This window comes from Pinus tabuliformis, chromosome 7, assembly GCF_031772625.1.
Source record: "Pinus tabuliformis cultivar Carrire ecotype Pingquan chromosome 7, CPIR1, whole genome shotgun sequence".
NCBI lineage: Eukaryota > Viridiplantae > Streptophyta > Pinopsida > Pinales > Pinaceae > Pinus > Pinus tabuliformis.
Window position 1 is genome coordinate 1,640,694,979 of NC_142293.1, and position 288,358 is coordinate 1,640,983,336.

The 288,358-nt window shown below is 40.2% G+C and overlaps 1 protein-coding gene and 1 pseudogene across 3 annotated transcripts; one reads left to right on the plus strand and one right to left on the minus strand.

Annotated features, from left to right (window-relative positions):
• Positions 1-3,395: 3,395 nt before the first annotated feature.
• LOC149254654 (phospholipase D delta-like) lies at positions 3,396-236,632 on the minus strand. 3 transcript variants are annotated; one of them, XM_089460203.1, is made up of 10 exons: positions 234,664-236,631; positions 224,577-224,693; positions 165,156-165,350; positions 164,402-164,689; positions 164,205-164,273; positions 163,886-164,036; positions 132,726-132,874; positions 77,726-77,893; positions 5,480-5,677; positions 3,398-4,156 (listed from the first exon to the last, which is right to left on the minus strand). In XM_089460203.1, exons 1-10 carry the CDS (start codon positions 235,561-235,563, stop codon positions 3,863-3,865), a joined length of 2,529 nt encoding a protein of 842 aa, XP_089316329.1. In that variant the 5' UTR covers positions 235,564-236,631; the 3' UTR covers positions 3,398-3,862. The 3 variants fall into 3 exon arrangements, with proteins under 3 accessions (XP_089316331.1, XP_089316329.1, XP_089316330.1); XM_089460204.1 differs by having other exon boundaries at positions 3,399-4,156; positions 163,886-164,033; positions 234,664-236,630; XM_089460205.1 differs by lacking the exon at positions 5,480-5,677 and having other exon boundaries at positions 3,396-4,156; positions 234,664-236,632.
• A 37,763-nt stretch (positions 236,633-274,395) lies between these two features.
• LOC149254655 (heat shock 70 kDa protein pseudogene) lies at positions 274,396-274,824 on the plus strand (annotated as a pseudogene).
• Positions 274,825-288,358: the final 13,534 nt, after the last annotated feature.

The window sequence follows — 288,358 nt, forward strand, 5'->3', positions numbered from 1 at the left end:
ATCTAATCTATCCAGGAAATATATCTAGTATTGCTAAATCCTCCAAATATCATTCAAGATTGAGATGATATAATTCATGTCTTCTCTTTTTTTCTTCAAGACGTAGCCGAACAAAGTCTTCAATTCCTAGTGTAGAGTGACAATTTGTAGGTATTAGTTATGTCATCCCTTGGTGTAGCCAAGGTTGGGTAACCTATTAGAAACCTCAACAATGAGTTCAATGCCAGGTTAGGATTGGCAGTCATGGGCCACATAAGTCTATGACTGGTGAATTTTTTCTCTCATGCCAAGAGAGGTCGTTGCATGGTATCGAGTTGTTGTCTCTTGGTCTCGAGACTGTGCAAGTAACCTTCCATTGGAGCTACAAGCCCCCCTCCATGTCATCTTGTGTTTGTACCTTATACGTTGTTTGGTCATGGCTGAGAACAATAAAAGAACCCAGTGATAGATCTCACTGCCTCTGACAAGATGCGCATGCAAAACCCAATTTATTTAGACCTTAGCACCTAAAGGGGGCCACAACAGTAAGCATAATGGATGTCTCTTCCACCTTACCAATTAGCAGGAACACTCAACACCACTATTCAAAACCTATACAAGGATCTAAAAACCCAGTTGACACCCACATAACCTCAACACGCATCCAAGCGAAAGCAATGAGAAGTCGTCTTACAACAACAAATATAAAAATAAGCATCAAACTGATACGTTAGCATTGGATCTAACCAGAAGATAGAAATACGACAACCTGACAGAGTATTGGCCACAAGATAACCAGATAGAGCCCCAAGGAGAAACAATATTACATTAACATTATAACTCAAAAAAACCAGATCCTAAACCACAACAATTCCCCGGTTACAAAGACGCCTACACACCACGCTTGACAAAGGACCCCTGCACATGAACCCTCTGCAAGATAGTCTCTACTTCAGGAGCCAAAATTCCACTCTTACCTATTAAATCCACCTCCTATGCAACTAGCTTATCCTCCCACAGTAAGAATCGCTTAGAAACCTACAAGAACTTCTTTGCAATTGTTTAGCAAGCAATTGAATCCTTGGTCGGAAAGAGGCAAGTATCATCCCATAATTCTGACTTTCCTTGCTTGGTTGCGAAAGTTACCAAGCATGCCAAGGGAAGGTTTATTCCCATCTACAATGGGTGTGTTTTTGTGTTTTTCTTTGGCACTTTAAAATAGGTCGTGCACTGAACCATTGCACCCGAGAACCAGTACATGCACCAAACTGTTAGCTTGTGTGAAATGAAATGTTGCATGAATTCAACCTGGGGGAGGTAGGCCACATCACCCCCCGACAATTAGTTGCATCGGGAGGCAGAGGGGTGGCAGACACCCCTCCCAATTCCTTGTGCCACTTGTTAATTCAACCTGATCAGGAGAGATACTATTTATTATTATTATTATTATTATTATTATTATTTAATTCCTATTTTATTTTTCTTCTCTCTCACACATAATTACAAAAGATAAGCCTATGATGGTTGACCATACAGGCACAATTCTTTCCAAATGACATAAATTTCAATTTCTAGTAGTAACTGTGGTAACTGTACTCAAGTAACATACAAATGACCCAGTTGCTAACTATATTGCCAGGTACAATGGAGCAGACGAGATAGTCAGGATTGTGCAAATGGGAAAAACATTGTACTGTCAGCAGTTGGCAAAATCCTATTTTTTAACAAGAGATAAGGAGGTAGTGGAGTGTGCAATGGTGGTAAAGCGTTGCAAGTACAGTAAGTAGGGATTGGTGGCAGTAACACAGTTGAACCCACTTGGCTCTGATACTAGATGATGCACAAATATTTTAAAGATGCAAATATATATGAATGTCATGGGATATATATATATATATATATATATATATATATATATATATATATATATCCTGTGGTATCCATAAACTGCCAATCCATTTACCGCATATTAAAATACAACCATAATTCCTTAACTGGAACTCTAAAAACATGGAAAAACCACATGCACCACAAAACCGTTGAAAGGCTAAAATTGTGTGCTAAAAACTGCCAAAAACGGATGCAAAAAATAGTCCAACAAAAATTTCGATAGGTGTAACATATAGTGCGTGCAAGTACTCGTGCAAAGAATATAAGACATACCCAATAGTCATGACTCTTTAATCAATTATTATTTATTTATAAAATTAATCGACCCTCATTATAACTAGGACCATAAGTAGTTAAGATTATATTTTGATAAATATATATATTGAGTAGAAAGTTATGTATTGTTTTTTCAAAACTTGGTGTTGTATTTGGAGATCAGCTCTAAGAGGTTGTACCCTTGAAAGGGAAAGTGAACATAGCTCTCTTTTTTAATATCATTAATACAACATATCTTTCTTAGGATTTGTCTATTTTCTCGTGTTCTTTTGTTTTGTTTTGTACTAGTATTCTATTACATGTTATGTGGTTGCTCTAAAGTTTTGGGGTTAAGTACATTACACAGGTAATGTAAACTGGGATAAAAGATTGGCTTAATAGGCCTAGGTTACAAATTCCAAGTTTGTTTGACAATATCATTTTTGTTGTAATAGAGAATCTTTTATTGTTTACCGAACAAGATCCCTTTTCTGCAAACCATTTTCCCTTAGAACTACGCATTTTAATTCAGAGGGGTAAGAACTCTTGTAAAATTACTTCATTCAACATTTGCGTGCATTAATACAGCTGAGAGAACTCCAACTCCATCAAAACAGCTTCAATGGACACACTAACATAGCTTTGTATCTCCAAGGGTTTCGAATCTGGTTCTTCCCAAGCTTGGAATTAGCATTAAACTGCTGGACCACATACCACCCAATAATTCCTTTCTTAAACACAACTGATACACTTTTCCTCCCATTATTGTCTTTTAACATGGCACCTCTAATTTTCACAAAATAATTTGAAACATAGGCAAACAATAACGGGAAAGGAAACTAGCATTTTTTCCTTGAAATCCGGACAGAATAATTTTGTATTGATGGAATCGCAGATATTAGATGCTAATATTGCACAATATGATGGCAGTAGGGGTATTCAAGGGTGCTGAATCCACTTTTGCATTAAAACAACCATTTTATCCATCCAAAATTGTAAGGCAAAGATGCCTGACCAGATTCCAGTGAGACAAGCCAGAAAAGGTTAAAAATGTAGAAAGCTTAGCCTTCTTCTTGGGTGTCAATACTACCTGAACCATGTTTATACGTGTGGAACATTATTCTACAGGTGGATATGGCTAGATCTTTATATAAAACACTGGGAAATGTCTAATTTGGAGACTACCAGGCCAAGCAAAACAGAGTTACCATATAACTGGAGTGAAACAACGGACCAACACGTAAGGCGTCAAATAACACCAAATAATAGCTGAAACTCCATCCTTGCAATGTGTTTGAGGTCCACCCAATGTCTGAAGTCCTACATTATAATCATTTGGACAAGGATGTTGATCAACAGAAACTTTAAGATTTTTGAGACTGTCGATAACAAGTTTGAACACTTTTAAAAGCTATTTGAGTGCAGGATTTATTACAGACTTACCACAATAGGCCTCATGTTCGTCAAATAAATTTACCATCTCCATCAAGAAAATTAAGATAATCGCTATCTTTCATTTTCACTGAAAAGAGTCAAATATAAGACTCTAGATTTTATTACAATATGATACACAAAGTGATCTCCAGTTTTACCATTCTGTGCTGCCAATTATTTACAGTTGAAAATCAAAAGAATGAATTTCCCTTTCACCAAGAAAAAAATGTAGAATATTTTCTGCACTTGTTTTGATTCTTTTATGAACAGTCATTGTGACTCCACTAAAAAACAGAAACATAAATTATGTTGTTAAATTATCGGGAAGAGAGCCAGGTTCACCCAAAATTTTTCCTCCCACATCAGGAAAAGTTGGATGTTCTGGCAATGGTCCAACACTACCATCTGCATCTACTTTTAATGGGTACTTTAAGAGATGACCCTTCATTTCAGTAACTTCCTCTGCAACAAACTGATTCCAGTATCCCTCTGCTAGAGCATTGACCCTTCTAACACACACAATGTTTTCAGGATCAAGAAAGCAGTCCTCAATCTTTCCAATATGCTCTGCCCAAAGTGACATTCTATATCCATAAACCTGCATGAGCATTGATTGGTGCAGCTAATGAGATAAGTACAATTGATTGACATGTTCTTCAAATTTACAAATGTGTATTGCTGAAATCATCAAAATCTAACTTGTCCAGAAAAGAAAGCAAATTCTGAACAAAATCACTTATTCATATTAGTTGCTAAACAGAATTATCAAATGTGAGTTGCCAATATCCCATGATGTTTCAAAACTATTTGACTCAAGAAAAACTTAACAGGCTACTCTTCTTTTCGAAAGTTCAACAGAATAAATCAGGTAGCAATATCCCCAAAAAAAAAAGCAGTTAGCCAACATAGATTCTAGGTCATTTCATAAAAAACTTCATTTCAAGAATGTGTCTTAAGCATTGAAGCAGGGCTTGTGCATGAGTCATACCCAGTTTGGCGCAATGACTTGGCTGGCAAAAGCCACTGATGGTAAAAACTCGACAAATACTTGCAAGTTTTCTAGATCCAGACAGTTTGAAGTGGCCTTTCCTAACGTTTGAGGAGTGGGGGTAGGCGGACCATTTGCGTATACTTTTTAGTTTTTGTTGAGTTTTAGAGAGATTTTCTGAGTCTGAGTTGCACTCATTCTCTCCAGCCTTGTTGAGTCTAGCTACTTCACTTATGCCATCCCTTTGGCAGGAATCTCAATGAATTAAAAACAATGTCATTTGCTAAATTTAAAGCATCTGGGAAGCAAAATATTACAACAAAAATTCTTGCATGGTTTCCATTCAGGTTACAAAGTCCATCTAAAAGGCACTTGAGGAAACTGGCTATGGTCATCTCACAAAAAACGTCATTTTTATGCTTATATTGCCAAGCCCACACTTACAAAGGATTCTCGTCCAATCAGAAGGAAGTTATTTGCAAAACTAAATGCAAATGGCTAGGAAACAAGAATCCTGATGCAAAAGTCCTTTATGGTTGCATTCAGACATACGAACTCCATATGTAAGGTGTTCCAGGAATGTTACATCATGTAGACTGAAGGCTAATCTAAGGATGAGAAATATGAAGGCCGGTAATTGTTAAGATAGCACAGAAGCTTGCCAACACAACTAGAACTAAATGCTCATTGGCCTATACTTGAAAGCTCACAATGAACAACAACCAAAACAAATAAGTATCCTTCCTTGATATCGTTGCGATGTGCATAATCAGCATTGCTCCTTTCATTAAATTGACATTGAATGAAATGGTGAAATGATACCAGACTTGAATATGTAATGTGGTCCTTATATCATGTAAATTTACATGCACAAGAAAATATCTGATACAGAACATACTAGTAATACATGTCAAATATCCTGAGAACACAAACCTGGCCACGTGGGTGACATTTCTTCTGAGCCCATGTATGATGCGGCTGATAGGAACCCATAGCAATCTCCGTATCTCTTGAACCATCTAGAGAGCGTTGGTTGATATTTGCAGAGCCCAGAATCACATATTCATCATCTACAATCATGCCCTTTGCATGGACGTAAATCATAAAGCGGCGATACCTTTTAGCCTGCTCCTGTAATCTAACATGGCCCCATTAGTTCCACCCATATATATATATAAGCATTAAAAGTAAATCAATTTCAAATAGATGTGATTTTCAGATATTGTGATTGAAACAAAATGCTTGATCTAGAAATGGATTTTATGAGAAAGTGTGGAAACTCCAATCTGAGGTTGTGTTCAGTTGGGTGATTATAAAGTAGAGGAGTATATGGGAAACAACTACAACATAGGTTTTCAATGCAAGACCACATAGACTTCCAAGAAGTTTCATGTCTTAAAGGCTGTGTGTATCTTGAGATCAAGCAGGACAGGCAAGTTTCTGTGCAAAAAACCAAAAGCAGGATTAAAATAGAAATAAACAATATCCAAAAATATTTGATTCCTGGTATTATGAAGTCTCCTGCTATCAAATAAGAGATATTTGACCAAGAATATAGACATCAGAGGGAATAATATATAGCAACAGGATGTGGGTTCAAAATCAATGTTATCCAAACCAGACCGGAACTGGTGGAACTGGCTGGTCTGACCATTTTGACACCTAAAGTGGTCCTAATGGTGACACAACACAGAAAATGTCGGTTCATACAGGAACTGACTGGTTTGTACCTGGAAAAGGCTGGTCCATACAATCCACCCCACCTGGAGACGTACATCTAACTTCCCTCATTTACCTTGGACGTGAAACCCATTATGAGGTCTCATTTGTGCCCTTGACTAACCAGTTTGATTCACTTAGATGCACTAATGAATTATTGTACCTGAGGGTGAGGAGACACATTGGATCTTATATAGGATTGGCAAGTGGTTTCATCATGGGTTGGGCAACTTAACTAGGGCCCAAGCCCACCAGAGGATCATATTGACACTTGTAGGGGATGCGTTGAGAGCCATGGGACTTCGTCATGTGATATAGCATTATCTCATCTTATGGGCACCCTCAGCACCTTCAATAACTTGTTCATTGCCCCACATTATATGCGAGATGATGCACTTGGACCAGCAGTGCCCCCAATCGGCTTAGCAATATATACAAGGTTTGGCAGTTGATCCAAGGCCCAGAGGAGGTTTGTCTCATCCTTGAGACATGGGAGGGAAAGCACCATCTTTCATGCCCTCATTTGGAGCAGTGTACAACTTATTTTTCACCAGAAGACCCATGAGACCACTACTCGTGCCCTAGAGCCACTTTGGAGCACCACATGATGTTTTACTTTGAGATCAAGGGGCCACCCCCTTGTCTATCATTCATGGAGCCCTCACTCTCATTATGGCACCTTGAGGACTCAATGAGGCCCTCCAACGGCCCTTCTACACCATGATTTCATCATTTTGGCTCACTTATGGATGACTTCTTCATCACATTATGAGCTATTTGGTGGGCTTGTCACCAAGGACATGTAGTTTGCACATTATTTTATTATTGTTGGGCTATTAGGCTAATTCGAACTATTAGAGGATCATATAAATAGATGAGATTCTCCTTTGTGACAGCATCATCATCACTTGGATTCTTCTCTTGTAAAAGAACTCGCACTTTTTCTTTGGAGACTATTGGAGATTCTTTGATGCATTTTGACATTTGGAGCTGAAATTTTCGATCTTCTTTGGAGCTATCTCATGATTTGTGGATGGATATATCATATTGTCATCTTGTAAGTGCTTCTTGTTGAATATTTTCTTGGAATTATGTCTAATGTATGGAATTATTGGAACTAGGTTAATGTTATTGTGCCCTAATTGTTAAAAATCATTTTTGGAAAGCTTCTTGGTTAGCAATTGCATATGTTTTTGTATGGCAACTGATGAATGTTTCTAGTGGATGAAATTTTGTCTTTCTTTCATAAAACTCCAAAAATCTTGAGTGTGTAAATGTTAAAGGTTGATTGCTAGAGCATTAATCTTTAGCCTCCTTAAGGATGGTTTTGGCCAATTTTAAATCATCTAAGACTCCATAGCCCAAAGGACTAGGCACTAGTCCAAGAAGTTTGGTGATCAACTCTTCTCTTCTCCATATTTTCTCCTCCTAAATTTCGGTCCCCTAAAGGTAGGGTGGAAATCTAGGGCTTGCAATGAAATTTTAGGGAGGCGATTTTTTGGGAATTCGAGGGTCCACACATCAAGCTTAGGGTCTAGGCTACCTATGCTCCAAGTTTGGTGGGCATCCGCCCGAGTTTCATCCATAAAATCTCTTTCCTTAACTGCCACTCCAAGAGGGAAAACCTAGGTCTTTCTCTCTCACCTTGGGGACTTCTTTGAGGGTATATGAGTTTAGTATTCATTGGAATAAATCATAAGAAGCCCTTTTGCCTCCCTTTCCTTGACGTAGAGAGTACCTTGGAAGTATATCTTCCCACGATAATTCATAAAACCCTAGGTCTAGTGCAAGTCTTTCCTAGGTCTCTCAAACAAAGCGAAGAACCTCTTTGAAGCATTAAAACATCACATTGAGCTTCTTTGAGAGGTCATATCCAATCACTTGGAGTCTTGATCTTAGGAATACATATTATAATCATAAATCTCAAACCCTAAGTCTTGATCTCCTCCTAGGCCTTTCTTGGAGAGCGTTTAGCTTCCCTGAAGCATTGAGCCATTGTTATGAATCATGTCACACCTAAATCATTGATTTATTCATTCTAAGTGATTCCCTTCATACAGGGACTCATCCCATCAATGAAAGTCCATAAAGAGCAGGGGACCTTGACTGAGGTGACATTTGGTCATTGTCCCATTGTTGTCACTTAGTCTAGTAGTTGTCCCTTAGGGTTTCCCCTCCTAGGACCATGCTACATTGTGTGGTAACACGAACAGGAACCAACCAATTTGGACTTGGCCTCCCTATATGGGATCCAAGCCTTCCAAAGGATCATAATGGCACTTGTGGGGTGAGTGTTGAGAGTCATGGGCCTCCAACCATGTAGAGCATTGATTGTCACACCATGGGCTTCTCAGCACCACCCCATGGTTGTTCGTGCTCCAGTTATACAGAGATGATGATGCACTTAGACCACATTGCCTAGCCAGCTACAAATTGCACCTGTCATTTCGTAGTTGATCCACGACCCAGAGGAGGTTTTGTCTTTCCCAAGTGACATGGGAGGGCATGTGTCATCTTCTAGCCCACATTGAAGGAGCATTGACTTGATTTTAAGCCACCAAGAGACCCATGAGACCATTGCTTGTGCCCCAGAGCCACTTGGGAGCACCACATGATGTTTTTCTTGGAAATCAAGGGGCCAACCCCTTGATCATCATTCGTGGAGACCTCTTCTTCATCATGGCACTTTGAAGACTCATTCAGGCCTTCCAACGACCCTCTTACACCATTGTTTCATCATTTCGACAACTTTGGATGGCTTATCATTCACTTTATGAGCTATTTGGTGGGCTTGTCACCAAAGACATGTTATTTTTGCACATTAAAATAATATTAGGGGCATTTTTAGGCTAATTCAAATTAGAGGAGGCTCATATAAATAGAGCTAATCCTCATTCATTTGGATCATCATCACTTGAACTTGGATATCTCTTCTTGAGAATTTCACACTTTTCTCTTGGTTGTCTATTGGAGATCTCTTGATGCATTTCGATATTTTTGGAGCTGAAATTTCGTTCTCTCTTGGAGCCATCTTCTTGATCTTGGATTTGGATATATCTCTTGTTGTCTTGTAAGTAATCTTATGGAAGATTTTTGCATGAAAAATGTCTAATGTGTGGAAATTTTGTAACTAGCTTTTTTTTTGTGCCCTAATTATTGAATATCATTGTAAAGGATTGTTAGATTGCAAATTTGTGCATGTTACTCATTGATAACAAGTGGATGAATGTTCCTAGTGGAGTAAAACTTGTTTTTCTTCCATGAAAGTCCATAAATCTTGGGTGGGTAAATGCTAGGGCATCATTTTCTAGCCTCCTTGAAGACAATTTTGGCCAAATTTCGAATCACAGACTCCATAACCCAAGGACAAGGCACTGATTCGAGTGAATTTGGTGATCACCTTTTCTTCCCTCCTCTTTTTCTCCTCCAAATTTTTCGGCCTCCAAACCTAGACAGCCTAGCTAGGGCTTCTTACGAAATTCATTAGAGGGACTATTTTTCAAATCCACTTGGATAGGCTATTGTGTTGGTGTCTCCTCTAGTGATCCTCCAGGTTTCATGCAATTCCCACGGTTCATTCTCAAGAAATCTCAAGCCCTAGCTCCAACTTTGAAACCCATCTTGAACATTTAGGTGTGTTGGCTTTCTTGAGGGTTTTGACACATAGTATTCGGTGAAATAAATCATTCAAACCCTTTCTCTTATCCCACCTTGACCTAGAGAGTGCTTTGAAGAGTCTTCTCCCAAGATTATACATAAACCCTAGGTCTCGTGTGGTCCCATCCTAGGTCCTTCTCAAGAATAGTGAAAGCTTATATAAAGAGATATAACCATCTTACAAAGCTTCTTGAAAGGTCCCTATCTCTTTGGAGCCTTGATCTTAGGTCTCCTTGTTATCATTGAATATCATAAGCCCTAGGTTTAGGTCTCCTCATAGGTCTTTCTTGGAGAGCCTTTTTTTGCTTCTCTTAAAGCATTGAGCCTTTATTTGAGCCTCTCCTTTGAATGGGCCTCGGAAATCACATCATACCTAGTCATTAATTCTATCGTTAATAGTGATTTCCCTCACACTGGGACTCCTCCCATCGGTGAAATTCGATAAAGAGCAGGGGACATTCACTGAGGTGATAGTGGATCTTTTTCCCATTGTTGTCATTTGATCTAGTAGTTGTCCCTTAGGTACCCTCCCAAGACCCCTGCTAGATTGGGTCGCAACAAGGCTGCGTGGCCTTAAGAGTGTCGAATTAAAGAAAAAAGAGAAATTTAATTTGTGGATAAAAAATGACTTGATCACCAACAAGGCATCCCTAGTGCCTAGTCCTAGGGTTGATGGAGTCTATGGATTCTTAAGAATGGCTAAAACTTGCAAAGGAGTAAGGATATTTTGATGCCCTAGCCACAAAACCCTAACTATTATCTTTGTGAGGGATCAAAATTCACTTCGGAGAGCTAATGTAAGATACACCAAGGGCATTGTCATTCACATATCATACAATGAGTAATGCATGCAATAATGAGACCTAGCTCCCATACAATGGGTATTCAATAAATTAGGGATCAAAAGAAAAACCCTAGATCATCAATTTTTCCATACATTAGACATAAAATCAAAAAATTTCAACAATACAGCATTTACAAGACAATATGCATGTACAATCCAATCATTAATCCTAGTCAACTTCTCCAAAGACAAGAATACAACTCCAATACACAAAATACTCCATATATCACATCTCTCCAAAGGTACAAGAAGGCCAAAATTCTCTAAGAGGCCACATTTTCTCAAGTGATGACGAAAATGAAAAGTTATCTCTAATTATATGAGGATGAGTTCTAATTTAGCCTAAAAGCCCCCTAATGACAAATTAAATCACAATAATCCCTTGGGTTACAAGCCAACTCACTAGCTCTCAACACAAATGCTAATAAAATCCCACATGTGTGAGCCGTTAAGTTAGTTTTTGTAGCATCAAATGTATTCTAGCCACGAAATTTGGTGGAGAGACTAGAATGCATGAGATCTCCAAAACCAAGAAATCAGTTCTGAAAATTCCACCTAGAGATGACTTAATTAGATTATTAACCTATTTCTTAATGTTTCCTAAGTCTAATCTTAGGAAAACTGGTTAATTAATCAAGATTAATTAAGTCAAGGTGAGAATTCTCTAAAAACTCGCACAAATAGATCTAGAAATGATCTGAGCCATCAATTAAGATTTAATCTTGGCCGTTGGAATCCCAATAGGAAGATATAAGAAGGGTTCAATGTGGTGAGGAGAATACACCAAAGTCACTTAGAGAATTTGATTTTCCAGAGTAGTAGCAGTCAGTTGCCGGAGAGTTCAAGCTTCAGTGAGGAAGCAGAGCAGTGATCAGGAGGAAGTTTTCCAAATCTAGAGAGGCAGCAGCAAGGAGGTGGAGTTATTCCCAATGAGGCAACGCATAGGACTATGCAGTTGCTTCAGAGAAGCAATTCGATTTAGCTAGAGAGAAATTCGTTTTCAATTCCAAAGGATGGGTAGAGGGCCCAAAGTGCTGGAGAAGCAATTTCCTCGGCAAAGACAAGCAGAAAGACTTCATCAGAGGCAATTCAGAGGCTAGACGTCATCGAGTCTGTGCAGAGCAGCGCAGAGGCTGACGAAGAGGGTCCAGGAGGACGAATTTCTGAAGAGAAGTTGTGCCGAGATTACTTGTGGAAGAAGGGTAATTGCCTCAAATAATTTTGCCCAGATTTTCTTATTGTTTGGATTGTCAATTGGGCATCCATAGATTGTATTCAGATTTCACTGTTGCTTAATAATAATAAAATCTTAGCTGCTACACCGGTTTTCCCAAGTTGGGCTTTTCTGGGGACATTTGTCCAAAAATAACGATGTAATTTTTATTGTGTGTGTGCTAGTATTTTCTCAGTTTCCAGTGCTATTATTTCCGCAGTATTTTAGTTATGAAGGTTGCAATGTGATTTATTTGATATTTGTCATAGCAGATAAATTGTTAAAATAATTAACAATTAGAAAAATAAATTCCAGTTGCTGCAATAGGATTTTAGTTTTGAAATTTTCACACGATAGACTTCTAGGGCTGATGCCATCGATAAAGTGAACTCCAAATGTCAATCGTTAATTCTACAAGGTACCAAGTATGATGAAGTAGCATCTAAAAACCATGATTTGAGGGTTGGCCCTCAAATCCTCATTAATAGCGCTATGTGGTCCCAAAATCCATTTGGGGCACTGTTATCCACCACATTGTGGGCAATATCCATAGGAGAAAGTTTTTCTCCTAGATGGTCCTTAGGTGGCAGCCAATAGCCCCTTTCAGTCACTACATAGCTTGATGTGCCACTATCTTCTCCACCTGAACCAACCATGTGGTCCCTCGACCATCTGTTATGATCGTATGTTTGAAGGTGGGCCTCCCGACCCCAAAGGTATGGCTTTTCATTGGTGTAGTAGAGAAATTTTGTTACTTATCATACACACTTTTGGGCATGGATTGGTGGGGGGATTCGACAAAAAGAGTGGGCTAGGTCTATACTCTTGTCTCCTCTGCCCGATTTGGTGGTTAGCCTTGTATCCTAGTCCCGTGGGATCTCCTCTATTGGCTATTAGCTTTAGGGCTAGCACTACATGGGAAATCCAGATTTTTGTTGTGAGGTCCCACTTCATATACATCACTCCCCTTCCGCTCATTACAACCCCACTCATCATATTTCTCATCCAGGTCCACATTTGTCTACAAGATCCACAAAGGGTTAGCTTGTTGCCCCCTTTGCCCACACATTGGGTCGAGCCCAAAACAATGCCCCAGAGGTTGATGTAGCTAAAGAGAAAAGAAGCATATTTTGGCCACTCTCAACAGGTAATGTACCATAAAATGCAAAAGATGGCCGAGACATACACATTTAGCATGTGGGCAAAAGCCAAGCATAAGCTCTACCCCTTATCTGTGGCCATCACCCTAGTTCCTATGGGCCCTAGATGAGCCCCCTCCACATTAAGGAACCCATGATTGTCCCAACCCCTAGTGGACGATAAACCGGCCCACCTTAAAGGGGGTATCTACTGCTATATACTACACATCATGCTCTCATTCCCTGGAGCCCCAAGCAGTTATGAAGAGAAATCAATCAAAGGCAAAAGGCATATGAAGAAGGGTGGAAAAACAAAGGCTTGGGGTAACTCATATACCACAATTACTTCCTCCTATACACATATACCCAGGTGTGGGCTTCCCCTATTATAGCTACCCTTGTTCCATGGCACGTGGCTTGGAGCTTTTCCCCTCATCCCCACTGTGTTTCATTATTATATCACATGACACCCACCACTTGATGGATGTACCATGGACATGTCACCTCCTTTAAAAGTTGAAACCACCTAATAGGGTTCTTGCTTAACCCCCTTATTGAGCTTGGAGACACTTGTACATGCTAAAGCCCACTATGGAAGGGCATGCCATTATGAAGTGCCCATTTGATTCCATGATTTGTAAACTCTTTTACCTGATAATTCTAATTATTTGTTGTACTAGAGAGCAAGGGGGCGTATTGGATCTTATTCAGGATTGCAGGCAGGTCTCCATTTGCAGTTTGGTCTCCCTATACAACGTCCAAGCCCTCCTGAGGGTCACATTGGCACTTGTAGGGTGAGCATAGAGAGCCATGGGCCTCCACCATAGAAGAGAGCACTTCATGGATCCCCAATACCATTCAAGGATTGCTTGTGTTCAACCTTTTTAGATGAGGATGATGCACCTAGATCACCATGCCCAGCTGACTTCACATTGCACCATACACTTGGCAGATGTTCTAGGGTCCAAATGAGGATGTGTCTCACTGCAAGAGACAAAGGGAGGGATTATGTCATCATCCTAGCCCTTACAGATGGTTTACAGGCATTATCGATCCACTTGGAGACCCATGAGGATGTCATTGTGCCCCCACACCCACTTGGGGACACCACATGTGACATGCTTGGATATCAAGGGGCCAACCCCTTTTTCACTATGTTTGGAGTTTATTCTCTCACCTTGGCACACTTTGGACTCCACTAGGCCTTCTCAATGGCCCAACGACTCATCATGTTTACTATTTTTCCCTCTTGAGAGGCTTATTTTTCTATTTTGAGCTATATTGGTGGGCTTGTCACCTAGGAACGTTATTGTTACACACTATTTTATTAGTGGGGGCCTAACTAGGCCTAATTAGGCAAATCAAACTCTTTAGAGAGGATATAGATTGATGAGAGGCTCATTCATTCCTCTCATCATCACTTGTTTGGGATTAGGAGCTACTTTGAGAATTTCGCATTCCCTTGTGGAGGACGCGTTTGGTTTCATGGATGAATTTTGATATTTGGATATTATTCTCTTGATCTTGGAGCTTCAAATTTGTCTTGATTTGAGGATTGGATATACTCATTGTACATGTAAGTGCTCTTTTCATGTCATTTCTTTACTTTTAGCTTGTCACATGAATGTTGCTGGGATTTTTGCTATCTAGGTCTGAAATTGCCTCTAATTTATGCGAAATTGTGGAATTTTTGATCTATTATAGTGTTGCATATGTTACATGTGTCATGTATAACAAATGAATGTTCCTAGAGGTTAATTTCCATTAAATACACCTTGATAAGTCATCATTTCTTGTACATCGAAGTATAAAATCTTCTAGTAGTTGCTCCCATGCCATAATTGCCATGCGAAGTTTCCTAGAAGTCTCCTTGATTGGGTATAGTCTCTCCAAATCACAAATTCACGTTGACTTCATCTCTCCCAAAGGCAAGGCACTAATCCACCCACTGGTGGTCACTTAAAAGATTAGTTTTCTCTCCTTTTAGGCCTAGCCCTAATAGGCCATCTAGGGCATCAATCGAATTGTTTTCTAGCCATCCAAACACCTCGATTTTTAATCCACTATTGCGTTGGGGCTATCGCTAGAGGTCCTCCAAGTTTCAAGCAAATTTGATGGTGGAATCTTGAGATATAGTAAGCCCTAGCCATAAGACCAATTCTAGCCCTATGTTGATTTGGGTTAGTGTCCTCACTTGGATCATTGCATTCAAATCTCAAAAGAAGATTGGTCCTTTGATCCTATTCTTTTCCCTAATTAGGTCAAGACCCTCCTTGATTGATCAACTCCATACCCCTGACCTAATCTGGACCCACTTGGGTTCTTTGTGGTCCACAACTCTACAACTCAAATTCTACAAGGATTACATATAATCCATTTCTTCACAAGGATCATTAAGCCTAGGAAGCCCCTTGACAAGGCGTAGGAATCCTTATAGCCCTTCTTAGAGAGCCAAACACCTTGCTTTCAAAGAAAGAAAGCCATCTAGTGGAGCCTCTCTTGTGAATAGGCTTTAGGAATCACCTCATATCTTATCATTGACCCATCCATTCTTGTGATTCTTCTCATATCGGGACTCCTCCCGTCGGTGAAATTCCTTAAAGAGTAGGGAGCCTTAGTTGAGGTGACAGTGGGCTATCGCTCCATTGTTTCCCCTTGACCTAGTAGTTGCTCTATAAGATCCCCTCCTAGGACCCCTACTAGTTTGAGTGGTAACATTTTGGCGTCGTTGCCGGGGACATGAGACATGTGTCTTGTTTCTCTTACAACTTTATTGTATATCATTTTTGGCGACTCCATTGGTAGAACGAAGCCCTAGTTCTTCATTGAACTTTAAGGTCAATGCCTTTTGGGTGAAGCAAGCATTTCTCTAGGCATCTCTAAATTAACCTTGGCGACTCCTACATAACTTACATGTATATCTCAATAGGATGTCTTTCTTTGATGAATTTCCCGCTTTGGACATCACTAACATCCCTAGGCACCATAATCATGTCACAGGGAAGATGGGAAGATGGTACGTGGGGTACTCTTATTTGATGGTGATCCACTTTCTGCAATTGATCATGTAGAAAGCTTTATTGCATACTTCAAAGACGAAATTGGTCCACCAAGATGTCTTTATGTTGTTCATGAGATCCCTCCATGGTCATTATTCATGGTTGCATAATCACAAACATAGGAGAATCTCATCTATTAAGGAATTCTTTCATGGCTTTCTCCGTGATTTTCATATATGCCCTACACTAAATATTCAAGAGGAAGCTTTCATTAAGCATCATGATCTAGATGATGAGCAGGGAGGATGGTCCTCCTTGGGTCCACATAATGAAAAAGGTGATGAAGATAATTTTGAAAACACGTGTGATAGGGAGGGTGAGCCTATGGAAAGTGAAGTCGAGGTTAGCCCTACCCTTTCTGAGGATACTATTTCTCACAACCTACCTTTTGGAGACCTTGGAGAAGGTGATCTCGTAACCCCTTCAAACATTGATATCAATGACTATTTACATATTGAAGAAGGGAAATGGGAAATTCATGGGAATTGTTTTGACAAAGACCCTATTTATGACACCTATGATGATGATATCAATAGGACCCTTGTCATTCCTCACATCCCTGGTGTTGCACTCAAATTGTCAAAGTTCCAGGGAAGCGAAAGTACCAATTTTTTCAACGAGGATCGGATCACATATCAGGAGTCCATGTGTCATGGTTATCCCATTCTGCAAGTTATATATTGTAAATGATCTTAGTAAAACCATGAGTCTACGTAACAACCTAAGTAAGCCTATAATTTGATGATAAATTCTATCCTAGGAGGTTTTTTAACTTCACTGATTACCTGTGTTTTTCGACACAGCTAATCAGAAGAGTTTTTTCCCTCCAGCTTAAACCCCCAAAGCTAGGGTGAAATTTATTGTCAAATTATTAAGTGAGTCACAGTGTTTTAGTCAAGTCTAATGTAAAAGTGGTTTAGAAATAATTTAAGCTAATTAGCTAAATTATTTTATTACAAATCACTTGGTTTACTAGATCATATTGAGTTGCACATGGGTTATGTGTCTTGAAGGTCTAAGACGAATGTGTATTCCCTCTTTGAGTCTTATAAAAGAAAATTCATATGTATTAGAGGGTTGGAAAAATAATTAGTCCCTTCGTGTGTAAATCAATTAATTTTTCTGGCAAAATAAAATTAAAATCCTAAGTCAGAAAATTAATTCATTAGAATCAAAATTAATCCACCAAAGGAATATTGTCTTTTTCAAGAAAATTTGGACTCTTGGACCTTGGTGGTTAAGTCAAAGTCAAAGTTTTGAGGAAATTATATCTAAATAATTAATTTTGAGCTAATTAAAATGGAATTAAATGATAAATCCGAAAATTCCTCAAAAATAAGAAATCAAGGGCCAAGATTAAAAGATCTTGAAGTATTTATCAACGACCAAGATTATTTTGACAAGGATCAAAGAAACTAGCCTTTATTTTTCCATTGGAGGATTTATCTATAAATTAGAGAGTCCTTTGAGTCTTTAATCATCTTGATCTCTGGCTAGATCTGCTACTAAAGCATTGTGTAAACTATTGTCTCGTTGGGAACTATTTTTTCTATCATAATAAAAGACTTTGGGTGCAATTCAAGGTGTTCTTGCTTATTGATTTGTGGTATGTGCTGACTATGGGCATTTCTATGCTATGCTGAATATTGGTAAGATCTGTTTTTTCATTAGATGGAGATAAAATCATGCTATTGATAGTTTTGGGTTAACCTTAGGTGGTTTGATTGCCCATGTGATCTAACAAATTATTTTTTGAGATAAATACATAGTGTTTGCAAGTACTTCAGTCCTTGGCCTCCAAGTTCATAGACTTGGGCAAGAATCACTGTTGTTTGGATCTCTAGTTTTTATATGGTAGATTTAATCTTCGCTTGGGCTATAGTGAATCATTAATTTTTCTGAAGCATTTAGTCATTCTTTCAAGTAAAAAAATATTAAAAAAATAATTTTCTCAAAATCCATTTCAAAATCCATGTATATTTTTGTAAATTTATATTTATAAATTATTTTTCTAACTTGGGTTGGGGTTTTAGATCTATTCTATATATACTTGGGGTTTGGGTGTTTCTATTTTTACTTTTGCAGGTTAGATCAAGGAGTTAAGTGGAAGAAGAGCTAGATCTAGGCCCTTGAGGGTAACATCTAGTCTCTTGGAATTTTTTGCAGGTTTCCCGCAGAAAAATTTTCAAAAAATCAAAGAGCTAAAGCATTAAAAAAATTCGAAGCAAGGGTTTCAAAATTTTTAGGGCTTCTAGCCCATTTCTGCCCTCCAGGCCCTCAGCGTCCCTCCTTCTGCCCTCTGCGTCTTGGTTTTTCGGCCTCCTAGGGCTAGCCGTGACCCTTAGGGGCTACGACTTCCCTTCCTTCCCCCATCCGCAGACCCTAGAAGCCTTGTGGCTCCCCTTTAAGCCCTCCATTCTTCTCCGTGAGGCCTCCTCAGCCCTTCTTCCCCTTCTCGGCCCTCCGTCCAGCCTTCTCCTCCTCCTCTCCCTCTCCCTTCTCCCCTCGGCCCTCCTCCCTCGGCATCCTCTCCTCTTACCCTAAGTCGTAGCCCTCTAAGGGCTTGCGCCCTTCCTTTTGTGGCATTTAGGCCCTAGGCCATAGGCCTTAGGCCTTAGCCTTAGCCCCATAACCCTTTTTTCCCAAATGCTAGCCTCACTAGGCAAAACATTGGCCCCTTTTGGCCATTTTCCGCCTCCTTGTGACCTGATCTATCATCTTGACCCTCTTAGCCTCGGAAATTACGCTCTCGTGACCTTGATCTCTATTTCTTGGCCTTTTTTCCCCTAAATTTGACCTAAAACTCTAATCTGAAGATTTAAGGCTAAACACTTGCCGATTCTGCAAGATTAAGGTCTCAAAATTCATATCTAGCAAGCAGCAGCATTATCCCAAAGTTTCAACAATTTTCAACGGTGGAATCTTTAAGGCCTTGGGCCTAGGGTTTGATCTCTAAACCCTTATTTTTCTCCAATTTTATTACAACAAGCAAAACACAAATAATTAGGCCCTAAAATCAAATCCTATATGGTCAAAATTGTTTAGAATTGCAAAATCTTCGTTTTTCACAAATTTTTGCCACTTAGGCATCTCTAATTTGACCTAGATCTAACATTTTTGCTTGCTATAAATTTCTACATAACTATAAAAAATCAAATCTGAACATTTTTGAATCATATCCTAATTAAAATCTAAAAAATCTGAATTTTCAATTTTTTCAGCAAACTTACTATTTTTAGACATTGTGGGGATTATCTGCAGTATTTTAAATTTGTTGATCTGTCATTAATACACTGTTGTCATAAATATCAATTCTGAAAATCGTTGAATCAAACTCTTCTAAAGTCCTCAAATTGGAAAATTTCAAGTTTTAGTGCATTTTGCAATTTCTAGAAATATTGATTATCTATTTCTGGCAATTTTAGCTTGTTGTTCTGTCACTGTTTCACTGCTGATCTAAAATTTTCTTAGTCAAGCCCTAAAAAATTCTAAAAATTGATTTTCCTCAAGTTTGACGATTTTTACTATTCTTAGACATTTTTGGGCATTGGTCTTGACATCACTATTTGTTCATCTGTGGGTTAACTTATTGCTGCAATTTATACTTCAGATCTGAAATTTCGCTGAAAGATACATCTTGAGAAGGCTAACATACATAATTCTCTAAGTTGGCATATTTTTGTGATCTTGGGCAAGCATAAGCATTGTTGGTTCAACATTTTTTTACTGTTGTTTAAAATTGATCAAGTCTAAATTTTCTGAATATTTATAGATGAGATACATCTAAAATTGGTTAATCTCATAGCTTGGCATAACATCTTGTGTTAATTGGTGAATTGGTTACTTGAAGTTTACACGTGTACCTCTTGAAGCTTATCTTGTTTAAGATTGCATCATAACATTGTTAAGTACTCTTAAGATAAATCTCACATAAGTACTTAAGTAATCTAACCAATCTTAATCCAAGATAGCAGTCACTCATAATCTCTTGCATAAGCATCTCACATAGGTTAGTCAATCATTCGAGCAACGGGTGTCCATCCGGTCATTTGGTTCCAATTCATAAGAAGCAAGAATTTGTGACTCCATAAAGGCACTAGTCTCATAATAGAAAATCTAATTTAATCATAATCTTGTTTGATTTCAACCAAGTGGCTAGGCCACTCATCTGTGTCTCCCAAGTAAGTTGATTCTCAACTTGCTTTCCTTCACTTCATTCCATAGGGACTACCCCCCATAGCCTGTTGTTGGGAGACAGCTAGAACGGAGTGGGCGGGGATCAGAGTGACAACCAATGTCTTGAGCATTGTCACGGTGTCTGTACAATCCAGGTGACAACACCTGGGATTGTAGTTGAATTGCAAGTGGACCCTTTCCTCAACCATCCTTATACTAATGAATCCTTTCTCTCATCTGAGTATGATTATCATGAGCAACCTATCTGTTGTGTCCTATGTCACACGGTTCGGGTTCGAATTCGAGTTCGGCAGCGATTAAGTTCAATTCGAATTTGAATTTTCCGATGAGGTTCGTATGAGGTTCGACATTAAATTTGACTATACATATTTTTCAACATATATATACACATATATATGGCACAAAATAATAAAAAAATCAAAATCAATCAATAAAGCTATATGAGTAAGAATTCTTAATACTTATTAGTAAACATACATGAATAGCTTAATCATAATAGCATCTAATTATCAATGACATTAGTTAAATCAAAATGTAAACATACACCATTGTAGTTTGCAAATACAAAAAGGAATGGCATAATTTTCAATCTCCGAAATTTAAAAGAAAAGAATATGTATAATGTCAAATACTTATAATCTCGGAAAAAATCACATAATTAAAATATAATCAGAATTTAAACATACAAATTACAATAGAACTATATTGCAAAATCATGGAGAAATCACAAGCCACAAATCACGACCACGATTCATTTCACGCTCCAAGTAGCGGGACAAGCAGCGTCTAGAAATTGAATTCAGGAAATTGTATAGAATACAACACGCAACAGCAACATTGAGCACAATAGAGCGAGTACACTCAGACTAAAGTTGGCTTGTGAAAATCTATCAACAACCATGGTAAATAAAGCCAAACCAGTGGCCAGCGCGGGAAACTAATTGGCGGGAAGCAGAACAAGAGAAAACCATGTGTTGCCCATGGTTCTTCTCATAAACCTTAAAACAACTAACAAAAACCGCCTGAACTTTAACCTCGAACCCCAAAAAAAAATTTAAAAAATTATAAATTCAGCGTCAGGTTCGTCTTTAGGTTCGTCTTTAGGTTCGCCTTCAGGTTCAAATTTGTTGAGGTTCGAATTCGTTTAGGTTCAAATTTGAGGTTCGACTATCAGGTTCGCTGAACCTAAACGAATTTGAATTTTTTTTTGGGTTTGCCGAATTTCGAACCTCAAGGTTCGAAATTCGACGAACTCTATGACATAGGTTGTGTGTGTCCCCCCATGTCATTAGTCTCCCTTTCCTTCCAATCATGACCCTATGGTGGTCATAAAGCATGATATAAATGATAAAGACCATGATGGGGATGATATGCCTGAGGTTGCCATCCATCGGAGGTTTATGAGCTTGATTGTTGATATCTCTATCTTTTGGTTGGAAGAAAGGATCTTGTGGAATAGATTACATCCCCTTGTTCCCTCTCCCTCTGTGATTCTCCATGTGTGGTCATTTCATTTTCCCGCCTCCCACCCTTGTGACCTTCCATGTTGTCATTCCTGCCCTTGCCTTTGGATCTATCGCATGAGTAAGTAGAAGGGCAGTTGTTTTCATATTGACTGGATGATATGTTGGTTGCATTGGGTCTATGATTACACTTAGTACTTGGGTGATGTAATATGCATATTAGGGTAGGATGCATTGCATACTGATTTTCTCATTAGAACTAACATCATATGATATTATCATGATAAACTAGCTGCATTTAGATTAAAATTACATTTAGAATAAAATTTTATTTTCTTGTTGGTTTTATGGCCTAATACTAAGCATGGGTGATCATAAGACACCACAAAAACATGTTGCCTTGTGTGTTTGTTCTTTGACATATGCAGATAACAGGTCTACGGTCTGAAGAGATTCTTGGTGTTCTCATGACCTCCCTGTTCGAGTATGTTCATGCACTCTTCTCAGAGATCATGTCTCAGTTGGAGCTAAATGTTACCCACCACTTTGTGGGTGATATCCATAGCACAAAAAAATTCTCCTAGATGATCCTCAGCCGACAACCACCAAATAGCTCGATGTGCCACTATCTTCGCCACCTAAGCCAACCATGTGGTCCCTAGCCCATTTGTTATGATCGTATGTTTGAAGGTGGGCATCCCAACCCCGAAGGTATGGCTTTTCATTGGTGTAGTTGAGTAATTTTATTTACTTATCATGGAAACTTTTGGGCATGGATTGGTGGGGGGATATCGACAGAAAGAGTGGGCTAGATCTGTACTCTTGTCTCCTCTACCCAATTTGGTGGTTAGCCTTGTATCCTAGTCCCGTGGGATCTCCTTTATTGGTTATTAGGTTTAGGGTTGGCACTACATGGAAAATCCTGATTTTGGTTGTCCCGCTTCCCAAAACCATATACACCACACCCCTTCCACTCATTACAACCCCATTCATCCTATTTCTCATCCGAGTCCACATTTTTCTATTGGGTCCACAAAGGGTTAGCTTCCCCCCCCCTTGCCCACACTTTAGGTCGGTCTAGAACGATGCCTCGAAGGTTGATGTAGCTAAAGAGAAAAGAAAAAGCATATTTTGGCCACTCTCAATAGGAAATGTACCAAAAAATGCAAAAGATGGTTGGGGCATACACATTTAGCACATGGGCAAAAGCCAAGCATAAGCTCTACCCATTATCTGTGCTCATCACCCTGGCTCCTATGGGCCCTAGATGAGCCCCCTCCACATTAAAGAACCCATGATTGTCCCAACCCCTAGTGGACGATAAACTTCCCCATCTTAAAGGGGGTATCTACTGCTATATACTACACATCATGCTCTCATTCCCTAGAGCCCCGAGCAGTTATGAAGAAAAATCAATCAAAGGTAAAAGGCATATGAAAAAGGGTGAAAATCAAAGGTCTGGGGTAACTCATGTACCACGATTTCTCCCTCCTACACTCATATACCCAAGTGTGGGCTTCCCCTATTATAGCTACCCTTGTACCATGGCACGTGGCTTGGAGATTTTCCCCTAATCCCCACTCCATTTCATCATTATATCACATGCCACTTACCACTTGATGGATGTACCATGGACATGTCACGTCCTTTAAAGATTGAAACCACCTAGTCCTTTAAAGATTGAAACCACCTAATAGGGTCTTTGGTTAACCCCATTATTGAGCTTGGAGACACTTGTACATGCCAAAGCCCTATGGAAGGGCATACCATTATGAAGTGCCCATTTGATTCCATGATTTGTAAACTCTTTTACTTGATTATTCTAATGATTTGTTGTACTGGAGAGCAAGGGGATACATTGGATCTTATGCAGGATTGCAGGTGGGTCTCCATTTGGGATTTGGTATCCCTATACAGGGTCCAAGCCATCCAGAGGGTCATATTGGCACTTGTAGGGTTAGCGTAGAGACCCATGGGCCTCCACCATAGCAGAGAGCACTTCATGGATCCCCAATACCATTCATTTATTGCTCGTGTTCCACCTTTTTGGAAGAGGATGATACACACGAATCACCATGCCCAGTCGGCTTCACATTGCACCATACACTTGGCAAATATTCCAGGGTCCAAATGAGGATGTGTCTCACCACGGGAGACAAAGGGAGGGCTTATGTCATCATCCTAGCCCTTACAGATGGTTTACAGGCATTATCAATCCACTTGGAGACCCATGAGGATGTCATGGTGCCCCCACATCCACTTAGGGACACCACATGTGACATGCTTGGATATCAAGGGGCCAACCCCTTTTTCACTATGTTTGGAGTCTATTCTCACACCTTGGCACACTTTGGACTCCATTAGGCCTTCTCAATGGCCCAACAACTCATCATGTTTACCATTTTTCCCTCTTGAGAGGCTTATTTTTCTATTTTGAGCTATCTTGGTGGGCTTGTCACCAAGGAATGTTATTGTTGCACATTATTTTATTAGTGGGGCTTAATTAGGCCTAATTAAGCAAATCAAACTCTTTAGAGAGGATATAAATTGATGAGAGGCTCATTCATTCCTCTTACCATCACTTATTTGGTTTAATAGCTCTTGTGAGAATTTTTGCATTCCCTTTTAGAGGACGATTTTGGTTTCATGGATGAATTTTGATGTTTAGATATTATTCTCTTGATCTTGAAACTTCAATTTGTCTTGATTCGATGATTGGATATACTAATTGTACATGTAACTTCTCTTTTCATGTCTATTCCTTTTTTTTTCGGGGAGGTAAGCACCCACAGGGGATTTGAACCAATGACCTATCGCAAGGAGTGCCTTAACAGTGCACCCATTCACCGTCAATCCAAAGCCCCGTGAGCTTTTTCATGTCTATTCTTTACTTTTATCTTGTCACATGAATGATGCTAGGATTTTCACTATCTAGGTCTGAAATTGCCTGTAATTTATGCGAAATTGTAGAATTTTTTATCTATTATAGGGCTGCATATATTACATGTGTCGTGTATAATGAATGAATGTTCCTAGAGTTTAATTTCCATTAAACACACCTTGATAAGTCATCCCTTAACACATTGGAGGTTAATGCCCCAAGTAGTTGCTCTCATGCCCTAACTTCCATGCAATGTTGCATAAAATCTCCTTGATTAGGTATAGTCTCTCCAAATCACAATTTCACCTTGACTCCATCTCTCCCAAAGGCAAGGCACTAATCCAACCATTAGTAATCAGTTAAAAGATTATTTTTCTCGCCTTTTCCTCTCCTTCTAGGCCTATCCCTAATAGGCCATCTAGGGCACCAATCGAATTCCTTTCTAGCCATCCAAACACCTCACTTTTGGTCCACTACTGCATTGGGGTTATCTCTAGAGGTCCTCCTATTTTCAAGCAAATCCGACAGAGGAATCCCGAGATATAGCAAACCCTAGCCATAAGACCAATTTTCGCCGTAGGTTGATTTGGGTTAGTGTCCTCACTTGGATCATTGCATTCAAAACTCAAAAGAAGATTCGTCCTTTGATCCTATTCTTTTCCCTAATTAGGTCAAGCCCCTCCTTGATTGATCAACTCCATACCCCTGACCTAATCTAGGCCCACTTGGGTTCATTGTGGTCCCACAACTCTACAACTCAAATTCTACAAGGATTACATAGAATCCATTTCTTCACAAGGATCCTTAAGCCTAGGAAGCCCCTTGACAAGGTGTATCCTCCAGCCCTAGGCCTAGGCATCCTTATAGCCCTTCTTAGGGAGCCAATCCCTTGCTTTCAAAGCAAGCAAGCCATCTAGTTGAGCCTCTCTTCTGAATAGGCTTTAGGAGTCACCTCATATCTTATCTTTGACCCATCTATTCTAGTGATTCCTCTTATACCGAGAATCCTCCCATTGGTGAAAGTCCGTAAAGAGCAGGGAACCTTAGCTAAGGTGACAGTGGGCTATTGCTCCATTGTTGCCCCTTGACCAAGTAGTTGCTCTATAGGATCACCTCCTAGGACCCCTGCTGGTTTGAGTGGTAACAGGCACCACAAATGGTCGTCTTGGGTTTCCAACTATGAAAAAGTGTCCATCTTTGCTCCAACGTTGAGGCCTTTCTAGGTGCTACTAGCCCTCCCAAGTCTCTAAAGGTGATACCATCCTCATCTAGGCCCTGAATCAATTGCCATCCCTCATATGGTGTTAAGGCCGACTTGGGGCATGCTAGGTCTAGGTGTATCATTCTAAAGAATCATCAAATGTAATGCAAAGTGGCAGAATGTCCTGGGTGTACGAGGTGCTCAAGGCCATGTGTGATGTACTATTATTGCCTTGAAGACCCACGGCTCTCAACGCTTCACCTGTGGGTGCAAATATACTTCTCTAATAGCTAGGGTACCAGTGGGTAAGGTGCCTAGGACATGGGTTGCAACCTGCTGAACCACTTGACAATCACAACATAAAGTCTAGTGAAAGTAACTAGTTATCAGGGACAATAATCATTATTAGATCTGAGTGAACCAAGTTTTAATGTAATGGGCTATTTAATACTTCAAATAGGGATTCCTTTCAAAAATCAAGGCCTTGAGCTTGCAATGGTGTTTTCTCCCTAGGTAGGAGTGGCTAAAGGACAACCCTATTAAGTGTTTCCAACCCTTAAGGGGAAGTAACATTTCCTTAGTCCACCCTTCAATTGATAGGTGTTAGTGAATAATAATGATGGTACAGAGAGGAGAAGACTTCATGGCCAAGTGCCATGGTCAAAGAGACCAGCATTATGGGGATCCACATCTTGAGTGTATAGGTGTGAGGAGGGAACACTCGTGCATGCATGAGTTTCCAACTCAACCTTTGTTTTTCAAACCCTCATGTGTGCCTTTTACTTTTGCTTGATTTTTCCTTGTATTACTGCTCATAGCTCAAAGGGTTAGAGCTTGCTTTGAATAATGTATATCAGTTGTATTACCCTTTAAGGATGAGTCATTTCATTGCTCATCAGGGTTGGAACATGCAAGGTCTCCTTTTCATGATGTAATAGAGCAACATGTGCTCAAGAACCGAGTGATGGCCATAATGAGTGAGGTAGAGCTCATTGTACGCTTTTTTCCACATGCTAACTTGTATGTCCCGACCATCTTTTGCATTTTAATATTCTTTCTTTCGATTTTGTTTTGTAGCCATGATATGCTCTTTTTATTTTCTTTTAGTTTCATCAACCTCATAGGGCAAAGTTTCGGGACCCACCCAGGTATGAGGACGTATGGGTGCCAAATCCCAGAGAACCAATGGTTACTTGAACTCAAGGAATGGATGTGAGATAAGGGCTTGTAATCTACAATGGAAATTGGTAAGTATGGACAGGGATAGATGGAACTACATTATCTCAATCAGGGCTTCCCAAATGGTGCCCCTCATATACCCATTGGGCAATTAGGGGTGGTCCAATTGGACCAGGATCTGTTGAAAATTGTAACTAGGTTTGGTCTTCATTATGATGTAATTGTAATCATTACATTGTACATTCTTTATAAAGAAAGAAAAAGGAAGAAAAGGAAATTATATTTTATTTTTGGAGTATGGGTTTCATACGCAAGTTTGAGTCAAAAGCATGTTCTTCGTGCTTTTAGTTCTTCTAGGTCTTTCTAGGATAAAGAATAATATTTGGCATGTGTCATATTCCCATTTGGACTCATTGTAATGAAGAAAAATATTTGTTTTGTCAAGAAAAATCCATGGATAAGCCCAAGATCAAGTTAGCCCAAGGAGCAGATCAAGTCGGCCTAAACGGAGGGAATTCGACCCTCAAGAAATGCTATTTAAAGAAGAGTAGTTTGACTCATTTGGCACACTCACTAAAGCAAGTTCGATCTGCAATATGAAGAAGCAAGAGAGTAGCTGGAGGGACACAGAAGAAGGATAGAAGCCGAAATTTGTCTAAAGATCATCTTCTCTTGTTTCATTGTAGGGTTTGTGAAGTTGTTAGTTGCACGGGGTCGAAGTTTTGTTGCAGGGGGGCAAAATTCTATTAAGCAGTTGTAGGGGGTCGAAGTTGCAACATCAAAGAAGCAGTATCAAAGTTTTGGAAGTTGTCTCAAGGAAGATCTTGCTCGAGGTTGGCATGGTGCTTGGAGGGTTTGTTGGCTTTGGTCTTTTGGTCTTGGAAGTCTCTTTTCTAAGCAGATTCTAAAGAAGAAGAGAAGCATTTTCTAGGTTTTCCCCTTGGAGGGGTTTTGCCCTGGCTTGGAGCCTATACCTTGTGTACTTTGTCTTCTTGTGATCTTCATTGTTTTGGTAATTGCTTGATGAACAAAGATCTAATAAAGTAATAAAAGGCCAACACATATCACAAATAATTATCAAGTTAAGGAAAATCATCTAAATACATAAGTCTCCTGATTTACCAACATGGTATCAGAGCTAAGGTGCAAGAAGGAGAGCGAAGATCACATATTTATTGGCACTATGGCAAGGGTTGTAAGGAAGGGTTTTAAGGTTCTGGAAAATCTCGCTACATCCATCAAGAAGTGTTTATTGAAGATCATATACAAGCTCGCAAAAGAAGTACATGGAAGTTTGTTCTCCTCTTCATATGGCACTTTCAAAGATGAAAATGCAGTGGTACGTCAAAACATATGACAGGAGAATGCAGTCAACTTCAGAGGTTGTCAAAACAAAATTCATCTCACTCAATCGAACTTGAAGACAACAAGAGTTATCCAGTGAAAGGCATTGGATCTACATCATTTGAGCTCAAGTTAGGTGGAAGCATTCACCTCAACAACATTTTATATGTTCCAGGTTTGAAGAAAACTTACTTTCTATTTCTTGTCTAGAGGATAAAGGTGATAGAATTGCTTTTGTTGATGGCAAGGTTTTGGTTTGGGGTAAGGGCTCAAGTATTGATGATGCTAGGGTAATTGGGATTCATGAGGGGACATTATATAGACTCTTTACACCTCTATCTAAAGCCCTAGTCCACTTGGAAGTGAGTCCTTTTGAACTATGGCATAGAAGGTATGGACACCTTCATTTTAAGATTTTGCCATCTCTAAGTCAAATGGTCAATGGCATCCCCGAATTAAAGGAAGAACATGAAGGGACCTGTAAGGGATGTGCTCTAGGCAAGAACGTAAAGAAACCATTTGCAAGTAGTGACACTAGATCTAAGGAAATTTTAGATCTCATACACTCGGATGTATGTGAACCTATGGAAGCCAAGTCTCTTGGTGGGCATCAGTGTTATGTAATCTCCATTGATGATTACTCAAGGAAGACTTGGTTATACTTTCTCAAGAATAAGGATGAGGTATTTGAAAAGTTTTAGGAGTTCAAGAATGAAGTAGAAAACCTAACCGAGAGAAAGATCAAAACTCTGAGGTCCGACAATGGTGGAGAATATACCTCCAAGTAATTGATAGCTTTCTGCAAGGAAGCAGGGATTACGAGGGAGCTCATTCTTCCTTATAATCCTGAATAGAAAGACATGGAAAAAAGGAAGAATAGAATCATTGAGGAATGTGTTAGGGCTAAGCTACATGAACAAGATCTCCCTCAATTTCTATGGGTAGAAGCATGCATGACAACTATCTACTTATAGAATCGAAGTCCTCACAAGATTCTCAACAACATGACTCCAGAAGAAGCATTTACAAGAAAGAAGCCAAGTGTGGATCATCTTCGAATATTTGGGTGTCTTGTGTATATTCATATACCCAAGGACAAAAGAAAGAACCAATTTAAAGGGCATCTTTGTGGGATATAGTGCTTCATCAAAAGCATATAGAATCTATATCAAGGAGGATCATTGAATTGAAGTAAGCAGGGATGTCATCTTTGATGAGAGCATAGCTTACAAGAAATCAAAGGATGTTCTGGTTGACTCTAATGAAGAAAAGATACCTATCTTTGAGAATAAATCTTGGGACAATGATGGTTAAGAGTAGACATCTACTCAAGAAAATGTTGAAGGTCCTTGTGAGCCTATACAATAAGTAATTGTTCCAGAAAATCGGAAGAGGCCTGTTTGGTTGAAAACTACTCTTCAAGAAGCAGAAGGACATATAGCATCAGGGACCTCCAAGGAAAGTAAAAAACCAAAGAGGTATTAAGGATATGTTGAATATATGACAAAGCTTATCGAAGCAGAACCTTCCTCCTATGAAGATGCAGCTAAACATCAAGAGTGGAGGAATGCTATGCAGGAAGAATACCAGTCCATAATGAATAATTATGTCTAGGAGATTGTCCCTAGGCCAAGTGACAAAATCTATAGTCACTTCAAAGTGGATTTACAAGATAAATCATGTTGCAAATGGGAGCATAGACAAATACAAAGCAAAGTTTCCAACAAGAGGCTTCTCACAGAAAGAAGGAATTGATTATGAAGAAACCTTTGCTCCCACAACTAGGTATACAATAATAAGATCATTGGTTTCGTTGGCTACTACTATGGGAAGGAACAACCATCAAATGGATGTCCATACAACTTTTCTGAATGGGACCATCAATAAGGAGGTTTACATTAAGTAGCCCCAAGGATTTGAAATAAATCAGAGGGAGACTCATGTTTGCAGATTGAAGAAGGCTTTGTATGGCTTAAAGCAAGCACCTAGAGCTTGGTATGCTAAAATGGATGCATACCTATTGAGACTTGGTTTTACCAAGAGTACTACAGATTCTAACCTATATATTGGGGTGGTCCAGGGTGAACCAGTCATCATACTCTTGTATGTGGATGATCTATCAGTCACAGGTGTAGAGCATCAGATTCAGAAATGTAATAAGCAGTTAGCAGTCGAGTTCTATATGAAGGATCTTGGGATTATGCATTATTACTTGGGACTAGAAGTATGGCAAAAGCCAAGAGAGATATATCTTGGTCAAGGTAAGTATGTGATCAAGATACTTCAAAAGTTTGGCACAATGTATTGCAAGCATATGATGACTCCTATGCTTACCAATTTGAAGAAGTTGAGGAGTTCAAAATCTAGTCCGGTGGATCCTACTTGCTACAAACAATTAATTGGGTCCTTGATGTATTTGGTAAACACAAGACCGAACATTTGTTTTGCAGTGAATGTCCTAAGTCAGTTTTAGATGGAGCCAAAACATGTTCATTGGATTGTAGCTAAGCATATCCTATGATATTTACGTGTGACTATACATCACTGACTCTAGTACACTGGTAATGAAATCCAACTCATAGGATATACAAAGTCAGATTGGGGTGGCAGTGAGACCGACGGATGAAGCAAGACAGGTGGATGCTTTAGCCTAGGATCTTCCATGGTCTCATGGATAAGAAGAAAGCAGGATACAAATGCTTTAAGTAGTGTTGGAGTTGAATATATTATTACAAGCGAGGTCTATCAGGAAGTAGTTTGGCTCATGAAGTTGCTATCAAACTTGCTTGAAGGACCGCTTAGCTCTACATGGATACATTGTGATAATGAGAGTTACATAAGATTAACAAAAGACCCAGTATTTCATGCTAAGACGAAGCATATAAACAACAAGTACCACTACATCAGAATTTTGGTACGAGATGGGGTTATGGAGATGCACTATCTACCTACAAATGAACAGGTAACAAACATACTAACTAAAGCGTTACCAAACAAGAAGCTTGAGTACCTAAGAGGTAAGTTTGGTTTGGTGAATATCTCTTCCCTAATTGAGAGGGAGTGACATTAGATAGTTCTTGTCTTTATGGGTCAATCACTAGACTAAGACTAACAACCATAAGTCTTAATCAAAACCATAAAGAAAGAATCGAGTCTGGAGAATTGGATAAGCATCTAGATTGAAACTTCTTATGGATTGTAGAATCCAGGGAAAGAAGTTGTTGACCGATGCTCTTTGAGGATGAGGTAGGGCATTCAAGATAAGAGTAGTCGAAGAGGACTGGTATTCTTTCAGGATCCAAATTTGGGAATCCAAGATAAGAATAGTCCTAAAAGAACACACCTTGTAGACATCTGGATGAGTTATGTGCCTTGAGAGGTAGTGTGGTAGCTCACACAAAGCCTCCCAGCATAATGCTCATAATTAAAGATGAGCTTGTCCAATTAAGGCCTTCAGGGACAGTGCTGGTTGTGATAAAGATGCTTGACAAAAGATGGCTTATCAATCTAACTCTTTTTATGAGAATACTTCAAGATTGAGATTCCTTGTACCATGAATACCTCCCTAGTTAAGAGGGAGTGTTGAAAATTGTACTAGGTTCAGTCTTCATTATAATGCAATTGTAATCATGACATTTTATATTCTTTATAAAGAATGAAAAAGGAAAAAAAAAGAAATTATATTTTGTTTTTGGAGTATGGGTTTCATTCTCAAGTTTGAGTCAAAAGCATGTTCTTCATGGTTTTAGGTCTTTTAAATCTTTCTAGGATAAAGAATAATATTGTTCATATGTCATAGTCCCATTTGACTCATTGTAATGAAAAAAAATAGTTCTTTTGTCAAGAAAAAGCCATGGATAAGCCCAAGACCAAGTCAGCCCAAGGAGCAGATCAAGTCAGCCTATAAGGAGGGAATTTGACCCTCAAGAAAGGTTATCTAAAGAAGATCACTTCGGCTCATTTGGCACACTCACTAAAGCAAGTTCAATCTGCAATAACGAAGGAGGAAGAGAGTAGTTGGAGGGACAAAGAAGAAGGATAGAAGCCAAAATTTGTCTAAATGCCATCTTCTCTTATTTCGCTCTACGATTTTCAAAGCTGCCAGTTGCAGGGGGCTGAAATTCTGTGAAGCAGTTGCAAGGGGTCGAAGTTGCAACATCAAGGAAGTAGTATTGAAGTTCTGGAAGCTACCTCAAGGAAGATCTTGTTGGGAGATGGCTTGGGGCTTGGAGGGTTTGTTGGCTTTGGTTTTTGGGTCTTGGAAGACCCTTTTGTAAAAAGATTCTAAAGAAGAAGAGAAGCATTTTTTGGGTTTTCCCCTTGGAGGGGTTTTTCCATGGCTTTGAACCTATATCTTATGTCCTTTGTCTTGTTGGGATCTTCATTTCTTTGGTAATTACTTGACAAACAAAGGTCTAGTAAAGTAATATAAGGCCAGCACACATCACAAGTAATTATCAAGTTAAGGAAAATTATCTAAATACATAAGTCTCATGATTTTCCAACAGGATCTATGTTGCACGAAACTTCTAGGAACCTGTTGTTTCAGGCGTACCCATACCCGAAACGCCGAAACTTGGCGAAACTCGACCATCATGTAATCATCTATGAGAGTTAATATAGACTTGGTTTTCCTTCCAAATTGTCATCTATAGGCCTTATTCCCTTTTTTCTTGCAAGATAATGTGTTATTCACTTATTTATAGTTTTATGTGTGTGTGTGTGTGTGTATATATATATATGACATTTCATCATGTTATCCACAATTTTGTCAACAGTCCAAGGAAGCAGTCTACAAAATTTTTCAAGGATCAAAGTCATTAGTCAGCATAATTATATCATTGTAAACCCAACTTCTGCAGGTTTTATTGTAAATGATGCTATTATGATCATTTAATTATGTAACAACACCTAGGTAAGCCTATGATTTGGGCAAAGGATTTCATCTTAGGAAGTTTTTAAACCTCCCCAAATTATGTGTGTTTATAAACACGCCTGATCGGCAGAGTTTTTCTTCCAACTATAACCGCAAAGCTAAGGTGGAATTCGTTGACAAGGTCTTAGGTGAGTCCTAGTGTTTATCGAGTCTATCGTAAAAGTGCGTTTAGGAATAATTCTAGTGCATGGTCCCTCATAATCAAAACACCATGGTTAAATTATTTAATTATAAACACACTTGGTTTCATACTACATATTGTGTCGCAGAATTGGGTAAATTATTGAGCATTTATGTCTAAAGGAGTTTTCCCCTTCTAAGGGTTGAATTTGTAATTATTTTGATGTAAAAATATTTTGGTGCAAGGTCCCTCGCAATCAGAAATAATGGCTAGAATATTCGAGGGTGGAAAAAAATATTAATCCCCTCTATAGTCAACTAAATAATTTTTCTGCCTAAATTAAATAAAAAATCTAAGCCAAAAAATTAATTAATATTGAGTCAAAAAATAATTATAGAGAAATTAATCTCTCCAAGTGGAAATTAATAAAAAATTCGTGGGTCAAAAAGAAGTCAATTTTTGGAGGTCCTCCGCCAAAGGAAAAAATGGATATTTTAAGAAAACTTGAGCCCTTGGACCTTGGTGGTTAAGTAAAAATCAAGTTTTTGAGGAAATTAATTCAAAATGTTAATTTTTGGGTTAATAAAAAATATTATTTAAGAGAAATTCGAATTTTTCCTCAAAAATAAAAATTCGACAATGGAGATTAAAAGATCATCAAGTTGTTTTCGATGATCGAGATTATTTTGACAAGGATCAAGCCAACTAGCCATTATTTTCTACTTGGAGGGGTTTTATCTATATAAAGAAGTTATTGAGCTTCTATTTCCCATCTTTGGATGAGGTGATTTTGTGACGTTGTTACTGAGCTATTGCTCTGTTGGGAACATTTTTATCATAATAGAAAGACTTTGAGGTCCAGTTCATAGTGTTCTTCTATCTGTTGATTTGTGGTATGTGTTAGCTATGTGTTTATCCTATATTGTGTTGCATAAATTTTGACTGTTATTTCATTTGTCAGTGATAAGAACATTCTATTAGTATGAGTTATCTTAGGTGATATGATTCATTATATGATGTAACAATTTATCTTGAGAATTTATAGAGATTTACAAGTATGCTAACCCTTGGGCTTCAAATTCACAAACGGTGGGGAAGAGTCGAGCTTGATTGGGCTCTAAGCTTTCGTTGTGACAAATTATTTTGCAGAAGGGTTTTGGCTGGTCTATCTTTTGAAATCATTCATCCATAAAATTTACAAAATGATTTTCACAACATTTTTATTTGATCTTGGGCTAACAAGATTTGATTTGCTAACGAGAGCTAAAAATTTAAATTTGTAAATATTGTACATTTGTAAATGTTTGTAAATTATTTTCTAACCCTTGTTTATTTTGTAGCACTCAGGGTTTCTAGGGTTTTGAAATTTTTGTGTATATTTGGGTTTTTGGCATTCTTTCATTCATTTGCGCATGTTTGTACCAACTTAAATTATCAACCCAAGGTTCGTACAAACTTAGAGGTGGCAGTGCTATATAAACAGTAGGTCAAGCTCTACTCATGTCACCTTCAGTCATTGAATTAGATCAAGGTATGCAGAGACCACTCCTCCAACTAGCTTACAAAGAGAACTTGCATGAAAAGACAAGAGTCTACTCTAATTGTAGGAAGGTAAACATTATCCTAATTGCAAAAATGAAAGTGCCATTCATCAAATGTAAAGGTTAACTATAATTGCAGGAAAAGAAAGACTGTACTTAATGTAGAAATGAACCATGTTATTCTACTTGCAAAAATTAAATCAGTACTCTACTTGCAGAATGTAAATCATTACTCTACTTGCAAAATGTGAAAAATTGCTTGAAAGAGGAAACTAGATCTAAAGAGTATGACTAAAAAATCTAAGGATATAACTTTAAAAGAAAATAACTAGGTCTAATCCTTTGCATTGAAGAGTTTCCCTTCTATCATTGAGTTCAAGACAATTTAGCTTCAGTAACAGAGTCTTTACGCATTGCATAAAAGAACAATCTTTGTGATTCAAATGTAGAAATATTTCTACCATTTCTAAGTGTTGTTTTGTACTTGTAGTGAAGAAAGGATGGGTCTAGAGTGGTCCTTGGGTCTCCCCAATCATGGATTCAAATCTTGGAGATCATTATTCAATCCCAAAATGCAAAAATCAAGATCTTAGAGAAAATCTGGCCAAGCTTACACAGTGCTACAAGACTGCTACAAGATACCCTATTTTGCTACAGGATTGCCCTGTTTTGCTACAGGATTGGATCTGAGAGCATCCTGAGGGTAAGAAAGGTGTTCTGAAGGTGGGAGAAGGTAGATGAGGGTGTATGAAGAATGTGTGAGGCATTTTTCCAAGCTTAGCACCCCTCAGAGGCCCATCTTGCACAAAAGTACATGCTCACAGTGTTCCCCAATAACCCTGAAAAGATGATCTCGGTGGCAGAATTTGAGAGCAGTATGAGGTGTTAAGAAGGAAGATGGTGATGACAAAATGGATGTAGGATGAGTGTACTAATCGCTGCAAGTCACTGGTAATCCCTGCAGACTAACAATCAACCCCTTTTTACTCTTAGAAAGTACATAAATCTAATGATCAAATTACAACAAATCAAGATGGAAAGGATGAGTTGAATTTTATTTCATCAAGAGCTACTCTATCCTACAACATGCATCTAATCCATATGCAAAGGCATGATCTTAACTTCTAGGATGCAGAAACAAAGTATGCAAGAGAATTATAAACCAAATCCTAGCAACTTTCAAAGGAAAACAAACAAATATTTTTGGCTTCTTGTTGTAGACTCCTCACCCACACTTCCCACAAGAGAGGTGGTAATCAAGCCTGCAACCACAATTTTTGAAATCTAACTTCTGTTTAAACAAGGAAAGAAGTGCCACTACTCAAGCAATGACAAAATAAAATACATAAGAGAGACTAGAGCCTCTGGGTTGGGCCCTAACCCAAGGGTCTCAACCCTCCAAAGTTAACTCAGATGTAGACCAACAGTGAATCTTTCATTAACAAAAAATGGAGTTCAAATACATCATATCAAAATGGAAATAACAGTCTCAAGTACTTGGATCTCAATAGCTCTTCCTAGCTCCAAAAGTTCGAATCCTAATGAGCCCTTAGGCATGTTTATTTATACAAAAGATGACTGAGGGGAAGCCCCCTTGGAAGGAGGATTGCTTCCCTCCAAAACCTCGAAAATAGTGGATCTAGTTCCCTTAGATCCTCTCATGCACTTGAGTTCATCAGCTTCCAGTGGACCTCGAGTTGTAGGTGAGTGTAGATGAGTGATTCTAGGGATCACTTTGAGTCAAAGGAGAGTAAATGCAGGGGACAAGCCTCCTACACTTCCTCTAGCTACCTCCAACATGCCTCTGCATCATAAATGTACCAAAAAATGCTCTCTTGCCTGCACATAAACCACATTAGGCCACAAAGTATGACAAAATAACCCTTTAGTCTTCCTACTAAGCACATTATATCCAAAAATGTAAATTAATGTGAGGAAAAAAAAAATTATGGGCTAAAGGATGGCAATATGGGCCTTAAAATATACCTATTGATGGGACCCATCATCACCCCCTACTGAAAGTGTTGCTCACCCTCTGAGCAACTTACTCACTGATGTGAAGTTCATGCATGGCCCTAGTGGCCTCTCTAACATCCCAAGGCATCTTAGATGGTGTGCCTTCCTGTGGATAAAACCCTACATTTGCTTCTATGTTTGCCCACTCCCTTTGTTCCTCTACTTGATCTCTTCTCTCCTGTAGGCCCAATAGCAAGGGAGGAATAAGTTTGAGCCCTATCCAATTGATTTTCAACCTTTTAATGATTCTTTTGTAGAGTGGGGTCCTTTCCAGGGCATTCCTTAACCTTTCAGGGGAGTGATACTCTCTAATTTGCAGATTGTGGGGCAGAGCATGCCATCTCCTTTGGCAAGCCTGCAAGCTCTCAGTTCCCAACAACCTAAAGGTATCCTTGAAATGGAGGACAACTTGTTCTTGTGTTGCCATGTAGCGAGGGGCCAATTGGGGATCAACAAAGATGTTGTGGTTACTGATGACAACCTTGGGGCTTATTAATTCTGCCCTAATGTATAGGGGCTCACTTGCTTCCTTGGCCATAATCTTCTTTACTTCCTCAGCCCTTGTTTCCTCATGGGTCAACCAAGAGGCTAGTGCCATCAATTGTACATCCCCAAATTTTGAGTTGGGGTCCCAAAATTTCATGTTTGTGAGGATCATGTTGTGCATATAGAATTTAGCCAATTTGGCCCTATCCTCAATGCTCACCTGCTAAAAAACTTTAATGAACCTCCTATAATCCTGAAATGGTAGATAGCCATATTGTGCCAATGTCTTGATTTGGAATTGCATCCATTGTTCCTTGAGGAAAATGGCATAGGATTTGGATGGTTTCTTGCATTGGATGGCCTCCATGGACAAACTTTCCATGGTGGCAAGTTGTGCCTCTTTTTCTTGTAGTTTCTCTCAGCCTCTTGTTTTCTAACTGCAACTGCTCCTTCATGATTGATTCCTGTAGCCTTAAGTCAACCAATTCCTTACCTATTTGTTGCACCTTTTCCTCCATGAGGCTCACATCCTCTACTTTCTTGGATTTTGCAATTTGCATCCATCAGTGAGTTCTGGCTCTCTCTTTTTCTAACTCAAAGAAGAGGGGAGTTGAAAATTTTGTAGGTATAATTCTCCCTCCCTCAATAAATTTGTAATAGGACCCAAGGTCAAGCTGTGGATCAGGCTCCTAGAGTCCTTGGGGACCTACTCCTTCCTCTTGTGATGTTGCTGCCCCTTCCTATAGCACTTTTCCTTGATCCTCTAGCAAATTTGTCCCTTCCTGTAGCAACTTTGTTTTCTCCTGTAGTAGGGCAGATTGTGCTTTGAGTTTCTTAGTTATGACTACTCTAGTGGTGGGCCTTCCTATGGGTGTCAAAGGTTATTTACCCTTGGCTGTAGGGGAGGTGACCTCCTCAATTTTTCCTTCACCAAGTCCCAATTGTTTCTCTTGGTGGCTAGTTGATTCATCAATTTTGATTGGGACTATTGAGGGAGGTTGAGGCTTCCCTTGCTTGATTCTGGTGCTCTTTCTTCTTTTGAAGTATAAGGGGGCCTGCTTGGGTTGCCTTTTCTTGGGCTTGACAAGTGTGCTAAGTGTGGCCAAGGTAGCAGCCACCTCTTGTTTTGTGTTTCCTGGTGAGAGGCTTAGTTGTTTCTTCTGCTTCCTCTTCTTTGTAGGCCTAGAAGGTTCTTCATGGGTGCCCTCTTTTGCCTTTTGCTTCCCTTTCTCTTCTTTCCTTTCTTCTCCAACTCTTCCTCCAACCTCTTCTATCTTTTCCTCAACTTCTTCCTCTTCCTCTTCTATCTCTTCTTCTTCTTCTTCTTGCCTACCTCCAACAACAGATTTTGGTGTCTCTTCTTGTTGTGTTGTGGTGAGGGCTTGTGTTTCAATGAAGGCCTCCATGTCTATGTCCACAAAGTCAATCCACAATAGAGGGCTCTTGAGTTGGCTTAAGGCATTCATGACAATGAGCCTAATGAGGCCATGATGGGCAATGTATTGGTGCTTCCCTTCCCTCACTCTATGGCTCATTTCAATGATGGACTGAAGGAGGAAATGTGGAACACTGAGCCTGCTTGGAATTGGTAACTCTGCCTGGAACCTCAACTCATAGAGTAGCCTAAATTGATAGGCATACACAACACTCAACCTCCCTTCATAGGAGATGTATTTAAGGATGTTGTAGGCCACTTCATCCCAAGGGTAGGGGAGGCTTTCCCTTCTTACTCCATTTTTGTCTTCAACAAGCCTCTCTTCAAGGAGGAAGAAGTTTTTCTTGGTTGTGATGGCTATTGTCCTATCTTCTTTGCCCCATCAAACTCCTAAGGGTATGGTGGTCACTCTGTTGATGAGTTCTACGTTCAAATGAATGGCAAGTCCCCTAACAACAGTGGTTGCATTGTCCTCTCCCTAAGAATGGAGGGCCATGGAAAATTCATGTGTTACCTCATCATCATACCCCTTCAATTGTTCAAAGAACCCCATCCACTGATGTCTCAAGAAAATGTCTCTAACAAGAGGATGTTGATGGATTTTATTGGTGTCTGTGGGCTCTCTTCGATTGAAACCTCCCCCCATGGCTCCTACTACTGCTTTCTTAAGTTATCCCAAAGGGAATTTTGAAGAATTTTTCCCTGAGCAGTTTAGGGTGTCAAGGTAGAGTAGGGAGATTGATGCCTTTTTTAGTCAAAGAGGGAGAAGAATTATATCCCCTGCTTCAAGAAAAAAACTACCTTTACTCCCACTTTGCCTTTCTTATGTAAGAAAATAATTTTTTAAAGAAATTTAACTCTACAGGGGTTTGTTACACGATGCTTGTAGCAGCCATAATTCACTCAAAAATTGTATGGAAAATGAGGAGAAAGGATGCCACTTACCCCTCTTGGGATGATTTCTTTATGTTTGTGGGGGATTGGAGGAAAGTTCTTGGTGGTTTGGACCCCTTTTCACCTCTCGGCCCAATCTTGTAGCACCTCCTCTACGATCCTGTAACAGTTCTGGTATTCCTGTAATAGTTATGCCCGATCCTGTAGCACTTGCACATCAACTCTATAGCTTCTTTGTAGCACCCAAGGCATCCCTTGGTAGCATCTAGCTCGACCTTCAATGCCTTAATGAGCCTCTCTCTATTGTTTTGGGAATGAGCATCGGTACAACTGAAGTCGAGCCTTGTCCTCTTATTTCTTTTTGTGGTAGTGGGCTCGGTGTGCTTGGTGATCTAGCCTCTACATGTATTTCCTTTTTTAGCCATTCTCCCCACTCCTTGTAATTATCACCTTCCCCACTTTGACTTTTTCACGTTGCATGGGTGGCTAAGTAGACTGCAGTTTACTAATTGAAGGTGGCCAAGTTTACTGGCCACCTCTTGCCCATAAAAACTCTATCTTCGCTCATTAAAAAAAAAATTTAACCACTATGCACATAGGGTAAGAGGTAATGGGTGTCATACCTGAGCCTACCTGTGATGTCGAGTTGTTGTAGATGCATGCATGCTGCTGCTAAACCAGTGGTCAATCAACTGCTCTCTGAAGGTGCTATCTTCCATACTTTTTCTTGTGCACATGTCCTCATTTGAACAAAACAATATGATGATGTTGTTTGCTATGTATTTAACTGATGAAGTCTCTCTTTCATACAAGTTCTTCCAGTGTTCGATCTGTTGTTGTTGGAGTGGGTTGGTGACCTTGCAACTACCTCTCAAGGATGGTGTGACTTCTTTAAATCTCAAGGATGGCCTCTTGATGCTTCAAGGTGGCCAAATCCTCATTCTGGAAGCTGCAACAGTCCTTTGCCTCTGGTTTTGTTGGATCTGTGCAAGTTGCTACAAGATTGGTCTCCTTCCTGTAGCAGTCACACAGTCCCTTCCAAAACCTCATATTGCTTCATGAAATGTATTTAGGGACTTGGGTAGATCATGGTGAGCCTAGGGACAGGAACAGGAGCTTTGATGGTGGTGAAAGCTTGTGAAGAAGGGGTGAAGGCAGAGCTTTGTTTTCTTTATGTTCTTTTTATTTATTTATGAACAAAGGTGGAATTTTGGGAAGGAAATTGGTTAAATGGAGTGGGTGAGAGGTGAAGGAGGCTTGATGAACCTCTCTTGACATTTCCCAAAGGAAAACATGAGTTTTGACCCCTTTCCCTAAGCATATCTCAATCCTATAACACTTCTGGTCGATCCTGTAGCAGTTCAGGACAATCCTGTAGAGTTTAAGACAATCCTGTAGCACTGCAGGATTGAGGCAGAATCGAGTGTAGTTGATCAAGTGCTCAAAATTAGGCTCAAAACTCAAAGTGGCAGAATCTCGATAAACTTAGCTCCAAATCAAAGTGCTCGTCATCCTGATTCCAACTGTGTGAACAACACTCTAATCTGAGCTCATATGAAAAAGTTAGAGCAAATCAAAGTTCAAGTTTGACTTGGACAGATGGCAGGAGTAGATGACGTGGCAAGACTCTTCAGCGAATGGGGAAGCGCCAAGTGGCAAGTCGCCATTGGCCCCTGCATTTTGCAAATCGCATATCGGAGGCGGGTCAACGTTAAAGAATCGGACCAAGAGCAAGCTAAGGTGCGATGGGATAATCACAATCGCACATCGCAACCAGAAGGCATTAAAGAGTCGGCCCCAGAGCAAGTCAGGGTTGCAATGCGATTATCGCAATTGCACATCGCAGAAAGGAAGTGTTACAAAATCGACCCCCAGTGTATCGGGTTGTGATGCGATATCACAGATCACCAATCGCAGCGTACCGGGTTGTGATGCGAGATCGCAATTGCAGAGTCATATATATATATATATATATATATATATATATATTAATTACCTCTGATTCTCCATGATTACGATTTGTGATAGAGCTGTCAAAACTGTCGCCTTAACCGTCGGACCTAACCACCTTACTTGTGACCACTCGACCTTAACCGCGAGATAGGCGAGGAAGTTGGCAAGACCGCCAATTTCGGCGGAACTGCCATAATTAACTCCAGATAATGAACTTAACTGGCAGTTAGCCAGATTTGGAGGAAATTGTGGAAAGACTGACAGAAGTCATAACTAAGGCAGTTTTCAACCAAATGAGGAAAAATAGGCTAGGGCACCATTTTTGCATATTCTGGACTCATTGGAGCAGGTTTGAGAAGCATTTGAGCATTGTAAACACATATTTTTACACTTTTGAGCATAATAGAGAGGCCCAAGCCATTGGAAGCTGGATCAAGAAGACGTAACCCAGGAGGGGTGAACTCCTTTTGTAGAAATTTCTGTTTTCCCACCCCGGTTTTCAGTTTCTCCTTATTTCTCCCATATAGTTAAATGCCCTTTCCCATAACCATACATTTAACAAGCTGAAAAAAATAAATTTGCTGAAAACACAAATTCTGGAAATTTTACAGAATGCTGGAAATTGCAGAAATAAAAATCAGCAGTAATAAACAGCCATTAAAACACATTTAAACACTGAGATTTTTGGTCAATGTGACCCTGGAAAAACCCCCTACAACTCTTGGGAAAAATCAGTTTGAGAGCTCTTCTTTATTTCTGAAAATTGCCTTTTACAGTGAGAAATTTTCAGCAAAAAATCAGCAAGCAAATTTACAACTTATCTCTTTTCCCATGCTTCACAGCAAACTGGAAATTACAGCAAACAGGACAGCAATAAATGCTGTACGGTCTCCTCGATTTTCGTGCCCACTTTCAGCATTAAATGCTATTGTATGGCCCTCGTTTTGCGTGCAGAAAACCAGCAAACTGCTCCTCGATTTTTGTGCAAACCTCTCCTCGAAAATCGTGCCAAAATCTGCCTTTCATTGTGTGCTGAATCAGCTGTACAAATTTGCTCAACTGCTGCCTTGGAATGTGTGCCAAGCTGCTGTCTCCTTCTCCTCCCTGCTCAGAAATCTCTCTTGCTCTCTCGCTCTCCTTCTCCCAATCTGCTCATGAAAGAATTGAATCGAATGTGATATTTTCCTCATTTTCCTCCCTTAATATAACTCCAAATGACTTTTGGGTGACCCAAGTGACTTTTGGGTGATCTCTAAATCCAATGGCTGAGATTAAATGCTCATTTAAATCTCACTTTTTATTTTTTAATTCACCCCACTTTAATAAAGACCCACTTAGTCATTTATTTCCAAAGTCACTTTTCCTTTCTAATTTTTCATTGACTTTATAAAAGTCACTTTAAAATTAGACTTAGTAACTTTATCACTTAAAGTCACTTTTAAATTAGATTTAACTTTATAAAATTATAAAGTCACTTTAGGAGAAAAATTAAATTCTTTTGGACACTTTTCCCTAGGCCAAAGATCAAAGCCTAAGGGAACCACCTGTCCTCCGGTAACAAATTTCAACACCTTTATCATGTTCCTATTGTAATGTGTTCTTGATGATGTTTTGTACATGTTTATGTTGTTATTCAGTGTCTTATTTATGTTAAATTGCTCATAAAATTAACATAAAAGCTCATCATTTCACTTGCAAAAATTTATAAATCCTTAAGAACAATGAAAGCATTTTGTCTTCTAATCTGAGGAGGATCTTAGCACAGTAATCTAATATTCTAAATCAAATCAATAATTACTTGCTAGGTGATGAGAGGGTGTAGGGAGATGGGTGACATGATGGAGGAAATGCAGTGGCTAGGTTGGGAAATGGAAAAATGGGATGTGGACTTTGTTCCTTCAACTGTTGTCCCTTTGACTGTCTAGAATCCTACAAAAGAAAAGTGTTAGCATAATTGATGTAAGGACTCCTTGACCTCTGTGTGCTTCCTCCTTTTGTTTCATTTTTTCTCCCTTTTTTTGAGACATGCAGACTGCCTCTGAAGAGGTTTTCAATCTGCAGGCCTACCCCAGGCGCCTCAGAGGAGGTTTTCACTTGGGGATCTTTTCATCTTATATTCCGTTTTTTTTTTTGCTCTTGGGTTGCCTCATGGAGGTTTTCAACCCTAGAGTTGGCCTTAGGTGCCTCATGGAGGTTTTCACCTAGGAAACTTGAATTGAGGGCTATGAGAACCCCAATTACATTCAACTCTGTTAATTTTAGTTAACAATGGTATGTTCTATGCTTAGCACAATTACTTCAATGTCCTTTTAGCAGCCCAATAACAATTTCAAATTTAGTTTTCCAATAGCAATCACATTAACCATAAATCAAATTGAAAGTAACTGTAGATAAAACATGAATAACAAAATGCAGACGACAAGCCAAGCCAAGAGAACACTAGATTTGGCAATTGCTAGGGAAAAACCCCAAGATGGGGAAAACCCTTTAATCAATTCTTCTTATTATTATATCAAATGTTCAACAGAGAGAGAGAGTACAATGAAGTCAATATTGACTTGCCAAATCACAATCAAAACAACCTTATCAAATCTATAGTCAAACTCAGACCTAACCAGAAAATCAATGTTGGTCAACGCAGCAACAAACAATCCTTTATGCAGCTTCGTCAAACCCAGTCAAACTTGGCCTTCTTTGCTGGTCAAAGCCAACCCAAAACAGTCATGAAAACAATGGCCAAACTTGGTCAAACTCTACAGTCAGGCTTGCGGCCAACCCTATGGTTGGTCTGCAATCAAAGTACATAATGCCTCGGTTCCTATGCTAATAAATGTAGCCTACCAAAAATGAAATTCTGAACCAAAAATCATAGTCAAATGTGGTCAAAACACCCTTGGTCAACGCTGGTCAAACCTGCAACAGACTCTAAAATTTCAGCCCTGTAATTCGTCCTTCTGTTGCCACACGTGTGAGGAAAAGAGATGCCCAATAAGTTGTATGAACCAATCAGATGAAGAGAGAGAAGAATGTGTGAGATGAGATGATGCCAAATGAGACTTGAGGTCTCTCATATTTATACAAGTCGTTGAGGGTGAAGTGACATGTCTCTTGGGCTTCATGAGCCTACATGATGATGTGGTCGACCTTGACAATTTGCACACGTGTGGGAATAAATTCAAAAACACATTTCTGCTTATCGAAATTTAATGATCTTTAGGTCGATTTTGATCCTCTCAATAAGAAGAATTCAATGCAATAATCATCTCCATCAAATGGGTTGTCCAACGCAAAATTTGGCCCTAGTTTCCAATTTTAACACTCCCTCTCAACTAGGGAGAATTCCACCCACCAATCCATCAATCATCATGCCATCCTGTCATCATGTAACGTCTTTAAATCTCATCTCAACTCTGTTGAACACTGATGTAATAATGAAGAAGAATCAATTGAGAGTCAGTCACAAGACCTTTCCACTCTCCACTGACCAAAGTCATTCCAAGGGTAGAACCCCAATCAGACTTGATCCCATATCAAGTTGTTGAACACCATGCATCCTAGACATTGGGAGTATGGCAGTGCATGATGCGTCCATCTGTAGTGCTATGGTCCCTATCCACTTTTCCCAACTCATTAACCAAATGAGAGGTACTTCCCATGAGTTTCGGACTACATGGGTAGGATGTATGCTGGGGCATCCACAAGAGAAGGTGAACCACTCATCCTACTCATATGCCATAGGAGAAGGTGAACTACTCCTCCTGCTCATATGCCAAAGGAGAAGGTGAACCACTCATCCTATGCATATATCATCAATTGTAGGGGAAGGTGAACCACTCACCCTACACACATGTCAACATCATGGGGTATCACAGGGGAAGGTGAACCACTAATCCTATGCATATATCATCAATCATAGGGGAAGGTGAACCACTCATTCTACACATGTGTCATCAATCGTAGGTGAAGGTGAACCACTCACCCTACACACGTCAACCATCATGGGGTATCACAGGGGAAGGTGAACCACTCACCCTGTATACAACACACATATAGGGGGAGGTGAACCACTCACCCTATTGTCGCTCATAGCTCCAAGAAGTACCCCAAGCTTCTAGAAGCTCCCAGAGCTCAGTGTCCAACTCAAGCAAGACCCTCATGAGAGGGTCCTTCCATGACTCCAAGTCTCTCTTGGAAGGCTAAGAATTTGACCTTCTGCAAGGGCTTCATGAGAATGTCAACAATCTACTCATTAGTCCTGATGTGTTGGAGCCTTATTGCTCCCCATTGTACCATATCCCGAATAAAGTGGTACCCGATATCAATGTGCTTGGAGCGGTCGTGGAACACGGGATTCTTTGAAATGTGTATCCCACTCTGGTTATCGCAATAGATCACAATGGTATCCAGCACGTGCTCAAATAGCTCACTGAAGAGCTTCCTCAACAATATAGCTTCACAACAGGCCATACTAGTTGCAATGTAATCGGCCTTGATGGTGCTCAAAGCAACCGATTTCTGCTCCCTGGTCATCAAGAAATCGAAGTAGACCCCAATGAGAAGCAACATCCAGACATGCTCCTTCGATCCACCACACTGCCTACCTAGTCAGCATCAGAATATCCATGAAGCCTCAAATTCCCAAAAATGTATCTCATCCCATAATTGATTGTGCCATGGAGATATCTCGAGAGATTCTTAGCAGCAATCCAATGTATGTCATGAGGCTCAACCATAAATTGAATCAAAATATTCATAGTGAAGCATACGTTTGTACGGGAGTTTACCAAGAACATCAAGGCCCCCACAAGTTGTCGATACTCAGAAGGGTTTGCCAATTCGGGCCCAACAACACTTCCACATAGCTTCTTGAAATTGAGTTCCATCAGAGTAGACACAGACTTGCAATCCACCATCCCACATCTCTCTAGCAGCTTCACAATGTATTTTCTTTGAGAAAGGAAAATCTCGCCTGACTTTTGCCAGACCTCCAAGCTTAGGAAGTAGTGCATCAATCCTAGGTCCTTCATCTCGAACTCGAAAGTCAACTCCCTCTTGCATTGATAAATGAGAGGGTCTACACCAATCAGAAAGAGATCATCAACATAAAGGACCAAAATGAGATGCATGTCTTTTCAACCTTGAAGTATAGGTTTGGATCAGCATATCTCCTTGTAAATCCCAGCTTCATAAGATAACTGTCAATCCTCTCATACCAAGCCCTAGGGGCTTGCTTCAACCCATAGAGGGCTTTCTTCAACCTGCATATGTGTCCTTCGATCTTGTACTTTGAACCCCTGAGGTTGTTCCAAGTAGACTTCCTCCTTAAGCGAGCCATGCAAGAAAGCAATCTTAACATCCATTTGATGTAGGCTCCATCCTTGAGTGGCAACGAGAGTAATAATATATCGGATAGTGGTATATCGGGCAACCAATGCAAATATTTCGTCATAGTCCACCCCTTCCTTTTGAGAGAAGCCTCGAGAACTGAACCTGGCCTTATATTTTTCAACACTTCCATCAACTCCATGTTTAATTTTGTAAAGCCATTTAGAGGTGACCACAGACTTGTCCTTAGGTCTAGGAACCACGTCCCAGAGATCATTCTTCACGATCGATTCATATTCCTCATTCATCACATCCTTCCATACTTGGTGCTTTACAGCTTCTTCGAATGTGCATGGTTCAACTAGAACAATAGTACTCATAGAAGCCAAATAACCTTGATACATGTTCGGCTTCTTACTTTCACGAAATGCCCCTCTTGGAGAAATATGTCTTTCAACATCTTCAAGAGTAGCTTTGAGCCATAGTGGACGTTTCCTTGAGGTAGAAATATCACTAGGAGGTGGATCGATAGGATCCATCTGGCCTTCAACATCGGGCATAGGCTCATTTGTCGAAGGTTCACCTTGTTTTTCAATAACATCATCATCGTCCTTCCTTGACATAGGGAGATCTCTAACTTTCCCAAGGGCAGTGTCTTCATCAAAGGTAACATCACGGCTTACTTCCACATCTCTTTGACCAAGCACATAGATTCTATATGCCTTTGAATTTTCACTGTAGCTGACGAATATTCCTTTCTTCCTAGAAGCTTCCAACTTATTCATTTTCTCTTTAGGCACATGAAAATACACGGGACAACCAAATATTCTAAAATGAGAAAAATCAGGTTTCTTACCATTTAAGACTTCCTCGGGTCTTGAAATCCAAGCCTGATGCGGACTCCTATTTTGAACATATATGACAGTGTTGGCAGCTTCTCCCTATAAGAACTTTGGTGGGCCTTGATCATGGAGCATGGCATGGGTGGCTTCCATGATTGTTCAATTCTTCCTTTTAGCAAGACCATTCTGCTCAGGAGTGTATGGTACAGTTGTCTCCCTCTTAATGCCAGCTTCTCTACAAAAGTCATTGAATTCATTTGATTCATATTCGATTCCATTGTTAGTCTTCAATATCTTGACCTTCTTCCCTGTTTGATTTTCCACCAATGCTTTGGAAGAGCGGAACCATTTGAACACTTCATCTTTTCTTTTCAAGAAATAGATCCATGTTTTGCGAGAGTAGTCATCCACAAAGATTGCATAATATGAGTATTCTACTAATGATGTTATAAGCAACATACCAAACAGGTCAGAATGGACCAATTGAAGAATATAAATTGTCTTGCTTTCACTAGAAGGGAATGGTCCCTTAGTGTGTTTCCCAGCTGCACAACCCTGACAAACACCTTCATGATTCATGTTGAACTCGAGCATACTGTGACCATCTTCCTTACCCCAAGTAAGGCTTTGTAATGTAAGTGGGCAAATCTCTGGTGTCATAGCTCAGATTGAAGAGAAGTATCGCTTGCCAAAGCTCCCAAAGGACTTCCTCCAACTTGATAAAGACCACCAACCCTAAATCCAAAAGTAAATGAATCTTTATGTTTTCTTTGCCAAATAAGTACCTTTCTATCAACAAATGCTACCTTGAAGCCTTTATCTTCCATCGCAAAAAAAAAAACACCAAGTTCTTCTTCAAACCAGGCACATACAATACTTCTTGAAGATGAATTGTTTAACCTTGATTCAAATGAAGAGTGACAGTACTTATCCCTTTCACGGGCTAGGTGGCATTATCTCCAAGTAGGATCTTCAAATTGGTCTTATTTTCAATCAAATTTGAGAGGGCCTCCTTGTACCCAGTGAAGTGCCTTGAGGCTCCACTATCAATCAACCAATGATCCAAAGTATTTGGAGGAGAGGCAATAGATAGAGCGGAAATAAGATAAAAATCATCTTGTTTTCCTACAACATAATACCTGGAATTTCTTGTCCTCTTGGGAGGTCGACCATTTCCATTTCGAGCAACGAGAGCATTCCTCTTTTCTTTGTTGTTGAACTTCTTGTTCATTTGATTGCCATTACCTTTGAAATTGTTGTGGTTGTTGTTGTCATCATCCCTTGGAGAATCCTTCTTGTGAGGACACTTTAGCATAGTGGTCAAACCTATTGCAATTGTAGAACCTTCCTTTTCTCTTATTTGAATCCCTTCTTGAATCCTTGACCTTGTCTCCTTGGACCAACATTATTATTCCTCTTCGCATGAGCAGAGAAGGTAGTAGGTTCATTTCCATTGGAGGGCTTATTTCTCTCCATCATCCTTGTCTCCCAAGGTCTTGAAAGACTACCAAGTGCAATGAGAGTGAGTTCCCTGCCAACAATAACTTCTCCAATAGATAGGTCATTCTTGATTTGAGTTATTCTCATGAAGTGGGATTGGATAGACTCCCCTTTATCCATCTTGATGTCCTTCAACTTGTTTTTGAGAAAGAGGATTTGATTTGCATTAATCACTTTGAACATCCCAACCAGCTTATCATGCATCTCCTTAGATGTTTCTAAATCAGAAATATAGGCAACCAAATACTTTTGAATGGAGCCAATGATAATTTTCTTAGCTTTGACCTTACCTTTCTTATACTTCGTCTTAGTAGTAGTTGGTGCATTTGAAGGAGGCTCCACCACTTTTCCCTACACATAGTCCATTGCATCATGCTCTTCCAAAGTCAAGCCCAAAGTCATTTTCCTTGCATGATAGTCAGGTTTGTCATTGACCTTGTCCTTGGTCTTCAAGTAGGATGCAGAAGCCATGGATACTTGTCCAATAGTCCTATCCAACAGATCTCTCTTAGTAATTGTTCTTATCTCTCTTGCTTGGGCTTTGTTTTCACCTAGCCCCTAATACCATGTTAATTTTAGTTAACAATGTTACGTTCTATGCTTAGCACAATTACTTCAATGTCCTTTTAGCATCACAATGAAAATTTCCAATTTAGTTTTCCAATAGCAATCACATTAACCATAAATCACATTGACAGTAACTGTAGATAGAACATGAATAATAAAATGCAGAAGACAAGCCAAGACAAGAGAAAACCAAATTTGGCAAATGTTAGGGAAAAACCCCAAGATGGGGAAATCCCTTTGATCAATTCTTCTTATTATTATATCAAATGTTCAACAGAGAGAGAGTACAATAAAGTCAATATTCACTTGCCAAATCACAGTCAAAACAACGTTGTCAAATCTACAGTCAATAGCAGTCAAACTCGGCCATAACCAAAAAGTCAACATTAGTCAACGTAGCAAAAAATAGTCCTTTATCCAGCTCGGTCAAACTCGGCCTTCTTTGCTGGTCAAAGTTAGCCCAAAACAGTGATGAAAACAACAATCAAACTTGGTCAAACTCTGCGGTCAACCCTACAATTGGTCTGTGGTCAAAGTCAACAGAATGCCTCAATTCCTGTGCCAATAAATGCGGCCTGCCAAAAACGAAATTCTGACCCAAAAATCGCAGTCAAATGTGGTCAAAACACCCCTGGTCAACGTTGGTCAAACCTACAACAGACTCTGAAATTTCGGCCCTGTAATTCGTCCTTCTGCTGCCACACATGTGAGGAAAAGAGATGCCCAATAAGTTGTACGAACCAATCAAAAGAAGAGAGAAGAATGTGTGAGATGAGATGATGCCAAATGAGGCTTGAGGTCTCTCATATTTATACAAGTCGTTGAGGGTGAAGTGACATGTTTGTTGGGCTTCATGAGCCTACATGATGATGTGGCTGACCTTGACAATTTGCAAATGTGTGGGCATAAATTCAAAAAGACATTTTTTCTTATCCAAATTTAATGATCTTTAGATCAATTTTGGTCCTTTCGAAAAGAGGGAATTCAATGCAATAATCATCTTCATCATATGAGTGGTCCAAAGTGGAATTTGGCCCTAGTTGCCTATTTTAACAACCTCCTTGCTTATTGAACTAGTAAACTCTTCTTTTGAGAGAGGTCTTTTGTATAACTTCAACTTGTAACCAATAACAAGCAATGGAATACCTTCCTTGTCGATTGTTTTGATTTGGACAGACCCATTTTCATAACATTTTTCCATTATATAGGGGCCCAGCCACCTTGTCTTTAACTTCCCTTTGAAATCCTTGAATATTGTTGAATCATACAAATGTTAAAATATGCAACTACGATCAAATTGCACCTTGGACAGCTCATATGATGGAGATGATGATGGCATTGAATTCCTCTTTTCAAGAGGACCAAAATCGACCTAAAGATCACCTCATTTGGTCAAATATAAGTTGGTTTTTGAATTTATGTACCCGCACATACACATTTGGACAAGTCGGCCTCAACATCAAATGGACATTATTGGAAATCCATGAAAGCCTATAAATACAAGTGACCTAGAGCTCATTTGGACATCAACCAAGCATCTTCTTCTCTTCTTTCTGAATTGGTTCACATAGGTTTGACGAAGGAAACTCGAACAGCATCCGAAGTTTTAGGTTTGTGGCTCGTAGGGATTAGGGTTTCTTTTTTCTGATTGCTTGCATGCCACTGGGCTAGATCGACCATAGTCGCACGCTTGCAGAGGCCAAGAGAGCGACTAGGAAGCTTCAGTTGCATGCATGTCAACCTGAAGGGAGTGATTGGGGTTTTGAGCTAGGGTTTCACATTTGACTGAAGTTGACCATAGTCGACTGAAAGTTGAAGGGTTTCTCTCTGTACCACAGTGACTTTGGAAGTCTGTTTCAGATTTGTATTGGGTTATTTTGTTGGATATTGTATTGGGCTCATTGTACTCTGCTGAACATTTTATGACAATCTAATAGAAGAAGAATTTCAAAGGGTTTCCCCCTTGTGGGGTTTTTCCCTGGTCTTTGACCAAACTTGGTGTCTCTTGTTGATGTGTTGATTGTCTCCTTTGTCATTGCATTTATTGTTCTATCTTCAATTACTATTGATGAATGAAAAGACTAATTGTAATTGGAAATATTGCTAATTTAAGTGTGGAATTGGGCTAAAGTAATTGATATAGCATAGAACAATCTGAAAAATTAACAACAAAAGGGCCACTCACCCTCTTGGAAGGATCTCTCCCTGATGTGCTTGTCATGCCAAACCTTCCTTTGTACTTGCACTACCTTTGTGTGTATGAAAGCCCACAATCTGAGCTTATCCAATCCATTGCGTTGGAGTAGCCTTTCCTACTGTGTTGTGGTAAGGTCTAACTGAGTTGCCATCCTTGGGATATTATATTCAAACTCAATGGAAAGCAGGGCCTTCTTTCCATAGTGTTAAAATTGGCAACCAAGGCAAAACTTCATGTGGGTCATCTTATTCATGGCTGATAATATTTTTATTAGATTCCTCTCGTCGAGATGTGTAGGATTGATATAAAGATCATCCGATTCCGATAAATATTCATGGAGATATGAATTTATTTTGATTATGGAATTATTATCAAGCCGACCTACAACTCATGTAGGCTCAGAAGCCCAACAGTCGCATCTATTCACCCACCAACGTTGTGTATAAATATAAGAGGACTTTTCCTCATTTAGACTCACTAATCTCATCACATCTCTCTCTCTCTACTGCGCAAATATGAGTCTCTTCTCTACTGCGCTGAAATGGGTCTCTCTCTCTCACACATGTGAAGCCCGAAGCTATTGAATTTGAAGCTGCAACTGCAGAAGTAAAGATTGACTTGCGTGGCCTAGAAGATCTCCTCATCTGAACTGCGCTGTAGGTTCATCTGAACCTCCTCTAAAAGCCGCAACTTTTGGTGGTGGAATGAAGTCAATCCGATGAATGGTTTGCAAGATATCGACTGCCCTAGTTTGAAGCCGGAAACTGCTGAAACTGACGCTGCAACTGCAGAAGTAAAGATTGACTTGCGTGGCCTAGAAGATCTCCTTATCTGAATTGCGCTGTAGGTTCATCTGAACCTCCTCTGAAAGCCGCAACTTTTGGTGGTGGAATGAAGTCAATCTGATGAACGGTTTGCAAGATATCGACTGCCCTAGTTTGAAGCCGGAAACTGCTGAAACTGAAGCTACAACTGCAGAAGTAAAGATTGACTTGCGTGGCCTAGAAGATCTGCTCATCTGAACTGTGTTGTAGGTTCATCTAAACCTCCTCTGAAAGCCGCAACTTTTGGTGGTGGAATGAAGTCAATCCGATGAACGGTTTGCAAGATATCGACTGCCCTAGTTTGAAGCCGGAAACCGCTGAAACTGACGCTGCAACTGCAGAAGTAAAAATTGACTTGCGTGGCCTAGAAGATCTCCTCATCTGAACTGCGTTGTAGGTTCATCTGAACCTCCTTTGGAAGCCGAAACTTTTGGTGGTGGAATGAAGTCAATCCGACGGTCGGTTTGTGAGATATGGTCTGCCCTAGTTTGATAATGAAGCCGTTAATGCTGATGCTACTGATCTAGGGTTTGCTACTGCTGATATGAATCAGATTTATTGTACTATTTCTCTCTGCTGAATTATTGAAGATAAAAGAAGATTTGATCAAAGGGTTTCCCCACACATTGTGGGGTTTGTCCCTGGCTAGCCGCCACATCTTATGTCTCTTGTCTTGGCTTATTTTCTGTCGATCGTTTAATGTTCTATCTGCACTTTACTTTATGTACATGTGATTGCTAATCGGTGGAATATAATAAGAAAAATAAGTAAACTGTTATAAGCATAGAACATACCATAACTTAACATGGTATCAGAGCTGAGGTGAAGACAAAGCCCAAGCAAGAGCAAAAGCAATCATTGAAGAGAAGATTCACAAGGCTATCCTAAAAGAACTATGGGGTCCTCAACACTCTTTCCTGCCGAAGACAAGCTCCGTGAGAAAGCTGACTATCACGGATGGAAGATGTCTATCGATCTAACCCTTGAAGATCAAGGAGTGCTGGACCATGTAAGAGGCAATATTGTTGAGCCTTCATCAAATGCATCTGCTGCTGCCTGGAACAAATGGAAAAATGGAGAAGTCAAAACAAAGAAGATCATCCGGGACTCTATCGACAAGCGCTTGGTGGCCTACTTCTCTGATCTACACACCTCCAAGGAAATCTACAACAAACTGGTGAGTTTATTTAAAGTTAATGATGCAAATCAAGTTTTGTTTCTTAGAAATAAGTTGAGGGAAATCAAGAAGGGTAAAGATGAAAGTATGCAAGCATACTTCTTAAGAATCACCGAGATCAAGAACGATCTCCTATCTATTGGGGAAACCATTACTGACAGAGAAATGGCACTCACAACTCTTGGAGGATTACCATCTGAATGGTATGTGTTCAGGACTACTCTTCTGAACAATAATGTAATTCCTAGTTTCGAGGAATTAATGGCTAGATGCATTCAAGAAGAAACAAGGGAAGAAGTGCAAGAAATGCCCATGCCTAAAGGTCCTCCTGCTGCCTTTTCTTCTCATGCAAAGAAAAGAAATAATTTCGGGACTAAATCGAAAGGAAAGGCTGGACCTAAGGCTAGAAAAAAATGACGATGTTACATTTGCGATAAAGCAAGTCACTATGTATGAGATCATAAGCATCATGATGAATGAGATCATGGACATAAAGGGCAACATGAGATCATGGACATATAGGATAGCATGATGATGATGCACACTAGTTTGCGCAGCATTATGATGGATAAAATCATGGACATGGGCAGCATGATGATAATCATGATTAGAGAAGCATGGTACAATATGCAGTGGTGCAACTCGAAATCCCTCTGATGGCAATCAAATGAATGACAAATTCAACAGCAAAGGTAAGAGGAGAGCTGGGAATCAAGGAAGAGGACAAGCATTCAAGAAGGCTAGAAATTCTAGGATGTATTAAATGCACCTGACCTCAAAAGGAACCTAGTGTCCATCTTGGCAATGGAAGACAGAGGCTACAAGGTAACCTTCAGCAATGGCAAGGTATGTATATGGAAAAATAATGTTAAAGATGACTTTACTCTTGGGTTTAGTGTTGATTCATTATATCAGGTCGATGGAAGTCCGCTAGATGTCATGTCTTGTGACACAACTCTTTAGTCCGAACTTTGGCATCGGATGTTTGCCCACCTTCATTACAAAGCTCTACCCGATGTAAGACAAATGGTAATAGGGATGCCCGAATTCCAAGTAGAGAAAGAAGGTGTATGTCCGGGATGTGCCAAAGGAAAGTTCAAAAGGGGGCCATTCCCCTCAAGCCAAAGCAAGACCTCCGATATATTACAATTGGTTTACTCAGGCATACCTGAGGTTGGCATTAAGAGGGAGATTACTACACCACATACTCCTGAGCAGAATGGTGTGGTGGGAAGGAAGAACCACACGATGATGGAAGCTATCCGGGCCATGCTACATGATCAAAGACTTCCAAAGATTCTATGGGCTGAAGCTGCAAACACTGTCGTATATGTACAAAATCGATGCCCTCATCAAGCATTGGGTTCCAAGACTCCTGAAGAAAAATTCACCGGTAAGAAACCTGATGTTTCTCATTTTAAAATTTTTTGGAAGCCCTATATACTTTCATGTGCCGAAAGAGAAAAGAAATAAATTGGGAGCATCTGGAAAGAAGGGAATTTTCGTGGGCTATGGTGAAAATACTAAAGGTTATAGAATCTATGTAGCCGGTCAAAGGGAAGTCATAATTAGTCATGATGTCACCTTTGACGAAGATATGGCTCTCAGCAAGGTGATCAATCTTCCGACTTTGAGGAGCTCTCAAGAAGCCGACACCAGGGAACCGAAAGAAAAAGATGATGAATCAATGCCTGATGTAGAAGAACCCATGGATCCGATTGATCCTCCTCCATATGAGCCTTCCTCTTCTAGGAAGAGGCCTTCATGGCTTAAGGGGTTACTTGATGATGCTGAAGGACATGCTGCACCCCGAGGAACCTTTCGTGAAAGTAAGAAATCTAATAGGTATCAAGGATACCTGACCATCATGAGCACGATCATACAAAATGAGCCTTCGTCATTCTCAGATGCCGTCAAGCATCAAGTATGGAAGGATGCTATGACCACAGAATATGAGTCTATCATAAAGAATTATGTTTGGGAAGTAGTTCCCAGACCCCATGACAAGACTGTTGTTACTTCCAAATGGCTTTACAAGATAAAGCATGCAGCAGATGGAAGCATGGAAAAGTATAAGGCTCGTTTTGTTGCTCGTGGTTTCTCCCAAAAGGAAGGTATAGACTATGATGAGATATTTGCACATGTTGCCAGATATACGACCATCCGCTCGATCATAGCCCTTGCCGCTTCACAAGGATGGAACCTACATTAGATGGATGTCAAGACTGCGTTCTTGCATGGCTCGATCAAAGAAGAGGTCTACGTGGAGCAACCCGAAGGATTTGAGATTTATGATCGAAAATCTCATGTATGCAGGTTGAAGAAAGCTCTCTATGGGCTGAAGCAAGCACCCAAGCATGGTATGAGAGGATCGATAGCTACTTGATGAAGCTGGGATTCACTAGGAGTGAAGTCGATCCTAACCTTTACTTTAAGGTTGAAGATGACAAGCCTCTCATACTGGTGTTGTATGTGGATGACCTCTTTCTAACAGGTGCAAACCCTCTCATTCACAAATGTTAGAGGGAGATGGCTTTTGAATTTGAAATGAAGGACCAAGGACTTGAAGTGTGGCAGAAGCCAAGGGAAATTTTCCTATCTCAAGGAAAATATGTGGTAAATATATTGGAAAGATTCGGTATGATGGACTGCAAGCTTGTGACTACCTCGAGGATCTTAACTTTTAGAAGTTATATGGTAGTGATGCCGGACCAGACTTGGGAAATGCCTCTGAGTTTCAAAAACTCATTCGCATTGATGTTCTTGGTGAACCTCCGTCCGAACATATGTTTTGCAGTTAGCATTATGAGCTCATATTTGGTTGAGCCTCACTAGATTGATGCCAGGAATCTTCTGAGATGTCTTCAGGACACAATCTCTCATGGATTAAGATACACTGTCGGAGATGAGAGACTACTTGGATATACTGATGTTGATTGGGCAGGAAGTGTGGTGGACCGTAAGAGCACTTCCGGGTACTGTTTCACCTTGGGATTTGCTTCGATATCCTGGATGAGCAGGAAGCAGAAGTCGGTGGCTTTGAGCACCGCCGAAGCAGGATATATTGTTGCTAGCATAACCTCGTGTGAGGCAGTCTGGTTGCGAAAGCTCTTCAGTGAGCTATTTGGATTTACATTGGATACCACTGTGATTCTCTGTAACAACCAGAGGTGGGATTTGATTATTCAGGAATCCCATATTCGTCAATTGCTCCAGCAGATAGACATCATCTGGGATATGGTAAGTCGATGAGCAAGGAAGCTCCATCACATTAAGATGATGTACAGGTTGATACACCTTGTCAAAGCCCCGAGGAAAGATCTAATCTGTGATTTTCCCAAACGACTTGGAGTCGGCAAGAAACCTTTGTACAAGGGTCCTGCATGTTGCATACATTGAGCTCTGGGAGCTCTAAGGGCTTGCGGTTCCTACTGGAGCAACATATGACCACAGGGTGACTCACCCTCCCCTGGTGGTGCACACTGGAACAAGATGATTCGCTCTCTTGTGGGACAAGATGATTCGCTCTCTTGTGGAATAGGATGATTCGCTTTCCTGTGTAGCAGGATGATTAGTTCTCCTATGAGGCCTGGATTGATGTGTTCTCCATGGCAGCCTGGATTGATGTGTTCTCCACGGCGCTTGTAGCAGGATTGATGTGTTCTCCTGTGAGGCCTGGATTGATGTGTTCTCCATGGCAATTGTAGCAGGATTGATGTGTTCTCCTGTGAGGCCTGGATTGATGTGTTCTCCATGGCAAATGTAGTAGGATTGATGTGTTCTCCTATGAGGACAGGATTGATTAGTTCTCCTGTCGAGGCATCCTACCCATGCAGTCTGGGACTCATGGGAAGTACCTCTCATCTGATCAATGAGCAAGGAAATGAAGTTAGGGACCATAGTAGTACCGATGGACGCATCGTTGTAACTACCGTACTCCCTACGCTAGGATGACCTCCATTGATCTGGGATCAATGATACTGGTCTGGGACCAGTGGTAGGAGTTGTACGGTGTACCATACTATGACGCTGACTTCGGGTCGGTTGAGACTGGTCTGGGATCAGTGGTACATACTCTGAGACTGACTTTGAGTCAGTGGAGGATGATATTGGTCTGGGACCATTGGAGTTGTACTCACTATGACGCTGACTTCGGGTCGGTTGAGACTGGTCTGGGATCAGTGGTACATACTCTGAGACTGACTTTGAGTCAGTATGATACATCCTCGATCATTTCTTCTTCTTCATAATTCGGACAAAAGCAGAGTAGAACAGAACAATGCAAGAGCAGAGCAGAACAGAACAAAACAGTACAGATCAGTGTAGGGCAGATCAAGACAAAGCAGAACAAGCAAAATAGAGCAGAGCAGGGCAAGGGTCAGGCTGTACAAGGCAGTGCATTTGATAGATGAATAGTAATGACCGATAGACAGATTGCAGATGAAGTTCTCCATGGTTGAGAGGGAGTGTTAAAATTGGCAACCAGGGCAAAACTTCATGTGGGTCATCTTATTCATGGCTGATAATATTTTTATTAGATTCCTCTCATCGAGAGGTGTAGGATTGATATAAAGATCATCCGATTCCAATAAGTATTCATGGAAATATGAATTTATTTTGATTATGGAATTATTATCAAGCCGACCTACAACTCATGTAGGCTCAGAAGCCCAACAATCGCATCTATTCACCCACCAACGTTGTGTATAAATATAAGAGGACTTTTCCTCATTTAGACTCACTCATCTCATCACATCTCTCTCTCTCTACTGCGCAGATATGAGTCTCTTCTCTACTGCGCTGAAATGGGTCTCTCTCTCTCACACATGTGAAGCCGGAAGCTGTTGAATTTGAAGCTGCAACTACAGAAGTAAAGATTGACTTGCGTGGCCTAGAAGATCTCCTCATTTGAACTGTGTTGTAGGTTCATCTGAACCTCCTCTGAAAGCCACAAATTTTGGTGGTGGAATGAAGTCAATCCGATGAACGGTTTGCAAGATATCGACTGCCCTAGTTTGAAGCTGGAAACTGCTGAAACTGAAGCTGCAACTGCAGAAGTAAAGATTGACTTGCGTGGCCTAGAAGATCTCCTCATCTGAACTGCGCTGTAGGTTCATCTGAACCTCCTCTGAAAGCCGCAACTTTTGGTGGTGGAATGAAGTCAATCCGATGAACGGTTTGCAAGATATCGACTGCCCTAGTTTGAAGCCGGAAACTGCTGAAACTGAAGCTGCAACTGCAGAAGTAAAGATTGACTTGCGTGGCCTAGAAGATCTCCTCATCTGAACTGTGTTGTAGGTTCATCTGAACCTCCTCTGAAAGCCGCAACTTTTGGTGGTGGAATGAAGTCAATCCGATGAACGGTCTGCAAGATATCGACTGCCCTAGTTTGAAGCCGGAAACCGCTGAAACTGAAGCTGCAACTGCAGAAGTAAAGATTGACTTGCGTGGCCTAGAAGATCTCCTCATCTGAACTGCGTTGTAGGTTCATCTGAACCTCCTTTGGAAGCCGAAACTTTTGGTGGTGGAATGAAGTCAATCCGACGGTCGGTTTGTGAGATATGGTCTGCCCTAGTTTGATAATGAAGCCGCTAATGCTGATGCTACTGATCTAGGGTTTGCTACTGCCGATATGAATCAGATTTATTGTACTATTTCTCTCTGCTGAATTATTGAAGATAAAAAAATATTTGATCAAAGGGTTTCCCCACACATTGTGGGGTTTGTCCCTGGCTAGCCCCACATCTTGTGTCTCTTGTCTTGGCTTGTTTTCTGTCGATCGTTTAATGTTCTATCTGCACTTTACTTTATGTACATGTGATTGCTAATCAGTGGAATATAATAAGAAAAAGAAGTAAACTGTTATAAGCATAGAACATACCATAACTTAACACAAAGACTAATTCAAATGGGGTAAATCCAGTGGTGGTCTTCCAAGTTGTATTGTAGGCCCAAGTGGCTTCTATAAGTCGGTCTGCCCAATCTTTTCTACTGCTACTAACAACCTTGGTCAAAATTTTCTCCAAGGCCCTGTTTGTGACCTCCACTTGCCCATTTTCCTGAGGGTAATAGGCAGTGGATTTCCTATGCTTGATGTGGTGTTGCTCCATGATGCCTTCAATCAGATTTGATGTGAACTGTGTCCCTTGATCAATGACCAACTCCCTCGGAAATCCAAACTTGTAAAAGATGTTTTCCTTCAGGAATTCAACCACTTTCTACTCAGTTGCTTCCTTCACTACCTTTGCTTTAGCCCATTTAGTCAAGTAATTAGTGCACACAATGATGTACTTCTTCTATCCTGATGGTGGATCAATGGGCCCAATGAAGTCCATGCCCCACTTCTCAAATGGCTCTAGAGTCACTTGAGGTTGCAAGGGCATCTCATCCTTGGGTGTAGGCTTGCCCATCCTCTGGCACTGATCACACCTAGTGGTGTACCTTCTTGCATCTTGATGTAGAGTAGGCCAGTAGTAACCAGCTTGTAGAACCTTGAAGGTTGTCCTCTTAGTAGCAAAGTGGCCCCCACAAGGTCCATCATGGCATGCTGAGAGGATGTCAAAGACCTCCTCTTCCCTCACACATCTTCTCAAAATCTAATTTGGCCCCAACTTGAAAAGATTTCCCCCAATCCAAGTGAAAGGGGCACTCTTTCTAACAATCTTGCTCTTCTCCTTGGAGGATAGATTAGGAGGGAACCTCCCAACAACCAAGTAATTTGCTATATCAGCAAACCAAGGAGATAGCACCAAGATGGTAAAGAGGTGTTCATCTACCATCTCCTCATTTCTTGTAGGCAAGGTCAGTCTTGACAAAAAATCTGCAACCACATTCTCTTTTCCTGGCTTGTCAACAATAGTTAAATCAAATTGCTGCAATAGTAACAACCATCTAATGATTCTGGCATTGACATCAGGTTTATTCACTAAATACTTAATGGTTGCATGATCAGTGTGAACAAAAGTTTGATATCCAGTGATATAGTGCCTAAACTTATTCAAAGAGTGCACCACAACCAGGAGTTATTTTTCAGTGACTATATAGTTAAGTTCAGCCTTAGAAAGGTTCTTACTGATGAAATATATAGCATAGGGTAGTTTGTCTTCCACTTGTCCTAAGGCTGCTCCTACAGCTTTATCTGATGCATCTGTGTGGATATGGAAAGGAAATGCCCAATTGGGACCCCTAAGGATGGGTGCAGTGGTCAATTTTTCCTTCAGTACTTCAAAGGCCTCTTGACATTTATCTATCCAACAGAAATCCGAGTCTTTAGCTAGTAATCCAAACAAAGGTGAAGCCAGTTTACTAAAGTCCTTAATGAACCTTCTATAATACCTAGCCAATCCAAGGAAGCTTCTGACATCCCTTTGTTTTTTAGGGGTAGGGACCCTTTTAATGATAGAAACTTTGTTGGGGTCAACCTGTATCCCTTCCTTAGATATGGAATGGCCCAAGACAGTCCTTGCATTCATCAAAAATTCACATTTCTTGGGACTTAATGAAAGATTCATCTCAATGCATTTCTTTAAGACTTTACATAGATTAGAAAGAGCTTCCTGGAAGTCACATCCATAAGGAGTGAAGTCATCCATGTATATCTCAACAGTGTCATGAACAAGGTCAGCAAAGATACTCAAAACTACCCTCTGGAAGGTAGCAAGAGCATTACACAAACTGAATGGAAGGACTCTATAGGCAAAGGTACCCCAAGGACATGTGAATGTGGTTTTGTCTTAGTCCTCAGGGTTGATCTGTATTTGGTTGTACCCACTAAATCCATCTAGGAAGGAAAAGAATCTCTTCCCTGCAAGGCCATCTAGGACTTGGTCAATGAAAGGCAGAGGGAAATGGTCCTTCTTTGTAGCCTTGTTAAGCTCTCTATAATCAACACAAATCCTCCACTTCCCATTCTTCTTGGGGACTATGACAAGAGGGGACACCCACTCACTATCTGAGATGGGGTATATGAACCCTGCATCCAACAGCTTTTGCAGTTCTTCTTTTACAATGTCCTTAAGGGTGGGATTCATCCTCCTCTGGGGTTGGTGCATAGGTTTGCATCCTTCCTTGATGTAAATATGGTGAGTACAAATTGAGGGATGCACACCTTTCATTTCCTTATAGTCCCAAGCAAAAGCATCAAGGTGTTGCCTCAACACAGTGCATAATTTCTTTTCTTGCTCGGCTGAGAGAGAGGGGTTGATCTTTAGAGTTATGGATGGGCTAATTTCCATAATCTTGGCATGATCTAGATCAGGGTCGACAGAGCACATATCAATCCATGGATTGCCCTCAGATTGTTCCAAAGATTCTTCCATTAGTTCATCAATTGGCATGGTAGTGGGAGGTTGATTATGTAAGATATGGTCAATAAGGTCATCTTCATCAAGCTTCCTACCTCCTATAGCAGTGTCTAGAGTACAAACTGGGTAGAGGGATGTCTGATAAAAGTCTTCTTCTTCCTCATCCTCTATCCACAAGGCAAGTCATGCTCATTAGAAGGTTGAGCAGGGGGATACAGTATGAGCTGCTTTGAGAGATGCCCATTCTTGATGGTCATGTTCCCAGCCCTGCAACTAATGTAGGCATCAGTAGTGGCCAACCAAGGTCTTCCTAGGATAAGAGGGTAACCATTAAACTTGGTTTTGGGCTGGAGGACAAGGAAATATGTGGGATACTCCCAGGAGTCGATGGAGACCATCACATCCTCAATAACTCCTTCAGGGGATATTGTGGACTTATCTGCAAGTTGCAGTACTATGGTGGTTTTCCTCAAAGCTCCTTGGAGGTTGAGCTTGAGCATGGTTTCTTTGGTCATAACATTGATTGCAGCCCCAAGGTCAATCAAGGTATTAGGGACCATAATGCTATCAATGTGCACATCCACTACTGGGCTACCAAGATCCAAGTACTTTGGGGAGATCACCCTCCCAAGCATTAGATCAGACAGCTACCCAACAACATTGATAGTGGGGGTATCTCTTCTTCTTCTCCCAGGCCTCTTGAAGCATTCTTCTTTAATAAGCTTGTTATAGATGGGGAAATCATTGATGGCCTAGAGAAGGGGTATTTTGACACACAAATTCTTCAGTTCTCCCAGAAGTTCAGCCTCTTCCGGGGTGTGTTGTTTAGGTTGGACCAACCTTTCAGGATAGGGAGGTGCATTGGCTTGAGGGGTATTATCTTCCTTCTCTTCTTCAAGTTCTTCAAGTGGAGAAGGTGGGTGAGCATTTGGAAGCACCTCCCCAAACCAAAGATTGATCCCATGGATTTCCACAGCATACGTAGAATAGGATGTCTCCCCAATGTAAACCTCTTGTGAGTGCTTGTTGTTAGGGTTCGAATTGGGTTGGGCAGGCATTTGAAGTTGCTTAGGTGGGTTGTTGTGAGGTAACTACAGCTGAGGTGGAGGAGGAGGCAATAAGGCAAGAGGTTGGGTTGCCTGTGGCCTCCATCCTTGTGAAGGGTTACCCCATTGAGGAGGTTGAGGTGGATATGGCTGGAAAGGAGGGTTGATAGACTGAGGAGGATATTGTGGAGCATAGGACCAAGGAGAGGGTATGGACCATGATGGATGAGTTGAAGGGTACCAAGGCTAGAAAGGTGCATTCTGATTTGGATTATAAGGAGGATATTGTGCACCTTGCATGCCTTGTTGATATGGCCTAGGGCCTTGGGGCCTCCTCTGGTTGATGAAGAAGAGTTGCTCCAACCCATTTTCTACCCCTTGGTATACAACTTTTAGGCCTAGCAGAGAGGGACATTTGTCTGTTGCATGGTTTTCCTCACAGACAAAGCAAACTTCTATGGTGTTTAGTGGGCATTCATTTCGGGGATGCCTCTTAGTGCATCTAGGGAAAAAGATAGCTAGTGCCTTTTATGCTTCCTCTTGCTTCCTTTTAATCTACATAGTGTCCATTTGTAGGGCAAAAGTATGCAACATTTCACTTTTGAATTCCTCCAACATGCTCCTTATCTCATGTTTGATGGTTGAGGTTGAGGAAGAGGAGTTAGTTAAGCTTTGGCTGGACCTTCCCTTTTCCTAGCAGCCCTAGAATGGTTCTTGAATACTGTCTTGATGTCATCATAGGTCAACTGGTAGATGTCTCCTCCAGACAACATATTGAGGGTCTCCATTACATCCTCCCTGATCCCTCAGAGAAGTACTAGTTTGAGTGACTTAGGGTCAAGGGTACAGTTAGCCCTCCTATAGTTGAGTTGGAATCTTTCCTCATAGTCCTCTAAGGATTCATCTGGCCCTAGGGTCATCCTAAAGATTTCCTCTTTTGTCTCTTTAGACCTACAGTAATCCCTGTACTTCTCATTAAAGGCTTGCTGCATTTGTGCCCAAGTAGTGATGTTGCCTCCAGGTAAGCCCATAAACCAGCGCAAGGTTGCATCTTTGAGGGTGGATGGAAACAACTTCAACTTCTGTTCATCAGAGGTATAGTCATAGGTCCTACAGACAATAACAAACTCAAACATGAATGTGTTAGGGTCCCCACAATATAGCCCATTGAAGTGTGGAAGGGAAGCAACATTGATATTCTTCATCTTAGCCTCCCCATTAGTCTCTCGGATGGGAAAGAACTCATTTTGTCTATTTTCAGCCATGTCTTGGATAGGTGATATAGGCTCCTCCTCCCCTAGGGGTTTTTCAAAGGTTTCAGGTTGCTCACCCAAAGGAAGTTCACAACCACCAAAGAAGAATGATGGTTGGCTACTTGAAGGGGTGGGGGTTTTTGGTAGGAATTTCCCTTGATTATCCCTACTCCTACAAGGCATGAAAGAACTAGCTCTTGTTTTTTTTTTTTTTTTGTAAGTTTTTCAAATCAACAGCACTGATGCAAAACAAAAAAACAAAAAAAAAGATAAGCAACTTCTAAGTAGAAACAAAACCTACTTAGACAACTCCCCAACAACGGCGCCAAAAAATGATGAGCCCCAGTATTGCAACAAGAATGCTACAACTCCCAAGGCTACCAACTTAAATTATCAACTCAAGGTTCGTACAAACTAAGACGTGGCAGTGCTATATGCACAATAGGTCAACCACTACTCATGTCACCTCCAGTGATTGAAACAGATCAAGGTATGCAGAGACCAATCCTCCAACTAGCTTACAAAGAGAACTTGCATGAAAAGACAGGAATCTACTCTAATTGCAAGAAGGTAAACATTATCCTAATTGCAAAAATGAAAGTGTCATTCATCAAATGTAAAGGCTAACTACAATTGCAGGAAGGGAAAGACTATACTTAATTGCATAAATGAACCATGCTATTCTACTTGCAAAAATTAAATCAGTGCTCTACTTGAAGAATGTAAATCATTACTCTACTTGCAGAATGTGAAAAATTGCTTGAAAGAGGAAACTTGATCTAAAGAGTATGACTAGAAAATCTAAGGACATAATTTTAAAAGAATAACTAGGTCTAATCTATTTGCATTGAAGAGTTTCCCTTCTTATCACTGAGTTCAAGATAATTTAGCTTCAGTAACAAAGTCTTTACACATTGCATAAAAGAATAATCTTTGTGATTCAAATGTAAAAATATGTCTACCAATTCTAATTGTTATTTTGTACTTGCAGTGAAGGAAGGATGGGTCTAGAGTGGTCCTTGGGTCTCCCCAATCATGGATTCAAATCTTGGAGGTCATTATTCAATCCCAAAATGCAAAAATCAAGGTCTTAGAGCAAATCTGGCCAATTTTACATAGTGCTACAGGACTGCTACAAGATGCTACAGGATACCCTGTTTTGCTACAGGATTGCCCTGTTTTGCTACAGGATTGGATCTGAGAGCATCCCGAGGGTAAGAAAGATGTTTTGAAGCTGGGAGAAGGTAGATGAGGGTGTATGAAGAATGTGCAAGGCCTTTTGCCAAGCTTAGCACCCCTCAGAGGCCCATCTTGTACAAAAGTACATGCTCATGGTGTTCCCCAATAACCTTGAAAAGATAATCTCAGTGGAAGAATTTGAAAGCAGTATGAGGTGTCAAGAAGGAAGAGGGTGATGACAAAATGGATGTAGGATGAGTGTACTAATCCCTGCTATCTTGTGCTCCTGGCAGTTTGAGAAAGAGAAAGCGTAGGGATTTCTGCAAGCTTTTTTCCCCGGAAGATTAAAGGAGAGCCGAGTATCATGAGTGCCCAATGTAGTTCTCACAGCTAGAGCTCTAAGATTCAAGAGGGTTTGAAACTAGGTTTGCAGATCCGAAGAAGCAGAGGGCTTTCTATTGTTGGAGTGGCCAAGGAATCGTAATTCAAAGGCTTGACCCAAATTTTTGTTGAAAGACTGCAGCTTATTTTTAAATTTGTCCATAAATCGAAATTCTTTGAGCAAAATCGAAATTTCTGAAGCCATTGGTAAATTTTTTGAAGTCCAGTTCAAACTTTTTGAAAGGCCTTTTTCGTTTCTGAGCAGAATCCCTCAAGGGATCGTTTTCCTGGAAAGCCATTCAGGGTTTATTAATTATTTGGAGCCATTTAACTCAAAATTTCGCAAGCATCCATTGTTTATGGCTTGAAGAGATCAATTTCTAAATTTTTTTGAGGGCCGCAGGCCTGTCAACCATTTATTTCTCAGCCGCAAAGATTGGGAAATTGTAACTTTAAATTTTTCTGAAATTCTCCCATTTTGCAATCAAATACTGAATTGCTGAAGGTGAACTCCATCAATTTCTGAAGAGATCAATTACCGGAAGGTTTTTGCTATTCAATTTGGCATATATTTTGTTGATACAGCCCTTAGTGTTTTGACAGGTTCTGCGTTGAGCATATAGCACATCTATTCTAGCTAATGTGAGAACATTAATTCTGCAGGGGCTAATTACATTTATTTTTTTGGAGAGCGTAATCTTTCTAGGAACTGCCATTTTTTTTTAAACTATTTTGTAAGGCAATGTCTGGGCTGGCCGTGAGTTTATTCTGACTTCTTTTCATCAAGGCCACAGGGTTTCTAGGCCTCCTTTCTCCTCCAAGCCGTGAGCAAATTTTTGAGATACTGTTATCAAAGTCGTGGGCATTTCTGAGAGTATATTTGTCAAGGCTTTGAGGCATCTAAAGGTTTAAAGTAAAGTTGTTTGGGGAGTTTTACAGTCAAGTTGTCAAGCAGATTTGTATCTATTACCTCATTGATCTCTTGTAGCTTGAGAAAAAATATGTTGATCAGTCCATATTCAACAAGTTTCTTGAGTGTGAAGTGCTCTTTTTCTTTCTAAAGTGTCCCTCTCATTCTAATTCTAGTGATTCTTCATTCTGTTGGGAAACTTGAAATCAAGGAGAAAGCTTCACTGTGTATTCAAACCCACTCATTGCAGAAATCCATCTTAATATGGGACTGTTGAATTGGCAAATTGTAGGTTTCTTTGGCTGACATCTCCTCTTTCACTTAATTTTGATCTTGCATTCATACATCAATTGATAATTGGGATTGTAGGCTATATTCAGAATCGCAGGTCAGCGTTACAACATTGGAAGGGTTTCATCACTGGTTTAAAGCCAAGAAATTGCCAATTGATCACCACCCTTGATATATCATTTGCAGGAGTGAGACCGCAGGGCCCAGAGGGCTCAAATCTTCTCCAACATTTACTTGTTGCAGACTGTCTATCATTCAGATCTAAAGCGTGATATCTAGAGGGTATTCACACAAAATTTGATAATTAAAGGGTTTGAAATCATTTAAATTCACCACATATAATTCATAAGGATTTTAACAGGTCTTCTAACTTCTTATCTATCTTACCCAAAATTGTCTCGACTGTTTTGCAAGTAAACTTTGTGACTGATTACAAAATTTGCAGTGACTAGTCTCATCTTAACAAGCGGTGTTTTTAAGGTCTGGTGCAGGTAGCTTAAAACTGAAATCCATCATACGCATTCACCTCATCACATCATTCAGATCTTGTTCAGCTTGCATCTTATCATCGTTGTCAAAAGTCTTTGTGCTTACACTATTTCGATGGCTTCTAATTGATACAACTCTAAGTATTCCAAGTAAGGCATTTGAGTTTGTTGTCTCTTCCTCATTCAAACTGCTTCCCTACTTACTGTTGGAATCTTGTAGTTTGTAATAAGTGCCTCTTACATTAAAGTGCTTTGGCAGATTGCTCTTCACATTAGCAGATCATTGATTTACATGCTTTGTAACAATTACTATGTCTTTGAAGTAGAGGCACTCCCTTTTCAAGCTATCATTTGTCGATGTATTTGCCTTGCATCTCATTTACACGGTCTTGACATGTGCATTCATCATCACTGGTTATTATTGTAGGCTGATATAACTTAACAATAAGTTCTTACAGGCTGATCTTAAACTGTAGAAGACTGAGTTTTTATCATTAGCTCGCTGGTACGCCATTGTGGTTTGGTGATTGCATTTAACTCATTTCTTGTGTCTCTTCAGAAGTATCATTAACTTCTTTGATTTTCTTTGCTCAGATCAAAAGTTGCATTACACGTTTCAGATTTGGTATTTGCAATTAATTTTTGTGTTCTTCTATTATTCGTGTAATATTCATTTGCTAATCACCATTGTTTCATCAAGTAATTTTAAGATTGCTTTTTGGAATTTTACAATTATGTGTTGAAAGGTAACTTAATACTGTTCACATTAAAACATGGTTGTATCTCATTGAAGCAATCAAGCTTGGTCATCCTCATTTCAGATCTGTATTGCATTAGATCTTGCATCTTAACCATTGACAATTGAGGTTGTGAGCACGATTTATACTATTGCGCTTGTTAATTCCCTACTCATTTCTTTATTGTCTTTGGTGCTAATATTCTTTTAGCAACATTTACCTATTTTTTGACTTGACATTTCATTTGCAAGTGTTTTCTAATTGGAGCATTAAGGCACTGGTCGATCATTCCTTACATCATTAAGTGTCGCATAAATAATCTAATCAGATATATCTCACATTGCTCATTTATCAAGCTTGGCTCCTAATTTCATTCAAGTTGCATTGATAAGTAGTTGCATCTCCTAAGACTTGTTGGTTCCCAACAAGTTTCCCTTTCATCTTTCACCTTTAGGGACTACCCCCCTTGACTTAGGTAGGAGAGAGTCTAAACGGAGTGAGTAGGGATCAAGGTGACAGCCCCTACTCTGAGCGTTGTCGCGGTGCCTAGACACTTTGTGCGACAACAAGGCCAACAAATTTTTGGCACTTCATCTCCTAGGGTTAGGTTTTTAAATGTTTAGGGTTTTCCATTGTTTCTTAATAATAAATAGGCTTTCGAGCCTCATCATAACACAGTTCAGAAGGCATGTAGCCGCCACATCTCTTCCCAGAGATAAGCTATCATCGTTTGAGTCAGTTTATTTCCATTCTGCATGTAAACAGTTTTTAGTGCTTGTTACTAATGAATTGAAGTTCTGTTTTCATTGTATCTGTGTGTTTTTGTTTATATCGTTATTTCATTTTGTTCCTTCATAAATCTAGATCAATGGTATCAAAGTGGTCTTCTCTTTCTTTTTTTTCTATGCATGTCTCCAACGAGGTCGGGGTATAAAGAGTTAGGGATTGAACTGGTTGAGCCTTTGCAAGGCCAGCCTCGCCGACCCCGATGACCTCCCACGATAGAAGAAAAGAAAGACGAGAGAGTAGGAGATCCTTTCAAAATATTGCTCAAAGAAACCATCAAGCAACAAAGGAACACAATGATGGATAACTTTGCCCAGTCAAAGTTGACTGTCTAAAAGTCAACTTTGACATTCCCATATTTGAAGCCCAGATAGATGCAGACATCATAGATAAATGGTTAAATTTGTTGGAAGGATACTTTTTGGTTCATGATTTTTCCAATAGGGAGAAGATTACTTTTGCACTCCTCAAAGTCGTCGCCCAAATCAAGCACTGGTGGGAAACCTACTGTGAGCAAAGGGATGAGAGGGAACCTTCATTGTTTTCAGCCGCACCCACTTGAAATTCTTTCCGAGATGCCATCAAGGAACAGTATTACCCTATCGGGAGCTATGAAGATAAGTACATAAAGTGGACTACACTACACCAGGGAAGGGACCAAGACGTGCCGAAGTTCACAAATATTTTTCATACCCTTCGCACGAAGTTCAGTATCAAATATTCTAAGTGGCATTTGGTACTCAAATACCACGGCTGTCTACACAAATACATCCAGGACGAGATGGAATTCCTGGACATCTCCTCGCTTGGCGCCACCTATCGATACATTGTCAAGATCGAACAGAAATTTAAACAGAAGAAGCGAGACTTTGGATCTGTGAATCCAAAGCAAGAGAAAGGCACCCCCAAATTGCAGAACAAAGACAAGACGGGGTGACCCAGAACAACTCGCTGAAGTCACAAGCAAAGAACAACACCACAGGGACAAAGAAGGACACGGAAAAGTGGTGTGAGTTCCATAAGAGCGCCATTCACAACACAAGTGAATGTCGAGCCAAGCAGTCACTGGTGGCCGAGTTGAAGGCTTCAGAGTCAGATTAATGTTCTGACTTTGAGTTACAACCTGACAAGGGGAATGACAAAGGGAAGCAAATTATTGATGCGGAGCCTAGCGCCATTGTTGCCACCACCAAGATCCAAAAGATTGAGCCCGAAAATCCAAAAGAAGGGGAGCGTCTCTTCCACTCACAGATGTGGGTGAAGGGGTCTCCAATGTAGTTCTTTGTTGACAGCGGGAGCCAAAAGAACCTCATCTCAGTAGAGGTCGTTAAGCAGCTGGGCCTACCGACCACACCACACCCGCAACCATACACAATCGGGCGGCTCCACGAAGGACGAGATCTTTGCGTAATCAACAGTGCCATCTTCCATACAGCATCAAACCCTTCACAGATGAGGTACTGTGTGACGTTGCTCCTCTTGAAGTTTGTGATGTATTATTAGGCCAACCATACTTGTGGAAGCGTCATGTTGTGTATGAGTCGAGGCCTCACACTGTTATTATTTCTTTGGGTAGTAAGTTGTATAGAATACCGAAGGTAGCCCCGCCTACCGCCATCTCTTTGATCTTTGCTAGGCAATGCAGTAAGATCATCTCCCAGACTAGGAAATTTGTTTTCTTTCCATTTTGCTCTCAAAGTAAGGGGAAGATCGTGGCCACATCCATTGCCCCCGGGAAGGGTTCCTTCACATAGTAGAAGCGGTGGATAAGGTCATGGAAGAATACAGGGACATCTCCTCACCCACAGGGGTACGCTTGCACTGTCAAGTCAAGAATTCAATCAATCTGACTCTCGAAGCACCTCTACCCAATGGGTCGATATATTGTTGCTTCATTCTGAAAAACGAAGAGATCAAGTTATAGATCCAAGAGTTGTTGCAAAAGGGGCACATCCAACCAAGTTCCTCACCCTGTGGGAGTTTGATTGTACTTGTACAGAATAAGGATGGGACCTGGGGGCTCTGCATTGATTATCGGGCACTAAACAAAATCATTGTCAGGAACAGGTATCCAATCCCACAGAGCTCGATGGGGCCAAGTATTTCAGCAAGATCAATCTGAAGTTTGGTTATCACCAGGTTCCACTAGAGCCGACAGACATATAGAAGACTGCCTTCAAATCCAAAGAAGGCCTTTTTGAATGGTTGGTCATGCCCTTCGAGTTGACGAATGCCCCTACTACTTTTATGAGGCTGATGGCTGACATCTTGCGGCCTTTCACCAACTCGTTCATGGTTGTTTATCTGGACGACATCTTGATCTTCAGCAAGAATTGGGAAGAGCACTTGCAACACATTCGATAGGTCCTTCAAACCCTACGACAACACAAACTGTGTGCTAACTTGGAGAAATGCATGTTTGGCATCGGCCAGGTCCAATATCTGGGCTAAATCATTGATGAGCAAGGCGTGCATGTGGATCCAGCTAAGATCCAAGTCATTCGAGATTGGCCAGCCCCGACCACTCTAACAGAGCTTTGCAGCTTTTTGGGCCTTGCCAATTTTTATCGGAGGTTCATGTTGGGATTCTCTCATATCACTTGGCCTTTGAGTCTATTTTCCAAGGGCGAAGTAAAAGCAAAGTTTTTCTGGTCTAAGTCCCAACAAAAGGCATTTGTTGAGTTGAAACACCGCCTCTGCTCTACACCAGTACTCACATTGTCAGACCTACAACAACCATTTGAAATTGAGACAAACGCCTCTGACTATGCTATTGGTGCAGTTCTCACCCAACAAGGGCATCTGGTGGCCTATCATAGTGAGGCACTTTCCAACACCATTCGAAAATACCCCACCTACAATAAGGAGATGTACTCCATCGTGCAGGCTTGCCAATGATGGAAACATTACATTCAACGGAAGGAGACGGTCATCCACATAGATCACCGACCCCTATAGTTTATACAGACCCAAGGGAAGTTGCAAAATGATCACCATTAGAAGTGGTCCACATATCTACAACAGTTCCATTTGAATATCAAATACAAGAAGGGAAGCACCAATCATGTTGCAGATTGCCTTAGTCGGCCACCGGTTGCAGCACTGACCACTGTTCTCAACATTTGTGGTCATGAGACCTATAGATGGCCGCAACTATATAAAAATGATCCAGAGTTCGCCACCACATACCAGATGCTAGTGGATGGAAAGAAAGTTCCAGACTTCCACCTCCAAGATGCATTATTATGCTACTTGGGCCACCTTTGTGTTCCTTCAAGCGAGCATGCCAAGCTGATTTGGGAGGCGCACTACAGTCGGATTGAAGGACACTTTAGTGTGGAGAAAATTGTGGCCATACTAGAGAAAAAAATTATTGGCCAAATCTCTGACAAGATGTTGGAAATACATTAGATCCTGCACTGCATGTGCCATTGCCAAGCCAACTATTAAGAAGCAATGATTGTATACTCCTTTGCTTGTTCTTGAGTCCTAGTCAGCCCAGGGAATCCATCTCCATGGACTATATTTTTGGCCTTCCTTCTACCAAGCATGGCAACAACTGTGTATTTGTGGTCGTCAACAGATTTTCTAAGATGGCCATATTGGTTGCCTGCAAGAAGAGTATCACAGCAAAGGCCACTGCCAGACTCTTCTTTGAACAAGTGTGGGTACATTTTGGGATCTCGTAAACCATTATATCAGATCAGGATAGCAAGTTCCTAAGCGTGTTTTGGTCGAGCCTTTGGTCATTGTTGGACACCAAGCTCACCAAGTCGACTGCATTCCACCCCCAGACTGATGGCCAGACAGAGGTCATCAACAGGATGATTGTGCACATACTACACATGTACAACTCTAAGCATCCACAGACATGGGACAAGGGTCTTCCCTATGTACAACACAACCACAACAGAGTTCTCCATAGCTCGGCACAACACCTCTGAAGTGGGCCTGGGATTTCAACCATTATGTCCCCTTGATGTTGCACTTCCTTTTGCAACTACATAGGAAGAATCTGCCCATGTTCAATCCGAAGTTGATAAAGCCACCAGGTTTATTGAGCACATTCAGCACATCCGCCAGCAGGTTCATGAAATCTTGGAGAAAGCCAATGCCAAATACAAATAACGACATGATCAGCATCAGGTGCCCCATAAGTTTCACGTGGGCAACAAAGTTTTGTTACATCTGCAAAAAGAGCATCTCGCTAGAGCCTATTGTAAACTTCGACCACTCCAATACGGGGCTTACACCATCTCCAAGGTTGTCGGAGACAACACTTTCGAGCTCAGTATCCCCCCATGCCTTGGCTTGCACCCCATATTCAACGTGGATCGCCTTCAACCATACTTTCCACCATTATTGGACACATCAAACATTGTCGAGCAATTGACACCAATAGAGCTCAACCCAGACTGCATTGAACAAGCTACAACTGATCGGATTATGGACATACAGATCAAGAGCACTCGCAAACAAACGATCCAACTGTACTGAGTTGTCAAAATTGGTCAACTCTTGCACCAAGGCAAGTGGCTCACCAAGGACCAAGTTCAATGAGAACTTTCCCATTTCATGGAGGCACTCAACGCAATGGGGACCATTGCTTCCTAAGGGAGGAGGACTGATCTAGGTGGATATTGGTGGCCACCCGCCTATTCCACTTGGACCCCCACCATTATTTCTTTCAGTTTCATAATTGTAGCACAATTTACTATTTTTAACAATTTTTCGGGTCCTGAACTTCTATAACCGTTTTGAGGCCCTAAATGACGTTTTTTTGGAAAACGGGCTATGGGTTTGCAATCAAAAGTTGTAGTCCTCGAATAGATGTTTCTAACGAGGTATCGTATGCATCAAACGAAGATCATATCCCAACGTTACAACCCTATGAAGTTGACGTGCTAATTTACCCCAACGAGGCCCACAGACATTTGGCGCTTTATCTCCTAGGGTTAGGTTTTTGGATGTTTAGGGTTTTCCATTGTTTCTCAATAATAAATAGGCCTTCGAGCCTCATTGTAACACAATTCAGAAGGCATGTAGTTGCCACATCTCTTCTTAGAGATGAGCTACCATCGCTTGAGCTAGTTTATTTCCATTATGCATGTAAACAATGTTCAGTGCTTTGTTATTAATGAATTGAAGTTATGTTTTCATTGTATCTAAGTGTTTTTGTTTACATCGGTATTTCATTTCGTTCCTTCATAAATCTAGATTAGTAGTGCCCTTTCTAAACCATAAGGCCTCAGAGGAAGTCCCTCTTGTTGAAATTTGGTACCGGAGGACAGGTGGTTCCCTTAGGCTTTGATCTTTGGCCTAGGGAAAAGTGTCCAAAAGAATTTAATTTTTCTCCTAAAGTGACTTTATAATTTTATAAAGTTAAATCTAATTTAAAAGTGACTTTAAGTGATAAAGTTACTAAGTCTAATTTTAAAGTGACTTTTATAAAGTCAATGAAAAATTAGAAAGGAAAAGTGACTTTGGACATAAATGACTAAGTGGGTCTTTATTAAAGTGGAGTGAATTAAAAAAATCAAAAGTGAGATTTAAATGAACATTTAATCTCAGCCATTGATCTAAATCTATTTCAGCCATTGGATTTAGAGATCACCCAAAAGTCACTTGGGTCACCCAAAAGTCATTTGGAGTTATATTAAGGGAGGAAAAGGAGAAAAAGATCACATTCGATTCAATTCTTTCATGAGCAGATTGGGGGAAGGAGAGCAAGAGAGCAAGAGAGATTTCTGAGCAGGTAGGAGAAGGAGACAGCAGCCTGGCACACATTCCAAGGCAGCAGTTGAGCAGATTTGTACAGCTGATTCAGCACACAGTGAAAGGCAGATTTTGGCACGATTTTCGAGGAGAGGTTTGCACAAAAATCGAGCAGCAGTTTGCTGGTTTTTCTGCACGCAAAACGAGGGCCATACAGCAGCATTTAATGCTGAAAGTGGGCACGAAAATCGAGGAGACCGTACAGCATTTATTGCTGTCATGTTTGCTGTAATTTCCAGTTTGCTGTGAAGCATGGGAAAAGAGATAAGTTGTAAATTTGCTTGCTGATTTTTTGCTGAAAATTTCTCACTGTAAAAGGCAATTTTCAGAAATAAAGAAAAGCTCTCAAATTGGTTTTCCCCAAGAGTTGTAGGGGGTTTTTCCAAGGTCACATTAACCAAAAATCTCAATGTTTAAATGTGTTTTAATGGCTGTTTATTACTGCTGATTTTTATTTCTGCAATTTCCAGCATTCTGTAAAATTTCCAGAATTTGTGTTTTCAGCGAATTTATTTTTTTCAGCTTGTTAAATGTATGGTTATGGGAAAGGGCATTTAACTATATGGGAGAAATAAGGAGAAACTGAAAACCGGGGTGGGAAAACAGAAATTTCTACACCTCTAAACTTGAGTCAAAAGCCAACCTCCCAAGTGAAGTGTGGCAACAAAGATACGATCAAGAGCAATCAATCATCCAGTTTTCCCCATGATTCATATTAATATGCTCATAACATTTTTTTGTTGATTTGACCCATGGCAAATTTGAACTTTGAATCTCATGGTTTACATATTACTCATAACACAGCCATCGCCATCTAAGCTAACCCCCATGGGCTAATATAATATGCTCATAACATTAAATGAAAGCACATGATAGCTAAAATGGTTGGAATACCTACTAATAGATGGTCCACCTTCCTTCAAGAGGAATAATAGATAGGAGAGAGCACTAATCGGAGCGATAGGTGGAGAACTCTTGCATAATGCTATCTAAAGACCATCATAGGGCTGTTGGCTAGTTGGCTGTCAAATGATGAGAACAAATTTCTCCTATGGGTTACGCAGCTTTGGTGGGTGACAGCCATTTATAATCAAAGGAGATTAAAGATAGGACTTCTCCACATCGAACTGAAATGATTGGAGCTTCACAAAACTAAATCATCTAAAATTGGTTCCTAGCAATCACATAATAGTTGATAATTAATGACAGTGAGATAGAGATGCCTCACTCAACCAGTATATGTACCCTACATACCAGTTAGTAGAGATTGAACACTAGGAATTTTGGAGTAAAGATAATAGACTACAAGATGTCTAATAGACAGAACCTTGGAGAGCAACATATCCACCCTCCCAAAAGAGACATTCCCAGTTCTGGATCACTGTAATATAGCATATGGCTCACAAATTCAGCTAGTAGCAAATAATCACAGCTAGTTTCTGATAAAAAAAATGTAAGGTTTGTGGTTCCTTGGTACGTTTACTAGATGACATTTAGAAGAGACCCTAGTGGTAAGAGATCTTGGTTCAGCGATGAGCATGTGATTTTTGTGGTTGACTGTTTCTAGCATCAAAGTTTGTAGTACACTTTGTCTAGACTCTAGAGGAAAAACGAATAGTGGGAGACATGAAACGGCTCTGTAGTGGCTTTACTAAGCAAATGAAGGGAATAGTATAGAACTTGAGGAGAAAAATTGAGTGTTTCCAAGTTCCAACAATAAAACCAATCTCCTTGTAAAGATTTGCAATGGCTCAACTGTAGATTGGGAAAAATAAGTGTGAACATGAGCAAAAATGTTGAGCATTGTTCAGAAAACAAGTTGAGTGTCACCCTAACAATCAAATGGTCTGACCTATGAATATATGTGACAAAGCTTTGTAATGGCTCGACTCAACAGAAGAGGGAATTGCACATAGACCTAAGAAGATAAGCTACCTGTCGCTACAAGTTAGTTTCAGCCAGCCATTGTCTTTTACCCAAAGCCCCAACAATATGAAGTAAGAATCGCCTAATCTCATTGTCTTCCTTGTACGTAAACAAAAAGTAGAAAGATGGATTTAGTTAATAGGATTGCTGAAATTATTATACATGCAACTCACTTGGCAACTTCAAGGCAAAGCCTTGACCTTTGCAACCTTCACCATTATATTTTTTAAGTTCAATCTTAGTAGAAATGCATAACAGTGTTCAAGGAGCAGAAATGAGTCTCTTTGTCAATGAAGCTAAGGTAATATTCCAAAGACTGAAGATAATGTTACATCAAGATCAAATATCTAGCAAGATACGTTAAACTACACAACATTAAGTAAGAAATTACTACCTGCATAATGCTTTCTGTATGAGCAATCATTGGTTCATTCTCATCGTTTGTTTCCCGATTACCAAGGCAATAAAAATTCAAATAATCTTGTGGATGGTATGATTCTGACAACCCTGAATCTTGAAGGGCCTTTGCAACAACCTTGTACATCATTTGCATTGTTTGTGACTGTTGAAAAAAAAAACATCTATGAGTAAGAAAGAAAACTTTCTAGAGACTTTAGAAAATGTTTCTACAAAACACAAAAGCTTCCAATATCCAGTTTCATGTGTGCATTGAAGATATATTCCCTAAATAATGCTTGAACCAATGAAAAACATATATTTTATGCTTGATCTTTCTAATAGACACAACTCATGTGAGGAGACAAAGTATCTACAATTGAGAAGGAATCAGAAAACAAAATTTTAATGGAATAGGAATCATATCAAAAGCACATTTTAGTGTATAATTTGGTGGATAAAGAGAAAAACGAATATCACACAGTTAGCTCAATTGGTTCGAAAATCTGCCAAAGGTATGTTGCCAATGGGGAAGTCAAAGGTTTCAATCTGGCTGAGTACCTCTGGGGTTAGTAGCTGCAAGAGACATTGGCAATCGACACCATCCTCCATAAAGTTAATTCAGGGAAAAGGCACAAATCCTGTAAAGTTTCCTTTGAGGAAGAAAAAGAACACACACACACAGTTGATAACAGGAAAACAAATTACCAATTAACTTTGACAAGTTACAAACAAATTTTCACAAACTTCTATGCTTAAGGTTGGCCAAATTTTCACAAACTTCTATTCATCTTCTAGCCAGCAGCCAACAGCCCCTCAGTGCCACTAGTAGCTGATGAATATGTGTCATTCATATCTCCACCACTTGCATCAGTCCTATGTTTCCTCGCCAATTTGCCAAGAGCATATGTTGGAAGGTAGGTTTCTGATCACAAGGTATTTTATTCATTTTGCAATAGGGTGCTTATGCTTGCTTGTATTTGGGCATTTTGACATGGATTATGGGGTAAATTGGAAGAAAAAAGGGTCTTAGTCGTGATCTTGTTCCCTCACCTTAAATGGGATGTTAAGTTTCAATCCTAGTCTAGTGGGACCTTCGCTTATAGCCCCATGATTGACATAGCGTAGCCCCATCTCTCCCTCCCTATTCCATTACCACTTTCCATCTTACATTACAAGCCCCTATTGCACCTCCATTCTTCAAATCCAACTGACTACTGGTTCATTGGGATTTGGCACCCACACATCCTCAAACCTAGGTAGGGCTTGGAAATGTACCCTAGGAGGTTGATGCAGCGAAAAGAAATGGAAAGAGCATATGATGGCCACAAGAAAAAGAAAAGAAAATTGGCAGCTCAGGGACAAATTGCCTCCATTGGAGAGTCTTCCTCATCCAAAGAAGCCCCTTCTAGCCCTTAGAAGAATTTAATTTAGTAGAGGAAAAATATTATTTTCAAGGTGAAACCCACATGTGCACAAAAGCACAAGTTGGTCTAGGCAAGCTAATTCTACCCCTTGAGACACATATAAATAGACCTCACGTCACATCACTTTGGAACATCATCACCATAACACATCTTCTCCTGGAATGGTTCGAATACTTTTGAAATCGCAAGTTCTTTTCACCCGTGCGAAGGAGAGAAACAGTGCTTTTTGTTTACCAAAATTCATCTTCTATTTTGGGATTTTGACCAACCTTTGATTTGGTTTCACTTTGGCTCATTTGACTTGGAAAATATTTTTTTTGGAAGGCCGAATTGTTTGGGAGAGAGATTGAACTTTCCTGGGTTGTTTAACCATCCCTGACCGCAGACTTTGACTGAAGTTGACCATAGTTCTATGGAGGCTTGATCTCAGGCTTTATCTCTCCTTTGACCTAGTTCTTGTTGACATTTTTATTGGGTTTGACCGAGCTTCGAAGGCCGCATCCATTGACTGTTGACTGAGTTGTTTTAGAGGCATTTTGACCATGGTCTGTTCACTGGTTAGGGCATCTATGATTGTTGTTGACTACTACTGACGTTGACCAAAAATAACAGAATTTGACTTGGACCATATTTGACTATATTGCTCTCTTTTGATTCAATATTGAAATGTAGATTTGATTTGTCAAGGCTTTGACCCTTTGACCCCTTGTTGATGAATTAGAACATAGTATCTCTCCACTGAACATTTGATGACAATCTAATAGAAGAAGAATTTTGAAAGATTTATCCCCCTTGCGGGATTTTCCCCTGGTCTTTGACCAAACTTCTGTCTCCCTTGTTCTTGTTCTTGGTTGTCTTCTATTGCATTTGGATTACTGTTCTATCTACAAATTCTTATTGTCATTTGAATATTGAATTTATTGGATAAAAGTGATTGCTAATTGAAGAAGAATTGTTGTAAGTGATTGTGCTAAGCATAGAACACTGGAAATTTCACATGGTACCAGAGTTGAGGTGAAGACAAGCCCAAAGATACAAGAAACAAAAGTAATCACCTTTGAAGGCATCTAATTGGAAGAAGCTAATTGATCAAGATGTCTACCTAATACTTAAGGAGGGAGAGAAGTTGAATGACTCATCTAATTTTGCTACTTGGAAGATCAAGTTGGAAGAGACCTTAGATGAGAATGATGTCTTGGAATATGTGGAAGGAAAGGTACCTAAGCCTTTCGAAAATGATCCTACTAGCACCAAGGCCAAGTACAAGAAAGGTGAGATCAAAACCAAGAAAATAATTATTGATTCTTTGAGAGATCATTTGCTTACTTACATTTCAAAGTTGAAGAAGTCCAAGGATATCTATGATAAGTTGGTTGGGATGTATGAGGTCAACAATTTGAATCATATTCTCTCCTTGAAAAATCAACTCAAGGACATCAAAATGAACAAGGGAGAGACTGTGCAGTCATACTTCATGAGGATATCACAACTCAAGGATCAATTGTTGACTGCTAGAGAATCTATGTCTGATAGAGAGCTGGTACTTGTTGCACTTCAAGGTCTTCCTCCAATTTGGGAGACATTTATTACTACTATTAGCAACAATGACAAGTTCCCAACATTTGATGAACTGGTTGGCAAGTGCACTCAAGAAGAAACCAAGATGATTTCCAGAGGGAGAATTCAAAAGCATGAAGAAGGAGAGCCCTCTGCCTTTGTTGCTCAAGACAAGAAGAAGAAAGGAAGAGGAAGACCATTTAATTCAAGAAAGTCGGCACCAACATCCAGGGACTCTCAAAGAAGATTTAAGAAGGACAAAGTTGAATGTTTCAAGTGCCATAGGTATGGACACTTTGCCAAAGACTGTCTAAAAAATGAAAATGCTCCTAGGTCATACAACAACAATCGTGGGTTCAACAACAACAAGTTCAATAATAGAAGAAGAAGAGATGCTCCTGATGATTGAGATGAAGGTCGTAATTGTTACAGATCCATTTGGGCACATCACTCCAAACATTCATATCAGTACTATTAGGGCTCATCAAACCCTAATCCAATTGCTACATGCCCTAGACAAGTCGTCACTTTGAATGCCTCCTTCCCTGAAAGTTTCCTGGCCTGAAGCCCTCCAAAAATGCCTCCTTGAGGGACCAGCACAGCCTTGGTCAGGGGTAAGTGCGCTGCAAAGCACTTAGGCCCATTCAAGCCTGCTCTACAGAGCACCTAGGCCCACTTTGACCTGCACTGGGCGAGATTGAGCGAAATCTTCATAGGGTTCTGGGAATATTCTTTCATTCTAGATCATTCTAGAAGATTCCCACCTCTTATCCTCTCCTATGAGCTCGAAATTGGATAGGGAATGAATCAAATAACCTCCTATCCTCTCATCCCTTCCTCCATGGAAACTAACTCCCAAATTGGAAAGCCATTCAATGCCCAATTTATGACAAAACCACCTCCATTTCCCTATAAATTGAGCACTCATCATAGTGATCAGGGGCTGGACTTTGAGAATTTGTAAGGAGATACTGTTGGTTTGAGGTTTCAGATTGTAGCAAGTATTGTTATGCTGTCGAAGTGTTGTGTTTTTGATGTGATGTTGGATGGAACTCAAGCTGAAGGAGTGACATTGGATCGAACTTCATGGTTGTAACTCTCCCTTCTACTTAATAAAGTTGTTTACACCTTTTCCCATATTCTTGTCTTTATGTTTGATGATTATATGTGTAAATGCTTTCGATTCCATTTGCTTATAGTAGATAGATCTCTTGCTTTGATTGGTTTTTGTCACCTGTTTATGATTGCAAGTACTTGTTGAGCGGATTAAGTTCGAGAAGGAGCAACGGGAGCCATACAAAGGAGACAAAGGGAAAGCGAAAGATAACAAGTAGGTCCCTTGTCTTATTTATCTTCTATAGAAAAAGGATAAACGCTTTAAATCTATTGTTCTAGGTGTAGCTATTGTTCTAGGTGTAGCTACCCACCTAGGGAAATTGTATTTATTCGTAGATGCAAAATTCTACATAGGAAATTAGCGACTCCGCTAGGGAACGATCATCGTTCTGGGTAGTTTATCCTCATCATAGTACACCCTAGTAGACTTTACTTGCTTTCATTGATCTTATTTCAGTCTTTTTGAAGTGTTTTTGGTCAAAAAATTGAGGTTAGATGTCTTTTGATTGGCCTCTCTGGCACCAGCACAGGCTTGGTCAGGGGACAGTGCTCTACAGAGCACCCTTGGCTTAGAGACAGTGCTCTACAATGCAGTTACTCCCACTCTGACCTGCGTTGATCCTCCTTAAGCTTAAAAACCAATCTTTGGCTTGGATTTTTCCAATTTTGCTTCTGAAGTTGTTTGTTTAAAGATCAATATTTCTATGGTTCTGAAATCAACTTGTATCTCTTCTCCTAGCCCTACTTTGACCTTGATTGTTTAATGTTTCCTAAGAGTTTTCTTTATCATTATCAATTCATTGTCAAAGTTAGTTTATATCGATTAGTCTTTTCTGAAAAGAAAGTGTCGTAAAAGTCTTCATTTCTTTCAAAAATGAACTGTCGTAAAGTCTTCGTTTCTTGCAAAAAGATTGATTGGTTATATGTGCATTAGTTTCCTTTTGTTCATCTCAACATTAAGGGAATTGAAAAGAAAACCTTGCATTGCGCATATTGTAATTTCTGAATGCTTGATAAGAATAGCTAGGGAAATTGCATTAGGTGTGCTCTTTGCTCTTTGTCAAAGATTTGATTGCTCTATCCCTTACTAGCTATGGTTTTCATTGTTAATTGAATGAAAGAATGTTTCTCATGTTAGTTGCATTCTAGGAATTGCAAACATACATCACGTGGTGAACCTTGAAAGGCAAATTCTTAAGAAGATCAACTTAAAAGTTATCTCAATTAACCTAATGGAGAATTGTAACTTAACGCATAACATTTAGAGGTCTAGGCTAGAGACGTGTTTCGGCATCGTTAAACATAGCAATTGTCGCTAACTTGTCTGTGATACATTCCGAGTATGATACCTCATTCCACATACGTAAATATATTGTAGCTCGTCCACGTATCTTCGGGTATATAGGGCGGTGTTACAGTACATAAAGCATAAAGGAATGCTCTCACTGTGTCATTTCGTATTAGACAGTGCTAACACGGATTGGGCCTCCATGTACTTTCAGGTACATATAGGAGGACTACATTAGGTTGCTATCCATTCTTAGGTAATTGAGTCGGCCGCCTTGTACACTGTGATACACCGAACACAGCGTTCGGGGAGATTGCCTACCCGTACTTCTCGGTTCGCCAGGAGGTATTTTGTAGTTCACAGTTACTTGGTAATCCTTTTGCCTAGATTATCCCTATTTTGTTTTGCTATGTTATTTTGATTAAAATAAAATTAATTGACCGCGATAACATCCTCCACACTCACTCCTTAGTTGATCTTAGGTTGAGACATATGGCAACAACTCCGAAGTCCACCGATCAAGGAATTCCTAGTCCCTTTCCTCCTTTCGGAAATATTGGTGCTCCTTATATGGCTACATTGTCCCTTCTGGGATTTACCATTGGCTTGCCAGTATGGTTGTTTTCAACCTCCTTGGTTCAAAATGTCGTGATTTCTCCGCAATCGAGTACTCCTCCAACTGGACAAAATCAACCTCCAATTGATCCTAAAGTTGACCCTTTGCCTTCTTCCTCGGTTTTTTCTTCCTCCCCTTCTTCCTCTTCGCCTAGTGAAAGTATTGACACTAGTAACCAGGTGGCTAAGAAGAAGAAGAAGAAGAAAATTCAGCAGGGGGGCAACCAAGCAACCATTGCTTTGAATGCAACTTTTGATGAGAAACCATCCGATAAGCCTCACAAAGTTCGATATCCATGCAAACTTTGTACGGGAGACCATCTTCTTCGAAATTGTCCTAATATTCCTCAGATCTTAGAAGAATGGTCTTCTCGTTCACATCGTCCTGTGTCATCAACTTCTGGAGATCATGTTGGTGACACACCATCAACTAGTGGTAGTAAAGTTCATGGAAAGAAGGGTAAAGTTAAGTTTCCCTATAGGTTATGTAAAGGGAATCACCCCATTCACCTTTGTCCCTATTTGGATGAAGCCAAAAAAGTGTTGGATAACCTGTCAGACCAAGAGGTAACTCCTCAAATCAAATCATGTTATTCATTCAGGTTGTTCATTATTATATACAAGAGGGAGTGATTGTTCAATTCATCTCTTGGTGACTCTCCATCTTTTCTATTATTTATTTACATTAATTACAGTTGTTCACCCAATCCCTATGATTAAGTGTCAACATTCCCCCCCTTAATCTGAAGGGATGTTGGTGAGTCCATACATCATTTTGAATCTTTCAAGCTTTTCTCTTCCAAGCGCTTTGGTGAAGATGTCTGCAATTTGCTCATTAGTGGAGCAATGGCGGAGATGGATTGTTTTGGCCTCAACATGATGTCAAATCAGATGATATTTAGTATTGATGTGCTTCGTTCGATCATGGAACTTAGGGTTCTTGGCCAACTTTATTGCTGAGGTATTGTCGATCATGAGTGGAGTCGATTGTACTTGTTTTACCTGCAAATCTTCAAGAATTTTCTTGAGCCACACAATTTCTTTTGTTGCCTCAGCTGCTGCCACATATTCTGCGTCTGTTGTGGAATCCGTTGGACCTGATTGTTTGCGTGATCTCCAAAAGACAGCTTCTGATCCAAGACTCATAGCATAACCTGAAGTAGATACCCCAGTTTCTTTGTCTCCATCGAAGTCTGAATCACAGTATCCAATGAAGCTGAAGTCGCCCACCTGTGTATATTTGATTCCAAAGTCTTGAGTTCCCTTCAAGTACTTTAGAACTCTTTTTGCAGCAGACCAATGTCCCTCACAAGGCTTTTGCATAAACTTGGAGAGAATTCCAACAGCAAACGAAATGTCTGATCTGGTAGTAGTTAGGTAGTTGAAACTTCCTACAAGTTGTCTATACTTTGTTGCATCCTCAAATTCATTTCCTTCAATGGATGTGCGCTTTAAGTTTTGTTCCATTGGAGTAGTCATGTTCCATTGGAGTAGTCAGAGGATTGCATTCAGTGATGCCAAACCTATTCAACAGATCTCCAATGTACTTCTTTTGAGAAAGGAATATGGACTTCGGATGTTGAGTTACTTCAATACCAAGATAGTAATGAACTTAGCCCAAACCAGTCATTTCAAAACCTTTCCTCAATTCCTTCTTTATGGATGCAATGTAGCTTTCATTGTTCCCTGTCATCAAAAGATCATCTACATATACCACAAGATATACAATTGTTTTGCCAACCTTCTTGACAAACAAAGTTGCATCATCAAGATCATAATGTTTGAAATTGAGTTTCAGAAGATGCTCAGTTAGTTTTTCATACCAGGCTCGCGGTGCTTGTTTGAGGCCATACAAGGATTTCACAAGTTTGCATACTTTATGTTCATGTCCATTCATAGCAAATCCTTCAAGTTGAGACATAAAAACATTCTCTTTTAGATCTCCATTCAAGAAAGCAGTTTTTACATCCATTTGATGGACTTTCCAACCATTCTGAGCTGCTAGGGCAAAGAGTGTCCGGATGGTAGCTCATTTTGTTGTGGGGGCAAAAGTCTCCTCATAATCGACCCCTTCCTTCTGCGCAAAACTTTTTGCCACAAGCCTGGCTTTGTGCTTGTCAAGTGAACTATCAGCTTTATACTTGTTCTTGTAAACCCACTTGCAACCAATTGGTTTGGTTCCCAATGGAGGATCAACCAGCTTCCAAGTGCCATTCTTTATCAGGGCATCATACTCCTTTTGCATCGCTTATTTCCATTCATCATGAGAAGCAGCTTCTTTGAAGGAAGTTGGTTCAAAATCCGTAGACAAATTCAATTCACAATCATAAGAAACATCCATATCAATAGGTGAATCAGAGTCATCTACATCACCTCCATTTTGCCAGTTTGAATTTCTAGTTCCTGTGTTTCCAACCTCATCAAGATGAACACTTTCAAGTGTCTTTGTCAGCCACTTTGGGGGACCTTTCTCAGATGGTCCAAGCTGCGTCGTTGATTGAGTTGGGACTGAATCAAGATTGAGTCTCTCAATTCTATCAATCACATCACTCAAAGTATCATCCGTTGTTGGAGTTTCATGCGGGGGAGAGAGTGCTTTAGAAGAGGATTCCACAGGTTGATCTAGTATAGGAATCCCCCCTTCAAGATGTGGAATCTAATTATCAAATTCTTGAAATGATTTTGCATTTGCGAATCTATCCAAGCGATCAAGTTGTCGCTCAACAACATTGTCAGTTTTGGATGATTCAAGAAAGATTTCATCTCTAGATACAACAAACTTTTTATTGAATTCATCATAGAGACAGTATGCTTTGGAGGTGTTTGAATACCCCAGGAAGATACACTTACGACTTCTTGCACCAAGTTTGTTTCTATGTACCTTCGGTATCAAGGCATAACATGTGGAACCAAAGACCCTGAGATGCTTTATCGAAGGAATGTGCCCATACCACATTTCATAAGGAGTCTTGTTTCTAATAGTATTAGATGGACATCTATTCTTTACATATACAGTGCATAGAACTGCATCAACCCAAAACATCAATTTTACATTTTTGAAAATCATCATGGAGCGTACCATATTTAAGATTGTCCTATTCATTCTTTCAGCTACTCCGTTCTGTTGGGGATTATAAGGCACAGTTGTTTGATGTTTGATCCCATGTTGGCGAAGATAGTTTTCAAATTCATTTGAAGTGTATTCTTTTCCATTATTAGTGTGAATAAAGCCAATATGAGATTGTGCATCATTTTCAATCCATGTATGAAAGTTCCTGAATGTTTGAAAAGCATCAAATTTGTTCTTCAATAAATAAACCCAACACATTCTGGTGTAGTCATCAATAAATGTCATCATATATTTATTTCCATTTGCAGAAGGAACAGGCATTGGACCACATAAATCTGAATGAATGAGTTCAAGTTTTCTATATGCTCTTGAATGTGAATCATGAAAACACTGTTGCCTATGCTTTCCTAGAATGCAAGCATCACATTGCTTAAGTTTCCTAGGAATTGTAGGCAACCCAGTAATACCATTTTTCTTCAACAAGCGGAGGCTGTCATAGTTCAAGTGTCCAAATCTAGCATGCCATAATAAACTTGATGGAAATGTACCTTCTTCATAATGAGAATTGTATGAGAAATTTTGTGCACAAGCAGAGGTACCCTGCAACTTGAGAAGACTTTCTTCTCCTATCCCCGTCATGACAAGTGAGTGGTCTAATGCTTTTCTCACCTCAAGCTTGCCATCAAACATATGAATGGAGTGTCCTCGCTGGCGAATGTGGACCAAGGACAGCAAGTTTCTCCTTAGCTGTGGGAGATATTGAACATGATGCAGAAGAAAGTCTAGAAGACCAGGCAATTTAAGCCTGATTGTGCCAAGCCCTGATAGCTTGAGTTTTGATTTGTCTACAAAGTATACTGCTCCATCATCATTGTCAGTAAATTCTTCAAAAAAATATTTTCTAAAGGTCATGTGGCAAGTTGCTCTTGAATTAAGCAGCCAATCATTCTTCCAAGAAGCAAGTGAAGCATTAAATAAGTCTTCATTTACTCCAATATTACAGTGTGCCACAACGTAGTGAGCGGATTCAAATGCTTTACCTTTGTCTTTGTCATTAGTTTTCCCTTTGGGTTGGTTTCTTTCTTACTCAATTCTGTCCTAAGGCAGCTAGCATGTGGATGCATCATGTGATCCATCTCTTTTGCAGCATATGCAATGCAAATCTAACATTTCTCCTTGAGAGTGTCTACCCCCCCGCCTTTGAAATATCTTCCTCTTCCTCTTCAACCACCTCTTCCTCCGAAAGAATCTTGGGCAAGATTCTTTTCTTTATGAGCAAGGCACACAGCCTCTTCAGAAGATTCAGGGGCTGTCTTCTTTCCAAAAGCTTTCTCTCTTTCAACAAATTTTTTCACAAGAGAGTCAAAGGTAATATCTTTGAGATTTCCATTTGCTTGCAATGACTCAAGATAATTGGAGTAAGTAGGATAAAGTGCCTTGAGAAAAGCGATCAGAGGAATATCCAATTCAACCTTAGTGACTTTAATATCATGCATTATAGATTTTACTTCGAATGCAAGAGCAAGAGGATCATTATTTTGTAATTCAAGGGTGAAGAGTTTAATCATGAGTTGAACAACTTCAAGTGCAGAGTGTGAGTCATAGAGTTCTTTCAGCTTTTGTAAGGCTTCAAATGCATTTGAAAATGGCGAAATGTGTTGACTCACCTCTTCACTTACTGATGCTGCAATCAATGCATAGGCTTTGTTGTTCTTATTTTCCCAAATGGCGAGCTCCTTGTCTGAGGTAGGCTGGACTGGCGCTTCGTCTCCTTCTCCAACACACACTCCTTTCCATAGCTCATTAAAAATGAGAGTGTGTTGGATTTTCTGCGACCATTCAAGATAATTCTCCTTTCCATTGAGAACTACTCCCACAATAGATATAATTGAATGCATTGTAAAATCTGAGTGCTGTAAAAATACTTCTGCTGCCAATTAAAAAAAATATTGTACTTCTAGTGGTAAAACAATTACAATATGATATGTAAAAAAAATCAAATTTATTTATATGGAGGAGCGAATTTGTATGGACAGGGAGCAGTGTATGAGTTATATGGAGGCACTGCGAGTGGTGGGACTGACATTGCGAGTTAAGAGGGGCAGCGACAGTGTGGTAGGAGGGGCCGTATGGAAGCAGCCACAGTGTGGGAGGAGTAGCGCAGTTTGTTTAGCCGCAGTGATCAAAGGTATGAACATTGATACCAAGCGTTCACTGTGGAGCAGCGATCGCACCAGCATTCAACGTGGAGTCGACTGTGTATTAGCCAAGCGTTCACCGTGGAGGAGGCCGAGGGTGTTGTAGAAGGCAGCGTTCACCGTGGAGGAGGCCGAGGGTGCTGTAGAAGGCAGCGTTCAACGGCGTTCACCACAGCGATACCACGGTGGGCGCCATGGGCTATACAGGCCAATGTTAAAGCACCGAGGATGATATACAAGCCAATGTGCAGTGATATACGTATGGAGGGATATAAGTCGACTGTACAGTGATATGAGTCGACTGTGTATGGGAGCGAGGAGTCAAACTGTGTATGTCGGCAGCGACGGTTGTAGTGATAAGGAAGCTGCGGGGTATGGTGCTTTCTTTTGGAAGCGGCGTTCAATGGATATACCACAGCAGCATTCACCACAATGACGTTTACCATTACCCAAAACTTCCAGCTTGATTTTGAAGCGTTATACCACTACTGTACCACGACAGTATTCTTGGATGGGAGGTAGCGTCAGAGCTGCCAAGCTAGCCAGAATCAGCGAAATAATAGTGAGAGATATGTCAATCTGCATAGGATTTAGAACATAGGCAGAATAGGGAGTAACAAAGCAGAGGGGAAGCCAAAAATGGTGTTGGCTTTGATACCATGTCAGACCAAGAGGTAACTCCTCAAATCAAATCATGTTATTCATTTAGGTTGTTCATTATTATATACAAGAGGGAGTGATTGTTGTTCAGTTCATCTCTCGATGACTCTCCATCTTGTTCAACCATCGGTCAAACCCACTCTCTCTGAATGTGAATCCCATGAGTCTATACCTGACCAATCACAAGTCAAGGAAATAGTTGACCCGATTTCACCTTCAGTTAATTGTACCTTTCCCGTAGAGAGTGAGTATGATACCACTCAGGTTCTTTTCGTTTCTTCAGATTCCAATGAGCTTGGAGGCAACCCTCCTGTTCCATCAAAACAGGAGGAAAATCCTCCCATTCTTGTAACTCAAGGGGGTAATTCTCCCGTTCTTACGGTACCCCCTCCAAGTAGTCTGGTCACTTCCTTTGATTGGAATCGACTAGAAAGATGTTGTCTTCCTTCTTATGTGCCTTTCCAAATCATAATACAGGTTTGTAATATGGTTGTACCTGGCACTATTATAGATGAAAGTGCATCAGTGAGTATCCTTTCCTCCACTGCTTGGCAAGCACTCAGTTCGCCGCCACTTGTGTCTGTTACCCAGAATCTGTTGGCTTTTAACAAAGGAACCAATCAACCATTAGGGATCCTTCCTCAGTTGCCTAATACTTTGGGAGGAAAAATTGTTTCTCAATGTGATGGTAGTTCCAGGCCCTTTAGATTACAATTTACTTCTTAGGTGTGACTATGTTTATGACATGGGAGCTATTGTTTCAACACTCTTTCGAGTGATGTGTTTCCCGCATGAAGGCAGAATTGTCATCGTTGACCAGCTTTCATTTCCTGGCCCAAATATGGCTTCCAGTCAACCATCTTCCCTAAATGGTCCTTTTGTTCCAATGGTATCTTCCCCGCCACGAGTTAATTATGTAGCAACCCGTTCCATGCCTACATCAACGGATGATCAATTCTGTGATGTTGTACATTATGTACTGGGGGCATTGGAACCAAATCTCTCTAATTGATTCCTTGCTACGTATCCCTTCCAAAGCATTGTTCTCCCATCTAATGAGAACCTCTTGGAAGTCATGACCTCTTATGAGTCGTGATCAAGGAATATGAGCATAGTTCCTTGTCTTGTGTCAAGCTCATTAAAAAATGAAACAAGGAATTTGAGGACAGTTCCTAGTCTTGTGTCGACCTTGTTAAAAAATGAAACAAGGAATATGAGGATAGTTCTTTTACTATGTCAACCTCATTAAAAAAATGAAACAGGTCCATAAGCATAGTTCCTTGTCTTATGTCAAGCTCATTAAAAAATGAAACAAGGAATATGAAGATAGTTCCTGGTCTTGTGTCAACCTCATTAAAAAATGAAACAAGGAATATGAGCATAGTTCCTTGTCTTGTGTCAAGCTCATTAAAAAAATGAAACAAGGAATATGAGCATAGTTCCTGGTTTTGTGTCAACCTCGTTGAAAAATGAAACAAGGAATATGAGCATAGTTCCTTGTCTTGTGTCAAGCTCATTAAAAAATTGAAACAAGGGTATGAGCATAGTTCCTTGTCTTGTGTCAAGCTCATTAAAAAATGAAATAAGGAATATGAGGATAGTTCTTTTACTGTGTCAACCTCGTTAAAAAATGAAACAGGTCCATGAGCATAGTTCCTTGTTTTGTGTCAAGCTCATTTAAAAAAGAAACAAGGAATATGAGCATAGTTCCTTGTCTTGTGTCAAGCTCATTAAAAAATGAAACAAGGAATATGAGAATAGTTGTTTTACTATGTCAACCTCTTTAAAAAAATGAAACAGGTCCCAGACCATAGTTCATTGTCTTGTGTCAAGCTCGTTAAAAAGTGAAACAAGGAATCTGAGCAAAGTTCCTGTTAGCACTGCTATCAAGTTTCAGTGTTTAAAGGTCTAAAGCAGGTTTGGCAGTGTTGGTTGTACTTTACAGAGGTTCGTAGCAGTGGATTTCTCCTTCTTCTCCCTTATAATCCCTTAATCTTGGTTGTTCCTCCTAAACTCTGTGTAAACCCATGTTTGCTTAAGCCCCCGCTTGCACTCTTAAACCCCTGTTTTCCATCGTTTTGTTCTAAAAAGTTCTCCATAGCTCTGTTTCCTCGGATCCCGTGCGGTTCTATGTAAATTCTATAAAACCATGTTAAATAACCCGTCTCTTGTGCTCAGACGCTTAAAGCATAATTCTACGCCATTATTAACCCTCTATCGCTTTTAGATCTCAGTCATTGATCACTTCAATCCAATGGCCCTCGTCCCTCTTTCCGCGCGTTAAACTTCGCGCTCGTTCCTTGTGATCTAATCATTCATCGCCAATCTGACAACTGACGCATTCCCCGATCGCGCGACCTACACATGCGATAACTCGTGGGAGCGGTGGTATTAGGCTGCCACGCTTCATGAATTTGTTGGATCATGCCCACCTTGTACGTTAACTGCCAACGCCGATAGGCAGTGCGGGGAAAACCACCCGCCGCGCAAACCGCTGATCCCCGCTCGATAACTACCCCGCATCTTCCGTCTACAATGACCGTCCGATCATCCCCGCCTATGATCCGACGGTCCTCATTCTTCCGATCATTCTGTCTCCCGATAACGCCTGTAATTCAATCTTCGTCGCCCATTTGATTGATCCAGTGGCTCATATTCATTCATATGTCTGCCCTGTCTCCTGATACCCATCGTCAAGCGATCCCTGCCGCTAATCTTTGTGATCCGACGGTTGAGATTCATTCCTCTTATCCAAGTCTGCTTCCACCCAGTTGTTCTCACCCTGTGCGCGCCTCCGCCATACTTTCTTCATTCCTCTGACTGTCTTGAGTTCCCAAAGGAGAAAGCAAACGATCTGCTAATATGTACCTGCACAATAAATCCTTAACAACTGCATTAAACAACAGAAGGGCCGAAGGACAAACAGGACGACCTCCAGCAGTGAAGATCATTTATCAGGCATGGAATGTCATCCATAATTCACTCCAGCTGCCAGAGAAGGACATCAGATAATCTAAATAGGCCGATTTGTCCATTAAAGCTCTGAGAAATGCAGCAGAGGCCCATTTCATATTGTAAATGTGGTTGGTGGTCCACTAAGACACCTCCACACTAAGTAGCAGAGATATTTTGTAAACCAACCCCTATATATATCTAGAAGACAATTGTAATCAGTGAGATGAGTGTTAGATGAATGTCATTTTGTTGTGAGCTTCAACTTCTGGAGACTATAACTACTGTGAGACCTGCAGCGTTTGGTCTTCATTTCCAACTAATACAAGCTTCTTTTGTTGTCAATTGCTCATTTTTCACTTCTTCTATGTTCCAGTCTGTGCCTGTCATGCATTATTTCATGTGTTGTTGATTTTTAACAGTAGATGGGCTGTCATCCCACCTCTGTGTTAGAATTTAGCTGTTTCATTGAAATTGCTTGCAGGTTTCTGTTGTTTTAATGCATAGAGAGCTATCATCCTATCTTTATATTAGAAACCAGATTTACAGACCTTTTAACTGGTTGCAGCCGGCCATCATAGGGTCCTATGCATTTGCTGGTGTGGTCAATCTTCTTCATCATCACCTTATCCTCAAACTGTCAGTAATTGGTCGTTAAAAGCCTTGTAGTCTGGGGGTGTTCACCCATGTCTGGGGTTAAGCATAGTAGGAGTGGTTATCTGGCTTGAATATACGTCATTTGTTTCATTCATCCACCATTTTATCCAACATTTTTGTTGAGTTTGTAATGTTCCCGAGCATCACTGATATACAACCTAGGTGAGTTTCTTGGGGTGATAACATTAATTGGCGTCGTTGCCGGGGAGAGGAGAATTGAAGCTCAGCTTCCCTGGGAGAACGACACAGCTTCAAACTTTGATGACAGACAAGGTTTGAACACAGTTTCTGGTTGTAATCATCTGTCTGGCAACTCCATTGGAGGAAGACCATCTTTTGGCGACTCCACATTGCAGTTTTGGTGCAGTTGGTGAGGTATGCTCGCAGAAATCTTTACAAACCATTAGCTGAACCAGTGCCTGATCCTGAGAAGATCGTTCAGCAGAAGAAAATACAGCAGTAAGGAGCATCAGAATCAAGTAAGCCTTAAGAAATTCCATGTATCTCTGTTAGTGAATGTCACCTTCAGAGATTCATTCAGCGCCTTAGTCATTCATTTCCCTTTCAAACCTCAGTTGAAAGAAGCATCCATGTTGTCCATCACATTCCTTTGTTTCTGTCATCCTTTTCATTGATTCATTTCACTCAGTCCACCAATGTCCCTTTCGTATACCTCAGTCATGGCAGCCCAGCAAGCTCTCACAAAGAGAGAATGAATAGTTGCTGCTAGGTATGGACCCTTGGTCTTGCCTACCCCTTTGAATGCCATTCCTGCAGGAGATTATCATGAATTTATGCCAAAGTTTACTGGTGCAGAAGGAGAATCAGCTAAAGAACATTTAGAGGCATTCTATAGTTATGCTGATAACCTAGATATCAATGAAGAGGATGTCTGGATGAGGGTTTTGATCAAAGCCTAGAAGGGGAAGCTAGAAAATGGTTCAGAGATTTACCCCCTAGGTCCATTGCAGACATTGATGCTTTAGGTGACGTATTTTTAAAGCACTGGGGGGATAATAAAGATCTGCTCTTTTATCATGATGAATTTAGAAACTTGCAGAGAGAAGATGGTGAGCTGCTGTCTGAATTTAACATCAGATTCAATCATTTGTATAGCCGAATGCCGGCTGAAGTAAGACCCACTCTTTCTGCTGTTATGCTCACTTATGCTAATGCCTTCGATTCTCAGTTCTGCCTGCTGCTAAGAGAAAGAAGATGTTCTTCTTTGGCTGATATGCAAAATGCAGCCTTTGAAATAGAAGCAAATATTATTGCTGCAGACGGACTCGAAGGTGATGATGAAAGCAAAAGACGGGGAGGTGAAGTCTCATCATCCTATGCTTCTGAAATAGATGAATTAGCTAGGATGATTGAGCTTTTGGCCTCTGAAGTTTCCAAATTAAAGGCTGAGCAACATTTTGAAGAAGCAGGAACTCATTGTTCCATTTCATTTTCAGCTCCAAATCCATATAGAGGAACAAATGAGCATTTGAAGATTTTGCAAAGAAATAATGTTACAAATGAAGATAAAGGGGTGAGGCCCCTTTTACAGAATATAGTCACGGAAGAGGCGCAGCAAGAGGTGGAGGTCTTTGTTTTAGAAGGTCCTCCTTTCCTGACAAGGGCTGCTTATGAGAAAGCAGTATCAAGAGGCACTGCTCACCAATTTGTTGTAGCTGCAGAACAACAAGTTGACCAGCAGTGGCAGCCAACAGCAGATCCCTCCAGCCTCCAAGAATTTGTGTCTGAAGTCAGCCCTCCTTCCAATGACTGTGCAAATCTGCAAACCAGTGAACCTACTTTTATCCCCAGTCCAGTTATTAATAAGGGAGAAGACAGCTCCCCATCATCTTTTGTCCATCTGTCTGATCTAATGACCATCCCTCACAGTTTCCCCTTGAACACTGAGGCAGAACGAGATTCAATGCCCAAGGTTGAGACTGATCACCTCAATCTTGATATTTTGATACCTGCTCAGATGACCCCCACACAAAATAAAAGGGCAGCTTGTCTGGTGACAGAAGAAGATGTACAGTCATGGAATTCCTCCTTAGATGAGGATTGTTCGAACAAAGATGAAGGAGCAGATAATGTCTCTATGTCCCCTGCACAAGAACACAGTGGTGCCTCCTTCATATTAGTGGTGCAAACTACAAAAGACACAGACATGTACACAACCACAGTGGCTATCCAGCAGGTGTACAGAAGCTCGCATAAATAACATTCAAGGAGGAAAATATATAGAAGGGAAATGAATTTTGATCCATATCTGCCTGTGAAGCTCAAAAGTCCTAAGCTGTTTGAGGTGGAGGATCAAATAAATCCTGTCCTGCTGATATATGATGAACTAGATGACATGCAACAAGTTTGGTGGCCCAGCAAATGGGCAATTTTTGAAGTGTTAAGTTTTTCGGACTTAATGATTGTAATCATGTTCTTTTACAGTTTCTTGTTATATGCTTAAGTTGACTCCATGCCCAATGGATACTAGGCAGGTGTTTTTAAAGTTGGTTTTTGCATAAAGGCATTGGTCTGCAGGTTCTTGAGACCTCACAGGGAGGATCTCATCCCCAGAAGGAGCCAATGTTAGCACTGCTATCAAGTTTCAGTGTTTAAAGGTCTAAAGCAAGTTTGGCAGTGCTGGTTGTACTTTACAGAGGTTCGTAGCAGTGGATTTCTCCTTCTTCTCCCTTATAATCCCTTAATCTTGGTTGTTCCTCCTAAACTCTATGTAAACCCATGTTTGCTTAAGCCCCCGCTTGCACTCTTAAACCATTGTTTACCATCGTTTTGTTCTAAAAAGTTCTCCATAGCTCTGTTTCCTCGGATCCCGCGCAGTTCTGTGTAAATTCTATAAAACCATGTTAAATAACCCGTCTCTTGTGCTCGGACGCTTAAAGCATAATTCCGCGCCATTATTAACTCTCTGTCGCTTTTAGATCTCAGTCGTTGATCGCTTCAATCCAACGGCCCTCGTCCCTCTTTCCACGCGTTAAACTTTGCACTCGTTCCTTGTGATCTGATCGTTCATCGCCGATCCGACGGCTGACGCATTCCCCGATTGCGCGACCTGCGCATGCGATAACTCGCGGGGGCGGTGGTATTACGCTGCCACGCGTCATGAATCTATTGGGTCGCGCCCACCCTGTACGTTAACCGCCGACACCGATAGGTGGTGCGGGGAAAACCGCCTGCCGCGCAAACTACCGATCCCCGCTCGATAACTACCCCGCATCTTCCGTCTGCGATGACCGTCTGATCATCCCCACCTATGATCCGACGGTCCTCGTTCTTCCAATCATTCTGTCTCTCGATAACGCCTGTAATTCAATCTCGCCGCCCATTTGATTGATCTAATGGCTCATATTCATTCATCCGTCTGCCCTATCTCTCGATACCCATCGTCAAGCGATCCCTGCCGCTGATCTTTGTGATCCGACAATTGAGATTCATTCCTCTTATCCAAGGCTGCTTCCACCCGGTTGTTCTCGCCCTGTGCGCGCCTACGCCATACTTTCTTCATTCCTCTGACTGTCTTGAGTTCCCAAAGGAGAAAGCAAACGATCTGCTAATATGTACCTACACAATAAATCCTCAACAACTGCATTAAACAACAGAAGGGCCGAAGGACAAACAAGACGACCTCGAGCAGTGAAGATCATTTATCAGGCATGGAATGTCATCCATAATTCACTCCAGCTGCCAGAGAAAGGACATTAGATAATCTAAATAGGCCCATTTGTCCATTAAAGCTCTGAGAAATGCAACAGAGGCCCTTTTCATATTGTAAATGTGGTTGGTGGTCCATTAAGACACCTCCACGCTAAGTAGCAGAGATATTTTGTAAGCCAACCCCTATACATATCCAGAAGACAAATGTAATCAGTGAGATGAGTGTTAGATGAATGTCATTTTGTTGTGAGCTTCAACTTCTGGAGACTGTAACTACTGTGAGACCTGCAGCGTCTAGTCTTCATTTCCAATTAATACAAGCTTCTTTTGCTGTCAATTGCTCATTTTTCACTTCTTCTATGTTCCAGGCTCTGCCTGTCATGCATTATTTCATGTGCTGTTGATTTTTAGCAGTAGAGGGGCTGTCATCCCACCTCTATGTTAGAATTTAGTTGTTTCATTGAAATTGCTTGCAGGTTTCTGTTGTTTTAATGCATAGAGAGTTGTCATCCTGTTTGTGTATTAGAAACCAAATTTACAGACCTTTTAACTGGTTGCAGCCGGCCATCACAAGGTCCTGTGCATCTGCTGGTGTGGTCAGTCTTCTTCATCATCACCTTATCCTCAAACTCTGAGTAATTGGTGGTTAAAAGCCTTGTAGTCCGGGGGTGTTCACCCATGTTTGGGGTTAAGCATAGTAAGAGTGGTTATCTGGCTTGAATATGCGGCATTTGTTTCATTCATCCACCATTTTATCCAACATTTTTGTTGAGTTTGTAATGTTCCCGAGCATCACTGATATACAACCTAGGTGAGTTTTTTGGGGTGATAACAGTTCCTTGTCTTGTGTCAAGCTCATTAAAAAATGAAACAAGGTCCCCTGAAGCAAAGTTCCAATTCAAGACTTTGATTAAATCACGTAAAATCCCAGTCGAGTCTTTCACTTGATCTTGTAAATGAACCTTCATTCCATCCACCTAATAGCCACGAGTAGTCTATTCAGGTGAATTCAATGAAGCTCGGAGGGCATGCACCTAGTCTCGAGTCATCCTATTGGGGGCATGTAAACTGACTCCAAGCATAGTTTTTCGTTTCAAACTTGTGTAAACATGAAACTGAATCCAAGCATAGTTCCCTATGGTTCAAGCTTCTGTAAAAATGAACCCATTTTCATTTTAAACCTCGTGATTGCCATTCTATCAGCCCCTTCCGTCAGATGACCCTTTGTTTTTTTCCTTCCATCGTCACTATCTGCTTGGCCGATCATACGCTTTCACTTGGTTGTTTTACCCTTTTTGAGGAACAGTTGCAATGAGTGGTCTTATTAGCCAGCCTCTTCACATAAATCAACATGTTTTGAGAAGTTCCAACATCACCGAAACTAGTTGCTATCCTAGACACCACTCGTTCCTCTAACTGGTGTCCTCTTTAAGCTCTTTTCATACTCTCGAAATATGAAAAGATTGTAAGAAGAGCTTCGGCGTAAATCACATATAGAAAGATCTTTGTCGACGCGTTTCAAACCAGCAAGTGTGGCTCATCGTCAGGACAAGTTGAAGAAATAGATCCAGCTTTGCATGTTAAATAATCTGAGCAGGGCCTCCAACAGCTATCTAGATCAACGGCTAGCTTTGACTTAGGGACAGTCAAAAAGTCAAATTGATTATTTAAAGGAAGATAGTTAATGACCATACCTATATATAAATATATAATTATATAAAAGAAATAATATTAGAAGGGGTTTACATTATTAATTAGTTAAAAATGTATAATTTAATAATTAAAAATTTTATTAAATGGGAATTAGTTAAATTGGAGACCTAACTTTTATATAACTAAGGTAAATGTAAGATGAAAGTTAAATAAAATAAATAATAAAAATAAGCAAATAATAAATAATATATATTCGTTAATAGATAAATAAATTATAAAATAAAAATAATAACAATATATAAAAATTAGTTACGAAAAATAAAATAGATAATAATAATAATAATAATATATATATTCGTTAATAGACAAATAAATTAATTAATTAAAATATATAATAAAATATATATATATATATAAATAATAATAATATATATAACTTAGTTACGAAAAAAAAATAATAATAATAATAATAAAATAAAAATAAATAAATAAATTTAAAAAAAATAATAATAATAATAATAATAAATAAATAATAATAATAAGTAAATAAATATTTGTTATGACTATAAATACCAATATCAATCAGGGAAAAGGGGGACGACTCAAAAAAAAAAGCAAATAAATAAATAATAATAATAATAATATATTCGTTAATAGATAAATAAAAAAATAACTTATATATTAAAATATATATAAAAATAATATAAAATAGATAAATAAATAAATAATAATAATAAGTAAATAAATATTTGTTATGATTATAAATACCAATATCAATCAGGGAAAAAGGAGCGACACAAAATAAAAAGGAGAAGGACTGGAAAGAGTCCAGAGCAAGAAGGATAAACCTAAGGAGACAGGAAGGCTCCAGGGGAACGACGAAAGCGAAAAAAGATGAAAGAGGGGGGGGGGAGACTAAGATGAAAGGGCAGGGATCCAACATCTACTGATCTTCCAGCCATCATCTCTATTGAGATTGTTAGGCCTTCTTTCAATCTCAATAGCTTCCCTGAGTTTACGATGATGGAACTGGGCAACTTTGGCAACAACCTTAGCCTCCTCAATACAAACGTGATGCTTGGTCTTAACCACATGCTCTGCTAGCACTGAAGACTTGGTTCTCCCATGTCTTAGGTCAGCTGCATGTTCGCTGATCCTCTGATGGATGGAGCGCCCCGTTTCCCCGATGTAGGGGGTCCCACAAGAACAAGGGATCAAGTAGACACCCTTCATGTCCTTGGGGTTAACAGGATCTTTTACCGATCGGAGGGAATTACGAATTGTGCTGAGGGGTCTAAAAGTAGAGGGAATATCATACCTCTTAAGGATCCGAGCAATCTTGTCCGTGGTTCCTTGGACATAGGGAAGGTGGACACCTAGTCGGCGCTCCTTAGGTTCTTTCTTAATAACTGCATTTCTAGATGCTTTAAGGAAAGCCTTCTGACCTAGGCGCCTACTATATCCATTTTCCACAAAGACATCAAGGAGATGGGATCTCTCCTTATCAAAGCTCTCATTATCAAAAATCCTGAGGGCACGAGTAGCGAGGGTGTTAAGGACACCCATCTTCTGAGCAGGGAAATGATGGGAATCGGCATGAAGATACTGCTCAGTATGCGTTTTCTTCCGGAACACACAGTGGGAGAGATAGTCGTCCTTATTCTTAGAAATAAGAATATCTAGGAAAGGGAGGCAACCATTGACCTCTTTCTCCATGGTGAACTTAATGGCAGAGGACTAACCGTTGAGGTGATTGAAGAAGTGATCCAGCTCCTCTTGGCCATGGGACCAGATGGCATTAATGTCATCCACATACCTTTTCCAAAGCTTGGGAAGGAGACGAGCCGAGGCTAAAGCTTTGGCTTCCAAATCTTCCATAAAAAGATTCGCAACAATCGAGGAAAGGGGGGAGCCCATGGCAACACCACAAGTCTGTTCAAAGAATTCACCCTCGAAACAGAAGAAAGTGGAAGTGAGACAGATCTCAACCAGATGCGCGGTATCGGGATCTGTTAGGCGATAGATCACTTCCAAGGCCTCCTTTATAGGGATGCAAGTATAAAGAGAGACCATATCAAAGCTGACGAGAATGTCCTCAGGGTCAAGCCTAATATCCTTAAGCTCCTTAATGAAGGAAGCAGTCTTTAACAAAGGACTCAGTGCGGCCGACTAGGGGCTTAAGTTTAAGGGCAAGGAACTTAGCAAAAAGGTAGGTTGGACCACCAATGGTGTTGACAATAGGCCTCAGAGGGGCCCCCTCCTTATGGATCTTAGGTAACCCATAGATCCTAGGAGTAATGGGATTGCTCTCAATGAGTTTGTGGCACAGGGAACTCACCGACCTACTAGACTTGATGGCGAGTGCCACGGTCCTAGAAATCTTCTTCAGAGGGTTCTTGGGTAGTTTTTTATAACTGCCACTATTGTGAAGATGATCTAACATCTTCTTACGGTAATCGTCCTTGTTAAGGATGACGGTAGCCCCTCCTTTGTCAGCCTTCAGAACGACAATATCTTCGTTCTAATTTAAGGATTTCAGGGCAGAGAATTCCTCATTGCTAAGGTTCTTCCGAGGGGGCTTAGCCTTTCTAAGGACGACAGCACAATCCTGCCTAATAGTGTCCTTGATATTATCCTTAAAAGATTGTCAAGCACTTGTCCTTTTCAGCTTGTTAACGGATTGGAAACGACATCTACTCAGTATAAGTTTAACCCTTTTCCGAACTGAGATAGATTATTTACAAAAAAGGAATATGTTGATCGAACATGGTCAATAGGTTCTCTCTCGTATTATTTTACACTTTTTCGAACTTGAGAGACAAATCTATGAAAAAGAAGTCGTGGAGTTTTTTTTTGTCCCTTTTCAAACTCTCTAAAAATGAAAAGGACCGAGTTATCATTGTTGTTAAACTCGTTAAAACATCAAATAGCGACAAACTTGTCCATCATGACAAGACCGAGTTTCACCTTCACTAAACTTGTTAAAGCATCACATAGCGATGGATTCACCCAAAGGGTGGAATTATACAACAAGCATATGTTATCCTCTTCAAGCTTTATAAAAAATAAAGAGGTACTGGTCAGCAATGACTAGGGAAAATGGAAAAGGGGTAAACCACTTTATGGTAGCAGGTCGCTCTTGAACATGACACTTTCACTTCATCATTGTGACTACTTGGGTTGGGTTATCTGCTTGATGGTTATCATATCAATGGTCTATCATACCATCCATTACTTTGGTTTTGGGTCAATGCTGCCAATTCATTCAGTGTCGCTGACATGTTCAAGAGAAATCATCCAGTTAAATTCATCCTTTGCAATACTCATAAACCTTCATTTTCATGACCACCATTCCTGAACCTTGTGTCTTCAATCACATTCTATCTCCAAAAATCATTACACTTGTTTCGTGTCATTGATGTGGGATACATCAAGGCCCTCCTGCGACGAGTCGCTTCTTGTCGACATCAACACATTATCCAAGAAGTTGACTTAGAAACACCCTTTTAGTACCTTGGGCCTTGCATACATCAATGGCAAGTTTCTCGTTTCTGGCGATAGGTTGACACCACTAGCCTTCGACCAAAAAACTTTGTATGGTGTTCAACATCAAAACATTTATTCACACCATGCAGAATGTATTGTTGTATCTTGAGGATCATTATCATTATTGGTGATTTCTCTCTCATCTGTTAACAGCTTACATCATTGGCTGGTAATCAGATGGTGTCTTCCCATGTTCGACTTCAGATTACATATTCACATGGTTAGACTTGTACTTGAGCGAACGATTGAACGAGATAGAAGACCTCGGATCTAGTTTCATCCATCCGGGCTGCTATTTTAGGAGAGTACTAAATCATCTGTACAATGGCTTTACACAAATGGTCATCCTATCATGGGTCTATATCTGTAGACGACTATCTATGTACATGTAATGAAAAGTTTATATGCTAAGCATGGGTATGCCTTCCCTCAGCAATTCATGAAAAATACAAAATATCATGATATTATGTATTGTAATTGATGCAGGTCACCATCTGCTTCGGAACCTCCTCATCACATCGTAAAGCACATCACTCGACATTATTATTTTCGACTCACTGTGACTACTTGGGTTGGGTTATCTGCTTGATGGTTATCATATCAATGGTCTATCATACCATCCATTACTTTGGTTTTGGGTCAATGCTGCCAATTCATTCAGTGTCGCCAACATGTTCAAGAGAAGTCATTCAGTTAAATTCATCCTTTGCAATACTCATAAACCTTCATTTTCATGACCGCTATTCCTGAACCTTGTGTCGCTAGTCACATTCTGTCTCCAAAAATCATTACACTCGTTTCGTGTCGTTGATGTGGGATACATCAAGGCCCTCCTGCGACAAGTCGCTTCTTGTCGACATCAACACATTATCCAGGAAGTTGACTTAGAAACACCCATTCAGTACCTTGGGGCTTGCATACATCAATGGCAAGTTTCTCGCTTCCGACGATAGGTTGACATCACTGGCCTTCGACCGAAAGACTTTGTATGGTTTTCGACATCAAAACATTTATTCATGCCATGCAGAATATACTGTTGTACCTTGAGGATCATTATCATTATCGGTGATTTCTCTCGCGTCTATTAACAGCGTACATCATTGGCTGGTAATCAGACGGTGTCTTCCCATGTTCAACTTCAGATTACATATTCACATGGTTAGACTCATACTTGAGCGAATGATTGAACGAGATAGAAGACCTCGGATCTAGCTTCATCCATCCGGGCTGTGATTTCAGGAGAGTACTAAATCATCTGTACAATGGCTTTACACAGATGGTCATCTTATCATGGGTCTATAAATGTTAAATTGGCAACTAGGGCCAAACTTCATGTGGGTCATCTTATTCATGGCTGATAATATTTTTATTAAATTCCTCTCATCGAGAGGTGTAGGATTGATATAAAGATCATCCGATTCCAATAAGTATTCATGGAGATATGAATTTATTTTGATTATGGAATTATTATCAAGCCGACCTACAACTCATGTAGGCTCAGAAGCCCAACAGTCGCATCTATTCAAACATCAACAGTTGTGTATAAATACAGGAGGACTTTTCCTCATTTGCACTCACTCATCTCATCACATCTCTCTCTCTCTACTGTGCAGAAAAGAGTCTCTTCTCTACTGCGCAGAAAAGGGTCTCTCACTCTCACATGTGAAGCTGGAAGCTGCTGAAACTGAAGCTGCAACTGTAGATCCAAACTTTCACCAGCATTGACCATCAAACCTCCTCTTTTGATCTACGTTGTAGGTTCATCTGAACCTCCTCTGAAGGCTGCAACTTTTGGTGGTGGAATCAAGCCAATCCGACAAACAGTTTGTGAGATATTGACTGCCCTAGTTTTGATGACGAAGCCGCTAATGTTGATGCTGCTGATCTAGGGTTTGCTACTGCTGATATAAATCAGATTTATTATACTATTTCTCTATGCTGAAATATTGAAGATAAAAGAAGATTTGATCAAAGGGTTTCCCCACACATTGTGGGGTTTGTCCCTGACTAGCCACCACATCTTGTGTCTCTTGTCTTGGCTTGTTTTTTGTCGATCGTTTAATGTTCTATCTACACTTTACTTTATGTACATGTGATTGCTAATCTGTGGAATATAATAAGAAAAAGAAGTAAATTGTTATAAACATAGAACATACCATAAATTAACATGGAATCAGAGCTGAGGTGAAGACAAAGCCCGAGCAAGAGCAAGAGTAATCACTGAAGAGAAGATTGGCAAGGCTATCCTAAAAGAACTATGGGGTCCTCAACACTCTTTCCTGCCGAAGACAAGCTCCGTGAGAAAGCTGACTATCACGGATAGAAGATGTCTATCGATCTAACCCTAGAAAATCAAGGAGTGCTGGACTATGTAAGAGGCAATATTGTTGAGCCTCCATCAAATGCATCCGCTGCCGCATGGAACAAATGGAAAAACGGAGAAGTCAAAACAACGAAGATCATCTAGAACTCTATCGACAAGCACTTGGTGGCCTACATCTCTGAACTGGACACCTCCAAGGAAATCTACGATAGACTGGTGAGTTTATTTAAAGTTAATGATGCAAATCAAGTTTTGTTTCTTAGAAATAAACTGAGGGAAATCAAGAAGGGTAAAGATGAGAGTATGCAAGCATACTTCTTAAGAATCACCGAGATCAAGAATGATCTCCTATCTATTGGGGAGACTATTATTGACAGAAAAATGGCACTCACGACTCTTGGAGGATTACCATCCGAATGGTACATGTTCAGGACTGCTCTTCTGAACAATAATATAATTCCTAGTTTCGAGGAATTAATGGCTAGATGCATTCAAGAAGAAACAAGGGTAGAAGAGCAAGAAATGCCCATGCCTAAAGGTCCTCCTGCTGCCTTTTCTTCTCATGCTAAGAAAAGAAATAATTCCGGGACTAAATCAAAAGGAAAGGCTGGACCTAAGGGTGGAAGAAAATGACGATGTTACATCTGCGATAAAGTAGGTCACTATGCAAGGGAGTGCCCTGATAGAAAGGACTCACACCAGGACGATGATCAAAATCCTTCTGATGGCAATCAAAGCAATGACAAATTCAATAGCAAAGGTAAGAGGAGAGCTGGGAATCAAGGAAGAGGACAACCATTCAAGAAGGCTAGAAATTCCAGGATGTATTAAATGCACTTGACCTCAAAAAGAACCTGGTGTCCATCTCCGTAATGGAAGACAAAGGCTACAAGGTAACCTTCAGCGATGGCAAGGTACGTATATGGAAAAATAATGTTAAAGATCCCTTTACTCTTGGGTTTCGTGTTGATTCATTATATCAGGTCGATGGAAGTCCGCTAGGTGTCATGTCTTATGACACATCTCTTTAGTCCAAACTTTGGCATCAAAGGTTTGCCCACCTTCATTATAAAGCTCTACCCGATGTAAGACAAATGGTGACAGGGATGCCCGAATTCCAAGTAGAGAAAGAAGGTGTATGTGCCGAAAGAAAGCTCAAAAGGGGACCATTCCCCTCAAGCCAAAGCAAGACCTCCGATATATTACAGTTGGTTCACTCAAGCATATCTGAGGCTGGCATTAAGAGGGAGACTACTACACCACATACTCCTGAACAGAATGGTGTGGCGGAAAGGAAGAACCATACGATTGTGGAAGTTGTCTCTATGGGTAGATGATGTAACAATGCCTGATGTGGAGGAACCCATGGATCCTATTTATCCACCTGAACCTTCCTCTTCTAGGAAGAGGCCTTCATGGCTTAGGGGGATACATGATGATGTTGAAGGACATGCTGCACCTCGAGGAACCTTCCGTGAAAGTAAGAAACCTAACAGGTATCAGGGATACCTAACCATCATGAGCACGATCATACAAAATGAGCCTTCATCATTCTCAAATGCTGTCAAGCATCAAGTATGGAAGGATGCTACGACCATTATGGAGAATGATGTCTGGGAAGTAGTTCCCAGACCCCAGGACAAAACAATTGTTATTTCAAAATGGCTTTACAAGATAAAGCTACAGCAGATGGAAGTACAAAATAGTATAAGGCTCGTTTTGTTGCTTGTGGTTTCTCCCAGAAGGAAGGTATAGACTATGATGTGCTATTTGCACCTGTTGCCAGATATATGACCATCCACTTGATCATAGCCCTTGTGGCTTCACAAGGATGGAACCTACATCAGATGGATGTCAAAACGGCGTTCTTGCACGATTCGATCAAAGAAGAGGTCTATGTGGAGCAACCCAACGGATTTGAGATTTATGATTGAAAATCTCATGTATGCAAGTTGAAGATGGCTCTCCATGGGTTGAAGCAAGCACCCCGAGCATGGTATGAGAGGATCAATAGCTACTTGATGAAGCTGGGATTCACTAGGAGTGAAGCCAATCCTAACCTTTACTTTAAGGTTGAAGATGACAAGCCTCTCATACTAGTGTTGTATGTGGATGACCTCTTTCTAACAGGTGCATACTCTCTCATTCACAAATGTAAGAGGGAGTTAGCTTCTGAATTTGAAATGAAGAACCAAGGACTTGAAGTGTGGCAGAAGCCCAAGGGAAATTTCCCTATCTCAAGGAAAATTTGTGGTAAAGATATTGGAAAGGTTCTGTATAATGGACTGCAAGCCTGTGACTACCTCGAGGATCTTAACTTTTAGAAGTTATATGATAGTGATGCTGGCCCAGATTTGGGAAATGCCTCTGAGTTTCAAAAACTGATTCGCGTTGATGTTCTTGGTGAACCTCCATCTGAACATATGTTTTGCAGTTAGCATTGTGAGCTCATATTTGGTTGAGCCTCACTAGATTGGTGCCAAGAATCTTCTGAGATGTCTTCAGGACACAATCTCTCATGGATTGGGATACACTGCTGAAAATATGAAACTGAATGATTATTCGAATGTTGATTAGGCAGGTAGTGTGGACAATCACTGGAGCACTTTTAGTGTTGTTTCTCTTTGGATTCTGCTTCGATATAATGGATGAGCAGGAAGCAGAATTCGGTTGCCATAAGCACTGCCAAGACCAAATACATATCTACGAGTATGATCTCATATGAAGCTGCCTAGTTGGGGAAGCCCTTCAGTGAGTTGTTTGAACACATACCACTGTGATTCTCTGTAACAACCAGAGGTGGGATTCGATTATTGAGGAATCCCGTATTCGTCGATTGCTCCAGTAGATAGACATCATTTGGGATATGGTAAGTCGATGAGCAAGGAGGCTCCATTGCATTAAGATGATGTACAAGTCGATACACCTTGTCAAAGCCCCGAGGAAAGATCTAATCTGTGATTTTCCCAAACGACTTGGAGTCGTCAAGAAACCCTTGTACAAGGGTCCTAAATGTTGCATACATTGAGCTCTGGGAGCTCTAAGGGCTTGCGGTTCTTACTGGAGCAACATACGACCACAGGGTGACTCACCCTCCCCTGGTGGTGCGCACTAGGACAAGATGATTTTCTCTCTTGTGGAACAGGATGATTTGCTCTCCTATGTAGCAGGATTGATGTGTTCTCCTATGAGGCCTGGATTGATGTGTTCTCCATGGCGACTGTAGCAGGATTGATGTGTTCTCCTGTGAGGCCTGGATTGATGTGTTCTCCATGGCAATTGTAGCAGGATTGATGTGTTCTCTTGTGAGGCCTGGATTGATGTGTTCTCCATGGCGGCCTGGATTGATGTGTTCTCCATGGCGATTGTAGCAGGATTGATGTCTTCTCCTGTGAGGATGGGATTGATTAAGTTCTCCTGTGGAGACATCCTACCCATGCAGTCTGGGACTCATGGGAAGTACCTCTCATCTGATCAATGAGCAGGGAAATGAAGTTAGGGACCATAGTAGTACCGATGGACGCATCATTGTATCTACCGTACTCCCTACGCTAGGATGACTTCCATTGATCTGGGATCAATGATACTAGTCTGGGACCAGTGGTAGGAGTGGTACATTCTATGACATTGACTTCGGGTCAATTGGGACTAGTCTAGGACCAGTGGTACGCACTCTGAGACTGACTTTGGGTCAGTGGAGGATGTTACTAGTATGGGACTAGTGGTAGGAGTTGTACATACTATGACACTGACTTCGGGTCGGTTGAGACTGGTCTGGGACCAGTGGTACATACTCTGAGGCTGACTTTAAGTCAGTATGATACATCCTCGATCATTTCGTCTTCTTCATAATTCAGACAAAAGCAGGGCAGAACAGAGAAGAGCAGTACAGATCAGTAAAGGGTAGAACAAGACAAAGCAAAACAGGTAGAATAGAGCAGAGCTGGGCAAGGGTCAGGCTGTATAGGGCAGTGCATTTGATGGATGAATAGTAGTGACCGACAGACAGATTGCAGATGAAGTTCTCCCTAGTTGAGAGAGAGTGTTAAATAGGCAACTAGGGCCAAACTTCATGTGGGTCATTTTATTCATCGCTGATAATATTTTTATTAGGTTTCTCTCGTCGAGAGGTGTAGGATTGATATAATGATCATCTGATTCCAATAAGTATTCATGGAGATATGAATTTATTTTGATTATGGAATTATTATCAAGCCGACCTACAACTCATGTAGGCTCAGAAGCCCAACAATCGCATCTATTCAAACATCAACACCTGTGTATAAATACAGGAGGACTTTTCCTCATTTTCACTCACTCATCTCATCACATCTCTCTCTCTCTACTGTGCAGAAAAGAGTCTCTTCTCTACTGCACAGAAAAGGGTCTCTCTCTCTATTGTGCAGAAAATAGTCTCTTCTCTACTACACAGAAAAGGGTCTCTCTCTCTCACATGTGAAGCCGGAAGTTGCTGAAACTGAAGTTGCAACTGCAGATCCAAACTTTGACCAGCGTTGACCATCAAACCTCCTCTTCTGATCTGCGCTGTAGGTTCATCTGAACCTCCTCTGAAGGCTGTAAATTTTGGAATCAAGCCGATCCGACGGTCGGTTTGTGAGATATCGACTGCCCTAGTTTTGAAAATGAAGTCGCTAATGTTGATGTTGCTGATCTAAGGTTTGCTACTGCTGATATAAATCAAATTTATTGTACTATTTCTCTCTGTTGAATTATTGAAGATAAAAGAAGATTTGATCAAAGGGTTTCCCCACACATTGTGGGGTTTGTCCCTGGCTAGCCACCACATCTTGTGTCTCTTGTCTTGGCTTGTTTTCTGTCGATCGTTTAATGTTCTATCTGCACTTTACTTTATGTACATGTGATTGCTAATCTGTGGAATATAATAAGAAAAATAAGTAAACTATTATAACTTATAAGCATAGAACATACCATAAATTAACAATATCTGTAAACGACTATCTATGTACATGTAATGAAAAGTTTATATGTTGAGCATGGGTATGCCTTCCCTCAGCAATTCATGAAAAATCCAAAATATCATGATATTATGTATTGTAATTGATGCAGGTCACCATCTGCTTCGGAACCTCCTCATCACATCGTAAAGCATATCACTCGACATTATCATTTTCGACTTCATGCTTTAGGGGGTAGCTGTTACAGATCCATTTGGGCACATCACTCCCAACATTCAGATCAGTACTATTAGGGCTCATCAAACCCTAATCCAGTTGCTACATGCCCTAGACAAGTCATCACTTTGAATGCCTCCTTCCCTGAAAGTTTCCTGGCCTGAAGCCCTCCAGAAATGCCTCCTTGAGGGACCAGTGCAGCCTTGGTCAGGGGTAAGTGCGTTGCAGAGCACTTAGGCCCATTCAAGCCTACTCTACAGAGCACCTAGGCCCACTTTGACCTGCACTAGGCGAGATTGAGCGAAATCTTCATAGGGTTCTGGGAATATTCTTTTATTCTAGATCATTCTAGAAGATTCCCACCTCTTATCCTCTCCTATGAGCTCGAAATTGGATAGGGAATGAATCAAATAACCTCCTATCCTCTCATCCCTTCCTCCATGGAAACTAACTCCCAAATTGGAAAGCCATTCAATGCCCAATTTATGACAAAACCACCTCCATTTCCCTATAAATTAAGCACTCATCATAGTGATCAGGGGCTGGACTTTGAGAATTTGTAAGGAGATACTGTTGGTTTGAGGTTTCAGATTGTAGCAAGTATTGTTATGCTGTCAAAGTGTTGTGCTTTTGGCATGATGTTGGATGGAACTCAAGCTAAAGGAGTGACATTGGATCGGACTTCATGGTTGTAACTCTTCCTTCTACTTAATAAAGTTGTTTACACCTTTTCCCATATTCTTGTCTTTATGTATGATGATTATATGTGTAAATGCTTTCGATTCCATTTGCTTATAGTAGATAGATCTCTTGCTTTGATTGGTTTTTGTCCTCTGTTTATGATTGCAGGTACTTGTCGAGCGGATTAAGTTCGAGAAGGAGCGACGGGAACCATACAAAGGAGACAAAGGGAAAGCGAAAGATAACAAGTAGGTCCCTTGTCTTATTTATCTTCTATAGAAAAAGGATAAACGCTTTAAATCTGTTGTTCTAGGTGTAGCCACCCACATAGGGAAATTGTATTTATCTGTAGATGCAGAATTCCACATAACAGTCATCCTCAAAAGAGATCAAGGATCACAAGGTATGGAAATAATGTAGCTGCTACTCAATTTGAATTCTTTCTTATGTCTACACTTTCTAGCTCCTCCCCTCCAAATTCGTTTGATAGTTGGTTGGTCGATAATGGGGCCTCTGGACACTTCACTGGGTATCATGAATTCCTCTCAAACCTGGTTGAGAGGGAGACTAATTTAAAGATCATTCTTGGGGCCAATTCTACTTATCCAGTGAAAGGGTTTTGGTTCTATTACATTTCATTTGGACTATGAGGAAATCGTACATCTTCATGATGTTATGTATGTATCGGGATTGAAGAAGAACCTTGTATCTATATCTGCCTTGGAAGACAAAGGAATGAGAGTTGCCTTCATAAGAGGAAAGGTCCTCACTTGGCCAATGGAATCTCGCATGAGGGATGCATTCACCTTGGGATCAAGAATTGAAGGACTCTATAGAGTCAATGGAAGACCGATGCGAGCACTGGCACATGATAGCAATCATCAAAGTGAGCTATGGCACCAGAGGTTTTCCCATCTTCACTATGAAGCCCTGCCTAAAGTAAGGAGGATGGTTTCTAGAATTCCTGAGATTCAATCAAATCATGATGGGATCTGTCTAGGATGTGCAAGTGGAAAGAAATCGAAGGGACCATTCCCTTCTAGCAAGAGCAGGTCCAGTGATATTCTATTCATTCTGACTTATGTGGACCCATGCCAATGAAATCTCTTGGTGGCTATCTATACTATATAATCTTTGTGGATGACTTCTCCCAAAAGACATGGATATTCTTCTTGAAGCACAAGGACAAAGCATTTGAGATGTTCCAGAACTTCAAGGCTCTAATAGAAAATTAAACAGGGAAGAGAATTAAGGTCTTTAGGTCTAATAATGGTGGAGAATTTAGTTCAAACAAGTTCGTTGACTTTTGCAAGAAAGCTAGGATCAAGAAGGAGACAATTGTACCTTACAATCCTCAACAAAATGGAGTGGCTGAAATAAAGAATAGGACCATCATGGAAGCTTCTCGAGCCATGTTGCATGATCAAAAGTTGTTGAAGTTTCTGTGGGGTGAAGTTGCAAACACTGCGGTCTATGTTCAAAACAAGACCCCTCATCAAGCCTTGGGTGACAACACCCCTGAAGAAGTGTTCACAAGTGTGAAGCCTGATGTTGGACACCTAAGGATCTTTGGCTGCCCCATGTACTTTCATGTGCCGAAGGACAAGAGGAACAAGCTAGAAGCCACTGGAAAGAAAGGTACGTTTGTTGGATATTGTGAAAATTCTAAAGCTTTTAAAATATATGTGCCTAGCCAAAGGAATATCGAGTTTAGCAAGGATGTGATTTTCGATGAAGATGTCGCCCTTGGAAAAGCAAGGGACATTCCTCTTCCTCCTCCTATTGAGAAGAAGGATGATGAAATTGACCTACTAGAAGGTCCTTCTATGCCTGAACCTAAGACAGATGTTGTTGATGATCCCATGGAGCCTGTGGACCCTTTGGATGCTCCTCCATGTGATCGCCCTGCCAAGAAAAGACCACTTTGGATGCTCCTCCATGTGATCGCCTTGCCAAGAAGAGACCACTTTGGCTTCGTGATACATTACAAGATGCTAAAAGACATACCGCTACCAAAGGAACCTTTAGAGAAAGTAAGAAGCCATGTCGATATCAAGGATATGTTGTGGCTATGAGCACCATCATTCAGACTAAGCCTTCCACCTTTGAAGAAGCAGTGAAAGAGTAGGTTTGGAAAGATGTTATGGCTGAAGAATATGAATCTATATTGAAGAATGATGTATGCAAAGTGGCTTCAAAACCTAAAGGGAAGTTTTTTGTGACTTCTAAACGGTTGTATAAGATCAAGCATGGAGTAGATGGGAGCATTGAGAAATATAAGGTGGGGTTCATGGCTAGAGGTTTCTCCCAGAAAGAGGGAGAAGATTATGGTGATATCTTTGCACCAGTTTCCCTCTATACTACCATTAAATCTATTGTGGCTCTAGCTACAATTCAAGGATGGACTCTTCACCAGATGGATGTGAAGACTGCTTTTCTTCATGGCATACTGCAAGAAGAAGTATATCTTGAGCAACCACATGGTCTTGAAGTACATGACAGGAAGACTCGTGTGTGCAGACTGAAAAAGGCACTCTATGGATTGAAGCAAGCCCCTAGGGCCTGGTATGCCCATATTGATAGCTACCTGATGAAGCTTGGTTTTACAAGAAGCAATATCGACCCAAAACTCTACTTCAAAGTTGTACAAGGTAAGCCCTCACTTTTGTTTTATATGTTGATGACTTACTCTTGTTAGGTAGTGAGCCTTTAATGCTCAAATGCAAGAGGGAATTGGCCTTTGAATTTGAAATGAAAGACCTCGGATTGATGCACTACTTCTGGGCTTAGAGGTGTGGCAAAGTCCCAGTGAGATTTTCCTTTCACAAGGAAAATGTGCTGAAACTGTTGGAAAGATTTGGAATGGTAAAATGCAAGTCCATGGCCACACCGATAAAGATGAACTTCAAGAAGCTATGTGGAGAAGTTGTTGGACCTGATTTGACAAATCCCTCTAAGTATCAACATTTGATTGGGGCACTGATGTTCCTTGTGAACACCTGACTGGACATATGTTTTACAATTAATACTCTACGTCAATTATGACTGGGCCTCTACATGCACATTAGGTCATTGCTAAGCATGTGCTAAGATATTTACATGGAACGGTTAATCTTGGTTTGAGATGTACTGTCAGAGCTGTGAGACTTCATGGTTACACTGATGTTGGCTAGGCCAGGAATGTTATTGACAGGAAAAGCACATCAGGGTGTTGCTTTAGTTTGGATTCTACCACGATATCTTGGATGAGCAGGAAGCAAAATTCCATTGCTTTAAGCATGGACGGGGCATAATACATTGCTACTAGCTATGAAAATTTCTAGTATTGCAACAATGAGAAATTGTTCTTGTAACTGTCAATTTAATTATGCAGTTTATTTGCTAAGACAAACAACGAATAAAATCATAGCTGCAATATTCAACATAAAAAACGTTGCCAAAAATAAAATGTCAGAAACTGAGAAATGCTAGCACACACAAAAAAAATTGACACCGTTATTTTTGGACAAATGTCCTCGAAAAAACCCAATGGGGAAAAATCAGTGCAACAAATGAGGGTTTTATTATTATTATGTAACTGTAAATTTCAGTACAATAATTTAGATGCCAAACTAGCAATCCAATATGAGAGAATTACTAGCAAAAATCTTGTGAGGAATTTTCCCCACCCCATGACAAAAATCAACTCCTGAAACTGGCTCTATAGGTTGTCCTCTCAACCCCTGCATCAGCCTCTGTGCAAGCCTTGCACAGGCCCTTTTGCTCTGCCTCCAGAAACTATTAATTGTTGTTGCTACTGTTGTCTCTGCCTCTGGAGATGATTCGCTAAAACTTCTGGACTAATTCCTGGCCTTCTGCAACTGAACCAAACCCTCCTCTGACTAGATCGAACTACCTCTGCGTATTGCCTGTGCAGCCCCTGCGCAGTCTCTCTGTGGGAAAATTTTCTCTCTCAAACTGACTCTTTCGGTACTGGAAACCTCCACCGAAACACTGTCTCACTCCTCTGCCACCTGCTACTCAATCTCTCCTGCTAAATCACCTGCACTAGAAAATTGAATTGTCTACATCACTGAGTATTTGCACTGGTGTACTCTCCATCTACCCATTGACCTCTTCTTATAATTTCCAGTCGAGACTTCAATGGCCATGATTAAAACTTAAATTGATGGTTGAGATCATCTCTAAGTCGATCCATGTGAGTTTTTAGAGAATTCTCTCCTTTCTCAATTAATTAATATTAATTAACCAGTTTTCCTAAGTTGGACTTAGGAAAAATTTAAATGATGGTCATTTAATTTAATAGAGTTATTTCTAGGTGGAATTTGTAGAAATGATTTTTGGGTTTTGGAGATCTCCTTTGTTTTAGCCTCTCTACAAAGTTTGAGACTAGAACACCATACAATGCTATAAAAACTAACACTCTCTTTTAGCGAGGAAGGTGTTCTCTAGCGCTTCACTACTACAACTCCTTGTTTCTCCATCATTCTCCCATACACGTTGTTGATGTCTGAAAATTGTAGCTGCCTGCCACTATCCACCAACCACTTCGCTAACTTTGATTCATCTACCAATGACTGTAGTTGAACCATGTTGCATTTGTGTTGTTGTCGACACTACGTTGTACAACCTGCACTACTGCCACCTCAATATCTACACTGCAACCGAACTAATACTCCCTCTCACTGTTGTTGCTATTGTTGCAATTGAGAAGCATCCAAAATACCATGTCCCTGCTACTAAAACGAGTTCTCCACTATACCCATATGCTCTCTAAAATAGACGAACTTAGCTCTCCCTAGAGCTTTCATGAGTATATTTGCAACCTACTTTTCTGTGGGAACATACTATAGCAGAACCACTCCACACTGCACACAATCTTTGATGAAATGACATTGAATATCTATGTGTTTCGACCTGTCATGAAACGCTGGATTTTTAGAGAGCTTGATGCAACTCTAATTATCGCAGTAGACATTGGTCACCTCCAACCTCTGCCTGAACAAGCTCACCAGTAGCTTTCGAAGCCATATAGCTTCACACATGGTTGTGCTAGCTACCATATGCTTTGCCTCTACAGAGCTTAGTGCTACTGACTTCTGCTTTCTACTACACCAAGAAACCATCCCTAACCCATCACTGAAGCAGTACCCAGAGGTACTTTTTTTGTCCACTGCACTGTCTACCCAACCTGCATCTGTGAATCCACATGGTCTGACATCATCCCATCGGGCATATTTCAACCCATACTCTATTATGTCGCACAAATACCTCAGAATGTGCCTCCTTGTTGTCCAATGCACTCTCTTCGGATCCACCATAAACTAACTGAGAGTCTTGACCACGAAGCAAATATCTAGCCTAGTGTTGACCAAATACATGAGAGAATCAATGAGTTGTCAGTACAAGGTGGGGTCAACATCCTTGTCTTCTGATGCGTCTATCTTCTTCGAGTTGGTGATCATGGGCGTAGACATGGGTCTACAATCCTACATCCTGAATCTTTTTAGAATTTCTATAGCATACCTCCCTTGACCAAGGAAGATCTCCCCGTACTTCTGCCACCCCTCCAAACCTAAGAAATAGTGCACTAACCCCAAATCATTCATGTCAAACTCTATTGCCAGGTTCCTCTTGCAATCTTTTATGAGCCCTGATGACCCTGTCAAGAAGAAGTCATCCACATACAACACTAGGATGAGTGGCTCATCCTCTACCAACAAGTAGTAAGGGTTGGGATCTATGCCACTCTTAACGAATCCCATTTGTTGCAAGTAGCTATCAATCTAACCATACCACACCCTGGGAGCCTTCTTGAGCTCGTATAGATCTTTCTTCGGCCTGCACAAGTGTGCACCTCTCATGTGTCTCGAAACCCTCTGGTTATTCTAGGTACACCTCCTCTATCACACCGTTCAAGAATGTTCTCTTGACATCCATCGGTGAATCTACCACCCCATCTGTGTTGTTAGGGATATAACTGATCGGATAGAAGTGTATGGGAATTGGGACGAAGGTCTCCTCATAATCTATACCTTCTTTCTGCTCATACCCCTTTGCCACGAACCTAGCCTTGTACTTCTCCACGTTGTCATTTTCAGCATACTTGATCTTATAGATCCATAGAGAACCCACAACTGACCTATCCTCAAGCGTCGGCATCACCTACCAAACATCGTTCGTCGTGATAGAACTGTACTCCTCTACCATGGCATCTACCCACACTTGATGTTGTGCAACCTCCTGATAGCTGGAAGGCTCTTCAACCTGTGCCACCAATGCTTGGTACCTGTCAAGTTGTCTACGCTCTCTTGTTCATCCTAGGAGCCCCATTGAACTCTTCTGCATCTCTCAATGTCTGATGAACTTCCCTGCTAGTTCGACCACTCGTGGTGTGAGGTTCAACTAGCTCCTGATCTTGCCTCTGTTGCTCCGTTTGTTGTGAACTCACAGGATCTCCTACACCTGAGGATATGTTGGTATTAGTGACTGTATTGGATACATGTGACTGTCCTACTGGTGTTACATTCACTGCCCCTTCTGCTTGACAAATGGAGCCTCTCTTGGCTCACTATGATCACATGCTGGAATTTCGCAAGACTTCCTGAAGGTTTTGTCCTCCATAAATTTCACATCCCATCTCACTATGGTATTCTTGTTACTATGGACATAGATCCTGTATGCCTTAGAGGTTTCGCTATACCCAATGAAATAACCTCTTTCTGCAGTCTGATCCAACTTGGTGCGCTTCTCATATGGTACATGACAATAAGTTATGCTACCAAAGATCCTAAAGTGACTGACTCCTGGCTTCTTCCCTAAGAAGACTTCTTCTGGTGTTATCTTCCCCAACACCTTGTGAGGAACCCTGTTCTGAATATACATAGTCGTGTTACATGCCTCTGCCCATAAGAACCTGGGCAAATCTTGGTCATATAACATCGCCTTTGCAGCCTCAACTATAAATTTGTTCTTCCGCTCCACTACCCCATTCTGTTGTGGATTGTATGGAGTTGTCCACTCCCTTCTAATGCCTTCCTTCACACAGAACCCTGTGAAGTCACTATTTGTGTACTCACCTCCATTATTTGAGCGAAGTGTCATGATCTTTTTCCCTATCGCATTCTCCACTAGAGCCTTAAGCTCCTTGAAGTGATCGAAGACCTCATCCTTGGTCTTCAAAAAATAGATTTAGGTTTTCCTCGAATGGTCATCAATGAAGGTAATGAAATCTCTGTACCCTTCTAGAGATCTAGCAGACATAGGGCCATCGTGTTGGAAAATGTAACTATGTTCGGTCTTCAATAATGTACTTGAGTCATCATGTAATGTACTTGTCAAAAGAATAAAGAAAAGAATATTATTATTATTGTGACTTATTAAAGCATGGGTTTCATGCTTGGGTCACCATGTTTTAGGTCAAAGTCCCTATTGTGGACTTCTAGGATTTATTCGAAGTCTATAGAGTTATTGTACATTTAAAGAGACCCTTCTTGGGCTTTTGAATCATGTAAAAAGGTTAAGTATTGAGTCAAATATGAATTATGTAACCTCCACACCATGTTGGCCTAAGAGAAGATCAAGTCAACTTAAGAAACCTATTCGACCCCACAAGAAGCCTCTAAAAGGAAGCTCATCGAATGCATTTGGTGCATCAATTCACACATGAAGTTCAAATTCTCTTGTAGCTAGGAAGAAGTGCGAAAATCTCTTGTTGTTGGGCAAAAGCGCGAAGTTCTCTAGTAGTTGGGAAAAGGTGTGAATTCTATTGCCGGGAAGCCGAAGTGAGTGTGAGTTTGGGGAAGTCTAAGGAGACAAGAAAAATCAAAATTTTGGTATCTCTCTCTGTTTCGTGTCCTGGATTGGGAGATTGAAGCCTTCCAAGTTTCACTATTTCCGAAAGCTTTCAATTGTCGTAAGTTGTTGCATAGTCGAAGTTGTTGGGAAGAGATCAAAATTCTGGGAGGCTAACTTGGTGTGGAGGGAAGGTCTTGTCTTGGTCTAGCGTGAAGAGTCTCAAAGAATACTATTGAAAGGAAGAATTATCTTGACTGGGTTTTCACCTCGAGGGAGGTTTTGCATTGGCACGTGCCTACATCTGGTGTCTATTGTTTTATGTGTTGCTGCTTTTTGGTAATTGCTTGATGAACTAAAGAAAGAAGATATAAAGAATCATAATAATAAGAAACATCACAAGTAATTATCAAGAACAAGAAAATCTTTACTGCCTTTCTGATTTTCTAACATGGTATCAGAGCTTTGGTGAAGAAGGAAGAAAAAGGCAGTCTCAAGCACTTGATCCATTCATAGGTACTATCTCAGGGAAGGAGTCTATTATATTCAAGGAAGATGTCTAACTCAATCAAGGGTGAGAACAAACTTGAAGGAGCATCTAACTTCAAATCCTGGAAGAAGAGGATTGACCTAATCCTCAAGAAGAACAAGGTGTTGGATTTGGTAAAAGGAAATGTAAAGAAGCCTACAGAAGAAGTCAGTGATGTCGACAAAGAAAAATTCAGGGATTTAGAATTGGTGGCTATGATTTTGATGGTAGAAGGGATAAAAGACAATCTTGTCCCATTCATAGCTAACATTGATCATGCTTAGGAGATGTATGAAGCCTTGTCGAAGCTATTCACTATTAAGAACATTGGTCAAGTAGCAAGTTTGAAGAATGAGTTGAGGACTACGAAGATGACTAAAGAAGATACTATGGCAACCTTCTTTTTGAAGGTAGTTAGACTTAGGGATGATCTCTTGGCCATCGATGATATTATTCCGGACAAAGAACTAGTGATCACTACCCTATTAGGATTGCCATCCTCTTGGGGTGCATTTGCTATAAGTCTCAACAGTTGGAAGGTAGCTCCCACTCTTGAAGAATTATGGACCGCCTATAGTCAAGAAGAATTAAGAATCTCAATGGTTGCCAATCCTGAAGGAGTATCAAATGCTTATGTTGCTCATCATAAAGGAAAGAGATCAAAGGGATCGAGGAAGAAAGTTGACATGTCCAAGATAGAGTGTTATCAATGTCATAAGAAGGGTCATTACAAAAGTTATTGTCCCGAGAATCCAAAGAATAAGAAGAGAAAAGAGATCAAGCCAAAATTGTTATAGAAGGAGACTCAAAGAAAGTCAAGCCTGAAGAACCCGACATTAGGCACTTACACTATTAAGTCTTTTGCTTGTAGCTTTACATATCTTGTTTTTATATGTTTTAGAATTTATAGGTTTTCAACATATTTTGGAAAAGACATTTTTGTATTGTTTTAAGTTTGTAGGTTTCCCTCAATCTTTGGGGGGAGCCCCCAACAACGCCCAAAGATAAGTATCTCATGTCTTTTCAGTTTTGGGTTCATGTACTCATTTAGTTTTGTTTATATTAAAATACTAATCACCTTTCTCCCTATGTTTTCTTGATTAGGAAAACATTTGCAAGAAGGAGGATCTCTCAAGACAAGGTTAGTCAAGAAGCAAAGGTATGCTTTGAATGTTGAAATTTCTAAGTCTGACACGTCATTAATTCCTACGCATTATATAGTTTATTTCACCTACTTGTGTATTCCTTAACAACTTATTTATTCATATAAATACTGAAAATAAACACAAATGCAGCCTCAACTCATATACAGATCATCAACTGAAATACTAGACAAACACACAAGGGACACCGTTATTTTTGGACAATCGTCCCCGAAAAAACCCAATGCGGGAAAACCGGTGCAGCAGTTCTGAGAGTTTTATTATTATGCAGATTTCTTGAGTACAACTAGGGTGCCAAACTGGCTCACCCAACAGAGATTTTTACACGCCAGTAATAGCTCTTCGCAGAAGCAAATATTCAGCTTCTCAGCACTAGTCTGCCCCACCAAAATCTTTCTAGCGCTTCTCCAAGGCTCTGCGTCAATCCTGCTAGCCTTTGCGTAGCTCTGGAACCCCCTGCGTCAACCTTCTACCTCTCTGCATCAGTTCCTTGGCCTTCTAAATCACCCACGCAGGGCCCTCAGCCTCTGCGCAGTCTCTCGCTGCCTCTACGTGGCTCCTGTTGCCTCTGCGTAGCCTCCTCAGTCACTGCGCTAGCCCTCTGGCACTATCTCTTCCTCTCTGCGATGTACTCACTACCCCTCGCTGCAACTTAGATCACTTGTTCAAATTTTCTCAGCAAACCCCGCTCCAAAAAATCGAACTGATTGATCAGTCTTGTTGTAACTCCAACTGACCCTCAAGCCTCCTCTTCTACTTTTCTTGTTGAGTCTTTAACCGCTGACATTAAGTCTCTAATCAACCGCTAAAATTAGATTTGGCTTGATCCATGTCATTTAGAACATTCTCACCCAGTTTTATATTAATACCCATTAATATTTTAATTTTCCTAAGTTTAGACTTAGGAACACCACTAAAAATATTAATTATATTAATATCTCTCTAACCGAGTGGAATTTCCCCAAACCATTTCTGGGTCTTGGAGATCTCATGCGCTTTAGCCTCTCCACCAATTTTCATGTATAGAGCACATCCGATGCTACCACAAATCAACATTGAATACATTGATTGAAAGCATTATTCATTTGATGATCTATTACTAACTTTGTTATGACTAGTTGTATTAAATCTTAGTGATTCTTGTTTGGGTGATTCATCTCTTGATAAATCTACCCACCCCACTCTTAACTAATTTTTGTAGAACCCTAGACAGGTTCTGGAAAACCCTAACCGAAGGGTATGCTAATGTGAATGTCTAAAACCCTAAACTGCTTAGGGATATTATGAAATGCTAGTTGAAGTTTTATTGATGATGTCATGTTTGGGATTTTGGTATGATCGGGAAATCCTAACTTGTTAGGGTTGAATGATAAGGTCTAAAATCCTAAAACCTTTGAAGTCTTGGTAATATAGGGTTTGCTATGTTTCTACATTGGAACCCTAGCTCATTAGGGTTTGGTGGAATGTGTAAGCAAAACCCTTATATTGTCTTAGAAATGTTTCCTTTCGTATGTGTGTATTTGTCTTATCAAACCCTAGTGTAGTCAAGATGGTTGTGTATCTAACTCTTATTGACCATTGTGAAGTTGGGTTTGATGATGAAATTTAGGCATGTATAGATATGTCCTTTTGGATGGAAACCCTAGCTTAGTCTAGGTCAAATGTATTAATGTTGTTGGACATATGATATGCTTATGAATGATTATGAATTCCTAGATATATATGTTGACCTAGTTATTGATGATCATAAGTCTTAAGATTCAATGGAAATCCTTGTCTGAGATTCTAGGATGATGATATCTAGAAATCTAGGGTGTTATAGCTAAACCCTAGTGAAGTTAAATTGTCTAGTATGTGTGATATAACAATCTGAAATCTAGTTAAATGATTGTTGGAAAATGAAAATATAGGTTTTTGCAGTTAAAACCTAGTAGTAACATTGTCTGGTGTAAAATGTAACAATCTGAGATCTATGTATTTAATGATTGTTGAGATTGTGGAATTCTAGGCTTTTCGAGTTAAACATTAGTCGAAGTAAAAGTCTCTAAAATATGATGATTTGAGATCTATGTAAAATTGTTGAGATTGTGAAATTGGAATTCTAGGGTTTTGGAGTTAAACCTTAGTCGAAGTAGAAATCTCTTATATATGATGACTATATGATAATTTGAGATTTGTGAGAGATTGTTGAAATTTTATTTTTTGGTTGAGTTTGTTGATTGCTCAAAAATCTAGAGTTTGCAACTAACCCTAGTGATAGTTGGTCATGTTAGTGACTAATTGATGGTTGATTGAAAATGTAGAGGTTTGGAACTAACCCTAGTGGAAGCTAGTCAGGTTAATGACTAAGTTGTGATTGATTTTGATTGGTTCTTTTGTATGAAATCTGGGAATTGTATGAATCCCTAGTGAGAAGTCCAACATATGTATTTTGAAAGGTTGTTAGATGATTTGTAGATCTATATTTGTGTGAATTATTTCTAGGGTTTGCTATATGTTGTAGTAAGGTATGTCATACCTTTGGAAGACACATTGAAACCCTATATGGAATGAATGTTGTTATGAAGTAGTCCATGGTGTATAACAAAAGTCCCTAGCAAGATGTTGAAGAGTATATGTCTCTTGTTTGTAATTGAGTTTGGGTATCTGATATGTATAAAGATGAAATGCTTTCATGATTTTGATATGGCTAACATCATGCTTCTATACTTTTGGTTGTACTCGCTAGTGAAGTTGTGCAGGTACAAAATCTTCAACTTGGTGAAGATGTTCATTGATGTGATAAGCATGATGAGGTTGATGATAACTCTGATGAAATGGTTGGAAGCTTCGAAAGATTCTCCGATAACGAAAAAGAAGTTGATCTCCCAGAGGAAGCATGAATAGAAGAGATCACCCTAAGATTAAGAGGGAGTCCGAATAAAGAGGAGCTTTCAGGTTAAGAGGGAGGGCATAACCTGGTATTAATTGAAGAATGAATTTCGGAGGATATTTTGTTGCATGAAAAGTAGGAAGGAAAAACATATAATTGAGGAATCTTCTGTCAAAGATTCGGTTGATAGTCCTACTATGGAAAGTTGAGAAGCAACATCAAGTTGTCTGAAAGACCCCGGAGGTTTGTATTTGATTATGTACATGTGAAAGTATATTATTGATTGGGGTTGTGTTTGTACAAGTGAATCTCTCAAAGGTTTTGATAGCATGTTGGTAACCAATTAGTTTGATTGGGAGAGATTGGTCATTCTTGATCTGCTGGATCAATGGGTGTTGAGGCTTTATGAGTGAAGCATTGCCTGGGAGGACATATAGCTGACACTTTGTGTTGATGTCTGAGTCCCGAAGTTGGAAAGGTGGTGTTGGTTATTGAGCTTTGTTCTGGATACACACATGATTTTTGGGTTGATGGTTACCAAGTAAGCCTGAGAGTACTTAAAGGCACTGAAAGCTTGAGTCCATCTTAGTCCCACTTGGATAGATTGCCTTGGTCAGGAATCTAGTCCATGGCATTGCATTGCCTAAATTGTTGAGTGACTATTTGGATAGATTGCCCTGGTCAGAAATCTAGTCCATGGCATTGCAGTGCCTAAAGTTCTTCATGGTTCATATAGTTTGAGATCTTCCATTGTGTTTGTACATTATGAATACCTTTGTAGTTAAGAGGGAGTGTTGGAAAATGTAACTATGTTTGGTCTTCAATAATGTACTTGAATCGTCATGTAATGTACTTTTCAAAAGAATAAAGAAAAGAATTTTTATTATTATTATTGTGACTTGTTAAAGCATGGGTTTCATGCTTGGGTCACCATGCTTTAGGTCAAAGTCCCCATTGTGGACTTCTAGGATTTATCTCGAGTCTATATAGTTATTGTACATTTAAAGAGACCCTTTTTGGGCTTTCGAATCATGTAAAAAGGTTAAGTATTGAGTCAAATATGAATTATGTAACCTCCACACCATGTCGACCTAAGCGAAGATCGAGTCGGCTTAAGGAACCTATTCGACCCCACAAGAAGCCCATAAAAGGAAGCTCATCGAATTCATTTGGTGCATCAATTCACACATCAAGTTCGAATTCTCTTGTAGCTGGAAAGAAATGCGGAAATCTCTTGTTGTTGGGCAGAAGTGCAAAGTTCTCTAGTAGCTGGGAAAAGGTGTGAAGTCTGTTGTCGGGACGCTGAAGTGAGTGCAAGTTTGGGGAAGTCTAAGGAGACAAGGAAAATCGAAATTTTGGTGTCTCTCTCTCTTTGTTTCATGTCCTGGATTGGGTGACTGAAGTCTTCCAATTTTTACTATTGCCGGAAGTTGTCAGTTGTCGTAAGTTGCTGCATAGTCGAAGTTGCTGGGAAGAGGTCGAAATTCTGGGAGGTTGACTTGGTGTGGAGGGAAGGTCTTGTCATGGTCTAAGGTGAAGAGTCTCAAAGAATACTATTCAAAGGAAGAATTACCTTGACTGGGTTTTCCCTTCGAGGGGGGTTTTCCCTGACATGTGCGTACATCTGGTGTCTATTGTTTTATGTGATGTTGCTTTTTGGTAATTGCTTGATGAACTAAAGAAAGAAGATATAAAAAATTGTAATAATAAGAAACCTCACAAGTAATTATCAAGAACAAGAAAATCTTTACTACCTTTCTGATTTTCTAACACATCGATGTCTAAGTGTATAAGCTGCAACACACCAACTGCTTGGTAGTCACTGCTTGGGAATGTTGCCTTAGCATATTTCTCAAGCACACATCATCGTCTTTCATGCCTAATTCTGGAACACCTGTAACTATCTCCCTGAGCATACTAAGTGCTCCATGGTGTAAATGTCCCATCCTTCTATGCCATACTTCATTCAGGTCTTTGCTATTGTCACTGCTACTGCTAACTAGTGTCATTGGAGAATTGAATTGCAACTTGTACGTTTGTTGCTTCGTACCCCAATCTGTTTCACCTTCTTCCAGTTCGAGTGTTTGATGTACACTTTCTTCCCTACAAAGGGAACATCATATCCCCTATCCTGTAATTAGGATATTAAAATTAGGTTGATACTAATCCTGGCACATGCAATACATCTGTAACACTGGTGCTTGCTCCTGACTCCCTTTCTATATCAATGGTACCTCTTCCTACTGGAGTGCATTTTGTCATGTTTCCCATTGTTATCTAGAAGTCCATTTTCTCCTCATTATAGTTGGAGAAATACTCCCTAACTTCTGTCATATGAGTTGACGCTCCACTTTCTATATACCAAACTCCATGTGAAGCTGAGTTAGTCAAACACACAAACTCGTCTTCCAACCTTCAAGACAATTCTGTAGACCCCTGAATCTCAAATCTATCCATGCTCATACTACAGGATTCTGGAAAGACATCTTGAGTATAATTCTATGTGCTATTTCTCTTCCACTCGGTGTTGATTCTGCTATTGCAAACTGCTACAAAACCCATACTGCGCCCAAACAAGAAATCTACTCTATGAAAATAATGTGTTTCTCACCCTCTACCTGCTAGAATCACTTCCTAGACAAATTGAACCTTCCTGCACCCTGCAACTAGAAAATCGAACCCTATCCAACAATTCGCACTGCCTGGTTAGGCATTGCATAGCCCCTAGGAAATTCATGTTGTTGCTCCCTCTAAGCCACGAAATTCTCCCTCTTCGTCTTTGAGCCTCCTATCTGTCAACTGTGTTGTACTTGTAATACCATGTGAAAATTTCTACTATTGCAGCAACTGGAAATTATTCTTCTAACTGTAAATTTAATTATGCAATTTTTTTCTACAGCAAACAACGAATAAAATCACAATTGCAATATTCACCATAAAAATGTTGCGGAAAATAAAATGTTGGACACTGAGAAATGTTAGCACACACAAAAATTTTGACACCATTATTTTTGGACAAATGTCCCCGGAAAAACCCAAAGTGGGAAAACTAGTGCAGCAGATGAGGATTTTATTATTATCATGCAATAGTAAATCTAAGTACAATAATTTGGATGCCAAACTGGCAATCCAATCTGAGGGAATCACTAGCAAAATTGTTATGACGAATTTTCCTCAGCCCACGACAGAAATCAGCTCCAGAAATTGGCTCTATAGGTCGTCCTCTCAACCCCTGTGTCAACCTCTGCACAAGCCTTGCATAGGCCCTTCTGCTCTGCCTCTAGAAACCGCTAATTGTTGTTGTTGTTGTCTCTACCTTTTCAAATGATTTGCTAAACCTTCTAGACTAATTCCCGACCTTTTGCAATTGAATCGAACCCTCTTCTGACTAGATCAAACTACCTCTGCATGCTCCCTGCACAGTCTCTCTGTGGGAAAATACTGCCTCGCTCTTCTGCCACCTGCTACTCGATCTCTCTTGTTGAATCACCTGCACTGGAAAATCGAACTGCCTAAATTACTGAGTATCTGCATTGATGTATTCTCCGTCTACCCATCAACCTCGTCTTATAATCTTCGGTTGAGACTTTAACGTCCATGATTAAAACTTAATCAATCGTTGAGATCATCTCCGACTCAATCCATGTGAGTTTCTAGAGAATTCTCACCTTAATAAATTACTATTAATTAACCAGTTTTCCTAAAGTGAGACTTGGGAAAAATTTAAATGATGGTCAATTAATTTAATTGAGCTATTTCTAAGTGGAATTTCCAAAAACGATTTTTGGGTTTTGGATATCTCCTGTGTTTTAGCCTCTCTACAAAGTTTGAGACTAAAGCACCATCCGATGCTATAAAAACTAACACTAGCATGGCTAGTTGTAAGGCAATAAGGTTGAGAAAGCTCTTTGGAGAGTTGTTTGGGAGGTTCTGGATACGACAGTGATATACTACGACAACAAGAGTGGGATCCGATTGGTAGAGAATCCCATGTTCCACAACAAGTCCAAGAGTATTGAGATCAGGTATCACTACATTCGAGATATTGTGCAGAGAGGAGCAGTGAGACTCCATCACATTTCGACAGACGAGTAGATAGCAGATATTCTTACCAAGGCTTTGCCGAAAGGGAAGTTCTTGGTCTTCAAAGAGCAGCTTGGACTGATGGATGTGACCCTCCTGGGTAAGGGTCCTGGCTGATCGAGGACACTAAGCTATGCTCTTCCCCCCTATTTGAGCTCCCAAGGTGAGGAATTGAGCCATAAGAGCTCCTGGGGTTGAGGGATCTCTGGACAATAGGATGTGTGATCCTTGTCATTTATGGCAAGTTGGGCTATCCTACCTATTGTCATTGTAGGGTGTATGTGATCCTTGTCATTTATGACAAGTTGGGCAATCCTCCCTACCATTGACAGAGTATACCCCAATATGCATCCTACCCACAAGCTAGGCTTGTCGAGATTGCCACCCATCTGGCCAATGGGTGAGGAGAGACTTGGGAGTGTGTGATCCTTACCTCTGGTAAGTTGGGTATCCTCCCCAAGTGAAAGGATGTAGGTGTTCTACCACTTGATTCTTGAGGGTCAAGGTGGGAAGATCAGTGGGCAATAAGATGTGTGATCCTTGTCTCTTATGAAAAGTTGGGTTATCCTGCCTATTGTCCTTGGATATAGGGTGGTAGCCTGAGCTCCCCTATGATGATTATTCTTCTTTAGATTCGAGAGTGTTCAACAGATGAGCAAGGATGAGATATGACTTGATGACGATGACGAGACATTTGAGATGGGACTTATGATACAGTTGGAATTTTCTCCCTAGCTAAGAGGGAGTGTTAATTTGGTAGCTCAAGGACAAATTCCCTCCATTGGAGAGAGCCTTCTTCATCCAAAGAAGCCCCTACTAGCCCTTGGAAGAATTTAATTTGGTCAAGGAAAAATATTATTTTTAAGGTGAAACCCACATGTGCACAAAAGTACAAGTCGGCCTAGGCAAGCTAATTCGACCCCTTGAGACACATATAAATAGACCTCATGTCACATCACTTTGGAGCATCATCAACACATCACATCTCTTGGATTGGTTCAACTAGTTCTGAAATTACAGGTTCTTTTCACACGTGCAAAGGAGAGAGAGAGTATTTTCTATTGGCTGAAATTCATATTCTGTTTTGGGACATTGACCATCATTGACCTGCCTTTCATTTGGTTTGACTTTGGCTCATTTGACTTGGAAAATCTCTATTTTGGAAGGCTGAATTGTTTGGGAGAGAGATTGAACTTTTCTGGGTTATTTGACCATCCTTGACTGAAGTTGACCGCAGTTCTGTGGAGGTTTGACCGCAGGTTTTATCTCTCCTTTGACAAAGTTTTTGTTGACTGTTTTTGTTGGGTTTGACCAAGCTTGGAAGGTCACATCCTTTGATTGTTGACCGAGCTATTTTGGAGGCACTTTAACCATGGTCTGTCTACTGGTTAGGGCGTCTTTGACTGTTGTTGACTGCTGCTAACGTTGACCATAAATAGCAGAATTTGACTTGGACAAGATTTGACTATATTGCTTTCTTTTGATTGGATATTGGATTGTGGATTTGATTGGTCAAGGCTTTGACCCTTTGACCCATTGTTGATGAATTGGAACATTGTATCTCTCTGTTATGTGAAAATTCGTAATTGCAATTACTGGAGTTTATTCTTCTAATTGTTACCAATTTAATTTTTTACGACAATTAGCAAATAAATCACAAATCGCAATCTTTAGCATAAAAGTACTAAGAATTTTATTCACACACACACAATACAAATCGACACAAAAATTTTGGACTAATGTCCTTGGAAAAACCCCAAAGGGAAAATTGGTGCAACAAATAAGGGTTTACTTTATTATGCTGCAACTGAGAAATTATTACAACTAGATGCCTGACTGGCCACCTCCTGAAATACATTGGCCAAACAAACTGGAGAAAATTCTCTCCTTGTACAAATAGTCTGGCCTCCATTTGACCTACTCGAACACTCTCACAAGAAATTCAGCCTGCTTGGTATTCACGTTGCTGCCCTGGGAAATTCGTACAGCCTGCTAGCTAGCTCCTGGTGAGTCGCACTGCCTCCCATTGTCACTGGAAAAATTCGCACTACCTTCTGGAAGATCTTCCCGGCCTTAGACAACTGTTACAAACCCTTTCCGGTTACTCGCTCAACCGGACTAGCTACTCGCACTTGTTGTATGGCCCTTCTCTGCAGAAATATTTGGCCTCCTCTCTCCTGCTAAACTGGCATTGGAGAGAGACTGGAATACTCTCTGAAATTCTCCTTCTGTTGCTCCCTTTATTGATGCTTCTCCATTGGCTTGAATTCTTCCTGCACTGGATCACTATGAACTAGGAAATTCGCACTACCTGGATAATTGTCTCTCCCTCACTTGTGTCTCTCCTCATCCCATAGATATGTTGTTATAATCTCTTGCTAGGGCTTCAACAGCCATGATTAGATCCTCATCAATGGCTAAGATCATCTTAGACTCGATCTGTGTAAGTCTCTAGAGCACTATTGATCAGCCTCAATCAATTCTTATTAATTAATCAATTTTCCTAAGTTAGGCATTTTTTAATTACTGATCAAATAATTTAATTGAGGCGTTTCACAAGCTTATCTCATGAAACCTTTTATGTGTTTTGGATATCCCATGTTCCTTAATCGCTTAGACACAAATCAAGACTAGAACACTTGTTCGATGCTAAAAAAACTAACACTCCCTCTTAGCTAGGAAGATGTTCTCTCCATCAATACTACTCTCCTACACCTAGATAGTCTTGTGTTGTTGATGTCTCACTGATCTCCTCCACTTTTGCAAGCTAACCAATCTCCCTATCACTAGAAATCATTGTGAAGAGAATATTGTCCATCATGCTACTACGCAATCTCTGATCTACTCATACTTTTGTTGCTACTGCCTTGCTGCTATTTGCACTGCGGCCTCAACTACTGCAATATTGAGTTTGATCTCCCCAGATCCTGAAGCGCTAACTTCCATAGGGTTTCTCCCTCTAAAACTAGACTCCCTCTAAGTCTTAATTTCCCTATGGGAAACCTCTATGCTCCCTTTTGGTAACTCGAACTGTCCTCCTACATTAGAAACTAGATTGTGTGCTCTGCGCTTGGAATCTTCTGGCTGGAACTGCACCTCCATACTGCAACTGGGCAATTTGTATTTCTTGTATCACTGCAACTAGCTCTGTTGAATAACATTTGCTTACCTAATAGATCTAAGTTCATTTCTATTGAAGTTGCTTTTATCTCTTATTGCCTGATTTGCATTATTTCATTGGGAACTCTTTGTTTTGCTTCAATAATTGACATAATTTTGTATTTGTGCTCAATTTTTTGAGTATAAATCTTGATCATATAAGTGATTGGTATTTTAACATTGGTATAAATCTTAAGATATTTCACTTATTGGAGCCTTGCACTTTAATTGTATCCCATTGAAACATTCACATTGACTTTCATTGCATTCTAGGTCTAGTCTTGCATTTATTCATCTAATTTTTCAATTGGTTATTGTAATTGGAATTGTGGGCTAATTTATCTACTTGCAAGTTTCACTTTAAATCTTGCACTCGCCAAATTCAGGCTCATTGTCTCTTGAAAGTTGTATCATTGTTAAAGCATCTTTATTTGAGGAACAAATTTCATCTTCTTTCAAGTTGTATTTAAAAGGTTACTGCTCATATTTCAATTTTGTGTTATCATCTTGTACGAAAATCTGTCTTGCAGCATTGCCTATCTTGTAGCTTGAGGTTTCATTCTATTTTGCAAGTGTTATACCTTCATTGAGCATTGTTATAAGGCACTGGTCTCTCATCTTTATATCTTGTTGAATGCCATGTTGAATTAGTTGCATATATCTCATTTTCTCATTAACATTCACACTTGCTAATTAATTTTTAATCAAGTTACTTTGAGAGGTAATTGCCTTGCCCTTGTCTCCTAGAACTACTTGTTCCAACAAGTTTTCCTTTACTAACCATCTTTAAGGACTACCCCCCTTAGCTTGCCTAGGAGAGAGTTTAATCAGAGTGAGTAGGGAATAGGTGACAGTCCCTACTCGAAGCGTTGCGCCATAAAGATTATACCTTGTGGGGTTGGAAACATTTCCCACATTTAGGTGTACATGTTAGGCGAAAATAGTACTGAAAGTGCCAGTTATGAAAAGGAATGGCAACCCCAAAATTGTGTTGATAGACCAAAATAAATTGAACGATGGAGCATTGTTGGATCTTATCGAAAGCCACAATATCTTGTCCTATCTTCCCACGTTAAATGCTTCCACCTGCCATTTGCTCGTTTCTTTCATGATAGTTAATCAAAGTTAAACCATGGGGGAAATACCCCAATTTGAAACGACCATAAACGTTTAACACCTCGGGTCCTCTAATATTTTAATCTAATTGCTAATATATGAAAAGCTTCATAATATATATGATATATCGTACAGAGCATTTCCAAAAACTGGAGCCATGCTTGGTGCATCTACAACCTTTACAAAGCTTGCGATACATTCATAACAATATATGTTTGCAAGAGTTTTAAGGCCCTTTTAACTTTTGCATAGTCTGACATGACGTTTGAATCGTTTTTGGACAAATATTAACCATGAAATAGACTAGCCTAGATATTCATTTATCAGGCACTAGTAAGACCTAACATATCACATGATTCATGTTTCTTGCTTGTCACAAAATCGAGTATCTAAGCCATGATTGAAAGCATGCCGCAAAGCCAATGACTATTGACTCAATTACCTGGATTACAAACAAGTTATATTCAAGGAACAACTATCAGGCCAGTAGTTGGGACATTCACAAAATCCAAACAATTGCGTAACACACAGTCACAAGATGCCTATCATCCTAACAGTCATAAACAAGCATCATATCCAAATAGGAAAAACAAATCAAGGATTTTCAACGGAGATTAATAGGTGGCCCAAATCAAAGATTTGGGTTCGTTGGCACAACGTGACCTATAAATGGCACACAAACTATGCAATATCCCTTAATCCAACTGGAATAATTACAAAACTACATGCGGAATATAATTCGTTTCCTAGAATTTCTTAGTTTTCTTGCATATAAAATATATTTACATAGCCCACGGGTCGTAGAATAGGCGGTGATGGGTTGTACTGTTAAGTCACTCCATGATGTCAAGGTCGCTGGTTCGAAACTCAGTGGGCAAAAATCTAGTCATGTTGAGGGCTGGTGTGGCCCAGGCCAGGTGTGATCCCCGGGTGATTTTGATAGCTTAAATGCCCTTGGGTTGCAGTTTCTCAAGCCAAAGGTTAAGCCTGTAGTCATCTCTCAAGGACACAGACAACTTGACATAAATGATAAATTATATATATACATAAAAAATAGGGAGTTGCACCCACACTGGAACCTTCTGCGTTTCAATCTGCACCCACAGTTTGTGTAACCTTGATTTTCATATTTTCTATTGTAATGATGTAGTTCTCCTTCATAGTTGCATAAGAAAAAAAATTCTAAACCTTCCCCCATTAACAATGCATGGTCTGAAAAAATATCTTGCCCTATAATCTCTAATAATATGGATTGTATGTTTTTCATGCAGGTGGTAGGTTTCCTTTACATATTCCGAACGAGCTTTTGTTCCCACCATAACAAATCCTACGTGTTAAAAATTGTCATTTACACCTCATCCGTATAGTCCTCTATAATTACTTAGAAAAGGAAAAAAACTGATCTCACTTCATCAAGTCCACACTACAGAACTACATTAAAAGCTGTCTATTCCACTTCCAATTGCTTGAATAGCTCATGATTTTTGAACTTCCAAAAATATTATCTTGTTATTAACTCACTAAATCGAGGAAAATGTGAAGTCAAATCAGCATGGTCAAATGAATTTTCTTCATTTCGTTTGGAGATTTCAGGGACATGTTTCAACTTTTCCGTTATCTTTGATCATTCCTAAAGAATTCCGGATACTGTCAGTCAGAATATATGTCTTCCCACTCTGTACTAAAGATATAGTATAATGCCAATTTAATTTACCTGCCAGAAAAGTATTTCCTGCACAGATGCACAGGTAGGGTCCCATTCAGGCCACATTGGTATGACGATGTAAACTGAAAACCTCTCATTTCTTTTTATTTTACTGGCAATCTTCAAAGCCAATTCCATGGGAATTATATTGTTTGCACCTGGTCATGGAAGGCAAAAACCAGAGTCAAATAGTAGTGTTGGAAACATTAGGCCAAAGTATCTGTCAGGGGAAACAATGCATTGGCCTATTGTCAAAAGCACACTGGGCAAGTTAATCAGGACCATGCGACCATGCAGTTCATAGAAATCTAATAAGTCATAAACTTGTTTACGTCCATCCGAATTTCAAGTTATTAATTGCACTGAAAAGTAACTAATCAAACAGGTTGCCACCGAAAATGCATACCACCAATATAAAAATGATGACGGTGATGTGCAGCACGAAACTTCTAAAATATATATAACACTGATTCATAATAAAAGTAACGTACAACCACTGATTAAATTAAATTAAATTAAAAATGCTTCAATACCTTCATTTTAGCAATTTTTTATGTGCTGCAAAATTTCTAGTGTATGTTGCCATAAAAAAGAGTATCATACATTCACTAAATGAAAATGTTAATGTGCCTTCGTTCAGTGTCCCACAAATATATTAATCTCATTAATTTCTTAGGAGATATCAGCACATAAGTGGTAGAGCGTAATACTCTATTTCTACCAATAATTGCTTAATATCAATTTTTCCCTTGTTTCTCTTTTTGAAACTTTTGTGTATCCACTAGTAATAATCATACGATTAGCTAAAAAAGTACATCAGACTTCAGCGTTCTACGATTAGACATAAGACCTTCAAGGCTTACCCTCCATAAGCGAGAAGAGCCCACCTGTCTATCTGGCACCAAACTCAAAGTATCAACATGTGAATGGTAAAGGTAGTGTAAATGTCACCTGAAAAGCAATTTTAACCAAAATTAAAGAAAATTGTACTACTTTTATGTATGGCTGAGTCTTCACTGAAAGTAGGTCACCATCTTTTACATAATAAGAGATATGGATGCACTATTATGGCCGATGGTTGGACAGATTAGCATAGAAAGACTCTTCATATTCTCTTGTTTAATTGTCCCGAGGAGACAATGTTTATGACATGTGTTGATGCATCTACAAATGTTAAAAATGCAACAGTATCATGTGACTTGTTGGATGGTTTCATTTTGGAGGCAACTCTACAGGTTGTTGATCGAGTCATAACAGATAATGCTATACTAATTATGTCATTGCTGGCAGGTTGCTTATGTCGAGGTATCCGGCCTTGTTTTGGTCTCCTTGTGTTGCACATTGCATTGATTTGATTTTAGAGGATATGAGGAATTTTACTTATATGAAAGATATTCTTGAATTGGCTAGGAGAGTCAAAAAATTTATACATAGTCATGCATCTGTGGTTAGCTTGATGAGAAGATTCACAAATAACATGTTTACAGGAAGCTGGGGCATCCTACAATCACATGTTTTTCCACTAGCTTCATGTCTCTTCAATCTCTCTTGGCTTGTACATGGGAGCTAAAGAGGATATCCCCTTCTGTGATATCCCCACTAAATAAATTTCTGCTAAGCAATTCTCAATTTTTGCATTTTTGACATTTTGATGTGATGGACTTAGGAAAAGTGGGTTGAGTAGACCCCCACTTAATTTTGGAGAAAAAGGAGGCTATGCACATTAGAGAAAAAGAATAATTATTTTGTTAGTGGAATGTGGGGGCCACAAAAAGGGGAATTTGACCCCCTTGAGGAAATTCACACTAGAGGAGAGAGGGAGGGAAGGAGGTTCGAACTGTTGATTTTTGTAGCTTGGGAGGTACTCCAAGCCTTGAGGATCGAGGGTTTGGAAGAAGGAGATCCACAAGTGGCCTTGTGGGCTTGAAACCCAAGCCTAGGGTTTTGCACCCATCGATGTTTGCACCAAAACCGTGACGAGATTTTGACATGTGTTGAATGGAGATGATAGAGGATGTTGAGAAGAATCCAATGCAATGAAAATCATCGAATTCCGAGGTCTACAAGTGAAGATGTTGAATTTTATATGTTATGGTGGGTAAAGGACATGAAGGCAAGTCCGCCTTGTGTTAGAGGTGCCCTTTGGAGGGCTGTTCGAGCCCCACATGAAACATATAAATAAGAGACCTTGTGAAACCTTATGGTCACATCCAAGGGAGCATTCACATCAACATACGTCAGTGATTTAGTGCGGTTCTGAGACAAGAGAAAGGAGACAGTGCAGCCGAGCTTTTTGTGAGGGTTTCTCTGCGTTTTTGGAGTATATCATTTTTGGAACAGGCTGCAGCCCAAGGTAGCCAATAAGGTAACTTAAGGTCGGGTTTGTGGGCAGAATTAAGGTGTCTCCATTGCCATATCAGACCGCAGCTAAAGAGGTAAGTTTGGAGTATGTTTCTGTGCTTAATTAAGTGTAGTTGTACCTCTGTCCAAGGACCGCAGAGACTTGCTGTAGCAGCGTATTGTGTGGAGAACTGTTGAGGGCAGAGAGGCCTAGTTTAGAGCCATTCTCCCCTAGACACAGTCTATCTAAGGCATGCCGCAGGCGTACAGTGAGCAACGAAGTGGAATGGAGGGTGGATACCCTTCCTAGAAGGTTCAGATTTCTTGTTGTAGCTTAGCTGCAGACAGTAAGGTGCCTTGCGGAGGAACCTAAGGCTAAACTAATGCATTAAGAGGGCAGGAAGTGACAGCGAGTGAACCAGATTTGTTGAGGAAGCGAACCGCAGTCTTGAAGCGGGGTTTAGGTTTGTTGTTGGATGCCCTAACCAAAGCTTAGAGGTATGCACAGAACCCAAGGCAAGAGGACAGCAGCAGTGAGTCGCAGATGGACTCTTGATTGATGATTGGGTGCTAGAAGATGAGTGTCCTAGGAGAGGACAAATTGAGGAGTCTGTTGGCATCCAAGAGGAGGGGTTTCCTAGACGATTGGATGCCCTAACTAGGAACAGATGCAACAGCAGGATTGGTCACTCGTGGTCTAGTGGAGGGCAGTGTGAAAGTGGACCAAGTGTGGACATTGGATTGGGCTTTTATGGTCTGTTGGAGGACAGCATGATAGTATCCAAGTTGGAGCCCGGTGTGCACCATCTTCATGGACTTAGATAGGTGCTTGAGGCAATTGTTAAGCTCAAGGTTTGATGAGCCAAAGGAGTAGTTGAGCATCCCTAGACTTGTGTGTGGAGAAGGACTTCTACAACAGATGATGGGCAGTTCTCCTAGCCCATGTTCATTGTGGGAGATGGATATCTTGCAGTGATAGGTGGAAGCCCTTCATGTACTATGTTGGTCTTCATTGGAGCAATGCAGGAACTTGGAAGACCATGGTGGGCTTAAGTCCCTAAGTAGTTGAGGAGTAGCAGTGGGTAGTTGAGAGTTGTTCACAAACGGAGTTGTGAACAACTCGACAGGAGTCTCAATGTGCTGTGCCATTGATGGACTAAGGCACAACTAGTGAGCAGATTGATAGCCGAGGTTTAGTGGCCAGATGGACACGTAGCATTGATAGAGTTGGGAGTTGCAGCTTGCGAGCCAAAGGACCGAGAAGGTACAGGGTACAACCAAGGTAGTTGTGAGGAGATCTACATCAGCTAGACAGTCAGAGTATCTTGTTGAGGGTAGATTGGTTGTCGATGGATTGACAACAAGCCCCAGTTTTCTTTTCTTGTACTAGTGGATATTTGAGGGCCATCATCCCTGGTACGGGAGCCCTAGACTATTGTATTATTTAATTTGATTAATATAACGAAGTTGAGTTGAAAATTGTAAAAAGTTGTCTATATTTTGTGTACTAGTAGTTTCACTGTTGTTTATATTCCACTGTGCAAAGTAGTTTCGTTGTGATTCTTGGTTTGGTAGCGTCAGAGATTTAAGATTCTATCCCAGACACCAAGATCATGGAAAAACAACATGGTATCAGAGCATATTTGAGCTACTTTGAGGGACAGTGAATCAGAGTGTGCACAGCGAAGCAACTCAGAGGGAGTTGTGGGTGTCTAGAACATAGAGAAGAGGATTCAGCAAAAGACATGGAGATGTGATCTTGACAGGCTACATGGTGAGATGGGTAGGGAGTTATGGTGGATCGGTGGTGAGCCTGGTGCACTACAGTGTGTTGTGTGGAGGTTTGCAAATCATGGACTTCCTTTGACTTGCCATGGATGGTTGGGAAAGCTCGAGGGTTTCTTTGGTTTGGACAAGATCAGCATGATCGAGATGGCTTCATGTGATGGACTGGATATTGATAGGCTAGAGTCTTCATCGGATCATGATGTTGCATATCCAAGATTGTAGGAATTTGCATGAGTGGTATGTGATCCATGGGGATGGGTGCTTGCAAGACTGAGCCAGTGGAGATCATGTAGGCTCAGAGGGAGTCTAGCCTCAGAGGTAGCAGCATTATGGAGGTTTCAGATCTTCAAGTTCAAATGTGATGAGGCAGAGGCATTACCGAGATTGCAGGGATCATTCTACAGAGTATGCTGCAGGGATGAGCACCAGATGGTCTAGTGTCGCCAGAGATGATAATGGTTACTTCCAAGTCATGGAAGTACCTCCCTCACTAAGAGGGACTGTTGATTTTTGTAGCTTGGGAGGTACTCCAAGCCTTGAGGATCGAGGGTTTGGAAGAAGGAGCTCCACAAGTGGCCTTGTCGGCTTGAAACCCAAGCCTAAGGTTTTGCACCCATCAATGTTTGGGCCAAAACTGTGACGAGATTTCGACATGTGTTGGATGGAGATGATAGAGGATGTTGAGAAGAATCCAACGCAACAAAAATCATTGAATTCTGAGGTTGCAAGTGAAGACATTAATTTGTATATGTTATGGTGGGTAAAGAAAGACATGAAGGCAAGTCAACCTTGTGTTAGAGGTACCCTCTATGTGGGAAAATGTAACTAGGTTCGGTCTTCATTATTGTACTTGAAATCAAATGTAATATATTTGTCAAAAGAAAGTGAAAAAGAATTGACTTATTAAGGCATAGGTTTCATGCTTGGGTCAATTATAGGTCAAGCCTCCATTGTAGGCTTAGGTTATTGTCAAAATTCATTTATTGTTGATCAAAGGCTCCTCCATCAAGTCATCCTCCTCAACAAGTCTCCAACTCGAAGTATTCAAGTCAGCTTCAAATAGATTATCTACAAGTCAGCTTTAAATAGATTATCTACAAGTCGGCTTCAATTAACATAACTCAAGTCGGCCTAACCATAAAATGGAGACACAATTGTTCACAATAGTCATGTCGGTTCATTTAAGATAGGCAAACTACTATATATACAAGGCTGAGGTTTTCGCATTATATACCACTGAAGTTTTGGTGAGATAACAGAGAAAAGAAAGTTCGGATAAGATTTCAGAAGTAATGTTTCGGTGTTGCTACAGGATAGGAGTTCAGATAGATCACAGAGATGATCACAGCAAAGAATATTTCACATAAATCTCAGAGGAAGAGTCTCGGTGCTATCTCAAGGACAAGGACTCGGTGAGATCTCAAGAATAAGGTTTTGGTTCTTTCTTAGAAGAACATTTCAGGTGCCATCACAATAAAGATTTCAGTGTCTCCACAGAGATAAGATCTTAGTTTCATGACAATGATGTGGTTTCAGTGGAATCACAGTGAGGTGATCTCAGTGTTAACACTGTGATAAGGATGATGTCTTGGTGCAAATACAATGACAAGTATTCAATTCAATCACAGTGAAAGAAGTATGACTTGATGGAGGGAGTCTAGACTAGTTTGTAAGGGTCATGGTCATCTTATCTTGAATCTAATGAAGGATGAATTTTGTGACAGGGTTTTCCCCTCGAGGGGGGTTTTCCCCTGGCAGCGTGCCTATATCTTGTGTTCTTTTTACTTGTTTCTTGGCATTAATCTTGATGATAAGAGAAGATAACTAAGAGATCAAATACTAATAATTTGAATATCACAAGTTAATCTCATTAAGAAGGAAAATCATTTAACTGCCATCTCCATCGATTTTCCAACACTTTGGAGGGTTGTTCGATCCCCACATGAAACATATAAATAAGAGATCTTGTGAGACCTTGTGGTGACATCCAAGGGAGCATTCACATCAAGATACCTCTGTGATTTAGTGTGGTTTTGAGGCAAGAGAAAGGAGACAGTGCAGCCGAGTTTTTTGTGAGGGTTTCTCTACGATATTGGAGTAGATCTTCTGTGGAACAGGCCGCATCCCAAGGCAACCAGTAAGGTGACTTAAGGTAGGGTTTGTTGGCAGAATTAAGGTGTCTCCCTTGCCATATCAGGCTGCAGCTAAAGAGGTAAGTTTAGAGTATGTTTCTGTGCTTGATTAAGTGTAGTTGTACCTTTGTCCAAGGGTCGTAGGGACTTGCTATAGCAACATCTTGTGTGGAGGATTGTTGACGGCAAAGAGACCTAGTTTAGAGCCATTATCCCCTAGACGCAGTCTATCTAAGTCATGTCGCAGGTGTAGAATGAACAGCGAAGTGGCATGAAGGGTGTATACCCTTCCTAGAAGGTTCAGATTTCTTGTTGTAGCTTAGCCGCAGGCAGTAAGGTGCCTTGTGGAGGAACCCAAGGCTAAACTAATGCATTAAGAGGGCTGGAAGTGACAGCAAGTGAACCAGACTTGTTGAGGAAGGGAACCGCAGTCTTGAAGCAAGGTTTAGGGCTGTTGTTCGATGCCCTAACCAAAGCTTAGAAGTATGCACATAACCCAAGGCAAGAGGACAGCAACAGTGAGTTGCAGATGGACTCTTGATTGATGATTGGATGCTAGAGGATGAGTGTCCTAGGAGAGGACAAATTGAGGAGTTTGTTGGCAACCAAGAGGAGGGGTTTCCTAGATGATTGGATGCCCTAACTAGGAGTAGATGCTACAACAGGATTGGTCACTCGTGGTCTATTGGAGGGCAGCGTGAGAGTGGACCAAGTATGGACATTAGATTGGGTATTTATGGTCTGTTGGAGGACAGCGTGATAGTGTCCAAGTTGGAGCCCGGTGTGCACCATCTTCATGGACTTAGATGGTTGCTAGAGTGGAAGTTTTTGAGCTCAAGGTTTGATGAGCAAAAGGAGCAGTTGAGTAGCCCTAGACTTGTGTGTGGAGAAGGACTTCTACAACAGATGATGGGTAGTCCTCCTAGCCCATGTTCATTGTGGGAGATGGACATCTTGCAATGATAGGTGGTAGCCCTCCGTGCCCTATGTTGGTTTTCATTGGAGCAGTGCAGGAAGACCACAGTGGGTTGAAGTCCCTAAGTAGCTAAGGAGCAGCAGTAGGCCGTTGAGAGTTGTTCACAAACGAAGTTGTGAATAACTCGACAGGAGTCTCGATGTGTTGTGCCCTTGATGGACTAAGGCACAACTAGTGAGCAGATTTATAGCCAAGGTTCAGTGGCCAGATGGACTTGGAGCATTGTTAGAGGCAGGAGCTACAAATCGGGAGTCGAAGAACCAGACAGGTACAAGGTATGACCAAGGTAGCTCTGAGGAGCTCTACATTAGCTAGATGGTCATACTATCTTGTTGAGGGTAGATTGGTTGTCGATGTATTGACACCAAGCCCCAATTTCGTATTCTTGTACTAGTGGATATTTGAGGGCCATTATCCCTGGTACGAGAGCCCTAGACTGATGTATTATTCAATTTGATTAATACAACAAAGTTGGGTTGAAAATTGTAAAAAGTTGTCTATATTTTGTGCACTAGAAGTTTTTCTATTGTTTATATTCCGCTATGCAAAGTAGCTTCATTGTGATTCTTGGTTTGGTAGCGCAGAGATTTAAGATTCTATCCCAAACACCAAGATCGTGGAAAAACAACACGAACTAGTGGAATTGGGGACCCAGCAAGGGAGAAGGGACCAGCATCTATAAATATCACGAGGAAGACTCTTTATGGGATCTTTTGTCTATCTCTCTACAAAAATTGAACTCTCTTGGAGTTGTTGAGCACAAGAAGAGAAGTATTGGTTAGAACAAGAGTTTCAAGTGAAACTCTCCCTCATTTCGGAGAACTTCGAGTGTCTCCCTAGTGAACCTTTGGGGAGTCTACTTTAGGGCTTCCGTAGGAGTTATTTGCAGGTGTTTCACTCAATTTATGTGCACTACCTGGGCATAGAAATCAGTTTCAGTGGTTGATTGGAGCAGCTTCATTTGATTGGAGATTATGGCTATTTGCAGGTGTTTTACCTTGGGAAAAAGGCAAAGATTGGCACTATTTTGCAGGGTTGAAACAGGGATATTTTAATGGGCTGAATTCTTCTATTTCTGGGCTTGCACAAGGATTTTTGGCTTTAGAGATTACAGGAGTTTGGGCCTGGAGAAGTGAGTTATGTCTAAAAGGAATTTTGTTGTGATTTCACAAGCATTTCAGCGGAGGATTTGTGCCATCTTCAGCAATGTTTCTCTTACAGTGTGCAACATATGGCAGCCTGGGAAATTCGCACCTTTTGGGGCTCTCCGGATCATCTAGAATAAGCCCAAGATTTTTCTGGTTCTTTGTGGGTTTGATGTGAGGAGCCTTCGGTTAATTTTGCAAAATGTTTGGAGCAGTTTTGAGGGCAGAAACACTAGTTCACCTCCAACAGCAACAGCAGCAAAATTTATGAGTAGCATAAGTTATCTATTTGGACCATTTTCCAGCACTTGGGTCTACATCATTTCACCTGGGTTTTGCATTCTTGCAGTAGCAAGCCCAGGTTCTATTGTTCTACTCTATTTGTACCCAATTTCCAGCATTATTAATAAGATTGCTTTAATGATTTATTGATTTTGCATGAATGTGTTAAATATCTATTGTTGTAGCTTAGGGCATGTCTCTGTTATTTACTGAATATTTCCATTAGGAATATTACACCTTCAAATAAGTGGTGTAGCAATAAACTGAAGAGGTAGGCCATCTGAATGCTAGTGTCATACCAAAAGACTTTTGGTTTTGGGTGGAGTGGAGGAGGTGTGAAATTCTCCTTAAATTGCAGCAACTAGAAATTATTCTTCTAACTGATTAAATTATGCAGTTTATTTGCTACGGCAAACAACAAATAAATCACACTGCAATTCTTCACACATAAAAACGTTGCGGAAATAAAACAAGAACTGAGAAATATAGAGCGTGCACACATAAAAATATGACAGTTATTTTTGGACAAATGTCCCTGGAAAAACCCAATGCAAGAAAACTGGTGCAGCAAATGAGGGTTTTATTATTATGTAGCAGTGAAAATCTAAATAAAATCCATGGATGCCTAGTTGACTATCCCATCAACAATATCTCAGACCAAGTGTGATCAACCCATGCAAATATCTCAATACGTGTTGGGCAGTGATCCAATGTGCATGGAGGGGCTCGGTCATGGATTGACTTGGTGTGTTTACTGCATAGCATATGTGTTAATTTTTAGTAGCATCAAATGTGATCTAGCCATGAAAATTGGTGGAGATGCTAAGACATATGAATTCTAAAGAACCCAGAGATTGTATGGTGGAATTCCACCCGGATTGTATACCCATTAATACTTTAATTTTCCTAAGTTTAGACTTAGGAACTCCATTAAAAATACGTGTGAGAATGTTCTAGAAAGCGGATCAAGTCAAGTTTTAATCTTAGTTTTTGATTAGAGACTTAATCTCAGTCATTGAAGTCTCAACGAGAAAACTATAAGAAGGAGGCTTGGGGTTCGTTTAAAAACACACGGAGAGAATGAATTGATCTAGAGTTCGAAATTTTTGGGGCTGGGAAGCTGAGAAATTTGAACTGAATGATCATTCTGCAGTAGAGGGGCAGGGATAGTTCCAGATTACTGGGCAGAGAGGCGAAGAGCCATCAGTGGAGGCAGCGTAGCACCTAGAGGGACTGACATTGGGCCAGTCGGGGCCCACGCAGGCTTGACGCTGAACCAGGGAGAGCCAGCGCAGAGGAGAAGCTGCGTTCACGCAGAAATCTGAAACTGTCGGAGAGTTGTCGAAACAGTCGGGAGAGGTTGACGCAGAAGCTCCAAGAGGCAAAAGAGACTGCGCAGAGCTGATGCAAAGCCTGTAAGGTTGACGCAAGGCATGTGCAGGGCTAGCGCAGAGATTGTCGGGGTTAGCCAATTCTGCTGCCAAATCAGCCGGAAACTGTCGGGTGAAGTGAGGTAATCTCACTCAGTTTTCCACCATTATATTTTTCTCTGTAACTGGATTGTCGAGAGGGCATCCAACATTGTATTCAGAACTACTGCTTAATAATATAAAACCCTCAGAGTTGTTGCACCGGTTTTCCCGCATTGGGTTTTTCCGGGGACTATTTTGTCCAAAAATAACAATGTCCTATGTATCTTGTTCTTTGCTCAATTTCTTGTTTCATGTAATCAAATTAAATTGGTGTAGGCTGTAGAAGTAATTTACTTCAGTATTATTCAGAAAATAACTTGATAATGTATATTAAAATCAAGTAGGAGAAGTAAATTCAGTTTTGCTACAATAGGGGTTCCTTGGGTGTAAGAATTTTCACATGGTATCGGAGCATTGATTTTGAAACAGGAAGAGTAGATCCAACACTGAGCAGAGAGGCCAATAACTGCATTTGGCTCGAATCCCCTTGAAGGGATTGCGCAGTCCTTGTTGGGAAAGCAGAGATTCCGAGGAAATCTCTCTCTGAGAGAGCCAACAGAGAGGTACAATTTCCGGTTTGTGAGCTTGTAGAGGCAGAGGGAGTGACGCAAAGCCTTAGCGCAGTGCTTGAAGGGCACCATTTTTGTCGAGGCAAAAATTCATCGGAAAAGAGTGAAGCCACATAAAAGGGGAATTTTCTCCTCAAAGAACTTTTCTTGTCAAAAATTCGAATTTTTCACTTGTTGGGTAGCAGACCAGTGCTGAGCACTGACTAGGGGAGTCAATTCGACAGTTTGGGTGAGATGGCATCACATGGGCTCAGAGATCAGGACAGGTTGGAAGGAGCTTCCAACTATGTCATATGGAAGACCAGAATCTTAGCTGTTCTAGAGTAGTACGATCTCGAAGCCTACGTCAAGAGTGTTGTGGTTGTTCCTACAGAAAATAATCAGAGGAAGAAGTACAAGGCCGAGCAGGGGAAGGAGAAGGGGTTCATACTCAATGGAGTTCGAGATCATGTGGTCTCACATTTGCAAGGAAAAGATACAACCCAAGAAATGTGGGAAGCTTTGTCTTCACTGTATGAAGGTTCTTCTGAACAACAGAAGATGTACTTAGAACAAAAGTTGCAGTGGACATTGATTCAGAAGGGAGAAGGGGTTAACTCCTATCTTCAACGTCTTTAGGACACCAGAGACCAGCTTGCTATAGTGGGGTCTACTCCTCAGTCTATTGCGATGGTAAGGACAACCCTGAATGGAGTCTCGGATGAATGGCAAGTCTTTGTCCAAAGTATATTGGGCAGGGAAAGACTACCTTCATGGGAGGAGATGTGGGCAGCTCTTCAACAGGAAGAATTAAGGAGGGATCTGGTTAAGGTCAACCTCAATGGCAGCAGTGGGAGTGGCACGAAGACCAAGGAGGAGGAGGAGAACGCAACTCTAGCATCAAAGGGACAGCAGAAGCAAAAGCGAAAGAAGGACATTTCGAAGGTGAAATGTTTCAGATGTGGCAAGATGGGCCACTTTGCATCCCAGTGTCCTTTGAAGCAAAAGGATAAGGATGAGAAACATGATCCTAAGGTTGCTCCAGCAAAAATTGACAAAGATGAGTTTTCCATGAGTGCCCACGCATCTCCAGGAGGGAAATGGGGCGATATAGAACTGTAGTCGGCAGGACTACATCTGCGCAGGATCCTTGAGGAACCCACCTCTTGGATCAATTCCTTGCTACAGGAGCCCAAAGATTCAACAGTAGTGAGATGGACATAGTGACAGATGATGCAGTGGTTTGGTTGGAAAGACAGATGCAGTAGTCTGAGACCAGAGACTGATCAGCGCAGAGCAAGGTTGGCAGCAGTGTAGATGGCACAATGCAGAAGTCAGTTGTAGCACAGAAGATTCAGAGGGTCAGAGACTAGTAGCAGTCAGATTCTAACATTCACATGGTATTATGCTGAACACAGTTAGTTCAGAAATTTCAAATGCTTTTTCATTGCTACGCAGTAGCAATTGGAAAATGACATAGTGCAGAGCTAGCAGTGGCAGTGTTAGCAGCAGATGCAGAGGGACTTGTAGTACAGATGCAGCAATGGTAATGGCAGTGTCATGGGCAGCGATACAATAGCAGCAACAGCACAGTGTTGGTGGCCACTGGCAGTAACAGTGTGGAAAGGAAATGCTTCAGAAACAGAGCAGCATACAGTTGGACATTGTTGCTAGAGCACATTCCTCGCTAAAAGGGAGTGTTAGTTTTTAGTAGCATCGGATGTGAACTAGCCATGAAAATTGGTGGAGAGGCTAAGGCACATGAGTTCTAAAGAACCCAGAAATCGTTTGGTAAAATTCCACCCGGATTGTATTTTATTAGAATAATTAATATTTTTAATGGGGTTCCTAAGTCTAAACTTCGGAAAATTAAAGTATTAATGGGTATTAATCAAAATATGGGTGAGAATGTTCTAGAAAGCGGATCAAGTCAAGTTTTAATCTTATCCGTTGACTAGAGACTTAATCTCGGCCATTGAAGTCTCAACGAGAAAAGTATAAGAAGGAGGCTTGGGGTTCATTTAGAAACACACACGGAGAGAATGAATTGATCTAGAGTTCGAAATTTCTAGGGCTAGCAAGCTGAGAAATTCGAATTGAGTGATCATTCTGCAGCTAAGAGGTAGGGATAGTTCGAGAACACTAGGCAAAGAGGCAGAGAGCCATCAGTGGAGGCAGCGCAACACCTAGAGGAACTGACGCTCGGCCAGTCTAGGCCCACGCAGGCTCGACGTTGAACCAAGGAGAGCCAGCGTAGAGGAGAAGTTGTCTTCACGCAGAAATCAAAAATTGTCAGGGAGCTGCCGGAACAGTGTGGAAAGGTTGACACAGAAGCTCCAAGAGGCAGAAGAGACTGCGCAGAGCTAACGCAAAGCTTGTAAGGCTGACGCAGGGCCAACGCAGAGATAGTCGGGGTTAGCCAGCTCTACTGCCAGATCAACCAGAAACTGTCAGGTGAAGTGAGGTAATCTCACTCAGTTTTCCGCCATTATATTTTTTCTCTGTAACTAGATTGTCAGGAGGGCATCCAACATTGTATTCAGAACTACTGCTTAATAATATAAAACTCTCAGAGTTGTTATACCGGTTTTCCCGCATCGGATTTTTTTGGGGACTATTTTGTCCAAAAATAACGGTGTCCTATGTATCTTGTTCTTTGCTCAATTTCTTGTTTCATGTAATCAAATTAAATTGATGTAGGTTGCAGAAGTAATTTACTTCAGTATTATTCAGAAAATAACTTGATAATGCATATTAAAATCAAGTAGGAGAAGTAAATTCAGTTTTACTACAGTAGGGATTCTTCGAGTGTAGGAATTTTCACAATATGCCTGGACGGGTGTTCACAAGGAACATCAGAGCCCCAATCAATTGTCTATACTCGGATAGATTTGCCAAATCGGGTCCTGCAGCTTCTCCACATAACTTCTTGAAGTTCATTTCCATTGGTGTAGCCATGGATTTGCATTCAGTCATTCCAAATCTTTCTAACATCTTCACAACGTATTTTCCTTGTGAAAGGAAAATCTCACTAGGCCTTTGCCACACCTCAAGACCTAGAAAGTAGTGCATGAGACCAAGGTCCTTCATCTCGAATTCAGAGGCTAGCTCCCTCTTACACTCGATCATCAGAGGCTCACTACCTATCAAGAATAGATCGTCAACATATAAAACCAAAATCAATGGCATACCTTGGACTACCTTGAAGTAGAGGTTGGGATCGACATTGCTTCTTGTGAATCCCAGCTTCATTAAGTAACTGTCAATGTGTGCATACCAAGCTCAGGGAGCTTGCTTCAAACCATACAATGCCTTCTTCAACCTGCAAACATGCGTTCTTTGATCTTCCACTTCAAATCCCTGTGGTTGTTCAACATATACTTCTTCCTGTAACATGCCATGAAGGAATGTGGTCTTTATGTCCATCTGATGAAGAGTCCATCCTTGACTAGCAACAAGGGCAACTATCGAACGAATGGTTGTATATCGAGCCACAAGAGAAAATATGTCATCATAATCTTCTCCCTATTTCTGAGATAATCCTCGAGCTATGAACCTTCCTTTGTATTTCTCAATGTTGCCATCAATTCCATGTTTGATCTTGAAAAGCCACTTTGAGGTCACAACAAACTTCCCATTCAATCTAGGCACAACATCCCATACATCATTTTTCATAATTGATTCATATTCCTCAGCCATAGCATCCTTCTAAACTTGATCTTTTACAGCTTCTTCGAATGAGGAAGGTTCGGCTCGAATCACAGCGCTCATGGCTGCAACATATCCTTGATACCTGCATGGTTGCTCCCTTTCTCTAAATGATATACGAATGGAAACATTTCTTTCAACATTCTGTAGAGTATCGCGGAGCCAAAGTGGTCTCTTCCTAGGAGGAGGATCACTTGGAGGAGGATCTAAAGGATCCATAAGCTCCATGGGATCATCAACAATATTAGTCTCGGACTCGGGTACGAAAGGACCATCTAAAATATGTTGATTTGTGGTAGCATCGGATGTGCTCTAGCCATGAAAATTGGTGAAGAGGCTAAGGCAAATAAGATCTCCAAGACCCATAAATTGTTTGGGGAAACTCCAGCCGGTTGGAGAGATATTAAAATAATTAATATTTTTAATGGGGTTCCTAAGTCTAAACTTAGGAAAATTAAAATATTAATGGATATTAATATAAAACTAGGTGAGAATGTTCTAAATAACGAGGATCAAGCCAGATCTAATCTTAGCCATTGATTAGAGACTTAATCTTAGTTGTCGAATCGTCAACAGGAAAAGTATAAGAGGAGGCTTGAGGGTCAGTTGGAGATACACCATATTGATCAGTCAATTCGATTTTCTGGAGCAGGGTTTGCTGAGAGAATCGAACCAGTGATCTGTTGCAGCGAGGGGAAATTCGGCACGAGGTCGAGAATACATAGCAGAGAGGCAGAGATAGTACCAGAGAGAGCGCAGAGCCTGGGAAGGATGACGCAGAGGCAGCTGGGAGCTACGCAGAGGCTGAGGAGGCCAGTGTGGGTGACGTAGAGGGTCAGAGGGCTAACGTAGAGGCTAGCAGAGCTGACACAGGGCCAAGAGGCAGCGCCGGGAGATTTTTCATGGTGCAAACTGAGTGCTGGTGAGCTGGGAAGGGTGACGCAGTCCCTAACTGAGTGACGCAGAGCAGTGAAGAAGCTTAGAGCAGCTTTCGTTGTCCAGCTAAGGAGATGTCATAGTTGTTGTGGGACCGTTCATTCGATGACTGATCAGCTGGAATATCTGTCTCCGAGGAGAGGTACTTCGGCCGAGGGCATTCTCTATTGGGTGAACCATTTTTGGCACCCTAGTTGTATTCAGAAACTGCATAATAATAAAACCCTCATATATGTTGCACCGGTTTTCCTGCATTGGTTTTTTCCGGGAACAATTGTCCAAAAATAACGGTGTCCCTTGTGTGTTATCTCAGTTATTTCAGTTGTTGATCTGTATATGTGTTAAGGCTACATGTGTTTATTTTTCGGTATTTATATTTATAAATAACTTGTTAATGAAGAGAACAAGTAGGAGAAAATAAACCAGATAATGCAGTAGGGATGTCTGATGTGTTAGATTCAGAAATTTCAACATAGTATCAGAGGGATTGCAAATCACAGGACGACTGAAGACACCAACAAAAATCTGAAAATTTGCAACAAAAGCAGCTGTCCCGATTGACAGCGTTGTTCCAAAGCAAAAGCAGCAAAGGAAGAGGTGACGCAAAGGCTCACGCAGAGCCTGCATCGGCATTTTGAGCAAGGAGAGGGACCAACGCAGAGGTAAAGAGGGGCAGATCAGACCTACGCAGTGCTCAGTCATCTTTCTCATCCAAGAAGGATCGACACTATGGCCAGGAGGAGCAGATTCTGCCATTGTCGAGATTGCGCAAAGCCTGAAAGGCTCAATTTCTTCAATTGTCGAGACTTGGAGAGCTGTGGGCAAATTGTGATTGAGAAGCTAGTAAGGTGTTGTTTCTATCAGTACAGAACAGTACCTAAGGAGACAGAACCAAGGTAGAGGGAGTTGCTACCTTGATGGATTTCTAGCCAAGAAATCCAGATCCGAGTTGCAGTTGCACAGAGGATTGGAGAGGAGCGGTTTGACAGTTGGCCAGAGGATTTCCAGGAGGGAAATCAGGACCTAGAGGGAGATTTCCTAGCGAGAAGTCGAAACTCAGAGGGAGTCCAGAAGAGGAGCTGAAATGGCAGTGAATGGACTGAGGGATCAGGACAAGTTGGACGAGGCTTCCAACTTTGTCATCTGGAAGGCCAGGATCCTAGTAGTCCTGGACCAACATCGCATTAAGGACTTTGCCTTGAGAACCATGGCTATCCTGGTTGACCCAACTGAGAATGAGAAGTATGAAGATGCAATGGCGAGGGCAAAGTGCATGATCCTTGACGGGGTCAAAGATCATGTCATACCACATATTGTTGAAAAGAACACAGCAAAGGAGATGTGGGATACTTTGAAGACCTTGTATCAGGGCACTTCCGTGCAGCGGAAGATGCTATTGGAGAATCAGTTGCGGTCGTATCAGATGCAGAAGGGAGAGCAGATAGATCCATTCCTTCTCAGGTTGCAGGAGATTCGCGACCAGCTCACTTCCGTGGGGTCTACACCGGATCCAGAATTTATGGTTAGGACTGCCCTAAATGCAGTCTCCAAGGAGTGGGAGACATTTGTCCAAAGTATTTTGGGCAGGGCTACTCTTCCAAGATGGGAGGAGATGTGGGCAGCTCTTCGCCAAGAAGAGATCAGGAGGATGACCAAGGCGGGGAGTAGTGGCAAGGGAAGTCGAATCAAGAAAGAGGAGGAGGAGGATGCAGCTCTAGCATCTGCAGGACAGCAAGGGAAGAGGAAGAAGGACATCTCCAAGGTGAAGTGCTTCCACTGTGGGGAGTTGGGACATTATGCATCCCAGTGTCCCAAGAAGAAAAACAAGGGAGAGGCTTTCGATTCTAAGGCAACTCCAGCTAAGGCGGAGAAAGAGGTTGAGACTGATGACGATTATGCCATGAGTGCTCGTGCACCTCTAGAAAAGAGGTGGGAAGACATCGAGTTGTAGTCAGGAGGACTACATACTAAGGGCAGGATCCTTGAGGTGCCCAAACTCTTGGATCATATTCAGCTACGGAGCCCTTAACAACAGCAGCATGATGACAGGGGTCGGGTGGAGCAGCAAGGCAGTGCTTGGGTGCAGAAATCTGGGGCAGTGCAGTGAGGTTGCAGCAGTGCGAGAGGCACAGAGGTGTATGCAGCAGAGGGAGCACAGGATAGCAGCAGAGGCAGCTTCAACATCACAAGGCTTCCAGACTGGCCAGGATGTCATTATTTGGGAGAAGTCAGTTACTTCTCAGTAACTGAGTTGCAGTACAGGAATTAGCAGTGGCAGTGCTAGGGGCAGCATGGGCAACATATTGAGAGGGAGTTGCAGTACAGATGTAGCAGTGGCAGTGGCAGTGTCATGGGCAACAGTATAAGAAGCAACAGTGCAGATGATGTGAGGCAGCAAGCCAAGCATCAGCACAGGTACCAGTGCGGAGGATTAGTGTGATGGTTCTATGGTAAAGCATTACTAGAGCACATTCCTCGCTAAGAGGGAGTGTTGATTTGTGGTAGCATCGAATGTGCTCTAGCCATGAAAATTGGTGGAGTGGCCAAGGCACATAAGATCTCCAAGACCCAGAAATCGTTTGGGGAAACTCCACCCGATTGGAGAGATATTACAATAATTAATATTTTTAATGGGGTTCCTAAGTCTAAACTTAGGAAAATTAAAATATTAATGGGTATTAATATAACACTGGGTGAGAATGTTCTAAATAACGAGGATCAAGCCAGATCTAATCTTAGCCATTGATTAGAGACTCAATCTTAGCCGTTGGATCGTCAATAGGAAAACTATAAGAGGAGGCTTGAGGGTCAGTTGGAGATACACCATATTCATCAGTTAGTTCAATTTTCTTGAGCGGGGTTTGCTGAGAGAATTGAACCAGTGATCTATTGTAACTAGGGGCAGTTTAGCACGAGGCCAAGAATACATAGCAGAGAGGCAGAGATAGTGCTAGAGAGACATCGCAGAGCATGTAAGGCTGACGTAGAGGCAGCTGGGAGCTATGCAGAGGCTGAGGAGGCCAGCGTGGGTGACACAGTGATAGTGCTAGAGAGACAATGCAGAGCCTGGGAAGGCTGACGCAAGGCAGATGGGAGCTACACAGAGGCTGAGGAGACCAGTGTGGGTGACGCAGAGGGTCTGAGGCTGACACAGAGAGCCAAGGGGTCAGTAGCTGCGCAGAGGCTAGTAGAGCTGACGCAGGGCCAAGAGGCAGCGCCGAGAGATTTTTCGTGGGGCAGACTAAGTGTTGGTGAGATGGGAAGGGTGACGCAGTCCCTAGCTGAGTGACACACAGCAATGAAGAAGCTTGGAGCAACTTTCGATGTCCAGCTAAGGAGTTGTCGTAGTTGTTGTGGGATCGTTCATCCTATGACTGATCAGCTGGAATATCTGTCTCCGAGGAGAGGTACTTTTGCCAAGGGCATTCTCTGTTGGGTGAGCCATTTTGGGCACCCTAGTTGTATTCAAAAACTGCATAATAATAAAACCCTCATATCTACTGCCCTGGTTTTCCTGCATTGGGTTTTTCCGGGGACGATTGTCCAAAACTAACGGTGTCCCTTGTGTGTTTGTCTCAATTATTTCAGTTGTTGATCTGTATGTGTTAAGGTTGCATTTGTGTTTATTTTTCGGTATCTATATTTATAAATAACTTGATAATGAAGAGAACAAGTAGGAGAAAATAAACCAGATAATGCAGTAGGGATTTCTGATCTATTAGATTCAGAAATTTCAACTAAATATCCTAGTGATGATTCTCCTTCTTAGGGAGAGGAGGCGGAGGAAGGTCTCTTGCTTTTCCAAGAGTTGCATCTGTATCGAATGTTACGTCCCTACTAATTTTGACCTTCCTTTGACCGGGAATATATATTCTATATGCTTTAGAATTTTCAAAATAACCCACAAATGTACCTTTTCTTCCTGTAGCTTCCAACTTGTTCATTTTGTCCTTCGGCACATGAAAATATACGAGGCATCCAAATACACGAAGATGGCTAATATCGGGCTTGACACCTGTGAATATTTCTTCGAGGGTCTTGTTTTCTAATGCTTGATGAGGCACCCTGTTTTGAACATATACAGTAGCATGTGTGGCTTTTGCCCAAAGGAATTTTGGCACCTTTTGATCATGGAGCATGGCACGAGCAGCTTCTAATATAGAATTGTTCTTCCTTTCAGCTAAACCATTATGTTCAAGAGTATGTGTTACAATTGCTTCCTTCTTGATTCCTTCGTTCTTGCAAAATGCTATGAATGCGTTTGACATATATTCCCCTCCATTATCAGACCTGAATACTTTGATTCTCTTCTCTGTTTGATTTTCGATCAAGGCTTTGAATTCCTCAAACATTTCAAAGGCTTCATCCTTGTGGTTTAGGTAGTATATCCATGTCTTTCTTGAGAAGTCGTCAATGAAGGTGATGTAGTAGAGATGACCACCAATAGAATGCACAGGCATCAGACCACATATATCAGAATGAATGAGATGGAGGATGTCATTTGTCTTGTTCTCACTAGAGGGGAATGGTCCCCTTGTTTTCTTTCCACTCGCACAACCTGGACAAACTCCATCATGATGGGCTTGAACATCAAGAATACCTAAGACCAATTTCTTTAATTTTAGAAGAGCATCATAGTGTAGATGATCCAGTCTACGGTGCCACAACTCGCTTAGATGATTGGTATTATGAACCAATGCTAGAAGTGGCCTTCCAATGACTCTATAGAGTCCTTCAAATCTTGATCCTAATGTGAATGCATCTCTCATAGGTGAACTAGCAGACCAAGTCAAAACTTTTCCTTTGATGAAGGCAACCCTCATCCCTTTATCTTCCAATGCGGATATAGATACCAAATTCTTCATTAATCCTAGCACATACATAACATCATGCAGCAGAATTGATTCCCCAGAATTCAACTAAAATTTGACGGACCCAAAACCTTTCACAGGATGAGTGGAGTTGTCTCCAAGAATGATCTTCAACTTAGTATCCCTCTCTACTAAATTAGAGAGGACTTCCTTATATCCAGAGAAATGATGAGTGGCCCCACTATCAACCAACCAACTATCCCACGAATCCGTCGGAGAAGAACTAGTAAGGGCAGAAATAAGAATGTATTCATATTTATTTACAGCATTACTTTCATACCTGGGAACTTCTGACTTCTTTTGAGGAAGATGATCTTCTTCACGGTCACTTGAGGAATCTCTTCTTCTTCCTTCGTATCTTCCATCGCAGATATTCTTTTGATTGTCTTTTCTTCTTTTATTATTATTGTTGCTTTTGGTGTTGTAACGTGGCCTTTTTCTCTTCTCGGGACAGTCTCGAGCATAATGACCTTTCTTGTGGAAATTATAGCATTCAATATGAGATAAAGATCTGTCATTCCTTCCTTTTGCATTTTGAGAAGGAGGCTTCCTTGATGGACCTCCTTTTCCCTTCTTCTTCTTTTTGTCATGAGTGATATATGCAACGGACTCTCCCTCTTCATGCTTTTGAATCCTTCCTCTTGCTATCATCCTCAATTCTTCTTGAGTAAGCTTCCCAACAATTTCATCAAATGACGGAAGGACATTGCTATTGCTTATTGTAGTAATGAAGGTTTCCCAAATAGGAGGGAGACCTCTAAGAGTCACAACTACTAGTTCCCTGTCAGGCACATTTTCTCCAACTCTCTGCAATTGATCTCTAAGGTGAGATATCCTCATAATGTAGGATTGAACAGCTTCTCCTTTGTTCATCTTGGTTTCCTTGAGTTGATCTTTCAAGGTGATGATTTCATTCAAATTGTTGATTTCATACATGTCGACTATCTTGTCATACATGTCTTTAGACTTTCTTAAATTCCCAACATATGCAAGTAAATGATCTTGTAAACCATCAACTATAATTTGCTTTGCTTTGGACTCACCTTTCTTGTACCTATTTTTGAGGGAAGCGGAAGCATTTTTTGGAGGCTCAGGCATCCTTCCTTGAATGTATTCCAGCACATCATTGTTTTCAGCTATGATCTCCAACCTAACTTTCCATGTAGCAAAGTTTGATGCATCACCCAACTTTTCATGCTTCTTGAAGGTAGAGGAAGACATCTTGACTTTGACTAGACAATCTTCTTTCCAATAATGATGGCTTCAATGCTTGTCTTCTTTTGGGCTTGTCTTTCACCTTGGCTCTGATACCATGTTAATTTTTCAGATTGTTCTATGTTGTATCAATTACTTTAGCCCAATTCACTTCTTCATTTAACAATGCATCCAATTATTAGCAATGTAACCAATCATAAATTGTAACTGAAGATAGAACAATATATGCAATGACAAAGAAGACAACAACACAACCATAAGAGACAACAACACAACCATAAGAGACAACAGATTGGTCCAAGACCAAGGAAAAACCCCACAAGGGGGAAAACCCTTTCAAATCTTCTTCTTTATTAGATCGTCATAAAAAGTTTTCAGCAGAGAGTACATTGAGCCCAATACATACATTTGCAGCAGAGATTTACAAAACAGAAGCAGACTGCAGAACTACAGAGCAGCAGAGAGAAACCCTTTATCCATCAAACTACTAAAGCCAACTGAAGGCAACTGTCAAACCCTAGATCAAAACCCTGGACGCTCCTAGTAAGGCAGACTGCGAGCGACTAAAACTTCCTGGACGCTCCCTTAGCTACTATGTGCAAGCATCTGTAACTGACCTGGAAGCTCCCAGGAAGACTGTATGTGTGCGTCTGGGGACAAACACACACAGAACTGCTCCAAACCCCCAAATGCTCCCTTCCAGCTACTATGCAAGCAACTAGGACTGCCAACACACCCTGGACCACTCTATGCGTGCGTTCAGGGACCAACACTATCTGATCTGCTTTAGAAACCCTGGATGCTCCCTTCAGGCCTCTGTGCGAGCGTCTGAGACTTCTTGGACGCTCCCTTAGCCTCTATGTGTATGCGTCCGTGGATGAAAATGCTCAGTTATGTGTGTGCGACCGAGAAACAAAAACCCTAGATCCGTGCGAGCTTCACCCCTGTAATTTCAAACCCTTGAGCAAACTTCGTCTGTCAAACCTATGCGAACCAAGACAATAGAAAAGAGTAGAAGATGGCTATACCAATGTGTGTAAATGAGCTTGAGGTTTCTTCTATTTATAGGCTTCCATGAGTGTCCACTTGGTGTTGAGGCCGACCTATCCAATTTTACATGTGCTTAGGACCGACCTATTCCATTATAAATTAGTGGATAAAATAAATTCAAAAACCAACTTCCACTTGTCTAAATAGGATGATCATTAGGTTGATTTTGGTCCTCTCGGAAAGAGGAATTTAATGAAATCATCATCCCGGTCATCTGAGTTGTCCAAGGTGGAATTTGACCCTAGTTGCAAAAATTATCAAATGGCATACCTGAATGAAAGGAAGATCATGAAGGGACTTGTAAGGGATGTGCTCTAAGCAAAAATGTGAAGAAGCCATTTGCAAGAAGTGATACTAGATCTAACAGATGTATGTGGACCTATGCCATTGAAATCTCTCGGTGGGCATTAATATTATGTGATCTTCATTGATGATTTCTGAAGAAAAACTTGGTTATACCTTGTTGACTTTAGATAACAATGGTATGTTCTATGCTTTAGCACAATTTACTTCAGTGTTCCTTATCAACCCAATGACAATTTCCAATTATCTTCAGTAGCAATCACATTAACTTATACACATTGACAGTAAATGCAGATAGAACATAAAAACATATGCAGAGGACATGTGAGTACAAGAGGACACAAGATATGGCGGTGCCAGGCATAAACCCCAATGTGAGGAAACCCTTTGATCAAATCTGCTTATTATTCTTCAATAGTTCAGCACAGAGAGAGTACAAATATCAAATTTACTTGCCAAAAACAGCCCTGACAAAATCAGCAGTCAACTGCAACCCTAATTAGAAAGTCAACGTCGGTCAAATCAACACCAAAATGTCCTCCAAGCAGCACGGTCAACAACAGTCCAATTTGGCCTTCCAGGATAGTCAAAGTCAGCCCAAAACTAGCTCAGTCAACAAAGTCAAAGTCAGTTGTAATTCTGTGGTCAAACCAGAAATTCAACGCAACAGTCAACTCAGTCAAACAGTCCCCAATCACCTCGAAATTTGTGCCAAAGAATGCAGCCTACAAAAATCGAAATTTTTCCCACAAAACAGAAGTCAACGCTGGTCAAATACTCCAAGTCAATGCATGCCCTAATCCCTGAAATTTTCGGCCTCCAAAACCAGTCCAGAAATCTGCCCTCTTCCACACGTGCAAAGTAGAGAGCCTCCAAGTTGTACGAACCAATCAAGAGAGGAGAGAGAATAAGATGTGATGAGATGAGTGATGTCCAAATGAGAGAAGGGTCACTTCTAATTATACACTTTGTTGAGGGTGAGGAGACACATCCATTGGGCTTCTTAAGCCTACATTTGACTGAGACCGACCTTGACAATTTATCCATGAGAAAGAATAAATTCAAAATTCTATTTCTGCTTGTCAGAATGAGATGATCTTTATATCAAAATTGTACCTCTCGAAAAGAGGAATCCAATGCAATAATCATCTCCATCATGCGAGTTGTCCTAAGGTGGAATTTGGCACTAGTTGCCAATTTTAACACTCCTCAACTAGGGAGAATTCCACCTGCCAATCCATATGTCATCATCATGCCATCCTGTCATCATGTACCATCTCTGTCATCATTGCTCTGCTCTGTTGAACCATGAAGTAATAATGAAGAAGAAGTGATCGAGAGTGAGTCACAAGATCATACCACTCTCCATTGACAAAAGTCAATCCTTAATCCCAGATCAAGTTGTTGAACACCATGCATCATATTCATAGGGAGTACGGTAATAAATGATGCGTCCATCGGTAGTGCTATGGTCCCTAACCATATTTTCCCAACTCATTGGCCAGATGAGAGGTACTTCCCATGAGTCTCGAACTCCATGGGTAGGATGTGTGTTGGGGCATCGACAAGAGAAGGTGAACCACTCATCTTGCTCATATGTCATAGGAGAAGGTGAACCACTCATCCTATGCATATGTCAATCATAGGGGAAGGTGAACCACTCACCGTACATACATGTGTCCGCAATCGTAAGGGAAGGTGAACCACTCACCCTACACACATGTCAACCATCATGGGGTATCACAGGGGAAGGTGAACCACTCACCCTGTATCTAGCGCACCACTAGGGGAAGGTGAACCACTCACCCTATGGTCGCTCATAGCTCCAAAAAGTACCCCAAGCCCCAAGGAGCTCTCAAAGCTAGTCAATTTGAAGGAGGTTCAATGATCTTTCCCTGCACATAATCCATAACATCCTGCTCTTCCAAAGTCAAATCAAGAGACATCTTCCATGCATGATAATCAGAGTTATCATTGAGCTTGTCATCAGGCTTGAAGTAAGATGCGGAGGCCATTGACTCTTGTCCTTGTCCAACAAATCTCAGTGATTGCTCTTCTCAGTGCTTGCTCTTTTTCACTCTTGCTTGGGCTTTGTCTTCACCTCAACTCTGATACATTTTAATTTTAGATAACAATGGTATGTTCTATGCTTAAGAGCAATTTACTTCAATTTTTCTTATTAGCCCAATATCAATTTCCAGATTAGCAATCACATTAACATGACAGTAAATGCAGATAGAACATAAATAAAAACAATAGAAGACGAGGACACAAGATGTGGCGCGTGCCAGGGACAAACCCCAATGTGGGGAAATTTTTTAATCAATTCTTCTTAATATTCTTCAAAAGTTCAACAGAGAGAGAGAGTACAGTATACAAAATTCACTTGCCCAATCAGAGTCAAATCTGTCCAGTCAAACTGCAGTCAACAGGATGCCTTAACCAGAAAGTCAACGCTGGTCAAATCAGCAGAATTACACCTTCAAATCAGCTTGGTCAAACCCAGTCAAATCGACCTCCAACAGCGGTCCAAATCAGCCCAAACAGTCTCGAAAATATCAATCAAAATCGGTTAATGCAGAGTCAAACCTGCTATCAACGTTGGTCAAATAGCTCAGATTGCCTCAATTTGTGTGCCCAGAAATGTGCCCTGCCCAAATAGAATTAATCCCACAAAAATCGCAGTCAACAAGGTCATCGCTAGTCAAACTTCCTGCAACTTGGTCAACGCTGGATACAGAAAATCGCAGTCAAACTTCGCACGTGTGGAGGAGAAGAAGGCTACCATGAAATTGTACAAGCCAATCAGATGAGGAGAGAGAGATATGTGTGAGAATGAATGATGTCCAAATGAGGTAGATGCTCCTTCTATTTATATGCAACGTTGAGGGTGAAGAGACATGTCTTTTGGGCTTCTGAGCCTACATTAGATTGTTGGTTGACCTTGACAATTTGTCCATAGAAGAAATAAATTCATAATTCCATTTATACATGTCAGAATGAGATGATCTTTAGATCAATCCTACACCTCTCAGAAATAGGAATCCAATAAAAATATCAGTTGCATCATATGATCTAATCCAAGGTGGAGTTTGGCCCTAGTTGCCAAATTTAACGCAAGTCCTTGTCCAACAGCTTCCCTTAGTGATTGCTTTCCCTCACTCTTGCTTGGGCTTTGTCTTCACCTGATCTCTGATACCATGTTAATTTTAGATAACAATGTTATGTTCTATGCTTTAGCACAATTTACTTCAATGATCTTTATCAGCCCAATGACAACTTCCAATTATTTTAAATAGCAATCACATTATCTTAAACACATTGATAGTAAATGCAAATAGAACATAAAAACATGTGGAGAAGACAAGCCAAGACAAGAGGACACAAGATGTGGCAGATGCCAGGGAAAATCCCCAATGTGGGGAAACCCTTTGATCAAATCTTCTTATTATTCTTCAATAGTTCAGCAGAGAAAGAGAGTACAAATATCAAATTAACTTGCCCAAAACAGTCCTGTCAAAATCAGCAGTCAACTGCAACCCTAACCAGAAAGTCAACGTTGGTCAAAGCAGCACCAAAATGTCCTCCAAGCAGCTTGGTCAACAGCAGATTAATTCGGCCTTCCAAGAGAGTCAAAGTCAGCCCAAAACAGTTCGGTCAAACCAGTCAAAGGAGAGAGAAAACACAGTTGTAATTTATGCGGTCAAATCTGAAGTCAACCCTGGTCAAACTGTCCTAATCACCTTGATTTTAGTGCCAATGAGTGCAGCCTCCAAAAATCAAAATATTGCCCTCAAGATCGAAGTCAACCGAGGTCAAACAGCAAGGGTCAACGCTGGTCAACGTTGCCCTATACCCCTGCATGGGCGACCAAGTACACCTTCAACACATGTTGCCTCATTTGCTCGTCTGTGATGTGCAGGTGACAGGTTTATAGTCCTAGAGGATTGTTGGTGTTCTCATAACCTCCCTATTCGAGTACATGGTTCGCGCACTCTAGTGAGAGCTCATGCCCCAGTCGGAGCTAGATGTTACCCACCACTAGTGGCTGACCCCATAGGAGAAATTTTCTCCTAGATTTGTCTTCAGTCGGCAACCCCTTGAAAACCACCTAATAGCTCTTATGTGCTACTTTTCTCCACCACCTAAGCCAAGCATTGTGTACCCTCGCTCATCTGTCATGATCGTATGTTTGAAGGTGGACCATCCAACCCCAAAGGTATGATTTTTCATTATGTAATTGGGTGTTTATGCCTGCTTTTCTTGAGCACATTTGGGCATGGATTATTGGGCGACTTAGAAGAGTGAAGAGTTTGGGTTATGCTCTTGTTTCTTACCTCATCCTGGGGAGTTTATCCTGTATCCTAGTCTCGTGGGATCTCCTTTATTGGCTATTACCTTTAGGAGTGGCACTACATGGGAACCGATTTTGGTTGCGTGGTCCCGCTTCCTGATACCATATATCTCACTCCCCTCCCCTCATTATAAGCCCTTTTCACATTTTCCCCATCTAGTTCCACATTTTCCCATTGTGTCCACAAGGTGTTAGCTTCCCCTTCCCCTTGCCCACACCTTGGGTCAGGGCGGGAACGATGTCCCAGAGGTTGATGGAGCTAAAAATAAAGATAAAATCATAATATGGCCACATACAACACGAAATGTACCACAAAATGCAAAAGATGGTCAAGGCAATAGAATTTACCAGGTGGGCAAAATCCAAACATGAGTTCTACCCCCTATCTCATTATGGACATCACCCTGGTTCCTAGGGGCCCTATGAGTGCCCCTTGCATCATTAAGGAACCCATTTATGTCCCAACCCTTGGTGAGCAATGAACTACCCTACCTTAAGGGGGGCAATCATTGTTATATCTTACACATCATGCTCTCATCCCTTTGAGCCCCGAGCAGTAAAATGAAGAAAAATCAATAAAAGGCAAAAGGCAAATGAAGAAGGGTGGAAAAACAAAGGTCGGGGTAACTCATGTACCACGATTGCTCCCTCCTTACATTCATACACCCAAAGTGTGGGCCTCCTTCATCATAGCTACCCTTGTACCATGGCATGTGGCTTGGAGCCTTCCCTTTGTCCCCACTCCATTCCATCATCATTTCACATGACACTTGCCACTTGATGGGTGTACCTTGGACCCATCATTCCCTTAGAGGTTGAAACCACCTAATAGGGTCCTTCACTAACCCCTCTTGCCAAGGAAGGTAACGCCAGGAATGTCTAAAGCCCCAAATTTGGAAGGGAAACCAACTATAAAGTGTCCACTTCTTCTTTTGAGTAACAAGCTTATTTACTCAATTGCACTAATGAATCATTGTATTGGAAGGTGAGGAGACACATTAGATCTTATACAAGATTACAGGTGGGTTTTCATCTTGGACTTGGCCTCCTTATACGGGATCCAAGCCCTCCAAAGGATCACAATGGCATTTGTAGGGTGAGTGTTGAGAGCCATGGGCCTCCATCCATGCAGAGCATCAATTGCCACACCATAGGCTTCTTCAACACCACCATTTGCTTGTTCATGCCCAAGTTATTCATAGAAGATGATGCACTAGGACCACGTTGCCCAATCAGATACACATTGCACCCAACACTTGGTAGTGGATCTAGGGCCCAAAGGAGGTTATGTCTTTCCTAGGGAGACATGGGAGGGCAGGTGTCATCTTCTAGCTCTCATTGATGCGGCATTGACTTGATTTTGAGTCACCAAGAGACCCATGAGACCATTGCTTGTGCCCTAGAGCCACTTGGGAGCACCACATGATGTTTTGCTTAGAGATCAAGGGGCCACCCCCTTTGACCATCATTCGTGGAGGCCTCTTCTTCATCATGGCACTTGAGGACTTAACTAGGCCCTCCAAACGGCCCTTTGCACCATTATTTTATCATTTTGGCTTCATTTGGATGGCTTATCTTACACATTTGAGCTATTTGGTGGGCTTGTCACCAAAGTTATTGTTATTTTGCACATTAAAGTAAATTTAGGGGCATCTTAGGCTAAATCGAACTTGTAGAGGCTCATATAAATAAAGTGAGACCTCATTTGTACTATGGATCATCATCACTTCTTGGATTAGCTCTCTTGGAAGAATTTCGCACTTTTCTCTTGGTTGTCTATTGGAGATCTCTTGATGCATTTTGATAATTTTGGCGATGAAATTTTGTTCTCTCTTGGATCCATCTTCTTGATCTTGGATTGGATATATCTATTGTTATCTTGTAAGTAATCTTGTTGAAGATTTTTACATAAAAACTGTCTAATGTGTGGAAATTTTGTAACTAGCTTTCCTTTTGTACCCTAATTATTGATTATCATTATAAATGATTGTTAGATTGGAAATTTGTGCATGTTACTCATTGATAACCATTAGATGAATGTTCTTAGCGGAGTAAAACATGTTTTTCATTCCATAAAAGTCCATTGATTTTGGGTGGGTAAATGTTAAAGAGTGCTTGCTAGGGTATCACTTTTAGCCTCCTTGAAGACAATTTCGGCTAAATTTTGAATCACCTACACTCCATAGCCCAAGTATAAGGCACTGATCCAAGTAAAATTGGTTATCACCCCTTTTTTCCTTCTCTTTTTCTCCTCCAAAATTTTCGGCCTCCAAACCTAGACAACCTTGCTAGGGCTTGCTGCGAATTCCTTTAGGGGAGCAAATTTTTCAATTACACTTGGATAAAGTACTACGTTGGTGTCTTCTCTAGGAATCCTCAAGGTTTCATGAAATTCCCACAATTCATTTTTGTGAAATCTCGAGCTCTAGCTCCAACTTTGAAATCTATCTTGAACGTTTAGGTGTGGTGGTCCTCTTCAAGATTTTGCACATAGTATTCAATGGAATAAATCATTCAAACCCTCTCTTATCCCACCTTGACCTAGAGAGAACTTTGGAGAATCTTATCCCACGATTATACAAAAACCCTAGGTCTCGTGTGGTCCCACTCTAGGCCCTTCTCAAGAATAGTGAAACCCTATATAAAGACATATAATCATCTTACAAAGCTTCTTGAGAGGTCCTTATCATCTTTGGAGCCTTGACCTTAGGTCTCCTTGTCATCTTTGGATATCATTAACCCTAAGTCTAGGACTCCTCATATGTCTTTCTTGGAAAGCCTTTTCCTTCTCTTGAAGCGTTAAGCCTTTATCTGAACCTCTCCTTTGAATGGGCCTTGGAAATCACATCATACCTAGTCATTGATTCTATCATTAATAGTGATTTCCCTCATACCGGGACTCCTCCCATTGGTGAAAGTCCATAAAGAGCAGGGGACACTGACTGAGGTGACAGTGGGTCTTTGTCCCATTGTTGTCATTTGGTCTAGTAGTTGTCCCTTAAGTACCCCTCATAGGACCCCTGCTAGATTGTGTGGCAACAGGACCAACTCTAAAAATTTTATCTATGTCCTCTATTTGCTCAAACATAAATGAGTAGAATTCCTTTCCATGATAAAAAATATCGGCTGCCCCATGAAAGAGAAGAACCCATTAAATCTTGATCCAGGCTCTAAAAATGTCGGCTGCCCCATGAAAGAGAAGAACCCATTAAATCTCGATCCAAGCTTAAAGAGCTTTCGTCCTTGTTCAAGCCCCATTGAACTTATATATTAAAGCATATCTAGAGAAGCATGGTACTTTACTTACCTGCCATCATGAATTCACCACCAAGTGACAAGAAGCCTCCATCCTTCCCAGATCTTTAGAAGCCAATCCATTTCAAGTTGGCTTAGCTTCCTGGTCACTCATTGAATTGCACTAATTGTTTATATTTTATAGTCTGAAGTGGCATGTATATCTACCTTTCAACCATTCACACTGTTTCTATACATCACAATCATATTCCCACTTCTATCAAATTTCTCATACCATTATAATCACTAATTGACAACAACTTCTCACAATTTTTAACAACTGGCACAGATCCATCTTAACCCTGGATCTATTGTGCACCAAGAGGATAATAAAAACTCAAGGTGCAAACCTCAATCTTGTTGCAACCTCTGATATTAATTAATAAATATTGGGGTTCACATCTCTCGTTTTTTGTCCCTCTCAACATGTAAAAGATCCAAGTTTAAGGTGGATGTATGCTAGATTATAGTTGTTTGAATATTGGCAAGATAAATAATGCATTGGCTTTTCTTTACATTATGATAAGTAAACAAATAAGATGCCGACTCATTTTTTCCATTTTATTTTATTAGTGAGCCCACTCTTGCACAAACACACAAATATGACCTACCCCACACTTGACTGTAGAGAACCTCACTTCTCTTAATGCAATTATGACTGTAGAAGGGTACCCTCAGCAAAACATTTTATTTTTAAAAATTAGTTAGTGCAAACTCTTTTAGCTAAGCCAAAATCAAGCCAATCAGATCCATACCTGCAGTCTTGTAAGATGACCAGTTGTAAGAAGATCCCAAGAAGTATTGATTTTCAATGTAGACAAAGTGTTGGGCAGATCGGATGGCTTTAATATAAGCTGTATGGATACTTGCGTCTATAACCAGATCTTTTCCACAGATAAGATTCTGCTACAATGTAGGCCAATCAAACCATCTACCATCAGTAAAAACCTTTATCAGTGAAATCATATTATATAAACCATCAAAAGCAAGCAAAGGTTCACAGTTGACCCACAGACAAAAGCTATATTCAAAAGACTGAAGCAACAAGCTTGAAGACCGAGCTCAAAGAATCACCTGACTTTGTGCTTCTGTGACAGATTTTGGAAAACCTTTTACTGATCCAGAATCAATTGAACGGAAAACCTAGTATAATTGAAAACAAACCCTGCCATTAACTATTTCTTCAAAAAAAAAAGCTGCATTACCTCAAAATTTTCCAACTACAAAACTGAAGAAAACACATTTTACATTGAAAATTTATCACCTCCAACCTGCACATGCCAATTGTCTGGATCATCTTCCTCTGAAACCCATAAATGAGGATCACCGCTAGGAACATTCACTGTGGGGCTAAGAATCCATGATATCCGATCCAAATTGATTAGTGCATCATCACGCCAATGAGAAATTACCTTAAAACGTTTACCAATCTCATGCCATGTTGTTGCTTTTTTCCAGCGTTGTTCAAAATTTTTAAGGATATCATATGCAGCAGGACCTTCTATTTTACAGTGCAAATCATGCCAGGGTTCTCTTGGGCCACCAGAATCAACTGTTCCCTGATATTGGCCCAATCAGAGAAAATAAAATGAAACTCACTAGAGAACTACAGTTTGTATCCGAAATGCAAGATAGTTGGATATTCTTTGTGATGAACTGATGCTACTCTACATAAAGTAAATATGTGAATTGCGAAAAATATCAGAAATTGGAACCATGGAAAGCCAGGGGCAATAATAAGACAAGGTTAAATGTAAAGGAGTTAAGCTATCTGAAAAATAACTTGTTTTTCAACAATTACAAAACCAACATAGAAAAGGCCTCTCTTGTTGTAAAGAAAGAACAAGGATTATATATTTAACACATTATGTGATTACAAAAATCAAATAAAGACCACAACATTGCAAATAGTTAGGTATAGGAAAATAAAATAATACAGTTGACTACAATCTGGAGAAGTTTGCATGTGCACAAGTATCATATTTTTACAAAAACCAGAAAATAAAGTGGATTATCCGAGCTTACCATCAAAGTAGGATTGTGATAATCATCTCTATGTACAGTCTTAAGAGTCCTAAACAAAGAATGCTCTGGGGTATCATAACGACCATCACAGAGATCTAGCCCACCTATAAAGGAGGCAAGTCTTCGGTCATTACCAGCAGCTTGGGTATCAACAATAACAAGTTTCTGGTGGTGAGTATATAATGTACCAACAACCTGAAAAGAGAACGCCAATCGCATAAATGACAAGTAAAACAATAACCTGGAGTCACAATAATTTAGCCTCAAAATGAAAAGCGACAAATCCTGAGAAGAGAAAGTTACTACCAGAAACTTTCTATTTTATAGATTAATAACAAAGTAAATACTTAGAAATTAATATGCCACCAGTACATCATTATTTATTCCAAATATATAACCGACCTATGCATATATTACATAAATTTCCAAATGGAAAAATGAAGGAAAGAAACCCCAGAATGTCTTCCTTCCAAGTGGTCGACTTACCCCTAAAGTGGATCAATATTGAAAGCTTTGTAGATGTCTATAACTATCACAACAAGTGTTTGATGTACCTGTTGGCGGTACATTCTAACAAGTCTTTGATGCACCTGTTGGCTGGAATGCACCGCCAACAGCACCAAGAAAGAGAGAACTCCATGAAATTAATACCAAAACCTCCTATTGACCATTCCATGTCAACCACCCTATAGCAGCATACTTTTTTTTCAAAGCACTCCATCATGCTCAAGCAGTCAAGCAGCCAAAGATTATCATTATCTGTCATCAGTTTGTCAAGTCATGTAAACCCAAATTATGCTGCCCCATGGGCCTTTATTGTAAAAATGATTCTAGTATGACTATGAATCCATGTAACACACCTAGGTAAGCTTAGGAATTTTCATCAACGAGTTTCATCTTAGGGAGTTTTTTAACCTCAACTAATTATCTGTGTTTTTAAACAATTGGATAATTAGCGTAGTTTTCTCCCAAATTTACCTCCAAAGCTAGGGTGGGGCTCGATGGTGATGTCTTAAGTGAGTCCTAGTGTATCGAGTCTATGTATAATTATCATACTAAATCATGTTTTGATTCTTGCAGAATTTGGTTAAGTCAATGTCCATTTATTATTTGGATCTAAATTGTAAAATCAAATGTTTGTAAAATTTGAAGGGGGTAGAGTATTCATAATTAGAACCTCTACACCTCAACTTTGTGTTTAGGCACCTTTTGAGGGTTGAAACTATGTTTATCCCCTCAAATTATTTTTATTTTTGGTTTTCTGGCAAAAAACAGCAAAAGAAATTAGCCAGAAAATAGTCAAAAAAATAAGATTGAGAGAAAATAAAATTCTCTCCGATTGGAAAAACAATCTTTTTTGGAGAAGGTGACCTTCCCGAGGAAGATTAAATTTTAAAGACTCATTCTTAAGGAAAAAAAAATCCCTCAAAAATTCGTGGGTCCAAAAGAAATTAATTTTCTGAGGTCCTCCATCAAGGAAAAAATCAATTTCTTAAGAAAAAATGAACTTATGGACCAAGGTGGTTAAGTCAAAAGGGATTTTTTGAGGAAAAAAGTTCAAAATAATAGTTTTTGGACCAAGAAAAAGGGGTTTTATCATGGAATCGAATTTTTCATTATATATTACCATACTAGATCACACAAAAAAATCATGGAATTTTGATTAGGCTAGGGGTCACTTTTTAATTTTTAAAATTTCCCGCAAGATGGAAATAAGAATAAATTTTGTATATGAAATGTAATAAGTGATGTCTACAGAAGTTGTATGGGGTATGTGTGATCAAAATTACACCTCACCCTCAACTTTCTACTATGACACACTTTGAAGGGTTAAAAATGTGTTCTAGACCCTCAAAACCTAGTTTTCCTAAGTTTAGTAGGAAGTCTGGGAATTAATTAAACGAGAAATAAATTAAATGGAGAAAAATAAATAGCTCCACGTGACAAAATGACATGGAAATTATCTCAAGTCAAAGGAATGATTCAAAAAACAAGTGGAGGATGATTTGACACCTTGCATCATAAATACATGGCCCGCTCAAGGAAATCGGATTTTTGGCAATAAATGAAGAAGCTGCTTACTTGGAAAATTCGAATTTGTGGAGTTAATGCACATTTGGGAGGATTTGGAAGAATTTTGGCGGAAATTTTTGTGGGAAATTGTCCCCACATGGGTCCCTACCTTTCTACACTTGTCATTTCATCCTGGAATTCAATTTTGCTTGAGGGATTCTTGATGCCACTTGGGATTCAAATTTTCATGAAGGAGCATTGGGATTGTCACCCATTTGCTTGGGGATTGTGGATCTAATGTGGATCTAAAGTGTATTTAAAGTTGTGTAGACACATCTCTTGGATCAAGCCTCAAGCGTGAGGGGAAATTCTTGGAAGAATCATCCAACTCTTAAGCGATTTCATTGAAAACTCCGCCTTTGTCATCTCCCAAGGCCTCATCTTACAATTTTGTGTTGTAGGGATCCTCGGCCTTTAGCTTGTGTTTCAAAATTTAATTTCATTTAAAATCATTTGTCCCAATTTCTTGTGCTCTTAGTGATTTTATTTTGCTATTGAAGAGCATGTTGAAAATTATGCAAGAATTGGAGTTTTGTTCCAATTCCTTAGTCTAAATTTTGTAGAATATTTGTAGATTATATTTGCTAACATTTCTCTCTCCTTTCCACTAAGCTTGAGTGTTTGTTTTGCAGAGAGAATTCAGATTTATTTATGAACTATGTTCACCCTTTGTGTTGACAAGATTGAGGAAGCTAAAGCTTGAAACACTAACTATTTGTTGTAGGACCCCAAGAGCACTTGTTCTGCATCCTCACCATCGAGTAGGATAATTCATTAGTGCATCTAAGTGAACCAATCTTGTTAGTAAAGGGCAAATTAAGACTTCATATGGGGTTTCTCTTCCAAATTCAAGGTTTTGATCTGATAATAGTACTACCTCCCTTGGTAGGAGTGGCTAATAGACGACCCTATTAGGTCTTCCCAGCACCTAAGGGGAAAGACATGTCCCTGGTACATCCTTCAATTAATAGGTAGCATGTGGATAATAATGAAATGAATGGGGTCACACGGGTCTCAAGGCCAAATGCCATGGGTACAATGATAGCAATGATGAGGGATGTCTGCATATTGGGCATACAAATGTGAGAAGGGAGCAATCATGGTTAGATGAGTTACCGCAACCTTTGTTTTTCCACTCCTCTTTATTCACCTTTTGCTTTTTCTTGATTTTTCTTTGTATTACTACTCAAAGCTCCAGGAAACGAGAGCGTGATGTGTATGAGTAAAGTAGTTATTACCCCCTTAAGGTGGGGCAATTCATCACCCACTAGGGGTTGGGACGTGCAGGTGCACTCATGGGCCCTAGGAACTAGGGTGATGGACATAATCATAACAGGTAGAGCTCATGTTTGGCTTTTTCCCACGTGCTAAATTGAATGTCCCTACCATATTTTGCATTTTATGATCTTTTTCTTTTGTTTCTTGCTTTTGGCCATGATATGTTTTTAACTTTCTTTTAACTGCATCAACCTTTGGGGCAACATTTCTAGGCCCAACCCAGATACATGGACAAGGGGATGTTAGAAAATCAGAAAGGCAGAAAGATTTTCTTTATATAGATAATTACTTGTGACTTTCTTATCTTTATGTTCTTTCATCTTTTAGTTCATCAAGCAATTACCAAAACAATAGCACAAAGATTACAGACACCAGATATAGGCGGACAGCTAGGGAAAAAACCCTATCTAGGGCAAAACCCAGTCAACAACTCTTCCTTCAATAGTTTCACAAGATAATCCAAAACCCTTGACCTAGACATAGACTTCCTCCACACCAAGTTGACCCTTTCTTTCTTTTGTAGATGATAGCCCTCCAGTAGTAACTTCGACCTAGTAGCAGCAACTTTGACTTGGCAGCAACAACTTCGACTTGGCAATAAAGAAATCTATCCTCCTAGATACTTCACTTGGGTGAGAGATAGATGGTCCAAAACTTCAATTTTGATGTTTTCTTCCTTCCTTTCAAATTTCATACCCTTTTCTAACTCCTTTTCCAACTTCGCACTTTTTCGTTGCCCTTGCTTGGAAGTCGAACTTGTATGTCTCAAATGAATTGCACTGCACTGTATATATAGCCTTCTAGTGAGGTTGAATTACCTTTCTTGAAGCCGACTTGGTGTGGAGGGGACAAATAGTCTATTTGACTCAATATTGATTCTTTTTACATGATTCAAAAGCCCAAGAAGAGTCTAATTTAATGGACAATTAAATCCTAGAAGTCCTCAATGGGGACTTTTACCTTAAACATGATGACCCAATCATGAAACCCATGCTTTAATAAGTCATGATAATAATAATAAAATTCTTTTTTTTCATAACTATGTTTCATTGTGATTCAAATACAATTATGAAGACCAAACCTAGTTACATTCATCAACAGGGGAGGGGCATCCCAGTGCCTTGTGGACCCAAAGAAAAAAGATGATGAAATAGGGCTTGTAATGTACGGAGGGGAGTGAAAAATGTGGAACAAGAAAACAGAACCACACCACCAAAATCAGGGTTTCCCAAGTAGTGTCCTTCCTAAAGCTAGAGGCCAATAAGGGAGGTCCCACAGGTTTAGGATTGAAGATTAATCCCCCATTTAAGGTGAGGGAACAAAACCATAGTCAAAGACCTTCCTTCTTCTAAGTCACCCAATAATTTGTGCCCAAAATGCCCAAATGAAGAACAAGCATAAGCACCCGATTGCACAATGAAAAACATACCTTTAGGGTCGGATTACCCACCTTCTAACATATGGTCTTGACAGATGAGCAAGGAAACATGCAATTGGTGCAGGGAGTAGAGATAAAGTGGCACATCACATCGGCTATGAGGTGGCTCTCAGGGGCTATTCGTTGTCGGCTAGAAGAAGATGAATAAGAGAAAAGCTCTCCTAGGCGTACCCACTTTTGGTGGGAACAGGGCACCTTCAACAGCTTGTTTATTGCCTCACATTATTCACGAGATGATGCACTTGGACTAGTGTGCCCCAGCCGGCTTAGCATTTACCACGTGGTGTGGCAACTAATCCAAGGCCCAAATGAGGTTTGTCTCACCCCTTGAGACATGGGAGGGCAAGCAGCATCATCAGAGCCCTCAGTATTGGAGCATTACAAGATATTATATCACCAAGAAACCCATGAGACCAACTCTTATGCCCCAAACACAAAATTAAAGCCCACATGATGACTCGCATTGAGAGTTAGGGGCCATCCCCTAGTTCGAGATTTATGGAGCTCTCTCACACATTTTGGCACAAAGAGGACTCAAATTTGCCTTCCAATGGCTCTACATCAGCATGACATCATCTTTTCAGCTTGCATTTGGATGGTTCATTCATATTTTGTAAAGTTACTTGGTCGACTTGTGACCAAGGGATGTATCTTGCCCATTTTCATAATGTTGTCGGGCTTCTAGGCTTAACTCGACTTATTAGATCACGTATAAATAGATGAGAGCTCATTTGAGCTACTCATCATCATCACACTTGGATTGGATTTCTTGAAAAGAACTTGCACTTGTTTCTTTAGCTATCGGACAATCTTTTTGAATGCATTTCTACATTTGGAGCTAATTCGCATTTCTTCTTTGAAACTTTTTGTTGGATCTTGGATGGATATATTGCATGTCATCTTGTAAGTGCCTAATGTTGATGAAATTTGTCTCTTGAATTTGTTTAATGTATGGAATTGTTGCTATAGAAAATGCTAAATTTGTGCCCTAATTGTTGAAGATTAATTTTGGAAAGCTTTCTACTAGAGTATTTCATATGTTATCCAATGTATGGCATATAATGAATGTTCCTAGTGAATGAATATCTTTGAATTATTCATGAAACATTATCCCTAGAAGTAGGTAAATGTTTGAAATTGGTACCTAGGGCATCAATTTCGAGCCTCCTTAGGGACATTTTATCTCATCTTAAACATCCTATAAGACACCATATGCCCAAGGGATAAGGCACTAATCCAAGTCCTTGGTGGTCATCTCTACTTTCCATCCATAATTTTTCCTCCTAAAATTCAGTCCTTTTGTGTATTGTGCATTTGTTGATTCACTGTTGTGTTTATTCTGCTGTGCAAAGTAGTATTGTTTGGCATTTGAGTGTATTTGTGTTTGAGATTCTAATACCTAAACCAAATTCTTGAGTGTTGTGGAAATTCAACACTGCATACATGTGTCTCTCCCATGCGTCTCAAATCCCTCTGGTTATTCGATATACACCTTCTCCTCTATTACTCCATTCAAGAATGCAGTCTTGATGTCCTTATGGTGAATTTGGCATCCCATTTGCATTACTATTGAGATCACTACCCAGATAGAGGCATATTTGGCCACTGGTGTGAAGGTTTCCTCATAATCTATGCCTTCCTTCTGCACATACCCCATGGCCACAAACGTAGCCTTATACTTCTCCACACTACCATTTGTAGAATACTTCATCTTACAGATCTATCAAGAGCCCACAACTAACCTATCCACGGGCCTAGGCACTACCTCCCATACACCATTGATCATGATGGAGTTGTATTCCCCTCCACCATGGCATTCTGCGCATGGCTCGATCTAGGAGCTCCCACGAGCTCTTGTGCATCCCTCAATGTCTGGAGCACATCTCTGCTTCTTTTTCCACTAGTGGTGGTTGGAGATTCAAGTTCCTCATCCTACCCCTGCTGCTTCATCTGTTGTAAACTCACACGACCTCCTGCACCTGAGCTACTCCTCGTATTGGTAATTGTACTCGTGCTCAGTTGTCCCTGCGGTTGTTGCTCAACCCTTGGAGCTTCTACTGCCCCACTCTGATCATCTGTTAGCAACTCACAAGATCTTCTGAAGTCTTTCTCCTCTAGGAAATTCACATCTCGTCTCACGATTATCCTTATGCTACCAAGCATGTAGATCATGTAGGCCTTGGTCATTTCGCTGTAGCAAAAGAAATATCCTTTCTCTGTAATATGATCAGTTTGGTGTGCTTATCATTCGGAACATGAAAGTATGTTATGTTGCCAAAGATCTTGAAGTGTCAAACCTTTGGCTTCTTCTTTGAGAAGACCTCCTTTGTTCTTATCTTCCCCAACACTCTGTAAGGAACCCTGTTTTGTATGTACATTGTTGTGCTACATGCCTCTGCCCATAGAAACTTGGGCATATCCTAGTCATATAACATCGCCTTTGTTGCCCCAACAATCGTTCTATTTTTCCACTCTGCAACCCCATTCTGCTAAGGGTTGTATGGAGTTGTCCACTCTCTCCTGATGCCCTCCTTTGCACAGATTCCAATGAAGTCCTTATCTGTATACTCGCTTCCATTATCCATACAAAGAACCTTGATCTTTTTGCCTATCATATTCTCCACAAGAGCCTTAAACTCTTGGAAGCGACTGAAGACCTCGTCCTTCGTCTTCAAAAAATAGATCTAGGTTTTCCTGGAGAAGTCATCAATGAAGTTCACAAAATACCCGTAACCCTTGAGAGATTCAGTGGACATCGGGCCACAAATATTTGAGTGTACTAACTGCAATACACCATTGGCTCTATTGTCACTCCTTGGGAACATTGCCTTTGAGAACTTCCCAAGTATGCACCCTCTACATGTGTCATCATGTTCCATGCTCAATTCTGGAACTCCAGTCACGATCTCTCCAGCAACCTGAGTGCTCCATGGTGTAAGTGTCCCATCCTCCTATGCCACAACTCTCCCAAGTCTTTGCCACTGCTACTATTGTTGATCAGTGCCTTTGGAGAATCGAACTGCAACTTGTATAACTTGTTGCTTCGAACCCCAATTTGTTTAACCTTCTTCCAACTCTGGTGCTTAATATACACCTTCTTCCCTACGAAGTAGACATCGTACCCCTTATCCTGTAGTGCAAAAACTGAAATTAGGTTCATGCCCAAACCTAACACATGCAACACATTTGTAACACTGGTGTTCTTGCCTGGCTCCCTCTAAATGCCGAGGGTACCTCTCCCAACTGGAGTACACTTCGTCTTGTTTCCCATATGAATCTAGAAGTCCATCTCCTCTTCCTTGTAACTGGTGAAATAGTCTCTAACCTCCGTCACATGTTGTGACGCTCCATTGTCTATAAACCAAACACCTATGGACGTGGAGCTAGAGAGGTAAGCTATGAGAGTGAATTCATGTTCCAACTTGGTAGACAAATCCTCAATGTCTGTTGAAGTGTTGTCTGTTTCCCCTTCTTTTCCTTCTTCCAGTTAGGGCATTGACTGACATAGTGACCATCTTGACTACAACCGAAAAATTTGACCTGTTAGCAACAATTTTGCACCTTTCCTAAAGGTCCAAAGGTTATGATTATCAGTTCATTGTGCAAGGGGTTATGTAATGGCCTATGAAAAATTTTTGTGGAAATGTAACATAAGCTTAGGAACATTTCTAAACAGTTATTTCACCTAATCCTAAGTGTTCCCTAAGTTTTTGCAGCAAAATCAACCTATCGGAAGTCTACAGGTGGCGCTACGAAAATATTTCATAGCGCCCATAGCAAGTTTAAAAATATGAGTTTCCAAACTACTTTTCAAGTGCCCAAACCATTTTTCAAGAAACTTTACCCTTATTAAATCTTGATATGACATTTGGCAGAGTTTTCAAGCCTAAGATGTGAAAATTCTATCGCTGGAGCAACTGATTTACTTTCCTACTTATTTCACCATAAGTTATTCATGAAATTACTTCAATAAACATTAAAATAAATACTACTGCAGATATCACACCATAATACAGAAACAAACATATGCACAAGAATCAACACATTGACACAGTTATTTTGGACTAATGTCCCCGGAAAAACCCAATGTGGGAAAACCGGTGCAGCAAGGGAGGATTTTATTATTCAGCAATTTTCTAGTACAACAGGGTGCCAAACTGGCTTACCCATAGATAGACAAATTTTCCAACACTTCTTCTGAACCCAACGTCAACCCTACTGACCTATGTGTGACTTGAAACCCTCTGTGTCAGCCTGTTGAGACTCTGCGCAGCCTCTCTGGCCTTCTGCGTCACTCCTGCAGCCTTTGCGTGGATGACGAAAGCCCTGCTGGCTCTGTGTAGTCTCTGCTGGCTCTATGTGACTCCCTCTGGCCCTGCGTCTGCGATTTCTGCCTCTATGCTGATCTCTTGTCTCTCTGTTCTGTACTTGCTGCCTCTTGACTGCTCTCCAGACCACTGGTTCAATTTCTCAGCTAACTCCACTCCGGAAATTGAACTGACTGGTCTCCCTCAGTGTGTTCTCCAAGCGACCCTCAAGCCTCCTTTTATACTTTTATTATTGACATATCAACGGCCGAGATTAAGTCCCTAATCGACGGCTAAGATTAAATCTGGCTTGATCCATGTCTTTTGGACCATTCTAACACAGTTTTATATTAATCCACATTAATATTTTAATTTCCCTAAGTTTAGACTTAAGGACTCCATTAAAAATATTAATTATTTTAATATCTCCTAAACTGTTTAGAATCTGCCCAAACCCTTTCTGGGTATTGGAGATCTCATGTGCCCCAACCTCTCCACCAAATTTCGTGGCTAGAGCACATCCGATGCTACCCCAATCAACATAAGAGAGGGATTTTAAATTAAACTCTAAAACAGCTATTTGCCCTAAATGGCAATTTCCAACATTTTTTCTCTTTTCGTCACTATGTTCAAATATAGATTTCAAACAAGTGGTGACGAAGTTCAAAAAACCAAAAGAGTTTTTTGTTGGAACAGGCTGATTTCAGAAAAACTTTTTCAGATTTTACCCAGACATCATGGTTTGGAAATTACAGAGGAATCTTTGAGGCCTATTTTCCAAATTTTGTAATTTTGTTATTTTCATGTTTTAATCACTATTTTCAAACGCAGTTTTTGAACATATTGAGATGAATTTGTAAAAAACAAAAGTTTCTGTTGGTAACATACCAATTTAAAGAAGCGTCTCTCAGTTTTTATCCAGCTAGCATGGTTTGAAGGATATGAAACAATATTTGCAGCCTATTTTTCAGGATTTAAATATTTAATTATTTCTTGTTTTAGTCATCCATTTTGGGCACGGTTTTCGAGAAGATGAAGATGAATTTTCCAAATATGAAAGAGGTTTTTGTGGGGAATGAGCTGATTTTAAAAAATATCTTTCAATTTTTACATAGTAATCATGGTTTTGGGAGATCTGAATGTCTCTTTAAAGCCTATTTTTCAGAAATTTGCCAGATTTTTCGAAATTTGTTTCTTATAAAAATGTCAAGTCAACAGTTGAAGGCCACCTCATCAAATTCGACTTGGGGATCAGACTAAAGATGGGTGAAGAGGTTTTTCAGATCCATTTCTTTTGGATCTTGATGGTTATTGTAATTAATACTTTCCCAAACATTGTGGATCTCAAATTTATGTATTTTTCCTATATAATGAATGAAAAAGAAGGAAGAAGGGTTGGACTTTGAAACAAAGTATTCTTTTGTTGTATGTGATCAAATTATTCATCTTTTCAAGTGCAAGAGGACTAGGATATTATGTTCATGATACAGATATTCCTGTGATGGTATGCTCAGTCAATTTCTTTATGTGATAGTTTCCTTTCTATGTGATGTCATTTAATTGATTTATTTGGTGTTTAAATGATATTATGTGACAAAATTCATTAGTTTAATGCTCGATTTCATATGATTTAGACATCTACAATATTTCTCCTAAAGCTTGCAAGATTCATGTTTTATGCCCTACTATAGTGGATCGTTTTCTCTTTCTACTACCATTCAGAAGATGTTTGATATGTTTACAATTTGCCATCTATCCTGCCTCTATCCCTCTTGATTCATATAGTCAAGACCTTGGTAGCTACATCTGAAACTTGATTTGTTGACCCCATTGCCCAATGGACTAATTGCTTGATTTGTTGACCCTTATGTTGCTTGATGGTCATCAACTTCTCAGAAAAATCCTGGTACAATTTTACTATGGCATCCCACATCTCCTTCGTTATGCTTTTCTTTGCGATATATGGAACAATATGATCCTTGACTCCATCAAGGATCATCCTCTTCGCTTTGGCGTTCTCCTTCTTGTAGGTATCCAATTGTTGCGGATATGTCAGTATGGAAATAATGTTCTCCGCAAACTTCTTCAAACCATACTCATCCAATAAGAATGTCATTTTGTCTCTCCACACACCAAAGTTGAAGGCTCCATCCAACCTGTCCTGATCTCTCAAACCCGTTGCGGCCATCTCTGAAAATCTACGAAACTCAAATAAACTGGAGAAATGGAACTAGGTTAAAAACCCTTGACTTTCTCTTCCAGTGTCTTGCGTTGATTTACTCCTACAAACCCCTTACGCCTAGATCCACTTTGATACCATGTGAAATTTCCTTGATTGCAACAACTGGAATTTAACCTTCTAACTTATGCAGTTTATTTGTCTTCAGAAAATTAATTCAGCAAATAACGATTAATTCACTACTGCAATCTTCACAAATAAATACAGGAACTGAGAAAATAAAGCACACACATAAAAAATTTGACACCGGTAATTTTGGACAAATGTCCCTAGAAAAAACCCAATGTGGGGAAAACTAGTTCTGCAAATGAGGCTCTATATTTTATTAATTCTTCAGCGAAATTGAGAAATACAACAACTGCTTGTCTTTCACTAGCAAAGCTCCGGCATATAATTTTCTCCACGGGCATATAAATCTGGAAACTCAAGTTCCCTCTACAAAATCAATTTGGCCTCTTCCTAGCCTACTCACACCTCCTCCTGCTACTCACACTGGTGACTGGAAATGTACACCACTAGCTCCGAAAATTTGATTAGCCTCCGGAAATTCACTCCGGCAACCACACTTCGTCCTGCTACTCAATGAAGCCACTCGCACCTCCTCCTGCTACTCACACTGGTGACTGGAAATGTGAACCACTAGCTCTAGAAAATTTGATTAGCCTCCGGAAATTCGTTCCAGAAGCCACGCTTCCTCCTGCTACTCAATGAAGCCACCCGCACCTCCTCTGATAGCTAATCCCGACACTAGAACTCGAACTATAACCTCTGGAACTCGCACTAGGAAAACAAGCATAGCACACTAACTAATTCGCACTTCCTGGTATAGCCTCTCTGCAAATAAATTTGGCCTCCCTTCCTACCACTAGAATGTTGGAAACCCTATGGAGAATTTCTCTAGAAATTCTCTACTCAATCTCTCTATTGAAACTTTGCTACTGGTGTCTCCCTCTGCACCCTTGCTCTCACTGCAAATTGCAACACTGAGTCTTTGTTGTGTGTTCTCCAAGGTCCCATCAACTTGCTCTTATAATCTCTTGTTGAGCAACCAACGGCCATGATATAATCACAACCGATGGCTAAGATCAACTTGACCCCATCAAGTGACTTTTTCAGAAGTCACTGGAGGAAAATTGATTTTCCTCAATTAATTTGATTTGATTAACCAATTTTCCTAAGTTAGACTTAGGAAAATATTTAATAATTGGCTAATTAATCTAATTGAGGTGTTTCTTGTGAAACCTTTTCTGGGTATTGGAGAAAATGTGTTCCTTAACCTCATAAACACCATAGAGATTAGAACACATGTTCGCTACTACCAAAAACTAACAAGTGGTGGTTGTGGTGACAATGGGCCACACCTCATATTGTTGTCACTTGGTCCAGTTCTTATCTTGTGAGCTCCCCTCACAAGACCTGCTGGATTTCGAGGCAACATCTTATGGCGTTGTTGTCACAGAGAATTTGAGTCAACCTCCTCAAAATATGAAGTCTAATCTTCATTTCCTTGATTGAGCTTATCTCATAGACAAACATAAATATGCCCATCTAGCGACTCCAATGGAAGAACAAATACCTAGTTCTTCATTGATCTTCAAAAGTTTCAATGCTTATAGGGTGAAGCAAGCATCTTTTAAGGCATTTTGAATTCACCTTGGCGACTTCCCATATGGTTGTTATGCAAGAATCAAGGTGATGGCTCCTTGGGGTCTGGATGATATGTTCCATACTTTGGATGTCAGGGATATTTCTGGATATCCAAATCGTTGGGATAAAGATGCTATCATAAATGTCTCGAAGTTTGATGGTGATCCATCTTCAGTAATTGATCATGTAGCAAAATTCATCGAATATGCTTCAAAACGTCAATATGGGCCATCAAGATACCCTCATGAGGTTATCCATTAACTCTCTTGAGATTGATCAACATGAATGGGTTAAGTCTTCATGTGAACCTAGAAGCATCCCTTCTATTAGGGTTTTTATTGAAAAGTTTCTTATGGATGTTTCAAAATGATGAGGATACCCGTCAAGGTTTGGTCATAGCCCTCTAAAGGGAATTTCATCTCTTCGAAGATGTAGAAGTTGAGGAAGATCATTGTCATCCAACAGAAGGCATCACCCCTAATCATCAAGTAGATTATGTTGAAGAAAATCATGATCATGCCATCAATGAAAGAAATCAGGGTTGTGATACAGAAGAACACCATGAACAAAAGGAAGTGTCCCTTCTGGATCGTCAAGAATAAAACATTGAAAGCAACTCTAAAGATGACCTAGGAAGGGAGCATGGTGAGGATCTTGTTGAAGATGATACCTTGGCAAGAGGATTTGAGGAAAAATCCACCCCTTTCATGTATGTTAAGTTTGATGATGCACTTTCCGAAGACCTTGAAAAGGGTCACCCATGAATTCCCTGGAGATTAATGTTTATGATTTTATGCACATTGAAGAGGGGAAGTGGGATATGAGTAGCCACCATTTTGACAAGGATCCAATTTATGATACTGATGATGATGTTTACAACGACCTTGTCCTCCCTTATACTTCATATAATCGGGAAGATATGATTGTTGATGTATTTGAGCAATACTTAGATCTTCCTATTGTCGTCCCTCAATCGCATTCAAGTTGCATGAATTTTGAATATGATGAGTCGGAATTGGTTGACCCTTTTGAACTTGACTGTTGTGATGAGCAACTTGGTTGTCGAGATCTTGTCCTCCAGCCATCTTTTTCATCATACTACTCCCAGCATGTCCCTAAGGACATCAATGAGAGTTGTATGCCTGAGATAGCTATTGGGCAAGAGTTCTTGAAATTGATCATCGATTACTCCATATTCAGGTTGCAAGAAAGGATTAGCAAGAGTAAGCAAAATTTTGATTCCCCTTCTTCATCCTATATGCCTTCTCACGATAGCGAAATCGATCCATGGATATTTTATTTTCCCACCTCCCACCTGTATGATTCAATATGTGAGTGTTATGATATAGATGATTGTGATGTTTTCTTGTTCTATCCCATGATTAAAAATAGGAATAAGAGGTATGATATACATCTAATGATATATTGGCTACATTGGTTATATGATTATACTTTGGTGATGCAATATGTGCTAGCATAGAGTAGGTAGTTGCATTGCATCTTGTGTGAGGATTCTAAATCTTGCACTTTCATACTGTTGTGTTTCATTGTAGATTAATATGCATTTAGATAGATTTTATTTTCAGAATGGATTTTTATCATAATATAAAACAACGGTGATAACCTACGCCCAATGCACATGCTCCCAAACAAGTTAACTTGGATGTGCATGTTATAGGTCTATGAGCCCAGGAATTGTTGGATTTCTCAAGAACTACCCGTTCAAGCATATGGAAAATGGGTAACCACATAAGAGAAAATTTCTCTCCTATATTTGACAGTTAGTCGAACATCTAGCCATCCAGTGGCCCCTTACAGGCACTTTTTGATGAACATATGCCATGTGCCTCCACATTTGCATTAGCGATGTGCCTCTCCCCATCCGGCATTACCACTTGGATGAAGGTGGGCTACTATTCAAAAGGTACTTTGATCATTTTGCAATTGGGTGCCTATACTTGTTTATTTTGGATATTAGTATGGATAAAGGGGTAATCTGGAAGACTCACTTATCTTGACCATAAATCTGTTCTCTCACCTTACCAGGGTGGTTAATCTTTAGCCCTAGTCCGATGGGATCTCCCTTGAGGACTTAGGGTTATCGCAGGGGCACTACTTGGAAAACTCAAACTGAGATAATGTGTTCATTATCCCTTATACCATCCTTAACACTTTCCATGACACATTACAAGCCCCATATACCACATCCATTCTTTAGGTCTAACTTGTCATTGGTTCATTGAAATTTGGCACCCATATGTCCACACTCCTTGAGTAGGGCCGGAAAACATTGCCTTGGAGGTTGTTGCCTCTAAAAGAATGGAAGAGCATATCATGGCCACAATAAAAGAAAATGAAGAAAATCAAAATACAAGAAGGTTAGGGACATAAATTAGCGCATGGGAAAAAGCCTAGCATGAGCTCTACCCTCCTTAGCCATCACATGGTTCTTGAGTACATGATGCTCCTTTACATCAAAAGGAACCCTTGCATGTCCCAAACCTGATGAGAAATAATGTTAATTTTAGGTATGTTCTATGCTTAGAGCAGTTTATTTCAATTTTCTCAGTTAGCTCAATATCTTTTCCAGATTAGAAATCACATCAGCATTAAAATAAACTGCAGATAGAACATAAACATAAATCGTAGAAGACAAGCCAATACAAGAGGACACAAGATGTGGCGCTAGCCACGGACAAACCCCAATGTGGGGAAACCCTTGATCAATTCTTCTTATATATTCTTCAATAATTTAGCAGAGAGGGAGAGAGAGAGATAGTACATTTACAAAAAAGTCAACACTTTGACTTATCTAGATAAGAGCATAGATCATCTCTAAGAAGATGATACATGAGATAAGTTGAAGACATGTTGCTTCAACTGATTCTCCAAGATGACTCCTTCACCTATCATTGTGCAGCATCTCGTCATCATGCTGCACATCACCATGCTACACCCATCATCACAATGTTGGACCTTATAACCATGTTGTACACATCATAATGTTGCACTGTTGTCCCATGTGTCATAACCATGTTGTCATACTGATACAGCATGTCTCATGTGCTAGCAGCACCATGCTTGCCACTACTATCCATGTTGTCCATGCTTGCCATGCTGCACCATGCTCCTTTGCTGAGATGTCACAACTGCCATGTCACAATTGTCCCATGTATCTATATTGCACTATGTACCTTGTTGTCCTATTTACTTTGCTGCACTAGTTAGCAGCACCATGTAGCCTTCGCATTGTTGTACTAGTTGCCTTGCTTGTTGTTGTCCATGCTTGTTGTTGAGCAGCACCATGTACCCTTGCTGCCATGTGTTGTTTCACCACGCTGCACTACTACATTGCATCACTGGTTAGGGCAACACCCTACAGCCCTTATCATCCATACAAATCAGCAAGGTAGCCTTCTAAAGAATGCAATTCTCCAAGGGAGTAACCCTCCATACCTACGCTATTTCTTTAGGCCTTGTTTAACTACGGCTAAGGCCATGTTGTCCCTATAGCTCCTTCACGTTGTCTAGGGTAGCCTCCATGCTGTCCTTCTAGTCCTTCATATTGCGGCTAAGGTCATGTTGTCCTTCTGGTCCTTCATATTGCGGCGAAGGTCACGCTGTCCCTACAGCCCCTTCACATTGTCTAGGTGTAACAACCCATCTCAAAACACGAACAGCATAGTAATATTAGCATGCGAGGCATGCATATGATAGCTACATATGCATGCATCATATACATTGCACTAGTATATATATCTATCGACTATTCATGGAGAATGTCTAAATATAAGATAAATGAATTAATTATCAAAAGTGTTACTTAAATACCTAATTCTCGTAAATAGAAAGAATATACATTTAGTAAGAAATATAGTTGAGTTTATTCATAGGTTTTCCAGCTCATATATAACCCAAAATGTATATTAAATAAACTAAACCCATAAACCTTATTATTAAACCTGATATGTTATAAACATAAAATAATATTTAATAGTTAAAATCATTATGATCATATACTATTTAATAAATTAAAGTACCAACTGTCATAATTAAAAAGTGATACCACTCGATGTTGTAAGGGGATCTGATTCAATTAAAGGCAAGAAGCATGACAACGCAACCACCGCTTAACAAAAAAATAATATCCTTTCATAAAGGCGGTGAACGGATATGTAGAGGCGAAGGGACCTCTACTATTTAAAGAAAGGAAGGAGGATTTCAAGGGAAAAAAAAATATAGAGAAGGGTGATGGAAAATCAAACTGTTTGAGGGATGAGCCAAATGCTGAATTTTGGAACTAAAAATTGGAAAATCTTCAACTGTTCTTGGAGTTTTGGGCACGGGGGCCAATGGACTTCCATTTCGAAGTTCTCTGGATCTAGGAACCGCAGAGGTTGATCCCAGATAGCTAGGGAGGAATCAGTTGGTTTGGTAACGGAACCAGAAAATTTGGAGCAATATGATCGACACCAGATGGGAGAATCAGGTACGCAAATGCATTTAATTTGATAGAATTAACTTGATAGAATTTACGAGAAGGAATCTGTCAATCTTGTTGAAATTTAATATCAGTCTTTACATTTTTACGAAAGAAATCTGTCAATCTGATTGAAATTTAATATCAGTCTTTACACTAGGGCGGCCTCCACGTTGTTCCTTTGACCCTATATACAGCGGCTAAGACTCCGTTGTCCACACAGTTGTTCCTCGGCCTAATCTTCCCAGCAATATGCACTTGGAACAACCCTTACTTACCACATTGTCACCTACAGCAAACCCTCACTGCGGCCCATAAACTTGACTGCATTAGGGCTTCTCACTTGACTGCATCCTAGGGCTTCTCACTTGACTGCGTAGATACTAGGGCTGTCCTCCTTGTAGCGTTAGAGTTGCCTTCTTTTCCTCCAACGTCTAGGGCTTCCACTCCTAGATTTCTCTTCCACTAAAAACCCAAGACAAGTGGAGAGAAATCAAGATAGAAGTGTATGTGAGAAATGACTCTCAAGTCATTTCCTTTTATACTAAAACGTTGAGCACATGTGGAGTTTATTTGGTTAATGGCCAACCTTGACGAATTGTCTTATAACACAAATAAATTCATAACTCCATGAATACTTATCGGAATCGGATGATCTTTAGATCAATCCTACACCTCTCGATGAGAGCGATCCAAGAAAAATATCAGCTGCCATAAATAAGATGACCCACATGGAGTTGCCAATTTTAACAAATAAACTATCTCATCTTAAGGGGTAATATAAATGCTACACCATAAAAAGCAAGCTCTAACCTTTGAGCGATATGCAATAATACAAAGAATTATCAAGAAGAAGTAAAAGACACAAAAGAGGATCGGAAACAGCAAGTCAAGTTGGGTAACTCATGCCTCCACGATTGCTCCCTCCTTTAAATTCATACACTCAAGATGTGGACTCCCCATCAACTAGACTCGTTGACCATGGCACTCGGCAATGAAACCTTTTCCCCTCCATTATCATATATTTACAGTAACACCTATTAATTTATGGGTTTACTTTGGAACTTTCACTTCCCCTCAAAGGTTAGAATCACCTAATAGGGTTGACCATTACACACCTCTATTCTAGAGGAGTTTTCAGTTCCGGAGAGTCAACATCAAGAGGGTCGATTTTTCCTTAGTGAGGATGTGCATGGACTGCGCAAGTTGCTTTAGAGGAGCGTTCAATTTAGCTGAAGAGGGGTGATTCAGTTACTAGAGGCCGGGAGAAATTCCAGAAGGCCTAGCGAGTCATTCTCAGAGGCTTAGTTGGGCATAACGACAACATCGGGCAATTCCAGAGGCTGTACGAATTGGCCTGCGTAGAGGCTAACGTAGAGGTATTCGAGCAACCAGTTTCAAAGCTGAGATCAATGTCTGGTGAGACAAAAATTGTCTTACTAATTTTTGGCCACATTATTTTGTTGAGGATTGACAGTTTGGCATCCAGATTTTTGTATTCAAATTTCACTATTGCATAATAAAATAAACCCTCATTTGTTGCACCGATTTTCCCACATTGGGTTTTTCCAGGGACTTTTGTCCAAAAATAATGGTGTTAATTTTATTGTGTGTGCTCTATTTTCTCAACGTTGATTTTTGTAGCATCGAACAGGTGTTCTAGTCTTGGCTTTGGTGAGAGAGGCTTAGAAACACAAGAGCTCCAGAACCCAGAAAAAGTTTCAGAAGAAAACTTGTCCAAAAATAATGGTGTTAATTTTATTGTGTGTGCTCTATTTTCTCAACGTTGATTTTTGTAGCATCGAACAGGTGTTCTAGTCTTGGCTTTGGTGAGAGAGGCTTAGAAACACAAGAGCTCCAGAACCCAGAAAAAGTTTCAAGAGAAAACACCAAGAGATGGCTCAATTAAGTTAATTCAGCAGTAATTAAATTTTTCCTAAGTCTAACTTAGGGAAAATGATTAATTAACAGGAATTAATTGAGAAATGTGGGATTTCTCTAGAAACTCATTCAGCTCAACTCAGAAATGATCTTAGCCATTGATGAGGATTTAATCATGGTTGTTGGTGAGCCAACGAGAGATTATAAGAGGAGGTCGATGGGGTTGGAGCTAAACACACGAGAGAGAAGCCAGTAGTGTGAGTTCCTTGGTAGATTGACCTATCTAGCTACAAAGGTTGAGTAGAGGAAGAGAGTTCGAGCCAGAAGGGGAGCAGAGGGGCAGAGACAGTAATTCCGAAGGAAGTTTCCAGTTCCGGAGAGTCAAGAGAGGAGGTTGAGTTATTTCCACATGAGGTTGCACAGGGACTGTGCAGAGCCTCACAGAGGCAATTCGATTTTGTTGAGTAGGAGATGGATTCAGTTGTCGGGAGCCAGGATAATTTTCCAGAGGGCCGGAAGATCATTTCTAGAGCAGCAACAGCCAGTCATAGGCAAATTTGAGGCAGATTCAGGTAGTGCGTGTGAGTGACTCTGCAAGGCTTGCGCAGAGGGGTCCGAGTTAGCCAATTCAAATGACCAGACTGAGCTAGGATTGCTTGTGGAGGAGGGTAAATTTCCCACAGTGATTTTGCTAGTATTTCTTTCAGAGAGGATCAATAGCTTGGCATCCATTTTATTGTACTCAGAATTTCACTACTGCATAATAATAAAACCCTCAGTTGCTGCACTGGTTTTCTCGCATTGGGTTTTCCGGGGACAATTGTCCAAAAATAACTATCATTTTTATTTTGTGTGTGTTCTATATTTCTCAGTTTCCAACATTTTATTTTTTGCAGCATTTTTATGGTGAAAATTGCAATTGTGATTTTATTCGTTATTTATCGTAGCAAATAAAATGCACTTAATTTTAATCAGTTAGAAGAATAATTTCCAAATGCTACAATAGATTAAAAATTTCACATGATATCAAAGCAAGTTGGACAGATCAGTGGCTTAGAGACGAAGAGAGAGAAATTCGCAGCTCAGAGGGAGCAACATCAATTTCTTCAGGTTTTGAGCAAAAGCCAGCAAGGCAATTCAAAATGTTGGGCAAAGGGGTCGATTTTCCAATGCAGGTGGCAGGAAAAATTCACAAATCCCAGTGGCAGTTCCAGCAGGCGGTGGTGAAGCCGAGAAGAGGTTCCAGTAAAGCAGATCAGTGAATTCGCAGAGCAAATTTGGGCACAGTTGTTTTGGCAGTAGTTTTGCAGTAGCAGAAACAATGCCGGGTGGAACAAAAATTGCACACACTGAGGGATTCTTCTCAGAGGGTTTCCAGTTTTAGTCTTGAAGGAAATCCAAAATTTCCAGTTGCAGAGGCAGAACCAACAGATCGACTGCACGTTCCAAAAAGGAGTGTGAATTGCAAAGCAAGTAGCCTAGCAAGAGAGGAGGAGATTCTTGTTTATTTTTCAATTGTGAGTTTTGCAGAAAATGGCCTCAGCAAGACTTCGAGATCAGGATAGGATAGATGAAACCTCGAATTATTGTATCTATAAATCCAGGATGACTTTCCTACTAGATGAACATGGTACGAAGACATATGCAGAGAGAGTTGTATTCGTACCAACTAACCAGCAACAATTAGAGAACTACAATAAGGAGATGGCCAAGACGAAGTGGTTGATCCTCGATGGAGTGCGAGATCATGTAGTCTCACACATAGCGGCCGAGAATATGGACAAAGAGATGTGGGATGCTCTCGTATCACTATACCAAAATTCTTCCGAGAATCGAAAGATGTTCCTGAAGGAGAAGTTGAGGACCACTAGGATGCAGAAGGGAGAAGGCATTACCCCCTACCTCACCACGATTCAAGATATCCAGAATGAGCTTGCTGCAGTTGGAGAGACGCCACAAGAAGTTGAACTAGTGTGTGTAGCCATCAATGGTTTCACCAAGTGGCAACTTTCGTCCAAGGCATCACTGGATGAGATCAGCTACCTGGTTGGGATCAATTATGGGCAGATTTCACGCAGGAGGAGATGTGACTTGCTCTAGTCAAGAGTAGTCTCAGTGGCAGCAGCAGAGGATCGAAGAGTGTGAAGGAGGAGAATGTAGCCCTTGCATCGAAGGGAAAATCAAAGAAAGGTCCCAGTCAAGGACAAGGCTCATAGGGAGGAGAAAAGAAGAAGAAGGATTTGTCGAAGACCAAATGCTTCAGGTGTAGTGATTTTGGTCACTACAGTACCTAGTGTCCTTATAGGAAAAAGGACAAAAAGGAGAAGCAAGAGCAAGCAACAACTTCGGCGGAGATTGATTAATTGTCCTCCAGGTTGGAGGAAGACTTTGCTTGTATGCAACTATACCTCCAGGAGAGAGGTGGGGAGACATTGAGCTCTAGACTCTAGGGTTGGGCAGAGTTAGGCAGGATCCTTCAAGGAGAGCATCAAACAGGTATTGAGCATCGGACAGGTGTTAGGCATCTAGCAGGTGTTTCCTCTTGGATCATCACCCTTGCTACAGGGCCCACAGTATTCAGTAGCACATGGATCAGTGTTAAGGATGGTGCAATCAAATCTTGAGGGACAATAACAGTACAAGTGGCAGTCGGATGCTGAGGGGCGCAGAGTAATTGCAACACAAACAGTTACTTAGTGGACAGTGCAGAGGCTAGCAACAATCAAAGACTCATGAAGCAACTATAGAGCCACTCCAGTGGCAGAGTTGACTCAGTTCTCAATTGCAGTAGTTGCAGCAATAGCAGTAGCATGAGATCAGTTGCAGCGCAATGCAGAGGTGGCATCAGTACAAGATGCACAATGCGGTGTTAGTAGTGTTATCACCCCAAGAAACTCTCCTAGGTTGTATCTCGAAGATGCTCGGGAACATTACAAACTCAACAAAATGTTGGAAATGGGTGGATGAATGGAAGGAATGATGCTTGTCCAAGCCAGATAACCACTTCTACAATGCTTAACTCCAGACATGGGTGAACACCCCCAGATTACAAGGCTTTAGACCACCAATTACTCACAGTTTGAGGATTAGGTGAACATGGAGAATACTGACCACACCGGCAGATGCACAAGACCATGTGATGGCCGGCTGCAACCAATAAAAAGGTCTACAAATCTATTTCCTAATGCACAGACAGGATGACAGCTCTCTGGCACTAAGTAAACAAAAACCTGCATAACACATTCAATGATACATACTAGACCTCAACACAAAGGTGGGATGACAACCCCTCTAATGCTAAATATCAAGAGCACATGAATAAATGAATAACAGGCACAGCCTAGAACAGAGTAGAAATGGAAAGTGAGCAATTAACAGCAAAAGAAGCTTGTATTAGCTGAAAATGAAGACCAGACGCTGCAAGTATCAAAGTAGTTACAGTGTCCAGAAGTTGAACCTTACATCAAAACAACAACCATCAACCATCATCCTCTGTTTTCTGGGTATATATAGAGTTTGTTTACAAGGATATGTTGTTGTGCTATGCGTGGAGGGGTCATAATGGACCACCAACCACCTTAACTCTCTAAAAGAGTATCTGCTACAGTCTGTGTGCTTTAATGAACAAAATTGATCTTTTCAGCTACTTTGTTGTCCTTCTCGAACAGGTGGAGTGTAGTATAGGAGACATTCCATCACTGATAAATGCTTGTAACTGCTCGAGACACGTCCTTTTCTTCTCGGCCATACTGCTCTTGAATGCAGTTGTTGAAGAGTAACTGCACTAGGTACAGGTAGCTAGCCACCTTCGTCCTTCGGGAGCACAAAATGGTTATGGACGTGGATAGTCGAGAAGGATGGAGAAGGGAAATCGACCGTTGGATCGCAGAGATGGACGGCAAAGATCTCTTGGCACGGAGTATAGGGCGAAACGGAGGCAAAAAGATTGTTAGCCGTCAGATCTGGCAGATGGACAACGGAGATCGGCTTACAGGAGGTATCGGGAAAAAACATGAACGGACAAACCTAGGCCGTCGGATCACGGTCGGGCAGATCCAACGGCTATCGGGCGAAAGAGTAGCGCGGGAGATAACATGCGGGGACGGGCGAGACGGGCGGTAAGTGGTATGTATCGCACCGCTTACGGGGGTCGGGCGATAATCGTACGCGGACGCGCGATCACAATCAGCGCTCGACACGTGGCGAATGTGACATGACCAAAACCACTTTCCCCGCGAGCTAACATGCGGTCAACTTGAGAGAGCAGGGGAGAGTGAATGACGTCCGATCATGTCAGAGATGATCGGACGGTGGAAGATTAGCGCACATGTTTGTTTGTCGGATACGGCCGAGGACCGTTAGATCAGGATGCGGAAAATTAACGGCTGCAATTGCAGCGGAGGGTTTATGAAAGCGTGCAAACATATAAGCGCGGGGTCACGTGGTTATGGTGATATGGGACCTTAAACTTAGCGCTTGCGGCTTTGAGATCGGAGGTTTATGCCAGGTGGGAAGAAAACGAAGGCAGCGGGATGAAAGAGATGGAGGAAGATGACCGGTGCAGACCTGCATTTGACCCTCAAATGCTGAAGTATGTAGCAGAGCTAACACTGGCTCCTTCTAGGGATGAGATCCTCCCTGTGAGGTCTCAAGAACTGCATACCAATGCCTTCATACCATAGTTGCATGAAGCGCCCCCCCCAGTTCCAAGCCCCGAAGCGCGTCCCGTACGGAAGCGCCTAGGAAGCTTGGCCGGAAACGGCGCTTCCGAATTCGGAAGCGCCGCTTCGGCATTTTTAGACGCTTCCTGGAAATTTGGAAGCGTTGTACGGAAGCGCCGCTTCCGAAGCGCCGAAGCGCGCTTCGTACGGCGCTTTGGAGGAGGAAGCGTACGCTTCCAGAAAAGCTTCCGGAAAAGCGTTTAGAAAATCGTTTTTTTTTTTTAATTTTAGGTGAGTTTGCTTGTTGGGGGTGGGTCCACCTTGGGTTAGGGTGACGAATGAAGGCAAAAAAAATATATAAATATAGCAAATGCTCCCTCATGGTAATGTTAAATTCTTAAAGTAAAAGTGACATTCTCCTTTAATTTTCATTTTCATGAAATGACTCGGGATGTTTGAGAGTGGTTCCAGCTTCATTGGACTTCATATGGAGAAAATAGAATTTCATATTCTATTCAAAATTCAGCAGACTTAACAGTTTTCAGGAATTCAGGATCAATGGGATTGTGGCATTTCATTAGATTATATCAAGTATGAAGGTATGTGATTAGCATTTAATCAAGAGCACCAAGCCTTATATGTACCCTAGTGTTGGTGGTGTTAATTGTTGAACTCCTTTGTCACGCGGCACGCCCTTAGCAAAAAATTACCTTTCAATCAAGTCAAAATCATCGATCAAGCATGTTAAGCTTTTTCTACCATATTTTAAGTCTTGAATTAGGTAGTTTGATCAAGATTGGGCAATGTTGACTAATATCCCTAGACAATCGAGGTAGAGGCAAAGGCTAGACAAGAGGAGAAGAATCTAGATTCTAGATGGTTGATGCTCGAATAATTAATCATTAATGTACAATGGATGTTATATCTATCTTGATTTATGCAAAAATATGCATGTTTTCATGTCTTCTACAATTAATTTGGTATTTGGGATGTTTGTTTTGAGTATAAATGCAAAAAAATATAAATATATATATATATAGCAGACGCTTCCGCGGACGCTTCGCTTTCTAGATTTTTGGAAAATGACGCTTCGGCGTCCCCGCTTCCAAAAAACGCTTCCGCTTCGTGCAACATTGCTTCATACAAAACAAGCTTAAAAACATTTGCCTAGTATTCCATTGGGCATGGAGTCTAATTAAGTCTACGCTAAAGCCTGTAAAAGAAAATGCTTACAATCATTAAGGCCTGAGAACCTTAAACAACATAAATCTTCAAAAACTGGCCATTTGTTGGGCCATCAAAACTGTTTCTCCTCCTCTCGGCCGGTTCATCATAGATCTGCAAAATTGGGTTGATTTGATCCTCTACCTCAAAGAGTTTAGGGCATTTGACCTTATCTGGTAGATATGGATCAAATTTCATCCCCTTTCTGTATACTCTCATCCTCGGATGTTCTTTATGGGAGCCTTTGTACACCTATTGAATAACCATGGTGGCTGTGTACTTCTCTGTGTCATTTGTGGTCTGCACAACTAATATGAATGGTGAACCAATGTATTCTTGTGCGGGGGACACAGAGACATCATCTGCTCCTTCATTTTTCTTAGAACAGTCCACATCCAAGGAGGAGTCCCAAAATTGTGCATCCTCTTCCTTTGTGATCTGGCAAACCGCCCTTTCAAGCTGTGTGGAGACCAACTGGGCAGGTATTAGAATATCAAGACTGAGATTATCAGTATCAGCCTTGGGCATCGAGCTATGGCCTGCCTCAATGCCTAATGGGCAATTGTGAGGGATTGTCACTTGAACAGAGAGAGAAGCATAGGACGATGGGCAATTAACTTCACCCCTTTTGATCACTGGACTGGGGATAACCGCAGGCTAGTCAATTTGCAGATCTGCAGAGTCATGGGAAGATGGGCTAGCTTCAGGCTCTTCCAGGATGGTGGGACCTGCTGCTGGCTGCTTCTGCAGCTACAACAAACTGGTGAGCAGTGCCTATAGATAATGACCTCTCATAGGCAGCTCTGGTTAAGAAAGGGGCACTACCCTTATCTTTCAAACCATGGACCTCATCCTCCTCTTCGAACAGCTTTTCTTCCATGACTATATCCCGAGAAAGGGTCTTCACCCTTTGATTTTCGTTTGCATCTTTGTTTCTTTGCAAAATCTACAACTGCTCCTTTGCTCCTCTATATAGATCTGGACTTGGAAGAGAAAAGGCACAAGGAGCTCCTGCTACCTCAGAATACTGCTCAGCTTCTAATCTGGATACTTCAGAGGCTAATGATTCTATCATCCTGGCCAATATATCGACCTTAAGATCTGAGGATGATGAGAGCTCACCCCTCTGTCTTCTCCTATCAGCATCACCTTCCAGTCTCTCTACAGCCAAAATGTTCGATTCTACTTCAAAGGTTGCATCTTGCATATCAGCCAAAGAAGCACATCTTCTTTCTCTTAACAGCAGGCAGAACTGAGAATCGAAGACATTAGCATAAGGGAGCATAGCAGAAGTAGGGGTAGGTTTGACTTTAGCTGGTATTCTGCTCTACATATGGTTGAATCTGATGTTGAAATCAGACAGCAGCTCACCACTCTCCCTCTGCAAGTTCCCAAATTCAGTATGATAATAGAGCAGATCCTTCTTATCCCCCCAATGCTTTAGGAACACTTCATCTAAGGCCCCAATGTCTGCTATAGACCTAGGGGATAATTCTCTGAACCATTTTCTAGCCTCCACGTCTAGGCTTTGGACAAAAACCCTCGTCCACACATCCTCTTCATTGATATCCAAGCTATCAGCATAGCTATAAAAGGACTCAAGGTGCTCTTCAGCGGTTACTCCTGTACTAGTAAACTTAGGCATATATTCCTGATAATCTCCTGCAGGCATGGCATTCAAAGGGACAGGCAAGACCAAGGGTCCATACCTAGCAGCTACGATTCTTTCTATCTTTGTAAGGGCTTGCTGACCTGCCATGACTAGGGTATATGAAAGAATACTGGTAGACTGAGAAGTATGGATCAATGAAATGGATAGCAGAGACAGAGGAACATGATGGACAGCATGGATGCTTTCTTTGGACTGAGATCCGAAAGGGAAATGAATGAACAAGAGCTTTATGAATCTCTGAAGGTGATTTTTCACTAGCAGAGATGCATGGGACTTTTAAGGCTTACCTGATCCTGATGCTCCTTTCTACAATGTTTTCTTCTGCTTAACGATCTTCTCAGGATCGGGCACTAGGTCAGCTAGTGATTTCTGAAGATTTCTTCGATTGTGTCTCACGAACTGAGCCAGAACTGCAATGTGGAGTCGCCAAAGGTTGGTCTTCCTCCAGTGGAGTCGCCAAATAGATGATTACAACCAGAAATGTGTCCGACCTTGTCTATCATCAAAATCTGGAACTGTGTCATCTCCCAGGGAAGCTGAGCTTCAACCTCCTCTCCCCGGCAACGGCGCCAATTAATGTTATCACCCCAAGAAACTCTCCTAGGTTGTATCTCGGAGATGCTCGAGAACATTACAAACTCAACAAAATGTTGGAAATGGGTGGATGAATGGAAGGAATGATGCTTGTCCAAGCCAGATAACCACTTCTACTATGCTTAACTCCAGACATGGGTGAACACCCCCAGACTACAAGGCCTTAGACCACCAATTACTCACAGTTTGAGGATTAGGTGAACATGGAGAATACTGACCACACCAGTAGATGCACAAGACCATGTGATGGCCGGCTGCAACCAATAAAAAGGTCTACAAATCTATTTCCTAATGCACAGACAGGATGACAGCGCTCTGGCACTAAGTAAACAAAAACCTGCATAACACATTCAATGATACATACTAGACCTCAACACAAAGGTGGGATGACAGCCCCTCTAATGCTAAATATCAAGAGCACATGAATAAATGCATAACAGGCACAGCCCAAAACAGAGCAGAAATGGAAAGTGAGCAATTAATGACAAAAGAAGCTTGTATTAGCTGAAAATGAAGACCAGACGCTGCAAGTATCAAAGTAGTTACAGTCTCCAAAAGTTGAACCTTACATCAAAACAACAACCATCAACCATCATCCTCTGTTTTCTGGGTATATATAGAGTTTGTTTGCAAGGATATGCTGTTGTGCTATGCGTGGAGGGGTCATAATGGACCACCAACCACCTTAACTCTCTAAAAGAGTATCTGTTACAGTCTGCGTGCTTTAATGAACAAAATTGATCTTTTCAGCTACTCTGTTGTCCTTCTCGAACAGGTGGAGTGTAGTATAGGAGACATTCCATGACTGATAAATGCTTGTAACTGCTCGAGGCACGTCCTTTTCTTCTCGGCCATACTGCTCTTGAATGCAGTTGTTGAAGAGTAACTACACTGGGTACAGGTAGCTGGCCACCTTCATCCTTCGGGAGCATAGAATGGTTATGGACGTGAATAGTTGAGAAGGATGGAGAAGGGAAATCGGTCATTGGATCGCAGAGATGGACGGCAGAGATCTCTTGGCACGGAGTATAGGGCAGAACGGAGGCAAAATGATTGTGAGCCATCAAATCTGGCAGATGGACGGCGGAGATCGGCTTACAGGAGGTATCGGGAGAAAACATGAATGGACAAACGTGGGTCGTCGGATCGCGGTCAGGCAGATCCGACGGCTATCGGGTGGAAGAGTAGCGCAGGAGATAACACGCGGGGACGGGCGAGACGGGCAGTAAGTGGTATGTATTGCACCGCTTACGGGGGTCGGGCAGTAATCGTACGCGGGTGCGCGATCACAATCAGCGCTCGACACGTGGCGGATGTGACATGACCAAAACCACTTTCCCCACGAGCTAACGTGCGGTCAACTTGCGAGAGCGGGGGAGAGCAAATGACGTCCGATCATGTCAGAGATGATTGGACGGTGGAAGATCGGCGCACATGTTTTTTTGTCAAATACGGCCGGGGACCGTTAGATCAGGATGTGGCAAATTAACAACTGCGATTGCGGCGGAGGGTTTATGAAGGCGTGCAAACATATAAGCGCGGGGTCACGTGGTTATGGTGATATGGGACCTTAAACTTAGCGCTTGGGGCTTTGAGATCGGAGGTTTATGCCAGGTGGGAAGAAAACAAAGGCAACAGGATGAAAGAGATGGAGGAAGATGACCGGTGCACACCTGCATTTGACCCTCAAATGCTAAAGTATGTAGCAGAGCTAACAAGTAGCAGCGCAAATGCAACTTGGTTCAGCTCAGAGTAGCAAGATGAAACAGAGTTGCGCAGAAGTTGATGAACAGTGGCAGATTGTCACAGTTGTCAGACATCAACAGCATGTATGGGAGATGATGTTACAAAATAGAGAGAACACCTTCCTCACTAAGAGGTTGTGTTGATTTTTGTAGCATTGGACAAGTGTTATAATCTCGACTTTGGTCAGAAAGGCTTAAAAACACAAGAGCTCCAAAACCCAGAAAACGTTTTAGGAGAAAACACCTAGAGATGGCTTAATTAAGTTAATTGATCAGTAATTAAATTTTTCCTAAGTCTAACTTTGGGAAAATGATTAATTAACAGGAATTAATTGAGAAAGGTGAGATTTCTCTAGAAACTCACACGAATCAACTCAGAAATGATCTTAACTATTGATGAGGATTTAATCATGGTCATCGTTGGTGAGCCAACGAGAGATTATAAGAGGGAGTCGATGGGGTTGGAGCTAAACACAAGAGAGAGAAGCTAGTGGTGCGAGTACCTTGGCAGATCAAGCTATCCAATTACAAAGGTCGAGTAAAGGAAGAGAGTTCGAGCTAGAAGGGACGCAAATGGGCAAAGACAATGATTCCGGAGGATGTTTCCAGTTCCGAAGAGTCAGGAGAGGAGGCCGAGTTATTTCCATAGGGCGTTGTGCAGAGTCTCACAGAGGCGATTCGATTTTGTTAAGAAATAGGTGGATTTAATCGTCGGGAGCAAGGATAATTTTCCAGAGGGCCAAAGGATCATTTCCAAAGCAGCAGCAATCAGTAAGGGGCAACTTCGAGGGAGATTTGGGCAGTGTGTGTGAGTGATTGTTGTTAAAATTGGAAACTAGGGACAAATTCCACCTTGGGACAACTCATTTGATGGAGATGATGATTGCACTAAATTCCTCTTTTCGAGAGGACCAAAATTGATATAAAGAGCATCCAACTTGGACACGCAGAAGTGTGTTTTGGAATTTATGCCCACACGTGTCAATTGTTCAGGTCGGCCACATCATCATGTAGGCTCATTAAGCCCAATGGACGTGACTCTTCACCCTCAACGACTTGTATAAATAAAAGTGCCCTCTCACCTCATTTGGCATCATCATTACACATTTCTTCTCTCTTCTTCTCTCATTGGTTCGCACAACTATTGGGCAGATCTTCTCTCTCTCATACGTCTAGAAGAAGGACAAATTTTTTGGGCAAATTGTAGGGCCGAATTTCAAGACTGTTGCAAGAGTTTGACCAGCGTTGACCAAGCACTTTGACTCATCCTTTGATTGCGATTTTTGTGGGAAAATTTTGTTTTTTGCAGGTCGTACAATTTGGCACAGGAACTAAGAATTTTTAGGCACTTTGACCGCAAGGTTGACCGCGGACCTGACCATGTTTGACCACAGTTTTCAAGATTGTTTTGCGCTGCCTTGGACCACCTTAACAGGCCGAGTTTGACTAGGTATGACCAAGCTCCAAAGAGGAAGATTTGTTGTTGCGTTGACCATCTTTGACTTTCTGGTTAGGGCTAAATTTGACTGCAGTTGACTGCAGATTTGACAAGGTTGTTTTGACTTGGATTTGGCAAGTCAACTTTGACCTTTTGTACTCTCTCTCTCTGCTAAACATTTTGATATAATAATAAGAAGAATTGATCAAAGGGTTTTCCCCACATTGGGGTTTTTCCCTAGCATCCGCCAAATCTGGTGTCCTCTTGTCTTGGCTTGTCTTCTGCATTTTATTTTATGTTCTATCTACAGTTACTGTCAATGTGATTTATGGTTAATGTGATTGCTATTGGAAAACTAAATTGAAACTATCATTGGGCTGCTAAAGGAACATTGAAGTAATTGTATTAAGCATAGAACATACCATTGTTAACTAAATTTAACATGGTATCAGAGCCCAAGTGAAGACAAAGCCCAAGCAAGAGAGAGAAAAGCAATCACCAAGAAAGGTTTATTGGACAAGTTTCAATGGCTTCTTCATCTTACTTCAAGATTGAGGACAAGCTCAATGACAAATCTGACTATCATGCATGGAAAATGACTTTGGACCTAACTTTGGAGGAGCATGAAGTATTGGACTATGTGCAGGGAAAAGTGGTGGAGCCTCCTTCAAATGCACCAGCTGCTGCTAAGACGAAGTATAGAAAAGGTGAGGTCAAAGCAAAGAAAATTTTGGTTGATTATATTCAAAAGCATTTGGTTGCTTATATTTCTGATTTGGGAACTTCTAAGGAAATATATGATAAGCTGGTTGGGATGTTCAAAGCAAAAAATGCAAATCAAATCCTCTTTCTCAAAAACAAGTTGAAGGACATCAAGATGGATAAAGGGGAGTCCATCCAATCCTACTTCATGAGGATCACACAAATCAAAAATGACCTTTTATCTATTGGAGAAGTTATTGCTGACAGGGAGCTCACTCTCATTGCACTTGGGGGTCTTTCAAGAGCATGGGATGTGTTTAACAACACCATTCTCAACAATGACAGTATTCCTAGTTTTGATGAATTATTGGCTAGATGTACTCAAGAGGAGACAAAGATGGAGAGAGACAAGCCTTCAAATGGAAATGAACCCACTGCTTTCTCTGCTCATGCAAAGAAGAAAAATAATGTTGGTCCAAGGAGACAGGGTCAAAGGTTCAAGCAAGAAAGAAAAGGAAGGTGCTTCAATTGTAACAAGTTCGGCCAATATGCTAGAGAGTGTCCTCACAAGAACTGTCCAAGGGATGATGACAATAACAACAACAACAAAGGCAATGGAAATCAAAGGAACAACAGGTTCAACAATAAAGGAAAAAGGAATGCTCTCACTGCTCGATATGGAAATGGTTGTCCTCCCAAAAGATCAAGAAACTCCAGGTATGAGGAAAGTAATGTTGTAGAAAAACAAAAGGAATTTTATCTTATTTTCGCTCTATCTACTGCCTCTCCTCCGGATACTTTGGATCATTGGTTGATTGATAGTGGAGCCTCAAGGCACTTCACTAGGTACAAGGAGGCCCTCTCAAATTTGGTTGAAAAGAAGACTAATTTGGAGATCATACTTGGAGACAATGCCACCTACCCCGTGAAAGGGATAGGTACTGTCACTCTTCACTTAAATCAAGGTCAAACCATTCATCTACAAGAAGTATTGTATGTACCCAATTTGAAGAAGAACCTGGTGTCTATTTCTGTGATGGAAGATAAAGGCTTCAAGGTAGCATTCATTGATGGAAAGGTACGTATTTGGCAAAGAAACCCTAAAGATGCATTTACACTTGAATTTAGGGTTGAAGGTCTCTATCAAGTTGGAGAAAGTCCTTTGGGAGCCTTGACTTGTGATACTTCTCTTCAATCTAAATTATGGCACCGGAGATTTGCTCACCTTCATTACAAAGCCTTACCTAGGGTAAGGAAGATGGTCACAGGTATGCCCGAGTTCAACATGAATCATGAAGGAGTTTGTCAGGGTTGTGCAATTGGGAAACTTACAAGGGGACCATTCCCTTCAAGTGAAAGCCAAACTACTGATATTCTTCAATTGGTCCATTCTAACCTATCTGGAATGTTGCCCATAACATCATTGGGAGGATATTTATACTATGCAATTTTTGCGGATGACTTCTCTTGCAAAACATGGATCTATTTCTTGAAGAAGGATGAAGTGTTCAAATGTTTCCATTCTTTCAAAGCCTAGGTGGAAAATCAAATAGGAAAGAAGATCAAAATATTGAGGACCGACAATGGAACCGAATATGAATCAAATGAATTCAATGACTTTTGCAAAGAGGTTGGCATTAAGAGGGAGACAACCGTTCCATACACTCCTAAGCAAAATGGAGTTGTTGAAAGAAAGAATCGAATAATCATGGAAGCCACCCGTGCCATGCTCCATGATCAAGGTCTACCGAAGTTCTTATGGGGAGAAGCTACCAACACTGTCATGTATGTTCAAAATAGGAGCTTGCATCAAGCACTAGATTTCAAGACACCCGAAGAAGTTTTCACTGGTAAGAAACCTAATGTTTCTCATTTTAGAATATTTGGTTGTCTCATGTATTTTCATGTGCCTAAAGAGAAAAGAAACAAGTTAGAAGCATCTAGGAAGAAAGGTATATTTGTGGGCTACAGTGAAAATTCAAAGGCATATAGAATCTATGTGCCTAGACAAAGAGATGTGGAAGTTAGCCATGATGTCACCTTCGATGAAGACACTGCCCTTGGGAAAGCCAGAGATCTCCCCATTCCAAGGAAGGATAATGATGATGCTACGGAAAAACAGGATGAACCTCCGACAGATGAGCCTATGCCCGATGTTGAAGGCTCGATGGATCCCATTGATCCACCTCCTAGTGATCCCTCTACCTCAAGGAAAAGACCTTTGTGGCTCAAAGATACTCTCAAAGATGTTGAAAGACATATTGCTCCAAGAGGGACATTTCGCAAAAGTAAGAAGTCGAACAAGTATCAAGGGTACTTCGTTTCTATGAGTATTATTATTCAAACTAAGCCATGTACATTCGAAGAAGTCGTAAAGCACCAAGTCTGGAAAGATGCGTTGAACAAAGAGTATGAATCTATCATGAAAAATGATATCTAGGATGTGGTGCCTAGACCAAAGGACAAGTCTGTAGTCACCTCAAAATAGTTATACAAAATCAAACATGGAGCAGATGGAATGTTGAGAAATACAAGGTTAGGTTCGTTGCTCGAGGCTTCTCTCAAAAGGAAGGAGTGGACTATGACGAGATATTTGCACCGAGTGCCCGATATACAACTATCCTATCTATTATTGCTCGTGTGGTTTTCAAGGATGGAGCCTACATCAAATGGACGTCGAGACTGCTTTCTTGCATGGCTCACTTAAGGAGGAAGTCTACTTGGAACAACCTCAGGGGTTCAAAGTACAAGATCAAAGGACACGCGTATGCAAACTGAATAAAACCCTCTATGGGTTGAAGCTAACCCCTAGGGCTTGGTATGAGAGGATTGATAGTTATCTTATGAAGCTGGGATTTACAAGGAGCAATGTTGATCCTAATCTATACTTCAAGGTTCAAAAGGACATGCCTCTCATCTTGGTCCTTTATGTAGATGATCTCTTTCTGACAGGTGCAAACCCTCTCATTTATAAATGCAAGAGGGAGTTGGCTTCCTAGTTCGAGATGAAGGACCTAGGACTAATGCACTACTTCCTAGGCCTGGAGGTCTAGCAAAAACCACGTGAGATTTTCCTTTCTCCAGGAAAATACATTGTAAAGTTGCTTGAGAGATGTGGGATGGTGGATTGCAAGTCTATTTCTACTCCGATGGAACTCAACTTCAAGAAGCTATGTGGAAGTGTTTCTAGGCCCAAATTGACAAACCCTTCTGAATATAGACAACTTGTGGGGGCCCTAATGTTCTTGGTAAACTCCCGTCTAGATATATGCTTCACTGTAAATATGTTGAGTCAATTTATGGTCGAGCCTCATCGCATACATTGGATTGTTGCTAAGAATCTCTTGAAATATCTTCGTGGCACAATCAACCATGGACTTAGATATACTATTGGGAATTTGAGGCTACATGGATATATTGATGTTGACTAGGCTGGCAGTGTGGTGGATCAAAGAAGCACATCTGGATGTTGCTTCTCATTGGGGTTTGTCTCAATTTCTTGGATGAGCAGGAAGTAGAAATTGGTTGCTCTAAGCACCGCCGAGGCCGAATACATTGCAACTAGTATGGCCTGTTGTGAGGTTGTTTGGTTGAGGAATCTCTTTAGTGAGCTATTTGAGCACGTGCTAGATACCACCATGATCTTCTGCAACAACCAGAGTGGGATTCGCCTTTCAGAGAATCCCATGTTCCATGACCACCCCAAGCACATTGATATCAGGTACCACTTTATCCAAGATATGGTACAACGAGGAGCAATAAGGCTCCATCACATCAGAGCCGATGAGCAGGTTGCACCCATCCTCACAAAGCCCTTAGGGAAGGTCAAATTCTTAGCCTTCCGAGAGAGACTTCGAGTCGTGGAAAGACCCTCCCATGAGGGTCCCGCTTGAGTTGGACGTTGAGCTCTGGGAGCTCCTAGGGGCTTGGTGTACTTCTTGGAGCTGTGAGCGACCATAAGGTGAGTGGTTCACCTTCCCCTATTGGTGTGTTGTGTACAAGGTGAGTGGTTCACCTTCCCCTGTGATACTCCATGATGGTTAACATCTGTGTAGAGTGAGTGGTTTGCCTTCCCCTACGATTGATGACACAAGTGTATAAGGTGAGTGGTTCACCTTCCCCTACAATTGACATATGCATAAGATGAGTGGTTCACCTTCTCCTATGGCATATGAGCAGGATGAGTGGTTCACCTTCTCCTGTTGATGCCCCAGCATACATCCTACCCATGTAGTCTGGAACTCATGGGAAGTACCTCTCATCTGGCCAATGAGTTGTGAAAAACGGATGCATCGTGTACTATCGTACTCCCTATGTCTAGGATGCATGATGTACAACAACTTGATCTAGGATGAAGTTTGATTGAGGTTCTACCTCTAGACTAACTTTCGTCAATGGAGAGTGGTAAGGTCTTGTGACTCATTGTCGATCGATTCTTCTTCATTATTTATATCAGTGTTCAGCAGAGTAGAGATGAGATAAGATTCAGAGATGGTACATGACGATAGGGTGGCATGATGATCGAAGATGATGGATGGATTAGCAGGTGGAATTCTCCCTAGTTGAGAGGGAGTGTTAAATTTGGCAACTAGGGCCAAATTCCACTTTGGGGCAGCTCATTTGATGGAGATGATGATTGCATTAAATTCCTCTTTTCGAGAGGACCAAAATTGATATAAAGATCATCCAATTTGGACAAGCAAAAGTATGTTTTTGAATTTATGCCCACACATGTGCCAATTGTTTAGGTCGGCCACATCATCATACAGGCTCATGAAGCCAAATTGTTCAGGTCGGCCACATCATCATGTAGGCTCATGAAGATCAATCGACGCGACTCTTCACCCTCAACGACTTTTATAAATACAAGTGCCCTCTCACCTCATTTGGCGTTATCATCAGACATTTCTTCTCTCTCCTTCTCTCATTGGTTCGTACAACTATTGGGCAAATCTTCTCTCTCTCACACGTGTGGCAGAAGGACGAATTTTCTAGGCAAATTGCAAGGCCGAATTTCAAGACTGTTGCAGGAGTTTGACTAGTGTTGACCGAGCACTTTGACTTATCCTTTAACTGTGATTTTTGTGGGAAATTTTCCCTTTTTGCGGGTGGTACAGTTTGGCACAAGAACCGAGAATTTCTGGTCACTTTGACCACAAGGCTCACTGCAGAGCTAACCAAGTTTGACTGTAGTTTTCAAGACTATTTTGGGTTGCCTTTGACCACCTTAATAGGCCGAGTTTGACTGGGTATGGTCGAGCTCCAAAGAGGAAGATTTGTTGTTATGTTGACCATCTTTGACTTTCTGGTTAGGGCTAAATTTGATTGCAGATTTGATAGGGTTGTTTTGACTTGGATTTGGCAAGTCAACTTTGACCTGTTGTACTCTCTCTCTCTCTGCTAAACATTTTGATATAATAATAAGAAAAATTGATCAAAGGGTTTCCCCACATTGGTGTTTTTCCCTGGCATCCGCCAAGTCTAGCGTCCTCTTGTCTTGGCTTGTCTTCTGCATTTTATTTTATGTTCTATCTACAGTTACTGTCAATGTGATTTATGGTTAATGTCATTGCTATTGGAAAACAAAATTGAAATTGTCATTGGGATGCTAAAGGAACATTGAAGTAATTGTGCTAAGCATAGAATGTACCATTGTTAACTAAATTTAACAACGAGGCTTGCGCAGAAGTTGTGTAGAGGGGTCTGAGTTAGCTAGTTCGAGTGGCCAGACTGGGCCAAGATTGCTTGTGGAGGGTAAATTTCTCTCAATGGTTTTGCTAGTATTTCTCTCAGAGAAGATCGCCAGTTTGGCATCCATTGTATTGTACACAGAATTTCACTATTGCATAATAATAAAACACTCACCTGTTGCACCAATTTTCCTGCGTTGGATTTTTCCAGGGACAATTGTCCAAAAATAATTGTCATTTTTATTGTGTGTGCTCTATATTTCTCAATTTCCATCATTTTATTTTCCGCATCTTTTTTATGGTGAAAACTGTAGTTGTGATTTTATCCATTATTTGTCGTAGTAAATAAACTACACTTAATTTTAATTAGTTAGAAGAATAATTTCCAGTTGCTGCAATAGATTAAAAATTTCATACTCAATTCCAATTTTATTTCCACGGTGCAGTTTATTTTTGGTGAAAATTATAGTTGTGATTTTATTCACTGTTTGTCATAATAGCAAATAAACTGCACATAACTATATTCATTTAGAAGAATAATTTCCAGTTTTTGCAATAGAGTTGAAAATTTCACAACCTTCCTAAAAGGGATGCCTTTGCTTTTGGATAAGACACAATCTCCTCATTATATGACTTGTCTAATGAGTTGGTTATTGAGACCATTATTGAGTTGTTTTTATTAGATATTGTTAAAATTGTCAACTAAGACCAAATTCCACCTTAGGACAGCTCATATGATGGAGATGATTATTGCATTGGATTCCTCTTTTCGAGAGGTCCAATTTTGATACAAAGATCATCCCATTCTAACAAGCAGAAATGGAATTTTGAATTTATTCTTTCTCATGCACAAATTGTCAAGGTCTACCTCAGTCAAATGTAGGCTCATGAAGCCCAATGGATGTGTCTCCTCACCTTCAATGAAGTGTATAAATAGGAGTGACCTCTCTCTCATTTGGACATCACTCATCTCATCACATATCTCTCTCTCTCTCCTCTCTTGATTGGTTCATACAGCTTGGAGGTAGCCTTTCCTACTTCACACGTGTGAAAGAGGACGAATTTAGAGATTGTTTTTGGAGGCCGAAAATTTTAGGAAACAAGTTAGCGTTGACCAGCACTGTTTGACCATGCGTTAACCTTGTTCTTGTGGGCAGAATTTCAATTTTTGAAGGCCACATTGATTGGCAAAGTTTTCGAGGTGATTGGGACAGTTTGATTGGTTTGACTTCAGCATTGACTTCAGCCTTTGACCGCATAAATTACATCAGCATTTGACTGGGTTGACCAAACTATATTTGGGTTGACTTTGACCCTCTTGGAAGGCCAAATTCTTCTGCTGTTGACCACGCTGCTTGGAGGACATTTTGGAGCTTCTTTGACCGTCGTTGACTTTTTGGTTAGGACTGTCATTGACTGTTGTTGATTGTTGATTTGACAGCACTGTTTTGGGCATGTAATTTTGATATTTGTACTCTCTCTCTTTGCTGAACTATTGAAGAATAATAAGAAGATTTGATCAAAGGGTTCCCCACATTGGGGTTTGTCCCTGGCATCCACCATATCTTATGTCCCCTTGTCTTGGCTTGTCTCACGCACATGTTTTTATGTTCTATCTACATTTATTGTCAATGTGTTTAAGTTAGTGTGATTGCTACTGAATATAATTAGAAATTGTCATTGGGATGATAAGGAACATTGAAGTAAATTGTGCTAAAGCATAGAACATATCATTGTTATCTAAATTTAACATGGAATTAGAGCCAGGTTAAGACAAAGCCCAAGCAAGAATGAGGAAAAGCAATCACCAAGGGAAGTTGTTGGACAAGAACTTGGAACTAGTCCCAATGACGACTACATCTTTCTTCAAATCCGAGGACAAGCTCAAGGACAAATCTGACTATCATGCATGGAAGATGACTCTAGATTTCACATTGGACGAAATGATGCCATGGACTATGTCAAAAGAAGAATAGCAAAACCTCCTTCAAATGCATCCGTAGTTGCACAAACAAAGTAAAAGAAAGGTGAGATTAAAGCTAAGAAAATTATTGTTGATTCTATTCACAAGCCTTTGGTTGCCTATATTTCTAATTTGGAAACATCTAATGAGATGTATGACAAGCTGGTTGGGATGTTCAAAGTAAATAACGCAAATCAAGTTCTCTTTCTTAAGATCAAGTTGAAAGACATCAAGATGGATAGAGGAGAATCCATACAATCCTACTTCATGAGGATTATCAAGATCAAGAATGATCTCCTATCTACTGGAGAAGTCATTGGTGACAGGGAGCTCACTCTTATCGCTCTTGGAGGCCTTACAAGAGAATGGGATGCGTTCAACACTACCATCCTCAACAATGACAAGATTCTGGGTTTTGATGAATTATTAGCTAGATGCACTCAAAAAGAAATAAGGATGATGGAAAGAGATAAGCCCTAAAATGGAAACAATCCTACCGCCTTCTCCACTCATTCTAAGAGGAGGAACAATGTTGGTCCAAGGAATCAAGGACAAGGGTTCAAGTCGGGATTCAAAGAAGGATGAAAAGGAAGATGCTTCAATTGTAACAGGTTTGGCCACTTCACTAGAGAGTGTCCTCACAAGAAGGATACTCCAAGAGATGATGACAACAATAACAATAACTTCAAAGGCAATGGCAATCAAAGGAACAACAGGTTCAACAACAAAGGAAAGAGGAATGCTTTCGCTACTCAAAATGGAAATGGTCGTCCTCCCAAGAAGTCGAGAGACTCCAGATACATTGGACCATTGGTGGATTGATAGTGGTGCCTCAAGGCACTTCACTAGGTACAAGGAGGCCCTCCCAAACTTGGTTGAAAAGAAAACGAATATGGAGATTATACTTGGGGAAAATGCCACTTATCCCGTGAAAGGGATTGGGATTGTTACTCTTCACTTAAATCAAGGTCAAACTCTTCATTTACAAAAAGTGTTATATGTTCCTGATTTGAAAAAGAACTCGGTTTCGATTTCTGCGATGGAAGATAAAGGTTTTAAGGTGACATTTATTGATGGAAAGGTTCGTGTTTGGAAAAGGAACCCAAGAGATGCATTCACTCTTGGATTCAGGGTTGAAGGTCTTTATCAGGTTGGAGGAAGTCCGTTGGGAGCAATGACTTGTGATACTTCTCTTCAATCTAAATTATGGCACCAAAGATTTGCTCACATTTATCTCAAAGCCTTACTTGATGTAAGGAATATGGTCACAGGTATGCCCGAATTCAATTTAAATCATGAAGGTGTTTGTCAGGGATGTGAAGCTGGAAAACATACAAGGGGGCCATTCTCCTCCAGTGAAACTCAAACCACCAATATTCTTCAATTGGTCCATTCTAATCTATCTGGTATGTTGTCTGTGACATCTTTGGGTGGATATTTGTACTATGCTATTTTTGTGGATGACTTCTCTCACGAAACATGGATCTATTTCTTAAAGAAGGATGAAGTATTCAAATGGTTCTACTCTTTCAAACCTTGGTCGAGAATGAAACAGAGAAGAAGATCAAAATATTGAGGACAGATAATGGGGCCGAATATGAGTCAAATGAATTCAAAGACTATTGTAGAGAAGCTGGCACTAAGAGGGAGACCACTACTGCATATACTCCTGAATAAAATGGTGTTGCCGAAAGGAAGAATCGTACTATCATAGAAGCCACTCATGTTATGTTACATGATCAAGGTCTACTAAAGTTCTTATGGGGAGAAGTTGTCAACACCGTTGTGTATGTTCAAAACAAATCTCCACATCAAGCTTTGGACTTCAAGACACCCAAAGAAGTATTCACCGAAAAGAAACCTAATTTTTCTCATTTTAGAATTTTTGGTTGTCTCGTATATTTTCATGTGCCAAAAGAGAAAAGAAACAAACTAGATGCAACTAGGAAGAAAGGCATGTTTGTGGGCTATAGTGAAACTTCGAAGGCATATAGAATCTATGTGTCTGGTCGAAGGGAAGTGGAATTAAGTCATGATATCACTTTCGATGAAGATTCTGCTCTTAGAAAAATCTGAGATCTTCCTATCCCTAGGAAGGACAATGATGATGTTGATGGAGAAAAGCAGGATAAACCTCCGTCTGATGAATCGATGTCCAATGTGGAAGGTCTGATGGATCCCATTAATCCACCTCCTAGTGAGCCCTCTACTTCAAGAAAAAGACCTTTGTGGCTCAAAGATACTCTTGAAGATCCTGAGAAACTGTCAAAAGTGGCAACTAGAGCCAAACTCCACATGGGTCATCTTCTTTATGACAACTGATATTTTTCTTGGATTCCTCTCTCCGAGAGGTGTAGGATTGATCTAAAGATCATCCGATTCTAACATGTACAAATGAAGTTATGAATTTATTTTGATTATGGTCAAATTGTCAAGGTCGGCCAGCAAACTTATGTAGGCTCAAAAGCCAAATAGTCACATTTATTCATCCTCAACGTTGCATATAAATAGAAGGTGACTTAGCCTCATTTGGACAAACTCATCCTCATTCATCTTTCTCTCTCTCATCTTGATTGGGTACGGATTTCTAGGCCTCTCTCTCCATACGTCTGAAATTTCAAGAGAGCAAAATTTTAGGAGAGTGGAATTTTAGGAGGGCGAAATTTCAGGAGACCAAATTTCTTGACAGTTTGATCAAGCATTGACCAGCATGCTTTGACCTCCTTTGACTGTGTTTTTGCGAGGGTTATCTTTGTTTGGGCAGGTCGCATTTCTGGGCACAGAAATCGAGGCGAAACATTCACTATTGACCAGCGTTCACTGCAGCTAGGGAGCACCGCAAGTGGCTTGTTTGACCAGACTTTGACTGGGTTGAATTTGAGTGTTTTGAGGGTTGTTTTATCTTGTTGTTTGGAGGCCGAAGTTGACTTAAGTTGACCACTTTGCTGAGGGTCAAATCTACCCTATTGACAAGTGTTGACTTTTTAGGTTAGGGCTCTTTTGTTGTTGTTATAAATTATCATATTTGTAAATTGTACTATCTCTCTCTGCTGAACTATTGAAGACTAAAAGAAGATTTGATCAAGGGTTTCCCCACATTGGGGTTTGTCCTTGGCTGGTGCCACATCTTATGTCCTCTTGTCTTGGCTTGTCTTCTACTGTTTATGTTTATGTTCTATTTGCATTTTACTATCATGTTGATGTGATTGCTAATCTGAATATTGATACTGGGCTAATAAAGAAACTGAAGTAAAATTTCTCTAAAGCATAGAACATACCATTGTTGCCTAAAATTAACATGGTATCATAGTTGAGGTGAAGACAAAGCCCAAGCAAGAGTGAAAGAGCAATCACCAAAGACAGTTGGACAAGGACAAAAGGTTCAATGGGTTCCTCATCCTACTTCCCGACCGAAGACAAGCTCCATGATAAATATGACTATCATGGATGGAAGATGTCCCTTGATTTGACCTTGGAAAAAAAGAAGTGATGGACTATGTGCATGGTAAAATCATTGAACCTCCTTCAAATGCAGTGGCTGCTGCGAAGACCAAGTACAATAGGGCTGAAGTCAAAGCAAAGAAGATTATCAAGGATTCCATTGACAAGCATCTGGTGGCCTACATCTCCGAATTGAAGACCTCCAAGGAGATCTATGACAAGTTGGTTCGCATGTTCAAGGTTAGTAATGCTAATCAAATTCTATTTCTCAAGAAAAAGTTTAAGGATATTAAGAAGGGCAAGGACAAGGATATTGAATCCTATTTCTTGAGGATTATTGAGATCAAGAATGATCTACTCTCGATTGGAGAAGTCATTCCTGACAGGGAACTTACTCTCACCACCCTTGGAAGACTCCCACCTGAGTGGTATGTATTTAGAACTACCGTATTCAACAATGATCGAATTCCAGGGTTTGAAGAATTGATGTCGAGATGCATTCAAGAAGAAACAAGAATGGGGGAGCAAGAAATGCCTTCTAATAAAATCAACCCCACTGCATTCTTTGATCATGCCAAAAGGAGAAATAATGCAGGGTCTAAAGGTCATTTCCATGGAAAGCCTGGATCTAAGGGAGGAAGGAGGGGCAGGTGCTTTGTTTGTAATAAGTTTGGCCACTATGCAAGGGAGTGTCCAAATAAAAGGGACACATCGCATGATGATGATCACAATCATTCCAGGGGCAACTTCAACAACAACGATCAAAGGAATGGCAGGTCCAATGGCAAAGGAAAAAGGAATGCGGGACATCAAGGAAATGGTCGACCCTCCAAGAAATCAAGGAACTCCAGGTATGAAGAACCAAATGTCGTTAACAATAAGCAAAAAAGGTATTATCTTATATCGGCCCTCTCCACTGCCTCTCCTCCGGACACTTTGGGAAATTGGCTGATTGGTAGTGGTGCCTCAAGGCACTTCACCAAATACAAGGAACACCTCTATAATCTGATACAAAAGGAGACAAACTTGGAGATCATCCTTGGAGACGATGCCACCTATCCCGTGAAGGGAGTAGGGAATGTTACCCTTCAATTGAATCAAGGTAACACTATTCATTTGCAAGAAGTACTATATGTACCTAATCTCAAGAAGAACCTGGTATCTATCTCGGCGATGGAGAACAAAGGATTCAAGGTGGCATTCATCAATGGAAAGGTACGTGTTTGGAAAAGAAATTTTAAAGATGCTTTTGCTCTTCAGTTCAGGGTTAACACTGTGTATCAAGTTGGAGGAAGTCCATTGGGAGCCATGTCTTGCGACACATCTCTACAATCTGAACTATGGCATCGAAGGTTTGCCCATCTTCATTATAAGGCCTTTCCCGATGTGAGACAAATGGTGACAGGTATGCCCGATTTCAAAGTAGAGTGTGAAGGTGTATGTCCGGGATGTGCCGAAGGAAAACTTACAAGGGGACCATTCCCCTCAAGTAATAGCAAGACCACAAATATATTGCAATTGAACCATTCCGACATATCTGGTATTATTCTCGCAAGACCTGGATCTACTTCTTGAAGAAGAAGGATGAAGTGTTCACCTGGTTCCGACACTTCAAAGCCTTGATCGAAAACCAATTCGAGAAGAAAATCAAGATATTGAGGACTGATAATGGGACCGAGTACAAATCCAATGAATTCCAAGATTATTGCAGAGAAGCTGGCATTAAGAGGGAGACTAGAACGCCATACACTCCTGAGCAGAATGGTGTGGCTAAAAGGAAGAATCGCTCTATTGTAGAAGTTGTTCATGCCTTGCTTCATGATCAAGGCCTTCCGAAGTTCCTATGGGATGAAGCTGCAAATATCGTCGTGTATGTTCAAAACCAATGCCCTCATCAAGCATTGGACTCCAAGACTCCCGAAAAAATGTTGACTGGTAAGAAACTCGATGTCTCTCATTTTGGAATTTTTGGAAGTCCCATATATTTTCATGTGCCAAAAGAGAAAAGAAGCAAATTGGGTGCATTTGGGAAGAAAGGAATCTTTGTGGGCTATAGTGAAAATTCTAATGGATATAGAATTTATGTGGCTGGTCCAAAGGAAGTTGAAATAAGTCATGATGTCACCTTCGACAAAGATATGGCCCTCGGGAAGATCAACAACCTTCCTATCCTAAGGAAGGACAAAGAAGCTGACACTGGAAATCAGGGTGCAAAAGAAGACAAAACGATGCCTGATGTTGATGAACCTATGGATCCTATTGATCCTCCTCCTCATGAGCCCTCCTCCTCCAAAAGGAGACCCTCATGGCTTAGGGAGACTCTCGAAGATGTTGATAGACACATTGCACCAAGGGGGACTTCAAGTGAAAGCAAGAAGCCGAACAGGTATCAAGGATATTTGACCACCATGAACACTATCATTCAAAATGAGCCTTCATCATTCGAAGAAGCTGTGAAGCAACAAGTATGGAAGGATGCTATGAATGAAGAATGATGTCTGGGATGTGATCCCTAGACCCCAGGACAAATCGGTTGTCACCTCTAAGTGGCTCTACAAAATCAAGCATGGAGCTGATGGAAGTGCAGAAAAGTTCAAGGCTCACTTTGTTGCTTGAGGTTTCTCTCAAAAGGAAAGTGTAGATTATGATGAGATATTTGCACCTGTAGCTCGATACACCACCATCCGCTCGATCATAGCCCTTGCTGCCTCGCAAGGATGGAATCTACATCAGATGGATGTCAAAACTGCCTTCTTGCATGGTTCAATCAAAGAGGAAGTCTATGTGGAACAACCCGAGGGGTTTGAAGTACATGATCGAGAACCTCATGTATGCAGGTTGAAGAAAGCTCTCTATGGGTTGAAGCAAGCACCTCGGGCTTGGTATGAGAGGATCGATAGCTATCTGATGAAACTAGGATTCACTAGAAGTGAAGTCGATCTGAACCTTTACTTTAAGGTTGAAAATGTTAAACCTCTCATTCTAGTACTTTATGTGGACGACCTCTTTCTAACAAGTGCAGACCCTCTTAATTCTCAAATGTAAGAGGGAGTTGGCTTCTAAATTTGAGATGAAGGACCTAGGACCGATGCACTATTTCCTAGGTTTGGAGGTCTGGCAAAATCCAGGTGAAATTTTCCTCTCTCAAGGAAAATATGTTGTGAAGGTATTGGAAAGATTTGGGATGGTGGATTGCAAGCCTGTGACTACTCCGATGGAACTTAACTTTAAGAAGTTATGTGGTAGTGTTGCTAGACCTGAATTGGGAAATGCTTCTGAGTATCGTCAACTCATAGGAGCACCGATGTTCTTGGTGAACTCCCGTCCGGACATATGTTTTACAGTTAACACATTGAGCCAATATATGGTTGAGCCTCATCATATACATTGGATTGGTACCAAGAATCTTCTAAGACATCTTCGAGGCAAAATCACTCATGGACTGAGATACACTATCGGAGATGTGAGGCTGCATCGTTATTCTGATGCTGATTGGGCTGGTAGTGTGGTGGATCGCAAGAGCACTTCTGGATGTTGTTTTTCTTTGGGTTCTGCTTCGATATCTTGGATGAGAATGAAGCAGAAATCAGTTGCCTTGAGCACCGCCGAGGCCGAATACATAGCTACTAGTATGGCCTCCTGTGAAGTTGTCTGGTTGAGGAAGCTATTCAGTAAGTTGTTTGGACATGTTTTGGATACCACCGTGATCCTCTGTGACAACCAGAGTAGGATCTGATTATCAAAGAATCCTGTGTTTCATGATCGCTCAAGCATATAGATATCAGGTACCACTTTATCCGGGATATGGTACAGCGAGGAGCAATAAGGTTCCTTCACATTGGGACAAATGAGCAGGTCGCCAATATTCTGACGAAGCCCCCGGGAAAGGTCAAATTCTTGACTTTTCGAGAACGACTAGAAGTTGTGGAGAGACCCTCTCCTGAGGGTCCTGTATGGTATGGATATTGAGCTCTAGGAGCTCCGAGGGGCTTGGGGTACTTCTTGGAGCGATGAGCAACCATAGGGTGAGTGGTTCAGCCTTCCCCTAATGGTTTGCTATGTAGGCAAGATGAATGGTTCATCCTTCTCCTGCTAAGACACAATCATAGGGTGAATGGTTCAGCCTTCCCTAGTGATTTGTTGTGTATAGGGTGAGTAGTTCAACCTTCCCCTGGGATACCCCATGGCGACATGTAGGCAGAATGAGTGGTTCATTCTTCTCCTGCTGAGACATCCTACCCATGCAGTCTGGGACTCATGGGAAGTACCTCTCATCTGGCCAATGAGTAGGGAAATGAGGATAGGGACCATAGTACTACCGATGGACGCATCGTGTACTACCATACTCCCTATGCTAGGATGACCGATATTGATCTAGGATCAATGGGAACTGACTTCGGGTCAGTAAGAGTGGTATGAGACACTCTCTTTTGATTGGAACTGACTTCGGGTCAGTAAGAGTGGTATGACACACTCTCCTTTGATTGGGACTAACTTTGGATACATTCTTGATCACTTCTTCTTCTTCATAGTTCAGCAGTGCAGAGCAGTGCATTGATGGCAGAGATAGTACAGATTGGCAGATGGATTAGCAGATGGAGTTCTCCCTAGTTGAGAGGGAGTGTTAAAATTGACAACTAGGGCCAAACTCCACATGGGTCATCTTCTTTATGACAACTGATATTTTTCTTAGATTCCTCTCTCCGAGAGGTGTAGGATTGATCTAAAGATCATCTGATTCTGACATGTACAAATGAAGTTAAGAATTTATTTTGATTATGGTCAAATTGTCAAGGTTGGTCAGCAAACTTATGTAGGCTCAAAAGCCCAACAGTCACGTTTATTCATCCTCAACATTGCATATAAATAGAAGGTGACTTAGCCTCATTTGGACACACTCATCTTCATTCATCTTTCTCTCTCTCATCTTGATTGGTTACGGATTTCTGGGACTCTCTCTCCACACGTCCGAAATTTCAGGAGAGCGAAATATCAGGAGGCCGAAATTTTAGGAGGCCGAAATTTCAAGAGAGCGAAATTTCAAGAGACCAAATTTCTAGACAGTTTGACCAAGCATTGACCAGCATGTGTTGACCTCCTTTGACTGCATTTTTGTGAGGGCTATCTCTATTTGGGCAAGCCACATTTCTGGGCACAGAAATCGAGGCTAAACGTTGACTGTTGACCAGCGTTGACTGCAGCTAGGGCTGACTGTAGGTGGGTTGTTTGACCAGACTTTGACTGGGTTGAATTTGACTATTTTGAGGGCTGTTTTATCTTGTTGTTTGGAGGCCGAAGTTGACTAAAGTTGACCGATTTGCTAAGGGTCAAATTTGCTCTATTGACCAGCATTGACTTCTCTGGTTAGGGCTCTTTTGTTGCTGTTATAAATTATCAGATTTGTAAATTGTATTATCGCTCTCTGTTGAACTATTGAAGTCTAAAAGAAGATTTGATCAACAAATTCCCCACATTGGGGTTTGTCCCTGGCTGGTGCCACATCTTGTGTCCTCTTGTCTTGGCTTGTCTTCTACTGTTTATGTTTATGTTCTATTTGCATTTTACTATCATGTTGATGTGATTACTAAACTGAATATTAATATTGTGCTAATAAATAAATTGAAGTAAAATTACTCCAAAGCATAGAACATACCATTGTTGCCTAAAATTAACAGAAACATATTGCATCGAGGGGGACATTTCGTGAAAGAAAGAAGCCAAATAGGTACCAAGGGTACTTAGCTGTCATGAGTACCATTATACAATCTGAGCCTTGCACATTTGAAGAAGCCATGAAGCAACAATTTTGGAAGGATGAGATGAATGAGGAGTATGAGTCGATCATGAAGAATGATGTCTGGGATGTGGTTCCTAAACCCAAGGATAAGCCACTGGTCACTTCAAAATGGCTCTACAAGATCAAACATGGAGTTGATGGGAGTGTTGAAAAGTTCAAGGCCATATTTGTTGCTCGAGGCTTCTCTCAATAGGAAGGAGTAGACTACGATGAGATATTTGCACCGGTTGCCCGATATACCACCATTCGCTCAATTATAGCCCTTGCTTCTTTGCAAGGATGGCACCTACACCAAATGGATGTCAAAACTGCCTTCTTGCATGGTTCGTTTAAGGAGGATGTATATGTGGAACAACCCGAGGGGTTCGAGGTTCAAGATCATGAGACACATGTATGCAAGTTGAAGAAATCCCTTTATGGGTTAAAGCAAGCCCCTAGTGCTTGGTATGAAAGGATTGATAGCTATCTTATGAAGCTGGGATTCACGAGGAGCGATGTTGACCTGAACCTATACTTCAAGGTTGAAAAAGACAGACCTCTCATTCGAGTCCTTTATGTGGATGATCTCTTTCTAACGAGTGATGACCCTCTCATTCATCAATGCAAGAGGGAGTTGGCTTCCGAGTTTGAGATGGAGGACCTTGGACTGATGCATTATTTCCTAGGGCTAGAGGTCTGGCAAAAGCCAAGTGAGATTTTCCTTTCTCAAGGAAAATACATCGTGAAGCTACTTGAGAGATGTGGGATGGTGGATTGCAAGTCCGTGACTACTCCAATGGAACTCAACTTTAAGAAGCCATGTGGAAGTTCTATTGGGCCCGGATTAGCAATCCCTACCGAGTATCGTCAACTTCTGGGGGCCCTGATGTTCTTGGTCAACTCCCATCGTGACATATGCTTCGTTGTGAACACGTTGATTCAATTTATGGTTGAGCCTCATCACATTCATTCGATTGCTGCTAAGAATCTCTTGAGATATCTATGAGGCACAATCCACTATGGACTGAGATACATTGTCGGGAACTTGAGGCTACATGGATATTCAGATGCTGACTGGGCTGGCAGTGTGGTGGATCGTAAGAGCACGTCTGGGTGCTGCTTCTCTTTGGGGTTTGCTTCAATATCTTGGATGAGCAGGAAGCAGAAATCGGTTGCACTAAGCACTGCCGAGGTCGAATACATTGCTGCGAGTATGGCCTGTTGTGAAGTTGTTTGGTTGAGAAAACTCTTCAGTGAGCTATTTGAGCACGTGTTGGATATCACCGTGATCTTCTACGACAATCAGAGTGGGATTCGCCTATCAGAGAATCTCGTGTTCCACGACCACTCCAAGCACATTTATATTAAGTACCACTTTATCCAGGATATGGTACAACGGAGAGCAATAAGGCTCTAACACATTAGAATAGATGAGCAAGTCGCAGATATTATCACGAAGCCTTTGGGGAAGGTCAAAGTCTTAACCTTCTGAGAGAGACTTGGAGTCATGGAACGCCCCTCCTATGAGGGTCTCGTATGAGTTGGACACAGAGCTCTGGGAGCCCCTGGGGGCTTGGGGTATTTCTTGGAGCTATGAGCGACCATAGGGTGAGTGGTTCACCTTCCCCTAATGGTGCGCTAGATACAAGGTGAGTGATTCACCTTCCCCTATGATACCCCATTATGGTTGACATGTGCGTAGGGTGAGTGGTTCACCTTCCCCTACCCAGACACATACATGTAGGGTGAGTGGTTCACCTTCTCCTGCGGATGCCCCAGCACACATCCTACCCATATAGTCCGGGACTCATGGGAAGTACCTCTCATCTGACCCATGAGTTGCGAAAAGATGGTTAGGTACCATAACACTATTGATGGACACATCGTGTACTACCATACTCCCTATGACTAGAATGTTATGTTGCACAGGTCCCCGAACCTGAGGGTGGGGTTCTCGAACCCATCCCGGGTTCCGGTCCCTAAGTACCGGATTCGGGTACAGGTTCTTCTCAGAAGAACCCATAAGAACTGGGTTCTCTAAAAAAAATTGGGTTCTTTTCCTTTAACGGGTACAGCGAACCCATAGGATGGGTACTTAGAACCCAAAAATTGGGTTCTTTGGATTCTTCAAAAAAAAATTATATTAAAAATTTAATTTTCAAATAATAAAAAAACTATTGAAATTTAAAAATTATTAATATGATATTTATTATTAACAAATGTCAAAAACTTAAAAGTTAAAGCCTAAACTTTTAACTAACCCACACAGCCATCGAATTTCATTTTTGTTTTTGGTTCAGCTGTTCCGTTTACCCATTTCCGGCAGCAATGGACAGATTCGACGGCGGCAGTGCTTCACCTTCAGACGGACAGAGCAACAGTGGCATTAGGCGTTAGGCGTTAGCCTGTTAGCATTTGACTGTTATATCACCAGTCAAAAGAGGTATCTGATCTGAAAGCTGGAATCGAATTTAGAGTTAAATTAATATTTATATTTGATCAGCATTGTGATGTTGCAGGTAGCTTGTTATTAGAGGTATCTCTGGAAACAAGGATCGTCTCATGACATATATTGCAAGATTAATTGTTTTTAGCATATAAATTTAGGGACAAATTTAATTGTTTTTAGTATATAAGTAAAAAATATTCCGAATCTTGGACACAGAGACAATATAAACTACACATTTTAAGGTATACCGGTTTACCTTTCTATTGTATTTCTCTACCTTCATCCTACTGCATTTGAATATAAAAGAATCCTTAACATGAAAGCTTTTTGAAGCCTGTAATGGGCTATGGAAAGAATATGAAAGCTTTTTTATTTCGTGCAATAGGAGTGATATCTTTGTAAAAGTTGCAAATCATTGGTTTCTGCTCATCGTTGTTTTACTTGGCTCAAAAGGTGTGTGTTTGTACAAAAGCAAAAATTATGTGCTGTGTGATATTTAAAAAAACAGAAAATAATCAACCATTGCAAGGTTGAAGGTCAGGGAGAAAGGCAGCAGGCTTGTCGAATGGAAGGAGAGAGCAGTTGGAAACAAGAGGGAGAGAGACAATAGCTTGAAGGTCTTCTGATTGTAAGACTGAAACAATAAATGGGGGGCACTGTTAAGTGTTACCCTGCACATAGAAACAGTAGTTGGTTCTATCCCACTGTGATTTTGTAGCGACGAGTTGTAAGGCATACTCTGGATTGGACATTTAATAATTTTAATTTATATTAGCAATATAAACCTTGGTTGTTTAGACAGGACAAAGAATCCTGTAGTGTAATTTTTATTTTGATATCTTCCATATTGTTTGTAAGAAAAACCCTAAAACTCTTTTATAGATGTAGCTGGCACAAATACATTCTGCCCATCTTCGTGATCCCTGCCCCAGGATAAAAAACCATGTTAACTTCCCTCGTAGTACATATAATTACATAAAAATATACCAAATAAAAAAATTTCACCCCACCTCACCGTCAATACGTATAATTACATAAAAATATACCAGTCAAAATATAAAAAATTAAAAATGCTTTGGAAAATTCTAGAAATCTTCCCTAGTAATAGATATTTATATTGTTTTTGCCTACAAATTTTTTCTTTATCGTTGTCTGGTCAAACAATCTCATATTATGCTGCCTCTTGAAAGTTTGTCTATGGGCCTATCTCTTCAGAATTTAGTGTTTGCTTTTATAATTTATTTAAGTAGGCTTTGGCCCTTGAGAAATGCTCAGAACTTTTCAACTGTCCGCAAAGAGATCACAGAATGCTAGAAAGGGATTATAAGATCCAGCAGTTTATAAGTTTCTGCATTAAAATTTAATTTACAGCTATATTAGGCTTGTTGTAGCAATTTGCAGTGCAGTTTTCTGCCCTATTAACTCCATTTCCCAGTATTGGATCTAGGCACTTGTCCTCCCTTTCAACCACCTTAAAACACTAAAAAATATTCTTTTAATTTTCTGTTTTGCACATCTGGAAGTTACCTGGGAATGCCCATTTGAAAACCTGGGAATCTGCTGTTAGAATACTGTTTCAGTTCAATATTCTAAACTTTAAAGACTAAAACAATTCTCCCTGACCTGATACACTAGGCCATATACTAACAAATCTATGGCACTGATATTTTTGAAGGATCTGGTCCACCATATGCTTGTTGAGCAGTTTCTATTTTGTGCAATCTTTTGGTGGGTGTGGTTTGGCTGGACCTTCTTTTGGTTGCATTATTATTTGTATTTTAGTAGTAGCCTTGAGCTCTCTCACATAGCTGTCATGGTTACACAGAAACCAATGTTATGCTGTCATAAAGTATAGCTTAGTCTCTCATTATTATTAACATCTATTAACATAACTTTTACTTTGAATTTTGTTAAACAGATTCAAATTGTCTTCCAAAATTTGCAAAATAAAAAATGTCTTCATCAAATCCACAATATCCACTTTGGAAATATGTGGATAGGCAAAAACCTCCAAAGGGTGCTGAGGGGACAGCAACAATAAAATGCAATTTATGTCAGCTTGAATGGAAAGGGAGCTATACCAGAGTTAAAGCTCATTTTATGCAGATACCAAGGAAGGGTGTTGATGCTTGCACTGGAGACCCAAATGATCCCACTAGACTCCCTAGTGCACAAAGAGAGCAACAAAAGGCTGATGGTAAGGCAAGCAAAGAAATCTCTAGGCCATGTCGCAATGTGGATGAAAATGATGATTCAAATGAAGAAGAATTACCATCTGATGATGAAGTTCAAGTTGGTGATGAGCATGTGTCAGTGTCATCTAGAGCATCAAAAAGCACTACCAGTCAAACACACAAGAAGCCTAAACTTGGTGGCCTTTATGACATGTTTGATGTGAAAGGTAGGGAGGGTGTTGATCTTGCAATAGCAAGATTTTTTCTTGCATGTGGCATTCCCTTCAATGCAGCAATTCCCCCTATTTTGAGCAAATGGTTCGTGCTATTAATGATGGACCTCAAGGGTATAAAGCTCCTAGTTATGAGAAGCTCTGAACTGTATTGGTCGACGTGAAGAAAGCTCGTCTTTAGAAGGCAATGGCACCCTTGAAGGCATCTTGGAGAGTAGATGGATGCTCAATTGTCATGGATGGATGGACTGATCGTAGAAATCGTCCATTAATAAACATCATTGTCTCTTCCATGTCTGGCCCTTATTTTCTCAAGGCCATTGATTGTTCTGGTCAAGAAAAGAACATTGTGTTCTTAAAAGACCAATTATGTGATGCCATTCCAAAGGTGGGGCCATCCAATTTTGTTCAAGTTATTACTGATGCAGCTCCAGTGTGCAAAGCAGCAGGGGCAATGGTTCAAAAGGAGTACAAGTAAGTGACAAGTTTCAACTTTCAAGTTTGATTTATCTTCTATTTAAATTATATGAATTACATTTTTTATTTTGAGTACAAGTTTGATTTGTTTGAACTTTTAACTTTTCTAATTTTAAACAATAAACATTTTGATTCATTAATATTTTAATTTTGTCCTTGATGTACCCAAGCATATTTTTTGGATATTGGGAAAATTGAATGGATTCAAGCATTAATTGAAAATGGCCGCAAAATTCAAATGTTTATATGCAACTATCATCAATCACAAGCCATTTACCGCAAGCATGCAAAAATGGAGCTTCTTAAACCAGCAGATACTAGATTTGCAACTTACTACATTTTACTTAGGCGGCTTGTGGAGATGAAGGAGGCTTTATTTGCCATAGTTGTCAGTGACATGTGGGAACAGTGAAGGTTATCTACCTCAGATGCAGCTTTGGAGTTGAAGAGGTTGATTTTGAATGATAATTTTTGGGTTGATGCCATATTTGTTGTGGAAATTATAGAACCAATTTGTGATATGATCCGCTATGCAGACACAGATGGTCCATGTTTAGGTGAGATTTATGAGAACATGGACTCCATGTGTGAGAGGATCCAAACCATCACAGATAGGAAGGATCCTACTTTATGGCCACAACTGAAAGAGTTTATACATGGGCGTTGGAATAAATTGAACACCCCTCTTCATATGGCAGCTTATGCAGTTAACTGTTAATCCAAAATGGTATTATCCCACAACAGGAAGGAGGCCTCCATCCCAAGATAGAGAGGTGTTCAAAGGATTCTTGAACACTATCAAGAAAATTTATGGTAGTACAGAAGAAGCCTCTGACATACGATCTCAGTTTGCCCAATTTTCACGTGGCCGAGGTGTCTTTGGTTCACATGCATCTTTGGCAGATAAACACAAGAAGAAGGATCCAATTGATTGGTGGTGGTTTCATGGTGTTGATGCTCCTGAGTTGCAGCAATTTGCCATACGGTTACTTGGACAGGTAGCTAGTTTGGAGTTCCTCATCTTATTCAAAATTTGAAAATTTTTCAATTAAATATAGGAAATTAATTTTAAATTTTAAATTTTCATTTTAGTTTTAGTTTTTATTTTTAAATTTTAATTAATTTAATGGGCTTCCCCTAATATTTCAGGTAGCTAGTTATTCATCTTGTGAGAGGAATTGGAGTACTTATGCCTTTAGTCATTCAATAAAAAGAAATAGGTTGGGCTCAAAGAAGGCAGAGAACTTAGTGTACATTCATAGCACACTTCGTCTCATATCTCGAAAAGACCCTGGGTACAAGGAGGGTCCTTTCAAGAGATGGGACCAACACATAGATGATGCTATGTGTGTGGACGAAGAGATACAACCAGATATTGAGCTACCTCAAATTGCTATGGATGAGCAAGAGCCTCAAGATGAGAGTGATTCCTACCTGGAGAGCATGCTAGCTGAAGATCTAAGTGATGTTGGTGACATGGATGTTGATGACATGGCTTGAGGAAGCCATTGTTCATTAGGCTTTAGTTATTTTTATTTTAGTATTTTAAAATTTCCTAGTTCATGTTTGGAGATGCCTGAAGGCAAATTTTGAATGTAGTATGACAATGGACATATATCATGATTCATGATTCTTATTAATATGTAAACATTGAACAGTTAAACTCCAATTTGCACTTGATATCAAGCTATAAATTTTGAAATTTCAATGTGAATGTTGAATGTTTAATGATGTGCATGTTTAGATCTTTAAAGTTTAAATCATAAATATTTTATTTTTCTTGTTTAAAGTTGAAAAATATACAAATTCAAATTTCATATATATTATTAATTATAATCTATAAATTTATAATTTATAAAATTTAATTGAACTCCATGATAGAAGGAAGCAAGGTTGAAGAACAAATAATTTCCGGAGAGCTGTGCGGCGGAGTTCCTAGGGTTTCTCGGCCCGGTTAGCTGCCTGTGCCTGCGGCGGCAGGCCTTCTGCTGGTGGGGGTTCTGGTTGCCCTTCCGGCTGCCATCGACTGGTTCACGTGCTGCCAGTCATCGGATGTGGACGGGTCTATCCTCAGCGCTTTGAGCTTCGCGGCGGCGGCGTTCTCCTCTTGATCCCCGGCGGCCCTCTGCGCTCTATCGACCCTCTGCCTTGGGGTTTCAGTTGGGGCTTTGGCCTCTGGTGTTTGTGCTGCGTTTGCTGAGCAGGGCAAAGGGCTTCGGGCTACTGACTTTCTTCATGGGGGCGAGGTGGCTGCCCTAGCCGCCTCTGCCCCCGGAACCGACCCGCCTCAGCTCGGTTCGGGACCTGTTTGGCCTCCCATGCTGATGCTGGTTTCTTTTTTGGTCCTCTGCTAGTTTTACTAATGCAGCTATGGAGAGTGTTGAGGGATCTGAGGTGTGGAGCCTGTCTCTGCATCGATTCGTGCCGCTTTTCTATGGCTGTTGCTGACTAGCTTCTTTTCTGGCTCCTCTGGTTTTATGGGTGGTATCTTCCACTGGCTTCGGGGTTTTTGGTGGAGAGTTGAGGGGATGGGGGTGCTCCATTTCGTGCCTCTCCCCTCTGTCCTTTGGCAGCCATTTTGTATTACTGCTCTTCCACTGGAGCTTTCGTTTTTTTTCTGTTATTTTTCAGCTTGTTAGGGTAGGCGTATACTCCTGTTGGGGTTTACATACCCTGCTTCTGTTATGTTTTTTTACGGGTTTTTTTTTGTATGGGATGGGATGGGGTATCCTCCTGCTGGGGTTTACACACCCATTTACTTGCTACCCTCTCTGAGGGCTTTTCGGCATACTTCTCTTGAAGTCATGCTTTTGTAAGTGGTTTATCCACACTATAGCATATGCGTTCAGCATCTACAACATGTAATTTTCTGACTTAATGAAGATTACGAATTCTATTTCCTCGGAAAAAAAAAAAAAAAAAAAAAAAAAAAAAAAAAAAAAAAAAAAAAAAAAAAAAAAAAAAATTTAATTATTAAAATTTAATATTATTATATTACCCGACAAACCCACGCACCCTAGTTCAAAAAATGTCGTCCCCGTCCCCGTCCCCGAACCCATTCGTGGCAACATAGTTAGGATGCATGGTGTTCAACAACTTGATCTGGGATCAAGGATTGACTTTAGTCAATGGAGAGTGGTATGATCTTATGACTCACACTCGATCACTTCTTCTTCAGTATTACTTCATGATTCAACAGAGTCGAGCAGAGTAGAGCAAAGCAAGGCAGTGATGACAGGGATGGTACAGGTCCACAGGATGACAAGATGGCATGATGACAATTGGATTAGCAAGTGGAATTCTCCTTAGTTGAGAGGAGTGTTAAAATTGGCAACTAGGGCCAAATTCCACCTTAGGACAGCTCATATGATTGAGATGATTATTGCATTGGATTCCTCTTTTCGAGAGGTCCAATTTTGATATAAAGATCATCTCATTCTGACAAGCAAAAATGGAATTTTGAATTTATTCTCTCATGCACAAATTGTCAAGGTCGGCCTCAGTCAAATGTAGGCTCATGAAGCCCAATGGATGGGTCTCCTCACCCTCAACGAAGTGTATAAATAAGAGTGACCTCTCTCTCGTTTGGACATCACTCATCTCATCACATATCTCTCTCCTCTCTTTATTGGTTCATACAGCTTGGAGGCAGCCTTCCCTACTTTGCAAGTGTGAAAGAGGACAAATTTCAGCGATGTTTCTGGAGGCCGAAAATTTCAGGAAACAGGTCAGCGTTGACTAGGACTGTTTGACCATGCATTGACCTCGTTCTTGTGGGCAGAATTTCGATTTTTGAAGGCCGCATTGATTGGCACAGTTTTTGAGGTGATTGGGACAGTTTGACTGGTTTGACTTCAACATTGACTTCAGCGTTTGACCGCAGAAATTACAGCAGCATTTGACTGGGTTGACCGAACTATTTTTGCGCTGACTTTGACCCTCTTGGAAGGCCGAATTCTTCTGTTGTTGACCGAGCTGCTTGGAGGACATTTTGGAGCTGCTTTGACCACCGTTGACTTTCTGGTTAGGGCTGCCATTGACTGTTCTTGAATGCTGATTTAACAGGATTGTTTTGGGCATGTAATTCTAATATTTGTACTCTCTCTCTCTCTCTGCTGAACTATTGAAGAATAATAAGAAGATTTGATCAAAGGGTTTCCCCACATTGGGGTTTGTCCCTAGCATCCGCCATATCTTGTGTCCTCTTGTCTTGGCTTGTCTTCTGCATATGTTTTTATGTTCTATCTGCATTTACTGTCGATGTGTTTAAGTTAATGTGATTGCTACTAAATATAATAGGAAATTGTCATTGCGTTGATAAGGAACATTGAAGTAAATTGTGCTAAAGCATAGAACATACCATTGTTATCTAAATTTAACAAATATTATATGGTATCTTCTTGGAGGAAAATATGGATCTCGACAACTCATTGCTATCTTTAGTCAAGGAGTCGTTGAGGAGGTTTGCATTGTAATATTTTAGTGTATTTCTTGGACAGATAAGTGGATCTAGGAAACAAATCATTTTTTATTGTAAAAGGAAATGTAACTAAGGGCCTATAAAAGGCCTAGCTCTCTCGTCGTCACTCATGGTTGGACTTGTCGAAAAATACCTTGGAGCCTAATTGAAGATCTATTGGATGCTTTTGGAGGATCAATGAAATTATCTTGTTGGTGAGGAATCTTTTATAATTCTATTGTTTTTTCCCTTGTCATGTAAGTAGCTTGAGATATGCTTATGGAGCAGGAGAACAATTTGGTTGGAGCTCTCCATTTTCTATTATGTTATCTTTGGAATGTTGCCTATGTTTCCCTACTTCACAAGATTTGGTTGAATGCACTTATATTTCATTCTAGAAGACCATAATCTCCATAAGTATTGGATGGTATCTAGTGTAGAAATCCTTGGCTATATTTCTGCAATTTACAAGGAAAAAGTGAAAGTAGCTTGAGTGTCTCAGCCATATTGTCCTCTTTCCATCATTAAGGTAGCCACCCATGAACCTTGATTTGACCCCACTGCCCAATGGAAAGACACTAGTCTCTAGTCCTTCCATCCACTTTATTTCCCAAATTCATTCAAAATTGTTTTGATGGAAATTATTCTTCATATCACCTTTGAACAATTTGCCTATAATCCCAGCAATCCTTAGGGAAGGCCCCCTTGAGCTGGAGAAGTGATGACCTAAAGTGCATAAGAGGGTTGGTGAGGCAACAATGGCCTCCCTCTTAGTTACACAAAAGCCCTGCTTGAGCTTTAGGACTTTATCTCAAGAAGAGGGTTTGTGTGATAACAAGTCATAAGTGGTACATTGCAAAGTCATAATCTATTTTACTTCTAGGTTGCAATCAACATACTACAACCAGAAGTCTGCAACCTATTTGATACAACTAGCAAATAGTGGCTTTTAGTCTTTGATTGGCAGGGTCATAGTATGTCACATGTTGTATTACATATTTGGTCATAGCAGGTGGCTAAGCAATAGACCTTAACAAGGCCATAGTTTGCCACAAGGTTGCACTGAGTAAGGCACTACCTTGCAATCTTATTCATGATCATTATATAATACAAAACCAAATTTTAATAAACTCAATTTAAATTGACATGTTGTAACCAAATATTTTGATCTTGATATCTGATGCCACCAAATATATGTAATGAATGTGAGCTGATACGTGGTTGGTTAGATGGGGTCATTCAATATGTAGTGGAGTTTAAAATAAGGACAAGAATATGGAATATTCACATTGACTACATATTTACATGCCTATGAAAAATATCATTGTGACAGTCTAGGTAATTTGTGAAATGTTAAAATATGAAATGTGTGTCAGTTACCCGTTGTTTGAACCAACTAAGCTTATGGCTTGCATAGCGAGGTGCAAGCACACAATGAACAGTAGAATGTTTGAAAAAATTCCTAGTTTCTTCATCATGTGTTTGCATAATTCCTTCCTGCCAACAATAAAGATAACATGAGTTAAGCAATTATTGCCATGACATTATGGTCATCACATTCAGAACCATACACTTGACAAAGAACTTCCAACTAGTCTTGGGGTTTTAGCTAATTATCTACATGTAACAAGAAAAATTTGTCAATGCATTGATGCTCAAAATTTCCTAAAGCAAATACCTTGAATTACCCCACTAAATTCCAATAAATATAGTAAGTTAAATCCATTTCATTGACAAAATGTACCTACAGTTGACATTCATGTGAGCACTACACTGCTTTATCACTCAATAGCACATGTAAGGACGAGAAAATCAGAAGAATTAATTACTTCTAACTACAAAGTCATATTATGCTTATAAAAAGATACACAAAAAATTGCATAAAACATCCACTTCAGATGAAAATAATTCATAAGGGAGAAGCTACAGATGCTCCTAATTCATCCCAAGTTGACAAGTCAATAATTTGACAACAATGTGAAGGATCAACCAGCATAATGATTGTTACCTACCTTGACCATCTAACATCAACTGAAAAGAAGTAAAAATTCACATCAACATCTATTACTTACAATTGTAGTTACAACTAACCAGTGATCATTTCTCTTGTACAAATAGACATTGAACTTCTATTTGAAAGTGATGAAACAGAGATCAAAGAAAATATCCTAAGCACTTCAAATAGCATTTGAAGCAAGATGATGCATCTTCCTAGGATCAACAGTAATGTGTATCCTAATTAAATGTGATACTTGGATAATGTGCATCAACTACTAAACACTCAGCGTACAAGGTTTGAAAACGCAGTCAACCAACTCTACGCGTCCAACTAGTTTTCCAAATTGAACCTGAAGTTGGGATATCACCAAGTATGAGAAAAAGGAAGAGATGAATGCAAGACTAGTTTTAAATCCAGACAAAGCTGTAAAAGTGGATGTCTATGCCTTTCATACTTATAAATGCACCTACAACGTTCCAAAGGAGGACATCCCCATCTGTATTAAAGACATGAAAGGAGCATCTACAGCATGTTAGTTGAGTCCTGTATTAGTAGAATTGAGAAAGTGAGGTTTCAAGTCAACACAAGTGTGAGTATGTTAATTTCAGGTGTGTTCTATGCTTAAGAGAAATTTACTTCAATTTTCTTGTTAGCCCAATATCAATGTCCAGATTAGCAAACACATTAGCATGATAGTAAAATGCAGATAGAACATAGGCATAAACAGTAGAAGACAAGCCAAGACAAGAAGTCACAAGATTTGGCACCAGCCAGGGACAAACCCCAATGTGGGGAAACCCTTGATCAAATCTTCTTTAGTCTTCAATAGTTCAGCAGAGAGATAGAGATAGAGTACAATGATTTAAAGTCAATACTGACTTGCCAAATAGGAGATCTGACATCAGAGATCTTAACCATGAAGATGACTCAATGAAATTACAGTTCTGGCACCAAGGGCTGAAGATTTCTATACAGCAGATGTTAGCCCTAAAACTGCTCCACCAATCACCTAGAGTACTGCGGCTTTCCTTCCACAAGACCCTCCTTCCTTCGCTGCATCACTGGTTATATCAAAGCTGCAAATCTGGCACCCTTTACATGCTCCAAGGACTGGTGTCTTTTCTCGGCAAACCTGGTCACTGGTTAGGGCACAAACTCCGTCTGCTACAGCACCCTATTCACACCCATCAGACCTCCTATTGACTGCGGCTTTCCTTCACACAATCCCTCCAACCATATGCTGCCCTTTAACCTTCTCCTAGGCTTCAAAACAGCCTCTTGATCAGGCATAATAGACTGCGGTATTGTCTCCCTTCCTAGCTGCTGTCAAACGCTGGAATATAAGGCTAGAACCAGCCCCTATACTCACCCAACAGCCCACTAAAAGGGCTCAGTCCATCCGCAATGTCTTCTGTGCAATCCGCTGCCCAAGACAGAGATGAACCTTGCCACAAATGCCCTTACAAACAGCCCAGAAGTAGACTCCTGTAATGTGGCCTTAATGCTGGTTCATTTGCACTTCAAAACAGTCATGAGAATGACCCTAATGTCCTTCCCTTCTTCGCTGAAGTTGCCCTAACCTGTGGCCCTAAAACAGAGACCCTTCTCCTTGCCTTAAGGCTCCTTCTCTTGCTGTGGATTAGGGCCTTCTTGACTGCTGCGAGATATCTCTTCAAGGCAGCTAGGGCTTGCGTTTTGAGTCTCCTCTTCACCTGCAGCTAGATCTCCGTTCAAGACTACGGCTAGGTCTCCTTCATGATTGCGGCTAGGTGACCTTCTTTCAAGACTACGGCTAGGTGACCTTCCTTTCCACTACGTCCTCCTTGTGAGAGGACAAACCCAAACGAGTGGAGAGAGAGAGATCATGAGTGATGTGTGTCTCAAATGACTTGAGGTCTCCTCTATTTAAATGCAACGTTGAGGTTGAGCTGGGGGTAATTTGCTTGCTAGCCAACCTTGACAAATTGTCAAATAATATAAATAAATTCATATCTCCATAAATACATGTCGGAATCGGATGATCTTTAGATCAATCCTACACCTCTCGAAGAGAGGAATCCAAGAAAAATATCAGCTGCCATAAATAAGGTGACCCACATGGAGTTTGGCCCTAGTTGCCAATTTTAACACTCCCTCTCAACTAGGAGAACTCCATCTGCTAATCCATCTGTCAGTCGGTACTATCTCTGCCATCAATGCACTGCTCTGCTTTGTTGAACTATGAAGAAGAAGAAGTGATCGAGAATGTATCATACCATTCTCTACTGACCCGAAGTCAGTCCCATATAAAGAGAGTGTCTCATACCACTCTTACTGATCCGAAATCAGTTCCAAATAAAGAGAGTGTCTCATACCACTCTTACTGACCTGAAGTCAGTTCCAATTGATCCCAGATCAATATCATCCTAGCATAGGGAGTACGGTAGTACACGATGCATCCATCGGTAGTACTATGGTCCCTATCCTCATTTCCCTACTCATTGGCCAGATGAGAGGTACTTCCCATGAGTCTCAGACTGCATGGGTAGGATGTCTTAGCAGGAGAAGGATGAACCACTCATCCTGCCTACATGTCGCCATGGGGTATCCCAGGGGAAGGTTGAACCACTCACCCTGTACACAACAAATCACTAGGGGAAGGCTGAACCACTCACCCTATGATTGTGTCTCAGCAAGAGAAGGATGAACCACTCATCCTGCCTACATAGCAAACCACTAGGGGAAGGCTGAACCACTCACCCTATGGTTGCTCATCGCTCCAAGAAGTACCCCAAGCCCCTCGGAGCTCCCAGAGCTCAATATCCATATCATACAAGACCCTCAGGAGAGGGTCTCTCCACAACTTCTAGTCATTCTCAGAAAGTCAAGAATTTGACCTTTCCCAAGGGCTTCGTCAGAATATTGGTGACCTGCTCATCAGTCCCAATGTGATGGAGCCTTATTGCTCCTCGCTGTACCATATCCCGGATAAAGTGGTACTTGATGTCTATGTGCTGGGAGCGATCATGATATACGGGATTCTCTGATAATTGGATCCCACTTTGGTTGTCACAAAGGATCACGATGGTATCCACCACATGTCCAAACAGCTCACCAAAGAGCTTCCCCAACCAGACAGCTTCACACGAGGCCATACTCGCAGCTATGTATTCGGCCTCAACGGTGCTTAAAGCAACCGACTTCTGCTTCCTGCTCATCCAGGATATCAAAGCAAAACCCAAAAGAAACAACACCCAGAAGTGCTTTTCCGATCCACCATACTGCCTGCCCAATCCACATCAGAATAACCATGCAACCTCACATCTCCGGCAGCATATCTCAATCCATGAGTGATTGTGCCCCGAAGATATCTCAGAAGATTCTTGGCACCAATTCAAAGTGATTCATGAGGCTTAACCATATATTGGCTCAATGAGTTAACTGCAAAACATATATCCGAGTGGGAGTTCACCAAGAACATCAATGCTCCTATGAGTTGACAATACTCAGAGGCATTTCCCAATTCAAGTCCAGCATAACTATCTCATAACCTCTTCAAGGTAAGCTCCATCGAGGTAGTCACAGGCTTGTTGTCCATCATCCCAAATCTTTCCAATATCTTCACAACATATTTTCCTTGAGATAGGAAAATTTCTCCTGGCTTTTGCCAGGCCTCCAACCCTAGGCAGTAGTGCATTAGTCCTGGGTCCATTTCAAATTCGGAATCCAACTCCCTCTTACGTTTGTAAATGAGAGGGTCTGCACCTGTCAGAAAGGAGTCATCCATAGAAAGCACTAGTATGAGAGGTCTATCATCTTCAACCTTAAAGTAAAGGTTCGGATCGGCTTCACTCCTAGTGAATCCCAGCTTCATCAGATAGTTATCGATCCTCTCATACCAAGCCCGGGGTGCTTGCTTCAAGCCATAGAGAGCTTTCTTCGACCTGCATAAACGAGATTCCCGATTATGAACCTCAAATCCCTCGGGTTGTTCCACATCTATGGTCTTGCTATTACTTGAGGGGAATGGTCCCCTTGTAAGTTTTCCCTTAGTACATCCGGGACATACCTTCATGTACTTCTTTGAACTCGGGCATCCCTGTCACCATTTGTTTCATATCGGGTAGGGCCTTGTAATGAAGATGGGCAAACCTCTAGTGCCATAGTTCAGATTGAAGAGATGTGTCACAAGACATGGCCCCCAATGGACTTCCTGCAACTTGATACAAAGTGCCAACCCCGAACCCAAGAGTAAAAGCATCTTTAAAATTCCTTTTCCAAACACATACCTTTCCATCGATGAATGCCACCTTGTATCCTTTGTCTTCCATTTTCGAAATGGATACCAGGTTCTTCTTGAGATCAAGTACATAAAGAACTTCTTGTAAATGAATCGTGTTACCCGGATTCAATTTAATGGTAACATTCTCTACACCCTTTACGGGATAGGTGGCATTGTCTCCAAGAATAATCTCCAAGTTTGTCTCCTTCTCTATCAAATTAGAGAGAGCTTCCTTTTATCCGGTGAAGTGCCTTGAAGCTCCACTATCAATAATCTAATTACCCAAAGTGTCCGGAGGAGAGGTAGTGGAGAGGGTCGATATAAGATAATACTCCTTTTGCTTATTGTTAAAAATATTCGATTCTTCAGACTTGGAGTTCCTGGCTTTCTTGGAGAGTTGACCATTTCCTTGATGTCCTGCATTCCTTTTTCCTTTGCCATTGAACCTGCCATTCCTTTGATTGTTGTTGTTGAAGTTGCCCCTGGAGTGATTGTGATCATCATCATGTGATGTGTCCCTTCTATTTGGACACTCCCTTGCATAGTGGCCAAACTTATTGCAAACAAAGCACCTGCCCTTCCTTCCACCCTTAGATTCGGGCTTTCCATTGAAATGACCTTTAGACCCGGCATTCTTTCTCCTTTTGGCATGAGCAGAGAAAGCAGTGGTGTTGCCTCTATTAGAAGGCATTTCTTGCTCCACCATTCTTGTTTCTTCCTGAATGCATCTTGACATCAATTCTTCAAATCCCAGAATTCGATCATTATTGAGAATAGTGGTTCTAAATATATACCACTCAGGTGGGAGCCCTCCAAGGGTAGTGACAGTAAGTTCCCTGTCAGGAATGACTTCTCCAATCGATAGAAGATCAATCTTGATCTCGGTGATCTTTAAGAAGTAGGATTGAATATCCTTGTCCTTGCCCTTCTTAATATCCTTCAACTTATTTTTGAGGAACAAAAATTGATTTGCATCACTAACCTTGAACATGCTTACCAATCTGTCGTAAATCTCCTTGGAGGTTCAAATCGGAGATGTAGGCCACCAAAAGCTTGTCAATGGAATCTCTGATAATCTTCTTCGCTTTGACTTCACCCTTGGTATACTTGTTCTTTGTAGCAGCCGGTGCATTTGATGGAGGCTTGGGGATTTTACCCTTCACATAATCCAACACTTCTTGTTCTTCCAATGTCAAATCAAGAGACATCTTCTATACGTGATAATCAGACTTTTCACATAGCTTGTCTTCAGCCGGGAAGTGGGATGAGGAACCCATTGAGCCTTTTGTCCTTTTCAACTGTCTTCGATGATTGCTCTCACTCTTGCTTGAGCTTTGTCTTCACCTCAGCTCTGATACCATGTTAATTTTAGGTATGTTCTATGCTTAAGAGCAATTTACTTCAATTTTCTTGTTAGCCCAATATCAATGTCCAAATTAGCAAACACATTAGCATGATAGTAAAATGCAGATAGAACATAAGCATAAACAGTAGAAGACAAGCCAAGACAAGAGGACACAAGATGTGGCACCAGCCAGGGACAAACCCCAATGTGGGGAAACCCTTGATCAAATCTGCTTTAGTCTTCAATAGTTCAGCCGAGAGATAGAAATAGAGTACAATGATTAAAGTCAATACTGACTTGCCAAATAGGAGATCTGACATCAGAGATCTTAACCATGAAGATGACTCAATGAAATTACAATTCTAGCACCAAGGGCTGAAGATTTCTATACAGCAGATGTTACCCCTAAAACTGCTCTACCAATCACCCAGAGTACTGCGGCTTTCCTTCCACAAGACCCTCCTTCATTCACTGCATCACTGGTTATATCAAAGCTGCAAATATGGCACCCTTTTCATGCTCCAAGGACTGGCGTCTTTTCTCAGCAACCCTAGTCATTGGTTAGGGCACAAACTCCATCTACTACAGCACCCTATTCACACCCATCAGACCTCCTATTGACTGCGGCTTTCCTTCACACAGTCCCTCCAACTATACGCTGCCCTTTAACCTTCTCCTAGGCTTCAAAACAGCCTCTTGATCAGGCATAATAGACTGTGATATTGTCTCCCTTCCTAGTTGTTGTCAAACGCTGGAATATAAGGCTAGAACCAACCCCTATACTCACCCAACAGCCCACTAAAAGGGCTCAGTCCATCCGCAATGTCTTTTGTGCAATCCGCTGCCCAAGACAGAGATGAACCTTACCACAAATGCCCTTACAAATAGCCCAGAAGTAGACTCTTGTAATGTGGCCTTAATGCTGGTTCATTTGCACTTCAAGACAGTCATGAGAATGACCCTAACGTCCTTCCCTTCTTCGCTGAAGTTGCCCTAAGTTGTGGCCCTAAAACAGAGACCCTTCTCCTTGCCTTAAGGCTCCTTCTCTTGTTGCGGATTAGGGCCTTCTTGCCTATGGCTAGATATCTCTTCAAGACTGCGGCTAGGGCTTGTGTTTAAGTCTCCTCTTCACCTGCAGCTAGATCTCCCTTCAGGACTGCGGCTAGGTCTCCTTCAATACTGCAACTAGGTGACCTTCCTTCAAGACTGCAGCTAGGTGACCTTCCTTTCCACTACATCCTCCTTGTGAGAGGCCAAACCCAAACAAGTTGAGAGAGAGATCATGAGTGATGTGTATATCTCAAATGACTTGAGGTCTCCTCTATTTAAATGCTACGTTGAGGTTGAGCTAGGGGTAATTTGCTTGCTGGCCGACCTTGATAAATTGTCAAATAATATAAATAAATTCATATCTCCATAAATACATGTCGGAATCGGATGATCTTTAGATCAATCCTACACCTCTCAAAGAGAGGAATCCAAGAAAAATATCAGCTGCCATAAATAAGGTGACCCACATGGAGTTTGGCACTAGTTGCCAATTTTAACAGAGTATTAACCATGAATTCCATTGCCTACGTAAGCTACACTATTGAAGACAAACTAGCTATACTAATCTAAAAAGGATTAGAATGTTCATCAAGCATTCAACACCAACCTACCTATTACTTTAATAGGTATTAAACAGGAGCTAAAGTTAAGTAAATCACCTTTAAGTAGGATTAACATAATCACATAATGCATGAATGTGGTCATTGTGAAGTTATGTGGTGAAGACAAACAACTTGATTATCTCTAACTATGTTAGATTTTAAGCTTTTGTGGTTGTCATTTAGGGATTTTTTATTCGGATCATCCACAATATTGTGTGCCTCTTGTTGTCGACGTTTCGAATCCCAACGTGGACCCATCTTCAGGACAGAAGTGATAGGTTGAAAGAGGAGCTTACCAACCAGAACAAATAAATAAATACCTAATCCTCAAAAAAAAAAACAAAAAGCCACCTCATTCTCTAAAACTAAACCTAAGCCTACGTGAGACTAATTACTGGAAAAATATATAATTAATATAATAAATTAATTATATATTTTTCCAGTAATTAGTCTCACATAGGCTTAGGTTTAGTTTTAGAGAATGAGGCAACTTTTTGTTTTTTTGTTTTTGAGCATTAGGTATTTATTTATTTGTTCTGGTTGGTAAGCTCCTCTTTCAACCTATCACTTATGTCCTGAAGATGGGTCCATGTTGGGATTCGAAACGTCGACAACAAGAGGCACACAATACTGTGGCAGTGAGCATAGAGAAAAAACGTGACGACTTTAGCATTGGCATGTGGCCTTAGCAGAAGGTTGTACTTTGATGCATGAGAATCCTTGCACACACTGCAAAAAACACCAACAACAATGAACAGAAGGGTGTACATGTTGAAAGGAGGTGTGAGAAGGGGTTATGGTGGCATCATCCATCTGTGAAGTATCCCCATCATTTGTGAGGTTGTTTGACGAGTTTGAGAAGGGAAGTACAAGGAACATCTGCATATATGAGAGCCAACAAATCTCCCTCCTCAAGATCGACAACAGAGGAGGGTGAAGACTCTTGGGAGCTCGTGCAAGGTTATAAAAGAGGGGGCTCTATTTAAAGGTTTAAATGTAGGGATGACGTTAAGAAGAGGGGACCCAAAGGTCTTGCAAAACAACGAAAAGGCCAATGCACGGCAGGGGGCACAAGGAGCCCACATGCAGTTAGAACTATCGTATGGAGTGGTTGATGAAAAAATTAAAGGCGACCATGAATAAAGAGAAAGGGTGAGAAGGGGGAACAATTCATCTGTGCAAATCTAAGCAAGGATAGGAAAAGTTGAATATGTAAATGAGAGAAAACGAAGTGAAGCTCTCATTTTGTAGAGAAATGCCGACCATGGGGGAGAGGCAGCCAAAAAGAATTAGAACTCAATTCCAGCATCACTGGGTAGAATTGCATGGAAAGCCAGTTGAAGAAGACAAGCCTGTAGCTTGTAGAAGGTGGTTCTAGCTGTGGTTGCTAGGTACGCCGTAGAACCACCATAGAGAAATGGCAGACTTGTAGCTCTAGGTAGTTCCTAGGTAGAAGCTATAAAAGGAAAAGTCAGGGTACAAGATGACAAGTCCGTAGCTGGTGAAGGAGGGGAAGCTCAGCAAGCCGAAGAAGAAGAGGGTTCCAGTCTAAGTCACTAGGTAGAACCCTTGGAGATGACAGAAAAGTCACAATGCCAGTTTTTCATTGCTGGACAAAATTGCAAACTGAGGCAGTGGACGGAGAGTGACCTTGCAGCTCATAAAGAAAAGAGAGCCCATAGCTCTTGACCCATAGGACACAATTCCAGCTGTAAATGCCGGGTAAAATTGTAGAATAATGAAGAAGACGGTGAAGACAAGAGCGTTATAACATTACAGCCAAAAAGAATCCCTTTGGTGGAGCAGAATGCAGTTCTACTTTGTTGTACGCCCATTGGAGACCGAGACCGGCAGGCATCCTATAAGAAAAGGGTTAGTCTCTTGTTCAATTTTTTAAAAGCAGCAAGGAACCCATTGAGTTCAAATTCATGCAAGTTGATTTCGGTTTAATTAAAAGCTGTCGTGTGCTTCCTGTTTCCTATGTGTGCATATATGTTGTTGGTGTTGCTTCTGCGATGACCGTGTGTTTTAATTGGCTTCCATCCTTGCCGTGCACACTGAGGGATTAGGCAGGGGGTATATCAAGTGTCCCGTGTCATACTTTCTAGTTATTGTCGTTGTTGGAAACTCATATTTGATAAAATACAGTATTGCAATTCAATGTCCACATGAACACTGCTTTAAACATAGCATTGAAACAGTAAACGTACCGTTTTAAAGAAGCATTTATCATGTGAAGTTTTGTCGTCCCATACAAGCAACAGAACTCGTACTCCTTCTTGAGACTTGAATTTCAGAAGCTCCCCCAGGCTCAAATCGAATCCATCTGGCAATGGTCTTGTAGGCTCCCTCACAAGCTTAACTTTGTCATATATGGACCATCCTGCAATGTATACCAAATGATGCGCTTCTAAAATTGATTGGCATATGTCTTCCCAGCATGTTCTATGTTGAAACAACTCCTCTCCTTCTAGCCTAATAGCTGGAAGTAAGCCATCCTTCACATGAGCATCCTGATAAAGGGAAACCCTCCCGCCTTTCCGAAGTGGGAAATAGGTATTAGGCACCCCACGATAATCAGGGCCAGAGCCCACACCATATTGGTACAATGGATTGGTTTCCGCTGGATAAAATTCCATTGCAATCTTTAATGCAGTTTCAGGCTTGGGAGGTTGTCCGTTGGGACGGAGCACAGGGAACCAATCATTAATCGTCACACCTCTCAAAACTCTCTCTGCAGAAATCGCCACTGTCCCTATAAGATCCGCTCCCAGGAAATCATTGTCCTTAACAACAAAGCGCACCTCGTCCACTAAATGAGCCACTTGAACCTGAAAATGCTCATGCCAGACCGGATGTTGACTGTTGATTATTACACGTGTTTGGGCTACAGTGGCATCACCAAGATTCACTGATACATAAGGATCGCTGGTTATAATTTTGCGATGTTCGGCACCATGCTTCGACTTCTGGAAGGGTGCCATGCAGGTCTCGAAGATTGAAATAAATTGTCTGAGCCTCTCGGCGAAGAGGTCCATGTTAGGCAATGCCCTGGCCTCGTAAATCCATACATCTAATGTTCCGTACAATGTAACGTTTTCCATGGACATAACAGCCTGTGCAGGTCGCTTTTTTTATCTTGCACATCAATAAAAAATGCCAAATACTGTAAGCACACCCTGAGCCATGCAGCCTATTTAAATCATCATCGCTCGCCATTGTAAATTCTTTCGCAAAGCTTGCACGCTATTCTTCTTTTACCAACTTTGCACGATTCAGCTTATTTCTGTAAGTTAGCTCGTGGTTTCCTAAATCCGGACGCCACCATGGCCGGCCAGCCAATTCTTTAATGGAAAAAAAGTAAAATATTATTTCGAAGATTTTGCCTCACCGATAAAAAAAAAAAATTAATATTTCAAATTCATTCATAGATTTCGATTTCTGTTTCGTGCATTTAAAGATGCCAAATTCTTATTCGTTGCTGACCGCCGTGCAGGTGAAGCTTCCCCTGTTGTAAGAGGCTAGTACTCTATTCACCATCCAGACCAAAAATTTGAAGATGTCGAACAATCATTGAGTTTTACCTGCCTTGCGGGTGAAGTTTTCCTGCCGTGGGGTATAAATAAGCGATGCTTTAAAAACTTTACTCAGCGGAATTCCTCAACACTCCAGCTTGTCTTAACAGTGAAAACGCTTCCAATGCCATTCTTGCGTCAAATTTAAGCAATAGCAATGCAAATTTTAGACAGATTTTCCTCAGCCACAACTAATCATGGAAACTTAAGCAAAATCCTTCAGAGAATGCTGCACTTGCATCCGTCTCAGTCTGCTTAAGCTGTTTTCCAGGGTAAATATACCTAACTCAAATATTTTTGAAGAAAACAACATTTTTCAACTCGGAACCTGAAAATTCATGTTCTCAATGTGCGAGAGACGGCAAGTCAAACACAGCTCAAATTTACCATTTACAGTCTAAATTTCACCTACATTTCCGAATTCCCAACAGCTGGGATTTTAAAATTCCTTCGAAGTTTGAAACATTTACACCGTTTGACGCCGTCCCCGCTTAACGGTGCCAGTTAGATATTTGGAATTTTACAGCGGACTTCTGGTAATTTAGGCCCGATAAGTTTTCTGCCGCAAGCTTCCAAATACGCGGTTCCTTTGCTGGCACCAATTCCAAATTATTTTGACTTTCGTGTTACATCCTCCTCCTGTTTCGTGATACCTTGACACTCATTGCTGGGCGAAAACAACTTTTTTGAAGAGATGTTGTAATGTGATATTAGGTTGAATAAGCATTTTAATGGAATTAAATTAATAATAAAATGAGTGGAGTGAGAGTTCTAAGTTTTGATTATTTATTGTTTTGGAATTTTTATTTAATATATAATTAGTTTAGATTTGTTTTAGTTGATGATTTATTGTTTTGTTAATGATATTTTTATTTTATATATAATGAGTTTAAATTTATTTTCATTTTGGATTTACTAAGCTTTTAAAGGGATCAAATTTTTTGAGATGTAAACTTTTTTAAGAGTGTAAAGAGATTTGATCCATAAACCTCTTTAAGAGTGGAAAGAGATTTGATCTCTATCCACATTTGGTAGATCCAGAGTTAAGATGGATCTAGGTTGCTTCTTTGTCATTTAATTAGGTTGATAGGCATGTCTATTTCATAATATGTTTTCAAAAAAATAATTTAATTATCATTAATTATTAAGTGGATAGTAGAGATTTAATCTCCATAGAATATATGGGAATAATCATAGATAAAGGGTTAATATTTACTCCAAGTTAATTATGTTATTTTAATGAATTAGTCTTTAATTAATTAATTAAAGAAAATGCCATATCAACATGTATCATACTCGGTATGTGGTATTATAACTCATGGTATTGACCCATGGTATTGTAACGAAAGATATTTACAAGTTAATAATTTACATGATAAAGTGGGGTGAATCTCCATGGTTAAGAATATTGTTGGACCATCACATTTAAGGGAGGGAGGGAGTTGAGGGGTTGGCCATGCACACATATGCAAATAGCATTTACCATTATTCATTCATATGCCAAATAACATTATGCTCAACTCTTATGAGATGTTTGCTCTCTGGTTTTCTGTTATGTTTGGGCTTCTCCCCCACCGCAAGTGGAACAATTCGCTTGGGTGATTGATAGAAGGAGGCTTGTATTCAACAACAATTTCGCAAAGCTAGGGCATAGTCAGTGGGCTTTCTCTCAAGCTTGAGTGTTGGCCTTTTTCTTTAGTCATGAATCAACATGCATCTGCATTCGAGGCGACCTGGATTCAAGGATTGAAGGTCTTCAACTCATGCACTGGACACTGAGTAATGGTAAAGGAATAGGCCTTGGGAAAGCAAGGGTTGCATCTCTTGAGACGTTGACAGAAACCTTGGAGCTCGACGTCGCAAGATAGGGAGGCGTCAATCTTCATCCAGCTCGTGCATCCTCATCGATTCGAGTATAGAGGGTTGGTCAATATTGGGTAATGTTTTATATATCAAATTCCTATGGTTTAGTCATTTCATTCTCTAGTTACGCTTTTACCTAGTGGATGATAACTTGTTATGTTTTGAGCTCAACCAAGGTGTGTGGCAGATTGAATTTTGGTGTCTTTCTAGTGTTTATTAGACCCTGCAAAGATTCTTTCATCTTCCATTCCTTTTCATTTGTATTCCTTTAATAATTGTCATAGATTGCTCTAGAAATTCAGAACTCCTTAGGTTTTTCCTTTATTTGGTTTTCTCAGTATCAATCCCTTGGGTCTCTAGGTGTTGTGGGAAAGAAATCTAGCATGGTTATTTCTTGCTTGATGCAGTATACTTCAATGACAAATGCATTATTGCCAAGGGGCTAAGGTCAAGGGTCCGCAGGGAAGGTCACATGCCCAAGCCCATGATGTCATAACTATCTTCCACTCCACACCCCTCCCCCCCCTGAAATTTATGATAGTCAACTTGAAGCTTTGACCACCAATGACCGACAAGCTTATTTTAATTCAAAAATCTAAGCGAAGGTAACTAATTGGGTTCCTGACCCTGGACACACCAGGGGAAGACAGAGTGAGATTTGAACTCCATCACCTTTCATTAGCAGATGAAAACACTTATGGGCAAGATCCTCAAGGAAAAACATGAAGACCACAACGATATCAACTCTTCTTTGAATGAAATCAAGTGAGTGCAACGTAATCAACACTCATGTCTTGCTTGTTTGGATGTTTGGCTTGTTCACCTTGAAATCCATCTTTAGTGTGAACTAAAACCTCAAGCTCCAGCTAGAACAAGCGCTCAAGACCCCACCCCAACCACTTCATGTTATGCATTGCCACTCAACAGTTGTTGTTTACTTTATATAGTTCAGTCTAAGGTAGATGTCAATAGTTTCTCAGTGTTAGCTACTTTTATTTTGAATTATCCGAGCTTCAATCAATGGTTAACAAATTTGGTTTCCCTAGAGGCAAATTGAGACCAAACATTGCATGAACAATGATATCATGAGGTAATACAATCTAAATTCACAAAAAAAAGGTAGTTAAATTTTTATGATTTTTTTAATCTAGGTAATGTGAAATACATCGTGTGGTTAGCATTTTAATGCTTATCATGGATTGATGTTTATAGGGATTTACGAGTTGTTGGAGCCTATAAAATTTTTTGTTTAGTTTTGTGAAGTGTGGGACCACACAAGAGGATCGAGGGGCGCGAAAAGTATGGATTGTGCACAGCACAGCATTGGGGCAAGAGGTAAGGCATGACATAGGTGGACGTCGCACAAGAAGGAGGTAGTGGCGCCCGAGGATAGGAGGCGCATACAAGGAAATATCAGTAGTTAGGATTTTGTAGTAGGGTGGAGCTGACAAAGGATTTCATGGCGTGGAGGAGGTTATAGATATTTTGCAAGAGGAGGAATGGCAGAGTGGAGCAATTCAGCAGGAAGATATTTCAAAGGGACATTATTACGCATGGGCTAGCTTAGAGATGGGATCAGGAAATATCTCAACATTATGCATAATAGCTGGAGTAAAGAGGGTCGAGAAGATTCAAAGGGATTCTGTCGAGGATAAGAAGGATTGTTGAACACAAAACGCGGGTTGGATGAGTGGACGAAGGAGAGAGTAGAACTATGGAGCATGTTCTTGGTTATGTGATGTTTGTGTTTGTATGTTAGTAGTCGTAAGTGTGCTGCTAAAGTTTGTAGTTGTTGGGAAGCCCTATTGTAATGTTCATGCTTATATCTATATCTAGGATTTGCACCATGAGTTTTGTTCCCTGTCTATATGTGGTATGGCGTTGAAAGGTTAGTGAGCCTGTTAGTCTCATGGATGTATCATAGTGCATAGAGCATGTTTCTTTTATGCTAATATAATATGAGGGAAGATTGAGTTTCCCCCTCTATATTCCATGGTGATGTCTGAAAATATGATGTTGGTTGTACCATTTCGATTTTTGTGTGTTAAGTATTTTTATAACAATTTATGCTATTTGCAAATGCTTTTAACAATCTAAGTGTTCATAAGGTAGTTAATATTGTTAGATAGTGTTGTTTGATTGTAAAGGCACTGATCTTTAATATTGCCAAAATAACCATTCATGGTTGACGATGCAACTTACAGTGATCTCCCGTGCATTTTCGCTTCTAGTTTATGTGTTGTTTGGTTAGCCACGAAGCATAAAGCATTGCCCGATGTGCAGTATTATGATGATGGTGAAGTGTTTGTCGGGTGGGATTCCAATGTCATAAGGTCATAGACAGTCCTATCAAATTGTGGAAACTTGGTTTCGATAGTCACCCATTATCATTTTGGGTAAGTATTCACCCTCTTCGTGGGTGTTGCTGAAAGGTCCAGTGCTCAACGAGTTTTGTTGGCCACTGTGTGGCAAATCTTGGGTTTGTCAGAATCTCGCGCACCAACAAATGGTTCCATTATTGAGACATGGATGGTTGTGCGATGAAATTATCTTGTAGGAATGTGGAAGCCATGGAGCCCTACCCAAAAGGAGATTACCAGGTGGCTTAAATGAAAGGATCATGAGTTTTACAATGAAGGAAATCGGGGATAGGAAGCAGAGTACGGAGAAAATGGTTGCAAAAGTACGTGTATATTGATTTCCATGAAGTTTTCTTTGTGGAGTTTCCAAATATCCTAATAGAGTGGATCCAACGATTAAAGGATAATAACCCGGCATATCGCCATGGCAGACCAAGGAAGTGGTTAGAGGAGGAAGTATGCCATTTCCAAGAAGTAAGCAATAAAACTTCTCGTGTTTTTGATTTTTTGTTCGAAAGCATGTTGGAAGGATATGTTATCGAGTTTACAGTGGAAGCGATAATGTCATACACCACAATAGAGTGAAAGTTTCTGAAGGGACCAAGAGGTAGGTTTATAAGGTCGATACCATTACTTATCAAGATGTTATTGTACGACCACAGAGTTCTGCCCCTCAAATTCGATAACGTGAGCAGCTAGGCCAGCCGTGCATAAGGGGAAGTGGGGGAGAACCAGAAGATAATCTAAGGAAAAGGAAAGGAGAATAGCTAGAAGGACTGTGGTGAAAGCTGACAATAGGCACGATATTGCGAACAAGAAGGAGAAGGGATAGGATGGAGTAAGAGAGTTATAAGGGTGGCACTTTGAGGAGTGGAAGGAGGTTTCGATGGGGTGATGCAAGAGGAGGCTAGTCAACATCAATGCCTGCCAAGAGAATAAGCCCAGAGGGAGGGTCTAGGAGAGGCCACCGAAGGACAAGTAGTAGTGCTAGTGACCAAAGCTATGAAGGGACGTAGTTCGGTATGCCATGAATAGAGAAAGGGGAAGGAGAGAAGTTGATTCCATGCAGTACAAAAGGTTTGGAACCAGAACAACAAAATCAAACTATACCTAGCATTGAGCCCATGACCTCTTGTGCATCTATAAACCAGGAGGTAAGTACTTAGCGCACTAATACGACTAGTGTGGAGGGTAATTGTAGTCATGGATGAGGAAATACTAGTAGTAGTGGAATTGGTCAGAGTATAGGAGGATTGACATAAGTTGCTCAAGCTCATAGTAGTGTGCAGTTTTTGTCATGTTCCTTTTTTTGGCATCCCTTATGGCGTGCTCAGGATAGAATTCCAAGGTTGGAGGCAGCAAGGTCATAGGAGTTGGTTTACTCCATCAGTGGGCCCATGGGATTCTAGAGGGGTTTTGAGGAGTTTTTATGAGGTCTGATGGGATTTGCTTGGCATAGTCCATCATCCGCACAACCACCTTTTGTTTTGTTTCATTCTGAAAACCTTCAGAAATTGGGGTTTTATGGAGCCTAACTAAATTAATTGTGCTTAAGGTGGCATTCGAGGAGGAATACTTGACGAAAAACCTTAGTGTGATAGCTCATTGGAACCGAAACAAGAAGATCTATAGGATGAGATTATGAGAAGTGACTTTTAGTGGCTTGAGGAGGAATGGTGGCCGATTTATCATTTTTCCAAATTAAAAAGGTATTTTAATTAAAATAAAAGGAGGGAAAAGGTACTAAGTGATTAAAATAATAATAAAATAAAGGATTCTAGAGGGGTCCATCAGATCTATAAAAGAGGAGGAGGACACCATTTGAGGACATATTGGAGTTGTGAAATTTTTTATTTGATGAAGTTTGGAGAACATAGTTCTCAACTTCTTTAGCTCCAGGACAGAAACCCTCGGGTTTGTTATTGAGTGTTGGATCGAAATCCAACACCTTGGAGGAGATTCCATCAAGGAATTTCATGGAGCTTCAACGATATTGGAGTGCGGATCATTCAAGTCCTCAATTGATGCTTCAACGTTTTTTAGTTGATTAAGTTCCAGTTGTTGTTGGAGGGAGATTACAACCATTGTGGAGTTTTGAGAGATTGGTATTGATATAGCGAAAAAAATATTTGGAGGTCCCCTCAACTATTATCTCTTCTAGTTTGTCTCAGATATTTCCAATTTTACTCTACATGCTATATTATAATAAATAAAGTTGAGTCATTCCTTATGCTACATTTTCTGATATTATTTGCGTTTTTGGGTTTACTTTCGCAAATTATCAATTATTTGTGGTATTTTATCGATATGCCAAAATAATCATGCTTGTATAATTTATAGTTTCCTATTTACTAGTGCATTTTGGTGTAATTTCGTGGGTTTTTGGCAAAAATGTTGACATAAAATTTTATAAAGAAAATTCTCAAAAAAATACCACAAAATTTTCGAAAGGATATTACTGTGGTAATAGAGTTGTGCATCTTGCTAGACTGTAGGGTTTCAATTTCAACTGCATATTACTTGATGGTTTATATTGAAGGTGCCAAATTTTGTTTATGGGTTTTTTTTAAGAAACCATTGTTATGGCTATTTGTTGCAGAAGTAATTTTTTATAAATTTGGGTTTGGCCCAAATATTTATTCAAAGCCATACATTTCATTTTTGGCCAAGATTTGTTAAAGGGAGAAAAAGTTGAGATACGGTGCCAAACATCTTTAAAAAAGAAAAAGTTGTGAGCAATTTTTTTTAATAAGTCGTGGCACATTATTTTTAAGTGGGGTGGTAAATATTATGAGGGTTGACATTTACATTTGGCAAAGCAAGAATTATTAGTTTGCGTGGAGAGGTCGTATTACAAAGGTAAAGGCCGAATTTGTTTATTTTCACTGATTTAATCTTCATTTGTCAAAGTTAGGGCAAATCACATCTTTAAAGGAGTCGAAGGCCAACAGTGAAGAAGCCGAGTGTAACACCCTCCTCCCACATTTACGTAAGTTAACCGGTCCATTGGGGTAAACATGTTACGAGAGGCCACTATGATGTGATTCAAATCCCCATGTACAGTTAAGGAAGTGGAACTGACAAAATCAAACCAATATGACCTTCCACACATGCTATTGAACCTTCAGGAGCCAACCAACCCTTCCAAGTGACAAACCCCTAAGGCAACTTGACCTTTCACTAGTATGGGCCCCTAATCACTCACATGCCAAGCCATGCATGCGACTGAGGCCTTCCAATTGCTCCCATAGCAATGGCATGCCGGCAACTATGGACTTTTTCAGCTAGTTTTCAGCCAACGACCCCAGATTCTGTGCCACCTTTTCTGGGCCAGGACTGAGGCCACTGCCCAGAACTTCATGAAACTTTTAGAAATGATAAATGACATTTGAACAAAGGTACAAATTCAAACACTTCACCAATGACTTGGTTGGACCCCTACTAACCATGACAGGCATTTTGCCAACACGTGTAAAAAATATGCAATCTACAAGTCATAACATCATATCTGAGTATATGGGTCTCATACTTATCTAAGATTCATAAAGAAGCATTTTCGTCATATCACAATAGTTGCATCGCCATCTATTAGGTCATGTATTCATTGTACTTTCAATTACAAATCAAAACATGATGAGATCCATACATCAAGTATGTCATAAAACGTACTCATACCAACATATAACCAACAAAAATAACAAGGATATAACAACCATAAAATCCACATATAAGACGACACTTTTACAAATGAAATACCAAGAAGAAAGAGCTCTTATTAATGTATGCAAAATCCAACTAGGTATGGGACTTCCACGAAGCACCCAACCATAGATTAGCTGAACTAAATCTTTCTTCAGCCAATCACCCCCGCGCTATATCCTAAGCATGAATGTGAGACTCCAAACCAAACCAAACTAGGTTTCCTCAGGCTTTACCACAATCCCAGCCAGATAACTAGGCCCTAAACAAGCATGGATGCCACCAAATTTCTCCACCTACACCATGTTGAATTTGCCTGTTTCCTAGTCTCTAGGTTTTATCGTATATTCCGCCATACAATGGTTGAGGATTCCTAGGACTAATCAAGACTCCACCCTCCAAGCTTTATCGCATATCTCATCATTCATTAGTCAATGATTCCTAGGCCTGATCGAGGTCACACACCTCTAGGATTTACTGTATATCCTGCCATACAATGGTTGAGGATTCCTAGGCCCACCGAGGCACAAAAAATATGGCTTTATCGCAATCCCAGTTTGGTTCAGGGATTCCTAGGCCATGTGTTATTTCTTTTAGAGGCCACCTCACTCAGTTTCGAAACCATTCGGCAATCCAACTCAACCAAATACAATAGAACCCATCACACCATGGCTATCCAAAAATGGAAAGGCAAGGTTGAAGAACACTGTCACACCTGGAAAAACCCATGTCAATGACAACAAGAGAACCAAATACACACATGCATGTACCATGCATGACAAATCTAGCAAGGAAATCACACATGCAAATTGATACCTGTAAATAATCCCGTTGTAGTTGCTAGATGTTGTTCTTCCTTACTTGATCTTTGCTTTCCTTTGCCTTCTTGGTCCTTCTTTTGCTTTCCTTTATCCAATGCTAGAGTGCTCCAAGAATTCTCTAAGTGTCCAAGAGAGAGCGAGAGAGAGAATAGAGAGGAAGATCCAAAACTCAACTGAAAAAGGGTACCAGCTAATCCTCAGAGGCCTTTTTATTAATGAGGCATCTATTTTCTTCAATTTTCCATTATTTTCCTTCATTTTCCTCCTCACATGCAACTTGTGACCTTTCACATTCCTTTTCTCCTAATTTCCATTATTTTCATAAATAAAATGTCAATTAATGCATCATGCCTTTCCAAAGCCTTTTCCATTGCCTTTGCTAATTTCCTTTAGCCATAATAAACCAAATGAACACCCACACTAGGATGGTGTGCCCAACACTCAACTTTGAGTACGTGTCACATGACCTTGGTTCTTATTTTGCCTTTATTAACTTTATTTACATGGAATTTTGACTAGGGTTGTTACAGAACCTTCCCCCTTGGGGGAACACCATCCTCGGTGTTCAATGACACCTACAACCAACAAGACTATTGAAAGAAAACATACTGCCCATGGAGCTTTATAACTTAGCTCGATGTAGTATTTACAATGATCAACCTGTTGAGAATCAAACCAACATAACAACATAACAACATGACAACCATAACGACATGACACCCATATCCCTTATTAGAGCTTTATAACACCGCTCATGGCAATATTTACATCCATATACATATGTACATATACCGCAAACATTCGCTCAACTAGCGGATAGAGAAGGATACATAGCACGCATTTGATTTTCCATCTCCCATGTAGCTTCATCGAGCCCAAAGTTCTTCCATTGCACTTTAAGTTGCTCGGTTATGGAGCATGAGCATATTTCCCTGCAATATACACTAAGGTTTTGGTTGGAATTCTCCATCTGGATCCACCTACAATGCAAACTAATCAATCACATGATCAACATCTTTGACATACTTCTTAAGCAATGACACATGAAAAACATCAAGGACTTTCACTATAGGAGGTAGTGCAAGTCGATAGACTACTGGTCCAATCCTTTCAATAATATTGAAAGGTCCGCAAAACTGAGGTACCATCTTGGAAAATGATCAATCCTCAAGGAGCTCTTCTTGGGATTGATGTGCAAATTCACTTGTTCCCCAACCTAAAACTCCTTAAACAACCTGTTCCAATCTGCATAATTTTTCTGCCTGTCCTGTGCTACTTTTAGATTCTTCTAATTACCTACATTTCTTGTTCTATCTCTACCAACATGTCTGGTCCAATCAACACCCTGTTCACTGGATCACTCCAACTGATGGGAGTGTTAAAACTTCACCCATATAATGCATCAAAATGACTCATCCTCGATGAATCCGGATACCCATTGTTATAAGAAAAATCAACCAAAAAAATGTACTCCTCCCATCTCCTATGTTGATGCATCACACCTTCAATATCATGTTGACCCTTTATGTCTATTCATCTATCTACGGATGATAAGTTGTGCTGAAGGATACCTATATACCCAAACCTGCAAATAACTCTTTCTAGAATCTAGAAGTGGACTTGGCATCCCTTTTTGACACAATCTTTCTTGGAACTCCATTCAACCTCACCACATCTCTGATGAATACCTGCTCCACATCACTAGCTGAATATGTATATTTTACTGGAATGAAGTGCACTAACTTTGTCAACATGTCTACCAAAACCATGATGGAATCATTCTATCTAGATGTACTCAAAAAACATGTGATGAAATCCATGGGAATGACCTCCCACTTCCACTCTGGAATCAGAATCGGATGTAGTAGTTCACCTGGATGTTTACATTCTGCTTTCACTTGCTAACAGTCCAAACATCTAGCCACAAACTCAGCCATATCCTTCTTAAGATTCGTCCAATGATAAAACTTCCTAACTATTTTCAATGTCTTTTGTTCTCATGGGTGAATTGAATAAGGTTTTGCATGAAACTCTCGCAAGATAACCTTCTTGAGCTCATTGTTGTCTGGCACATATATCGTGTCCCTAAATCTGGCCAAACCATATGTTGTAAGATAATAGTCCACATCCTAACCACACGTACCCTATTGTAAATTGTGCATAAGCTCCATGTACCTGTCATCTTGTTGTCTTGCCTCTAAGATCCGATATTGTAAGTCTATCCCATAAGAACTCATATTTGCTATGTGATTCACCTGTACTTTCCTGCTAAGAGTGTCTGCAACCCTATCTCCTTACCCTTAATGTACCCGATCTCAAAGTTGAACTCACTGATCGTGGCCAACCATCTAGCTTGTATGACATTCAAATTCAGTTAGTCAAATGGATACCTCAATCTACTATGATCACTCATCAAGATGAAACACCTGCCAAGAAGTTAATGTCTCCACATCTTCAAAGCAAGGATGATCGTTGACAACTCAAGATCATGTGTCAGATAATTCAACTCATTCTCATTCAATTTCTGTGACTCATAGCACACTCTTGTCCTTCCTGCATAAGGACTTCACCAAGTCCTCTCTTGCAAGAATTTGTGCACACCACAAACTCCTTGTCCGAATCTAAAATCTTAACATTGGATCATTTGTCAAGAATTGCTTCAATTGTTCAAAACTTGTTGCACATTCTTTTTTCCATTCAAATTTCTTACTTTTCCTCTGTAGTAATGTGATAGGATGTGCAATGCGAGAGAAGTTCCTGATGAACCTCCTATAATAACCCGCTAGCCCCATGAATGATCTTACCTCATCCACATTCCTAGGAGTTGCCCACTCCATGATAACGCTTATATTTTTTGGATCCACTGTTATGCCTTCCTTGGAAACAACATGTCCCAAGTAATGTACCTTTGTCTAAAAGAACCTACATTTGCTAAGATTGGCATACAACTGATGCTCTCTTAGTAATCTCAACGTTGTTTCTAAGTGCTCGACATGCTCTTCCTCATTTTTAGAATATATCAAGATGTCATCAAAATATAATAAGAAACTTTTCCAAATAAGGACATAATACACTATTCATTAAGCACATAAAGATAACTGGAGCATTAGTCAAACTAAATGGAACTACAACAAACTCAAAATTCCCATACCTGGTCTGGAAAGTAGTGTTGTATATGTCCTCTTCCTTGATGTGTACCTCATGGTATCCTGATCTCATATCTGTCTTCGAGAACACTGTTTCTCCCTTCATCTAATCGAACAAATCATCAATCCTCGACAACGAATACTTGTTCTTGATGGTTATCTTTTTCAACTGCCTATAATATGAATGCATAGCCTAAGAGTAGCATTGTTCTTCTTCACAAACAACATTGGTGCACCCCACCGTGATACACTTGGCCTAATGTATCCCTTGTTAATCATTTTCTTCAACTGTAACTTCAGCTCTACTAGATCTGGTGTGCTCATCTTGTACGGTGCCTTCAATGTTGGTGTTGCGCCTGTTGCCAACTCAATGGAAAATTCCACTTCTCCGTGAGGCGAAAAATTTGAAATCTCTACTGGAAACACATCCTGAAACTCTTACAAGATCTGGTACTTGCTCAATACCTTTGCGTCCTCAACATCCTTATCTTTATCACTAGAAATACACACTACAAATAACACACACCCTTTTCTGCTACTACGCTTTGCCTGCATAGCTGTCACCTTTATAATTGATGTTGCCTTCTTCTTACACCGCAAGATTCTTTGTTCTATGTTTCTATCCAAACACTCAAATACCTTGTCATAACAATCCACTTTGGTCCTATGAAGATACAACCATTCCATACCCAAAAGCATATTGTATGATCCCAACGGCAATACATTAAAATCTGTTGAGGTAGGCATACCATTCAACTCAAATACACAAGCTCTTGCCCAATGATACACTCTCTTCTTTGTACATGTAGCCAACTGCACTAACCAGGACTCTGCATGCACTTCCTTATTCAGACCACACTTATCCACTAGGTCAGGACTAACATAACTATAATTAGATCCAAGGTCAATCAAAATGGAAGCACCTTGATCACAAAGATTATCGTCCACCTTGATAACATTTGCCTGAGGATTTGCCTGCTTGTTATCCAACGTTGCATAAATCCGTGGAATGCAATGCCCAACATCCCCAACTGTCTGCACTTTTTTTGCATTGTAAATTTGAGGCCTACCACCCTGATTTTGTGGACAATCCCTCTTATGATTCTCCTTACCACATATACATCACTACAACTGTCTTGTACCATCACCTTTATTATGCTTCCCTCCATGCTGTGACCCATTAAAATTCTTGTAAGGTGTAACATTTTCTTTCTCCCCTGCATCCTAAGGCCTTGTTCCTTTTACTACCATTTACCTTTAGCTTTGTCTTTCCCTTTCCAACCTTGCTGAGATTTTGTCTTGCACTTTGACTCCTCATAACAATGTTTCAATTTCCCAATAACTTCCTCAAGCGACCGAGGTTCATCATACTCAATATGATCTCTAACTGCTAATGGCAATCCATTAACAAATCTTTGAACTTTGGCCTTCTCATCTGTAAGATACAGTACATATCTCAATAACTCCAAGAAATTGGTCGTATACTCCTCATCGATCATCGATCCCATATTTAGCTCATAAAACTCTTTGGCTTTGTTGTTGTAGTACCTCTCTAACAAGTACTTATTCCTGAAAAAAGTCTCTTGTATTCATGCCAACTCAATTCTTTTGTCTTGATGTCTCTAACCCGCTTCACATCTTCCCACCATATGTTGGCTTTCCCTTCAAGGCTGAAGATAACTATTTTGGCCTTCATATTCTCTGTGTATTCATGCAACTCAAATACTTTGCATCCCAAGTAGCCATGCTTTCTCATCCTCTAGTTTCTTCAAATCTCCATCAAAGGTAGGTGAATTTTCCTTCTCGAACTCATCTGGAAAATATCCCCTGTCACCCCTCCTATAAGGATTATATCAATGACAATAATATTGCCTGTCAGAACTAGAACTAGAATAGAACCTGTGTCCATCACCCCTCATATCTGGAGTATCCATGAGTCTGCCATATTTGATCATGTCATCTCTATCCGACCTGTGCCCACCATGAGATCTACTACCATATGCCCCATTTGTCTTGTCCTCTTGCCCATGGTTGATCTGAAGTGGTCCCTGTCTCTACAATTTTGACAAACTCTAGAGGATTATTGCATTCACTTTCTCTTGTTTCTCCTGTGCCTAAATGATCCTGTCATTATCTGCCTTACAACTCCTTATTTCTGCCTTCAAGCTTCTCAATATGTCTGCTAAGTCAAAAGAATTCCCAACACCATACTGCTCATCTAACCCATAGGGAGAATCTTGTGAATTGTAGTCTACCATCTTGCTAGTCATCTTTCATCTCTTTCCTACAAGTACACCATGTCAACTAAAATACCTCAGTATAGTTCAGGGGAGGATATCTCATCTGCAAGATCAACCGAGTTAGCATGATACATGTATAATCATAATCACGTCAGCATGTAACACAAGTTTAACCACTATCCAATTATCAATGCCTGATCATACCAACCACATACCATGACCTCGTGCATGACAACTAAAACCATATCAATGTATTCATAACAATATATAAGCACTGGCATGCATAACCAATGCATAACTGACATACACTCATGATGACCACATCCAACAACACACCATCCACTTTCACATGGCGACACCACTACAACCATGACCACCACCATGCATACACAACAAGTACATAGAGCACAAGCATAGATAACACATATATGCAACCAACATGAATGCATGACCAACACACTGCCCATCCAGTCCAAGGGGTGAACCATGCTTTGATACCACTCTATAACAGCCTCCCTCCCACATTTACCATCGGTTTGTTGGGGTAAACATGTGACGAGATTCTACTATGATGTGATTCAACTCCCCATGTACAGTTAAGGAAGTGGAACCGACAAAATCAAAACAATCTAACCTTCCACACATGCTACAGAACCTTCAGGAGCCAACCAACTCTTCTAGGTGACCAACCCTTGAGGAAACTTGACATTTCATTGATCTGGGTCCCCAACTACTTCCATGCCAAGCCATGCATGTGATCAAGGCCTTCCATTTGTTCCCATAGCATGGGCATGCTAGTGACTGTGGACCTTTTTAGCTAGTTCTAAGCCAACGACCCTGGATTATGTGTAACTTTTTCAGGGCCAGAACTCAGGCCACTGCCCAAAAATTCATGAAACTTCCATAAATGATAAATGACATTGGAACAAAGGTACAAATGCAAACACTTGATCAATGGCTTGATTGGACCCCTACTAGCCATGACTGACATTTCGTCAAACATGTCACAAATATGCAATCTACAGGTCATAACATCATATCTGAGCATATGGGTCTCATACTTATTTGAGATTCATAAAGAAGCATTGTTGCCATATCACAATAGTTGCATTACCATATATTAGCTCATGTATTCATTGTACTTTCAATTACTAATCAAAACATGATGAGATCCAAACATCATGTTTGTCAGAAAACATCCTCATAATCGACATATAACCAACATAAATAAAAAGGATATAACAACCATAAAATCCACATATAATTCGATACATTTACACATGAAATGCCAAGGAGAAAGAGCTCTTATTAATGTATGCAAAAGCTAACCCGGTATGGGACTTTCATGAACCACCCGACCATAGATTGGCAAAGCCAAATCTTTCTTTCAGGCAATCACCCCTGTGCCATATTCCAAGCATGAATGTGGAACTCAAAACCAAACCAAACAAGGTTTCCTTAGTCTTTACCACAATCCTCACCAAATCACTAGGCCCTAAACAAGCATGGATGCCACCAGATTTCTCCACCTACACCGTGACGAATTTGCCTGTCTCCTAGTCTCTAAGTTTTACCATATATCCCGCCATACAACGATTGAGGATTCCTAGGCCTAATCAAGACTTCACCCTCAAGGCTTTACTGTATATCCCACCATTCACTGGCCAAGGATTCCTAGGCCTGATTGAGGGCACACACATCTATGCCTTACCATATATCCCGCCATATAATGGTCGAGGATTCCTAGGCCCACCGAGCCATACAAAGTCTTGCTTTACTGCAATCCCAATTCGATTCAGAGATTCCTAGGTAATGCGTTATTTCTTTCATAGATCACTTCACTCAATTTCGAAACCATCCGACAATCCAGCTCAACCAAATACAAGAGAACCCATCACACCATGACTATCCAGAAATGGCAAGGCAAGGTTGAATAACATTGTCACTCCTGGAAAAACCCATGCTAATGACAAGAAGAGAACCAAATACACACATGCATGTACCATGCATTCCAAATCTAGCAAGGAAATCACACATGCAAATCGATACCTATAAATAGTCTCGTTGTAGCTGCTGGATGTTTCTCTTCCTTGCTTGATGTTTTCTTTCCTTTGCCTTCTTGGTCCTTCCTCTTCTTTCCTTGATGCAATGCTAGAGTACTCCAATAATGCTCTAAGTGTCCAAGAGTGAGATTCAGATAGAGAATAGAGAGAGAGCTCCAAAACTCAACTAACAAAGGTACCAACTAATCCTCATAAGCCTTATTATTAAATAGGCCTCTATTTTCTTCAATTTTCCATTATTTTTGTTCATTTTCTTCCTCACATGCAACATGTGACCTTTCACCTTCCTTTTCTCCTAATTTCCATTATTTTCATAAATAAAATGCCAATTAATGCCTCATGCCTTTCCAAAGCCTTTGAAATTGCCTTTGCCAATTTTTTTTACATAATAAACCAAATGAACACCTGCACTAGGATGTTTTACCCAACACTGAACTTGTAATATGTGTCCCATGACCTTAGTTCTTATTTTGCCTTTATTAAATTTATTTACATGGAATTTTTACCAGGGTTGTTACAGAACCCTCCCCCTTGGGGGAACAACTTCCTCGGTGTTTAATGAAACCTATAGCCAACGGGATTGCTGAAAGCAAACATACTACCCATGGAACTTTATAATTTAGCTCGATGTGGTATTTACAATGATCAACCTACTAAGAAGCAAACCAACATGACAACATAACAACATGACAATCATAATGACATGACACCCATACTACTTATAGGAGCTTTATAACAAAACTCATGGTGGTATTTACATCTATATACATATGTACATATGCTAAAACATCAAACCAAAACATATACCAAAAACATTCGTTCGACTAACGAAGAAAGAATGATAAATAGCCTGCCTTTGATCCGCCATCTCCCATGTAGCTTCATCAGGACCAAAGTGCTTCCATTGCACTTTAACTTGCTCGATTGCTCGGTTTAGAAGCATGAGCATATTTCTCTGAAATATACACTAAGGTTCCAACTGAAATTTATCGGTTGGCTCTATCTATAATACAAACCATTCAATCACATGATCAACATCTTTAACATACTTCTTAAGCAATGACACATGGAAAACATCATAGACTTTCATTGTCGGAGGCAGTGTGAGTCGATAGACCACTGGCCCAATCCTTTCAAGAATCTTGAAAAGTCTACGAAACTGGGGTGCCAACTTGACACATGATCCAATCCTCAAGGAAATCTTCTTGGGCTTGATGCGCAAATACACTTATTCCCCAACCTGAAACTCCTTAAACACTTGTTTTGATTTGCATAAATTTTATGATTTTCCTGTGTTGCTTTTAGATTCTTCTTGATTACTTGCATTTCCTGTTCCATCTCTACCAACATGTCCGATCCAATCAACACCTTGTTCACTAGATCACTCCAACTAATGGTATTATTACAACTCCGCCCATATACTACCTCGAACAAACTCATCCTCAGTGACTCTTGATACCCATTGTTATAAGCAAACTCAACCAACGGAAGGTACTACTCCCATATCTTATGTTGATGCATCACATACATCCTCAACATGTCCTCCAATATCCTATTGACCATCTCTGTTTGTCCATCTGTCTGTGGATGATAAGTTGTGCTGAAGGCCAACTCCGTTCCTAAACTCGCAAATAACTCTTTCCATAATCTTAAGTGAACTTGGTATCCATGTCTGACACAATCTTTCTTGGAATTCCATGCAGCCTCACTACATCTCTGATGAATATATGTGCCACATCACTAATTGAATACGTAAATTTTACTAGAATGAGGTGTGTTATCTCTGACAACCTTTCTACCACAACCATGATGGAATCATGTTGTCTAGATGTCCTCAACAAACCTGTGATGAAATCCATGGAAATGACCTCCTACTTCCACTCTAGAATCATAATCAGTCCATCTGGATGTAAGTCTACTTTCACTTACTGATATTCCAAACATCTAGCCACAAACACTATCACATCCTTCTTCAGATTCAGCCAATGATAAAAACTCTTCACTGCTATCAATGTCTTATGGTATCCTGGGTGACTTGAATATGGTTTTTTCATGAAACTCTAGTAAGATAAAATTCTTGAGCTCATTGTTATCTGGCAGATATATCTTGTCCCTAAATTTGACCAAACCATCTACTGTAAGACGATGGGCCACATCCCAACCACCTATACCCTGCTATAACATGTGCATAAGCTCCATGTACATGTCATCTTGTCATTCTGCTTGTAAGATCTGATCTTGTAAGTCTCTCCCATAAGAACTCATAGTTGCTATGTGATTCACCTATACTTTCTTGCGAAGAGCATCTGCAACCAGGTTCTCCTTACCCTTGATGTACCTAATCTCAAAGTAGAACTCACTTATCGTGGCCAACCATCTAACTTTTCTGACATTCAAATTTAGTTTTTCAAATAGATACCTCAATCCATTGTGATCACTCATCAAGATGAACTATGTACCAAGAAGATAGTGTCTCCACATCTTCAAAGCATGGATGATCGCTGCCAGCTTAAGATCATGTGTTAGATAATTTTGCTCATGCTCATTCAATTTTTGTGACTCATAACACACTACCTATCCTTCCTGCTTAATGACTCCACCAAGTCCTCTCTTGCAAGCATATGTGCACACCGCAAAATCTTTGTCCGGATATGTAATCTTTAACACTGGAGCATTTGTCAACAATTTCTTCAACTGTTTAAAATTTGCTGCATATTCTTTTGTCCATTCAAATTTCTTACTTTGCCTTTATAGTGACGTGATAGGATATGCAATGCGAGAGACGTTCCTGATGAACCTCCTCTAATAACCCGCTAGCCCCATGAATGATCTTACATCATCCACATTCCTAGGAGTTTCCCACTCCATGATAACCCTTATCTTTTCTAGATTCACTGCTATGCCTTCCTTGGAAACAACATGTCCCAGCTAATGTACCTCTATATGAAAGAATCTGCATTTTCTAAGCTTGGAATACAACTGATGCTCTCTTAGTAATCTGAACATTTCTGCTAAGTGCTCGACATGCTCTTCATCATTTTTAGAATATATCAAGATGTCATCAATGAATACGATAAAAAACTTTTCTAGATAAGGAAGCAATACATTATTTATTAAGCGCATAAAGGTAGTTGGATCATTAGTCAAACCAAATGGAACTACAATAAACTAATAATGCCCATACTTGGTCAAGAAATTAGTCTTGTATATGTCCTCTTCCTTGATGCGAACCTAATGGTATTCTAATCTCAGATCAATCTTCGAGAACATTGCTGTTCCCTTCAACTAATCGAGCAAGTCATCAATCCTCGGCAATGGATACTTGTTCTTGATGGTTACCTTGTTCAACTGCCTATAATCAATGCATAGTCTGAGATTACCATCCTTTTTCTTCACAAACAACATTGGTACACCACACAATGATACACTTGGGCTAATGTATTCCTTGTCAAGCATTTCCTTCAACTGTGTCTTCAAATCTACTAGCTATGGTGTGCTAATCTTGTACGGTGCCTTCGATGTTGGTGCTTCCCCAGGTACCAACTCAATGAAAAAGTCCACTGCTCTGTGAGGCAACAACTCTGAAATCTATGTTGGAAATACATCCTGAAACTATTGCAAGATCAGGTACCTGCTCAATACCTCTACATCCTCAACATCCTTACCTTTATCACTAGAAATATGCACTACAAATAACACATGCCCTTTTCTGTGACTACACTTTTCCTGCATAGTTGTTACCATTCTAACTGATGTTTCCTTCTTCTTACCCTGCAAGATTCTTTGTTCTCCATTGTCATCCAAACACTCAATGGCCTTGTTATAACAATCCACTTTGGTCCTATGAATATACAACCAGTCCATACCCAAAAACATGTTGTATGATCCCAACGACAATACATTCAAATGTGCTAAGGTAGGCATATCATTCAACTCGATTGCACAAACTCTTCCCCAGTGATACACTCTCTTCTTTGAACCTGTAGCCAACTACACTAACCAGGATTCTTCATGCACTTCTTCATTCAAACCACACTTATTAACCTGATCAGGACTAACATAGCTATAATTAGATCTGGGGTCAATCAAAATGGAAACAACTTGATCACAAATCTTACCGTCCATCTTGATAATAGTTTCCTGGTGATTTCCCTACTTGTTATTCAACATTGCATAAATCCATGGAATGATCTACCCAACATCTCCAACTGTATGTGCTTCCCGTGCCCTATAAATATGAGGCCTACCACCTTGATTCTGCAGAAAATATCTCTTAAGGTGCTCCTTACCACATGTCCAACACTGCAACCGTCCTATACCATCACCTTTATTCTGCTGCCCTCCATGCTATGACCCATTAAACTTCTTGTAAGGTGCAACATTTTCTTTCTCACTTGCATCCTAAGGCCATGTTTTTTTTCAGCTTCCATTTACCTTTAGCTTTGTCTTTCCCTCTAACCTTGCTGAGATTTTGTCTTATGCTTTGACTCATCATAACAATGTTTCAATTTCCCAATAACTTCCTCAAGCGACTAAGGCTCATCATACTCAATTCAATCTCTAAATGCTAATTGCAATCCACTAACAAATATATGAGATTTGACCTTCTCATCTTTAAGATACGATACATACCTCAATAACTTGAAGAACTTGGTCACATACTCCTAATCGGTCATCCATCCCATCTTTAGCTCATATAACTCTTGGCTTTGTTGTCATAGTACCTCTCTAACAAGTACTTCTTCCTTAAAATTCTCTTGAATTCATTCCAACTCAACTCTTTTGTCCTAATGTCTCTAACCTGCTTCTCATCTTCCCACCAGTTGTCTGCTTTCTCTTTGAGGACGAAGATAGTTATTTTGGCCTTCATATTCTCTAAGTATCCATGCAACTCAAATATTTTTTGCATCCTACGTAGCCATGCTTTTGCGTCCTCTGCTTTCTTCAAATCTCCATAAAAGGTAGGTGGCTTTTCCTTCCTGAACTCATCTGGAAAATATCCCCTGTCACTCCTCCTGTAAGGATGATATCAATGAAAATCATAGTGCTTGTCAGAAACAAAAATAGAATAGAACCTGTGTCCATCATCCCTCCTATCCAGAGTATCCAAGAGCCTCCCATCTCTGATTGTTTCATCTCTATCTGACCTGTGTCCACCATGAGATCTATTGCCACATGTTCCATTTTTCATGTCCTCCTCCACATGGTTGATCCGAAGTGGTCCATGTCTCTGCAATTATGACAAACCATGAAGGATTACTACATTGACTTCTGATTGTTTCTCCTGTGCCTCAATGATCTTGTCATTATCTTCCTTGCAACTCCTTATTTCGACCTTTAAGCTTCTCAATGTGTCTACTAAGTCATAATAATGCCCAACACCATGCTGCTCATCTGACCCATGGGGAGAATCTCATTAATTGTAGTCTACCATCTTGCTAGTCATCTTTCATCTCTTTCCTGCAAGTACACCATGTCAACTAAAACCAAAATATAACATAATCAACATACCTCAATATAGTTCAGGGGAGGATATATCGTCTGCAAGATCAATCAAGTTAGCATGATACATGTATAATTGTAATCACATTAGCATATAACACAAGTTTAACCATTATCCAATTATCAATGCCTGATCATACCAACCACATACCATGACCTCATGCATGACAACTAAAACCATATCAATGTATTCATAACAATATATAAGCACTGGCATGCATAACCAATGCATAACTGACATACACTCATGATGACCACATCCAACAACACACCATTCACTTTCACATGGTGACACCACTACAACCATGACCACCACCATGCATACACAACAAGCACATAGACACAATCATAGAGGACACATATATGTAACTGACATGAATGCATGACCAAGACACCTCCCATCCAGTCCAAAGGGTGAACCATGCTCTGATACCACTCTGTAACACCCTCCTCCCACATTTACCCAAGTTATCCAGTTTGCTGGGATAAACATGTGATGAGAGGCTACTATGATGCGATTCAACTCCCCATGTATAGCTAAGGAAGTGGAACCGACAAAATCCAACCAATCTGACCTTCCACACATGTTACAAAACCTTTAGGAGCCAACCAACCCTTCCAGGTGACCAACCCCTGAGGCAACTTGACATTTCACTGACCTGGGCCCCTAGCTGCTCCCATGCCAAGCCATGCATGCGAATGAGGCCATCCAATCGCTCTCACAACAAGGGAATGCCAAAGATTATGGAATTTTTCAACTAGTTCTGAGCTAGTTACCCCAGATTATGTGTCACTTTTTCAGCGCTAGGACTTAGGCCACTGCCCAAAAATCATTAAACTGTAACAAAGGTACAAATAAAAACACTTGATCAATGAATTGACTAGACCCTTGCTATCCATGACAGACATTTTGTCAAACATTATACAAATATGTAATCTATAGGTCATAACATAAGATTTGAGCATAAGGGTCTCATACTTATCTGAGATTTGTTAAGAAGCATTGTTGCCATATCACAATAATTGCATTATCATCTATTAGGTCATGTATTCATTGTACTCTCACTTACTAATCAAAACACGATCAGAGCCAAACATCAAGTCTGTCATAAAACATACTCATAACCATCATATAAACAACATAAATAACAAGGATATAACAACCATAAAATCCAAATATAAGCTGATACGTTTACACATGAAATACGAAGGAGAAAGAGCTCTTATTAATGTATGCAAAAGCCAACCAAGTATGGGACTTTCACAAACCACCTATCCATAGATTGGCTTAACCAAATCTTTCTTTTAGCCAATCACCCCCATGCCATATTCCAAGCATGAATGTGGGACCCAAAACCAAACCAAACCAGGTTTCCTTAGGCTTTACCGCAATCCCCACCAGATCTCTAGGCCCTAAACAAGCATGGATGCCACCATTTTTATCCACTTAGACCTTGATTAATTTTCCTATCTCCTAGTCTTTAGGATTTATCATATATCCAACCATACAATAGTTGAGGATTCCTAGGCCTAATCAAGACTCCACCCTCCAGGATTTATTGTATATCCCGCCATTCATCGACCTAGGATTCCTAGGCACGATCGAGGGCACACACCTCTAGGATTTACCGTATATCCCTCCATACAATGGTCGAGGATTCCTAGGCCCACCAAGGCACATAAAATCTAGCTTTACCTCAATCCGAGTTCAGTTCAGGGTTTCCTAGGCCATGTGTTCTTTCTTTCAGAGACTACTTGACTCAGTTTCGAAACCATCCATCTCAACCAAATACAAGAGAACCCATCACACCATGGCTATCCAGAAATGGAAAGAAAAGGTTGAAGAACACTAACATACCTAGAAAACCCCATGCCAATGACAACAAGAGAACCAAATACACACATGCATGTATCGTGCATGCCAAATATAGCAAGGAAATCCCACATGCAAATCGATACCTACAAATAGTCTCGTTGTAGCTGCTAGATGTTGCTTTTCCTTGCTTGATTTTTGCTTTCCTTTTCCTTCTTGGTCATTCATTTGCTTTCCTTGATCCAATGCTAGAGTGCTCCAATAATTCTCTAAGTGTCCGAGAGTGTGTGAGAGAGAGAATAGAGAGAGATTTCTAAAACTCAACTGAAAAAAGGTACCAATTGATCCTCATAAGCCTTTTTATTAACGAGGCATCTATTTTCTTCAAGTTTCCATTATTTTCCTCCTCACATGCAACTTATGACCTTTCACCTTCCTTTTCTCCTAATTTCCATTATTTTCATAAATAAACTGTCAATTAATGCGCCTTTCCAAAGCCTTTGCCATTGCCTTTGCCAATTTCCTTTAGCCATAATAAACCAAATCAACACCCACACTAAGTTGTTTTGTCCAACACTCAGCTTGGAGTACGTGTCCCACGACGTTGGTTCTTATTTTCCCTTTATTAACTTTATTTACATGGAATTTTGACCGGGGTTGTTACACCAAAAGATTATTAGAAAAGCTAGAATCGTGATCGTCAACCATTCTTTGCCAGAAGTCACATTTGTTTGAGGAACGAAATTAATGTTGAGCAAGAGTTTGAGTTCTTAAAGGAGATTAGACTGTTGGTATCTTCAGGGATGGATTTATTGTGATTTCAAGGCTACATTTCCAACATCTTCAAGGAGAATTGAAATGCAAAAGGATTTGAGGGTCGTGTTAAAATTTATTTTCCAATAGAAGGAGGTCAAATGCTCAAAATCAAGAGTTGGTGTTTCGATTTACAAGGAGAACAATTGTGTATATATGGACTCATGCCCTTTCTTCTGGTGGAATGAGGGATTAGGAAACAAACTGCCACAAATTTCTTCAGAAATTTCATTATCCAGGGAGTCGAGTTGCCTTATTTTGGAAGTCAAATCATTGTTGCATTAGTTGCTGCATGTTTTATCCTCTGCTAGGATGAAATTATGTGAGAAAAACAGGTTTGAATCCCTTTATTCTTGTGGTTGAACAAGTTATTTCATTTTTGGGTTGTATTTCCATCACTAGAGGACAAAATTCTCTTGGTTTGGGGAATGAAGCCATTTTTGTATTAATTTGGATTTATATTATGTGGTGGGCTACGTTCTTTATCAACTAAATCCATCAATTACAAGGACTAATTGTAAGGGGTCCAAATCCTTGAAGAGAATTTAATTCAAAGGTCGAGTTTCTCAGTTGAATGGGTCGTTTTTTGGGCATTCTCCTGGGCATAATATAGGTCATGGTGCATCATTACTTGTTGGATGTATTGGGTCAAAGTTTCAATTGATACGTGCTTGGCACATTTAGGCTAATATTTAAACTAGCTCAGAAGATCAAGACCATTGTGCTTAAGGTTATTATTTATAGGACATGGGTGTTGGTATCATCATTTCATGTGTGTTCAAATTTGTTGAGGGTTGTTTGGGGAGAAGTTGTTTTTTCTTTTTCTTTTGGATGCATCGGTATACACCAGTTCACTGTGTGATGTAACAACATATAAAGGGAGTCTTGTAGCCACAAAAAAAGTATTGAACCAGAGCTATGAAGGGGACACAGATTAGCAACACCTTCTTTACACCACTAAACACGTTCTATTTCCTTGAAATGCAATGTACTTTTCCAGTCAATATGAGGACTGTTAATTTCCGAGTTGCCCGAGTTGCCATAATTTTTATCAGTTGTCACTATGAATAGTATTCAGATTTGTTCTAGATGAGTAAGGAAGAAAGTGTTTTTTGAGCATGTATTATTGTCTTCATATGTGATTTCAAACCAAAACACAAAAAAAATCACCTAAAGTTGTACTCTCAAAAAAATGTTTGACAAAAGTTTTCACTTATGACTTAGAACTTAATGACCAGTTTGAGTAAATTTTCAATTGGGATTAGATTATCGATAACTGCGTGTAGTGGCTTCCTGTGAGCGATAGAAGATTGGAACTTGCTTCATATTGCAGAGTAAATGTGTGGATTAGTTTGGTTAAGTTTTTTTGGGTCCCATAGAATGTTGTATGTATTGTCATAAGAGATTTATAGGAAGAATGGGTATTGGGCAGACCCTAGAAGACCTAAAAAATGCCCTTAATAACTTAGAGAGAAGATGGGAGCAACAACAATTTAAGACATTACTTGGTTCTTATTTGGACCAAGAAATAAAGCAAAATAACAAACCTTTTTCTAGAAAGGTCCATAATATGCTAATGCAGAAGCAACAAAGGGATTTATAGAAGGAAAAAGAAGTGGGAAATTGGGTTTTTGCACTTGGGTTGGACTTAAAGGCCGGAAGATCATAAGATGAACTTCTCATAGTAGAAAAGTTGGAATCCTATATTTCCAAGGTGGACCAATCTGATTGGAGTTTAAATTGGGTTCTGGAGCCAACTATCCTTGCATTGGTACAAGCCAATTTTTCGGAGCATCCAGGTGAGAAAGTCAAGCTTATAATTGCCTCTTGTTTCAACGATATTCTGAGGATAGTAGCACCCTTTCCTCCCTACAATGATGACATCATGAAGAGGGTCTTTCAATTGATTGTTGAGTGCTATTCAGGATTGCATGACATGCAAAGATCAAACTTTGATAGAATGCTCGTAATCCTAAACACCATGGGCAAAATCAGATACTATGTAGTCATGCTTGATCTATAACAAGATGATATGATCTTTCATATGTGCCAATTATTCTTCACCAACATCATAGAGCATCACCATGAGGAGGTAAAATCTAACATGTAAGATATTTTATCTTCATTACTAGTTGAAGGCGACGTCATTCACAAACAATTGTGGACAAAATTGTTAGCCATTTGGAACAAGGTACGGGTTGTCTCACCAGCTGCCTATAAGCTAACCAAAGGGGTGGTTGAGAAAAATATGAGATTCTTCAGAAGGAAGCTAACACAGGAGGAGTTGTGGAGGATTTGTGGTGGCCAACCATGCAACAAGAATGAGTTGAGGAAGGGTATTTGCTTCATCTGCAAGGAACTTTGAGGACCTGACCGCTCATCCATGAGTGACACAGAGGAGATGGCAGAGTTAGAGTAGGGAGAGGTTCCTTCTAACTTTCTGGATGAGGATTTTGCTTTTATGGTTGAGTCCATGGGTTCTTATGAGGATGCCTCTAGGAGCATGAGCAGTCACATGGGGTTGTTGATAGTCAAATATATATTCCTGTGTGTAGGACGAGCATTCAATGAACCCTACGAGAGACATTTAAGGAGGTGAGTCACCAGTGACGATTCAACATGAGTAGCATATGGTGGGGCGTGATTCGGACGAGAAGGATGATATGCACAATGTGCGGGATGGGCCATTTTTTGAGGGTCAACTATTTGCTCATATTGAGCCCATGTTGGTGGAGTATGATTAGTGGTCCTTTGGCCTAGCCATTGTCTAGGATCAGACATATGTACAGACAACCAACTGGGTTGTAGTACTTGCAAACACTTGTCGTAAAGAGGTGTTGGAGCCTTATATGATAGTTTTGAGGGAGGTTGGAAAACTAGAGGAGAATGGAGTTTCCAGTTAGATGAGGGAAGATCTTTTGGAGATGGTGGTGCATCCATATTTGGGCCTACCCATTGCTGAGGTGCAAATAAGTGTTGTGGCAACCAATATAGTTGTAGTATTTCCAGGTAGCAACCCCCTCTAGAAGTACATAGACAGGGCTTGCAGCACAGGTTATCCACTTTGGTCTACTACAAAGTGAGAGGTGGGATTTCTTAGATAGATAAGGGACTTATTCCATATACAAGTGCCTATGCATTTGATCCCCCCCCACAGGTTGGATTTTTGAGAGATCAAGAGACGGTATCCTATGAATGGAGCGATATTGGTACATAGTGCAGTAGGAGCTATTAGATGTGAGGGATATTGCATGTTTCAGTTGATAGTGGGACATAAACTGCCTGTTCATCAACATTACAGTAACATTAGTCCAACATCGACAAAGTGGGATTGGCATTGGTCTATGTCAATGGTTGGATTGGAGAGAAGTGATGAGTTGGTATTCCACTGATGGAGCAACAACTACAATCGGAGACAGAGCACAACCAGAGCCATGGGTTAGGTGTATTGATGATTGGCCATGGTGGAATTAGTATCTAGGAGGATCTATTGATGGCAAGACTAGTCAAAGTTTATTATGGGATTGAAGCATTAAGGGATCCATTCATGGTTGGGCGCAACAAAGACATGGTATCACCCAGTGGTTTGTATGGGATCCAGGTATTGGTTCTCAGTTTCATGGGATCACTAGGTTGGTCCAAATATATGGATTGCTTAAGGGAAAGAAATATTGGGGCGGGATGATTTTTCATGTTCCTTATTTTGGGATCCCTTATGGAATGATCAAGATGGACTTCCAAGGTTGGAGGCATCTAGGTCACAAGAGCACGTTTACTGCACCACTGGGCCCAGAGGCTTCTAGATGGGTTTTGAGGATTTTTTTTATGAGTTTTGATGGCATTCGCTTGAGATATTCCATCATCTGCACAACTTTCCTGTTGTTTTGTTGCATTTTGATAATATTTGGAAAACGAGGTTATTATGGAGCCTAACTTAATTAATTACGCTTAAGGTGGCATTCTAGGAGGAATACTTGACGAAACACCTTAATGTAATAGCTCGTTGGAACCATAACGAGAATATCTATAGGATGAGATGGCGGTATGTGAATTTTAGTGGTGTGAGGAGGGATGGTGGAAAATTTACCATTTTCCCAGATTAAAAAGATATTTTAATTAAAATAAAAGGAGGGAAAAGGTATTAAGTGATTAAAATATTAATAAAATAAAGGCTTCTGGAGGGGTCCACCAGATCTATGAAAGAGGAGGAGGAGACCATTTGAGGACATCTTGGAGTTGTGATATATTTGGTTTGATGACGTTTGGAGAACATAGTTCCCAACTTCTGTAGCCCTAGGATAAAAACCCTCGGGTTTGCTATTGACTTTTGGATGAAAATACAATACCTTGGAGGAGATTCCATTAAGGAATTTCACGAAGCTTCAACGATATTGGAGTGAAGACCATTCATGTCCTCAATTGTTGCTTCATCATTTTTCAGTTGATTCAATGGAAACTGTTGTTGGAGGGAGATTGCAGCCGTTGTGGAGATTTGAGAGATTGGGATCGACATAGCAGCAGAATATTTGGAGGTCCCCTAAGCTATCATCTCTTCTATTTTCTCTAAGATATTTCCAGTTGTGCTTTGCATGTTATATTATAATAGATAAAGTTGAGTCATTCCTTGTGCTACATTTTTTGATGTTATTTGAGTTTATGGGTTTACTTTTGCAAATAATCAATATATTTTCCATATTTTATTGATTTTCCAAAATAGTCGTGCTTGTATAATTTTTGGGTTCCTATTTACTAGTGCATTTTGGTGTAATTTTGTGGGTTTTTTACAAAAAATCTAGCATAAAATTTTATAAAGAAAATTCTCATAAAAATACCACAAAAATTCTGAAAGGGATGTTACAGTTTTCTAGTAGTTTAGCAAGTGCATATGGAGTACTTCGTTGAGAAGTATTGTGCATAACACAATGGTGGGTGTAGACTTATGGATGCCAATGTTTCATGGTGTTGGGACTGAGGACCTAGAACATCATTTGTTCATGTGTGAAAACATCTGGACAGCCAAACAGGTCTAGGATGAAGATACAAAGATTGTGGAGTTGGAAGAAGCTTGCAGGGGCCGCACATTGAAGTAGTATATGAAGTTAAAAAATGTGACTCCAACTGGACATAATAAGACTCTAGTGGATATCAATTAGGTGTTTATTAGGGAGTTCCATAAGCCAAAGTCGAAGTCCCATTGCATTACAGATTGAAGGAAATCAAGCAGGGTCCAAGTGAGTCGATATGGGACTTTGACCAATGATTCAAAGTTTTGAAGGACAAGTTGACGTTCGAGATCTCGGACATGCAACATAAAAAATGGTTCATTGCGAGGTTGTTGTCACATATCAAGTTACCGTTGATGCAACAACGGATAGGTACATAGTTGGAGGCTCTAGAACTTGCGGTGAAACTAGAGGCTTCTCCAGCAGGAGACAGAGAGAGCAATGGCTTGACACATGCAGTCACAATTGGCCGCGTTAACCTTATAACTTCAGGATTTGACAAAGGGGAAGGAAAAATGGGAGGAAGTATGGTGTACCATCTATCAGACAGAGGATCACCATATAAATGAATGCAAGTTGTTGACAAACTACATGGCGACTGGTGTAACGAGTCCACTTGCTAAGGTTAGAGGAATGTGGTGTGAGAATTGTCGAGTGTGGGGCCACATACTGACTAGTTGCACAATGACTCAAAAATATGAGGTTATGGATCGCACTATGTTTTGCAACTTTTGAAAATATGTAGGGCATGATATCCATCATTTCCACGCATTGGAGTTGATGTGTGAGCACACTTTTGACTTGTTCTGGGTGTAAGGACCCAAAGGGACACATGATGCAACAACTAGATTCAATAAAGCCTGGTATACTAGGGTGGAAAATAAAATCAACAAGGTCGAGGGCAAGGCATGATGACTAGAGGACCTAGAGGATCAAGTTGGGGGAGAGGAGGATTTGGTTAAGGACAAAGAGCAATAATCCGCTACAATTGTGGGAAGCAGGGGCACATAGCGTGAGATTGCACTAACCCCTGCTGAACTTGCATCTATTGCAAATCATTAGACCATACAATTGAGAACTTCCCTCAACTGATCACCAAGTGGTAGGAAAAGAAGGGACTTAGCGTGTAGATGATAGTTGTCGAACCTTGCAGGACCCAACAATGGGTTAACACAGTGACTTAGGGAGGTGTCGGGATAGAGGCAAATGTTGCGAAACCTTGGACATCGCAACCACAATGGGTAATGAGAGCACCTGAACCACCTCCAAAATCTGACCCTGTATGAGAAAACTACATATAAGGGGGCTCGACGAGAGATGTTCATGGAAAAATGGGATAGATCAGAGGAAATACGTGAGGCAACCATGCCGACTATATATGATAACACCACAAGGGATGAGTGGAAGAAAACAGTAGATCCAATTCAAAGTTTGATGCAAAGTTGTTAAGAGTTGGTAAAAGACCCCCCAGGCCTTAGAAAAGTTTAGGAAGATGGTGGAATAGTGTGCTAGCAGACCTTAGGTGACTACTGCGTGGACTTCACCATGTGCAGTAAACCAAGTGGCATGCAAGAAGAGAACCAACAAGGAGTTCTGGTTCGGTTCACAGATCGTGGAATATGAGATGGATAGTATCATCTTGAACTTAGGGTAAGATGTAAATATCCTACGAAAAAACACGTGGGAGAGGATGGGGAAGATGAAATTGACTTGGTCCCCATTTTAGCTCAGGTTGGTGAACCAACATCATATATTTCCCATTGGATGACTGGCAGGAGTTTCAGTGGGCATTGACAAGGTGTCGAGCACTACTAATTTTGAGGTGATTGAGATCGTGGATGACACTGATCCCTATCTAGGTTTGTCAAGGATCAATTGGGCTTTTGATAACCATGCAATCATTAATTTAAAGAAAAAACAAATGATTTTTTAGGGTGGAGATATTTGATTTATACCACCATTGGACTCGTGTGAAGGAGATCAATACGTCAAACTAGTCAAAGGTGAGCTTAGTCGAGAGGAGCTGGACAACATTTATAATGTCACCACTCAACGGAAACGCTATGTAAATTCCACAACTGACGAAGTGTTGAGCTGACTCAACATTGGATCCTAAGCCTCAAATTCAGAGGAAGCTTTGGAAAATTGGTAGAACCAGCTGCATGGAGTTAGTATGCAAAGATGTGCACACATCACGAGGATGGTGCGTTGGATAATAACTAAGGTGCATAATCCACCTTGCTTTAATGGATTATCAGAAGTAGATATTTTTGTACAGGAGTATTAGGAATGAATACTAGAATGTTAGAGGATTCTCGGACTAGATGTTCTGTTGCATGCAACCCCAACTAGATGGTGGGTTGCGATAAAGAACAAGTCGTGGGATGGAAATAGTGTAAGAAACTACTGAAGGTTAGATTCAGGACTAGTTATGGGGTCCCTGGAGATAACTATTCAAGCATGGAGTGCCCCAAGACACACCTAAAGTGATGTATTGTAGCATGGACCAAGGGATGAGTGCCACAACAAGAGTGGGTGCATCTATTCATACACACCTTAGACACCATCCCAACTAACTGGTATATTGAATTGGAAGTGCATAGAGGAAGATAGGATTGGAACAAAATGGAACAAAGTTTCAAGACCATGTTCAGTTTTCAAGAAGAAGAGCTAATTCTTGGTGAGCAATTGAAAGCCTTGCGACAAAATATATTTGTTGTGAAGGAACCGACAAGCGCTATTATGTGTTTCACATCAACATTTGTAGTAGGTACAAGATTTTTTGGAGTGCTACAATGTAGTGGAGTAAGGAGAGGATGAAGACGATCCTCAAAACATTCAAATTTTGGAAGTGGAAGGAGACCGTGAAGTAGGTGGAACATCATTACAGTTTGCAGAGTAAACATAACCTATCAAGACTCGAAAGGTGAACAATGGGACATAAGAAAGTCCCAAGATGGCGGCCATTAGGGATTATTGGGACAATGGCACAGTCGATAAGTTTTCACACTTGTTGTGGGAGTACCAAGATTTATTCCCTAACACCTTTGAAGAGATGAAGGGAATTGTTGGGGAGTTAGGAGAAATGATGATTCCCTTAAAACCCGATGCGAAGCCCGTGAAGCAGTGACCTTATCGGTTGAATACCATTTATAAGGATAAATTCAAACATGATCTGGAGAAGATATTGCAAGCAAGAATCGTCGAAATAGTGGAAGAAACAAAATGGACAAGCTTGATGGTGGTCCAAAATAAGAAAACCAGGGAGATTAGGATTTGCGCGGACCTTAGAAATTTGAATGATTCTTGCACACACAAAAGGATTATTACCTCACCGATGGGTTTTTGGGGTACCACCAGGTGTGGATCGCTAAAGAAGATCACCATAAAATTACTTTTGCAATGGAATGGGATTGTTTTCAATATACAGTGATGTCACTCAGACTGAAGAATGCACTAGCTATATTTTCGAGGATAATGGTGGCAACATTCAGAGAGTTTTTTCACAAATTTCTAGAAGTCTATTTGGATGACTGAACGATGTTCATTCTACTAAAGAATCACATTGAGGTACTGTGCTTGATGTTGGACAGGTGTAGATGGTTACAAATCTCTCTAAATCTCATGAAGTGCATATTTTGCGCTCCTTTTGGTATTTTTCTAGGGCACGTTCTCTGCAAACAAGGGTTGTTGGTGGACCTAGCTAAGATTGTTGTCATAGTGGATCTGTTGTCGCATACCTCATGCGATAACTTAGATCAACCTTAGGACATACAGGGAAATATCTAAAGTTGATATAAGGATATGCTAAGATTACAACCCCCATGGAAATATTATTGAAGAAAGGAGTAGAATTCCAGTGGATGAAGGAGTGTCAACAGGCCCTAGACACTTTAAAGGAGAAGATGGTGTCTATACCTATCTTGGTATTTCTGGAACAGAGTAAAGAGTTCCATGTACATGTAGATGCATCATCTGTCGCACTAGGAGCAATATTAGCTCAACCTGTGGAAGGAGAGATTGATCACCCTGTTGCCTTTGCCAGTCATACACTGTCAACTATAGAGCATAACTATACCATTATTGAGAGAGAATGGTTAGCGATGGTGCATGCCCTCTAGAAGCTCAAGCACTATCTATTAGGCAATAATTTCAAGTTATATACTGATTAATCTGCTATAAAATACCTAGTCAACAAGCCTGTGTTTTTTGGGGGGGGGGAATTTGTAGGTGGATGCTATATTTTCAAGAATATTTATTTTAGGTGGTGGTTAAACCGAGAAAACTAAACAAGAGGCTTGATCATCTATCACATTTGACTTTGCGCGAGGAGGCCCAAAATTTGAAGGATAACCTGCCAGACGCGCATTTGTTTGTGGTAACTATGTGGACAACTACTTCACAGAAATTGCACAGTTTTTTAGTATTGGGATGACACCAGAATACTATACAATGACATAGAAGAAACAACTAGTGGTTAAAGAAACAAATTACTAGTTAATCATTGGAGCGTTGTATGAGCTAGGGGCTAATGGAATTATGTGAAGGTGTGTTTTATAGCACGAACGACTAATGGTCATAGCAGAAGAAGATTTGGGAGTCGCATGAGGACACTACACATGACAAATCATGGTGCATAACATCGTACGCGTCGTATTGTGGTGGCCTACATTTGGCGATGCGAAGGAGTTCTACAGAACTTATGAGGTGGGTTAATGAGTGGGAAGACCATATAGGTAAGAAGAAATGCCCCTAAATCCTCATCTCATGTTACAACCATTTAATAAGTGGGCCATCGACTTTGTTGGACTGATTGAACCACTCGTGAGAAGGACTAGTCGCAACACATCATTACCACCATAGATTATTTGACCAGATAGGTTGAGGCTATTTCGGTGAGATATTTCAGTGCAAAGGTCGTTGCGCGATTCTTGTTTGAAAACGTAGTGACCAAGTTTAGATGTCCAAGGATCTTGATGAGTGATCATGAGACAGGTTTATTGAACAAGACTATCGCGACGCTGACGAAGGTGTTTTAGATCTATCATCAAAAAATAATTCCATACCACCCCCAAGCCAATGGAACAATGGAGACTTTTAACAAGATTTTGGAGACCGCACTTACCAAGGTATGTAACATCAAACATGATGATTGGGATCTAAAGATCCTCGTGGTATTGTGGGCTTATAGAAATATATGCAAAAATTTGATTGGGTAGACACCTTTCTTATTGGTATATGGGATGGAGGTTATCATGTCAATGGAATTTCTCATACCTAGTTTGTGCATCGCGTTAAAATGAAGATGAAAGAAGTTGATGTAGTGGGATGGAGGTTACGAGACTTATTGTAGTTAGAAGAGGATCGTGTGCTAGTCATTTTTCACCAGGAGGTGCATAAGGCCTGAGATAAAGTGTGACACGATTGGATGATTAAGAAAAATACATTCCAAGTGGGGGACTTAGTATTGTTATATGAAAACAAGTTTCTGAGGCATCCAGGTAAATTCCAGATGCACTAGATGGGACCCTATGTTATCCAACATATGATTGATGCAGGCACAATACAGTTAAGGAACTTGGATGGCATGCCACGCGAAGGGTTTGTTAATGGGAGTAGGCCGAAACTTTATAGAGACAACCTGCCTCCCTCGCACTCTATGTAGATGAGATGGAGGGGCAGTCTATCAGCTGTATATAAATAAGGTGGGACGATTATTTGGTAGTAGGAAAATTAGAATAATAGGAGTTAAGGTTAGGATTTTCCTATTCAGTTCGATATATACAAAGCTTGAACATTGTGCACTAGAAGAGCTATTGTGCTAGACTAAACAACGCACAGTGTTGGGGTCTACTTGACCCTTGGATGATGATTGGTGATGACAACACGGTTAGGTGAGTGGCACAATAACTAAGGTAGAAGGGAGTTCAAGTACCATTAGTACAACTGTACACTTGCAAGCCTTACGAAAAAGGTCATTTGGAACTCAACTAGTACAGATTTCAGTAGACAATTAATGAGCACACCTCGGGCAAATAAGTCATAATAGTGAGGAAAACAGGTACCTGGTAGGAAAATTGTCTTTTGACTTAGTTACCGGAGAACCCACAGTAAAAACCATTTTTTGTCAATGTTTCAAATCTCAACGGGGATCCATCATCAGGACTTATTGCAGGAAAATTGTCGTCGAAATATTGTAATCACGATGGAAAAATGCAGTTGCCCTATCCACCTATGGTGAAAGGACACCTAATGTGGTGACAGACTGTCTCATATTACGACACCATAATGGAATGATGAATTAGGAATGCGAGGTAAGTTGGATGAATGAATGCATGCGGGAAAAAAGTACCAACTGGATGATAGGATGAAATGAATGAGTAGTAGTGGGTAAAAAGAGGAGTTGCAAAGTAAGAGACTCAGAACCAAAGTAGAGCCGAGTGGAGAACTGAGAGTTTGGGAAGGAAAATGACAAAAATAGAGTAATGGGGAGAGAAATCCAGGTAACTGAGGAGAAAAAGACATGTACCAAATGCTATTTATTCTTGTTGAAGGATAAGGGGAGCTAGTAGAAAAAGGCAAGGCATCCTTGAGAAAAGTGGACTTTGAAACAACATAAGAAGATAATTTTCCAAAACCGAGTACAAAAAGGTTGAGATGACGACAATCATTGGTTGTGGGGTTGATCCAAAATATGTGCCACCATTCTTAGAACCTCAAGCGTCAATGTCGGTACCTAAGGGTTACAAATATGTTGTGCAAATTCCACCTCTTCCACCAAGGGTGCATCACAAAGGGAAAACAAGGAGCTTCCTAGAACTCATCAAATAATCAGATCAAGATGTCAGTGACCCTTCCTGACAACCCGATCTTCAGGATTATTTACAACAGGTGCCAAATCCAAATAACATACCTACTATGGAACCGTAAGAATGGGCCCGTGACTTGGATACTGCGGAAATTTTAAACTTACTCCACACCTCTCACTTTAGATCAGGAGATGAAGTAACATTCATCACAAAGTGTTTATTAGCATGTGTGCATGGAAGATTTTTTTGGCTCAACATATCTGCGTCGCTAACTGCAAAATTAATCCATAGGGTTACAGGTCTCCCAATTGAAGGAGAAGACCCAGGGCCCCTCATAAAAGACAAGGCTCTTGGTGACAAAGTGACCGAAAAGTATAAAAAAAAGAGGGGAAATAAAGGTTTCTTGATCTCAATGGTGAATGATCAAGTTAACGGATTTGTGGCACAGACAATAACCTGCAAGCTACTTCATAAATGACGGGTGAATGAGGTCCCAACAAGATTTATTATAGTAGCTAACTGGTGCACTCTAGGGGAAAATTTTGCATGGGCCCCCTTTCTACTAAGGGAATTCCAACAAGATTTTCTAGACATCCATGAGAGGAATGCAAAATTCCACTACGTGTGGCTGTTGATTTTGATAGCGTTGGTCGCCTGGGAGAGGCTAAAGAACCTCCAACCAGTAACTGACCCGACTAAACTGATCACAATAGTTGAATTCCCGAATTTATTGGCTTCATATGAACCGGAACACAAGAAGCTCAACAAATTAATGTTGTTCTTCTACGAAGATATCGTGCGGAAAGTCATTTAGGAGATAGCACACTTACCTGCAGAGAGCGTTAAGAAGTTTAAGGGCGTGGTGTGATTCAAAGATGACCCACATTACATCTGGATCTTACCGCGAAGCGACCCAAAAAAATGTTGGAAGAAGACAAATTATTGGTTGACAACAAAATAGATTCAAGGTATAATTGATTCATGGGCGGCTGTCTGGAGGGTACCCAGGGAGGACTCCTGTTACGTACATAAAACTGTATAAAATAAAATGAACATAAATAGATATAAATAATGAATAATCAAGATAATTATTATTTAAATAGTCATTAGTTAACTGAAAAGACATGTCTAAAGGACATGCCCAATCATGAAAGGACACCTGCCTAGGTATATAAGTAGGGCCTCATTGTAACATTCAACATCTTGTACATTTCATATATATAGTAATAAAATCACAGATAAATTTTGTGTATTTTTACATTAAAGTCAACAATTTACAAGTTTTGTTGCACCAGTAGTATCAGAGCCATACGAGTCTTTGAACGTTCTCCACCGCACAATATAACCATGTGAGTCCTTGAACGTTATCTGCCACACAATATACCATTAAGTTTTTGCCCTGAATTCATTGACCAGTTTAGTAAAATTCAAGAAACATTTCAATGATTAAAAAAATCATGTGCATAAATTACAACATGTTTTAAGAAAAGTTATGCATAAATCCATGATAAGGACGATGATAGTGACGGTGAAGAATCAAAACAAGGTGAAGCAGGAGAAGAAGATCTTGATCAAAATGATGATAATGTTGAATATGAAGACGTTGCAGAAAATAATCAAGATGACGATCGAGATGAAGTTGATATTGATGTGGATGAGGATGATCTAGATCAAGGTGATGATTCCAATGAAGCTGATATGGATCTAGATGATGAGCCAAATGGAAATGATAAAGATGACATCCCAAGCTTAGGAGAACTGTTAAAGAACATGTTGTTGACAATTCAATAGAGGTTCATATGCCAGACAAAATCAAAGACATCCAAGATCCATTGCAGAGTACAAAAACAATAAGATTGGGGGTCATGCTGCTATTGAAATAGTTAAGCAAAAGAATATTGGGCAACTAGAACAAATATCGAATTTGATGAGGGCTGAAATTGGTCAGTGTAATGTAGAGAAGCATGATGAAAATGTGTCTTGCAAGAACATTATGTTAGAAGAAAAGCAAGGAATTCCAGATTCCTCATTGGATGAAGGTAATGAACACGGTGGAGGGAAAATTTTCATTAAGGCATCACCTGAGAGTCTTTCACAGACTGGTGATGATAAGCAAGCAAGAAATGGAGCTGTAGTGCAAGGTGCTATTTTGAGTGGCAAGGGAAATGAGGAAGTGCAAGACTGATTGCTTCTGGATGTTACTCCCCTTTCCTTAGGGCTTGAAACTACAAGATTATGACTGTTCTCATCTCGAGGAACACTACCATCCCCACCAAGAAGGAGCAAGTATGTTCAAACTCAGACAACCAGCTTGGTCTATTGATTCAATTTTATGAGGGTGAGCAAACTCAAACTAGGGAAAATAACTTGTTGGGTAAATTTCGGCTTTTTGATATACCCCCTACTCCCATAGGAGTTCCCAAGATCACTGTGTGCTTTGATATTGATGCCAATTATATTCTAAATGTCTCTGCTGAGGACATAACCACTGGCCAGAAAAACAAAATCACCATTACCAACGACAAGGGAAGATTGAGTAAGGAAGAAATTGAGAATATGGCTCGTAATTTTGAGACATATAAGGCTCAATATTTGGATGACCTTCCTGAATATCCTAGTGTCTTAGACATGACTGAAATAAGTTCACGTGGTAGAGTTTCTTGAGAGAGCATGGGAAAGCATGTGATTGTATGGAATATGATGCTTAAGATGCTTATTGATTTGCAAATGACCATAAACTATGATGAATTGCTTGAACAATGGCATAAGATGGTTTCCTCCAAGTTAATCACATATCTTTTGGATGAAGTTGTGCATCCAACTAGCATGCGATGGGTTTTGACTATCCTTGGAGTTTATAGAGCTTTTTACGGCAAATTGAAAGACGTAGCTCTTTGGATCGGTTTTGTTGTCGTTTCCACAAATCCAATTGAGCTAGAAAGACTGGGACGATGTGACATAGTGATTGGGTGGCGAGGAACGAGAACAATGGAAGAATGGATACAAAATTTCAGAGACATATTAGTTCCCACTGCTTTATCTTATCACAAGGAAGCTCGCGGGCTAACTAAGGTGATTGCACAAAAGTTTGTAGATCTAAGTCTCAAGTAGAAAGGTATTTCTATATTGTTATACTTCCAGAGGTGAAGATTCTTAAAAATGCAGTAGAAGAGCGAGAGATATTGTAGTGGGTGAGATAATACGACTCCTGAAACAGTACGAGGAAGAAGAGTTGAGAATAACATTGACTGGACACAACTTAGGAGCTACTCTTGCAACATTAAGTTCATATGATATCAAAGAGACAATGAACAACAAGCAACCAACTATTCCTGTCACTATGTTTTATTTTTCCTCTCCATGCGTAGGGAATCCAACATTTGCCCGACGAATGGAGGAGATTGGCGTCGAAGTTCCGAGGTTGGTAAACAAGCATGATGTGGTTCCAAAGATCCTTGGATTATTTATGTTCGTCCACATTTCCGTCCACCATGCTACCAGGCACCGCATTATCGACCGACACCCTTTTCTCTGCCACGACGTTGACTGCTGCTCTGATGACGTCGCATATTGGACAACCTTTCACACACGACCCGACAACCCTGACAGTTGACAACGCTACACACATGACCATGTTAAAATGAGACATTCACCCCGACCATTTTTCTTTTTTGTCATTCTCCAAGTTAAGCCATGTCCTTCCCCGCCATATCATTGTTTCCCTTTCTGACCCTGTCCACTTCCATCATTGTCGTTGGTCAACTTTTGTCGTGGACCTCTTTTCTGATCGACCAATCCGACTACGAGGTTAATCTCCATCGAATCATTGTGTTGGTTAAAGGTGATGCATAGTCAATTGTTTTTTTTTTCCGAAGAAAAAAGCCGAACTTTTCTATTAGTAAAATAAAAAAGTTACAATCGTATGAGTGAACAATCAGCAAAATTTTGCTTGAGGCAAAGAGATATCAATCCTCCTCTGTGGTGCCTTCAGAACATGTCTTTAACGAGAAACTAAAAGTTCTCCTGAACTTGGCCTGTACAGCCATACCAAAAAATCATAGTCCAAACTGTCTCAGTGTATCTGGGTCTCCTTTTTTAAAAGGAAAACAACCCTATGCATAATAACAAAAAGCAACAAACTGTCTCTCATGCTTCAGGAGCATTTGTAAACGTATTCAAACAAAAAAGAGAGATATTATGTGTAAGGGGGAAGATCCGACACACGGATCTGATCCTGAAACTGCTCTGTTATCCTCCACGAACCCAGAACCTGCTGTAAACCTGCTTTAGAATACCTGTCTGCCTCTTCATTTTTATCCCTGTAAATATGATCAATGGAGAAAACATTAAAATGAAGCTTTAGATTTTGAATTTCTTCTAACAGTGGCAACAACATATAATTCCTGCATCTATATTTCCCATTGACCCAGTTTACAACAATTGAAGAGTCTCAAAAAATCTGAACTGTGAGGATATTTCTATGAATGAGCCAGCAAAGGAGAAGTTTTAGGGCTGATAATTCAGCAAAGTTATTTGTGCCCATCCCAAGACCCACTGAGGCTTTTAGCGAGTGTAAGGGGCTTAGATGAATAATAATTCCGGCTCCAGTGGAGTTGTTTTGGGCTGCCCCGTCAAAGAAGGCCCAGGGGATGCCTTCTCTGATAAGGATTTCCTTCCGCTGGTTCGACGATGAAGGGCCTTCCGGTTCAGGAATGCTGGCAAGAATGGCTGAGGCTTGAATTGCAATTACTTCCGCTGGGGTGGCTTTTTCTTTAAAGATGCATCCATTCCGGGCAATCCAAATCCCCCAGCAGAGAATAGGGGGGAGGTTCCTCAAGTTCTTCTCAGGATAGTGGGACCACCAGTATTCCCAAGCAGAAGAGAGATCTTCCCCTTCCCATCTTTCGTTAATGTTCAATAGTTTTTTTGTTTCATCCCAAACTTGTCGAGAAAAGGAGCATGCCAAAAATAAGTGAGGGATGGATTCAGAGGCTACCAAACATAAAGGGCATCTACTCGGCCCCTGCTTGAAGCGTGCTTGTAGAATTTCCCAAGTAGGAATCTTGTTTTTTAAGGCACACCAGAGAAAGATTATGGCTTTTTTGGGGCACTTCAGTTTAAACAGAAGCTTTGCCCACCAATCTGGGGGATCCCATCCCTTTCTCTTCATTAGGAAATTATAACCTGCCTTTGGGGAGTAGTGACCTGTCTCAGCATGTGCCCAAACCAGGGAATCTGGTTTGTCCTTTAATCTGACATTTGATCGTTGTAGTTCCTGAATGAAACCCCGCCACTCGTTTCTCCAAATGGGATCGATGTCCAGGTCCTCTACTGATTTCCATTCCTGTCCCCAGATGGAGGAAATGCATAGTCAATTGTTGTCAGCCAAAGTGGTGTTGTTTTAGAAAAAAACATATATGTAGCATGGCTCAATACACCATAGTTACATTATAAATTAAATTTAATTAACTAAATTATTATATATAATTATAATTATAATAATAATAATAATAATAATAATAATAATATTAATATTATTATTATTATGAAAAAAAATCGAGAGGGAAATGGGTAATGCAAGATAGTACTACCAAAAAAAAAAATACATGTTGAAATGACATGGGCGAAGTGAAGAAAATTGCCAGCGATTAAACTTTGAGGACAAAGTTTTTTGAAGGAAGGGGCAATGTTATGAACATAAAATTGTATAAAATAAAATGAACATAAATAAATATAAATAATGAATAATCAAAATAATGATTATTTAAATAGTCATTAGTTAACTGAAAAGCCATGTCTAAAAGACATGCCCAATCATGAAAGGACACCTGCCTAGGTATATAAGCAGGGCTTCATTGTAACATTCAACATCTTGTAAATTTCATATATATTAATAAATTATTATTACAAATACCTTTTGTGTATTTTAACATTAAAGTCAACAAGCTACAAGTTTTGTTGCACCAGACTCCCCAGAGGTCGAAAACATCTCAAGTGGGGAGGAGACAATAATAACCCCTCCAAGACAAGGGAAACAAGAAGCATATTCCCCATTTATTTTGAAACAAGAGCCACAAGAAGGACCAAAAGCTTCAGGGGAACAACTGGCATAAGGGAAAAAGTGAGTACAAAGAAGTAGTATGGGGAGTGCGTCGACGATGTGAGCTAAGAAAAAGTAGAAGGATACTCATGCGTCCCCAGTTCAAATGATGCTAACTGAGGATAATTCGAGCAAATTGGTGATCAGATGGAGGATGTGGCATCAACCAAGCTAGACAAGTTGCAACAAGAGGTAAGTGCCAAGTTAACCCTTCAAACAATCATGACAGAATTCAGATGCCTGTCCTTTGCAACATATTGATTTCATCCCCAGGCCCGCTTGCAGGTCACTGACACATCATCATACCAACAACCTAGAGGGATATGTGGTGTACCAAGAACTTTTGTGGAGGTACATGAAGGAGTTTCACAACAAAACCTTGCTTCCTCAACTCAAGTCAATTTGGTACTATCAAAATTGGGTGTTGAAGAACTGACACAACTACAATGCAACACAACTTGTGACTTACAAGATAAACTAACAACAACCCAAGCAGACTTGGAATAAAAGAAAAAAACAAAAGAGAAGTTGCATTGGGATCAACAGAGGCTAGTGGAAGACAACATCAAGTGGTGCACTTCCATGACCCAGGTATATGAGGAATGCATAGAAGGATTAATTGATGAAGCAAATCCTGCCAAAGAGGTAGCCACGGAGGTCAAGGAGGTGATACAAGGATTGAAAGAGCAAGTGATAGAGGTTGAAGCCAACCAAAACACATAGACACCACCAAAGGAGCAAGGAATTAGCCTAACAATAGAAAGAACATAAGGCTAAGTTTGAGAGAATGTGTCAGGATATTCTTGAGCAAGGTGACCCATTGTTGAATACCCTATGAAACATCGTAGTTGTGAAACGAGTCGTTGAGAAAATATTAGGCCAACGAGCAAGTTCATCAAATTGATCAGGGGGTAGGAGCTATGAGTTTTACTGATATAAGGAAGGCGATGCATGAGAAGTTGTGCCTCAGAGAGTTAGTGGACAAACTCCTTGAAGAGCAGAAACCGTGGATGGATCTTTAGGGCTAGGTGTTGATGGTAATCGATGAGTACAATGAGTTATTAAAGAATGTGCAAACCACAAACAACAAGATCGTCGATGTTGTCACTCAAGAATTGACCGTCAGAAAAATAACACTTAGGGGGAAAGGTTGAAGTGCAGGAGGAAGCATGGAAAATCGAGTGGCTCAGGACAAGCCACATTTTTTTGTTGGGGGCCTGTTGGAGCCAAGGATTTTTGTTTGTTTGTTTATTTTTGTTAAGTGTGGGACTGCATAGGAGGATTGAGGATCAAGGAAAGTATGGATGGTGCAGGAGGTAAGGCACAACGTAGGTGGATGCCATGCAGGAAAAAGGTAGTGGCACCCGAGGATAGGAGGTGCATATAAGAAAATATCAACAATTATGATTTTGTAGTAGGATGGGGCTGACAAAGGATGTCCTAGTGGGGAGGAGGTTATAGATATTTTGTAGCAGGAGGAGGAATGGCGGAGTGGAGCAGGTTGACATGAATATATTTCAAAGGGACATTATTACGCATGGGCCAACTTAGAGATGGGATTAGGAAATATCCCAATGGTTTGTAGGACAACTAGAGTGATTAGGTAGAGGGTCAAGAAGATTCGAAGGGCTTCAAGGCAAGGATAAGAAGGACTATTGAACACATAACACATGTTGAACGAGTGGATGAAGGAGAGAGTGGAACTGTGGAGCCTATTCTTGGTTATGTGATGTCTGTGTCTGTATGTCAATAGTTGTAGGTGTGTATGCTAGATTTTGTAGCTTCTAGGAAACCATGTTGTAATGTCCATGCTTATATCTATATCTAGGTTTTGCACTACGACTTTTGTTCCTTGTCTGTATATGGTATGGAGTTGAAGGACCAGTGAGCCTACTGGTCTCATGGATGTATTACAACACATAACACCTATTTATTTTATGCTAATATAATATGATGAAAGACTGATTTTCCCCCTCTATATTTCATGGTGATGTCTAAATGTATGATGTTGTTAGGCCCCTATACTACTAGTATAACCCCTTATTGTTATTAGTACAACCCCCTTATTATATTGATGTACCCATGTAGTGCCCATATTGTTACTATTGTGCCCCATAGAAGCCCACTATTGTTATTATTGTTTCCTTACATTATTATTGTTATGTTAGCTTTGATTATATTATGACCCCTTAGACTCCTATATATAGAAAGGAGGTCTTTTCATTTGTATCATCCAAGAATTGCTCATTTGTGTAATGTAAAGGAGGTTTCCCCCTCGAAGAGGCTGAATTCTAAGGCGTTAAACTATCTTTTCTATCTTTTTGTGAGTTGGTTTCATAACATTTGGTATCGAAGCTTTGGATTCTAGGGTTTTACTGCTCCAAATAGGTCATCGTGGTATTTTCGCTATAAATTTTTTCTGCGATGTTTCAGAAGCGAAAAAAAACACCCATTTGAGACAAAATCACACTGAACCTCGGGTCCGAATTTCAGAGCTTTTCGCGCTATTTTGCGGAGATATGATCTGAGGAAGTTGGTCTTTTTGCAGACTCCTGAATTACATTCCAAACAGGTGACCTAGGGAAAATTGTCATAACTTTCTCTCTGAACATTGGATTGAAATTTCATAAGAAGGAACATGAAGAGGATGGATTGTAGTTTCTTGTACATATTTTTCAGAGTCAAAGGTCAAAACAGGGACACGTGGCATGTTGTACAAGTTCGCTCTACTGAACTAGTCTATAATCATGTCACTGTGGGAGATTTGACATAACTCTTCCTTGGAGAATCCAATTTGGATCAGACTGGTGGCATTGGAAAGAGGACGCAGAGGGCTACTGCATGTCGCAATTTCAGAACTTAAAGATACAAAAGTACAGAGTTACAGTCGTTTCAAGATCGAGCTCCTAAAATCAAGAAAAAGAAAAATGAGGAAGTTTGATGGCAAGGATCCTGTAAATTGGATACTTCAGATGGAGCAATATTTTGATCTACATGGTGTACCATTTTTACAAAAGGTATGTATTGCATCTTCATATTTAGAACTGGATCAATTTTTATGGTATAAAGGGCTTTGTTCTCTTAAACAATTTGTTACGTGGTCAATTTTCATGGAGGAAATGATAGCACATTATGAGGATACAAAGAGCAACACCTTCTTTAGAGCAACACCACAACAACTGGAAAGAGTAAAAGGGCTTTGTTACATAGTGGAAAGTAAAATTATGGCAACAAGGAAGTATACCCCTCACAACTATAAAGATGGAAGTGTTGTTTCTCCTAGCCTTCCATAACCTACAAGGGTTACACCACAACAATTGGAAGAAAAAAGAGAAAAAGCGCTTTGTTACAATTGTGATAGCAAATGCACTAAAGGTCATAAGTGTGCTGAGAAGAAATTATTTTACATACAGTATAAAGAGGAGGAAGAAAAGGATCAAGAAACATCAAGAGAAGAGGATATACGCCAGGACCCAACCCCGGAGAAAGAAGAAATGAATCAGACCATATCTTGTAAAGCATTGGCAAGAATTACCACTCCTAAAACTATCAAGATAGAAGGACATATCAAGAAGAAAAATGTGCAAGAAGTGAAAGATCACATCGAGAAAGAAGAAATGAATCCAACCATATCTTGTAATTCACCGGTCGGAATTACCACTCCTCAAACTATCAAGATAGAAGCGCATATCAAGAAGAAAAATGTTCAAGAAGTGAAAGATCACATCAAGCATCAAGAAATGAATTCGACCATATCTTGTAAAGGATTGGAAGAAATTACCACTCCTCAAACTCTAAAGATAGAAGGACATATCAAGAAGAAAAAGGTTCAAGCAGTGAAAGATCACATCGAGCATCAACAACAAGTTCTCCAACTTTTAAAGGATAATGCCACTTTGGTGCAAAATCGAATGAAACAACAGGTAGATCAACATCGTAGTGAAAAATGTTTTGATGTAGGTGATTGGGTATTTTTACTGCTACATCTCAAGCAAGCTATTTATGAGAAGGAAATGTTGGCAATACTATATGCACTTAAGAAATGGCAACCTTACCGAATGGGAAGACACTTCAAGGTAAAAATGGATCATGATAGTCTTAAATACTTTTTAGAACAACTATTATCTTTAGAAGAACAAAAAAAATGGGTCACAAATATGTTGGGTTATGACTTTGACATCATCTATAGAAAAGGGAAGCAAAATTTTGTTGCAGATGCACTCTCAAGAAAGGATGAGGATGTGGAAGCATTGTTTTGTGCTATTTCTATTATCCAACCAGATTGGATAAACGAAGCAAGGGATGAATGGAAGAAGGACGAAGAAGTATGGCCACTTATTCAAAAGTAGCAAAAGATCCCAATTCAAACAATATTGCTAGAAATTGAAGAGGAAGGAAAAATCATATTGGAACCTGGAGCAGTCATAGAAACAAGAACCTGATAGCTACGAAATCGATCAATTTCAAAGTATCTCATCAAGTGGAAGAACTTACCCGCTGAAGATTCCACAAGGGAGGACAAGAATTTTATACAGAAGTATCAAGAACTACTCAAGCGTTGAGGACAACACTTTTTGAAGGAGAGGGGCATGTTAGGCCCCTATACTACTAGTGTAACCCCTTATTGTTATTAGTACAACCCCCTTATTATATTGATGTACCCTTGTAGTGCCCATATTGTTACTATTGTGCCCCATAGAAGCCCACTATTGTTATTATTGTTCCCTTACATTATTATTGTTATGTTGGCTCTGATTATATTATGACCCCTTAGACTCCTATATATAGAAAGGAGGTCTTTTCATTTGTATGATCCAAGAATTACTCATTTGTGTAATGTAAAGGAGATTTTCCCCTTGAAGAGGCTGAATTCTAAGGCGTTAAACTATCTTTTCTATCTTTTTGTGAGCTGGTTTCATAATAGATGTTGGTTGTACCATTTCGGATTTTTGTGTGTTAAGTATTTTTATAACAATTTTGGTTATTTTCCAATGTGTTAAACGGTCTGGGTGTTTGTAAGGCAATTAATATTGTTAGATAGTGTTGTTTGTCTGTAAATAAATTGAGCTTTAATATTGTCAAAATAACCATTCATAGCTGAAGATGTAACTTACGGTGATCTCCCATGCATTGTCGCTTTTGATTTGTGCGTTGTTTGATGAGCCAAGAGGCTTAAAGCATTGCACAATGCATAATATTACAATGATGGTGAAGTGCTTGTCAGGTTGGAGTCCAGTGTTATAAGGTCATAGACAGTCCTGTTAGACTGCGAAAACCTGGTTCTAACAGTCACCATTAGCATCTCGGGTGATACTTCACCCACTTTGTGGGTGTTGCCGAAAGGGCCTATGCTGAGCAGGTTTTGTTGGCCACTACGTAGCAAATCCCGGGTTTGTCAGAACCACACATGCCAACAACAACCATTTAATTTATATGGTTGTGCTAGTTTATGTAAAGTTGAGAATTTGTAACGCCATCACAAATTGAAGTGTCAACTCACCACATAAGTTTTGGAATTCAAAAACAGTTAAGAAACCCTTGATTTGTCTGTTAAATTGTGTATATGATCAAGAATATTTTCAAGCTATTAAATATAGATTATTTATACATTTTTGTTGTTCATAAGAATGAAAATTTTAAAAGCACTATTCATAGATAAACCACACTTGTGGACATAATTATAAAATGATTTTATTTTTTAAATAATATAATGTTTCATAACTTAGTGGTTCACCCACATTGATAACTTAGTGTTTTGCTTACACTTACAACAATTATTATTCATCATTAAAGTTTTGATTTGAGGTATTATTAGTAATGGCACAATAAAGAGTATGTTATGTATTAAATATATTTGGTAAGTTTCTATGTTTTGATAATTTTAGTGATTGATTTATTAGGATTTGTGAGACATTTAGGATGATGCATGAGTATATTGACTTGAAGAATCAAGATGTCTTGTCAAAGAATGGGCATTCGACAATGTGTCACATAGAAGGTTTGGATGAAGGATGGCATGAATTGGAAACGTGAGTGTGCGTTGTCCATGATAAGGATCACGTTGATAAGTGCATCAAAGATATGTTAATGCCTAATGAAGGAGATACATGATCTTCTTTGACTATCACATGTAGGGTTAAATGGATGACAACATGGCTCGTGTTGATTTGTCAATTTTTCAAGTATGCTTGTCTTAGGGGAGATAATAGTTGGTTGACATGTTCTAAGTAAACCCATGCTAGGCACGTTCATATGGTTGAACGTGCCTAGCATGGGTTTACTTAGAACATGTCAATTATGTTTATTTTGAGTGATACAAGAAGTTGATGGTCATGCCTAACTAACAAGGTCACATCAATGTCACATAAGAACTAAACTTCTTTAATGAGATGAGATGTTCAAATAGAATTTAAAATATAGCCCCTTTACAATATCCATAAATTTGGGCTATCACCATTATTCAAAGAAAACCACACAACTTAAAATAATATAATGATAGTTGACAAGGGAGTAGACTTTTAGTATTTCAAGATGTATTTAAATTTTGGGACAATAACCTATCTCCTTATATTTAAGGAAAGCAAACACTTAATCAACTAAAAATAAATATTTTTTTTTCAAATTAAAAAAATAATTTTAATGTAAATAATATTAAAACATTAATATATTTATAATTATTATAATTACTTTAATAAAGTTATAAAAATTTTAATCTCATATATATATATATCTAATTAAATGTATTTAAGTAGTTATAATTTAAGGAAAAATTTAATTAATTTTTTACACTATGAAATTTAAAAACTTTGAAACAAAACAAAACTAATGCAATTCTAAAAACTAATGAAAGGGACGGATGAAACCACCAATAAAATATTGCATATTCGATTTGATGTGTAATACACTCTTAGATTTCAAGGAAGATGGCAAAATACTTCATCGAAATGTGCAAGGTTTGACATGTTTAGTATTCTCGGACAAGAAAAGTTATTTGATTAAAAAGTACAAAAGCTTTATAACCACCTTCTATGGGAAGTTGCAATCGAAATTCTTGACGAGCAAAAGGAGGAGATACTCTAAAGCAAGTTAAATCTATTAATTTTTTTATGATATATTACGATATATTTGTGTTGAGATATTCTAAAGCAAGTTAAATCTATTAATTTTTTTATGATATATTATGATATATTTGTGTTGAGAAGTTTGGATGAATTACATTAGTTGATTTGAAATGTCGATCAAATCCTAACGATGTGATTAATCCGAAAGTTTATATCTACATTATGGATCATAAAAATCTTAGATCTAACTTTTCCAATTTAGTATGATGTTTGGTATGATAGAGATATTAATTTTTATATTTAAAAATAATAAAATAATATTTATTTTAATGAATTAAAAATTAGTAAAGATAAATAAATTAATGTTGGTTATAAATAAAATATTTGGATTTTTAGGTTAATTTTTTATTAATTATATATAGAGATATAAAGTAAATAAAAGTAAAAAAAATTAATTTAAAGAAAAAGAGAGTTCTTATTCTATTAATAGGTGCTTTCTCATTCAAAGTATGAAGGGAGTTTGTGATTCCTTCGATATTTAATATGAAAGTGACATGTAACATTTAAAAAAATATTAATAACAAAAGCATATATAGAGAAATATTATATTCTATGGATATATATTTTCTATTATATTATATGTCTTGCAACATTGTGCTCTGTGGTTTTCTCACACTCTTCAACTGTGGGTATTCTCCGTGGGTTGTATTTCTTAGTCAACAAATGTTACAAGGCACAACCTTCGTTTTTGTTTGCAAAGTGGGCAGAGGTCACAGTTTGGTCTTTTCATGATCTAGAAATATATATACCAAAGGTTGTTGTTTGTTTACAATTTGGGAATATATAAAGCAAAGATTGTTGTTTGTTCTCTTATGGTCTAGAAATATATATCGCAGAGGTCACTATTTGTTCTTTATGGTCTAACAATTTATATAGTGGAGGTCAAGCTCCACTAAGGTCATCCAGTGATGGAGTAAGATGGAGAGGGTCCCATACCCTCCCCTTTTGAATTTAATTCGCTTATTACAAAAAGAATTTTGATGGATGGTATGGCAAGTAAAATTACATAGTTAGTTGGTAGTGGACTCACATTATACAACAGAGGTTGCAGGCTTGACTCTGGTTGCTCATGAGGTTAGAAAATTTAATTTTTATTTTCCTTCACAATTTACATTTTGTCGAATAGTTAAGAGGCCATAAGAGTACATCTTTATAGAAGGACTGTTGGGAAAAGGTCATTTTGTAGAAGGTGCCCTAAAAGGGATTTCTTGTCGAATATTTAATTTTATATGGTTTTCTATGGAATTTGGTGTCATTATGAAGCCAAATTGAATTCTAGAAAAGGGGAGATGGCTGGATTTTTGTTGTGATCAATCTAGGGGTCATGAAGATGCTTTATTATTATTATTATTATTATTATTTTTTTAATTTTAATGTCAGGAAGCCATAATATGTTTTTTGGAATGCTTTAGGGGTTTGTGAACAGGTTGCAGGCTTATGAGAAGGCGTTGTGCACATGATAGAAACAGGTTCGGGGAAAGATGATATGTAACTAGATTGATGAACATGTTGTTGCATGATGATGTATACGTCATGATCATGTTGATGTTAGCACATTTATGACAATTCAATGGTTTTGATGCTTGTGGATCTAATTTGAAAAGTTGTGAAAATTGGTCCACACCATATTGAAGAAGGAGGTGGGTGCCTCCATTGAGGTTGGTGCCTTAATTAGGTTGTATCCTATTGCAAGTGGGTGCTTGCACATTTTCAAGGTTGGTGACTCAATCAAGTTGTAGCCTATTGCAAATAGGTGCTTACACATTTTCGAGGTTGGTGCCTCAATCAAGTTGTAGTCTATTGCAATTGGGTGCTTGCACATTTTCGAGGTTGGTGCCTCCATCAGGTTGTAGCTTATTGTAAGTGGGTGCTTACATATCTTGGGAGTCAGTGCCTGTAAATCTATGTAAATGAATTGAAGAAGAAGACAAAAAAATGTGTGGTTTTCTCCTACAAGGGTTTCCATGTAAAAGATTGGGTTCTCTTATATTGATGTGATGATGACTTCTTGATGCATAGTTTTATTCATTGTTAGGATACACTACTACATAGTTAATTATTAATGAAATGTTTTGAAATGATAAGTTTTCCACTGCATTGATTCACCCCCTTAATGGATAGTTCACTACAGGAAGGTAGATCAAAGGAACTATGGCCAATAAAGGGAAGAGTAAGAAGAAGTTGTCTCAGAAGAAGAAGGATTGTGATTATGTGAGCAATACATGCAATCCGAAAGAAGACATCTTCTTCATGGCCATGGATGATGAAAATAGTCAAAAAATGGAATTAGTTATTGCATATTGCTTCAATTGTTGTAATGAAGGTCATTATACTTTTGTGTCCATGTCCTATTACATATAATAAAGATGATGTTCCCCATAAAATTGAGGTTAGCTACACAAAGCAAGAAGCTGAAAGAAAAGTTGATGAAGAAAAGTTTAAAAAGAAATTAGACACTAGTTTGAAGCTTCAATTAGAAGATTCAAGAAAAGTTAGAGTTTATTTGATGGATTAGTTAGAAAATCGTGAAGAGGAACTTATGGTGTTGAGAAAGGTAATTTCACAAAAATATGTTCAAAGTAAGTTCACTTCCACTCTAGAAGAAATAAGGAGTCTCACAATTCTAAATAAAGAACGAGCGACTGTTGAAGAAACATGAAAGCCGAGATCAATAAAAAGTAGTTATGAAGGCCCATTTAAAAGAAGCAAGAAGGATGAAAGAAGTGAGACAAAGCAAGTTGAAATAAAAAGAAGACCATCGTGAAACTGTAGAAGTTGATAATATCTCCCTAGGTGATAAGCTAGAAAAAATCAACCATCAGATGATGAATGAAAGAAAATGGCAACAAGAACTCTTGGAGATTAGGGACTATGATGCTACTTCTATAAAAGAACAATTGGAAGAATCTAAAAGGAATGAGGATGGCTTGGTAAATCAGTTGAAAGAAAATATGCAAGACTTTGAAGAGAAGAATCA

Coding starts and splice junctions, on each gene's coding strand:
- LOC149254654 (XM_089460203.1), bottom strand. CDS start 235,563: ATGTCCATGGAAAACGTTACATTGTACGGAACATTAGATGTATGGATT. Junction 224,694..234,663: donor ATAAATGCTTCTTTAAAACG/GTACGTTTACTG, acceptor TATTGTTGGCAG/GAAGGAATTATGCAAACACA. Junction 77,894..132,725: donor AGGAAATACTTTTCTGGCAG/GTAAATTAAATT, acceptor TTTTTTCAACAG/TCACAAACAATGCAAATGAT.